Raw genomic sequence first — 243793 nt, forward strand, 5'->3', positions numbered from 1 at the left:
TGGAAATAAAATATTTTGGGATAAAAACAAAGCAGAACTCCGTGGAAGAAACGCTTCAGTTCCTGCCTCAAAAGTTTTAAATGAATTGTGCAGAAAAGCCCATTGTCTAACTAGCCATTGAACTTTATGAACTATACTACTGAAAATAAAGTGGAAAAATCAATCTTTTAACTGGAAGTCAGAGACTGAATCCAGAACTTACTGCTCTACCAATAAGTCACAGCCTGTTCCTGTAATTCTTGGAGCAATATAAATTACTGCTGACATTGAACGGGATAATATTTTTAGTGTTAAAAATGAGTGGAATGGAAGAACAGAGCACACTGACTGACTGTAGGGAACCATGGTACCCCAACACATCCCAATTAAACTGACTCAATTTAGTATTCACTAACAAGTTTTTTTATGCCACTTTGGTTATTCCACATATTCTGCCCTACTAGACCTGGGTTGCCAATAACCACAAGTATTAAGACTAACATTTCCCTTGATTACATGTAGAAATTCCTCTTTGCTCTCTGATCTCTATTATCCCACTTGCCTTTTTTCAAAATATAAGGCCCTTTCCGCACGGGCCAAAAACGGCGGCCTGGGGACGGCAAAAATGCCGCCCCCAGGCCGCCGTTCGCACAGGCGGCGCTGCTGAAACTCAGCAGCACTGACCTGGCTCCCCTTCCCCTCCCTCAGGGCGGCATCAGGCCGTCCTCAAAAACACCCCTTTAAAGGCACCGCCGGGAACACGCTGTTTCCCCCTTCCCTCTCTTACTTGCCTCATCACTTGCCTCCACCCCCTGGAGGTCGGAGGGCAGCGTGGGCGGGGCTTAGGAAGACAGCAGGGCGACGGCGGCGACGAGGCAAGTAAGAGAGGGACAGGGAAGAGGCGGCTCCATGAGGAGCCGCCTCTCCTGCGCCGGCCTCTGCTGGGGCCGCTCGCACGCTTGAGTGCGAACGGCCTCCACCCCCACGCCAGCAGAATTCTTGCCAGCGTGAGGGCGCCCGGAGGCCTGTGCGGAAAGGGCCTAAGCTAAATTCAGTGATGTCCTACCAGTATGAGGATTAATCAATGACTGGCTGATTTATGGGGGATTCTGTCTTTGGGCAGAGCCTTTTGACTTTCTCAGGCCTCTATGATTTTATTTTCTGTCACACTGTATTCTTCACATACCCATTCAAAGACATATCATATCACTCACCTTCATAAAGAGAAACAAATACAAGGCTGGGTTCACCATTTACCTGGTGCACCTGCTTTTCCTCTGAATACTTTCTCTGGAAACAGGAAAATGGGCTGCTTTAGTGCATATGGCATTGGTTTATGTACATACAGTCCAACATGTATGTGTTCAGATCACATGCTGATTTTGTCTGTGAAATCAATCATGCAACCCGGACATATGACCAATTCATGTTAAGATGCAACCCCTTTGGTTTCTCATCAGAACCCTCATCTCAGTATATTCTGTAATAGGTGTGGAAGAAGAAAGGTGTCTCAAAGTTTTCACCAATATTTTTCCCCCTTGTCTCCTGGCCTGTACAGAAATTGTATTAAGATCATCAGTGGTACATAAATATGCAGAGGTGTGGCCTGGGCTGCAGCCAGCAGAGGAAACTGTTTTATTTTTGTCTGTGTGTTTTAAAAGAATACCCATTGGCAAATAGCCTTTTACAGGAAAAAGATATGATTACTATGGAAATCGACTTGGCATTAGTAGGATTGTGCAAATATTTTTTTTTATTCAAACAGCACCAAAAGTATTTCACTAGTAAAAAGATAAACAGTTAAAACAAGATGACCTTGGATTGTTAAAATATCATCAGATTCCATAAAATACAGTCCAAAGCCAAGGGTTTTTTGAAAAATAGAACCTGGCCAATTTTGCTATAAAATTTAAATATTCACTTGTATCAACTGTACTAATTCAAAGTCTTATATCAACTATATTTATTCAAAGTCTTTATGTAAAACTGCATTGCCATTCTTTGTATCCTTGTTAATTTTCAGATGCTAATTAAATGTATATTCATAAAGGTGTCTGTTCAGTATGCATGTCTAAATCATAATCACTCAACATCCATTATCCATTGTACTTTCCAACATGTTTACATATTGCTCTTTTGTTTGTCTTATTTAAATCTCCAAATCACTATTGGAATTCTATCCAATCAGTGTCTATTGCAACACTGCAAAACAGTTGAGCCTCGGGTGAGTTGTCAAGATTGTCTCACCAGCCATCAACCAAATCTGCCCCTCCCCTAACCCCACTTTCCCTACCAAGCCACTAACTACCTTGTTTGTATATGAGGAATAAACAAAATGGCCACCACATGTATACAAACATGGAAGGATCCATATATCTACATGCTGTGGCCATTTTTAATGCTATATGTATACATTCATTTTAGGTAACAGGATATCTAGAACTGTACAAGAACAATCACTTGCAGTATAAAATGCCTTTGGATGATTCCGCAGGGGCCAAAAACAGTGGTGTGAAAATGGTATAAACCCCTTTATACCGTTTTAAACCCTTTTACACCATTTTCACACAGTTTTCACACCGCTGTTTTTGGCCCATGCAGAATGAGCCTTAGAGAGGCCAATTGATTCGGAACTAGGTTTGGTCTTCCTAACAATTAAATTAGCATAGCTCTGTCCAGTCTTTGATACTTGAGTTGTATACTCAGCCTTAGCCTGGAGGCAGGATACAGATTTAAATAAATAATTCTGCAGATGTGTTATTTGCAAATAATAGCACTTCAATATATAGCCACAGAATAAGAACATACTTCCTCTTCCAGCTGTCTGTCAGGTCATGACATCACACTGAGGACCTTCCTATTTCAAGATCTGCCACAGTTTAATAAGGGCAATGCAAAATGTGTCACAACCCTATCTAAATGGTAGTAAGAAAATAAGGGGAAGTGATAGAGTTTTCTCTGGTGGTCTGGAGATCCAGGCTAGATTGTCTTTTTAAAAATATACAGCACTATCAAGAATTAAGTGAAAAAAATCTAATGTACCCATTTCTTCAATTACTGAAGGACCTTTAATGAAATTTCTTCAGTGATTCAGCTGCTGAAATATACTAGCCTGTAAGCAGCAGCTTGTGAAACCAAACCCAGGTTGATTCTCTTCAGGTGAACCATCAAGAATATGCCACAACAGAAGCACAAAAAGAAGAGGTGAAAACAGAGCTTTAAAAACTAACATATTTTCCTCTTAATACACACAGAGAGACAGGCTGGGGTCAATGAAAGTTTTGCCCTTGACTGTAATGAGAACTGTATCAGATCCATCAGTCTGAGGATTGTCTGTTTTATCATAGCTCATGCTCTATCCTGCATTCCCAGGCTGGCATTCTTGGCTCTTTGTCCCTTTATAGTTAGTGAGGTGATATCAATTTAAGCTTTTCTCAGTATGAAAGATTTGTTAGTAAAGAACAGGAAGTTGAAGAGCCAAGAATCCTTTCCTCTTTTTACAAACATCTCATCATTCTTTAACTAGACTGTAGGCTTTTTGGTAATCCTTCTGTATTTCAATATCCATAATCTCCAAACATTTTAAATTTTCTGTAGAAGCCATCATGGGGAGAGTCATTTGACCACAGAGCAAGGACAGCAGTTTAATCCTTTCCCTCAAAAGATACTGTGTTTCCCTCCCAGAGGGCGTGGTGTGGGAGGTTTTTATCTAATGGGACCAGTTACAACTCTGGAGTCCTACTACTTTGGGAGACCCCAGTAGAAATGGTCTTTCTCTCACATACACTCTCACACACAAAGAGAGAGAGAGAGAGGTCCCTCATGCATGGGCTAATAAACACATGTGTAGGATGGCAATAAACCTGCTTTGGGGGGGAACTTCGCAGAGATCCCACCCCTGAAATGAATCTGCCCCATATTATTTTCCCTAAACCGGGGTTTTTTTAGAACTGCGCTATTAGCGACTCTTTTAAAAATCCCCGGGTTGCAGCCATTCACGAGCGAACTGCCGAGCGGGAGGCACTTTATTCACCTCCTTTTCCCTTTTTTATAATTTTGCAGCTTACATCTGCATAGCTATGCATGTGCAGATGGTCATATAGTGAGACATCAGCATGGCTGTGGGGGTTCATTTGTGCATGCCTGTATATCTACGCACTGGTGGGAAGTAAAAAAAAATGCATCTCCTTGCGAAGACAACAGCAACCCGGATTGTTTCCATGCGCTCCAATTGCTGCCTGCATGGATGCATGTGAATGCAAACAGGAAAATGGGCTACTTTATCCCAACTGCAACTCGTTATACATTTGCTGAGCGTGTGTGTGTTTCTTTTAAAAAAGAAAGATGAGGTTACAGATCTCCAGAATCTTACTTAGTTGCACCCTTAATACTGCGGGAGGTGGATGAGAAGGACAGCAGTTATTTCACTTCCAAGAGATTATGGCGATGCTGCCCTAGGAATGAACAACCCAAGCACACTTTTTTTGGCATATTAACAGGTACAAACAGAGTCTGCTGATAACACAGGCTCAGAGTTTAAACTTTAGATTCACAAAAGTTTTATAAGCATCTGTAAAAACTTTGCTACCGTATCCATCATGACAGGATCTTGAACAGTACATATGTGAGGGTGATCTGGCTGTGATGTCTATCACCCTATTGATCACCAGAATTGATTCGGCTGATCTGGCTGGCTAGGCAGGTGTCCCCACATGTCTCACCACTCCATGTGCATCCCTCCTAAAGCAGCATGCTCAGTGGAAGAGGATGGCCATCCCAAACAGCAGCGTGCTGTTCTTCGGTCAAGGGTATACGATACCTATGTCCCCACACCCACCCTCACTAGAACCTCCAAAAAGCTCAAGGTCCATTTGTAGGAGAACATTGGATAGTCAAACTTCCAAGGTGGGAAACCATGTTAGTTAGTTGCAGCACAATAAAACAGAAGTCTAGTGGCACCCTGAAGACTAACAACATTTATTTCAGCATGAGCTTTTGTGAGTCAGAGATCACTTCTTTAAAAGTATGAAGAGTAACTCATTTTGGGAATTCTTAGAGTGCACATTAAACAGGGAGGGGAGAAATCTACTTCAACTTCTCCCTTTCCCCTCTTTTGGAAATTTTCCCTCTTCTGAAGAAGTGAGCTCTGACTCCAGAAATCTCATGCTGAAATAAATGTCTTTAAGGTGTCAATAAGCCTTTTTTCTTTGGATTTGTCTAATTACCTTTTTTAAAACCATCTAAGTTGCTAAGCATCATCATATATCGTGGCTGTGAATTTCATGTGTTAATTCCATAAGATAATGTATCTCTCTTCCCCAAATACCTACTTGGCCTATACCCTTCTTATTCGTTTCTCATTATAATGCTCTACCAGATAAGATGAAGATCCCGGACCTTTGTCAGTTCATAAAAAGTAAACTGCATGTGCACACAGCTGTGATTTGGATAGGCCCAGGTGGGAAGGGGGGAAACGATTTAACCCCTCCAAGCCCATTTGTTTTCACTGATCGAAACTGGGTTGTCATTGGCATATTAAATATGATAAATGCATCCTTTTAAAAATAGGAAACTTGTAAAATGCTAAATAAAATTAGTTCAAGAAACAAAACCAGAAGTTGAAGGGTTAAATCCATCCTCCCCTTCCTGCACAGCCCCAATCCTGACTACTAACTTTGACATCTCCACTAACAACTTGCCTTTCAACCTGTGTTCTTGACCATTTTTTAGGCCTGAGTTTCGTTGACAAAAGGAGGGGGGGAAACCACTACAGCTATCACAAGAGAGAATTAGCCTGCTGGCTAGCTTGCACGCCACAGGATCAATGATTTCCTTTGGCACAGACTCTGCAGTTATGTCTCATTTTCTCTAACACAGACAATCATTATCTGCATGTGGGTACAGAGGAGGACAAGGTGGGTGCTTGGAACTCAAGGTCAGGGAAAAAGAAGAAAAACTAACTAATTTGTCCTGTAGAGCAGTTATTTTATTCTGCAATAAGTTGGGGGTAGCAAATAATGTAATAAAGATTGGCATGCTGCCAGGATAGCTGAATTGATTCGTAGACTGCACAGCACAAATCTCTTGATCTCAACATAAAGAATGGGAAATTATAGCCAGAGAGGATACCTCACAGGAAAAGCAAATAAAAATGAAATGAACATTTCTAGCAGTTTTGACCTTGCTTTGGGGGATGCTGCTTTAAATTTGATTGCCCTGCCCACTTATTATTTCACAGAAGACCCCATCAAATCACAAACCTTTTCTTTTTGTTTCTGTTATCCAAACCAGAAACATTCTGTTCTTCTCTACTTCTCCCTCCTCCCACTTTGTGTGTGAGTGTGTATGTTGTGATACGCAAGAGAGGATCTTATCCAGGCTTTGATTTGATTTTTATGATTTCTGGTGGGAAAATCCCTGCAGCAGATCTGTTTGCTTCCAACGGGGTTGCGGAGCTAGTCGTCTAATTATTTTTGGCATTTTACCCATCAAATTGTGAGTTTCTTCAAAGAAATGAAAGATGGGAGGCCTACTTTCAGGCAATCAATTGTTAGTGTTTGAATTTTGTTGTCTTGGAAACAAGCTAGTTCTTGTCATAGGATATAGTCATAAAAATAACGGCTGGAAAAGAATAATCATGGGTTTACATCTCGTATTTAAAAAATCCCATCCAAGGGTTGCATTAGGAAGTACTGTTAAAGTTTCAGCCCATGCTGAATTCAACTTTGACTTCCCAGTTGACAGTTGGCTGGAATAAAAACACATGAACAGCTGTGGTAGATCAGAACAATGGTCCAGCATTCTGTTTTCCCCAGTGGCCCATCAGATGCTGCCAGAAGGCCTAGAAGCAGGGTTCAAGGCCCACATTCTCTCCTGTTATTGCTCCCCTCAGTAAGTAGACTGGGGCACTGCCTCTGACCATGGAGGTTTTATTTTGACACTATGGATAATAGCCATCAATGAACCTATTCCCCGTGAACTTATTCAGCCCTCCTTCAAAGCCACCCAAGGACCTCTCTATATCCTGCAGCATTAAGTTCTACAAGGAAACTGTGGTATGTGAAGTATTCTTTTGTTTCTTCTGAACTCACTTCTATTCAACTTAACTAACTGCCCCTGGAGGGTGACCAACTTTCACGTGGGGCCTGGAGTTCTCCCAGAACTACAAGCGATCTCCAGATTACAGGTACAAGTTCCCCTGAAGAAAATGGCAACTTTGGAAGGTAGACTCTATGATAAATTAAATCCTATTATGCCTGTATTAAAGGGACAGGATATTTTTCTGCAGGCCTACGGGCAACCTTGTGGTCTCCTACCATGGCCTTAGTTGGGATGAGAGAGAAAATGAGTAAACTTAACCAGGACCCAGAAGTTTGCGAGCCCTGGCTTGGAGTCCAATTCCCTTTATCAAAATACAGTCTATTTATGCAATTTCAGAAGGAAACAAACCAGGGGGCTGCAAAAGAACTACATAGCCAGGAAAGTTACCCCTCTCAATGACACTACAAACTTTCAGTGGCTTGAGGAAACCAGCTTCCTTCGTCTCCTCTTGTTATCTTCCTGGAACTTATGCTAGATTCCCCTCAATGGTCCTGGCTTCCTACAGCATATTCAGGTTTCATAAGTAAGGTTGCTAACTCTGGGCTGGGCATTACTTGGAAATTTGGGGGATGGAGCCTGAGGAGGGTGAGGTTGGGAGGGGGGGGGTTCCATGGGGTACAATGCCACAGAGTCTACCTTCCAAAGCAGTCACCTTGTCCAGGTGAACTGCTCTCTGTCACCTGGAGATCTCCAGCTACCACCTGAGGGTTGGCAACCCTAAGATGGGGAGGGGGGGTTGAAACATTTTTAGCTTTCTTTTTGTGCATACTTAAAAACTAATCTTTTTCAGCATTGCAGGAGAGTCCCCTTCGGTATGATGAAGCCCCATCGTTCTCTGCAAATGGAACCTTTCTACTGCCCTAATCAAGTTCTATCAGGGTTGCCAGCCCACAGAGGGGGAGTCTTGGGAGCGGGGGCTTAGGCAGGTTCTGCACAACAAATGTATAATGTTTGCAATCATGGTAAAGGAACCCGCTTTTCTATTTACCCATTCAAATGTGTCCCGGGCAGAAAGCGATTGAAGCCCCTGGAAACAATCCGGGTTGTTGTAGTGCCTTCACTCGGAGATGCTTCACTTTTTTTAAATTTCCAGCAAAACCTATGAAGCTATGCAGGCATGCAGAGATGAACCCGCACAGCAATGCCGACTGTCCCCCAATATGACTGGCTGCACCTGCATAGCTATGCAGATGCAGGCCGCAAAATTTTAAAAAGAAGGAAAAGGGGGCTCCTGGAATGGCCAGGCAATGGCGGGCGGCTTCTCCCTCACCGCAGAGAGCGTGGTGGAAGGGAAGCAAATGAAGTGCCTCCTGCCTGGCCATTCACTCAGGAGCGATTCTAACTCGGGATTTTTCAAAAGAATCACTAGTTTAGCGATTTTCAAAAAACCCGGGTTGGGGGAAATAAAATGGAGGCGACTCGTTTTAAGGGTAGAAGTCCCCTAAAAAAAAACAAGTTTTATAGCATCCTGACACTCATGTTTGTTGGCCCATGCAGAATGGGCCCTACCTTTCCAGCATCCAGTGGGGAGACCAATCTCCCCATTTCCTTCCACCAACCTAGCAAGCATTGGTGGGGGCATCAGGCTACCATCTGGAGATCTCCCACCAAGAGGGAAGTCTGGTAAGCTTAAGTTCAATGCTAGAGGGAAGAAGCAGAGGGCTTGTGAAGAATTGCATGGAGAGGACATGTTAAACTATTGGGAAATTCATGAAAGCATCATCTTCAGTGCCTGAATACAATAGGATCCTAGGGTTTTCAGCAAGCCTTTGTGCGGGTTCTTCTTTTTCATGTCACTGATATTTTTCCATATAGTCAGTCTCCAAGTATGCAGAAATTGCAGCCTTGTCTGTACATCTTTTATTGCCTTTTTAATAGGTACTTGCTGCAGTGTAGTTACATGAATGAATCTTAGTTTTATCCATCTATGTCTTGCCCTAACATCCTTTAAAATGTCCTGCAGAACTGAAGAAGGAAAGTTGCCTTGTTCCCAGGTTATCAAAAAATGAACAATACCACTGGTTTAGCCCATGTTATGAGTTATTATGAATTTAAGTTACTCTACCCTTGTGTGTGTATGTTTCAGGGAACAGTATTGACTGTTGCAGAGACCACACTTGTATTAAGCCTCTATAACCTTTAATACAGCCCTGACCCAAGTCAGTCAAAGAAGCATGAGGTTTTTCAGAGGAATTATACTGGAAATTAGACATGTGTTAATGATGATATGAGTATTTGGAAGTAAAGTCTAAAAAGCTGGCTACCAGCCTCTTTGTAGCTCTGCCTTGAAGGCATACATTATCACTGCTCTGTTTCTCAACATTCTTGCACCAGATGGCCCTGGATCATCAAAATGGCACCCAGCATGGATAATTCTGTTTGAACTGTGGCCATTAAGAAGAGGGTGTATATTTTAGACTCCACAGATTCTTAGTTGGTGTGAAGGGTCCTTGCCAAAGGGTCTCACCAGTTTCACAGCAGGTATCAAGTTTCTACAAACAGATGGATATTTATTGACAAATGCAAGCCAGAAACTAAGTACAGCATGAAGTATGACTTTCAGGAAAGCTGTTCAAAAGATAATTACTGTATTAACTCTCCATTTGGGCCAGCTTGTTGATCTCTCTATGAAATATGAAGTAGCCCTATACAGTGCCAAATCATTGTCCCACCTTACCCACTACTGTCTACTCTGTTTATTGGCAGTTCTCCGATGTCTCTGCAGGAAATCTTTTCACAAACCTGCTATCCTTTAACTGGAAGTGCTATGAGTTGAACATGGCACCTGCTGCTTTCATAGCACTGATTGTACTCAGGAGCAAGTGGCCTGTTCACATGTACTTTTTTGGATGTATGCTTAAGAAATTCCAATGGACCCCTGAAAATGTAAGATATAAATGAGATAAGGTTGATCCACAAGGCATACCTAGAAATGTGAAGTGTGAATGAGACAAAAACCAGTTCTGAAACACTTACGTTATATACATTCCTTCTTCAGAGATCAAAGATTGGCTGTAAAACCCTCTCAAGCCTATACATGCTTAAAAACCCTCTTTTTTTCTTGTCACGTAATGCGTGAAAAGTCTTCTCAACATGTGTATGACGACACATCAGTTATTCAGGTGCACACGCATATATTGATTGTGGTTCCCTGTTGAAGCTATATTCACAACAAGGAATCGCATTGCATCAACCGCTATTTATAACATACCATGTGCAATAAACAATTGTGACATATAGAAGTGCAAAAATACCATAGTCCTATTATAATACAATTCAAGAACCTTCACAAGTCCTTCTTAAGGTGATAGTATATCTCAGATTGTTCTTACAGAACCAACGTCTTTAGAAGCCTTGTGTTCCAGTTAATAGGATTTCTTGAGAATCATGCAGATCCGTCTGAATAGAATACACGTTATAAGCCATTTTTGAATTCAATCTTCTTCAGGTAAGATTCTCCAATTTATCAATCAGCCATCCCAGGGGCAAAAATTCAAAGTGAGCCTTTCACATCTCTACAGATCCCCATTCAGAAAGTCGTTCAGATGGACCTGCATGATTTTCAAGAAATCCAATTTATATGGGGCTCTGGAGCTTCTAAAGGAGTTAATTCTGTAAGCTAATCTGGGCTCTACTATCACCTTAAGACAGGACTTGTGAAGATTCTTGAATTGTACTATCAGGAGGACTATAATATTTCCCTACACTTCTATGTATCTAGTGTTTATTACACATGGTATGTGCATCTTGATTGATCTAACACTAGTCCTTGTTGTGAATATATGCGGATGTTGCATCGGTTGAAATTCTTGTCCCTGTTGAAACTCCCAGTTGCCTGCCCATGGTGGACAGCCTCCCACCCCAATCCACTCTCCTTTGCTCTCAGGCAATCAAGTGATGGGAGAAAATGGAGAGGGAAGAACAATGCTGCAGATGCAGCAACTTCATTTCTAGTTACTACATCTACAGCACTCTAGGAATTCCCCTGGTCAAGGGAAATTCTTAGTCACTGACAGAGTGATGTCATCACCCAGAAGTGATGCTGCAGTATAACTTATTTTTGCACACCCCACCCACCCCACCCCCCAAAGGCCCCTGGAAGTTGCTGGTATAGGGCTAGCAACTTACTCCTTGTTGGGCAGAGTACTGTTAGTAGAATACCCATGCAACAGACATAATACAAGTTCTGCTTAGCTTTTATAAATTCATAGAGATAATGGATCAAAATGCTGCTGTATTTGTACTGGATCAAAATGTTGCTACTGTTTATGAATGGGCTGAGTTAAGTTTGTCTAAGCACTGCACAGAATTTGATCAGGTCATTTCTACTCCTTGTTTCTTTTCCTCCCTGACTTCTGCCAAAACACACCTGTGGGAAAAGTCGTAAAAAGTCTCTGCGTGCCAACCTTTGTAAGAATCATTTAGCTGAATACAGCAAGCCTGTGGGACATCTGAGGAAATTAAAACCCTAAATTATTACTGCTGGGTCTAGCCATAATAGATCTGCTGTGATATCCTACCAGCAGGATTTAGAGATTTTGTCCTTTGCATACCGTTGCATGATGATACTTGGAAGACCCAAAAGGCCCTTTCATAAACTTACAGGGAGAGTCCCCCTCTGTGAAATTTCACTTTTTATCATGAAGGTTCTGCAAACTGTGAATAATTTCACTGATATAATTTTACTGAGTGCCATTTTGAAGATGACTTGCAATGATACAGCTGAACAAATCAAAGGCTTAACTCTAAAAGAACTGCAGAACTTGGGGAAATAGAGACTGTAGCCATTTATGCAATTTTTGCCTGCCCCACAATAATTCCTTCAGGTCAGATTTTTGGTTGTGCACACGTTTTTCCCCTTCCCGAACTCACTGAACAGGGGTAGGGAACCTTTAACACTCAAAGAGCCATTTGGACCAGTTTTCCACAGGAAAGGAAAACACTTGGAGCCGCAAATAATTTTGGACATTTAAATAAAGATAACATTATATATATTGGGGTTTTTTTTACCTTTTACTCCACTCATTCTGAGAAGCGCATGTATGCGCTCGCCCTGCTGCCTGCAGGGCGGGCAAGGATGAAGCCAGTGGCTTGGCCTCGCCGGCCGCCGGGAAAGCGCCCACCCCGCTCCAACGGGGCAGGCAAGAGGGGAAGCCCACGGCGCAGCCCAGCCGACCACGGGCAGTTGGTGCGCCCGCCTTGCTGCCTGCAGGGCGAGCAAGGATGGGGCCAGTGGCTCGGTTTATGGAGCCGCAGTGCAAGGGCAGAAGAGCCGCATGCGGCTCTCGAGCCGCAGGTTCCCTACCCCTGTCACTGAACCTTAGATCAGATAATCCACGCAGTTTGTAAAAGTGGGCAAAGTGTGACTTTTTCCCTGCCTGCACAGGGCAAGTAAAGCAGACCAGTGTGCATTTTGTTTCCTTCAGGTTTTCCACTCCTCTCCACTTCCCCCACCCATTCAGGAGCAATTCTGTCCTCTCCTTGGCCAGTCTTTCTGGGAGGTCAGTGGGGGTCTTTTTACATTTAATTTTAACACTTTGTGTCTATTTCAGGAGTGATGGATCTTTAAAACACCCCCCCCAAAAAAAAGAAAATCTCCCAACCCAAAAGCAGGGGGCAGGCAAAATGTGGCTAGGCTCGCATGTAAATGCGGCACTTACTCGCATGTAAACGAAGAAATGCAGAGGGACCCCACTGCGGACTAAACAGCCTCAGAATAAGTGCTGCGTGCGTGTGTTTTCAAAAGAGCACTTGGGGAGGGACATGCTATATAATATCGCAAGCTGCTTTGCAAACTATAGGAGCTTGTTGAGCCCCCAGTGCCAGAGGCTACTTCTCCTAGGGTTGCCACCACCGGGATGGGAAATTCTAAGAGATTTGAGAATGGAGCCTGGAGAGAGCAGAACAGGGAAGAGATATCAATGGAGTATAATACCATGAAGTTCATCCTCCAATTCTCCCACTTTCTCCAGGGAAACTGAACGGTATACTCCGGAGATCAGTTGTAATTCTTGCCAATCTCCAGGCCCCACCTGGAGGTTGTCAACCCTATTTAAATTACTGCTAAGGCATTCCAGCCTCTCCAGTAACAGGCAGATGTCAGGGTAGCTAGGGATAGCTTTAGTTTATAGTTCGTAGCATAATTTATACAGTTTATAGCATGAGGTTCTAGTTTATGACATAATTCAATTGCAAGAGCAAAACCCTGGATTCAAATACCAGATGATAGCCTGAAGGTCCATCCATCCATTACCGCCTTTTAACATTCTTTCATCCTACTTCCTGGCCTGGATTCCTTAATAGATGCCTCCAGCCACTGTACCTTTTCTACAGAGTTACACTTTGAGGTTAGTAGACCTGCTGCTTCCCTGGCCAGGCATGGCAACTCATCTAGCTTCTGTCCTTGCTGTAGGAGGTGCCAGTTGCCCTCTTCCAGCATGCTAACTCCTGGCCATGCTCCTCAGCCCACTTTCAATGAAGCAGCAGGGGACAATTCTCGGCACAGCAGTGTGAAAACTCAGTTTTACAGGTGAAAATTCAGAAGTTACAGCACCATGTCAACCAATCTGTAATTACCATAGAGATTGGGAAAATTCCTGGGCCGTATAGCAACCATACCTTGCTAACTAGTGGCCTCTTCTACCTCTGCTCTTGAGGGATGCCAGCCTCCAGGTGGGGCCTAGGGATCTCCTGGAAGTAAGTTGCATCTCCAGACTACAGAGATCAATTATCCTGGAGAAAATGGATGGTTTGGAGGTAGACGATATGGCATCACCATACCCCATTGAGGTTCCTATCTTCCCCCACCTCTACCCTCAAATCTCCATAGGTTTCCCAACCTAAAGCTGGCAATTCCACCCCCTGGTCCCCCACTGGTGGCCAGGGGGAACGGAGCAGCCCTCCTGCTCTCCTCTCCTAGATCTCCTCTGCCTGCTCTGACCTTTTATTCTCCTTTCCTGTGCTATGTCCCCTCCCTGGCACACTTTGCCTATGCTTGAGTTGGCCTTTACTCTTAAGGAGCTCTCTACTCCAGAGACAGCTTTTAGATGCAATCAATGATTGCTTAGGTCTAGAGATCTAGAGATCTCCTGGAATTACAACTACGATCAGTTCCCCTGGAGAAAATGGACTGCCCTCCCCCCAACCCCACCCTCCCCAGGTTCCACTTCCAAAATCTCCAGGGATTTCACAACCTAGAGCTGCCAACCCTACTTAGGGCCCAGCCCTTCCACAGCTAAACAGAGGAACAAACTTGCACATTTTCAGTCCCTAGTGCCTCCAGGTAAAGATCTCATGCAAGGCATTAGTAAAGAACATGTTTTGCCTCAGACACTGAAAACCTGCTGCCAATCAGAGTAGTAATGCTGGTCTAGGCGAACCAATAGGCTGATTCAGTATAAGGGAGATTCATCTATTCTAGTATGTTTAAAGTGGAATCATAGCCCCTATTTTGCCTTTGTTTAAACAGCCAAGTTCCTACCTTGAAGGTTCAGAGGAAAAGCGATCATCATTCGGGGCCTTCCATATTCCTTTCCTCAAGCTGTGCTGAAATTAATGAGATTTATTTATTTGCTTGCTTACATCCTCCCCTTGCTTATATCTTACCCTTCAGATAGGCTCTGGTGGCTAATAATATAATGGTTTTTTAAAAAATGTTCAGTTTAAGATAAAATACCAAGGGCTGAAATTCATTTCATTCCAACACAGATTAAATTTTAGAAAATTAATTAATATCCAAAGTTAGCAGTTTTCTCAACCAACAGGTATAACAAGAAAACTCATTTCAGAGGCCAATAACCATTGACAAGAAGGTCTTGGAACAAACAGGTTTTACATGCTTTTCTGAAGGCCAAAAGAACCAAGATCTGACTTACAACCTCAGGTATCCTGTACAGGTGGAAGGCCACTGAGAAAACTTGATTTCCAGCAGGGGCAGCCTTAGAGATTCTGGGACCATAAGCCAAACTAAAGGTTGGGACCCCAGAATCACTGGAGGGTTGCATATGGCCCTGCTTCCCCAAGGAAGGACAGAGGAAGGGAGAAAGAACCGCTGGCTAAGCACCTACTCCCTGTGGTACACAAACAGATGAGGGCTTAGCCAGCCAGGTGGGTGCCTACTTCCTGCAGTGCATGGAAAGCTGAAGGAAAGTTGGTTGCAAAGCATGGAGCCTCTCCCGGAAGGGGGTCTGGGGCAGCTGCCCCAGATGCCCCATACTGAAGGCTGCCCTGGTTTCTTAACAAAGCCAAACAGATCACCCGTCATCATAAGAAATTGCTCAAGTGATCTAAGCATGTCCATGAGCCTATACCAGAAGTGATCCTTCCAATATGTGGCCCCCAGGTCTCTATAGCAGCACCAATGCTGCACATTTTGATGTGGTTTTGTTTAGTAGACGATCCCAGATACAGCACCCATCAACAGTTTGTTCATTCTGAAGTCAAAATGAAATTATACAGGGGAGGGGAGGCCTCTTTTCCAATCTGTTCTCCATAAGTCAATGATTATGAATCAGATATGTAATGAAGCAGTAATAGGAATAATATCTGACAAAAGTAACGAATAAAGCTGATTTATGCAGAGCTGAGATTTTTAGCACTTTGCATTAAAACAGGTATGATAACTCAGCATAGTGGAGATTATGAGGTTAGCAGTGTACATTTAGAGCTTTCAGAATTTAAAAACATGAAGGAGTTCTGGATTTCTAGATAAAGTGCTTCTTCCTTCAGTAATGATAAACATTAGAGATAAATTAACACATTCCCTGCCTTTGGGGATGTGCTGACAGAAGTGTACTATTTGTGATCCGTCCCAGATAATGTGAATAAGGGAGCAAATCTGGGCCAGCCTGGCTGCTCGCAGCATGCATGGGCCAGCTGGGGGACATGCCAACTTACTAGTGGCCTGGAGCATGTACAGCTGGTGGGTGGTATGCCCAGGGAAGTCCAGCAGCTCACCCAGCCTGGCAGCATAGAGCATACCTGAAGAAGAAGAGTTGGTTTTTATACCCTGCTTTTCTCAACCATTAAGGAATCTCAAAGTGGCTTACAAACTCCTTCCCTTTCCCTCCCCACAACAGACACCTTGTGAAGGAGGTGAGGCTGAGAGAGTTCTGAGAGAACTGTGACTAGAAGATCACCCAGCAGGCTTCATTTGTGGTGGCAAGGAAACAAATCCAGTTCACCAGATAACAGTCCACTGTTCTTAGTCACCACACCAGCAGGGCCGGCTGGTGGAAGACACCCATCTGGCGGGGGCAAGCCTGAGCAACCGGCCAGTGGGGAAGCAGGGGGCTTGATGAGGGTATCAAAACCCCTTGAGCCAGCCAGGCGCATTGTCTTTCCTGGATGCTATCTAGGCAAGCATCTTATTTCACACAGTGAACACAGAACCAAAGTCTCCCTTTGATGTTGTCTGCTAGCACAAGTATTCAGACATTTGCTCTTAACAGGGAGGTCCCTTTTAGACACTATGACTAGCAGCCACTGGTGGACCTATCCTCCACATAAATCTCTCTAACCTTCTTTCAATAAGAACGTAAGCTCCACTGAACTCAGTAGAAGTTAATTCCAAGTAGTAAAGATGCATGTTATTTAGCTGTTTGGTGTATGGATAGTAAACAATAATTGGTAGCCAATTCTGCTTTTCACCAGCATGTTTCCCATTTTAGTAGCTCAGCTGCAATATCATATCACTCAAACTGTTACCCAAATGATTACAAATCACTCTAATGCAATTTGCTCTCTCTCTCTCTCTTTCAGGGATTCAGAAAATTAATAGACACTAACAGGCTTGCCAGAATGTTTGAAAGGAAAGACAAATTAAGGGCCTTGGAGCCAGAACACATGCTACCAAGCTACCAAGCTGATTATGTGCTTCTGAGAAAGGAAATATATAGTGTGATAGATTTATTCACTGTGACCAGCGGGAAGCTCTGCCAGAAGAGTCTTGGGAGTTTGGCTCCTGCTCAAGTATGTCATCATACACAAAATCAAACCAAGCCAGGCACACAGCTCAAGCCAGCTTCGTCCTGTCATTGGCTTGACCACTGTTACAGACAAGGACACTGTTTTGACAAATCATAAATATCAATTAGAGAGAAACCTATGCAGCTAAGATTGCCAGGCAGAGGACTAGGGTGCAGTTAGCACAGTCCTAATTCGACCCCATCATAGCAGTGGAACAAATTTAGCATTCTGCCATACAAGGTAAGTGAAGCCTGGCTCATAGAAATACCTAAGTACAGATTGCTTCCACATGGCAACTGTTTATCAGCCCACCTGTTGTTTCTAAAGCAGTTTGCCACAAGAAATCTGCAAATCATGTGGACTATGAGAAGGGGAAGGCTGGACCCTGGAAAATTCCTGGAGATTTGAGAGTTATGCTTGTGAAGGGGGTTTGTGGAGGGATTTCACTGAGACCATCGAGTCTGCCCTACAAAGCTGCCATTGTAACTAGTGGAATTTATCTCCATAGTCTAGAGATCAGTCGTCATTCTGGAAAATTTTTAGAATCATAAAGTTGGAAGACACCACAACAGCCATCAACTCCAACTCCCTGCCATACAGGAATACACCATTCATTTTACTAGCGTGCTTAGAAGAGTATCATGAGGAACCTTGTCAAAGGCCTTACTGAAATCAAGGGATGCTACATCCACAGCATCCCCTTCATCTACCAAGCTTGAGGCTGGCAAGCAATGGCCTTCTCTTAAATGAAAGGAAAGTGCCCAGATGAGTAGGAGAGGGAATACTCAGCAATCCCTGTCCATTTGCTCTTTGGTACTTTGTAGTGCCTCCTGGCCTTCACACTTAAATAACATCTATTTGTACTATGCAGGTCTGTCTTGGGGTTCAGAAATTCCCGAAAATTTGGAGGCAGTGCCAGGAGAGGGGGGAGTTTGAGGGAGAGAGCTCAGAAGGAATGTGACAGCTCTCTCTAATCTGAAGATCACTTGTAATTCTAGGAGAACTGGGGGTCCACTTTGTTGATTAATCCTAGGTGTAATCATCATGTGTATTTTAGGCCTTAAAGCAAAATTATGTTACATCTTGGCAAATATATGTTTTCAGCCCAGCAAGACCACTGAATTCTAAGAACTAAGTGCTTGTTTGAATAGCCAGGCAACACAGAAGAGCATGGGATACCCTATGCAAAAGAAACATTGGCAGATGGAGGAGAATTAAACCCTGTTTGCCATCCAATGTTTAGCTGAGTCCCGAGATGTATACTTAAAAACATAAGGTGCCATGCGACCCTGAAGTGTCACCTGTTGAGTGCTAGTAGTAATCTATAAAAATAAGAGTGACCAGGTATTGGGAGGATGGAGATTGAAAATGCCTATAGTGGGAGAGGCACATGGGTTGCTAGATGAAGCTTTTTCTGGCTAGGTAGCACCTCTGCCAAAAAGGGAGTCTGCTGTACTGATGATATCCAAAGCTGAGTTCCCAAGAGGGCTGCCTTAAAGTGGTTTAATCTATGTCTATGGTTAAGCAGCCTGCTATTTGGAAGCAACCTATATTTAAAGGAGTAAACACATGCAGATGATCGTCTTTTCACTCACAAGGCCCCCTTGGAGAGTGGCAGCTGCCTAATTAGGAAGTAAATTTAATAAATATCTCACCATCCAGAATGATTTCCCCTTGATTAAGATGTTAGTCAGAAGCAAGAATCATAGCCAGAGGCATTTCCAAAATATTTCTGAATCTAAGCATACAGACATGTTATCACATACCATTTCTCCTAACCCCTCCATCCCTTTCTTGGGTTCCCCCACCCCTCTCTGATTCTGTTTTGGAGCCTCCTCACCATGAAATTGAAAGATTTCTGGTAGTAATGCCTTTGTTGTATTGGGATCCTATTGGAAATATGGATTACAGTATTCTGTGAAAAACATTTATTACTCTGAACTGTGACTCAGACATTGTTGCATTTCTAAGGTTATAGATTTTCTTTCAGCTAAACTAAGGCTGTAAGTCACTGTGACAGCTGTAATGTGTGTAGAAACATAGTACCAGATTCTATTACATACATATTTTTGCTGGAGGTTTATGATGTTAAAAATGTTTCTTCTCTTTCCAATACCTTTCTGTGCCTGTTGTGTAAATATATATAAGCCTACAATGGTGAAGTCAATTTCCAGATGAAATCTTTTCAGGAACACTAGTTTGTCCTTTAAAGAAAGACACACACACACACACAGAGAGAGAGAGAGAGAGAGAGAGAGAGAGAAGCAGAGTGGGGCAAAGGGACCATTGCATACAAACTAATTATATTCACGCACAATATTGAATTGTAATAAAAGATGAATGACAGAAAGTCTGTGTCATTGTGAGGAATGGGGAAGGTTACAGAAAGCTGAGGCTGGGAAAGGATTTATCATGTGCCGTGGCTCCGGGCATTGTGTTGAAAGATCTGCGGGCTTATTTGCAAGAGTGTTTTACGGAAAATAGAGCAGGCTCCACTAGAAAGAATGGTGATAGATTTTTATCCTTTATACATAGCAAAGATAGAAAGATGAAACAGGTTTTCTTTTTCAAAGTAAATCTATGGGAAATTGCAAGGCAGGGGGAGAAGCCTTCCAACTCAGACTAAAACCCCAGCAATTCCCTAAATTCAGGGAACAGACAGTTGCTAAAGTACAACTGATCCATCATTTTTTATCATTGTAAGCATAATGGCGGGAGGGGAGGTTGAAAGAAGGAAATAAAGCTCAACATCTGGGGACTACTAGAAAGATCCTGAGCTTTGCTTGCAATGCTTCTGTGTTGCCTGGCTATACAAACAATCCTTTTAGCTAGTTCTTAGAATTCAGATCTAGTACAGTCATAACACAGATGTGGAAGCCAGAGAAAAATAATGGCTTTCTGAGTGTATTAGAATGCAAAGCAGCATGTCAACAGCCCTACTTTACTTCCAGAATTTTTACAGCCAGCACAGATAGTGTTTCAATCCAGGCAAGCTTTAAGATCTATTAGGTCAAGAGCAGTTGACATGTTTTCTTTTATTGTTGCTCGGCAGGTAGGATGTGGATGGATTTGTGGCTATTTGTCAGCCCACAGGAAGCTTGCTGGGTGACCTTGGGCCACTCACTCTCAGCTCAGTCTACCTTACAGGGTTGTTGTGTGGGATAATCTACTTGTACTCCCCCCTGAGCTCATTATAAGAGAATGTGATACAAATTAGATGATAGATTTTTAAAAAATGTTAAATGCAAACCTGATGTAAACGTGATACAGGTGCTGTCCTGTACAAGTACCTTTGTCTCACTATCTGTGCTCTCTCTGTATATTTTTAAATAATGAAAATAGTACCAAGACACTACAAGACTTCAGCATCCTCTTGTTCCAAAGGGTGCAAAGCTGTCACAATGAGGTGAGCATGTAGTGTCCTATTGCACTTGTATTGCTGATTCCCACACAAGTTTACACATGAATTTGCAGTGGCTCAAAAGGGTATGGAAAGAACGTAGGCTAAAACACAAATGAAAAATAGTTGCCAATATTAAGTATATACATATGCTAAAATTGAAAACAAGTATACAAATGATAACATTTATCTCTATTTTTTCCAGTGCTATTTTATGTAAAGCGGTAACTCTAAAATGAATCCGCTTTTGGGCGGCTTAAGTTGGAGGCCTGCACCATGGGCATTCCTGCCTCATAAGCTCAGAGGAAGCTGACTAAAGTCTGTTCCACTCCTGGGAATGGCCCTAGCTGATCCCCAGCTGCACTGGTGGCCAGCTGTTTAGGTGGCAGGCCTTTCTAGGTTAAGTGCCAGGGAGCTCCATGGCACACACCAGCCTCCCTGTTTGCCCTCTTCACCAGTGTAAGTGCCACTTACACGCTGGCACAGTCCTGTGCCGGTTCCTAAAGCCAGTCCTCCTCATCTGAATTGGGCTCCCGAGTAGCTCATAGCAAAAGGAGGTGTTTGATGTTCCAAATAGTATGGCAGAGTGAGCACAGAACCGTGTATTTTGACAAGCCCAGAAAATTATGGGACTCTGATACTCTTCTTGTCAGTCTCTTGGATAGCTGCCATCTATTCTAGTTTAAATGCTCAGCTATCTCCAAGAAAGCAGACAGCCAAGGTAGAACACTGCAACAAACAGAGGAAAATGCCAGGCAAAGTTACACCATAAGGAGTAAGTTACATGGCAAGCATATAGCAGACATTACACAGACCTAACAAGGAAAAAAGGTAGTAGTGGAGAGCAGGTAATCAGAGACTTGGATTTGATAAACCTACGACAGTCAGGCAGCAATTGGAGTACAGAGATGGAAACTGGGTGTCTGAATCAGGCAGCAAAATACAGAATTTGTTTCTGCAAGATGGAAGTCATAGGGTGTGGATGACAAACCAATTGTTGAAGAGACACAAAGTAATATGTGATTTGTGTGTTGTTCTCATTTCCCACACTATGGAATGGATGTCTGAAAATGGAGGCTCAACCTTTCATCCCTGTGCTTTTACTCCAAAGTGAAACAGTCCAAGAGGAGCTATTTGGCCCATTGCAAAAGACCCCTTGTCATGTCTATTAGGTATGACTCCAGTCACACCTACAAACCCAACGAGGATAACTAAGGATTCTACAGCAAGAGACACTGAATCTAGTTCTTGCCTGGGGGTGGATGAATCTCTATACCTCAGGAACCCCAACATCCTTAGAATGTCTGTACTCTGCTAAAAGTAGCCCAACTCCACTGTTGACAATTACTCCCTTAATACAGATTCATCTTCCTTTTTTGTCAGTACTCAAGCCATACACTCTGCCTGCATTTTACATTTCTAGACAGAAAGTCAGCCAGTAAATGTCAAACCATTTTACTTTTATTAAAACATGTGCTGACCTTAGCCTTGCAAATAACTAAGACTGAGGACATCTCTGATGTTTCAAATAAGCCTCATGCATCCCCTTTGTCACCAGGATCAACGCAGTTAAGTGTGCCTCAAACCAGTCCTCTCAAAATGTAATCTCTACTGTCAAAGATCATAACAATTAAATGGGTAAACCTGGTTCTGAGCAGTTGGCATTCAAAGGGATATTACACATATATAATACAGTAATATTCTAATGGAGCAGGCCAGAACAGAGCTGATGGCCTGTAGGGCCAGTTGACATGGGCCTACGATTTCGAGGGGACTTACTCCGTGAGTGAGGGTGCTGCTTTTCACATCCCCTCCACTCACCTCTCCTTCCAGCGCTGCTCTGGAGGACTGGAGGGATACGCCTATGCTGCCCTTCAACCCCTGGAGGTTGGAGGGGAGCATGGGCGTGTCCCTCCAGAGCAGCTGCCATCCCCCCTCTGCCCCACGGAGCAGGTGGCTGCCTGCTCCGTCAGGCAAAGGTTACCCTGCCCAGCGCTGCTGCCTCCCATAGCGTGAGAGACAGCGGGACCAGGCAGGCCGCAAACGGCATCCCCCCTCTGCCCCATGGATCAGGCGGCTGCCTGCTCTGTCGGGCAGAGGTGATATGAATAAAATGATATTAGTTGTGAGAGGTTCATAAATGATAGAAAAAGGGAGGGGGCTTTATAGAGCAAATAAAGAAATTTGTAATAGCTATGCTGCTTAAAAACAAGTTGTTTATTAGAATGGAAGGAAAGCGCTTAACCGCAGGAAAAGCAGAAGTAACAGGCTTCATGGAAATGAAGGGAGTTTTTACTGTAAGGAAAGTGTACCATAATGTTTGCTGCAATATGTGCTCATATGATTATGATAACCAAAATGCAGAAGCTGTTTCCAGTAAATGACTGCAAAAACGAGCAAGGGAGTTTTCTGGGTGGGTTTAGGACCCATACGTATTATGCATGATGTGCTTGTGACATATGCGTAGGTAGAATGTGAGCCTCTGGGTCAGTCTGGATAACCGTGGGGACTCCTGATTGGACAGAGTGACAGAGAGGATGCCTTAAAAGTGAGCTGAGCTGCGACTCAGACTTTAGAATGACTGCACCCAAGGGTGTGGTTATTCTCCACCTCTATAGAAGTGAATAAAGAAAGCTGTTTTACTGCCAACTGTCTGTTTCGTGAGTATTGATTGGGGATATATTTGAAATTATTTCCATGACAGAGGGGCTTCCCTGCCCGGCACCTCTGCCTTCCAGCGCTGGAAGGAAAGGTGAGTGGAGGGACCGAACTGGAGGCGGCTTTGTGTGAAGCCACCTCTCTGGCTCAATAGATCTTTGGGGCTGTGGAAAACAGGTCCAAATGGTTCTTTGGGTGGTAAAGGTTGCCGACCCCTGGTCTGGACTATTCGCTGCATGGGGTCCCTGCTCTCTTTTAACCCCCACCCCACTCATTAGGCAAATAAGAGCCAGCAATAATGGTTGCTTAAAGCCCTCTTATACCTAAGAACAGGTTAATATTATTAAAATATCCTGTCAGTTTAGGAAATTTGTATTAGTTTGTGAACATGCTGTTCTTTTAGTTATTGTACTATTCGAAGCTCCATTATCATACTTTCCTTCTGACATATTGCTGTGGTGCTGTAAAACAGTGTAGCAAAACTTATGAACATGGCCTCCAGACTCATTATGCATGCAAACTGTGATTGTGATGTAATACCAGTGCTGCTACTAGCAACTAGCTTTCCCCCCATTGTTGTGACATTGCATTTGTTACAACAGTCCGACAGACCATGGCAATGAGCTTGCCACAAACTGTTTGTACCTGTGCAAACTATTAACCATGTGCTTTTGCCAGTGATCTCTTTGTTAAGTAATTTAAGTTTAAGTATATAAAAAGAAAACTTTTTTTTCTAAATAATTGTCCCGAGGTAATGTCTGCACATTAATCTGTGCCTTCTAATAACTAAGACTCATTCCACACATGCAGAATAATGTACTTTCAAACTGCTTTCAGTGCTCTTTGAAGCTGTGCGGAATGGCAAAATCCACTTGCAAACAGTTGTGAAAGTGGTTTGAAAATGCATTATTTTGCGTGTGCGGAAGGGGCCTAAGACTCAAAACCTGAACCAAATAGTAAACTACTGTATGTCCCTTTGGCTTTGGTTTATTTGAATGTTTCAGAACATTTTCATTTATAACTGGAATGCTGTAAAATTATATTAGGAACTAGTTCTCACTATAATTGACTTCTCACATGGTAATCACCACACTATTATGACTGCTGATATTGATGTCTATTTGGCGAATATTTGGAAGTTTCTGCCTTTGATAATATTTATGAATTGCAGTGTTGCACAATCAGAAGGTCCTTACTGTGTAGAGATTCCCACAATATTAAGATGAGTTCAACACTGGTTAATGGCTTGTTGAAATATTTAGTAGGCAGCCCAAGACAACAGTACTCTAATTAACACTAAAAAGGCCTGTGTTTGAGAGCAGATTGTGTATTCACAGACATGGACAATTTGTTTGCTTGTATTATATATTATTTGACTCTTAGCATGTCTAGATGTATTCAAAAGAGGGTGCAGGGGACAGTTAACATGACTTTTACAGTATACACATTGCATTGATACATTAGGAATCGTGTTTCTCACCAAGGGTTAATATTTCTTACAGAGACCCAGCTACATTGACAGTAAATGGTTTACTATATCTCATTGCATTGCCTTGTCCACAAAATTAAGATGTTTTACTTAATATTTTTGTTCAGATTAGTTTTGAAGGACAATGAAAAAAATTGAAAATGGTGCAGCAAAGAGAAAAAGTGCCAAATTGTAGGAAGAAGTTGTCAGAAAGTCCAAATCGATTACTGACTTGCTAGCAAGACATCACCATCAATGTGAATCAGAGAATGACCATGCTGATCTTGATAACAAGACTGTTGGACCAGGACCATCCACAGAAGATAATACTCTCAAAGAAACTGATGATAACCTGCCAACAGAACTGCCAACTGAAGATAATGCTCATAATGACGAAAAAGGGACTGCAGCTGGAAAAAACTCCACATCACAGATCAACAGTTGACTTATTGATAGAAGGAGTAGAACTGACACTGAATTGGCACTGAATCAGACCAACTGATGTACCCGACAATAAGGATAACCATTCATTTCCAACCCACCTTTTTACAGCAATACTGACAAATGGAGAGAAGTATAAATAAGACCTGCTGTGTTGGAGTCAGTTGACTGTTGAAGCAATCATTGTATTGTGTGCCTGGTTTTTTTGTTTACTAAGGGAGATGTCTCTTCTAATGTGGATGTTTTGACCAATCATCCAGGATGGAATACTGAGAAAGGGTGGAGAAAATTAAAGGATTGCATTCCAAGCTGTTCTGTTCCCCAAGCAAAACTGTTTCTGGTGCCCTGTGCCCGGCCAGAACAGAGTGGGAGAGTCACAAGCAAGGTTCAACAGTTCAAACAAAAGGTTTAATATTTAGAAGAATGCAGACCCTAACTCCTCCCAGGGTCTGCCTAAAATAAAGTACTTGCTTGACTGGACAGTAGACGCTGTAGACTTTTGTTCTGTCTTTGACTGCTTCCAGGAAAGTCCACTTCTTTAAGTTCCTTGAGTCTTTATATGGCTACTATTCTTTGTAAACCTCAACTTTGTGATCTTTGTACACCTTTGACGTGACAAAATACCGCTGCCTCCTGACTCCCTAGGCACCTGTACTCAACTGAACTGACTGAACAGGGGAATTACTGGGTAATACAAAAAGACTGCCTCTTGGGAAACTTCTTAAAGGGACAGGAGCTTACTAAAATTCCCTCGCTTTGGAGACGTCTACAGTGGACTAAACCCATGCTATCTATGGGGAAATTATACTTAACATGAAAATAATAAAAGCTTCTGTGGGGGCATGACACAAGCCATAAAAATTCCAACCTCCACAAGGAAAATTATATTGCATGGAAAGAAGCAAGTAAAGCAGCAATGAGAAGTTCTGTGATGGACAATTATGTTGTTCACCAGCTCAAGATTGAAAGTGATAAATGGAAGAGAATTCTTCGTGTTCTAGATATAATCATATTTTTGTCAGAGAGGGGGCTTGCTTTGCATGATTCTTGTGCAAAAATTGGTGATAGTCACAATAGAAACGTTTTGGCTCTTGTTGAGATTCTGAGCAAATATGATTCAGTACTGGCCAATCATGTTGCATGTGTACAAAATGCACAGGAAAACAACACACAGGTCCAAGTACACTATCTTTCTAATACAATACAAAATGAATTCATTGAAATATGTGGATTATTTGTGAAAATAGCATTATAGAATACATAATAGTAATAGAATAGAATAGTAATAGAATAGATCAGGGGTCTTCAAACTATGGCCCTCCAGATGTTCATGGACTACAATTCCCATCAGCCCCTGCCAGCATGGCCAAGTGGTAGGGCTCATGGGAATTGTAGTCTATGAACATCTGGAGGGCCATAGTTTGAAGACCCCTGGAATAGATAAAAGCCACTAAGTATTTTGTGATTGGTGTTGATGGGACGCCTGATCATTCTCATAAAGAACAGTTGACATTTATTATCAGGTATGTGAAGAGAAAAGAAACTAGTTTTGCAACTGGAGAATGCTTTCTTGCGTTCCATGAGTTTTCAAAGAAGACAGGTGAAGAAATTGCCGAGAAAATATTAGGCTCATTCCGCACATGCAGAATAATGCACTTTCAAACTGCTTTCAGTGCTCTTTGAAGCTGTGCGGAATGGCAAAATCCACTTGCAAACAGTTGTGAAAGTGGTTTGAAAATGCATTATTTTGCGTGTGCGGAAGGGGCCTTAGATTTCTTAGGAAATCTCAATCTGAACTTTGAGGACTGTATGGGTCAAGCCTTTGGGACAATGGCTCCAGCATGGCAGGAAAGTACAATGGTGTGCAGGTTATCTTAAAGAAGAAATGTGCGAACTGCTTTTTCTCCAGTTGTGCAAATCATTCTCTGAATCTCATTGATGCGGATTGGGCTGAAGCTTGCAGTGAAGCTGTAACATTCTTTGGAATCATACAGAAAATGTTTGGTATCTTCAGTTCATGTCCTCTGCCGTAGAAGATACTGAAATAATATCTTCCTGTCTCACTCCATAATATGTCAAAGATGCGGTGGGCAGCAAGAATTAACTGTGTTAGGCCAATTGCTCGGCATTTGGATAGTGTTAGAAATGCACTGGCTGAGCTAAGTGAAGTTACTAATTTGACAGCAGAGTGCAAGTCTGATCTTCAGGGTATCAAAAAAAAAATACCTGGATACCTTTGAATGTTCACTGATGTCAGCCATTTGGATTAAAGTTCTCACAATGATCCATGAGTCAACTTAGTAATAGAATCTCATAATGCCACATTAGATATGTAAAAAGATACAACACTGATCAACTACAGGCTGATATCCCAAAACTGAGAGAGCAATGGAAGCACAGCATGTGTCAGTCAAAATTGGTGTACCAGGTAGTTTTGCTACTCACAAGATGCCCAGGAACCCAAGAAACCAAACTCAAAAAGGATGCTGGAAATTATTTCAGGATGAATGTGTTCTACAGCATAATTGACTTTGTTATTGATGGCCTTTCACATCACTTTTCTGCAGTCAGGGATGTTTGTGGACTTTTTGATGTTTTGTGGCACTTTAAGCAGTTGGGTGAGAACCAGTTGTCACAAAAAGCTAGTGATTGCCAGCTGCCAAAGTCACATTTCAAGTGACATTCAGAGTGAAGTACTCCTTCTTAAAGGAATTTTTGATGTGAATTTCAAACCTGATGTTGTGCCACCAAGAAAAAATTATAATCAGATATTGGGGGTGTGCTTTTCCAAATACTGTTATTGCATTGCACATTTTTCTGTCATCACCAGCAACTGTGGCCTCTAATGGAGGATCTTTAGTGTTCTAAAACAAATTAAGTCATATTTTCAATCCACAAGGCTATAAGAACGGTTGAATGGTTTAGCTGTCTTGAACATCAACAGTGACAAGTCAAAGTTGCTTGATTTTTCTGATGTTATTCATGAATTTTCCCAAAGAAAAGCACATGAAGCATTTCTAAATATGGAGTGCCCATTTCTGATCTAAAATTCCCAATAGAGAATGTATTTGGTTCTACTCCTTACAGAACTTTTATGAGTTAATCTTTGTATTTTTGACATTGCCTTTGTATTTGGGTTTTTTGGATCATATAGTTCTAACAATAAATTGTTTGATTCTTGTATGTGGTCGTGATTTTGTACCAAACAAGTGGCTCCATAACCATTACAGTTCTGTTTATTTTACTCTGTTCTATTACTTGTAAGTATATAATACACCACATGTACATGTATTTGCCCATATATAAATCATTTGTACATAGCATCGATTAGAAAAGTACTTGAAAAACTCAGTTTCGGGCCTACATTTCCCATCTGATCTGGGCCTCTATCTAGCTCCACAAGGTCCTTTGGTGGAGCTTTATTTTAAAATTTCTTCTTAGGGGATAAATACTCTACTAGACCATCACATAAGGAATTTCAGCTGAATTTATTCTGCTCTTTTAAAAATCTCCCTAGCAAATGTGGACAATATGGCTATCAAATATGCAGCAAATATTCCTTAAATATTCACTGTGTGCTTGATATTGGTATTTGATATCCAATGACACTTGCCAGCCTTTGGTAGATGACATTCAGTGCCATTTAGGAGTACTGATGGCATCTGATACTTGACATGCCATCATTTAACTCTAGTAATATTTTTCAAGCCTACCCCACCTCGTATGAACATCACCTTTGGATAACCCACTGAATCCCTTTGGAGGAATGACGGGTTACAATGTGATATGCAATATAAACAAACACCAGTTCTCTAAAACATGCATACAAAAGAAGGTATGGTGTTGATATATAAACTAAAGGATGCCACCCAAAAATGATAAAGCAAATCCATTTATAGGTGTTGATTCCAGTGAATTAATTTCCAGAGAATTAAATATCTCATAAACCAGTGGGGAGTGTGCATTTATTTCAGTAGCATGAACTCATCATGATACAACAGCACGTTTCAGATGGAAAGACGTAACTCGTTGAACAGTTTCGTGTTTTTCTAAGGGTAGGACTAGTGATCCTGGACATTTCCTCAGCTCCCACTCTCCACTTGTGGGGACCCTATAAACTTGTTCTTATAGATAAATCCACTAGGGCTGGTTGGATATTCAGGCTCATTTTTAAGTACAGTGGTTGGATTACATAACCTTCAGATGCCTTTGAAACCCAGTGATGCCGTGGAAATGCTTGAAGAAATTCCACAGCGCCAAACAAAAGAATGATTGTTAAGAGACCACAATTTCATGTGGTGTTTGCGATTGCTGGAGCTACTACTGTTCAGTTCCAACTCACTTTCCATGAATAGCGACATTATTGGTTACAGCTTTCAGCAGGGAGTGATCACCAGATACCTTATTACAAACTTCTGTGGAGGAAAAGTCTGTGTTGAAAAGATTTTCCATTTCTACCACTTTCCTGCACCCTTTGTTCTTTACACATTATTTTCTTTTAGCAGAGCGAATCGTTGTACTGAAATTGAAAGGAAACCAGAGATGTGAACAATAACATATCGAGAATTTTTCAGTTTTCAGCTTCCATTTCCTTGATGCTAAAGCAGGAGTGAATAATAAGCTATCATGGGTATTACAATGTAGATCATTAGAAACAGTAGATAAATGCTTCTCCTGCCTCTCCACACACCCCAAAATTCACATAGCTTTAGAAAACAGTGATTCCCTTTTACGTTCTGGGAACAGACAGGTGGCCAAAAGTTGAATAGCATTAATATTTCCCATCATGCATGTTAGGCCTTTGACATTGCAACTGCTTACCAAGGACCTCCTCCAAAACTTTAAGTTACCTCATCGTGGTCAAGGAAGCCACATTATAAATCATGGTTTCCCAATGTCTATTTGTGTTTTATATCTCAAATGCATTCATGGTGCTGCTAATAAAGAGATGTCTTCATTCCTTACATCCTGTCCTTGTCAATTTCCAGGCATTCTGCCCATTGCAAAAAGCCTTAAATCTTACAGGGAGGAACTGGTGGGTACATTTACCCTTCTTAAGGTCATTTCAAATGGTCAGCACATGAGTTAGCAACTACTCCTGCTGAACTGCTGAACTGAATTAGTACCTGTTCAATTATAAGCAAAAATGGGTCTTGCAGCTGGATGGAGATGAAAACTCAAAGCAAATGAGATAATTATATGGATTTCAACATTCAGGTTAGTGAATACACATAATTTACATATCATATGGATGACGTTAGCAAAATAATGTCAGTTTTAAAGGGGAAAGTTAAAACTGCACTGTCTGTAGACATGGGGGAGACCCACACCACAATATATGAAGTTTGGGACTTCCGTTTAATTTTACTGATTTCTTCACTGACTACTAGGCAATATATACCTTTGGCGCAAAGACAAACATATACTAAACCCAGTCAATAATGTAGTATATGCTATAGTTTCTTGTAGAATAATCCAACCACTATTTAAGTCAGGTCAGCTCTGCTGCCATCACACCCATAATTATATCGAGTACATGATATCTCCCCCTGACATGTCAGAATGGAAACTGCTCTAAAGGGCCACTGATTGTTAGAAGCAAGCAGAGTAATGCACCAGCAACTCTTCCAGGGCCTCAGGAGCACTTGGCTCAGATCCTTCATCACCAATGACAGATGATGTCAACTTGACAATTGTCACCTCTCACACTGCTGCCAGTTTCTGGAAGGAAACTGATTGTGAGCTAACTGGCCCTGGCAGCACTGGTTTGTAGTACCACAGGAACAACTTCACTGGCTTCCTCAAGGGTCATTTTCACTTCCCAGTCCACTCCTGCTGACATGCTACATTCGTATTAGTTTCAGGAGGTAGCCATGTTGGTCTGCAGTAGAAGAGCTAGATTTGAGTCCAGTAGCACCTTAGAGACCAACAAAATTTCCAAGTTTTTTGAAAGCCAAAGTTCCCTTTATCAGATACAAATGGGAATGCCATTCCTTATTGTACTTTAAAGTGCTACTGGACTCAAATCTAATTCTATGCTTATTTGTCTGCATGCTCCTTTTGACAAAAATTTGATTTAAACTCTGCTTTGAATGTCTAACATGCAAAAGAGCTGGGTATCACTGAAGGAGGTCTACTTCAACAGCTAGATAAATCTTAATGTAATTTTTAAAATGTCATGCAGAATAGGTACAGTGGGAGGGCAGGGGCTTTGGCTCAGGGGTAGAGTGCACTTGTTGCATGCAAAAGGCCCCAAGTTCAACACCTGGCATCCCAGTTAAAGGACCTCCCCTCTGTACTGTGATCCCCAAAGAGACAAAAGCATAAAAATAGACAATACTGAGTCAAATGGATTAACAGTGCAATTCAATCAAAGTCCACTTTGCACTTTACTCCAATTAGCATTTGATCCTTTGCTTTATTAAACAGATCAGCATTTTCTAATATTTTTGCTTTTATTGCTACAAATAAAGCTGATACTTAGAATTTATGAAGATCATTTCTAGCTCCCAAATATATTACCTTAGAAATCCTCACCACAGGTTGGTAAGGCAGTCATTTAACCTCATATTGAACAGGGAAGCTGGGGGGGAATAGGGATTTGCTAAGCTAGGCCAGTTCATATAATAACAGTAATAGGATTTTTGTAGATGATCTACTAAGTTATTAACAATAGGCAGTGGAGAAGCTTAAAATAGTGAAGGAGTTTTCCCTTCCAACCAAGCACAGGAGCTGATATATGGGTCCTCATTAAAAATGAAATTACATTTCCAAGGCCTAAGCAAACAACTTAGGAGATAAAGATTGACTGCAAAATTTCCCTGGCCAATTCCAATATCAAGAAAATAGTAATGGTCCCATTATTTTCTTTCAAGAGAAGGCTAAATCCCAGATTTTTACCAGTGTGGTACACTGGAGACAACAGAGCTCCCATTAGGAGTACCTATGCAGATCACCTACAGTGCCAGACTGTGCCATAACTGGAGGGTGGCAAGCCAGGATTCTCCAGGGTGACAATAGACTCAGGATCTGTTGTGGCCCACCATAGCAAGAAGTTATTTCAGGTGGACCCACTGCCCAGAAGAGAAAAGAAGGCACCTGGAGGAGGCCACCACCAATGCACTGTGCTGACCTGCCTTTGGCATCCAGTTCAGCACCTGTCTGTGGGTAGGGATGGCAGGCAACAGTGCTGGGCAACACCATGCTAATGCTCCTAGGGAGCAGGCAGGGCCTTTCCCTGTTTGCTTGCTTGCTTGCTTGCTTGCTTGCTTATGCATTTGTACCCACCCTTCCCCTAGGTGCTCACTTTGACTGATTCAGAGCTGGGGGCTGGGCTGCCATGTTAAGCAGCAGCCCTGCCTCCAGTAAACATAGCCTGAGTAGTGGTAGCTTCTCCACAGCATTGCAGCCCCAAAGCCCTTGGGCTTGCTCTGGAAGAAAAGTTGAACATGAGTGTGAGTTAGTCCCACCTGCTGAGCAGTTCAGGTATCATGCATCCAAGTAATAGACAGTTGCATGGAGGGAAGCTCCACATGGCAAGATAGGAAGTCTGCACTGAAGGTGGCAGCCCACTGCAGCATTTAGTGGCATGTTTCCAAGTAAACACACTTACTACAGGACTGCAAATCAGGACATACTCATAGATCATGGTGGTTACAGCCAAGCCATCTTGTGATGTCTAATCAAAGAAATGTATGTTGTAACACAGTCACATTCAGAATCTCTCTGTCTCCTCTCCAATTTATTTGGCTGCTGCTTGCAGGGGATGGAGAAATATCAGCTGTAAGAACCTGTTTCTTTTACTAGATGTTTCCAGGGAGACCGGAGGCTGTTAACAACCACACACACCCCTAACATCTGGATAAGGACTCACTTAACTGTCATATCCAGTGTGGTGGTTGGATTTTTTTTTAGCACAACATCTAATTATGACACAAAAAAAGGACAGTTTCTGATGCTAGAACTCATAGTTTCTGTAAACATGAGATAGAATTTTGGCCTTTAAGAGAGATGGTTGGTTGCAAGAGAACTAAGAAATCAGGTTCCATTGTGTTATACTGCCCTCTAGAGCCCAAAATTGGAACATCCTTTCTTTTTTAAGTAGAAAAGGAGTACCAGAGAGCTGATTCTAATCAAGGTTCAGTATTTGTATACTCCCATAACGACCTGGCCACAGTAGTCCATGCAACAATCACATCTAGGTAGGATTATTGTAACTCGCTCTTTGCTGGCCTTCCTTTATATGTGACCCGGGAATTAAAACACATTTAGCATACAGCAGCCAGGCTCCTTTCTGTAACATGCAGATCGCTGCTGATCGAGTTCCAGATCATATTCAAAGTGTTGGTGTTAACCTTTAAGGCTGTGAGTGGTCTTCGACCGACATACCTGTGGGACCGCCTCTCCCCATATTGCCTCATTAGGCCCCTCTGCTTGTCGGAGGGGAACATACTGGAGATCCCTGGCCCAAAGGAGGTTGGTTCGTCTGGCCTCCACGAGGGCCAGCGCTTTTTCAGCCCGGGCCCCTACCTGGTGGAATAAGCGCCTCAATTAGATCAGGGCCCTGTGGGACCTGAATGAATTTCACAGGGCCTGTAAGACAGAGCTTTTCCACCAGGCATTTCCATCTGGCCAGCCGGCCTGACCTACTATCATGCCTGGCCTCCAGTGGGGACTATGGAGGGAGGTGGGAGGATAAATTCATCATCTGAATTGCTTTTACTGTTTTTTATTGTTATGATGTTATTTTACTGCTATTTTTATGGTGAATTTGTTGTTGTTTCGCTGCCGTGAGCCCTTATGGGGAGGGTGGGGTATAAATTGTCATGGCTGACCTCCTTTCTCCAAGTCCGGGGACTGCAGGTGGCATTGGATGGAAAGAACTCCAGGCGTCATCCCATACTTTGTGGAGTGCCACAGGGGGCAATCCTCTCTCCAATGCTTTTTAACATCTACATGCACCCCCTGGCAGGGCTGGTTTGGAGTTTTGGGCTGTGGTGTCACCAATATGCTGATGACACCCAACTTGTGTTCATGATGGAGGGCTACCCGTCTGCATCCCCTGGAGTTTTCCAGCACTGTTTAGAGGCCATTGCTGGTTGGTTGAGGTGAGTCGGCTGAAGCTGAATCCAGCAAAGACAAAGGTCCTGTGGCTGGACTGGGGGGAGAGGTTGGTGGACTTCTGCCTGCCTTTGCTGGATGGCGATGCCTTATGTCTAGCCTCATCTGACCGTAGTCTGGGAGTGACCCTGGACCCAGCATTATCACTGGAGACCCAAGTCACCCAGGCGGCCCAACTGGCTTTTTATCATCTGCTGCAGGCACAGCAACTTGCTCCATACCTCTCCCGCTCCGATTTGGCCACAGTGATCCGTGCAACCATCACCTCCAAATTGGATTACTGTAACTCACTTTACACTGGCCTGCCTTTGGCTGTGATCCAGAAACTTAAAACTCGTCCAACATGGGGCAGCCAGGCTTCTTACTGGAGCATCCAGCCGAGACTGGATTACACCGGTCCTGTACCAGCTTCACTGACTGCCGATCAAGTTCTGGATCGTGTTCAAAGTTCTGGTTTTTACCTTTAAGGCCGTGAGCAGTCTCAGACCCGCATACTTGAGAGACCACATCTCCCCATGCTGCCCCACTAGGTCCCTCCGCTCGTCGGAGGAGTACCTGTTAGAGGTCCCTAGCCCAAAAAGCATCCGGCTGGCTCTACAAGGGCCAGGGTTTTTATGGCCCTGGCCCCCATTTGGTGGAACAGGCTTCCTAGAGAAATTAGGGCCCTGCAGGACTTGCAGGAATTCCACAGGACCTGTAAAACAACCCTGTTCGCCCAAGCTTTCCCACCTGGCCAGCCGGGGAGACTGTAAATATGCCATCTATTGCCTCGGCCTTCCATGGGTTTAGAGGGGGGTGGGTTTGTTGCCATCTATTTTTATCTGTTTTATCTAGTTATATGGACTATTTTACTGAATTGGTTTATATTGATGTTATATTTTTTGTCCTGTTGTTGTACGCTGCCCTGAGCCCTTCAGGGGAGGGCAGGTTATAAATGCAAATGAATGAATGAATGAATGAATGAATGAATGAATGAATGAATGAATAATATAAGGTAGAATTTGAAATGTGGTGGGAAGTGATGCAATGCAGGGAATTCAATATAAAATTTGAACTTTGGAAGAAGTGACCTCACAGGAAGGGGAGGTGTTGGGAACTCACCTTTGACATGAATTTGATTAATCAGAATGTGACCTCATGGGACTTGATATCATATCTCCACTGAACTTGTTGGCATGCAAGACTATACCAAACAACCAGACCATTTCTAAGGCCCTACCTGTTATTTCTTGGTATTATGGATAGCCCAGATTCATGGAGCACATCAAGGGTAAAATGTACGTCAGTTTTAATTCAAGGGCTTTGATATCAAGAGAGTTTGCCTGACACATGACACCAGTCTTTCCCCACCCCAAAATAAAACAAGTATCCATAGAAGCAGACAGTGCCTTCCCTGAAGGCTCAGCCACTCAAATTTATATAACAACAGCACAGCCTTGAGAAAACACATTTTCTTCTGACCTCACAAAGAACTTGCAAACGTCCACACCCTGATTCCATCAGCAAACCAGCTAAATCAGCCAGCTCCCTTTTCTCCCAAATGTTAATCTTAAATCTCCTGTCCAGCTACTGAGAGCCATCAACCTTCCTGAATTTCTTCATTTTAACATTCCAAGCATATCCAGACTTGGAAAACCCCATGTCGTAATTCAATTGGCACAGCTCACAACTCATAAAGAGTTGAGCACTCCAAGATCTTAATCCAATAAAGCCTTTTTCCATAGTATTGTCCATGCATGAGAATGAAACTTTGTCTTAGAGCAGGGGTAGGGAACCTGCGGCTCTCCAGATGTTCAGGAACTACAATTCCCATCAGCCTCTGTCAGCATGGCCAATTGGCCATGCTGGTAGGGGCTGATGGGAATTGTAGTTCCTGAACATCTGGAGAGCCGCAGGTTCCCTACCCCTGTCTTAGAGGAATGCCTGTTATCATCACCAGAGGGTCCATTTTGTCCATAAATAAACCCCTCCCCCAAAATCCATGGCTCTTTGCACTTGGATGTCCTCCTTGCACCTGTGAGCAGGTGCTGGTCACTGTCTCTCGCTCCCTTGGACCTCTTCACTTCTGGAATGGTTATATGGCACTTCCCTCAATGCTTCTTCTATTCCCCCTATCAATCACCTCTCTATATATCCTCGGCTTCTCAGAACTCTGTGTGAGCGTTTGCAACTTGCAAGTGTAATTTTATTATTATTTAATTATCCATTAACAAAATTATAACCCCTCTCTTTCAATTCTGGCTTTTAAGCAGATTTCTTTGAGCAGAAATCTACCTCTGTGTAGATTTTCTGTTTTAAGCACCTCTCACATAGTAGGTCTGTTCCCAGCTAATTCCCCCAACCAAAATGGACCAGCCAGGCTAACAAGCTCCTTCTCCTTTGCAACACTTCACTCCCCAGCACGTCCCTCAAATATCCTGGAATTTTCCTAACTACAGCTGACAAGGTGCTGCTTGGAAATAGTATCAGAGTACCAGTCTGTATAATGCATCTTAAGAGGAATAGTCCAGAGGGAATCTTTTCCTGGGAGTCTACTGTACCTCTGGCCAGACCTGCTTCACTGTGTAACCCAGCATAATATGATTTGCATACTGCATATGTTCAGGCCACAAAGCTGTCTTTAGGCAAAGAAAAAAATAGCAGTATGCAACTTCAGCCCCTATATAGAATAGAATTGGTATCTGCGACAGAAATGTACTACATGAGCTTTGTCAGAATACAGTCTGAATAAATTTGGTACAACTGTTTTATGAGCAAGCTACAAGGCTTATTATATTCCAAGTACAACGTATCACACTCCTCCCTCCAGCCCAGTTCATAAACTTCACATTATCTCCAGCATTGGGAACCTTGATATTGTTCGTGGAGAGATATTTTGTCTTCAATAGACAGCAGAATTCTTTTAATAACAGTTGGAGTCCTGTAGGAATGGGAAATGCTGCTCCCCGCCCCCTCACCACAACCACCCAGACGGATGACTATATAAATATGAGAAAGTTGCTGAGAGCTATACAGCAGAAGCATCATTCACTGAATATGGAAGGCTTTATCTATGTCCTCAGGGGTTTGGGGTAAGGTTTTTGTTTGTTTTATATCAGCAATATCCTGACATTTGCCCATCGACTAACTTTTTTCCTAAAAGTAAGATCATGCCCTACAGAATACAATGGCTAATGCATTACAAAATAATACCCATACTAGCAAGTTGCTGCCTTGATTTGCATGCCAAAACCACATGTCAAATTTTAAACATTCTTCCTGCCCCGCCCCCATCCCCACATTCCCTTTGCCATGGGGAGGTCACCCTTCTCCCATGATGCCATGCAGGATTTCACTTTAGTTATTGGACGGTTTGCTTTATTTTTAAGGCGGTAGCATGCTGCTTATCATTAACCCTCACCACCTATGGCATCTATCGCTGCGAAGAGTTCATCTTTATTAAAGGGCATTCCCATTGACCATTCGTAGCTCTGCAAGAGAAGCATATTCTTCCCTCAACTCTTATTCAAAATCACCAGCTCACAAGATTTGTATTACAAATCTTAGCAGATGACTTCACTTTTCCTGTAATGGCCATGATCCAAAGTGCCATGCATGAAGGTAATGGGGCATTTTGACCTCCCTTTTTCATAGCAGTTCCTGAGGCCCATCTGATTCTGAAGTTTTGGGAATCCTGTAGACTGGGAGTCAATATGGGACTTCAAGTGGAAAGGGAAACAGGCAGCTCTTTCCCCCTGTGCAGAAGCATATCCCAGTTGCATATGGGGATTTTCCATTATCTTGGCCACTGTTGCCTTGCATTGATGTTAACTAACTCTTCATTTATTTATAGGAATGTCAGTCAATTTTACCAAACAGATTTTTTTAAACTTTGATTTGAGTAGTCTAGACTGGACCCTAGGCAGTCTGAGGTTTGATTCTGCTCTGAAATGGTTATCGGTTCTAGCCCCAATCGCATGCTGTCTATTCACTTTATGTTACTTATCAAAATTTGGGGACAGCTAGAAGGGCTCAGTTTGTTGAGATGACAGTCACAGTCACTGAAATAGAAGGAAAGCATTTAGGTTTCTGAGTTAATTTTTTTATTTCCATTTTACACTACTAGAATGATAAAGGCATATCTGCAGGCAAATGAATAGAACAGAACTACAACTGCATTGAATGGAACAATGACTTTGGGTTGGGGGGAGTGGATCAAGGTGGCAATTTCACTAGATTTATCTTTGCTGCAATCCAAGGTGTTTTGCGTGGAATTTCTCGGTCTCTCGCACTGTGCTATTCCACCATGACTGATGGTTTCAAGTGATTCACTGTTAGAAAAATGATTTCACTTGCAATATCCATATACCCTCTGTAAATCATCTTCTGTCTGCCTACATCTTGGGAACATGTGTACTGCGTAATATTGCACTGAAGATGTGTTCCAGAGGGGTAGCTGTGCTGGCCTATTGTAGCAGAATAAAACAGTGGCACCTTAAAGACCTTTTATTCCAGAATGAGCTTTCGTGAGTCAGACCTCACTTCTTCAGATGCATGTTGGGATACAGATAAGCAAAGCAAATGAAAAAGGATGAGCAACAACAAATCAAGGAAGAGCCCGTCTGAAGCGTAAGGGAATTAACATTAGTAAAAGGTCATGGTGTGATAAAACATTTTAAGTAGAGCCAGTTAAAGTTTCTCAAAAGTAAGACCTATTGAGCTATTAGAAATTATAGCAAGGAAATCAAAGACTATTTAAGGCATCCTGCTATTCAGGCCCTCAGTGCCACAATATATAATTTTTCAATAGGGCTCGTAGTGGTACAGTCAGACTTGATTAATTTGGTATGTATTGAGCCAGGAATTGAGCGAAGAGCTCCATTCAATGGGGCCAAACTATATCACATAAATAATAGGAGGGGGGAGGAATGTCCTATTACATACATAATGCACAGTAAATATACCACAGGAACAAGCTGCTACTGCCACATCACCTCAGCAATACTCTTACAAACCACCTATTCCCCCTGCCCCCCCCCCCCACACACACATACTTTAACTAAAGAGTCATGGAATCACAAGAAATCAGGAAATCCACCCTGCAGACAAAAACTGTGTGCATGGCTGCTTACTCCATGGCTGTTTGCTTCTCAGTGGGGTTTTCACATCATTTTTTGTTTGCACAGATTACTCTGCTGCAAAGTTTCCACAGCCAAGTCAAATCACCTTTTTCCCTCCCGCTGCTTCCTAGGGAGGTACCCTTCTGATTGTCCAGAAATTGTGTCTGGTTAAGCAGGAGGAACTACAACCTGCCTGAGGAGTTTTCTGCAAGCATCCCAGCCTATACCTCAACTCAATTATGTGATGGACTGCACAGAATATATAAGTTTAAACATGCCGGTCTGTCAGAAGTCACTATTGTTTACATTTCAGAATGAAGAAAAAGGTTTAGGAACAGAGAAGCCACCTGATTGTGCAGGCAATCCTGCACTCTGATTGGCCTAACAACTTGATGTCACAGAGGCCGAATTCCCACTGAAAATTTAATCTAGATACAACCAAGTTTCAAAAGAATCGGCACCTTTTCATCCAGGTTCCAACATCCTCACTGCAGCATGTTTCTAGTGAAGACATCTAGGCCTGCCCCTTGGGGGGGTGCCTGCTGTCAGGGGTGCAATTGTTAAAATAGACTAGACTAGATTAGACTAGATTAGATTAGATTAGATTAGATTAGATTAGGAAACTTTATTTACTCATTCCTATTTGTGGAGTTTCTAATAAACAAAAATACAACACAAAGTAACAGCAGAGTACTCTGCACAAGAAACAGCCATTTTCACAACTAGAATAGGCAAACTGCCTTAAACTGAATGAAGGGAACTAGACAGTATATACTCAGTGGCTTCATTGTCCCCTCTAGAATTTAAGTTTCCCTCACTTAAGGATTTTTCAGTTTTAAAAAAATTGGTATTTGAATTTGAGACATGACTGATTCTATTAAAGGAGTTACTTTTTAGAATAGGACACTTTCTGATTTTAAAAAAGAAATAGTGGTGATGCATTGATGATGCTTCAGTCTCCACCCACTTCACTTGCCCAGCTTTGCCCACCAAAGATTCAGACTGGATCAAAGTGAAGTTTTCAAAATCACAATCAACCTTGACAGATTTGAATCATCCTTGAAAAAAAGCCCTTTATCAATTATGATTATTAATGCACAGTGTATTCAAAGGGGTATGGGTAACTGAAGGAGGATGTTCATTATGAGCATGTGAAACATTCTGAAATTAAAAATGACAACTTATGTTTCTGATGTGTGCATCAGAATTTGAGCTCAACAATGGGGCTTCAGAAGGAAGCCACTTAGTCATCAGTCATTTATTTCAACCCCTATAATGAAAAATGGCAGCCCTACATATTGTGAAAATCTGGTTACATTTTAGGGTTAAGGTGAAGCTTCATGCAGCCAGTACCCTATGGCGTTAGACAAGGGACATATAGGTTCAAATCTCTGCTTGACCTTGATTCTCATTGGATAACAATAACCAATTTCCTTCAGCCTACTCTGCCTCATAGGGTTAATTGTGAGGACAAGATAAAGTAGGAGAGAACTGGTATGCTACCCCTAAGCTCCTTGGAGGATGGGCAGAAATGCTTTAGCTCTATTCTATTGCAGGGTAGTGGAATTGCCCTCCAACCCTCAGCTGGGGATAGGGGCTTTGCCATAGTCCTTAGAGGGGCATGCAACTTTGGACCATGCCCAGCACAGCATTCAGTACTGGGTGTACTGGGTGGCTTCCAACAGTATTTAGCCTCTTGAAACACTCTACATATATCTCCTTCTATGTCAGAGGGAGTTTGGTTCAGGACAGTAGATCTGCTCCCCTCTATAAGTGACTGGTTGCTTTTACTTGCATATATGTAAATAAAGCAGCCATTACAAAAATTCCTTAAATCTCAAGTGTTCTCCCATCTAAAGAAAACCAAACCTGCCATCCAAGAACCTTAAACCTCACTGCTCAGGGACATAAGAATGGTATAGAAGTGCATGGAAATACTGAGGGCATTTATGCACGTGTGGTCTACTTTGCATTGAGCATACATTCTCTTCAAGTTCTGCATACATGTCACCCACTTTGGCAGGCACCCTGCCCTCAAATCAGAGAATCCCCACAGATTTTGTAACCTGTTTAAATGCGACTTTTTCTCTCCCTTTGCAGGGAAAGTGAAGGAGATCCATGTGCAACAGGCTTCTTTGGGTTTTCTCACTTCTCCTCACCTTTCCCTGCCCACATCAGAGCTGTTCTTTCCACTCCTCAGGTCATCATTTCAAAATGACTGAAAGAGCTTTTTTGATTATTTTAATACTTATGTGCACTAACCATTTATTTTAATGGGGTCCCAGACACGAGTTTTTCATCAGACAGGAGTTTTTCATCACCTGAACCATGCAATTCAACTGTATCATATTTGATCATGGAAGACTGTAAAATCTTCAACTCATTGAGAAGGGGCTCCATTCTATGGAAATATCCATGTTTAGTTGCAGCTTCCAAGCATCAGCAGAAATACAGTTAATGTCCCATAAACTGCCTTTCCAAGAAACAATAGAACTTCTTCTACCATGTAAGCTCTTACTCTTGAAGAGGAAGAATCCTTTACAAAAGCTTCAGGCATTCTGATGAAAAAGAAATAACCAAATACCTCTGAATATTTAATTATCTATGCTGGAAATGAGAAACAGGTGTAATTAAACTAACACTTTTTAAATTAAGTGACCCCCTCTTGACCAGCCATCTGTGAATAATTCAGATTTTTTTTCTCCCATTATTACTGTAAAATTAAAACTAGGGCATATAAATGGTGAGATCCTCTTTAACTATCCTTAAGCACCGGCAATATATATTTTCCACCAGTTAAAATCCTTAATGATACCAAAAAAATCTGTCAAGCATAACTCCCCCAATTCATTTGCCTGAAACCATCAATATTTTATCATGCACTTGCAGTTGGCTTTAATTTAACAGTCCAGGTTACTAATCAAACAAAACACCCAAGTCATTAAAAGTTAGCGTGCCATTTAGAAAGTGCATTTCACGTTTATTAAAATATCTTTCATGGAGCCATTAGAAGGCTAAAGTTTTAATTACAATCAGATATTTAGTTCTACTTCAGTTATGCTTTTGGCACTCTCTTGCAACTGCCTTGATTAATCTTCCGGACAGAGCTCATCTATTACCTTCTGAAATTATTTTCCTCTTTACTTCTTCATAATTCATCTCTTTCCACACCCCACTCCATCCTACCCTTTTCCAAACATGTAAAATGCATTAAGAAGTTGTGTATCATAACTTCCAGGAAAATATCCTTAGAAAAGATTCCATTTTTATTGCAATTTGTTCTTCAAAGTGCTAAAATAGCTATAATTCAAAGAAAAGTGCAGTGAGTGACACATGGATACAGTTATTTGTTGTAATTTTAATTTTTTGCATTTTTAGACAAGAAAAACTCACTTGTTGCTCCCCCCCCCCCCCCCCCCCCCCCGCCCCACCCGGCATATTAACTTCTTATTATTTTCAGTTGCATTGTTTGCGGAACCTGTCAGAAAATACCTTGAATTCCAATATGCATCTAAGCTGAGCTCTCCTGAAATATAATAATCATTGGCTATATTTTTTCTCTTAAACGAATAACCCATAACATAGCAATTAAAATATGATGCAAAGTAATTTGGATAAACAGCCAGCATATCGTGGAAAATCAGCTTGAAAGTTCAACACAGTCAATCTTAATTTCAAAAGAGGAATTAGTTAAAAATAAGAGGATTAGATAAAAGTAACCTAAAAGGCAATCAAGAGGGTCAAAATCCTTTAAGAGGGTTGCAGGCTATCTAACCCTATTACAATAGAGACCCTAATAAAATGCATACCACAGATTAGAAAAAGCACAAATAAACTTCAAAGTACCCCCACGTGGTTAAATAGCATAGCCAAAGAAGCTGTGAAAAGTTCACTATAAAAGAATGCAAAGTCTGGTACAATAAAGATAAGTGCTTGCTAAGATAAGAAGAAAAAAATGAGGAGCAAATAACCTGTGGGATGGGCGTACAGTTACAGGAACATAACAGGAGCAGCCAGAAAACTAGCCAGTGAACCTATAGGAGCACTGAAGTTAAATAGGCTAATCACTGATATACCTATAAAAGAAGAACTTAAACTTTGTGACAGGCCTTTTCTACAACTTTTTATGATTTGGGCAACCAGGTTTGTTTTAAATGGTAAACATTCCCTCAATTAGAAGTTATTCTTGGAGTGACAATGGGTTTGCTACCATGAGAAAAGTTTTGTGGAGACCAAGTAGAACACAGAGCTACCTGAAGCAAAGTTGTATGTGAACAAGAAATATTTATTTATTTACAGGTTGTTTCTAAAGAACAGATCAGCCATCCACATCTCCAGACCACCAAAGGAGAAACCTGACTGAAGCATGTAAATTTAAGCTAGTTATGGCTTCAGAGTGTGGTTTGAAATGCCTTTAATGTTTTCAGGAACAAGCAGGCTTTCACTAATTAGCTATGAGGCTGGATATTTTCACACGCACAGGATTCCGCCCACACCAGCCTGCCCTTTCCCAAGAGTCACACTAAATGGTACAGAGTCTGCTCATCACCATTTGCTCATCTGTTCTCTCCCAGAGGGAGAATTAAACCGTTCTGCCATGCTACTACTAGACAGAGCTGCCCTTCAAACTGTTGGCTCTTTGGCTGACAGATCCAAAACTATCACTGAACTCGCTATCAGGCATATCTGAACTTACTTCTCATGTGCTTCCCTACGATGCTTATTTATTTTATTTAGATTTCTAACTTGCCCTTTCCTAACCAAGTTGGGCTCAAGATGGTTGACAACATAATTAAAATAACATATTTACAATTAAAACTTCAATTTCACTCAATATTAAAAGTTCTAATGCAGTGGTTCTCAACCTGGGAGTCGGGACCCCTTTGGGGGTCAAACGACCCCTTCACAGGGGTCGCTTAAGACCATAGGAAAACAGTCTTTTTATATTTTATATATACCAATTTTATGGTTGGGGGTCACCACAACATGAGGAACTGTATTAAAGGGTCGCGGCATTAGGAAGGTTGAGAACCACTGCTCTAATGGTTCCTAGCGTATCACCTTGTGGGGAAGATCAGAGAAGGAACAAAGAAAAGCACTGGAATTCAATACAAGGAAGAGAAAATACAGTAAATTCATAATAGTAAGGTAGAAAAGAAGGGGGAGGGGGAGGGGAAGGGAGGGGAGGGGGGAAGAGAGGGGGAGGCCAGTTAGATGAAAACCATCACTGTCCTCAACCATAAGCCTGGTAGAATAACTCAGTCTTACAGGCCCTGCGGAATTGTAACAAACAGATCCCATAGGGCCTGGGTCTCAAGCCGCTTTGAGAAAAGAGAGGAAGGTAGGGTATAAATCCAAACTCTTCTTCAATAGACAGAGCATTGCAAAAGGCTGGGGTCAGAGCCAAAATGTAATTGTCAAACCAGGAGATAAAGATGCCAGCCACAGATGCAAGCGAAACGTCAGGAGAGAATGCTGCTAGAACATGGCCATACAGCCCGGAAACCACACAGCACCCAGGAGATAAAGCTTTGCAGAGAAAACACAGCTACTGCAAAGTGATTGTTGCCTTGCTAATGATTTAATTATATGTTGCACAAGCAATAACTTGGGGGGGGGGGCATCTCATTCCCTCTTCCCCACTATCCCTCTTTCCCTTCCATGAAAGCCCCCATAGCTCCTCTCCTTTTCCTACTTCCTGCTCTCATTCCCACCCAACATCCAGATTTGTTTGTCCCTCTGTCTTCAGCTTTCCATCCTCCCCACCCCCACCCCCCAAACACAAAGCAAACTCTAGGAAAACTATGGTCCAGTTGTGTGGAGCCAGCCACCAGGCCACATTCACTTGCATAGTACAGAACCTGCAAGGATTGGCAGGGGCTACTTCACTTCTCCCTGTATTCCCCACCCTGCACTATTTCCTTTTTCTCTCCTCCTAGAAACCACCACATCCTCTCTCCTTTCCCTGCCTCACTCTCTTTTTAGTCATTCACTAACCTACCTTTTACCTGCCTCCCATCTTCAGCTATATGTATTATTTATTTTATTCATTTATACTGTTCCTTTCTCCACAGTGAGGATCAAAACAGCTTTCATCACTCTCATCTCATCCTTTTTATTTTCACAACAGCCCTATGAATTAGGTTAGGCTGAATGTATGTGACTGCCTCAACATCAACTGGTAGGCCTCCATGGCTGACTTATGAATCTCCCAGACCCTACTGTGAAGCTCTAATGACTACACCACACCACCTTTCATAGGGTAGTTGCTATTGAACAGCAGTAAACAACCAGCCCTAGGGAAGCCATGCTAGTCAGGTGCTAGCAAGTAACTCAGTGGCCATTTATGCATTTGTAGGTTGTATTCACGAGGCAAAATCATACCTGTGTACCACCTTTTTTTAACCTGGGTCTATTTTATCCCGGGGTGTCTGTCTGCATGGCTGCCCATTTTTTGGAGGGATTCAATGAAGACCAGGAGGAAATGCTCCAGTTTTTTCCGCAACAGCCCAGGGCTTCTGTATTTACATTGCAAGCAGATCTGAGCATGCCCAGTGTCCCACATTCTGATTGGCTGTTGTTTTTGAGTGGCAGCTGCAAGCAGATCTGGGTATGCCCAATGTCCCATGTTCTGATTGGTTGTTGTTTTTGAGTGGCAGCTTAAATGAACATCAGGCAGGGAGATCAGGTGGCTGGGCAGGAGAAATAAACTAGGTCTGCTCCCGATTGGTATCCACACTGTAGCAAGCACAAGCAGGGTCACACCAGGATTTTTAAAAAGAACCTCCAAACTGGCAATTTTTGAAAATTCCAGGGTAGGGGAAATATTGCAGGGCAACACTGGGGCAGGCCCACTTTAGCACCAGAAACTGTGTGGAATTCTTGGCTACACAGGAATATTTTTCTAGCTCAACCCAGGATATTTTGACCATGCGGAAATGACCATAGTCACCTTTGGATTGAGTTCATTCCCTTCGGGTTGCATTCTTGGATGTACACATGTTTCCCCCTCTCCTGAACTCTCAGGGAATCTCTGGGGTTTCCGAAACCTGTGAAAGCACAACTTTTCCTCTCTCTTTTCAGGAAGAGTGAAGGGAATCAACATGCGTTTTACTTGCTTCAGGTTTTCTTTCTCCTCCCGGCTTTCTCTGCCCACACAGCAGCAGTTCCTCCCACTCTTCCAGGCACCACTTCAAAAGGACTGAAAGGGTTGTTTTCCCCCCATGCTGAGTGTCTATCTCTGAAGCAATAGACCCTTGAAATTAATATAAAACTTGGTTCCAGTTCCAGTTATTGCTATTGGCAACATCTCTCCCTCCCCCTCTATTTCACCCAAAATGTGATCCTGGGATGAGACCAGGTTTGTAGAAGAGATGAAGCTGGAAGAGGAAGTGCTTTGTTCTGCTAAAATGGTTAGGAGGATGAATGAAGGCACTGGAAGTTTACCAGCAGCCCCGTCTCCTCCCTTCGGAGCCTGCTTCATGTCATCTTGACAGAGGAAGAGGCAGTATCAGCTGTAGAAACCTTGGCAATGGAGTACTACCTGTGAAACATGATGGATAGAAAGAAAAATGAAAGGGTCATTTTGCCATCTACCTTATGTTGCAACTAGCAAGAGCTTTGGACCTGCTGAAAGCTGAGTACTATGTTTTTGTACACTGGTTTAATGAACTGCATCATAGATCATAAGTCGCCATTTTGTTTGAACGGAAAACTATAGTGTAAAACTGAAACACTCTCTTAAAATTGTTTTCCTAAAAGGGATAATGGGAAAATAATTAATATCTAGAAAAGAAACAAATGAGCTATAGCTCATCTTGAAAAAAGAACGTTTATTTTGGTGATGGATTTTTTGGAAGGAGGAAAGGGTTGGAGATTGCAGAGACTGGATTGACTAAAACTGAGTGAATTAAGAAGGCTATTTGGTGAGCCAAGAAGGACATCTAGTGGCAAGAGTGGAGATGGCAGATAAGAACATGGCTGGATCTGATGCTAGTGGATCGGACCCTATGCAAAACATAGAACTGTTGTTAACTTCCATGCAAAATATGTCAGATATGAAGGACATGATGATGGGGGAAATATCAGACATTTTAAAAAAGGACTTACTACTGACTTTTGGGGGCATTTAAGTCACCTGAAACAAAGGTGGATCCAAATCAGAAAGAGGTTGTCAAACGAAGGAATTACCTTGTCTGGATTTAAAGCAAAAGAAATTTGGTCAGAAAATATGCAATGCCAGAAAAGGAGGGAGAAAACCTTAGCAAAGATTGTCTTCCAGAGTTAGCAAAGTTTAAGTGGCTTTCTGTTGCAGAAATAGTTAATGGTGGATAAAACTTATTGTGTTAGATCTTCAGCAGTTAAGAACAAGAATCTTCCGCAGGATTGTGTCATGTATGTGATATGAAGATAATTTAAAGAAGAGATCCTATGTATGAATTACCAGGGAAAAAAAATGCAATTTAAAGGTCACCGCCTTATCATCATGAAAGAACTACCACATGAGATATTGGTGAAACATAAGGAGAATACATTTTTCACAGATTTTTCACAGATTTTTCACATGAGTATACATTTTTCACAGATGCTTTGAAAAAGAAGAAAACCCATTTAGATGGATGTTGATTGAGGTGTTGGGCTTCACCTTCAATGAAGCCTACCAATAAAAACAAAAAAGATCCTCAGAGACCTGAAAGTGCTTTCTGTTACTTTCTCATTCTAATTCTTTTTATAGAGAGAAACACAACATCAAGGGGTTAAATTGAGAATCAGGAGGGATAGAGAGTAAAATAGAAATTATAGATTTAAGATTAGTTTAAACTAAAGGGGTTAGTTATAAATGCTTAAATATTTTGAAAATTGTATATAAGGGGCATGCAACAGGTAGAATGAGGAATGAAATAGACAAAGAAAATTAGTAAAATTGAAATATTTTTGCTGTTTGCTATACATTGGTTATGTACTAATATGATGATATTAGTCAAACTAACTATTTTTAAAAGGTGGGAACAATAATAACAATAAATGGGCTTAGTCAGTTAGCAATATTAAGGCCCTGGGAAACGACTTTATACCACCAGAATTACTGAAAACTAATGTAGAATGGTGGGCCCCAGTTTTGGCTGAGCTTTTTACTCATATCAATAGCACCGCCTGTATTCCATCTGATTGGAGTGTTGCAATTATAGTCCCTATTTTTTAAAAAAGGCTTATCCTCAAATCCAGCTAATTACAGACCAATTAGCTTACTTAGTGTTGCAAGCAAACTATATACTAAATATCTGTGTATAAAGCTACTTGAATGGCTGAATAGAGAAAAACTACTGGAGGATGAACAGGCTGGCTTTCGTAAAGGCCGTTCAACTATGGATCACTGCCTGATATTAAACTACCTGGTAGAGAAATATGTGCAAAGTTGTCAAAAGGATCACTACACACAGCTTTACGTTGATCTGAAGCTGCATTTGACAAAGAAATGTAATCCTTCGTGAAATGCGGCTTTGGTCCAAAGTTAGCAGAAACCCCAATATCGACAGAAGCCTTCTCCACTTAATTGTCAAGTTACTATGAGAAATTCCACGACCACTACAGGTAAGGTTCTCACACAAAGCGTCATCTTAACGGCTTCATCTCTACTCAGAAGGTGTAGGGGCAAGGGTGCCTTCTAAAGCAACTTCCATTTGTTTAACTTTTATGTTAACACATTAATAACAGGGTTTCAAGAAAGATACCTTACGCACCTTATCCTTACTGCTGATAAGAGTATAGCCATTCTCATGTATGCCGATGATGCTGTTGTATTATCATTGACTTGATTTAGAGTGGGGGCTAAAAAGTAGCGCTTGAAGTTATTATTTGCTCAGATATGCGCACACAGAGGAACATTGCTAAGTATCAACTACACAATGTTAACCAAGATAGTGTAGCATTTTAATCCAAATTTAAGAAACTGAAATCGCAATTGGCAGTTGTTAGGTCATCAGATTCGGAAATCAAATAAAGTGTTTCTAAATACTCTAGGTGTGGTTTTCCAGCACAACTGTGGAGAAAACCCTCAGCCCATATACAAACAGCCATACACACAGCACAAAGCAAGAGTCTTCATTATAGGCAATCCAAAGATATTTTCGATCATTACAAGGGGGTGGATTTCATTCCAGCTGACAATTAGATTATTCGAAGCTAAATCCTTGGCACAACTAACTCACCTATGGAGCCCCATTGGCAATAATTTCTTGATTTCACTTCTATTAGAGGAGAGTCCTATCCACATTCCCTTAGAGCTCTTTTTTTAACACTCCTAAATGTACAGCTAATGTAGTTTTGAAGACAAGAAGCTAGGGGTTGGTTAAAGTCGAGATCAACTCCTTTTGGGAGGCTTATTATCAAATACTGGCTTAAAGTCCTCTCCCATCCTCCATGGGCTTATTGCCTTTGCTACTGGCAGCAACATCTTCATATCCAAGCTGGCTAGAAAAAATAACATCTTTGCAACCATTACACAGTGGCTTGGATCCTGCATACAATTATTGGAACTGGATCATTGACAGAGCAACAGCCTTTCGGTCTATCAACGGCCTCAATGATATTGAAATGCAAACAGATTTCTCCTCTTGTTACCGGTGTTATATAAACCATCAAAAATCTTGGACAGGTATCTCGGCTGCCCCCTTACCTGTCCCAATATAACATCTACGAAATGCCACTCTCGGGCCTTTTCAAGGCCCCGCTTTTGACGCTTTTTCCATCAGCCAATCTAATGGGCAGATTTCAAAACTCCCACGCACATAGGAGAGACTCATGTGTTTGTAACTCAGGGAAGCGGACTCTGTATTACATATTTTATTGCATTGTGAACTCCACTTAAAGGGGAAAGGGAGGCTTTAATTCATCCATTGTTTATCCATTACAGAAATTTAACTAGAGTTAATCCCGACTCAGTTCTTGTGAGAATTTTGCTGGAAGACTGAGTTTCTCTTATATCTCAGCAGGTAGCTAAATTTTGTATGCTGGCATATAGTAAGAGAAGAACCATGTTGGGACCAAGAGCCAGACCACATGAGGGTGACCGTAATAATGCTACAAGCTGATGATATTTTTTGTGTGGATTTCTATATTGTGGATTTCTGTACAAATTCGATTTTTCTTTTGTTTATTGTTCCTCCTTTTTCTTGTTCTTCTCTACTCTTTTTTTTGCTGGCCTAATGGCCGTAATAAAACTGACTGAAAACTGACTGATTATGCATAAGGTGAAGGCAGGATGAGTACCAATTAGAATTCTTTTTTCTTTTTATTCTTTTATTCTAATCTTTTCTTTATTAAATGTCACTGCATGGGTTAATGGTTATTTTTCGGGGAATAGAAGCAGGGGTGGGATTCAAATGATTTAACAACCAGTTCCGGTGGTGGGATTCAAATAATTTAGCAACTGGTTGTTTACAAGCACAATTTTAACAACTGGTTCTGCTGAAGTGGTACGAACCTGCTGAACCCCACCACTGGATAGAAGTTGACACTTTGTATTTTGTATATGTTTTCTTTTTCTTTTTTCTCTCTATATAGGATGTTCTATACACCATCTTGTAGTTGATGCAGTATTTAAAAAATTAAACGTATTATTAATATTTTTAAAAGAAATTGATATAAAACTCACATGGTCTAGTGCAGTGGTTCTCAACCTTCCTAATGCCGCGACCCTTTAATACAGTTCCTCATGTTGTGGTGACCCCCAACACTAACATTTATCCATTTTACAGATGGCGAACACTGATGCAGAGAGTCTTAGGCAACCCTTGTGAAAGGGTCGTTCGACCCCCAAAGGGGTCCCGACCCACAGGTTGAGAACCTCTAGCGAATTAACGCTAGACCAAAGATAGATGCTAGACCCCCCTCCCCAGCTGGAGATTGCACTGGTAGAACAAGGAAGTTGGGGTGGACAAAATTGAGGATCAGCTCAGCTGGGGACACTTCACAGCTGGAGAATCCAGTTTACATGAAAAATTATGGGAAAAACCCATTGCAAAGCAGTCACAAACACTGAATGCATAAATGGCCAGTGGTTGCTGCCAGGCTTGGTCATTCTTAGGAGGCCTTTCTTGGAGGCCTTCCCTTCCTTTTACTGACAAGAAATGCCTGCTGTGGTTGCCTAGCAGCAGCTGGGGTGAAGCATCTGTTCTTACAGAGTCTCCTTTTATTGTTTTGGTTTTATTTGTTTTTTTAAAAAAGCAATGTTTTTGTGCATGTGTGTGTTCAGGTTCAGATTTGGATTTTGTATTTAGGTTCAGATTTTTGGATTTTTTTTGCAAACCTAGGGCGTTTTTCAGCTTTGTGGAAAGATCTGTCTTATCCGTTACCAGCTCTGATCACTGGAGTTAAGTATCCTCCGATCTGACCAACTTGGCTATTAGAATATAGAAGTAAGAATCCTCATGGACTTATGGGATACATTTCATTTTCCTATTATGTTCTCTCTCTCTTTCCTGAAAGCCTCCATAGCTTCTCCCCTTCTCCCCTTCTCCCCTTCTCCTGCTTCCTTCATATGCTTCCCCATATCTGCCCCAAAGGCTGTTTCCAGGCCTTGGCTTCCTAGCTTTCAGGTGGGACTTGGAGATCTGCAATTACAACCGAACTCCCGATGACAGAGATCTCTCCTCATGGAGAAAATGGCTACTTTGGAAGGTGGAGTCAATGACATTATATTCAGCTGAGGCCTCTCCTCTCTCCTCCCCAAACTCTCCTCTGACTTCATCATAAAATATCTAGGAATCTCCCAGCCTGGAACTGGCAACCCTAATCAGGCCATGTTCCAATGGATTCTCCTTCAAAGATCAAAATAGGCCTCAAAAGGACCCTCAAAAGGCCTTTTTACTCACAAAACCACAGTCTGCAATTATGTTGTTGCCTAGAAACAGATAAAGGGAATCCATTGGTTAAAGCTATATCAGTTCCTTTTATCATTTGGAGGTTTTTAAACCATCCAATGACTTTATTTTTAAAAAGATTTTATATTTTTCTGAAAACCTGAGGACATTTTCAAGTTTGTGGAACTATCAGTCCTGCCTAATCACAGCTCCAGTTACTGGATTTAAGACTCCCCAGATTTTGCCAACTTTGCTATTAGTATACAGATGATGATGATGATGATGATGATGATGATGATGATGATGATGATGATGATGATGATGATGATGATGATGATGATGATGATGATGATGATGATGATGATGATGATATGAAATGTTTGTATTTGAAAACCCTTTCAAGCTTTCCAGGAAAAGCAGTGTAGAAATATATTAAGTACACAAACAAGCTTCTGTCAAAGGGTAGTGCCACATGAAAAATATAGTGTTATAAGTGAGGAACCTGCAAAGACTTATGAGGGAGAAATTGCCTTTATCACTTTAATTGTATTCTGTTTGAGCTAAAAGTCACACCCCAGCTGAAAGTATTTTCTTCTTATTAGGACTTTAACAACCTTCTTTAAACATTGCACCTGGTGGTAACAATGTTTTTACACTATGCTGTCTTTGCAAATTGGTGTGAGAGTTTGATTGGTTCGTTTATGCTAACTCAGCAATAATCTATATACATAAAAATCTATCAGTGCGTTTTTCTGCTGACAGGTAATCTCCCAAACTACTGGACCGATTGCTTTGAAATTTTCACACAACGTCACATTCGTGTGCGGCCAGGTTTCCATACTGTTTCCATACTGTTTCCATATCTCCTGTTGTGTACATGTCACAACTGTGCCAGTTATTGTGTGTACCTTAGCCACACCTGTGACAGTTGGAACCACAGTTCTGTTCCACAACAGCGCCATCTGCTGGCCGTCAAAGCGACACCCTCTGATACAAGGGAAACAATCTTGCCTTCCTTGAAAACCACTGCCATCTGGAGTGAAAGGGATGGGGCGGGCCATCTGCACATGGCCCACCCACCCTAGCGGAGGAAGGGGAAGGTGAGGGAGGGTCCAGGGGTTTGCTGGACCAAACGCTCTGAAATTTGAACACAACGTAGCTCATGCCTCCCAGCGTGTTTTACGCTAGATAATTCAGCTACAAGGGAAGGGAGTGAAAGGGACAGGATCAGCCACCTGCACATGGCCCACCCACCCTAGCAGAGGAAGGGGAACATTAGGGAGGGACCGGCCGGGTTGCCATGCAAGGGAACGGAAGAGAGGGGGGGGAGTGAGGGGCCCCTTGCCCCTCCCCTCCCTTTCAAGCATTGTGCAATGACACATGTTCGAACTGTTCGCTTCCCCTTTTCTTTCTTTTCCACTTCACCAGACTCAGCCACAGCAACACGTGGCCGGGCCCGCTATTTTTGTATAATTGCTTTCAATGCTCTCACTCTAGATCTACCTTCCTTTTCATTCTGTTTCTATTGCCTGTTACTCTGTATTGCCTGAGCGTATCTTTGTTTTTGTATGTTATCACAGTTGTTTTGAATAACTTAAACTCTGCCCGACCAGCTTGCTTCGTAGTATTTTCTGTTTTGATCTTTGCTTGCAGTTTCATGCCATGCTTCCGTTGTTTTACTGTGTTATTTTAACCTTTGATTATTCCTTCCTATTATTTTGTTTATTGAGAAGTTACCGCTCTCAATAAATCCCAAAAATATTTTATTTAAAATTTCTGCCTCTGAGTTTTTGTTGTGCATTTCGAAATCCTAACCCACGTTTTGAGAAGTGGTATGTCACCTCTTTCTCTACAAGGGATATTTCATTTTCCTCATTCCCTCTATTTCCTTTTTTCTTTCCCTGAAAGTACCACATTCTCTGAAAATCTCTTCCCTTTCCCTACTTCCTTCTCTCCTTCCCACCCACTAGCCAGCCTATCTTTATCTGTGTTTCTATCTTCAGCTTTCCCTCCCCCTGGGAGTCTCCACCCAAAAAAACTATGGCCCAGTGGCATAGTGCTGACTGCAATCTGGGCCCAGTTGTACAGTGCTGGCCACTGAACACAACTGCATGGGTGGGGGGACTTCACTTTCCTGTTTCCTACTCCCCACACTATATTTCCTCTTTCCCCACCCCAGCAACCACTGTATTCTCCTGTTTCTTGCTTCCTTTTGTCCTTCCCACCTACCAATGAATTAAATAAATAATCTGTCTCCCATCTTCAGCTATATTTACTCTTTATTTACTTCAGTTATACTTTGTGTTTCTCCACAATGGGGACTCAAAGTTGCTTACATCCAGAGGCGTATCTGGGCCAAACTGTTCCCCGTGCACAGTCTATATTTTCCACCCCCATAGCCCCCCACAGCGCCCCCCTTCCCACACTTACCTTAGTTCCTTTCCTTTTCCTATAACTTTTTCAGGCTGAAAAAAAGGCCTATTCACAGTTCAGGCTTAAAAACAGCCTGATAGGAACTGTACTTCCCAGGAGACCTTGTGAGCCCCAAGGTCTCCTGGGAACTGTAGTTCCTCAAGTCATTTTTAGTTGGACCTCCCTCCCGCTGAGGAGTGCCATAAAGGCACAGGGGCCAAAGACTGGCATTAAATTAAGGCACTGCTCCCCACAAAATAGTTGCCTCTCAGGGGGTTTGGAGATTCATCTTGTATGGGCAGAAATACTGTTGGTTGCTGAACTTTTCCCCTGGACCTAAGGTATGGCAGGCTGCACAATGGAGCTAGCTAATCCCAATTATGTTACACTATGGTGATTTAATCAGCACTCTGAGTTTATCCTATCAGTCCCCATTCCAGCAATCAATCAGTATTCACTAGAATAATCCAGGTATTCTCTTGTGTTCTGACAATTCAACAAGCCTCTTCTTTTTTTCTTTCTCTTTGTCTCTGGCTTTTCACACACACACACAAACACACACAGAGAGAGAGAGAGAGAGAGAGAGATTGTGTGTTGGATAGTTTCCTTCTTCAGTGTTACTTTCCCTGGACATCCCTTCAAGACTGGCAATTATTACCCATCCCTGAAACCTTGTCCAACTTCCTCCCATTATCTTTAAGTCAGTTCTTGCATGCCTTGTATATATATGTTCATTGTTTCAAAAATGTTTTTATTATTTAATAAAAGCCAATTTTAATTATACAATTGCCTGCTTGCTTTAGAGTTTTCACCAAAGACTATCCTATTACACATAGGTTATAAATCCCTGTAATCCCCTTTCGTGCCTTGCTCCAGATAATTTCCCCCAGCTAAAGTAGAGATTGGCTACTTAGGGCAGCAATACAGGTTATGAAATTCACATTGCTTGGTGCATAATTTTGGGCATCTTAGCACAAACTACCAACAGTCTGGCCACAGAGAACAGAAATGTTCACTCAAGGTAGCAAAGTTGGAATTTTTGATCAGACAATATTAATAGAAAATAACTGGTGTATTGGTTGAATTAAACACTTGAACCTGAGAAATTTGCTCAGGCCCATAAAGTATTTGCAGAAGATTTTCATCAACAGTCTAGCAAAAAAAAACCCAAAACTTTGTTTGTTAGATCTTCACTGCCACTCTTCTATTGTTTTTCCTATGCAAGCAGCTGCTGTGGAAGGATCCGGCTCAGCATCATATTCTTGCCCCAATTCAAGCATCTGCAAACAGCTGGCATATTCACTGCTGTACTCAGAGAATCCCATGCACCCAACCTCCCCTCTCTTGACAATTATCTTCTCAGTAGGGGCACAGAAGGCTAGATGAGTATTCCATTTCTTACTCACCTCTGATCACTGCAAATGCCTTGTTGAATGGCTGCTTGCGATAGAGTTTATAGAGATTCAAAAGGAAAAGATTCCATATAGGTAAAGTTCTGCTGATATTACTGATAACATAGCGCCATCTAGTGGTTAACTGAGTGAACAGCACTTTACATAATAAGCAAGTGTTGTCCTTGCGTTTCATCAAACGATTTTAAAGCTATTCCATCAAGGTGATATGATCCTGTAAGATGTCATTTGATAGCACACATACTCATTCATCCCACCTTCCTGTGGAGTTTCCCTCCTTCTTTCTTTCATGCCCCTCTTTCCTTACCTAACTCCTTGCATTATTCCACCCAAAACTATTCAACCCCAACCCCCTGTTTAGTTACTTACATTAATGTTGTATAAAAAATAATAAACCATAAAAGTAATTGAAAATATTAGGAGAAAATAAACAAACCAGAGTGGATCTACTCCTATTCTACCATTCCACTGAGCAAAGTTTGAAGCCTTCTTCTAGCTCAAGGACTCCTTATGGTGGAGGAAAACTCCATGAAGGATGGTTGGATATCATCCAACCCAGTAACTTTAGCAAGATTTACTCACCAATTAGTATGTATATGGTTGTGGCCATCACGGTATTCATCGTGTCACTTTCTCATGATGTCTGGCCAGAACCAGTTACATGTTTTAATGATTTCTCTCATTGTGTATTAGTTTCTTAATCTCATGGACCCTGTCTGGCTGTTTGAAAGCAGGTTGACAAGATAGCCAGGAGACCCTTTTATCTAATTCACCTATCTTGTTACTTAAGCTCAGCTGACCTGGTGACACTGATCCATGCTTATGTAACTTCAAGATTGGATTACTGCTCTATGTGGGGTTGCGTTTGAAGATAATCTGAAAACTGCAAGTGGTCCAGACTGCGAGAGCCCAATATTGTCAGGAGCTAGCTACTGGGAACATATGTTGGCCACTTTGAAACAGCTACAATGGTTGCCAGCCTGCTTCCAAGTTAAATTCAAGGTGCTGGTTATGACCTTTAAAGACCTTTATAACTTGGGACCCACATATTTGAAGGACCATTTCATCTCATATGTCCCTATCCATCAATTACAGTCACCAGGCAAACATCTGTTGCCTATCTCATCACTTAGGATAACCTAACTAGGATTGACCAGAGCCTGGGCATTTTCCATCGCAGCACCAGTTCTGTGGAATTGGCTTCCTGAGGTAGTGAGGGGGAACCTCCTTGGAGATCTTCAAGAGGCACTGCAAGAACAGCTGTTTGCCAGAGCTTTTGAGGGAATCTGAATTGACAGGCATCTTTTAAGGGAGAGAAGGGGAGAGATTTGGGGTTTGTTATTGTATTTTTGCTTTTAAACTGAAAATGTTCTTAACTGTTAGTATAAGCTACCTTGAGCAACAAAAAAGGCAGAATATAAATGTCTTGATAAATTAATCAATAAATAAAATAAATGTTTCCACTTACTATCAGAAGATGAAAAGGCTGTCTTATAGTGCCTCAACGGACCAAGCTACCAGGAGATAACTACACAGAAACCCACAGAAATGTTTTCACTCTGAATATTTTCCAATTCTGCTTCATTACTTGTAAATTAAGGCTTTGTCAGTGGGAAACAGTACGTGTCCCCTTCTTGAGCATAAAGGAAGGGAGGGTGACAGGCAGTCCACAGCAACAAGAGATAAAATACTTACTGGGGGACTGTGATTGCCAGCAGCTCTGGTAATCTCTGGATGAGCACTGAGTCTCAGCAGAGGGTAACATTTGTTCTTTCAGCATAATCCTATGAAAAGAGGCATAAAGGTGCTCCAAGGTCCACAATACTAATTAAATGAAACTTCAACACATAATATATGGTGTTTCTACTATATTACCAGTTAACATAAAAACTAAAATCAAGATAAGCCTTGTTGTCGGTGCAATTACTGAAAATACCATACCAGTCAATCCAGAACTAATCTAATCTTTGTTAATGTTGCCACTCGCTTCAGCCTAGAAATTGTTTATTTTGCTTGCACTACATAATCTAAATTGTTGACATAAGGAATACCATAGAAGAAATTTCCTGGAAAGAACCTTGCCATACTTGACTGGACTGGGCTCTAGGAAATGCATGGCAAAAACAATTATAGTCACCTGACATGGAAACAAGGAACATTCAAGAACTTGACGAAGAGTTTTCATCCTAACTAAATTTGGATCTAGCAAGAAGAATATGATACGGTTCACACTGAACCATGAGACAGTTAGATGGCAGCAGTACTTCCCAAATTCAAATGACATGTAGATAATAAGTGTTATCAGAAAAATGGGTGACAGGATAAGCAGTTTGAAACACAAGAGCTTTCTGTCACAAGTATCTTTTTGCAAAGGAGTCTTCCAGTGCAATATTAAGAACACTGTCTTGAAAGTAAGCCCCAGTGAACAGGCCTGCATAGGATTCTTAGTAGATTTGCTTCAGATTGCTCCCTTATTGGGGAGGGGGATGTTTAAGCATTAAGGGATTTGCTTGATTAAACTCCAAAAGGGAGTCAAAAATCTTATCAGCATCAGATATGACATCATTTTTAAGGTCAGAAAGATGTTCAAGTTTTTGGAGGGAACTCGAAGTTGGGATGTAGCAGAATAAATATCATTCCTTTCGAGAGGTCAGAAAGCAGGGAGATAGAGACCTGGATGGAAGAAAGAGGTTTGCGATAGAGGAAGTACTGGCTGTCCTGCCCTATTCATACACAGTACCTGCGAAGCACACGGTAGAAAGGATGTTTAACATGCATACAATTTCAATTCATTTTCTAGTATCTGTATCTCCACTTAAAAAGATCTCAGACAGCAAGCCCAGGAAAGCTCTTAAATTGCTGCTGGAAGTCTCAGAGACAATTCTGGGATAGATGAACCAACACAGACAAAATAATCCTTCATGCAAGACAGCTCAACCACTTTGCCTCCATGAATTTTACTATGAAAAGCAGCACTGATGTATGAAAAATGGTCTACCAGATTGTGGTATGTGGTAGGAAAAATGAAAACATTGTCTCCATCTACCATAAATGTCATTTATATCAACATAAGTGTTATTGTTTTCGCTACACCAGAGCAGATTCTAGGCTGGTAGTACCAAGAGTGACTACCGAAAGGGTATACTGGAGCCAGAATAAGAATATCAAATGTGGTCTTGCATGGTTGCCAAGATCCTATGACTTTATTATCCGACCTGTAGCTATGAAATGCTTTCTAAATGACACAACAGAAGTCTTTGGCAAAATAAAAGTCAATGGAGAAGGCCAGCCAGAAAAATCTGTGGGGGGTAGCGATCCCAGTCATTAGATTGTATAAACCTCAATCCAGTTATGAAGAAATCTGACCACATGTTGGAATAAAGTCAGTTAAGAAGTGAGCTATGGAAAGAAAAAGATCCAGGAGGCAAAAATCAGAGCTTGGTTGCTCATTTATTCAGAAAGAAAGTGAAGCAAAACATTTTTGATAATGTTACTGCTGTGCCAGGTACTGGCAGTGGCATAGTGCCCACGGGATGGGGGGGTGCAACACCCCGGGTGGAGCCACAGCAGAGGCATGGCCAGGGCATGGAGGGGGCATTCCGGGGTGGGGTGGGCAGCACTGCAGCAGGGGCGCAGGGTGCATGCATTCCCCGGGCACAGTTTCCCCTCGCTCCGCCTCTGGGTACTGGACTTGGCAATCATTTTTAAAGAAATGCTATGATAAGACATCATTTTCCCAGGGGTCAACTCTGCTGTGTGGCAAAGCAAATTTTAAGCCTCTGAAGCTTTACAAAAATTTATCAAATCTGTTTACTGGGGATGATGGGAAAGGTTGAAAATGCCCACTGAACACACCCATGCCTATATCTGTCTCAAGTCAAAATGCCACAAGGAAACTGCTTATTTTCTTTTGTGCAGAATAGCTGAAGCATGCGAAACATTGCATCACATATCAGCCATTAGTGTATTACCCATGAGGAATTACAGAGTGAGGAATTACAGAGAATTACCCATGAGGAAATACAGAGTGAGGAATTACAGAGAACAGACACTTGACTTATCAAAAGATTAGGCAAGCTCGAGATCTTGGTTGCCTATGGCTTATGGAAGTCAGCTTTTGCAAGAAATTCTGCAGGAGGGCAAATAAAGTTTAACATTTGGGTGCTGTGTGGTTTCCGGGCTGTATGGCCGTGTTCTAGCAGCATTCTCTCCTGACGTTTCGCCTGCATCTGTGGCTGGCATCTTCAGAGGAGTGAAGATGCCAGCCACAGACAGCAGCATCGAGGAAAGAAATGCTACTAGAAGATACATAACCAGCTCCTGGCACCTACTTCCCGGCCGTGAAAGCCTTCGACAATACATTAAAGTTTAACAGTTTAAGTCCGTGGTGGCGAACCTATGGCACTCCAGATGTTCATGGACTACAATTCCCATCAGCCCCTACCAGCATGGCCAATTGGCTAGAGATGGGAACGTTCTCGAGAGCAGGGGTATTGTGTTCACTTAACCCCTTCAGGAAGGTTGTCAGAAAGACATTATGCAAGGCTGATTCGGAGAGGGCAAGTCCAGTATGTTTTTACTCACTGTGTATCCTTGTGGGTACACTGAGCCAATGCAGAGAAGGGGCTCCCCATTTTGGCACTGCACTGCTGGGCACCCCAAGGTTTGGCAGAATGGGTAGAGGTATCACTGTCTTAAGACAGAGCCCTCACCCACCATGGGTCAGTCTGGCAACAAGTGGGATAACTTCAAATGTAAACCTTTACATCACTCTGGGAAACTCTTCTGTTAAACATGTTTCATCCTGTCCTGCCACTCAAGGAAATAACTCTGTCCCTGGCCTTTTCTAAGTTTCTTTGCACAGCTCTCCAAATTTCTTTCCAGCCACTCCCCCACCTCCCACCTAACTACCCCTGCTATTTTTAAGCAGGTCCTGCCAATTTCATGCAACATCCTGCTGTTAATATGACCTTTCAGAGATGCTACAATTGATGTGAATTACAGGATAGTTCATTGGGTTCCAGAGCTCAATGGGAGGAAAGAATAGTTAAGAAGATCATTAGACTTGCAGGAAAAGGCTATTACACATCTGCCTTGTTGGAATCCATTCCTTCATCTTTCTTTAGCCACAGGACCTTGTACCCTCTCATCAACTCTATAAAGGTGTATGCATCAACTTTAAATTAATCGTTAGCAAGCTCTAGATTGCAGTGAACTTCTTTTTTCCATGTGCTTATGATCTAATGCCAAGATCAACTTTATCTGCAACAGTACAGTGGTTACAGTTAGAATGCTTCACAGCAGAGTCCCCATATCTTGTCATGGAAACATATTGTTTTTTGCAAAGTCTGAGATTTTCTGGCCATCACAGATGCCTTAAGGGACAGTTTCAACCGGCTTCTCCCTCCTAGCCCTAACCTGGGAGTGTCCCCCACACTCACATGAGCCTTTTCTTCCATGCGACTACAAAGTACAGACAGAATTGTTACCTGGCTTCCTTTCCACAATTTTTTGTTCCTTAATTTTACCTGGTTTTAGTTATTTAATGTTATGGAGTTTATTTTATATTTGCAATTTCGATTCTGCTCTTCCTGTATGTTGTGTTTTTCTTTTATGTTGTACACCGCCCAGAGCCCTCTGGGGGTGGGCGGTATATAAAACAAACAAACAAACAAACAAACAAACAAACAAACAAACAAACAAACAAGAAGAAGAAGAAGAAGAAGAAGAAGAAGAAGAAGAAGAAGAAGAAGCAGCAGCAGCAGCAGCAGCAGCAGCAGCACCACCACCACCACCACCACCACCACCACCACCACCACCAGCACCACCACCAGCAGCAGCTTCAGTGTCTATGGCACAAACCAGCTGAGGTCGTCCCAGTGGTAATCGGCACACTGGGCGCCATCCCAAAAACACTGGGGCAGCACTTGAAACATCTTCGAATTGACAAAATTAACATCTGTCAAATTCAGAAGGCAGCCCTGCTGGGATCCGCACAAATACTATGCCGATGCGGCTACAACTTCCTAGGCCTTTGGGTGAGCTTTAAAAATACACCCCTTCCAGGCACCCCAATGGGGAATTTCTGAGTGTGTAGGCAGGCTGCACATTTTTGAAGATAGAGGCACCAGACTTTCAGGGTGGCTCCAGGAGGGCCTCCTGCTAATAGCATCCAGGTTTGGAGACCTTTGCTTCTGGGGGTTCAATTTGTATGGGCCCCCAAAAGGCTTGACAGGCATTTCCCCGGCTCCTGCACACTTGAAAGCCTGTGGGCTGCAGGTTCTCTCAAGAACTCTCTCAACTCCCCCCTCCCGCACTCCAGAAGCAAAGCTCACCAAGCTTGGATGCTATTGTCAAAGACCTCTTGGAGCCACCCTTGAGAGTCTGGCGCCTCTATCATCAAAAATGGGCAGCCAGCGCTTACACACACAGACATTCCCCTAAGAATCTGCCAGGCTCTTCAGCAAGTTCTGTGGTGGGAAAAATTACTTTTCCCACCACTTAGACTTCAATGGGAGCTTTTCTGTTATTCCCAGATGGCTCTGAGTGGTAGAGGTTTCAACAGGGAGGCGATTGTGAAATTTGGGGATCTTACTCTGGGTGGGGGCATTTCCTGTATGGCTGCTAGTGTGAGTCTCCTGAAAGGAACCAGCCAAATCTGCTAAAATGTGTGGAAGGGAAAATGCTGTGGGCACTGAGTTTGAAGGTAAACCTGATGCCCACGGCATTCAACCATCACAGGCAAACTTTAGCAAAGTTGGCTGGTTCCCTTTCAAGGGAACTCCACACTAGCTGACCCACTGCAGGGAAATAACGGTGCCCCCACTCAGAGCAGAGACCACTACTACAGTGCCTCCTGTTGAGAACCTCCTGCCACAAACTAGGCATAACAAGAAGCCCCATTGAAGTCTATGGTGGGAAAAAATAATTTTTCCCACCACAGAACTGCTTCACTGGCAGATTCTGGGGAATTTCTGAGTCTGCCTCAGAAATTCCTCATTCGCTACAATGGAGCAAAGTCACTGCAAAACAAAGAATCTTGGGCAAATTTCTTGGGGTGCCTGGAAGGGGTGTATTTTTAAAGCTAGTGACACCAAATTTTCAAGGTATCATCTGTTAACCATTCTTATGATGCCACCCAAGTTTGGTGAAGTTATGTTCAGGGGGACCAAAGTTATGGTCCCTCAAATGGGTAGCCCCCATCTCAGGTTAGCTCCCATTGAAAACAATGGGGATGGGGGCATTCCATTTGGGTGTCCATAACTTTGCTGCCCCTGAACCAAATATCACCAAACTCGGGTGGTATCATCAGGACAGTCTCTGGATGATGCCGCTAGCTTTAAAAATGCGCTCCCTGCAGGCCAAAAAAACCCCAAAAATACCCCCCCCCAAACCCAAATACCTTGCATGCGCACGTTCATATTTGGGCAGGACATAATCGGACAATTTTTGTCCGAATGTGCCCAAAGTTGCCCTGATTCCAGCCGAATCTGCTATTTGTTTCATCTGAATCTCCAACCCTCAAAAGTGATGCTGTTTCAAGGTGGGGGAGAATCCACCCCCAAACAGCATCACTTTCAATTTTGTTTTAACCGGGGACCCTTATGATTCTACCTTTAAGGTAGATTTAAAAGAACAATCTGAGCTCCCTAGTTTAAACACCATTGAAAGTGATGCTGTTTGAGGGTGGATTCCACTGGAGGTGTTTTGTGAGAGATGATGCTGACATTTGTTTGGTAAATGTTTGGCTGGGGGGTGATTTGTGAGAAATGTACATGCTTAATACCCACTTGCACTGGCTTGGAGTTGTTTCTCAGGCTAACAACCTACCTCATAGGGTTGTTGTGATTAGGAAATTAGGAAAAGAGTTGGTAGGGAGAGAGCCATGTATGTTTTGATGGGAGTGGGAGGTGTTTTGTGAGCTGGTACAAAAAATCATTGTTTGGTCATGGTGGGGGAGGGTGGCTGCCCATATGCTGGGCGGCGGGGGGGGCGCCAAACAGGTTTTGTCCCCGGGCGCCAGTTTGCCTAGGTACGCCCCTGCCAGGAGGCGTGACCCTTGGGCTCTACCTGACAATGGAAGCCAAGTGGAGGTAAGAGGGGAACTAAAGTAGCGCGGGGAAAACAGCAGCATCCACCCGGTGCCATTCGCTCGGCACTGGGTGGTCGTCGCTGTTTTTCAAAAGACTCGCTCATTGAGCAAATCAGAAAAACGCCGTTGTAGGGGAGGTGGGTCGTTGTGGCTTCGCTCCATCTATTGCTGCTGTGCAAAGTCCTCCCCCACAATGGCGTTTTTACCCGCCCCATGCCAGTCTTTATGGCTTGTGTGGAACCAGCCATTGAGTAATTATGATATTACATCTAAAGTAGGCACAACTACATATGTGATGGACATGTTGCCTATAGCACAAACCTACTGGTTTTCTATTATAGCTTATCTAAAGGAGATTTTGTGATAGATTTCCCCTTTTTTTGCCAAGGTCATGCCACTAAGCTACACAACCTTTTTCCAAAAGGCAAATGAATTTTACTAAACTAATCAAGAAATGTAAAGAAAGGATATAACGTGTCAGAATTGCAAAGAGTTTGAGAAATATTTCTTGTAAAATATAGTTTCTACATCAATGTATATGCCATTAGCATCCTAATAAACATTTTTTCTGCAAAAAAAATTATGCAGTATGTATAACTGGATTCATTGTTTAAACAACGCATTTACATGCAACCAAAGTGAAAAATGGGATATAGGAATATCTTGATTGAGAAAGAAAAAGATTGCTTATATAGTACCTAATAATTGCATTTTTTTACTTTGTCAGAAAATATTAACTTCAAGATTTGTTTCTGGAACTGAAATATTTAAAAGTCATAATTTAATAAACAACTCTGGACTTCATACCTAAAGCTATTGAAATAGAGGACAGACTTTCCTATTTTTATCATTCAGAAATTATACTATTTCTTCCTGTGGTCAGAAAGGAGATTTGGAAATAATATGTCTGATCGCTCAACTTAATCGAGACAGTTACAACATGACTAGTACCAGCAGGGAGAAGCTGGACTATAAAACCAGTTTTGATTAGGACAGCTAACATTCTTAAAAATCTTTGAAGCTTCATCATATTGGAAATTGTAGATTGTAGAAACTTATAGGACACAGGCTCCTTTGAAGTTATCCTTTGTGTGATACTCTACATTCTCTGCTCGTTGTGCTGAATTACAAGAAAGCATGACAAAGTACAGTGTATATGTAGGACAATTTTCTTCCTTACACTTTTAAAAGTTTCCCTGCATAATCTAGAACTTTTTCCCTCTGATTTTTCTTGAACTTGTTATCTTTTAAGTACAATGCTGAGCAATTTTATTATAGATATACAGCAAAATAATATTTCATTTTATATTGGATACACCAGAACTTTAATATGTGTTTTATATAGCTCCTTTATGCAGACTTTTATGCTGTTTTTAAAATTACTGTATTTTACAATGGTTGTTTTACCTGAATAAGTCATTTTGAATAAGTCATTTTCAGACAGGTGATAGGCAAAGCAAGAAAATAAATAATTTCACTAGCTCACTTTCCCTCTCAAAGGCATCGTAACTATTCAGATATTTGCACAACATGGAAAGAGCACTTTAGAGAGGAAGAGAGGCAGGTAAGAAATGATCACTCACCTGCTTCTTGAATCATACAGACTCCTCCTATACTACTGCAGCTATGAAGGACTGTTAACTGCCAGTAAGAGAGCATGAGGGGAGTGAGGGAGACAAAGACACCATCACAACAATTCAGGGTTGTCTCTTTTGGTTTTCCCCTTCCCTATATTCTGATGAGCCCTGACCTGGATAGCACAGAATAGCCCAATTTCATCAGATCTCAGAAGCAAGAAGCTAAGCAGGGTCAGCTCAGCTCTAGTTAGTGTTTGATGGGAGACCACCAGGGAATACCACAGAGACAATGGAAAACCACCTCTGAACATCTCTTGCCTTGAAAACCCTACAGGGTTGCCATAGTTTGGTTGCAATTTGACAGCAAAAAAAATCTGATGAGTTCAGTCTTCTCCATGAGGAGAATGAGTTTCTGAAGGTGAGCAGCATTTCTTGTTTTTATTTTTAGGTCAGTATTTCAAATTTCTGGTTTTTAGCCGGTTTTCTTCTTCTCCCTTCATGGCCTCCCATCTCTGTCACAATCCTAGATTTGTACAATAAACAAATTAGTACTTTGAAAGTACAATTCTTATTTATTGATTACAAGCATGGAAAAGCTGTTGACTTATTCTTGTCGGAACTGAATACATTAAAGCAGGGAAAGGATTATATCCCCCAGTGTACATAAGAACATAAGAACTAGCCTGCTGGATCAGACCAGAGTTCATCTAGTCCAGCATTCTGCTACTCGCAGTGGCCCACCAGGTGCCTTTGGGAGCTCACATGCAGGATGTGAAAGCAGTGGCCTTCTGCTGCTGCTGCTCCCGAGCACCTGGTCTGCTAAGGCATTTGCAATCTGAGATCAAAAAGGATCAATATTGGTAGCCATAGATCGACTTCTCCATAAATCTGTCCAAGCCCTTTTTAAAGCTATCCAGCTTAGTGGCCATCACCACCTCCTGTGGCAGCATATTCCAAACACCAATCACACGTTGCGTGAAGAAGTGTTTCCTTTTATTAGTCCTAATTCTTCCCCCCAGCATTTTCAATGAATGCCCCCTGGTTCTAGTATTGTGAGAAAGAGAGAAAAATTCTCTCTGTCAACATTTTCTACCCCATGCATAATTTTATAGACTTCAATCATATCCCCGCTCAGACGTCTCCTCTCCAAACTAAAGAGTCCCAAACGCTGCAGCCTCTCCTCATAAGGAAGATGCTCCAGTCCCTCAATCATCCTCATTGCCCTTTTCTGCACTTTTTCCATCTCTTCGATATCCTTTTTGAGATGTGGCGACCAGAACTGAACACAGTACTCCAAGTGCAATCACACCATGGCTTTATATAAGGGCATGACAATCCTTGCAGTTTTATTATCAACTCCTTTCCTAATTGTCCCCAGCATAGAGTTTGCCTTTTTCACAGCTGCCATGCATTGAGTTGACATTCCCATGGAACTATCAACTAAGACGCCCAAATCCCTTTCCTGGTCTGTGACTGATAGCACTGACCCTTGTAGCGTGTATATGAAGTTTGGATTTTTTGCCCCTATGTGCATCACTTTGCATTTTGCTACATTGAACTGCATTTGCCATTTCTTAGCCCACTCACCTAATTTATCAAGGTCCGCTGTGAGCTCTTCGCAATCCTTTGTGGTTCTCACCACCCTCTCATCTGCAACCTTGGCCACCACGCTACCCACCCCTACTTCCAGGTCATTTATGAATAGGTTAAAGAGCACTGGTCCCAAAACAGATCCTTGGGGGACACCACTCCCTACATCTCTCCATTGTGAGAACTTCCCATTTATACCCACCCTTTGTTTCCTGTTCCTCAACCAGTTTTTAATCCATAGGAGGACTTCCCCTCTTATTCCTTCATTGCTGAGTCTCTGGTGAGGAACTTTGTCAAAAGTCTTTTGGAAATCCAAGAAGACAATGTCCACTGGTTCCCCCACTGTAGACACATCATTCCCACATCCCCGCTCCTATTCCATCTTTGGGTGGGAAGGCACACTCACACACATTCCTCAGACAGTGAAAACCTGGGAGAAACCGTCACACAAAACCTTCCCCCAACCCACATACACACTCCCAGCTGCAGGAATTGTTACAAAGTGAGATAACAGACAGTCTGGTACAAGCTGGACTCCATGCAAACAATTCTCGAGGCTTCCCTGTAGGATTGACCCCGAATGAAATATGGCAGGGACCTGGCTAAGATATTGGAGGGCCATGACTGACAATCTCTTCTCATGGATTCCATAATTTTACAATTATAACTTTGAAACTGCAAGGTTTTTTAATGGAATTCTATTATTTTATGAATGCTGTGAACCACTTTAAAATGGGGAATATGGTCTAATAAATAAATAGAATACATTTCAAAAGTTACTAGAAACTACCAGAAAATAAGATATAGCTACTTAGGTAAAATGTTGGTTTAACCTCAAATTTTGGGGTAAAAATATGACTTTGGATAGTAAATGTTCAAAGTTTACATTCTTAAGAAAACCACAATTTCCGGTACACAAAAAGTCACTGGCCAAGTCTTTCTAGCTAGCCTTCAGTCTGCCTGGGTACAGATGATAGATAGCCTTTTGTATGTTAGGAAAGGAACAGCAGCCAACAAACCAAAGCAGGTGCTTCCTGTTGATTCAGCAGTCAATGTCTTGAGGAAGTTAAGCATTATTAGTTACCGAGTAAAATATTAGTGAAAGAGAACCTTGGTAAAGATAATGTGTTAAGAATACTCATAGCTGCATTGCAGCTAGAATACTGAAAAATTATTAGTCACGCTATGGCACTGACTTAAAGAGCCTAAGGGTCCTTTTTCTTCCAAGGCAGTAAGCCCATTCTGTGAAAATTTTGTCTCAAGAGCTAGATTGATTTCAAAACTATTCATCTGTCCCTTTCTCCAGTTCATTCAAGGGACCTGCTCTTGTCATGCTGTTTGCTTTTGCAGAGTTAATTAATTAATTTCAATGCATTAACCCTTTCCCTCCTCTCCTCAAGCAGTCCAATTACTTGACTGATAGTATCCGAAAAGGGTGTGGCATTGCAGCCAGCATACCAGCTACTAACAGCAAGGAGTACCTTTGGGCTGAACTCTACTTCTGGGTAGTATTGCCAACTTTTCTTGGAAATGCTACTATTGAGGCCCATAAATCATGAAGCAAATGTAATTATCCCATTTGGAATAGGAGTGTTTGTTAGTGAATCTAATTCTATTTAACTATGTTGCCAATAATAATTCCAAAGGATTGTATCCATATTTTTTTCTAACTAGAATAAATTGACAAGGTGCAGTAAGAATGAAGACCCTCAAAGTATCACTCAGCCCCCAGCCTCCAAGAGTTTTGAGGTCTGAGTATTTTCAGAAGCAGTTCAAAGGAGGGGGAAAAATGCTAGTGCACGCACAAACCTTTGCACATGCATATCTGGTGCCTGGGAAGTGTTCCCTACAGCTTTACTGTTTCTTGGTAATGAAAGCAGAGCAAAATTACATTGAAAGTGGCTTGCAGCGTGAAAAGCTATCTCACTTCAAAACCCTAGAAAGAATACTGACAGCCCAATCCAGAGCTAAATGGGGGTGGGGATGGCGCCGCTTTGGTGTCGCACCACCCACACTGAAGGCTTTTTGGCATTTACCATAGCAGTACAGTAGATTGGGAAAGCAGCAGAGAAGCAGACCAAAAAAGTGCTGAAATGCTCTTGTAATTCCCTGCATCATTACCAACCAATCTGCTCCTAACCAACAATGATAACCTGATTAATGTGGTGGAAGTGGTAGGATCCTTAGATGGGAGTGACCGTGTTGTCCTGGAGTTCATTATACAATAGAAAGGGGATGCCAAGTCTAGTCAGACACGCATTCTAGACTTTAAGAAAGCTGATTTCAGTAAACTTAAGAAACTATTTGGTGTGGTCCCATGGTTAAGAATACTGAAAGAGAAGGGAATACAAGATGGATGGCAGTTTCTTAAAAATTAGATCTTGAAGGCACAATTTCAAACAGTTCCAGTGAGGAGAAAAAATGGGAGATGTCTGAAGAAACCAGGATGGATGTCTAAAGAACTCTGAAGTGAGCTAAGGTATAAAAGGGACATGTACAAGAAATGGAAAAGGGGGGGGGGATTTCAAACAAATAGCCAAGACATGTAGGGAGCAAGTCAGAAAAGTTAAAGTTAAAGCCCACAATGAGCTCAGACTTGCGAGATATGTTAAAAACAATAAAAAGGGGCTTTTTCGGTTATGTCCAAGGATGTAGGTAAGGGGGGGTTCTCGGGTTCAAACCCCCACATTACATGTCCGAAGCTACGCCCCCCGTTTGTGGTATTCTTGCATTTTTAGTGTTTTTTCAGTTTTTGGCCTACAGGGGGCACAGTTTTTAGGCTAGCACAGGGGTAGGGAACCTGCAGCTCTCCAGATGTTCAGGAACTACAATTCCCATCAGCCTCTGTCAGCATGGCCAATTGCCATGCTGGTAGGGGCTGATGGGAATTGTAGTTCCTGAACATCTGGAGAGCCGCAGGTTCCCTACCCCTGGGCTAGCAGCACCAAAATTTCAGAGTTTTTTTGGAAGACTCTCCTGATGGTACTACCCAGGTTTTGTGAAGTTTGGTCCAGGGGGGTCCAAAGCTATGGACTCCCAAAGGAGGTATTTCCAATGGGAGCTAATAGAAGATGGGGGCTACACTTTTGAGGGTTCATAACTTTGGACACCCTGAACCAAACTTCACCAAACCTGGAAGGTATCATCATTTTGTTAGTTTTGTGTGCCAAAACAGATGTCATAGCCAGAATTCCCATCTGGCTATTAGTTATGTATATTTCAAGACTTACCTGACCACCTTTTGACAACTTCAGTCTTGAGAATTCATTTTGAACTGATTATGCACTTTATAAGACTTACCTGATCAGCGGTTGACTTCTTACTTACAGCAGCACCTTCCTGCCTCCGAGGACTTATTTGCTTTATTCATCTTTCTTGTTGTGTTCCATATGTTGTTTATTATGCACTTAATTAGAACATAAGTGTAGGGATGAGCCGCTGACCCAGCAGAACTGTAGGCAGAGCGCTTGGCATGCCGGCCCAACTACGGCCTTCTGGTCGCACTCGCTCCCCCATCCCCCACCCCCCCGGTGAGTCACAGGTCATGAACTACCTGGCTCACAGCCACCAGGTGTCCCAGACAAAGGGATAATGGGCCCTTGCCCCCAGGCGTGGATTAGGCCCAGACACGGACGCTTCCTCCTGCACATACCAGCCCGATGAGATCATGCATCACCTGACGATCTCCCGCTCTCCCGGCCTCCCGGCCTCCCGCCGATCCACCCCTTCGCCCGCCCCCAGAGAAACCCTAATAAAAGGTGTCAGGAACTAGCACGCGGCAGAGTTGCCAGGATCACGGACCCCCGCGCTCCCGCTGCTGGCTCTCTCCACCAGATGATATCTCCGCGTCTCGTCTCGTTCTTACGGTGACTCCGTGTGCACGACTACAATAAGAACATAAGAAATAGCCTGCTGGATCAGACCGGAGTCCATCTAGTCCAGCATTCTGCTACTCGCAATGGCTCACCAGGTGCCTTTGGGAGCTCACATGCAGGATGTGAAAGCAATGGCCTTCTGCTGCTGCTGCTCCTGAGCACCTGGTCTGTTAAGGCATTTGCAATCTGAGATCAAGGAGGATCAAGATTGGTAGCCATAGATTGACTTCTCCTCCATAAATCTGTCCAAGCCCTTTTTAAAGCTATCCAGGTTAGTGGCCATCACCACCTCCCTTGGGAGCATATTCCAAACACCTTCAATCACACGTTAGCGTGAAGAAGTGTTTCCTTTTATTAGTCCTAATTCTTCCCCCCAGCATTTTCAACAATGAATGCCCCTGGTTCTAGTATTGTGAGAAAGAGAGAAAAATTTCTCTCTGTCAACATTTTCTACCCCATGCATAATTTTGTAGACTTCAATCATATCCCCGCTCAGACGTCTCCTCTCCAAACTAAAGAGTCCCAAACGCTGCAGCCTCTCCTCATAAGGAAGGTGCTCCAATCCTTCAATCATCCTCGTTGCTTGCCCTTCTCTCTGCACTTTTTTCTATCTCGCCGATGTCGCTTTTTTTTTGAGATGTGGCGACCAGAACTGAACACAGTACTCCAAGTCACGGTCACACCACCTGCTTGCCATATAAGGGCATGGACAATCCTTGTAGTTTTATTATCAACTCCTTTCCTAATTATCCCCAGCATAGAGTTTGCCTTTTTTTCACAGCTGCCATGCATTGAGTTGACATTCCCATGGAACTATCAACTAAGACGCCCAAATCCCTTTCCTGGTGTGGGACGGATGGCACGGCCCCTTGTAGCGGGTATGTGAAGTTTGGATTTTTTTGCCCCCACGTGCATCACTCTTTACATTTTTTGCTACGTTGAACTGCATTTTGCCATTTCTTAGCCCTCACTCCACCTAATTTATCAAAGGTCCGCTGTGAGCTCTTACTTGATCCTTTGTGGTTTTCATCACCCTACATAATTTGGTATCATCTGCAAACTTGGCCACCACACTACCTGCACCCACCTACTTCCAGGTCATTTATGTGAATAAAGTTAAAGAGCACTGGTCCCAAACGGATCGCTTGGGGGACAATTCACTCCCCTACATCTCTCCATTGTGAGAACTTCCCATTTATACCCCACCCTTTGTTTCCTGTTGTTCCTCAAATCCAGTTTTAATCCACATAGGAGGACTTCCCCTTTTTCCTCTCATTGCTGAGTTTTTTTCTCAACAGTCTCTGGTGAGGAACTTTGTCAAAAGCCTTTTGGAAATCCAAGTAGACAATGTCCACCGGTTCCCCCCTTATCCACATGTCTGTTTACACCCTCAAAGAACTCTGAAGTAAGTTTGTAAGCACAGGATTTGCCTCTTGCAAAAGCCATGCTGGACTCTTTTCTCAGCAGGTCTTGCTTTTCTACATGTTTTTTAATGTTATCTTTAATGATAGATTCTACTAATTTACCAGGAACAGATATCAAACTGACTGGCCTGTAATTTCCCGGGTCCCCCCCTAGACCCTTTCTTAAAGATTGGTGTGACATTGGCCATCTTCCAGTCTTCAGGGATGGAGGCAGATTTCAGGGATAAGTTGCATATTAAAGTGAGAAGATCAGCAATTTCATGCTTGAGCTCTTTAAGGAAGAACTCCTTGGATGAATGCAATCTGGGCCAGGGGATTTGGTAGCATTTAGTTTATCAATGGCTGCCAGAACTTCTTCCTTGTCTACCACTATCTTTGCTAGTTCCTCGGATTCACCTCCTAAGAAGCTTGGTTCAGGTGCAGGAATTTTCCTCACCTCCTCTTGGGTGAAGACAGATGCAAAGAATTCATTCAGCTTCTCTGCAATCTCCCTGTCATCTTTTAGCACACCTTTTGATTCTAGAGAATATTATGGAATTCACATTAGTATGAAGTACACATATTAAAATTTCACCGTGTATCGGTTGGCTCTAGTCATAACGTTGTGCCAATGTGTAGTAGGTCCCTCTAATGTAATTTGGCAATGAAAATGGATCCTTCAGTGCCTTTACTAAGTCAAAACACTTGAATTACATTATAAAGATAAATGCCCAACTTCTGTAAATCAGTGGATTGAGGACATTACAACTTTATCAGTATGGGAATGCATGACATATAGACAACAACTACACAGAGATTATTTTTATATATTTGTAAACTGTTTAATAGAAACTTATGTGTAGATACGCAACAACTGGTGTTATATTTTATATACATACTCCCATCCTCTTACTTTTTTCTGGGTTTTTTAAATGAAATGTTTAACAAAATGTTTAAAAATCCTGTGAAGCAGAATAAAACCAGAACTGGGGAAAGAATGGGTACCAGTACATACAGCTGGTACTGTGGTCCCTACAGGCGCCACACTTAGGATCCCTGATTATACTGTTTCCCATAATATTCTCTAGAATCAAGTCTCCCTGTGTGTATAGAGACAAAAATCACATAACACTCAGTTATAGTACAAGATGTCAAAGCAGCATAACCCATAAACTGGGAGATTCAAATGAGCATAATAAGGACAAAATCTGGAGATGAATCTTTCTACACTTATGGTATGTTTTCCTTCAATTTTTAAGCCCACCAAAAGTAACCTGTAGGCACAAGCCTCAAGGACAGCAATGAGATTTTAAAACAAAGGATAAGTGGGGGGGGGGGGGGGATTTTCAGCACATTCTCTTCTTGCAAATCTATGCTGCTCTTTAAAGGAGACCCCCCCCATTGGTTTATAGTGGCAGCTGATTGAACGTTAAGTATTGAGAATTCTGAAGTGTTTAAAGCACCTGATTAGGTAAAATAATCTAATGACCACGCAAATGAGCTGGTATTATCCCACTGCTGTAAATCATGGGTAAAGGGGTGCAAATACTCAAATATTGTAGTTTAAAGGAACCTAGTAAGGGCTGAACTATACATGACATCTGTCCCTTGTTCTCCACAGGAAATGGCAGCCATATGCAAGCTGCCAATTGCTGTGGAGAACTCCCTCTAAAAGTGTCACATGATCTTCCAATTCTGTCCATGGTAGTGGCAAGGAGGCCTCCATTCTCCAGACCCAAAATTATTTGCCCTGTCTGCCAGTCCCTGTGAGGAGTAAGTCACATCTAGTTCAATCCTAAACTCTGAGCTAAAGTAACATATGAACCAGACACTTCACATTTTATAATCTGTTCTAAAATTAAAGAGACATCCATGTGTACAATCAACTCTTTCAGCTTTTTATTTGGAAGAAAAAATTACCCCACCTTAAAAACTGCCATCTTACATTTCAGAATACAAATCTGAAAAAGCTATAAAAACTAAGACAAGTCTTCAACCTTGTAGACAACCCGTATTGCTGTAGTTTTAACCCAAGCCCGCTTCAAACTTCGTGTTTTGGTCATTTGATTTTAAGTATTCAAAAGGGTTTGAACACTATTTACACATTAATAATAAATGTTTCATAATGTAAGCGAGATTATACAACAGCAATAGCCATGGTCTTTTCATCTATATTAAATTACATTCCTCCAGAAATAAACATTTACAAGCACAATTCAGTTGAAAACTATAATGGCAGCATTAAAGTGCTGTCACAAAACTCCATGAAAAATTAGATGGCATATGTAAACCAAACTAATCCTTTACGTGCCCAGCAACCTTTACAGCATTGTTCCATACATAATGCTACAAGTGTCCATATGGAAAATAAAATGTTTTCTAGTTACTGTTAAAGTAAAATAGCCTGTTTGAGAGTCTTGATAGCAACTGAAGCACCTGAGTTAAGTCTTTAGAAACATGTTTTTGTAAGAAAGATTCAATGAATATATCCACAACTTTGTATGAATCTAAACACTTTCTTACAAAATGTGTTATTGGAAATATACCCAGATGAACATATAGCAAAAGCCTAACACCCCATTAATGATTTTTGATTAAAAATAGAAGGCAATTAAGTTTTACTCAAAGTTACAATAAGAAAAGCTTTCACAGTATAATACTGAGACTGTCACAAAGTTAAGAAAATACTGATATCAAAGGTACAAACAATCACAATGTTCATAGACAAAAATTACTATACAAGGAAATTTTGTAAAACCAAAAGAAAATGCCATCAACACTCAGGACATATTGCATCCCGTGTATGCGTGTGTGTTCAACTGGTTGTGTCATCTTCAAAGCCACTGATATCCTGTCTTGCTTGTTTTGTCGACTGCAGAAATCCTTAACAGCAGATGTTCAATTCTTCTTGGGTATCTGGTCCGCAGTTTCCAACTGATTCCTGTCTCAGGTCATTCTTTATCACTGCACAATTTCAAAATAGTGCAATATTGCCATAATATGCTGTGGCATAAACACATAGCCAGTGTAAAGTGCCATTCCAAGGATGGACACTAACATGGAATCTGAATTACAGTTAAGGAAAACCATTCTGGAAAGAACAATAAACATGCAACTATTGAGCAAACTACAGTCAACTTGGGAGGGAAGGAAAGTTCACCCTCTCCTCATCTTGTTTCATTCATTTGCATTTTTAGGCAGACAGGAGTTTTTCTTTTGAACATAAAGTGATGTACATAGAAATTAGAGAAATGGCATCAACTAGTTAATATGGTTTATACCTGATCTTTCACAGAGGCTCTGCTATAGTCACCCAACTTTAAAGGAGGACGAAGAAGAAGAAGAGGAAGAAGAGTTGGGTTTATATCCCCCATTTCTCTCTTACAAGGAGACTCAAAGGGGCTTACAATCTACTTCCCCCCCCCCCCAACAAACACCCTGTGAAGTAGGTGGGGCTGAGGGAGCTCCAAAGAACTGTGACTAGCCCAAGGTCACCCAGCTAGCGTGTGTTGGAGTGCACAGGCTAATCTGAATTTCCCAGATAAGCCTCCACAGCTCAAGTGGCAGAGCGGGGAATCAAACTCAATTCTTCCAGATTAGAGTGCACCTGCTCTTAACCACTACGCCACTGCTGCTCTCTAAGGAAGGTAGATGACTACCAGACTACCATGTTATTCTCTACTGGCACAACATGATCTAATAGCAGTGGAAGAAAAATAGGGCTACCCAAGCAACATGCCAGCAAACCAAAGGAGTATAAAAGATGCCAGGTGGCGGTTGACAGCTTTACTGTTTTGTAAAGCCCCTACACGTTTCACTGTACAAGCTCCATCAGGGGGATCAGAGTCCCCATTTGCTAACTCTCTCCACAGCAATCAAGTATACAACTCAATTGCTGTAGTCTCCAATCTCCATGATGAAGCTTGTACAGTGAGACTTGCAGGGGTATTACAAGACAATAAAGCTGTCAACTGTCACCTGGCATCTTTTTTGGTTTGCTATCATCAGAGTGCCATCAAATCCCTAAATGGAGAAACAGTCAAACACACCTGAGTGGAGAGAAGACCCTCTAGTTTTTCTCTTCCCACACAGTCATTTCAGAACAAAGGAAGGAAAAATAAGACTTCTCCTCCCATCCATCCTGTTTTCTGGAACCATGTGTGCGAAAATAAAGGGGGGGGGGAGTTTGGAGTTTGAGACTAGGACAGAGCAAGTATCCTCTGGAATCCAAATTTGTCTGGAAAAACATAGCAGCTGCTGACCACTAACTCCAGAGCGACAATACCACATTAACTAACCTCAGTTATCTAGTTATAAGCAGCAAACCAGCAGCCCCAGAAATATACCACATGGCCATGCAGGTGCATCTGTGACCATCACCCTTTCACATGGCTAAAAGAAATACACAAAGTGTAGTACAGTAAACATGTTGCATCATGATTATTTTTGCAAGTCGATGTCAAGACAACATGGCATGGTGAGTAGGCAGCATTAATAATTATACTAAATTCATCATCATTAATAGGTGATGACATATATGGGCATGCAATGCGGCTGAATAAATAAATGGAAGATAGACACAAGGAAACAAGAAGCTAACAAACAACAACAAGATGATTTAGTATTAACACACCATACTGTGGAACTGGTTCTCCCAGTTTCTTGCTTTCACTTACCAGGGCAAGTGAGTAAAATTTTCACCCCATGAACTCTGCTGCAAAATGGGGTCAATATTATAATTAAGAGTGCAATCTGGACCCCTGTGGCGGACAGAGGCAGTGCCACAAAGGTGGCACCGCGCTGTTCCAATGGGCTTTCCAGAGGCGCAAAGAGGGAGGAAAAAAGCAAAAACCCTCCCTGTCACTGGGCAGCATTCCATGGGGCCAAATGGACTTACACCACACAAAAGGATGGCGAAACTGGCCACAAACTTGGGGTGGAAGCCACCTCCAGGAACACTCTGACCTGCCCCTCCCATGCCAGAATCCATTCTGGATGACAGCACAACCCTATGGCAGCTGGACTTCTGGGTTCACCCACTGTGGAGGTGAGGGGTGGCCAGCCACCAGCACATTTGTTCCCTTGACCTGCAGGAACAGCCCTGGGGCACTCCCTAAGCGCCTTCGGCCTCCCCCCACCCCAGAGCTTTAATAGTCAATCTTGCCATACAAGTAATGATTTTATGTCCTACAAATACAATTCTAGTATATACAATAAGCATATTAATGAGGTTAGACAGGTGGTGACCCAAGAAAGAGTCTTAACTGTCATGGCATCAAACTTTTGAACTCCCTCCAAAGGCAAAGATTGAATCTTCATCTAGCTGCCATGATGGTAGGGCGGGGGGGGGGGTGTTGAAAGAAATTTTTAATAATCTACTTGCTGTGATGGGAGTAAGAGTTACCATAAACCAAGAATTAGATTATGAAATCACTTTACTACAAAACTGCTATAAGCCATGATTCCATATGGACCATTTGAAGAACTTCCAATAAAAAGAACAGATTTTTCTGTGGAGTTTAATAATGATGCCAGAAGCAGAAAAGCAATGTAGCCAAAACAAGGACCATTTCTCAATTCAAATTTGCTGTAACTTTTAGTCTTCCAGTAAGATTTTGATCTCTCCTCCAGCAAGTGGTATGCTAGGGAAACAGCTACATGCAGAGAAGCAAGCGTGAAAGGACTGGCTGAAAAAATATCCTAGGTATTAAGCACAGGACCCGAAATAATCCAAGGGTAATAATTTAAGGAAAGGTGTACACTTAGCAGATCTGATAAAGCATGTAATGTGACTATTGTATCGTAGCAATGAAATGCCCTTTTTGTTTCACAGTGGCCCCCTCTACCACATAGCACAGCGACATTTGCTTCAGATGCTACCGTAATTCTGGAGAACTGCTTATGCCGTTGCAACGGGCCTTCACATATAGACTTCTAGCCCAACTCAACAAGAGGAACCTGTGCTTTCCCATAATGATCAGCTATGCAAGAAGTTGGCCTGAGTGGGAAAGCAAGGCTACATCCAATGTAAGGGTGATGTGTATACCCATAAAGAAGCCTGTATTGTAGGAGCATGGATAAAGCAAATTCAAATTATATATTAAATATTTAAAATCCATAGTTTGGATCCTAAGCAGAGCCCACAGGAGTGATTTTTTTTCAATTTCCCCAATCCTTCTCCTGCAATCTGTCAATCCACTTTTGCTTCCAAGGGTTAATGAGCATGAGAAATAGCATAAGCGCCAGTGTGGGAATCTGTACTGGAATAGAGGGGGAATTGCCAAACCTACCCCCCCCCCGCCCCCATACACACAGAGAAGAAAGTACAAGCAGAAAAGCAGATTAGGGTCTAAACCCATACTTGGAGTAAACAAATAATAAAGGTTACAAAGTAAAGCATAAAGGGAATTCCCAATTCCGACATAAAGTTCTTAAAAGATTAAAGAGATAAGGAATATTTTGTAATGAAAAGCCAGTATGGAGAACTACCAAAACGAGAAAGACTGCTAATGACCTGGAAATAATTTTTACTGAGAAACCTGCACAGACAAGCTGTAGACAGACATAGGCAAAACAAACAAATGAGCTACTACCAAATGAAAAACACCCTTAGGACTAAATGGATGAAGAGTATAAAGCCCTAGGCTGTCCTGTCAAACTGATATTAAATGGAGGACTACATATCTGCATTAGTGACTGGCAGGCACACAGTGCTGTCTTCAAATAGAGGCCTCCTATGCCAGCAAAATCCATGCATCCAAATATCAATTTATTCCTGCAGGCAGGGTGAAAAGGGACTTCAGTGACAGACACTTATTTTTTTCTGGCACATAGTGACAGCCTTTGTGCTTTCGTGGAACAAAAGAAAGCTAAGAGACAGAAATTGGGGATGAGGAGAGAGAAAATGAAAAAAGCCAACTTTTCCCATAGTTCTACTATAAAATAACTTCAAAGGGAGAATCCAGTGATAGTTTCCCCTAGCAGGTTTGAATAAGATCCTTGGTTTCCTTACTCACTACAGATGCAAACTTCTTAACATGACACAGATGCTCAGCTGCACATTTATATTGTCTCTCCTCTGTACTATGGACATGCTTATTGTGGCTCACACAGTACTAAGACTGCCTCTGGGACCTGGGCTAGTAGCCACCACAAACCCAACCATGTCCTGCCTGGATAGTGACAGCATAAAAGTTGCCTAAGAAGAGTACAACCACCACCTAAGCAAGACCATTATCAGTGCAATCCAACGAGTAGTTACTCCGGTCTCAGCCCATTCAAAAGAATGGACTGAGGCTGAAGTAACTCTTTTTAGGATGACGCTGTTAAGCTCAGCAATGACCTTCCCCTTCAGAGACAGACAGGCCTGGTCCACACTGGCCGTCCACCCCAAATTTACGTCCTTCCGAACCTCGGTTCTATACCTGCCGCCCCCACCCCCGACTCATCCTCGAGGAGCCCGGCGGCCGCCTTTTCTAAAAGCTGCCTCACTCCTCCTTCCCGTCCTTTGCCCGGCAGCCCCGCTATTCCTGCTGCGCCCTGAACTCCCTCTTCCTGTTGTGCAAGAACTTTAGCAGCAGCTGCTGCAGCAACCTGCCCTTTCCAGCCCCTCCGTCCAGCCAAAGGATACTGAAGATCGTCCTCTCCCAGGGCTCCAGCATGTAGAGCGCGGTCACCAGCAGATACTGGTAATAAAACCACGACATTCGTTTCCAGGCCGAGCTGAACACCATCGCGACGCCGCTTCCGGATGCAAACCGCGCACCAGCCGGAGAAGCACCTCTAGCAGCCGAGGCCCAGGCAGAAAAGGGCCGGGAAGGAGGCAGGCAAGCGGGAGGGAGCTTTGTCGGCCAGCTGTCTCGCGGATTGGCTGGGCTGTCCCCTGCCTCGCCCGACGGGCGTTTCCACCTGGGGCGGCTGACGCCGGGTTTCTTGGTTGATCTGCTGACGGCGCGTTCCCACGGGTGTTGTCGGTGTCGCCGCGTATTCGGAGAAGCCGACAAAAAAGACCCCCGCGGTGCTTTTAAACTATTATCGCTACTTTTCTATGGCAGGCAGAATTTCGATTCAGCCTTGCGGGGTCTTGAAAATTAAAGAGGAATTTCATATCACCAACAGAGTTTTATTGCAGCTGCTATGCTTGCAGAAAGTTCCTGACTCAACCCCAGGAATTAAAAGTGCAAGACGTGAAAGGCCTCCACCTCAAACCCTGAAGAATGGGTTGTCTGTCAGAGCAGACAATACTGACCTTGTGTTGGGATTTTCCAAGTGTCTGTCACAACTCAGTCATAGAAGGGTTAAAACTGTTTGTATGGGGAAAAAAGTTGCCGAGGTCACTGTTTATGACCTGATCTATTGATTAGCTATTGGTCAGTAAGATAGCCATTGCTTACTTGTTAGTGAGCACATACATCAGAAGTTGTATAGTTAACTTGGTTTCTTTGTTTGAGCAGCCAAGGTAGATGACAGCAAATAGGTAGGAAGATGCAGCAAATGTACAATAATGTAGATGTGTAACAGGAAAGAAAGGATTTCTTATTTTATCTCCATGCAACCCTCCCTTATAGTTAGCAAACTCATATATAAAAAGCAACTGAGAATCTGTCTCTGTTCTACAGTGGGCTGACTCGATGGTTGAGGTGTGGCAAAGCTCCTGCTTGTTTTGCTTATGGGTTAACTTCTAATTATTCAGTAATAAAAGTTTATAGATGTAAGCCTGGTCCCTATTTTAATGAACTGTTCTTGAGAAAGATAGCAGTATCGTTGCTATGGGGTGCTTTCCATTTATTTTCCATCTGAGAATCTCCAATTAGCCACCTCACCACTGCCAACGTAATGGAATCCTCTTTGGAAACTCCCTGGGGAGTTTTAGAAGCAAAGTGTGGTGTGGCTTAGAGATGCATTATGTTTAAAAAAAAGTCGGACAGGTTGGCATAGCCATTTTTAGTGCAAGATACTACATTAAAAGATACGTTTCTGAAGGAAAAATTAATAATTCACTATCTCCCTTTCGTTTGCAAGATACACTCCATACAGACAAAAGGGAAATATTCCTCATATTCAGCTTAATTATGGAATTCAGTATCACAGAAATGTAGCAATTGCCTTTAGTTTACATGATTTGAGAAGAGGTCCTGTTCTGTGCAATGTTCAGGAATCCCAGACGAATGAGGTTAAAACACAGCCGTTTATTCAAGCGTTAGTCCATAACAACTAATACACATAGCCTAATGCACTAATGCCTAATACACATAGCTGCATTCATTAAATACAAAATGCTGGAAATTACAGCATCAACTACAGCACATAGGTCAAATTCACTGTGGGCCTGGAGCCATGGGGGAGGGGCAGTGTCAGACCTAGGGAAGAGCAGTAGGGAAAGGCTGCAGCCAAGGGAGCCTCTTGTACCCACCCAACCCAACAGCAGGAGCCTGAAGCTTGCAGCCTAGAGTGAGGGACGAAAGAGGAGGCAACTGGTAAGCACTAAGCAGGCAGGTCAGGCGTGGGGGGGGGGGGGGAATGGGCAGGCAGGCTTCCCCTCTCCGGGGCTGCTCTGGCTCCATTTTGGGCCAGCTGCCTCTCCCCCGTCTCAGCTGCTGCCCTTTGGGCCTTCTCTGGCAGCAAACCTGCTCTGGGGACTGCAGAGAGAATAACACGGGACACTCAGTGTATTTATTAGAGGAGTTCCTTGGCATTCGAAGAGCAGCTCCAACTGAGCCTCTGGGGCTGCAACTTGAGCATCAGCTGCCTCCAGTTTCCCTTTCATTCTGCAGTTTTTTGTTTTTAACCCTGCATTTGCAAAAGGCCAGCTGACGGAGAGATTCCCTCCCAGGGAACCTTATTTGCATGCAAACTTTGCAATCCTTTGTAAGTAATGCTCATCCCTCCCCAAAGTTGCAGACCCAAAAGGAGAAGGAAAATAATCTCCTCTCCTTGCAAGAGAGCTGACCCATTGCAAACACACGCCTCCCCCACCCCTGTAATCCATGCAAAAAAGGGGGCCATGAGTTACAGAACTCCAAGCCAAAAGAAGGGCAAGCCCTCCTCTTTCACACCACCCAAACTTGCAAACTCCCCGCCTCCAAGTCCCGTGGCATCTCCTTGCGGGCAGAAGTTGGTATGTGTTTTTTTGCCTGGTGCTTTGCAAGAGTTTTTTGCAAGAGCCGCCCCATCTCTGGGTCATGCTTTGGGTAAGGCGGCCAAGTGGAAGGGGCGGATGGGAGGTCCAGATTCAGCTTTGCGCCAAGGGAGTCCTGCTCTGGCTTCTATGCATAAGCTCTCCATAGGGCAGAGGGGGTTTGCATGCCTAGTGCTGCTGGCAGCACCAGTCAGGCTGCTGCTGCCGTCCCCTCTCTGCCCAACGGAGCAGGCTGCTGCCTTCTCTGTGGGACAGAGAGGGTTTGAATGCCCGGTGCAACCAGCTCACGCAGCACAAGAGCCGGCAGCACTGAAGGTTGCCGCCGCCCCCCCCCCCTCTCTGCCCAACGAAGCAAGCAGCTGCCTTCTCCATGGAGAAGAGAGGGTTTGCAAGCCCGGTATTGCAGGCTCATGTGGCGCAAAAGGAGCAGCAGCAGCAGGCAGGCAAGGCCCCTCTCTGCCCAATGGAGCAGGAAGCGGCCTTTTCTGTGGGGCAGAGAGGGTTTGCAAGCATGGTGTCGCCAGCTTGTGTGACGCGAAAGCGGCAGCACCAGGCAGGCCGCCGCCGCCGTCCCCTCTGCTCAACAGAACAGGTGGCTGCCTTCCCCATGTGGCAGAGGGGATTTGCATACCTGGTGCTGCCGTCCCCTCTGCCCAACAGAGCAGGTGGAACAGCTACCCTCTCTGTGGGGCAGAGGGTTTGCATGCCTGGCACCGCCCCCCCCCCCCCCCGCCCAATGGAGCAGGCAGCTGCCTTCTCCGTTGGGCAAAGAAGGCTACGCCAACGCTGGTGTTCCCGGCTTCAGCGCAAGCATCGACAGCAGGCAGGAGCAGTCCCCTCTCTGCCCAATGGAGCAGGAAGCAGCCTTTTCCGTGGGGCAGAGAGGGTTTGCAAGCATGGTGTCACCAGCATTAGCGGCGAAGAGCGACGCGGCACCAGGCAGGCGGCCACCGCGGGCTCCTCTGCCTTCCAGCAGAACGGGTGGCTGCCTTCCCCGCTTAGCGGGCAGAGGGGGTTTGCATACCTGGTGCTGCAGTCCCCTCTGCCCAAAGGAGCAGGTGGACCAGCTGCCCTCTCTGTGGGGCAGAGGGTTTGCATGCCTGGCAATAAATGGTTATCCTGTTCAGCCCCCAACCTAAAGTGTGCTTTGAGTTTTGGCCCCCTCTGCAATTGAATTTGACACCCCTGAACTACGGCAACTGCTTTGGGCCAATACACTACACCCCTTCCCTAACAATCTGGCTGAATTCTCTTCCACTGAGACTGCCTCAATTCCTGCTCTACTTTCTGCTCTTGTACTTCTTCCAAACCCCGCATTGCTATTGGGCTCTGTGATGTCTCATCACTCTGCATCACATCCCGCATTGGTACTCCTACCGGGTCCTCCAGTACTCCGGAACCCTGATTTTCCTCTTGCCCAACAGCTTGGGCCTCATCCCTTGGCTGCCCACTTCCCTGACCCACTGCTATTATTGGGCCTGAGACCCTTTTCCTCACTTCCTCACATGTCTACAGACCACCTTCCCATCTTCCACCCGCCCATCTGATATGACAGTGGTTCTGAAGGTTGCATCGCTACTGCTGTAACCCAATAAGGGCCTCTTCCATAATTCCTAGCATACACAGTGTCATCCCTTTAAAATGTCTGGGGCATCCTCAGCTCTTAATTCTCCTTTTCCGGTCGTCTGTCCACTAGATCAGGATGCATCCGGTCCAACAGCGTAGTCAACCTACAATTCATTAACAGATCTGCCGGGCTTCTTCCAGTAGCTGTACAAGGTGTTGTGTGTTGTGTCAGTAAGACATTTGCCAACCGACAGTGCCAATCCCCCTCCACTATCTGCTTCAAACCATCCTTTGTTGTACGCACCATCCGCTCTGCCTACCCATTTGTAGCTGGATAATACCCTGGTGAATAAGACCATTTGCCAAAAATGCCTGAACACCCCAGACACAAATTATGTTCCATTATCTGATGACAACAGTGTCAGGGAGGCCATGCATTGCAAACAACTTACACAATACGTTATTCACTGTACACAATGTCATTGACATTACTGGCACCTAACCATTTAGAATATGAGTCCACCACAATCAGGAAACGCTGACCCTGAAACGGTCCCGCAAAGTCAATATGTAGCTGTGACCATGGCTTTTTTGTTGATTCCCACTGATGAATGGGAGTCTGTGGTGGTGCCGGCCAAGTAATCTCACACTCCCTGCATCTAATCACCCATTCTTCTACTGCACTATCCATCTTAGGCCGCCATACATAACTACAGGCCAACAACTTCATTTGCACTATCCCAGGGTGCCCCACATGCAGGGCCTCCAACAGTCTGGTCCTCAAGACCAATGGAATCACTACTCTGTTCCCCTACAATAAGCAACCCTTACGTACAGATAATTCATGCTGTTTTGACACAAATGGCCTAAATTGCTCATCCAGCTTTCCCATTGGCCATCCCCTCCATGCCCAGCTCAAAATCTGAGGGATGACAGGGTCCCCCGCAACTTTTCTGCTATTTCTGCCGCTTGCAGTGGAGGTTCAGGCAAAGATTCCAACATTAAGACCTCTAATAATGGGAAGTGATCTTCCTCCTCCCTTTGCACAGGTAAACAACTTAATGCAACTACATGACCAATCCGCTTACCCGGCCAATGTTGCCACTGAAGCATTCTAGGGGAGATTATCTGTGGGATCTGACACTCTGGCAAGAACAATCCAGCAATGGTTTATAATCCTGTAGCCACTACTTTTGCCTTCTTGATGTTCAGCTGTAGTCTGACTTTGGCACGTTCTCTTTTAATTTTCTATGGTAGTCGTTTCAAGTCTTTGCTATTTTCTGCAAATAAGGTGGTATCATCAGCATATCTCAAATTCTGAATGTTCCTCCCCTCAATTTTCACTCCACCTTCATCTAAAGCTAATCCAGTTTTCCTTATGATGTGTTCCACGTACAATGTATTGTCGAAGGCTTTCACAGCCGGATTCAACTGGTTCTGGTGGGTTTTCCGGGCTGTGTGGCTGTGGTCTGGTGGGTTTTGTTCCTAACATTTCGCCTGCATCTGTGGCTGGCATCTTCAGAGGTGTATCACAGAGAAAAGTTTGTTTCACACTGTGTTCCATGTACAGATTGAAGAGACAAGGAAATAGAATACATCTTTGTCTAACATCTTTGCAAATTTAAAACCTTTCTGTTTCTCTATATTCTATGCTAACAGTAGCCTCTTATCTTTAAATTTTCTTTTGATGTATTGGATCTTGTGGAACAGATCTCGTCTTCCTTTTTTGTTGTTCTCGTTTCTTTACATTGGTTATTATAATGGTTCTCTTTGTCTCTGCATGCAAGTCACTAGAAAGCTGCATTTACTTTTGATTCTGTTCTGTCACCTTTTATTTTTGCTTCTTGTCCATTTTTTAGCAATATTAAGAGCTTTCTCAGTCATCAGTTGAGGCTTTTCATTTCTTTTGGCTAAGGAATAATCTGTGCATTCTTTCCTAATATCTCATTTCAACCCCTGGTTCTTCTGGTTTACATTCACTTAGAATGCATTTCTGTAACCAGTTTGTGTAATGGGAGCTATGTAATCTGAGATCAGAGTTGTCCCTTACCCTAATGTTCTCTGAGGTTAGCAGGAAACTACTGATTTTTGTTTGAAGGGCAATACACTCAAAAGAAACAGTCCAGCATGAGTTGGATATCCGAGGGGCTTTGAAGGTCAACATGGACAGAACAGAGGTCTTGTGTCCTTTTGATACATCATTCACCTTGTAGAGGTCCAGTTACATAGGAGGAGGGCCTCATTACCTGTCAGCTGAGCTGAGTTTAATACACATAAGGGGTATGAGATTCAGGGTCTAAAGGTGCCAACTAGCATGACAGGCTACCTTCCTAGAGCTCGAGTAATGTTAGAAGCCATCTCAGCGAGATCTATGGTCAAGGAAATCAACAGAATGGGGATCTGGCCACCCTTCTCTGTGCTTGTGAAGCAGTACAGTCAAGTCCAGTAGTGTGCTGGCTGGGCAGGGCTGGTGTATGGGAGCCAGTGTGGTGTAGTGGTTAAGATGAGGTGGATTCTAATCTGGAGAATCGGGTTTGATTCCCCATTCCTCCACCAGAGTGGCAGAGGCTTATTTGGTGAACCAGATGTGTTTCCGCACTCCTACATTCCTGCTGGGTGACCTTGGGCTAGTCAGTTCTTTGGAATTCTCTCAGCCCCGCCTACCTCACAAGGTGTCTGTTGTGGGGAGAGGAAGGGAAAGGAGATTGTAAACCACCTTGAATCTCCTTACAGGAGAGAATGGTGGGGTATAAGTCCAAACTCTTCTTTTTCTTCAGTACTGAGGCTCAGGGCTGGACTGCTGGCAGTTCAACTACGAATAATCCAAGGTTGCCAAGTCCATGGGAGAGTTCAAAGAGAAGTCAGCCAGGCCAGGAGTCAATTGCCAGGAATACATACAGTAGCCAGGATAATCCAGGAATCAAGGTCAGAAGCCAGTCAGTTGTCAGTCAGGTCTGGAGACAACAGTTGTGTGCAGACAAAGGCAGGTGGAATCCACTTTGCAACCACAACTGCAGTTTCTGTCAAAGGCCTTTTATTCTCCAGAGCTACTTGCCTGGGACTGCTCCTGTAAAAACTCTGGGTAATGCCTAGTCTGCAGTCTTGCTGAGCAGTGCCTTTCCTTTAAGGCCACTCTCAATCTCTGTCTGCAATGCCAGCTTACATCTGGAGACCCAGAGCTGCTAAATCTTCCTTAGCCCTGCTAATTAGCTCTGAGCCAGAAGCCTGTGCTTGTTCAGGCTCTGCTGATTCAGCTAGCACCTCTCTGCGAAGCTCAGTTAACTCATCCTTGGATGAGCTATCAGCTACAGCAGGAGGGGCCTCGACAAGTGGTTATTGTGGAAATCTCTAAGAAAAGAGTAGTCCTGGAGTGCCATCTACTCCTCTCTTTCCTTTTTTCCCCATCCTGAGTTCTAGTTTAGGCATATAACCAGCTTCTTGATTATTGTGCAGTTTCTCCCACTCCTCGAAGGAGAATGGGTATGGCTGGACTTAATGTGAAAATGCCTCTCTCTTGCTAGCTACGAAGTCACCCAGATCCTGCCCAAAGGAGTGCTGGAAGTAGTGAAACGTGAGCTACAGAAAAGTGTAAGAGGTATAGGGCCCTTGGACAACTGGAGAACCTGGCCCCCTAGCGTTAGACTTTCCCTTTGCATCTATTTATGTCAATAACTGGATGTCCTTTCAGCTTTAGTCCGGTCACATCATGGGAATTCTTCTCCCGTACAAAATGTAAAATTCCAGTGCTCTTGGAATCTGGGCTAGGAATTCTTTTCTCCCTAGAAAACAATTCCCCTCTATGACTAGAATATGGTCCTTTCCCCCAGTACTGCCTCCCTGCCAGCACCACAGGTCTATTCACAGATCCTATACACATCTGATCACTCTGGATCTCAGAGTCCAACTCTTTGAATTCCTGTCAGAAGCTCTGTCTGCCTTCCTAATTCCACCCATTCCCAGTATGTCACTCACACACTCAAGCTCTGTGAGGGATTAACACTATAAGCAGAAAATTCAAAGAAACGGTCAAACCTCCACATCTGAACCACTAATGGCAGATGGAACTCTCAAGTATACATCTACATAGCCTAAAAATGTCATCACTCCTTCAGTACTGTCCCAATTCAGCTTCTGATCCTCAAACTGATAGCAGGCAAGAATGTGCAACCACGTAAGAAAGAGATAGAATGTCAACAAAAGGAAATACTTCTTTCAACAAGTGATTAAAATGTGGAATTTACAGCCAGGGGTCACAATCATAGGCATAATCAGATATGATTGTAAAAAGGGGATTAGATAAATGTATGGAGGATAGGTCCATCAGTAGCTACTAGCCACGGAAACTAAAGGGAACCTTCCATATTCAGAGACAGGAAACCACTGAAACACAAAGCTAAAATGCAACAATAGGGCCTTGGCCTCTATGCACTGTTGGTCCTAGATAGTAACTGCTTGCCATCGTCTGAGAGGATGCTGAACTAGACGGACCACTAGCCTGACCCAGTAATGCTATTTTAATGTATTCCATTAGCACATACCAAAATGTTCCCCAGAGATTATCCTTGCCTAAGACGAACTTTATGATTTCCTAAAGAAAAATCACAAGATTCCAACATAGTCAGGGAAGAATTCTTGCTTGCAAAGGAGGCTAAAAATGACCCAAAAAGATATCCTTAAATTTCATTACTAAAAATGGAGCAATATTCAGGGTCACCAAGTCAGTGGCTCCAATCTCAAAATTTAGAAATCATCTTTAAGACAGCTTTCTGCTGGGGAGGAACATATGAGCTAGACATTCCAGGGACAATTTTAAACAAGTACTCTGCGATTTCAAAATACTTGGGATAAGTGAACAGAAAAAAAATCAGATCTGAAAAGCTTTAAACTGAGTTTAATGATGCCAATTTCAAAAAGCAGATACTACTTCTTTCAATGTAGCTGTTTGCCACCACATTTTATTAGTTAAACACTACTGACTGTCCAGGCTGGCCTGATGTTTATATTCTGGTGAACAGAACTGAACAAAAATATACATATACATAAGCAAGTATTCTATTAATTATGTACATAAATTAGATCACTCGTATTATGTCTATGGACAGTGTAACAAAGACATAATTTCCATACTGGATCAAGTGGGAACAAAGGAAAAAATTAAAGCTGTGCTTCTGAAATTTAATACAGTCTTAAGCAACGCGACTTACACACTTTAGCAGTGGCTTGCTAAAATATTGAAAAAGTGGAAAACCTCATCCTTATCCAAGACAGCCACTTCTGTTGAACATTCAGTACACTTTACTGGATGATATATCTCCTCCTCTTCCGGTTTTTCCAGATCAACGACAGATTCATTATTCTGTTTAATTTTCTTGTGCGCTTTCTTTGTCCTCTTGTTCAATGGGCCTTTGTATTTCAAAGTCTCCTCTTTGACAACGGTGCAGTTCATCACAAACATTGCTCTGTACTGAGTTCTGTATGTTTCATGCCTAAAAACAAAGACAAAAATATTTAACTGGTAGAAAACTACACAAACTGTTAATTTCTCAAATCTAGGAGACCTGCAAGGGAAGAAAAAGGGGAAAAAAAACCTTTTCTTCCCATTCCAGAAGGGAAGTCATATGGCACATTAGAAACAGGTTAATTTAAAATGGCCTTTGTAACCCACAGCGTATCTCTAGTGTGGTGCAGTGGTTGCAGCACTGGCCTACACTCTGGGAGTGCTCCATAAGCACTTTACACTCATAGGATCTAGGCCTATCTATTTAGAAAGTTTTAACATCAGGTTTTTAGTTAGTTCAGTGCTGGCAAGAACATTGTATTTACCCGTAACTGTGGTTTATCAGGTGGTATGTGCACGCACGCATGGGTGTGAGCATCAGCAGGCCTGCCACGGTTGAAGATTATCAAGCTTCTTAGAAGGCTCTAGAGCTCTCCCAAATGCTCCCCCTTTTCTCCCCCTGCCTCATCATGTCAGAGAAAGTGAACAAGGAAGTCCAGGGAAGGAGAAAGGGATGTGTGCCTGCACAGAAGACGGCTCGAAGAACAGTTATAGGAAAGTGTAACATTATTCTTCCTCAGTGTGGTCTTCTGTGCAGACCCACATGGGAGACTAGAAAGCTAAAATCCAATGAGGAAATGGGGTGAGACTGCAGAGAAAGTTCTCACCGATAAAGCCAGAAAAAAAAGACTGCAACTATTGTATTTTATTTAAACATGCTTTGCAGCACACCTTTCCCCACAACAAAATCATGTCTGGAATTAATGTCCATAGCGTAATGGTGAACAAATGTTGCAGAGGATGACCATATAACCCTTTAGAGAGGCGTCAGTAAAGATCAGTAAACATCATTTGGGGATTATACCAAATGGAACCCCGTGCACTAGGTTAGGAAGGGATGACCACCAGGACAAAGTGAGAAGCACAGACCTAGAGATAGACAACCTACAGTGTTGGGAGTCATGTATGGAGCAAATACCCAAATAAACCAATTCCGTAAACTCCTAAGGTACAACCTAGCCAGGGGAACAATAGCTGTAGTGGAAGCCATCAACCCTAATAGCTTTTGGATAGCAAGAGCATATTGATATTGGTAATCAAGACCCACAATCATCTGGGCTCTGGAGGCTAGGAGGAAAACTTTCATTGAGTCAAAGAGCACTCCTATAAACTCCACAGTTTGCGTGGGTTGTAAAATAGATTTCTAAAGATTAACGACATGTCCCAGAGAAGCATCGGTGTGCTGAGCCTGGTCCACCAGAACTTGCTTATTAACAAGGGAGGCCCCAATCAACAACAAGTAATCATGGTAGGGGTACACCTGACAACCCAGGGAGGCAAGATGGGCCACCACGACAGACATACAATTAGGAAAAAACCCTGAGGCCTGTGGACAGTCCAAAGGATAAAATGACATAGTCGTAAGAATGCTTTTCCTGGAAGCAGGATGGATGGCTATATGAAAATAAGCATCCTGGAGATCAACCACCAAAAAACAAGGTATTTGGGGCAAGCAGTGGTATGACCTCTTGTAAGAACAGCATCCAAAATTTTTGCACCTTCATGTGCCAATTTGACTGACAAAGATTTAGAATGGGCTGCTTACCCCCAGACTTCCTGGAGTGTGAGGGAGGTAGAGGCCTTGCATGAAGCCCTTCCCCCCCAAATAGAGTAGACAATATGAGTGATTGTCAATTTTTGCCACGTTGGCACCACAAGTGGACACCACCAGATTCCATAGTATAAAAAAAAGAAAAAAATTGACCCCAAAAAAGGGCGAAGTGCAACACATCCTCAATTTGCGACGGCAAAAAGAGAACTGAGGAGGATGCTCACCCATCCACGCTGCACCTCATGACTTCTAGGTAGGAAATCTTCCCTGAGCCGAGGGGAGGAGAAGCATTTGGGAAAGCTCTAGAGCCTTCCAGAAAGCTTGGCAATCTTCAACTGTGGCAGGCCTGTGCATGCACAGACCCATTGCACAGAAGACCACACTGAGGAAGTAATGTCACATATACTTCTAAAAGACAAGTTTCCTCCCCAGGAATATGAAGGATTGTTTCAGCTAACAAAGCAGCAGTTATTGAAAAGCATACTTCTCCTATCAGGTAAGCATAATTAGTGGTATGGTTGCCTTCCTTATTGTGTGAACAATGCTCCAGTCCTTAAAGGACAAGTCCATAAAAAGATAACCAAAGATAGCTGAAATTATAGAATTGTTGGGTTAACAAACTTTTGCTTATTTAATTAACAGAAGCTGAACATATATCACAGGTGGCTTACAGTTCAGTAATTACCTTTGACAGTCAAGGCATAATGTAGTCATGCAGGCAGGACAATTCAAAACAGCATCACTGCTTGGAATCGCTGGAGGTCTGATTTGCTTTCCTTCAGGCTGAGTACTTCTTATGTTATGATACCTACAATAATGAAGTATACAGACTGGTTGGCGTTTTTACTGAAGCATACAAAACCCTGCACCATCAACGAACAGCCATTATGTATGTATGTATTTATTTATTTAATAATCTGCGTTTCTCACCAACATGAATTATTGGATAGACAGCAGTGCAATCAGACAACATAAGACCACGAGCATTTTTGCAAGAAAAATTCAAATCCTGTTGCCACCACAACACAGTTCTGTTATCTCCATTTTAATACTTTATAATTTAAGCTATTTCATACACATGCACAGGCAAGCCGGTTAAGACAATCAGGGCACATTTACTATTTGAGAGTTGCTTTCCCACAGTACGACCTTATGCTGCTCTGGGAGTGTACAGATGCCTCTGTAAGGGCAGTACTCATATAGTCAATAGCTACATGGACAGGACCAACTGCTATGCCCCCTTCCCACTCAAATCTCTCCTGTCTGAGAGGAAGAGAAACATTCAAGTATGGTAAAACTAAGGAGAAGCCGCTTCCAGGCCTTCTGTAGATAAATGTGAATAAATCCTAAAGTTTACCACACAACCTGATTTTTCATAAACCAGCACCCTACCAACCTTGGACTTAGTGGGGTGGCTTTACAGTGGTTTTCCTCCTTTCTTCAGGGTTGGGAACAAAGGATGGTGCTGGGGGGAAGGTATTGCCCAGTTCTCCGGTGCAGTGTGGGGTGCCACAAGATTCAGTCCTCTCCCCGATGTTTTGCAGTGTTTACAGTGGCAAAGTGGTTAAAACTGTGCCAGCTGAAACTTAAATCTATCGAAGACACAGGTCCTATGGCTGAGTCAGACCAGACTAGGATGGAGGCTTTTGTTAGGATGCAACCAGAGACAGCACCATCTGTCAGGAGTCTAAGTGTTGTCCTGGATGTGTCACTGAACACGGAACAACAGGTCTCAATGGTTACCAGGATGGTTTTTTATCATCTTCGCTGTATTTAGCAATTAGCCCCAACCTTTCTTGCTCTGACCTGTCCATAGTGATCCATACAACAGTCACCTCCAGTCTAGATTACTGTAACTTGTTCTAGGTAGGGCTGCCCCTGAGACTACTCCAAAAGCTTCAGTTGGTACAGAATGCAGCTGAGAGGGTCCTATGAAGGATCCCTTGGAGAGTTTCCATTCAACCTATTGTTCACCAGCTGATTGTTTGATGGAATGCTTCTTGATCAGGTTCAAGGTGCTGGTTTTAACTTTTAAAGTCCTTAACAGTCTGAGACCCTCATACTTGTGGGACTGCCTCTCCCACGACATCCCCTCAAGGATGCTTTGCTCTAGTTCCCAAAATCTACTGGAAGTCCCTGGCCCAAAAGCACTCTGATTGTTCTTACCCAGGGCCAGGGCCTTTTTGGCCATGACCACTGCCTGGTTGAACTCTGTCTGAGGTTACCAGGGTTCTGCAGGATCTGGCCCAATTCCACATGGTCTGCAAAATAGAGATGTTCCACCAGAAACATGGTTGAGGACTTGTGGTTGCTCTATTACATCCTCCAGTTACCAGGCAGAGCCCCTCTCTTGTATACGCTCCCTTGGTCCCCCTCCACACTCACTTTGTGGAGGGGTTTGTTATTCTCGAGTCAGCTCTGCTGGGAACTTAGGACGCCATCTTATTATTTGTATTTTATGGAGTTTAATTTATTTTAATGTTTTCTGTTTTAAAATATATTTGATTCATTACCTGCCCCAGGCCCTGCTAAGGTGGGGGAAAAACAGGATATAACTATAAAATATAAATAAAAATAATCTTTTCCTATCACATTCTTCAAGGAATGTTACAATGAACAGCTTTCAGGATTACTCTTTGACTCATTATTAAAAACCCGCACAGTAACTAAGAAATGAATTCTGAAATATACAATAAATTCATTTTTGCAATATGGTGGCAGAATGTGATGATTCCCATTTTTCCTAAAAAATTGGAATGAGACACTCTTAAGAACCATCAGAAGATGGGCAGTACACCCCTACACTCTGCAGGGAACTTGGAGATTTATCGCATGTCTTCATGCCTGCAGCCCAACCCTAGGAAAGATTATTCCCAGGGTCGCAGGACCCACAAGGAGGCAGAGCTGCATAAATTGGGGAAAGTAGAAGGGCAAAAGGATGAAATATCTCTTTCAATAGGTACAGCTTCACAGAATAAAGGAGCTGAGAAAGGACCCTTTGTCCCTCCTTCTACAGCCCATCAAACTACATGACTGCTCCCCCTATGGATCCTGCAAACTCAGGGTTGAATTTTTGGGTGTTAGAAGGAGCTGCAAGAACAGAGAGGAATGTGAGGAAACTTACATGAACTAGGGGTAGGTTCACACCATCTACATTATTAAAACAAAACCCTGTCGCAAAATAAGTCAAATGTAGACATCTATATTATAATTCATTAGTTTGGGTTTGAACTGCATGCAAATTTTATAATTTGCAGGAAGTTGAAACTGCAACCAAATGTTCACAAATAGTGACTTGAAGTGAAGAGTTAGATTCTAGTCCAGTAGTCCCTTAGGCCCATTCTGCACATGAACTTTCAATGCACTTTGCAGCTGGATCTTACTGTGCGAAACAGTAAATCCACTTGCAAACAATTGTGAAAGTGGACTGAAAGTGCATAATTCTGCTTGTGTGGAGGGGGCCTTAGAGACCAACAAGATTTTCAGGATATAAGCTTTTGAGAGTCAAAGCTCACCTATCAGACATCCTTGAAATTTTCTACATGACAAGTATCATCCTGAACTTCAACATGCCACTGAGATAGTCTTTCACTTTCTACCTGCTACTGTCAATTATTGTCATGTTTACCCCTTTCCCGCACACCCCGAAAAATTACTTTTGAAGCCCTCCTGATGGCATCAGTTCTAGTGATTGTCTAAGAGTAAACTAACTTCTGTAGCCCCTTCCTTACCTGAACAGTGCCTACCTTTTCTAAATACCATTTGGCTCCTGTACACACATAGTGCAATCCTATGCATAGTTACTCCAATCTAATCCTATCAAAATGATGGGTTTAGGCTGGAGTAAGTCTGCACAGGGTGACAGTTTCTTAAAGTTTCAGACCAAAAGACATGACAATAAAGTTTAAAACAAATGATCACACTTGTAGCTCTTTTCCAAATAAGGCCTGCAGTTTGGCCTCAAAGTACATTCTCAAAGACTAGGATGAATGTTCTACTTGGCTGTACCTATTTAAGCTTTTTGTTCATTACTACCGTATATACTCGTGTATAAGTCAACCCACATATAAGTCGAGGCACCTAATTTTACCACAAAAAACTGGGAAAACTTATTGACTCGCATATAAGTTGAGGGTGGGAAATGCAGCAGCTACTGGTAAATTTCAAAAATAAAAATAGATACCAATAAAATTACATTAATTGAGGCATCAGTTTTTGAATATTTATTTCAAAGAAAAACAGTAAACTAGCTCTGTAAGTAGAAAAGGGACTCAACAAAAACAATATGGTCTCAACAATAACTTTAAAAGTACAAAAAAATAGTACAAGCTAAAACACAAGAGTTAAAATCCTTCAAAACTGGATTTTTGGTCAGGGGAGGAATGTTTATCTTAGCAGTACCAACATTTCAAAGTATCCTTAGGAGACCCTCCTGATGATACCACCCAGGTTTGGTGAAGTTTGGTTCAGGGGGTCCAAAGTTATGGACCCTCAAAATGTAGCCCATCTACTATTAGCTCCTATTGGAAACAATGGGGGATAGGGCACCCCCTTTGGGGGTCCATAACTTTGGATCCCCTAAACCAAACATCACCAAACCTGGCTGGTATCAGCAACAGGTTATCCTGATGATACCACCCAGGTTTGGTGAAGTTTGGTTCAAGGGATCCAAAGTTATGGACCCTCAAATGTAGCCCCATCTACTATTAACTCCCATTGGAAACAATGGGGGATGGGGCACCCTCTTTGGGGGTCCATAACTTTGGACCCCTTGAATCAAACTTTACCAAACTTGGGTGGTACCATCAGGAGTGTCACCTGATGATATCCTGAAATTTTGGTGCTGCTAGCCTAAAAACTGCGCCCCTGGTGGCCGGCAAAGTAAAAACCCTAAAATATTTTTTAAAATACAGCTGACTTGTGCATAAGTCGAGGGGGGCTTTTTCAGCACAAAAAATGTGCTGAAAAACTCAACTTATACACCGTATATTTATACCCAGGTTAGGGAACATCCACAGTTGTCATTGCAAACATATAATATAAATATATAATATGTACACACTGGAGCCACAACACAAAACTTAAGCAACATTGTATTATGTATGTGAGTGTGCCATCAAGTGGCAGTAAACTTATGACAACCCCTTATGTGATATTCAAGATAAGACACCAACAGAGGTGCTTTGCTTTGGCCTGCCTCTGTACAGCAACCCTGGACTTCCTTCCTGATCTCCTATCCAAATACTAACCAAAGCCAATTCTGCTTAGCTTCTGAAATCAGATAAGATCAGGCTAGCCTGAGCCATCCAGGTCAGGACACTTGGTATGACAAAATACATCAATTTTGAGTATCCCCATGGCTGGAAATAAATACTTCACCTTCTTCTTTGCCTGTCCACCCACTCTTGGTCTCTTTTATCTTCTTCTGGGTCATACAGCAACTCATCATTGGTCGGAATTCGACGCTGTTTATGTTTATGTTTTTTCTTGGCTTCCTGAGAAACTGTCAAGTTTATACACACAGTCAGAAAACAAAGAGCAGGATGACACAGTAGCATTACAGTTCTTCATTACATTTACATTCCTTTCCAACCCTCTGTAAAGCAGCCATACAAAGTTAAAACTAAGCTTCCAATTCTCCTATTTCTCGTTCCTTAGAAGAATTAATGCAGTCCAACATATACAAGGTTCAGCCTCTGTAGTTTTCCCTACAGAATACATCGTTCTCAACAGGTTAGGAAGTCTCGTTTTCATAATGATTCTTTTTATGCAAGAACGGTTGTTATTTGTTGCTATTACTATTAACTGGTATTCAAATAAAAATCTAAATGGAGGGCGGAAAGGAACATTCATTTCTGATTCAAGACGACATTTTCTTATAAACCCCAACAGGATGGAATTAGCTGATAAACATCAGGCAGTCTTCGCTAGGAGGGCAAACAGGTTGGCAGACACATAGCTCTAGTGATAGATGGACCAATAGTAAGGCACAAAGACAGCAATACAAATCACTCAAAATCGCTAAGGTATAAATTCACACGATTTGAGATCCAGGACAACTGCAATAGTACAGAGGAACCATCCCTTCCTGAATTTCAACATATTTTTAAAGCAACTTGAAGCATTCTGCCACTAGCTCACACTCTCCAGTAAGGGAAGTACCCCTTGCTTTCCCACAAAATATAATATTTGTCCCACTTCTCCCCTTTCATTCCCTTTGGCATTACATTCAGAGTCCCAAGGATGCTTTTGTCAGGATAGTCAGGAAAACCAAGGAACTGTACATGAATGATAATTAATTACATTTATATAACATATGAAGGATATTTTTGTTAGATCCCACTCACTTTTATATTACATTTATGTAACTGATTATCAAAGCCCAGTGACTAATGAAAATTAGAGGAGTGGGGGAGAGGACACAACCAATTAGTTGTATAGGTTAACAATGAAATGCAGTCTTAGACACAAGGGAAACTGCTTTCAGCCTAAATAGCATCTATGATGCAAGCAAAACTTTAATTAAATTTAAATTAGCTTAACACAGACAGGAGTTTTCTCTTTTGCGTGAAGAGATCTGAAGGAGCAAGAAACTTCTAAATAAGTGGTATCTCACTTGCCAGCTCATTTGTATTTTATTAGATAGTTAAATAAAAGTTCATGATTCAGCTCAGTCTCTTTTGAGTGCTCAGCCTCTATTAAAACCTTTGCTGATGACAGTAATGTGCCATCATTTCTGTAAATGCAAATGGTTATAGAGGAGAAAATGGATACTATCAGGTTATTGATTACTTACCTACTTTGTCTTCATCCTCTGAATCAGAATCAAAATAAATATCATCGTAGTACTTTGAAGTGGTGACAGTTCCAGCTTGCCCAGCACTAGAAGTTGCATCTAGTCACAAAATTGAACACAAAATATAGTCATCGAAGAATCACTAAAACAGAGCAGACGTCTAAATTCCTTCAGTTTGACATTCCCTGTCTACAAAGTAACTTATATATTTGGACTGAAAGGTGACTACTTAGGCACTTATTTGATATATTCCATACTTGGCGGTGTTGTGTGGTTTCCGGGCTGTGTGGCCGTGTTCTAGTAGCATTTTCTCCTGACGTTTCGTCTGCATCTGTGGCTGGCATCTTCAGATGATCCTCTGAAGATGCTAGCCACAGATGCAGATGAAACATCAGGAGAAACTGCTACTAGAACTCAGCCATACAGCCTGGAAACCACACAACACCCCAGCAATTCCAGCCATGAAAGCCTTCGACAATACATATTCCATACTTTCTCCACATCCATAGCAGCCTCCCAAAAACTCAAAAAAGTTTGCTCAAAGGCAAAGAACAGGGACCTGATCTTCTGACTACACAGGTTAAATAGCTCTGTTCTACAAGCAACATGAGCAAACCCATTTGTTCTGAGCCAAGTGCTACACATTCTACCACATGTTGTTTCTCCATATCAAAACAACATGCTAAACATATTACCACAAATAACTTGGTAAGTGTTAAGTTATGTCCAGAATGTAGACCCATGAAACCTGAAGCATGAGAAGAGTTTTAAAGAAACATCATCACAGACACCACTGACAGTACAAAAGCTGCTGCAATCAAATAAACAATAACTCACAATAAAATCAGATACAACTAAAAAACAGAAAAAATAAAATGTAAAAACAGATTTTATAATCAGATACAAGTACTGTCCAAATTAAATAGGTTCTTGCTTGAATGTTCTTGGCTGCCAGAGCAAAAAGTAAGATTTTACAGGAAACAAAAGATCATTATCAGAAGGAAGAAAAAAGAGTTTCACCAAATCAGTACAAGAATTAATATTTGTTTAAAAAGCAAAAAGAAATTTGGATCTAGGTTCTTCACAGAGAGGACAATATAGCACATAATGAGGCAAGTTGTCAGATTCTGAAACTCCACAAATAGAAAGGCGAGAGGCCTTCAGGATTTGGGTATAGAATCCAGCTAACAAGGCTGTTCTCCTGAAATCCAATTAATGTAAGAGCTATTCTTAGATTATATGAAGTGACGTTAGACAAATATGAGACCCTGACATGATCCTTTTTAAACAACAACTAGGGAGAAAATTTATACTGGGAAATTAGCTGTCTGTCATACACGGCATCACACTTAAACACCTAGTCACGGATCTGGTAAAGGTACCTGCTAGGTATCATTTGAGAGGGAATAATTACTAAGAATGTTGTTATAAAACTACCCTGAGCATTGCCTCACAACTAAATTTACTCAATAAATTAGTGGAATTTTTGGGTTGCCCTCTCCATTACTTTAATACAACGATGTGCACTCAAGCTTGAATTGAGGGTAAACTTAGTTCTGCTTGCATCAGGTTTTACCCCTACGAACTGGGTGAAAGGCTACATATATGTTTTATCAATTTGTAAATGGGTGGGGAGATAAAACAGAAAATACTATATTTACCTGATCGGCTATGTAGGTCAAATCAAAGCTAAAATTCTCATTGATATGTCTTACATGGTGAAAATTATATGCTGTCCCAGAAGAAAGCTCTGTTCCAGAGGGCATTTGGTGGCAGGTAAACCATTTTAGCTGTGACAACTATGTGTACTGGCTTTACTTTGTGTTTTAGTTCTGCATTGGTTCTAACATGTGGGCCACTTGTGATGTCTGCGTCTGGCGACTTTTACTGTTTGCTAGCCACCTGGAGTTTGCAGCAATTAGATGGGGAATAAATATTTAAATAAAAAAATACTGTAAGTACCAGCCCAAAATGGAACTTACAAGTAATGCTGATGATTAGATGGACTCTCCCCCTCAATATTATAAATTAAATTCTGTTGGAATAGATTAATATCACCTCTTAAGAGGCTGGATTGATTTAGTTGAACACTAGAACCAGACCAAACTCAGTATAATCCAATGTAACAGAGACACATAATCATTTCATAATGTTGGTATAATCCAAAATAATAGAGACAACTCATACTTCATAATTTTGTAAAGATATGTACCTGTAAGTTGTGATTTCCATTTGCCTTCTATGTTTTTCATGGTGCAGTCCAGCTCAGCTTCCATTTCTTTCTGGAACTCATCTTCACTAGAGGATTCACTTTCTCCAGTCAAACACTCCCTTATTAATTTGCGCTTCTGCTCAGGGGTGCCATGTAAAAGTACATCCACTTCATCTTCAGAGCTAAAAAAAGATTGAAATATTCAGGACCATTATACCAGAACATGCCAATTCTGTCACTGGCTAAGTAAAAACATTTGAAAGGGTCCAACTTCCCCACTTTGAAACTTAAATTACAAAACAGTACTATTAATCCTGCAAAAGCAACAATGCAGACATCTGCTTTTATACAAAAATTCAAGCACGCAGGAATGAACGCCTTTAGACAAATAATTAAGGAACTAAAGCCAGCTCTACCCAGAGTTGAACGGTTCACCTATGCAACTACTAGGAGACCCAACACACAAACAGATAACCTTGTAACAGTCCCACAGAAAAATGAGGTTAATTTTCTTTACTTCAAGCTCCATGAGATGGTGCCATAATGTGTCTTTTTGAATATAAAGCAATACTACTAAATTAAACAATAGCAGCCACAAATGTACAGCAAAGGCCATATCTGGCTGTTTCATTTGGGAGAAAAACAGAATTTATTATGAATACCCAAGTCATTGGATTCATGCATGAATCGCGTGTGGGAACGGTATAAACACAATTCAGTCTGGAAAAACTCCAGATCTCCATCGTTATGCAAATCGGGGTACAAACAGCTTGGTGCTTTCGGTGTCACTTAAGAGACACGGACAGGGAATGCTGCTTGAAAGTCAAGTTTCTTTCAGCATCTCTTTGTGAATGGCGGCAAATAAATATTTGATGAATGGCGGCAAATAAATATTTGATGATGATAAACAGGGAGAGCTTCGGCAAATCAACTTCCTCCCATGTTAATTTTCACATTTCCAGACGCATTCTTGCCATTATATTATTATTATTTTCATGATCAAATTTATATGCCGCTCTCCCCCATAGGACTCATAGCGGGGACACTAAATCCTCAAAGTGTCCCCTATTTCTCATATCGATCCCACCCATATAGAAGGGACAGCATCGCCTCCCAACCCGACCTGCTCTGCGCCGGCTCCTCGTCGCTGGGTTCTTCGACTACATAAGGATCATCCTCTTCCCGCAGGCGGCTCATGGCGATCTCTTTTTGCTAAACACACCCCTTAGAGCTCGGGCTCATCGGAAGTACTTTCTTCTTCCGGTTCATCCTAGTCTGGAATGTCTGCTTTTCGTTAAATTATCGCGCGTCGCGCGAGGCTGACAAGTCGCTGTTTTATGACGTAGCTGGTGGGCCGGCGTAATTTGTTTTTTGAGCACTCAGAGCAGCAAAAACGCGGGGTTGTTTTTTTTCTGTTTCAAAACAAGTCTCCATGTTAATGGAGCCGAAGTAAGTACCGACTCCTTGTTGGTCTAGCTGCTAAAACTATGACCGGTGCAAATGAGAACCAAGATTCTCCTATGCATTTACTTGGTATGGAAGAGCTTATTTAAGAACGTGCCTGCTGCATCAGACCAGAGTCCATGTAGTCCAGCACTCTGCTACTCGCAGTGGCCCACTAGGTGCCTTTGGGAGCTCACATGAAGGCTGTGAAAGCAATGGCCTTCTGCTGCTGCTCCCGAGCACCTGGTCTGCTGAGGCATTTCCAATCTCAGATCAAGGGGGATCAAGATTGGTAGCCATAGATTGACTTCTCCTCCATAATTCTGTCCAAGCCCTTTTTAAAGCTATCCAGGTTAGTGGCTATCACCACCTCCTGTGGCAGCGTATTCCAAACACCAATCACACGTTGTATGAAAAAAATGCTTCCTTTTACTAGTCCTAATTCTTCCCCCCAGCATTTTCAATGTATGCCCCCCTGGTTCTCTCTGTCAACATTTTCTACCCCATGCATAATTTTATAGATTTCAATCCTATCCCCCCTCAGACGTCTCTCCAAATTAAAAAGAGTCGCAAACGCTGCAGCCTCTCCTCATAAGGAAGGTGCTCCAATCCCTCAATCATCCTCGTTGCCCTTCTCTGCACTTTTTCTATCTCTTTGATATCCTTTTTGAGATGTGGCGACCAGAACTGAACACAGCACTCCAAGTGCGGTCGCACCACTGCTTTATATAAGGGCATGGCAATCTTTGCAGTTTTATTATCAATTTCCCTCTGTTTAGAACTGGGCCAAAATTCATTAGTTTATAGGGCTTGGTTGAGAGCTTTTAAATTTTGGCTTCGCCTGCATTTCTCGCATGATGAGCACTCGCTGATTCACCTACTTTTGTCTGATAATTGTATTAATCCATGGTTCTCTGGATCGAAAAGAAAGATTGAATCACTTGGTATATCTCTCGACTCAGCTTTTCCCGCCATCTAGTTCAGAATCCTACAACTTGTTAAAACAAAAATTGTTGGAAAGTTTAATGGATTAATTTATTTAGGGGCTGCTATGAAAACTTGTTCACCCTTACATCTTTCAATACTCCTATATCAAAACAGGATGGCTCCCTATTTGTATTTTTTGACTAATCCAATGCAGAGAAGAGCCCTCACACTTGTTTCCTGCCAATGTTTTTCCCTCCGCTTTATTAAGTGGTAGATTTAACAACTTGGAAATGAGCGAAAGGGTATGCTCTTGTGGTGAACAACAAATTGAAACATTGGCACATCAACTGCTTTGCTGCCCTAAATCTGCTAATATCAGATCAAAATATTCCAACATTCTTTCTAGGATACCTAGTGAAATGGAAGAATCAAGTAGACTTCCTTTTCTTCTGGACAATTCTGACAATGAAACTTGTGAATTGGTTGCACAATTTTTACTGGAAGTGATGCACAATCAATAATTTATATTTTATCTTAAACCTTTGTATTTGTATACCTTTTATCTTAAACCTTTGTATTTGTATACCTTTTATCTCAGGTTTTTTATTGTGTTATGATTATTGTTATGCCAAATAAAGGCTTATTATTATTATATTATCAATTCCTTTCCTAATGATCCCCAGCATAGAGTTTGCTGGGGATAATTTGAAGATATTTGAAGCCTCTCTCTTCCTTATGTTCTACTGCATTTAAGCATCCAGCCATCAGCTCCCCACTACCACATTAGAAAACATTCAGCATGAACAAATAATGGTTAATATATTGTTTTTATAGTCAGAACTTTCATCCATAAGTTCAACCAGGGAAGGTAGAACAGAAGATAGCATAGGCTGTTACAAGTATGGGATCACAGTAGAAGGATCCCAAGTCCTAAAAACAAATGCAGTAAGGAATAAAGGAACTGGTGGAAAAAAATGCCAAAAATTAGACGTAGATCTGTATCCAAATGGAGAACTTTAGAAAACTGTCACAAAAGTAAATGATTTTGTTTTCATTTCCTCCTGTACATTTATTTTGTTTTCACTGTAGTGCTGCTGCTAGGAACCTTCGGGGACGGGGCGGTATAGAAACCTAAAGTATAAATAAAAAATAAATAAAAAATAAAAACCTGCCCATACCTTGTGCACAGGTGTCTTTAAGCAGAAATAAACCCCTCTTAAGTTCAACAAAGCATACTTCAGAACTATATGAATGGAACCTGTGTGTCTTACTTCTTGACTTGGACTGCTTTCAGTTGCTTCTTTCAGAAAATAAGCAATAAAAATTAGACATCTGTCCCTTCATCTGACTTCTCCCACAGCAGAAAAAAAAACACGAAGGACCTTAAGACACAATTGTGAAATGGTGGCTCTGGCTGTATTTGCTTTTACTATTTCTTAAATAATGTAGATCGCTTAGGACAGAATTCAGCAACTTCAGACCAACATTAAAATGAAGAAAACTGGATTAATCACAGTTCACATTTTCTCAAGTTTGGAATGGAGGTGTTCTGACACAAATGCATTCAGCATATATTACAGGTTTTTATATTTAAATTTGAAGAAAATTAAAGACAGTTCTTGGGATCCTTAGAAGCACAGTTTCTGGTCCAAAACCCATCACAACTACAACTGACAGAATCTGAACACTCTAGCAGCCCCATTCAAACTTGGAGGCACTGGGCTGTGGCGCCAATGCAGTGCTACCCCACCACCTCTAAAACAGGTTTTTTTTGGCAGCCCAGGGAGCAGGAAATGCCCTAAAAACTCCCCACCGTTGAAAAGCCCATAGGGCTGACAGAACATACACCACCAAAAGGCAGGCATAAATCCAAGAGCTGATGTGCCACGCGACCTCAATCCTGGAAGGGAGATGACTAAGGTCAGCTTTCCCCCCGGAAATGCCCCAGCTTGCCCTTCCCACACTTGTCATCTGAGTGGGATGCCAGCACTGCCCCACTGCAGCCAGAGCTTCCGGTTCTGCAATAGCAGAGCTGTGTGATGAGCAGCAACCGGCACGTCTCCCCCTCCGCTGGGGTAAGTGCCCCAGGAAGGGCAAATGCATCGGCACAAGGGCGCACTGGTTCCTCAAGCCCTTTTGCCCCTCCTTGGATGGGGCTCTAGCAGATACAATTTTTGCTAAATAGAAGTACAATGCAGAGAGGAGGGCTCGGTGGAATTTTTGTACCTGTCAATTTACCCAAGAAAAAGGTAGAGTAGCAAGATCTAGACCTGGCATCTGCATCTATAGTTCATTCTGAAACTTTAGTTTCAGTACAAAAAACCACTACGAATATGTCTTTTGTGCTTATTATACATATGGGCTGGCAAAGCTCACAACTGAGCATCATGTATTTGTTTAAAAAATGTGTTTAAAAATCAGCTTCCTTTCTACCTTGCAGCACTCAAGGGGGCTATCAATAGAAATAAAACATTGTTAAAATATATACAAGTTTAAAAAATCTCAGGCTGCCCACAAATAAAAGCTAAATTAGTCAAATGCAGTCCTAAATAAAGCCTTCTTCAGCTGCCTTCTGAAGATCGAAAGTGAAGAGGCTAGACACATCCTCCTGGGGAGGCTGTTCCATAATTGTGGGGCTGCCACCAAAAGGCCCTCTTCATGTGTGCCCACCGGATGAGTTTCTTTGATTGGTCAGGCAGTCAGGAAGACCTCTCCCTGGGATATTAATTCCCAGGCCTCTATATACACAGGATTCTAGATGAGGACATTTTATTAAAAGAATATGCACTGTTAAGTGGGAATTTACTAAACTTGAAAATGATAAACATAATGCAGTGACTGCAGGATTTTAGAAAAAATCACTTTTCACAGTTTATTTTACAATAATTGGGATTAGTCTACAAGTTAAGGCAAACATACTAATGCATTTGCTTTTCTTTTGAAGTTCCCATTATAAAGATTACATAAAGTTTGCTCCAAAATTTCTAGGAAATGTATGTTATTAAAAAAAAGGTTAAGATGCTTGATCACATAATGTGGAATAACCAAGACAATGCCTTTATAACAACAATATTCAAACACCTAGTGGCAATATTTAATTCATTTGGAACAATCTGTTTCAAATTATCAACTTCAGAAGTTACAAAAAGGTAGTAAAATAAGAGTGGCAGCAATATTTACTATTAGCCTTAACAAGAACATAATCATATTGGCTACTTTCACAAAAAAAAGACCAAGAATGTTTGGTTTTCTGAACAATAAGAACATACAGTGGTTAAATTAACATGTGTGAATATGTAGGTATAACAATTTTGCCATTGCTTTATATAGTCTGGAATTACTCAGGTGAGCTTATGCTTTATTCAGAAGAAAAAAAGAGGAGCTTGTTTATGTGTCCTTTGTCAACCGACTTCCTTCAAGTTTTAAATGCCAATTTATAGTCATGAAATTAAACTCCAGCAGAAGGCAGCCCTTTTAATGGGAGGATGAATCCTGGTTTATGTATCTCCATTTAACACTGCCAGACAGCTCTGCAACAGCTGTAAATTACCCTGTAGAAACAAGACAAGTGTTACTGCCTTTATTTAGTCTTGCACAGATGAAAATACAGTCTACTAAATTAAGATGAAAATCACTTACAATGTCTTCTCCTTAGCAACACAAAACATGCAAGTAATGCCATGAACAGCACAGGATTTCTAGAAAATCACACAGTCAGGGTGGACAAACCATTTCTTTTATTGAGTGAAATCCTGGTGGCTGCTACCTTGGAGGGTTACCTGTCCCAGAGGGCTTCACACTGTGCTTTGGTTTGGATGCAGTGCAGCCAGTGAAAAGTAGAGACCTGGCGGTGCCTGGCTTTGCCCTGTGCTGGTCTGGATGTGGTACAGTCAGTGAAGATGAGATTATTTGCCACAGACCTCCTTGCAAGTTGTATTATATGTGATACAGCAAGGTGAAACAACATTACTATTCTTCCTCCCTCCCTAGCTGCGCCACCATGCTCCTTACTGCTGGCCACACAGCACCTGGGCCAACAAGGAAAAGAATGGCAGTGCCAGACTTAGTCTTGTGCCATAGAGATGCCTGCAGGGAGAAGCACAACCATGGCAGCACTCTCCCTGCTCCTCTTTAGCCTTTCATTAAGTGAGGGGTGTGGCAGTAGAGAAGGCAGGATCTTCATCTAGGGATGTTTTGGCTTCTCAGTGTGTTCCTGCACAGAGCACACAAGAGTGCCCATATAAACTGAGTGTAGAAGCAACCAACTCATTTAGGAAATTTTAAAAAATGGATAAATCCTATAGTTTTTGTAAAACAAAAAATTGTGGCTATACTAAAAAAAGCACCTGCTGCTCTTTATGGTACTTTACATGTCTTTTGTTAGTTGAGAGGTAAGAAAAAATTAAATTACATTATAAAGTTGAAAATAAAACACATTTGTAGAATAGTGTTTCTGTTCAGAATCAGTCTCATATAGTCAGAAAAGGGCTAGCAAATATTTGAATCGAAAGTTAAACTTTATAACAGTAAAAACATTGACATTTTCAACAGTGTATTATCATCCCCACATATTACAGCATATTAACTGTAGTTCCACTTAAATATCAAAATATTCAATATGTCTACAGTTAGCACAGAAAATACCTCACACAGGAATCTTCTAATATTTATATTATACATCGAGTGATAAAGCCCGATCTCAAAAAGCATTTTACTAATTTCAAAACAAGTACATACTTCATTGGGCTGGGGGGGAGGGGGGGCATCAATGTTTTTCTTTTGGAAAAGCTGAATAATTTTTTTTGGGGGGGGGTAATTTTGGGCCTTCACATCTCTAAATAAAGTGATGCTACCAAGAGTGAATAGAAAACTGATGTCTCAGTTGCATCTGTGGAAGAGAGTGAAATTCTGCAACAGATGAGTAGACAATCATATCCATAACATATCATGCACAGCACTGTGATACACTAATGTTAATGTGTCAGTTTTCAGTGCAGCTGGAGGTTTTCTTAAATGTAAGGGAACAACATGCTATTTTGTCTTTACATAAATGTTTGCAATTGTTCGGACATAAGCCTATATTTGTTTTTTTTTCTCCTCTGTAATCGATTTTAGTTCAAGTATTTGTTGCTATTAGGAAATAAAGTTAACACAGCTCTCTTTGCATTTTGTGTATTATATACAAACCAAAATGTATATGCTAAGCCACACTATTTAGGGGCTCAGGAAAATTTCCAATTTAATTTTTTACTGAAAACCCATATCACCGGGTAGCGCACACATGAATTGCAGCCCCATCTCAGGGGGTGAGTCCCCCTGTGGAACCAGCACACCCCTGCACCAGCAGAAATGCCCGTTCCACCAGCACAAGAGGCAAATGCACCGGCAGAGGATGTAGTTACTCGAATAGGCCCCACCCAGAAGCAGTGTCTGTCAACCAGGCCTGTGGGTACAAAATGCTGCCAAGAGAGTTCAGGGGCAGGATAGAACAAACCATAGTTGGCCTCCAGACCTCATTCAGACCCCTTGTGCTAGAATAGATGCCAGCTGAGATACACAACAATTTTTGTGGCGTATTCTCTACTTCCCGTTCCATGGGGGATTCGCTCCACCCCCTTTGGATGGGGCTCCCTGTCTGTTTTGGAATTAGTGAAGTGCTGTTATTTATTTAGCTCATTTATAGTTCACTTTTCCAAATATATACAGTAAGTTTTTTTAATGCAAGCAAGCTATAGCATTAGATGATAATTCCTTGTAACCTATTCACATGTGAACAATGGACTACATACTGTAAGCTCACAATATGCTGTATGTTTGATAATGTACTACTGATTAGTTTGTTTTTCAATGTTATATGTTTTACTTAATATCTGATTACTACAAAAGTAGTTTATTTTCAACTTGTACTTTTTCCTATTTCTGGGATTGCAAAAGTTAAGAGATACACTAAGGTAGCATACAATGCATCTGACTGCATATCTCTCTCCTATACTGGGTGCATATGCTGCTTTAGGACCCGGGGGGGGGGGGGGGGAAGGCAGGGTATAAAAGAGGTATTTATACTTCTGAAGTACATAACTAGACCAAATAATACAATTTTATGTGCAAAACGTGTATGTAAAGTTATGGACTTTACACTGTAAGGCAATAAAATACATTTAGGTTTTTAAGTTTTGCATATATTTTAGATTTTCTTCAAAAATAGTGTTATTTCCCCATTTGTCTCAAAATTTCCAGAAATATGTACATCGTAATTTTATCCTCATTTTCAGATAAAAGTGATGAAACTACAAGGAGAATTACAACCTTAGCATGCTTCAGTTCCAATTCTGCCAGTTCAACTAGATTCTTCCGGAATGCAGCAACTCTTCTAGTTTTAAAGTCTATAAGTTCTGCAAGAAAATAAGAAGTTGAGAAGCAGATTCAAAGTTTAAACATCTACCTTTCATGTACAGTTCTATCTCAGGCAAAAAAAGTAAAAGTCAGTAGCATAAACCTACAACCCATGCAGTAGCATAAACCTACAAGTATTTTTGAATTTAAGGATATAATTCAAGCCATCAATATATCTAATTTTCAATTTGGCCAAACATGTGGATACTTATATTCAGGGACTGAAACCACCAGATAGATCTTTTTTACAAACTTGAAAAATGGCCCAGGTTTGCAGAAAAATCTGAAATGTTAAAAAAAAACCCAGAGATTTAAAACTCCCCCAAATAATAAAATCAGTTGGTGCTATCAGATGGGAGAGATGCTGACGCTTCACTTCCTGGCGCCTGCGTCTGTGGCTGGCAGGCGAAACGTCAGGAGAGAATGCTGCTAGAACACGGCCATACAGCCCGGAAACCACACAGCACCTAAGTGATTCCGGCCGTGAAAGCCTTCGACAATACAATAAAATCAGTACCTGTGAATTGAAACTAATGCCCTCTGTGACTATTGTTGGCAACCACAATAGTATAGCCAGCCTTCAAGGCTTAGTCTCTGCAGTAAAAGGTGGGGGTGGGCTTACCAGGGCTATTTTGACTTTGAAGGAGAAGTCATCAGGGCTGGCAGCAGCCTCTGAGCATAATGATACTATGTGACCTGCATGACACACTACTGATCAACAGCAGCCACCTCATGGAAGTCAGTGATGGGCCAGGATGTGTAAGCCCCAGGTACAACTCGCCACTCTGCCATGGAAGCTTACTAAATGATCTAGGGTCAGTTACACATTCTCAGCCTAACCTACTAAACAGGGTTGCTATGAGAATAAAATGGAAGAGAACAGAATGATGTAAAATGAATTGAGCACCAGTTGTGGAGAAGGGCACAGTATAAATATAGTAAATAAATATAGTTGGGGGGGGGGAGTTAAAAGTTAAGCTGGCTGGTGAGCGGGAAGTAGAGTAAGGAAAGGTAAAAATATTGGGGTGCCAGGAGCAGGTAAAGAGGAAATAGTACGGGGAGGAGTATACAGGGGAAAGTGAGGTGCCTCGTACAATTCCCTGAGGGTTCCCTGCCACACAACTGCCCCAGCCTAGCAAGCCTCCCTGTGCAACTGGATCAACCCAGCAGCCAGCACCGCACAACTGGGCCATAGTTTTCCTGGGTGGAGGCTAGTAGGATGAGGAAGAGCTGAAGGTGGAGGGCAGATAAAGTTAGGTTAGCTTATGGGTGAGAAGGGGAAAAAAGGAAACTGGAAAAGGGGAGATGCTAATGGGTTTTCAGGGAAGTTAAAGAGGAAACAATGGTGGAAGAGAAAAGGAGATGCCTTCATGCACATGCACAATGTTTACACAGTTACACATGTGCATTTTAACATAGAAATCAGCTTGAAATGCACTGAAATTTTTAAAATGGTGTGTATGTTTCTTTAAAATGAGAGGTAAGAAGGTGTGAAAGGGAGATGAGACAGCAAGGTGACTGGTTTTCACTGGAGAGTGACTGAAAAGTCTGTGCTGAATTGAGGGAGAGTCAGTCTGTGTTAAACTGAACTGAGAGAATGAGTATATCACTGAGAAGAGAGACAGCTGTCTGTGCTGGCAACCGATGAGGTCAGTCTAAGATAAACTGAATCAGAGTATGTACAGAACTTGAGAGAGAGAAAATATTATGTGCTGAAGAGGGAGAGGGAGACACAGTCTGTGCTGTACTGAGAGAGACTAGAAAAGGAGTCAAATTCTAATATAATCTCATGTATGTAGAGAGAGAATTGATATAAAGTGAGTCACCTCAGCAAAAGCACTTGCCTCAGTTATTTATTGTAAAAAAAAAATCCAAACATTTAAGCCAAAGAACATATATAAATAAATTTTTATTTTGTTAAATGTAACCTGGAATCCCACATTAGTAATTTCCTCAAGACCACGTAACCCTTTGAAACTGCTATACACACTACATCAGGAGAAAGTATAAGGGAGGGTTGGAATTAAATTTCTGGGGGCAGTGAAATATAGAGTGAGAAGGAAAGGAATAAACAAACATTATTTTGCACCTATCATATTTATTTGTAAAGAAATAAGAGTGAGTATTGCATGCACATTGCCTAGTTATTTTTCTGTGGGCTTACGTTTCTTTAAACAAAAATGCATATTAAAATATTTGTCTAAAAGGCAACAATAAGGAAATATGCCAGACTTTAAAGATACACCAAGTTCCCAAATACCTTGTTTTGCTGATTCAGATATTTTTTCAAATTTTTGACAACAAATCTGCTGAGTAGTTTCAGCTTGCAGGACATCTTTGTTTTTTGCTCTAGCTTTGTCCAGTGCCTTGTTAGCATTTTCATAATCTACTAATGACCTAGATCTTCTGTACAGAAGGTCCTGCAAAACATGTACCCCATACAACATCAACAGATATTCTTTATGGAAAATTTATCTTAAGCTAAACAAGTGAAAATTTTAATTTTTACTAAGCCAGACAAGCTTTCAATTGGTAACCTGTTTCCAGGACAAATTCATTTGCTTAGGAGTAACTGAACAGAAAGTTAAAGCATAACCAATCCTATTGTTCTCTTTTTCTAGAGTGATGGCTTGGACCCAGAGCAGCACAGCATTAATTCTTCATGCACAAAGGATTTTTGCCATTTTTTCCAGGCAGCAACCTAGTCACAAATTCCAAAACTTCCCACAGTGGTTCAGGGAGGGAGAATAGTTGTATTTGGAGAAGAAAAATAAGCAATGCAACTCCACCTGTTTGCCAGTGAAGTGAGGAGGGAGTGACAGGATTTAAGCCTTTTTAAAAAAAACCAAGTAGAACACTTTGGTCTTATGAGGAAGTATATTTAATATCATAATTGGTAGAGGCAAAACAATCGTGCATGCTGTTTTCAATTACTGGCTGAAATAATTACATGCAAATCAGGTAGTACACTGAAGATCAACAAAAGTTATTTCAGCATAAATTTGTATGAGTCAGAAGTCATTTCCTCAGATGCATAAAAGTGTACACCAACAGGCTTGGTTAAATACCCAGTGAGCTCTTGGCTCGCAAAAAGTGCATTCTGAAAAAAATTGTTAGTCTAAGTGCTACTCAACTCTTGTGCATTTTGCTTCAAGAGACTAAACAATGCTATCTCTCTGGAATTACCAAGGCTGAAACAGAAGGAATAAACGCCAGTTTTCACTATTTCTCAGAGGATCAAAAGTCATTCATCAATTACTGTAAGTATACTACAATATGGTATCTCCCTGGTGAATTAATAAAACCTTAAGAAGTTGGAATTATGTGTTTAGAAAAGTCACAAGTTACTTTTTCATAAACATAATTCTAAAAATAAATTGTAAATGTTTACCTTTGCAGCTTGAGATTCTCTTAAGTAATATTTTAGAAGATCTGAAAGTTTAAGGTCTTCATCAGCAGACACCCGTGCTTCTATTTTCTAGACCAAAAGAAACTGATTTCAGAAGCAACCAAGTAGTACCAAATTCATAAGAGAACAATCTGAACTATTTCACTAATCCCATATGTATGCATTCTATTTTCAATTAAATTTTAATACACTCGTAGTTCAGATCGATAAAATGCAGAGACATATGCGTTCTCGTGGGAAGTCGAGAATAGAAGACTTCCCAAAAGCTGCTTTTGAAATATAAGCGACCTTGAAGACGCCACTGAACTAAAATAGAGGCTGAAAGGTGAACATACTACATCATTGTGATGCTCTTGCTGTTGCTGTCAGAACTTCAGAGAAATCTACAAGCTTATCTAGATCAAGCAAAGTTTTGACAGTGCTGATGAGCTGGCCCTTAGATCATTCACAAAGCCACCTCTCTGCTTTGTTAGAGTTTTTTAAATGTACACATGCAGATTGAGACTGTGTCCCACAAGCCACAGATCCAACACAGCAGGAAGGAGACATAAATATTAAATCAGGAATGTGTACAAAAGGTGGCAAGTATCTCCCGTGCACTGAATCTTGGGTTCAGATTGTGCAGCTCACCATCACCACACATCCATGACGTCAGTGCCCCATTTGTTTGACTATTAATGAATGAGAATTCAGTGTGGAAAAGAAATGTAGAATATATTGTAGAATAAAATTAATAAAAAACCTGCCCAATGACCTTCTTTTGTTATGAAAATTTAAACCTTTAAACACACATCAGTTTCTGCCTCATACAAGGGCACAGCTGAAGCACTGCTCCAGTCAAGGTGGAAGTATCTCTGGGAGGTTCCACATGCCTGAACCTCTTCCAGTTTGCCTGTCTGGCTGGCTTTGGAACTGTAAAACCCATCAATTTCTGTTTAACAACGTGACAAAAAGGCAGGTTCAAATAAGTGAACATAAAGACTCAAAATGCTGATTTGAGGCTGCTCGTCACAGTTTAAACTGAATCAGAGTCTTATCACTATTCTCTTTGCAACCAAGAGATTCAGAACTGTATATGATCCATATACTTCATGTCTGCAAGTCAGCAGATCATCTGCAGAAGGGCAGCCTTGCAAGAACTCAAAACCAACAAAGCTTCAAGAGGCAACTGGTTGTGGTGGGTTTTCCGGGCTGTGTGGCAGTGGTCTGGTGGATCTTTTCCTCAGACCACAGCCACACAGATCCACCAGACCACGGCCACACAGCCCGGAAAACCCACCACAACTAGATGAATCCAGCCGTGAAAGCCTTCGACAATACATCTTCAAGAGGCAGTTTTTTAGGTTTATGCTGAATGCGAGATTGAGGTTGAACATGGAGACATGCCAGCAAGAATGAACCCAAAAGAGAAAAGGAGGGTTTTAAATTCTTGTTTTCATGCAACTGAAGAAACCGTTTTGTATACACCTATTATTAGAATCTCCAATTAACAATGTCATACTAAAGACACTAAGAGGTTTGCAGCAAAAATGATCATTTGATAACCATCACTGTGCAGATAAGGCATAGATAAGTCTTTCCTAATACGTACCCTTGTTTTGTCAAACAATTCTGACACTTTCAGAAAAAATCTGAAAAGGAAAAAGAGTTTCAGCAAATGGCTTAGTTAACTTCTACGCTAGCAGATTTATTTCTACTTCCAAGCAATCCAATATCAAATGATAATATTGTATACGTTCAGAAATACCCATAAATTTGTGTGTCCAGCAAAAGAAAAGATACTATGATATTTAGAAAGCCTTCTTCTTCAATGCTTCTAATAACTATTTTAATTTCCTTACGTGAGGAAAGCACACAATAAATACCTCGCTACAAATGCCTTCCCTGTCCATATTTACCATACCAAGAGCATACACCATATTTATGTTGCCAGCTCCCGCTTCCAGTGGCACATCTACCTTTCCAGTCTGAAAGCATGCACTGCACATATAACACCATGAACAAGTCCCCTGAGGCCTACGCAGAACATCAGGAGCAACTGCCATGCTTTGTGCCTCAGAGAACCCCACAGAAGTGAACACAGCGGAGGTTCCTGAAACAACGACCACAGAAAATGCTTTTAAGAAGCTTTTTTGGGAGAAATAAGGGAGTGCTGACAGAACAACAGTGATTAAAGACACCAGGCTAAAAGACAAAGATGCCTCTTCCTCTATTTTCTTTGATACGACAGGCAATCACTGACCATTAACGTGATTCAAATGTTAAATGCCATGACAGAGTCTGGGCCCTTCAACTCAAATTTTCCCATTGTCCCCAAAATTCCCATTGAATATATAACTCATCTTCATGTCTCCAGTTTTGTAATTCTGAATTATAATTCAATCAAAAACTTCCCTTCTTGTTGTCTTTCCCTGGAGCCGCTTGGTCAATTCTACAGTTTTCTCCAGATTAGTTGCCCAACTTTCAAGTATTCCTTTATTCTCTTCTGTCATGATCTTTTGTTTCCTGAAAATAACCCATTTTATGCCATGGGCCAAAAACAGTATAACTTCCCTAACTTTAGAACCAGCAATTGGAGTCTAAGCCTGGATACCAACAGAACTGCAACAGAGACTCCCAACGTTCAATGGGTCCCATCTTCTTGCATCTGATTGCTTCATAGAATAGGACAGATAATATTTGCTCTCCCTCTTCATCTATTCCCACTCACCATCACCACTACCCCGATTTTCCAAATCACACCTGCACCCTACAGAAAGGTGGCACTTTGCTTCCACCACCCCCCATCATACCAAACCCTCCTTCCTTTTGAATCAGGGCTTTGTCATCTTTTTCCTACTGAAGACTTGCTACTCACAGTCATGGCTTTAGGTAAAAGGTCCCAGTTTGCTGAAACCTGCACAAACACAGAAGCTCATCTCTCATGTTAATCTGAATAGATGTTCATGTGTTTGGGGGGGGGGGGGGGGGGCGCACATATTTTGCCAAAAAATACATTCCCATTTGAAAGAGGAATCATCAGCAGAGGAATCCACTGATATTGAGATGCAAACATTCATTATCCTGTACCGAATGATATCAGAGTTTTTTCTTTTGGAAGTCTTACTTGCATATATCTGTGGAGTCCTGCGTTCCCAATGTGTATAGTGACGAGCCAATTCTATTGCAGTCATCTGCAACATCTGGAAAATGAAACATGTGTGATTCAGTTTATTTCATTATGCTACAAGATTATTCCAAACAAACCAAAATCAAATAATATAAGAAGGTGCTGTATTCCAGACCACTGCATAGAGGCCACGGAAGTAACTGCAAGCTTGGAGCCCACAAAGAATTATGGAGGGAAAAGTACAACACAGTTTCAAAATTTATCCCATGCTAAACCTCTTTAGGATTCTTTAAATGTTCAGAGGCAGATTTCTTATCCACTCCTTTCCTTCTCCAACTCATGGTCAACTGCTTTTAACATTCCATCCCTTTGTGAATATTCACTTTTTTCTCTTCTAGATTAATTTACCGTCTGACTGTGAGCAGCCTAGTTTTGTCACTCTTGCCACTACAAAGGAGCCAGCCAGTTTACTATCAGATATAATCCCTGTTCAAATGTTAAAGTCAACACATGTGCAATCCATTTACAATGTAAAATGAAAATTCAAGTGTACATGGTTCAGTAATTCTCATGTTAGATCAAAGAATGCACAGCTGAAAAGCCCTAAACTAGACAGCCCAGGCTAGTTCAGCCTCTTCAGATCTCAGACACTAAGCAGACTTGGCCCTGGTTAGTGTTTGAACAGGAGCCCACCAAGGAAGTCCAGAATCACAACGCAGAGGCAGACAATGGAAAACCACCTCTGAACGTCTCTTGCCTTGAAAATCTACAAGGTTGCTGTAAGTCTGTTGCAACTTGAGGCAGCAGCACCACCACCACCACCACCACAGCTGAACATGTCATTTAAATCCCACATCTGTCCAGGCATTAGTCCCTGATTTTATTTGTGAAGTGAACATGCATTGGCTCTTTCTTATGAACAGGTATACACATATACAGGAACATTGTGTGTGTGTTCTCGCTGTAACACGGGGATAGGGCTACGGTACAATGTCATAATAAATTAATGGAATTTAGTTGAAAGCCCACCCCTTCGTTTTCATATAATCAACCCTGCCTTTTTAAAGTTCACATTTCTATCGCTCTCAAGGTTTGAAAAGCAGGACAGCTGGTACCCGCTGAAGGCCAGAATCCAGCCACCCATTCTCTCTCTCTCAGTCAGTCAGTCTCTCTCACACACATACACAGAGAGACAGACACACAGGAGAGGGGGGCAGAGGAAAGAATGGGACCTCTATGGACTTACTGCTTAACCCAGTCTAATGCTTGGATCCATACAGTCAGTGCTTTCATGAATGTGGAATACAACTTTCTCACCTCTACCTTCCTGCAGCAACCCCAAATTGGAAGGGAGGAATTTTGGATTGCATCTGGAAACAGGAGATGAGAAAGCTGTGCTCTTTCTATCATCAAAAACACTCCAGTGGATTAAAGCCAGATTTGTTTACCCCTTCTCAAAGATGGCTTTTTGTTGTCCCACATTGTCCCTAACCTTGGCAAAAAATATTCTAAACTTGCCAAATGTTAGAACAATGTACAAATTAAGCAAATTTATACAAAAAATGCCTGATCAATTTCCACCATTTACATCAAGGACAGAATTTGGGTCTATCTTTTTATATACACACTTTATCTTGTATGCCCACTCAGCCAACTTACTTTTGTGAGATCTTGTCATTTTATCAGATTTGATAGAGGAATCTTTCACACGGTTGTGGTACTCAACAAGGAATGTTCTTTCATGTTCAAAGAAGTCATCTACATCCTATATGACAAAACAGTCTTTTTTCAGGGAGGTAGCTGAGCTGCTAATCCAGCCAAATAACTACTTCCTAAAGTGAACAATTGGAACATGCCCAAGACAGAAAAAGAAACAGTGTGGTCTTACTGCAGCTACGTGTGCTGCTCTCTAAGCCAAAAGTCAAGCAAGGCAACATATTCTACAGTAGACTGGTGAGATTCAAGCCCAGCAGCAATTTAGGGATTAACAAGATTTTTGGGGTATGAACTCTGAATGCCAATGCTCGGAAGCAACATCAGGAGTAGGGCTAGGGCTCGATGGCCTGTCATTGAAGCTCCAGAGGAACTGGTTGGCTACTGTGTCAGAACAGATGCTGGACTAGATAGATCACAGGTCTGATCCAATGAGGTTCTTGTGTTCTTAAAAGTCTAAAGAAAATCTTTTTCAAAACCAGGATCCAAACTGCTTCATAAGTAAGCTTTCGTGAAAGGCTGGACAGGGAAAGGGCAGACAGCAACCCCCGAGTGATATTTTATACATAGCTATTTCGAACCCAGTCAACATGGGTTTTTCAGTACGTAAAGCCTCCAAAATCTGGTTCTAATAAAGAGCATTTGATACTACAGTGATTTTGGATTGGTTTGATTTGTAAGAACATGAAATTTTAGTACCCCATGTAAAGTAAGACTGAACTGAGCCATAAAGCTATAAAATCAGGCTAAGTCTGCATTTTCTCAGGAGAGTTTCAGAAATCCACTATTACCAGAAGGTACAGGTATAGAGTAGTATTCCCCATGCCAATTTATATGTTTGCCTGCTGCAAGCTATATTTTATAGTTCAGCTATGGGTACTATCAAAAACAGATTTCAGCAATACCCAACATGGCACATCTTGCTCCTGGCTACTAATGGCCCTTCAAGGCACTAACCCACTGGAAGCCTTCCTAATAAGTTAAAAGATCAATCTGCCCCAACCATCCTTGCATAGCGTCATTCTTTTAAGGTATTCAAGCTTGGATTTTTACGGCTGTTGTTTAAATATTACAAACTACTGGAGCTGGTTTGTTGGTACATTGCGCTCACATTCATACTTCTGTAGAAAATCACAGACATGATATAACTTCAAGGACAGTACTAGAAACAGCTTAAAAATCACCTTTACTCCTGAAACAATGACACCGTCAGCGGACTTAACCATGTTTTTAAAAAAGTCTTCTAGTTTCTCTTTCTTGTTTTTTCCACGGACACTCAACTGAAATTCAGAAAAGCACTAAATTAGATTTTCTTGATTAGAGTTAGCAATTTTCAAAAAAACCCAGGTTGGGGGAAATAACACAGGGCAGAGTCATTTTGGGGGTGGGATCTGTGCAAAGTTGCCCCCCCAAAACAGGTTTTTAACGTCTTACACCCATGTTTATTGGCCCATGCAGAAGGGGCCTTTAAAGCTCATACCCAAAATGTTATGGTGCTGCAGCGATTCTCGGCACCTACAGCTATTTGCTGAAGGTTTCCCCAGGTCGTATGTTCTGCAGGCTCCAAAAAGTAAATGGTTGTAGTCAGGTCATCCTGCCAATTCCAGCAATATTTGGTTTTGCCTTTTTTGAATTCTCAATGAGCTGTCTTTGAGGACACACAGGCATGATATGAAAATTGGAATGGATTCTGAAATCTTGTCTGCATGTCTTCGAAGACAGGTCATTGGAATTTTTTTTAAAGAAAAACTATATATTGCTGGCATTGGCAGGACAAGCTGAGTACAACCATGTACTTTTCTGCTGAAAAGGCACCCAGCAGAGAAAATGTAGAGAAAATGTCTCAGGGAAGCCTTCAGTAAATAGCTGTAGGCACGAAGAACACCTATAGCACCATAAAATCTCGGGACAAGGGGCAGAGGAAAATGACAGGACAGCTTTAACAGCTGGGTGGGAAAAATAAGACATCTCCTCAGCTCCTGAGCTCTGCACAGCAAGAGGAGACGACCTGCAGATGACTTGGGGGAAAAGGGTTGGTAGTTTTGTGTCCTCAAAATAGGGTGGATCAATCTGAAATAAGCTTGAAACATTTTGGTGAAAAAGCTGTGCTGAGTTTTTTTCCAAGACACCTTTTTTTTCCATTCTCAGGGCACCTTATTTGTGCTGTGCATGATCAGCCATTGATATAATTGTCATAGTAATTTGTGGCTTAAAAATAAAAGTTTTATCTTAGGTCTGCTGCCATAATGAAATTATTCCAATTTTTAAAGAAGTTGCCCACTTCTCTGGAATGCAGGGGTGCCATGGGGAACAGTGCTCAGAACAGCCACATGTGGCTCCTAAGTCACAGAGTATCACTGCTCTAGATACTTCAGATTCTAGGAGCCAAGATGTATTAAAGTCCTGAGGTATCCTTAAAAAACTCTGGATGCTCTGGGCTTGGGAATATCCTGAGCACTGCTCCCCATGGCACCCCTGTATTCCAGAGAAGTGAACATGAATTAAAAGTGAATATGAATCAAAATCAGAAAAGTGCAAATTGCAATTCTGCAGTAGCAGTAAGTCACGATAAGGAATTGTACCCAAGAATATGGAGAATAAAGCAAAATCCATTGATATGTAATACTGTTTTGAAGAGAAGAGCCAATTTATATCCCCACAGAAGGACAAGAATGTTTGTCAAGAATGGATGATCCATTCAATTCAATAACATTTGCATACATTCATCAATAGTATGAATACAGCTCTGGAGGACTGCTTATACACATTTTAGTACTCACATCCTGGTTATATTCCAAGAAAACATGGAAATTTAAGTCCTTTCTCAGAATAGGATGTGCTGCTACACGACACAAGAAAACTTCATGCATGGCTACTGTCTTCTTGAATATTGCCAAATACTCACTATGGAGAAAATAAAAAGCACAGTTATATCAATTGTGCATTTATATTAGAAGAGCAATGCATTTAAATTAGAAACCTGCAAACAAAGGATTGGGGGGTTAGTTAATATCATTACCCAGCCTGAAACCCACTGATGTTTGGCAGAGTCTCCTTAGAGTTGCCAGAATTCTACTTTAACTACAGCATTGTAACCATATGGTCTAGGTTCCAGACCAAGCCATCCTAAGTTCTTGGTCCCCACAATCTCCACTGCTTGCCTGTCAGTATTGTACATCCCTTCAGCCTTTAGGCTCCATGTGTCATTTTTGCCCCAGTTCTACTCTTAACTGTAAATTTATTTATTTTATCCCACATTTCTCCACAAGCAGACTCAAGATAGGCATCCTCTTCATCCTCTTCTCACCTTCCACTGTTTGGTACAAAGTCCCCTACAACTTCTATTTGCATATTCCCCATTTTTGTTATGCCACTTCCTCCCTCCTCAATGCCACCTCTGTCTGAGCCTCTCTCCACACAGTGCTCCACCTCTCCTGATTTTAAGAACTGAGCAAGTCCTTCAGAGCACCCCCCCCCCAAAAAAATCAGACACTTCTTTACCTCACTTGCCTGCCTCCTTTATTCTTGGGAGTCTTATTTGCTACCTACCCTTCTTCCTTCAGGCTTCTCCTTATCCATCACTGATTCTACATCATTCTTTCAGCCTTCTTGCCTTGGTCCTTTAGTTTCTATACCATCCAGGATTTCTTCCCAGGCCTCAACCTATCCCCTTGTGACATTATAATCTCAGCCAATATAACAGCTTTCCTTTCCTTCACTGAACTGTGAGTTTTTTAGTACTCTGGGCAACTGAACATTCCATGCCCTCACACTACTTCATCTGAAGTCAAGATGTTTTACAAGAAGGACAACACACCAACGTTACTGATATTAGTACTACCATCCTTATAAACCACAGCATGTGGAGTGCACATCAGTTTGAGTGAGACCATAGAGGAAGACCATAGAGGAAGCAACCAAAGAGTGATTTATGATCAAATGCTTTCCTCAGGAAAGCAGGTTAAGTATACAGAAGTCAACAGGTTAAGTATACAGAAGTCAACAAGAGAAGGAAGGAACTGAAGTTACCAGTCTCCCACATAAAATTGTCACTGGCACAGCTGATGTGCCTAGGCTTTCTAATCAGACTAGAAAGACAGGAAATCAACCATGAGTTAAGTCAATCCAATAAACTTGATCTAATTTTTTTTTAAATTAATAAATTAATAAGGACATATTTGACAGATAGCACGTGCAGATAGCTCCAGGGGGGCACTGACTAAAAGCTTAATATTTAAATATCTAAACAAATCAGATATGAAGGCAGAAAGCCAGCAGGGGGATGGGGGCTTTCCAGTGTTTTGCACTGAGTGTCACATGTATGACTATCTGCCACTAGGACAGAAGTCGTGGGTGTGCCCTCACTGCAATAAGCTCCTGGCACTCAAGGAACGTGTGCGTTCTCTGGAAGCCAAGGATGGCAGAACCTGGAGGAAGCTGAAAGAGGCAGAGAGAGGTGACAGATAAGGCTTTCAGGGACTCCTAACAGCCCGGGTCCCCACTCCTCAAGGTGGAGCATCTCTTCAGATGCTCATGGAGGAAATGTAGAAGGGGTCTTGGGGACGGAGGGGTGCCAGTTCCCTGAGGCGGGGGAGAGATGCTGCCTCCCTTTAGATGGGATCCCTTCCTCAACTGGTGGATCAGCCATCCCTCCTCGCGACTCGGAGGATACTCTGCAGGAGGTGGGGGGCTCCTGTGAGTGGGTGATTCGATCATTAGAAATGTAGAGAGTTGGGTTTGTGGAGGAGGCGTGATGACCGCAGCATGGTGACTTACTGCCTTGCCTGAGGTGCAGAAGGTTGCGGATGTCACGCTTTGCTCCTAGGATAGGCTTTTAAGTGACAGTGCTGGGAGTGGAGCTCAGCAGTTGCGGTCCCAGCGATTGGGCTTTCCAAGCGATTCATTACTGTTCTAGGAAATGTAGCCGGGAGGAGTCTCTAGGAAAGCTAAATTTAGGCTGCTAGGAAACAGGATTTGAAGTCCAGGGACTCTCCCAAGGTGGCATTTCCTCAGAAATGCTAACCTCGGTTCCACGCCAAGCAGGGCTTTGGAGCTATAGGGCAAAGCTGAGGAGGATACAGGTCGTCTCAATGCGTGGATGAGAAGGTGGTGTAAGGCAAGTGAGGGTTTCAGATTTTGCTCCAGGAACTGGGGAACCTTTTTGGGACAAAGGCAGGTCCTGTACAAACGTGGACGGGCTTCACATCTTAACCAAAGGGGAACCAGGAGGCTGCTGGCGCATCAACATTAAAAAAAGGTGGCAGAACAGCTTTTTAAACTGATCACTGGGGGAAAGCCTGACAGGGAGCTGAGGTGACTCTCAGTTCGGAATACAAGCATTCTATGGGGATGCAGATAGAGAGGGAGGTTTTTCTAAAATCAACCCACATACAAAGCTTTAGGGAACATAGCAATGTGCATGTGACCAAGCTGGATGAGTGTCTGCAAAAGGAACTTGAGGGTAAAGCACATAAAATCCTGGTGGGCTAAGGGATTAAGAGATTAGGGTATACAGGAGTGTCTCTATGCTAATAGTAGAAGCAATCTTCGACCTAAAATGGGGGAGCTTAGAGCACAGAGTTTGAAGCTGGGAGGACTCTTTGATATAGTGGGCAATTACATAGAGACACTGGTGGAAATCGAGGAGGAAAACCAGTGGGATGCTGCTATATACCCAGGCTACAGGCTCCTTATAGGGAAGATGATAGGACATGGGCGATTGGGGAGTGGAGTTGTCCCCCCTTTACATCAAAGAGAGCATAGTATCACATAAAATAGATACAATGCAGGGGGAGCTGGTTCCCCTACAGGAGAATCACTAGTGGATATCAATACCCAGGTGCTTGAAGGGACAGTTTAAGTGTATTAGGAATATATTATACGTCCCCCCTGACCAAAGTGCACAAGAGGATCTCCTGAGGATGGGAAAAAGAAATTAGAGAGGCCAACAAAGAAACACAAAATGTAGGTGGTAATGGGTGATTTTAACTATCCCCATATAAATCTGGAAAGAATGCGTATGTTCAGGTGGTCATAGGCGGAGAGAGCATTCCTGGATATAAGCTAAAATGACTGTGGCTTAGGGAGCAGATGGTTGTGGAAACCAACCAGGGGAGAGCGGTGGATCCTAGTATCCTAATTCTATGTGGGGACCTGCAGGATTCCTGAAAGTGCAGGAAGTCACAGTGCTTGTTGGAGCCGGAGCAGGGAACAGCGAAATTTCACAATGCTGCTGCTCACAGAGCTCAGTATCTCCAGGCATTGCTTTTAACAGAGTGGCAAATCTACTAATGTAAAGTTACAATTACTCGCCTCTCAGAAAGAGGAAATTCTCTCAAGAGATGAGGGGGATAGTGCTTGCAGGAAAGCTGAGAGAAAGGGAGGAGAAAATGCTAAGAGAGTCAAAACTGTCCAGGGATGCTTTGGGAGGTTATTTAAAAACACAGGTAATAAAAGCTCAGCTGGAATGTGGGTTCCACAGGTTAGGAAGAAGGCAAAGTACCCTTGGATCACATATAATAACTTATGCTGTCCTTGCAGAATATATTAAATTATTTAAAAACACAGTTACAAAAGCTCAGCTGGAAATGTGTTCTGCAGGTTAGGAAGGGCAGTTGCCAAAATTTCTTAAAGTCCAAAAAGAAAGGCACCATGGTTAACAAGAGAGGTTGAGGGAAATCTTTATCAGAAAAAAGAAAATGTTCTTTTAGAAATGGAAGTCCAGTTCTGGCCTGATGAAGAAATATGAGAGGGAACCATTAAGAATGGTGGCAAAAGATGAAGCCATAGAGTTAGCTGTAAGGGAGGCAAAAGGATTTCATGAGGGAATGCATGGCTACTGTAACATCAAGACCAGCAACAAACAGTCTCTTCAAGTACAATCAAAAGCAGCAGAGAGCCAAGCAAGGGCAAGCAGTAGACCCAAGTTAGATTGACACAAAAGGAACAAAGGGGTGTGCTAGCAAAGATGGCAGGGAGATTGCAGGAGAGAGCTGAAATGAATTCTTTGTGCATCTCTCTTCGACCCAAGAGGGAGGTGGAGGAAACATTCCTCGCACCTTGAAATCCAAGCTTCTTAGGAGAAGCTAGATCCGAGGGAACTCCAGCGAAGATAGTGGTAGACAAAGGTAAGAAGTTCTGGCAGCCATTACTGATTTCAAATCTAAAATGTTACCAAATCCCCTGGCCCTAGATTGCATTCACCCAAGAGTTCTTAAAAGAGCTCAAGCATGAAATTGGTGATCTTCTCAGTTTAAGATGCAACGTATTCCTGAAATCTGCCTCCATCCCTGTGGACTGGAAGATGTCCAATGTGACCACCAATCTTTAAGAAAGGATCTAGGGGGGACCCGGGAAATTACAGGTCAGTCAGTTTGACATCTGTTCCTGGTAAATTAGTAGAATCTATCATTAAAGATAAAATTATTAAACATGTAGAAAAGCAAGACCTGCTGAGAAAGAGTCAGCATGGCTTTTGCAGAGGCAAATCCTGTCTTACAAACTTACTAGAGTTCTTTGAGGGTGTAAACAGGCATGTGGACAGGGGTGAACCGGTGGACATTGTCTACTTGGATTTCCAAAAGGCTTTTGACAAAGTTTCTCACCAGAGACTGTTGAGAAAACTCAGCAATGAAGGAATAAGAGGGGAAGTGCTCCTATGGATTAAAAACTGGTTGAGAAACAGGAAACAAAGAGTGAGTGTAAATGGGAAGTTCTCACAATGGAGAGATGTAGGGAGTGGTGTCCCCCAAGGATCCGTTTTGGGACCAGTGCTCTTTAACCTATTCATAAATGACCTGGAAGTAGGGGTGGGTAGCGTGGTGGCCAAGTTTGCAGATGATACCAAATTATGTAGGGTGGTGAGAACCACAAAGGATTGCGAAGAGCTGCAAACGGACCTTGATAAATTAGGTGAGTGGGCTCAGAAATGGCAAATGCAGTTCAATGTAGCAAAATGTAAAGTGATGCACATAGGGGCAAAAAATCCAAACTTCACATACATGCTACAGGGGTCAGTGCTATCAGTCACAGACCAGGAAAGGGATTTAGGCGTCTTAGTGGATAGTTCCATGGGAATGTCAACTCAATGCATGGCAGCTGTAAAAAAGGCAAACTCTATGCTGGGGATCATTAGAAAAGGAATTGATAATAAAACTGCAAAGATTGTCATGCCCTTATATAAAGCAGTGGTGCGAGTGCACTTGGAGTACTGTGTCCAGTTCTGGTCGCCGCATCTCAAAAAGAATATTGAGGAGATAGAAAAAGTGCAGAGAAGGGCAACAAGGATGATTGATGGAGCACCTTCCCTATGAGGAGAGGCTGCAGCATTTGGGACTCTTTAGTTTGGAGAGGAGGCAGCTGAGGGGGGATATGATTGAAGTCTACAAAATTATGCATGGGGTAGAAAATGTTGACAGAGAGAAATTTTTCTCTCTTTCTCACAATACTAGAACCAGGGGGCATTCATTGAAAATGCTGGGGGGAAGAATTAGGACTAATAAAAGGAAACACTTCTTCACGCAACGTGTGATTGGTGTTTGGAATATGCTTCCACAGGAGGTGGTGATGGCCACTAACCTGGATAGCTTTAAAAGGGGCTTGGACAGATTTATGGAGGAGAAGTCGATTTATGGCTACCAATCTTGATCCTCCTTAATCTGAGATTGCAAATGCCTTAGCAGACCAGGTGATCGGGAGCAACAGCCGCAGAAGGCCATTGCGTTCACATCTTACATGTGAGCTCCCAAAGGCACCTGGTGGGCCACTGCAAGTAGCAGAGAGCTGGACTAGATGGACTTTGGTCTGATCCAGCTGGCTTGTTCTTATGTTCTTATGTTCTTATGGGACTATTTAGGCTGAGAGGTGGTGATTAATACAAGATTTCCTGAAGTGCTCACTGGATGTCTTTTGGGAATTTAGAGTCTGTCAGTCTAACCTATTTCACATGTTGTTAGAGTAACAAATTGTTTTCTTTTCTAGAGAGGAGTGGAATAAAAACGTAATAGATTCAAAACCCTCCTGCTTCCCCTTCCCACTCACCTAACTTCCTAAACATCAGATAACACTAGTTATACAGTAGTGAATGAATGCTCCAATCTGACATAACAGCAATGTGTGAAACAGATCACGTGGAAAAGCAGAAAGAACACACACAAAAGGAAAGTGTCACATAAAGTATTAAAATATGCACATACGCTTCCAATTCTTGCTTCATCTTAGTGAATTCTTCCTTGGTCATTGATCCTTCTCCTTCACCAAGCTTCTGTAATTTCTCTCTTGAGGCATCAAAATCAGGTCTGGGTGGTGCTGGTGGGATCTGTCAAATGAGTCAATCAAGATGTATTTTGGAATCTTTCCCCTCTTTTAAACAAACTGCATGTGAAGCAAAATAATATTTTGCAAAACAACTCTGCACCCTTACCAATAGGGGAGGAGGGTATTGTCTTGTGAATGATTTAGCTGGGGATTCTCCTCACCTCCTTCACTTTGCAGTTTACTTGCATAATACTTAACATAAGTGTTTCTAATTATAAGGTGTCTAAAGGGTAGTATCCAGAATTAAGTTTATTACTGCCTGCATTCCTATGTCATAAATTATCCCTGCATACTCTCTCCCTTCTCCCATTGAGCATGACTGAAGGCTTCCTGGTGTTGGAAGTATTGACAGTCCAGTTTGCTGTGAGTTCCAATTACAGGTGCCTGAACAAATTACAGTTTATTTCCTCCCCACAATCCAGGATTTATCTGTGGTTCAGATACTCAGTTTATTTATTTTATTTATTTATTTTATTGGACTTCTATACTGCCCATCCCCGAAGGGCTCTGGGCGGTGCACAACATATGAGAATACAATATAAAAGCAAGTAAACAATTAAAAGCAGCGATAAAAATTTACAAAACTGTAATTCTAATTATATAAAAGCTCAGTGGGTTAAAATGGCGTCCAGCATTCCAATAATAAAAATCCCTCCCCCTCAGAAAGGGAGGCATGGTGAGTCTCAGTTGGTAACAGGTGGCCCAGATGTCAAGGGCCTTTATGGTTTGGGAGAACACTCTTGTTTGTCAAGCACCTGTACTCAAACATTACAACTGCTACAGCTAAGAAGCCTTCAATCACATTAAACATGTGAAGGGTAATAAAGCGTGTTAAGAGGCTGTGCTTGCTCATGGATTAAGGTCAGTTGTGACATTTGAATGCAGCTACTGTTCAATGGCTAAGCCTAAAGCATACAATATACTTAGCCTGAACAAACAACAGGTTACATATAAACTGAATGATATTCTTCACTTTAATACTTTTTTTATTCAAGTTTTGTACTCTGCCTGTTGTAAGCATACCATATCTGATTCAGAACTAAGCCACAGTATGCGGATCAACAAATCCGCAAGATTGAGCTAGGGACAAATGGGATTTATCTGCAAACCTGAAGAAATTCCCAAAATTCCAGTAAAATCTAAAATGAAAAAAAAAACATTGGGAATTAAAACTTCCCAAAATAATACAAACTATGCCAGTAGTTCAAGAAAAGAATGCCTACTGAGTTCTCAGTTGCTATTTTCAAGGTTGCTTAACTACTAAAACGGTATCAGAGCATTGTGAAACTTGGGTTTCTATGAAGCAAACTGATGGCAAAACAGCCCTGGATGAAGTCCAATCCACCTCCCCCGCCATGATCCCTGACAGAGGTAACTAGGGGGAAAAGGGCACTGGGGGAGGGTAGGAGCAAAGCTGAAGATATGAGAGCAGACAAAGGTAGCTTGGCTGATGGGCACGAAGGAGAGAAGGATGCAAGAAAATGGTAGAGGCTATGGGGGCTGTCAGGGAAGACAACTGAAATAGTATGGTAACAGATACGAGTTGGGGAGGGGGGGTAGGGAATGAGATGGCTCTCCTACAAGTCCTTGAAGGTTCCCTTTTTGTATTTTCTTATTTGTAGAGAGTTGGAATTTCATTCAGTTTGTAAAAGAAGGTATTTACACATACAGTAAGCACAATATACTCTCAGAACTACCAAGCAGGACTTTCTATACAAGTTATTGTATAGAGTACTTTTTAATGTATAGAGTAATTTTCAACAGTTCTGAATAAGTACATCTAATTATGGGTTTTAGAAAGCTGGAATCAAACAACTTCAGAAAAGTTTCACTAAGTGCACATTACAACCACTTACTCAGAAAGATCAATCTGAAGGCAAGAACTGTTTGCCTGGTTCATGCATCTAACTTAACCTAGCTAAAAATGTGCCCACCGTTTTCCTGCAAAGTCACTTGGGGCGGGGGGATTACTAAATGCTTATTAACCCCACAATAATTATCCCACTGCTCAACTTGTGTTCTGCTACTGCACAGGGTTATCTAACCCAGGTCAGAGAGACAATTCCATCCCTTATATTGGTATTATGGTCCAGCTAGGCTCTTGCACTGGGACAGTAGCCACTAACTGTGCTGCTATATTGATACTCTCAAGAGCAATAACTAGAAGCTCAGGGAAGACAATATTATCAACAATACCTCTTCCAGAAAGATATAAGCATCACCAGAACAATCCTGTTCCCCCAGTAATTGAGTGCTTGAGCAGTTTTAAAGGCAGTCAAGCTACTTTCCTCTCTTGGGAAATGTTGCTGATGAGGCACAAGCATCTCCACCTGAGCCTCAATAGATGCCCAAAACACATTTATAGGCTTTGTTTTGGTTATAGAAAATGCAAATTTGTAACTAAAAAGGAAGGTCAGTTTTCCCATTTTAATTATATTGTCTGTTATTTCCCTATTAGACACCTTTGAAATCTTCTAACGACTCTAAACAATTACTTGCACAAAGTTATATATTGTTCTTTCATATTAGATAGTTTGTTTTTTCCCTACAGGTGCAGTGTTTTATGCCTTCCAAAATGGTGAATAATACTGCCTGTTAAAAAGCAATCCCCAACATGCACATGAATCTGTCTTACAAAACTGCATATAATAAGGGGAGTCTCCCAGTGCCCCTTTTAGAAGCTTGGGCCTATAAATCTACTTAAACACATGTAGCTACTTTATAACATAAAATTAGCCCATTGGTCTACCAAGGTCATTGTGGTCTACTCTGACTGGAAACTCCATAAGGTCTCAGGCTGAGATCTCTCACAGCATTTATGCCAAGGTCCTTTTAATTAGAGACATCAGCTATTGAACCTGAGACCTCCACAAGAACAGACTCCCGGGTGGGTGGGTTGTGGGGGAGGAAGGGAGAGAAGAGAGCGAAAGAAAGAAAGAAAGAAAGAAAGAAAGAAAGAAAGAAAGAAAGAAAGAAAGAAAGAAAGAAAGAAAGAAAGAAAGAAAGAAAGAAAGAAAGAAAGAAAGACACACTTACAATATAGCCTGCATAATCTTCATTCTCAACAAAGGAATCATGAAGCCAGATAAATTCTTCATGTTGTCGGACAACTGAAAATTCATTTTGTTTGAAATTCGGTAAAGAGCTCTGCAAAACATATGGGAAGGAATGCATAAATTAACGTAATGTTTGCCACTAACCTTTGCTACATTTTTTAAAAATACATGAAATACAAATACTTAAAATATCAGTTATTAAGAAAAGCAACTGGGTCTTTCAAATCAATAAAATTATTTTTTTAAAGTTTGATAGTTAGACTTCACAATGTATTAGCATTTTGAATAGAGTTACAGCCAAAGGAGAATTTAATTAAAAAATCAGATTAGCATGGTGTTGAACTAGTTGAAGGGTTACAGAAAAACAAATATGGAATCCCATCATCAAATCTTAACATATGCTTTGCTTACATAAGAATGTAATTGCTTGCCCACCTTGATTTTTTTTACTAATAACTGGAGGACAGACATAGTCACTAAAAATGATTACACATAATTAAGTTTCATGTACTTGGAATTTCCAAGTAGCATGTTTACAATTGCAACTTTGCATGGCAAGCTATAAGACTTCTCTTTAAGCAGCATAAACAAAAAAGTTGACCAGATAATAGATGTAAAAGCTGCATACCAAGGTGGTTTTACCTTTGTATGGACGGTAAATTTAACTTTGTCTCTTTCACTAAGCGCATCTGAAATGTCCACTTGCAAGGCAGAATCTGTTTGCAGATCTACATTGACCTGTCGAAGCTAAACAAATAAAGGATTCAGTTTTAGTAAGGCCTAAAAACAGGAACAAAGCCAGTTTTGCATATATGCTTTACAGCCCCATCCACGAGCTGGGCGCCTGGCTGCAACACCACAGCTGTACCTGACCACCACCCATGAAGGCATGGGGAAACTGGAAAAGTCAAACAGCCTCCCTATCACCGAGGAGCCTCTATGGGCCCCAATGAACCTACACCACAAGTCCAAGCACAGCCCACCAGCATAATGCCATCAATGTCCAGAAGAGAGCTCCTCCCCTTGTCATGCCCCAGCCCAGTCCCACTGCACCAGCAGAAGTAGCAAAGGCCCTGGGAGGCTGGCATAGTGTCCAGTGCTGCGGCCAATGTCAGGGGTGTGGCCACTGCACACTGGCAATATCGCCCTTCCACCAGGGTAAGTGCCTAAGGGAGGACAAGCCGGCAGGGCAGCACACCACTCCCAGAAGTGGATTTGCCCCTCCCCTTCTGGATGAGGCTTTTAGTTTTTAAAACATTGCAGCAATAGGTACCATTATAAGAGATTATACAGCCCAAAAGAAATTATTCTGATAAAACAAATTAAAATTCATTTCCTCTGCAAAGTTAGCATGAAACACAATACAGGTAGCAATATAAAATATGCATAGAGCAGCTTGAATACATAGAAAGTTGAATACAATGGCTCATCTCCAATGAGGTCCACTGATGGACCACTCACCCCTTCCTTGCTGCAATCCACTAAACAACTACCCTTCCCAAGTTTTATTCCTGGGGGATCAACAGGCCCTCAGGAATAGCATAGGGCAGTGATGGTGAACCTTTTCGAGACCGAGTGCCCAAATTGCAACCCAAAACCCACTTATTTATCGCAAAGTGCCAACACGCCAATTTAACCTGAATACTGAGGATTTATCTTAGAAAAAATGGTTGGCTCCGAGGCGTGCGTTACTTGGGAGTAAGCTTGGTGGTAGTTGGTGGCTTTGCTTTGAAGCAACTGTGCAACTCTTCCAACGGGTGAATCATGACCCTAGGAGGGTTTACTCAGAAGCAAGCCCCATTGCCAGCAACTGAGCTTACTCCCTGGTAAAGAATCGCGCTTTAGTTCCTTCGCAAGATTGAAAAAATCCAGTGGGGTTTTAGTTTAGAAGCACTTAACAGGGTTATCTACAATGCTTCCCCAAAACTAGCTCTTAGGTTTAATGCTAATAATTGAGCCCAGGGGTCCAGGCCAGCCTAGATGTGTATGTGGAGGGGTGGGGTTGACTCTGTTTGCACGTGCCCACAGAGAGGGCTCTGAGTGCCACCTCTGGCACCCGTGCCATAGGTTCGCCACCACTGGCATAGGGACAAAGAAAGGGGCTGCAGTGGAAAGAATAAGCAGAAATTGATGTCCCTTCTTCCAAAGATTGAAGTCCCTCTCCATCTTTAGAATACAGTGGCTATATACAAGTTTCCATATCAGGCTTCGTCTTTTGCAACGCTTCAGAAAATTTAGAACACAGGAAGTGACTTTCACTGTATTAATTAAAAGCCATGTTGCTGGGAAAACATTGTTGCTGGACTTCTTGAAGAGTTTTGATTGTCTATTAATCCCTTTCCCCATGCATCCTACAGAACTATGTCTTCCAAACATCACAACCTCCTGTACTTCCATCTGCTCCCTTCCTTTTCCTGAAGCCTTCTGCACCATCTCTCAGTCCTCCCGCCCCACACCCCATCCTCGTTCAGTTTCCATCTCTCTGCTCTAATCCCACTCACTGAACTTCATAGGCAACAGAACATAAGACTTTTATTCTTCCATTAGTTCATACACCCAGAAGAGTCTCTGTTGCAAGGAGCTACATAATATGGAAGGCTGCAACAGGATGAACAAACTGCCCCAACTTCACCTTTGAATCCAGAGAGGAAGAGCAGGAATGCACATGCTGTCATGACAAAAACTCATCCCAAACACAGGCCTACTTCTCATGTGCAGAGTGTGGCAGACCACAGCAGCCACGTTACTTCAATTAAAGCACTAGAAATTCCAACCTGTATGAGAAGAGCCCATGATCTGATTCTTAACCATGTCAGCACTTCCATTCCTCTGCACTGGAGCACCACTAGCATAGTTAGGAAGTGAGTATGACCTTGAAACCTCTCAAGCAACCTCAGCAGAACAGGAGCTCTGCTACAATGAATTCCATATCCCTGCACAAGAAGATAAAATGAAGGGGAAGGAAATTTGATTTTCTCACGAAGAAGGCTATTTTGTTCAGACCTGCTATAGAAATTTATAGGCATTCCCACCTAACATCTTCTCATTGCAGCATCTGTAACAGAAATCCAAAGAATGTGTAAAAGCAACTCCTCATCTATACATTAGTGGCAAACCTCCAGTCTTTGTGTTTACCTGTGCGGAGGATCTATTAATGACAAATGCACAGCAGCCTAATAGCCTATCAAAAGAAAGACAATAAAGGAGGACCAAAGCAAGACAAAAATCAAGAACCATCTTCCTAATATAGTTTCAAAATGCATCTATTACAATTGATAATCCTAGGACTGAAATCATGTACAGAGCCTCTTCATATGTCATGTAAGCATACACCTAAACGAGATAACCAATGCAGACATATTTAGAAACACACATGCAGTATTACACACACACACAGCGCCAAGATTGAAATCACTCAATGTCAAGCATGTATTTAATCACAGTTGATTGCTACATGGGAAGTTCAATGACTGTAGAAGTCAATCTAACCTGGATGTCAGAAAGTGCATTACTAGATTTTTTTTTCAAGAGAACTGATTTTCATAAGGCATTTTTACACAAACTCTGCAAGGCTCTATCCGGGCCAGGGCCCTTACGGCTCTGGCTCCTGCCTGGTGGAACATTCTTCCTCCAGCTGTTCGGGCCCTGCAGGACCTTGGCAAGTTCCGAAGGGCCTGTAAGACTGAGTTGTTCCACCGGGCTTTTGGTGAGGCTGGCCGCGGATTGGCTGCCCCTTCATGAGGCCCCTGCCATATTCTGTCATCTCTGGCTTTCATCTTTGGGCACTGCCAGCCCCTCCCAGCCTTAAGACCGGGTGCCACCAACATGGGTTGTAGACTGCTGTCATGTAAGTTGTTATGCTGCACATTGATTTTACATGTTTCTAGCTGTGTTTTAAGTTATTTATTGGTATTGTGAACCGCCTTGTATTGTGAACCGCCAAGAGCCCTCCGGGGATAAGGTGGTCTATGAAATCCAATACATAAATAAATAAAACAACTAGTTTAAAAAACCACACTTGATCACCAATTTTACCCACCATAGATAAAGTTTTCTTTTGAATTGACTCTGAAAATTGACTTGCTGTATGAATATTGAAAGATATTCCAATTGTTGTTCAGTAAATCTGGTACATACAGCCTACAGTAGAGCTGTAGACAACAGTCTTACTCTTAGCAACCATGAACTGGGCTTTCCCATATTTTAGTTTTCCAGAATATCTTCTCCACTTAGTGACAATGCAGGATATAACTTGCACATGCCTTCACAATTTACAGAGCTGCAGCCTCAACTTCCATTTGAAATAAATGCACTCACATTTACAAGCCAAGGCTAAAGTCATGTTCTACGCTTGCTCTAAAATTTTACTACAAAGCTTTGCAAGAGTATAGAAGACGGCAGCTTTAGTCTAACTCCCTTAAATACCCACAACGGTTTCCAACACAGCTGTCATGCTTAATTTCATGCAAGCCTAACATTTTATAGTGTGTGGGATTCATTTTTGGCCAGAATCAGTTGAAATTCAGTCCTCAGCTTTCCTGGTGCCTTTCCATGAGCTGTCATACCACACAACAGAAAAATTCTTATATAACTTTTTAAAAATTGCTACCTGTATTACTACCTCCGAAGATTGGTATCCTACATTAACTTGGAAGATTAGTATCCTACATTAGCAGTTACATATTATTGTAACTGGTTTCCTAACACAAAAGTTTTCAGAACAGACAGTCTTTTCAAACTGGGGGAAGGGGGTGGGAGAAGGCAAGTTATGATGCAATACTAAAAATACTTACTGATCTACTGAGATCAGCTGGACTTGTGAGTGTTTAGGAACACTCTTATTCGAGTCAGTCATAAAACAAGGTTTCACTTACCTGCAACTGTTGTTCATCAAGGTCTTTTGTGCAGCCACACTGACCCTCCCTCCTGCCCTGCTGCGAGCTCTCCGCTTATTTTTTGATTTTTTCTGACTCAGCTTTTTTTATATTTGTGAAGCTTGTGGCAGCTATCAGGAATAAGGGGTAGAAGGGGGCGCATCCTCCCAGTCACATGATGGTTTGAGCGGGAAGGGGCCGTCACATTGCAATCTGGCGGGGGGGGGGGGGGGCTCCTCTGCTGCTAGGCCTAAGAAAAATCTTCCGAACAGCAGACTTGCACAAGCGCAGTCCCATGTGGGGTTGCACTGAAGACCAAAAATGAATACTCAATGCAACATCACAGTATTGTTTACACTGTGGTATAAGTGCTGTTCAAGATCCAATCACTTCTATACCAATTAATCCATTCTTTTGTCCTGTTTACGAAGACAAATTAAGCTCTATAAACAATAATTCTGAAATAGAGTTGTATAGTATATTGGAAATGCACCTGTACTGAATTCTTTCACCATCTTTTCACTTATGATCTCAAAGAGTTCAGGCTGTGAAGTGAACAAAGAGCTTTGGGGGTTTGCATAACTATGGCTTAGCTATAGTCCCATGCAGAACCTGCATCAGAAGTGCATGGTGTTTTCATAGCAGCGATACTGTGGTAGTATATAGACATGGTTCAGTGATCAAGGTGAACATATAGTGCTCCATTCTCATAGAAGCAACAATGTGCATGAGACTGTCAGGCAATTCAGATGGGGAGGACTGCTGCACCAGCCAGGGACAGCGAAGCGAAGGTAGTGTCATGCGGCCTTCAAAGGGGCTTCGAGTGGCATGAAAAGGAGGGAATTTTTTAAAAAACCCACCTGCCCAAATTGCCCCATAGCCTAAACAGGCTTACACCACACTTTTCAGTGGCGTAAACCTGCAGCCGCAGAAAATAGCTTTCCCAGGTTGCAACGCTGGTGGAACTGCACTAAAGTCGGCTCTACCCCTGGGATCCCCCTGGCCTGCCTCTCACGCTGCATTCAGACGCCAGTATAACTCCCCAGTGGAGCTCATTTCCAGGTTTGGCTGTTGCAGAGCTGTGAGGCACCAATATGCCAGTGTGTTTGCTCTCTGTGCCACCATGGGTGCCCCTTATGTCAGCAGAGGGAGAAACAGCACTGGCGGAGCCCTCCCCTGCTCCCAAATGCCATTTCAGCCCTCCCCACCTGGACAGGGCCATATATCTACACCAGCACTGTTGACTGCATTGCCAAACTTTTTATCACTTGCTATGACATTAACAACTTGTCCTGTGTTAATGTTTATCTCCATACCAGAAAAGCTTCACATGCCAACTGATTTCTTTAGGACAAGCTGTTGCTAAAGGTAAGAAAGAAGGTCAGCTTGTTTCTGGTCTGTTGCAACTGGATAGGGGAGGTCCGCCACCAGCACTCACCATGCACATACTAGTTTAATCACAGAAATAGTTTTTAAAAATGCTAATCCCAAGCACTACCACTGTTTAAAAATACAAAAAGTTTATCAAAGGTTTCATATGGATTAATTAAAATATTTATACTCCCCTTGGCTAAAGTGGCTTAAAAGTAAAACACGGCAAATAAAGACCAAAGAAAGGCCTCGAATACTCCTCCAACCACTAAAGATACTTGCTGTTCATATTCCATCAAAAGCCCTGGCAAACAAATAAGTATTGCAGTACCTCCAGAAGATCTCCAACAAAGACTTATCTCTTCAGGGAACCTGTTCCACGGGGGGGCGGGGGGGGGGCATGGTAGAGAAGGCCAGAGTTCTGGTTGATACCAGGGAGGCCATCCTAAGTAGGGGAACAGCTAGAGGTGGTAGCCTGGAAACTGCAGCTGGCACACAGGATCATGTGAAAGGAGATGGCCCCTCATATACATGGGCCCCCGGCCATGAGGAACTTAAAGGTCATGACCAGCACCTTGAACTGAACTAAAAAACAAACTGGCAGCCAATGTAGCTGTTTCAATAACAGACAACATATGTTCCCATGGTCTAGTCACGAAAATATTCAGGCTGCCGCATTTTAGACCAGCTGCAATTTCCAGGTCATCTCAATGTAGAGCTTGTTACAGTAAACAAACTGTGAGGTTACAAGAGCATGGATCATTATGAACAGGTTGGCTGAGTCGAAGTGAGACAATTGGAGAACCAGATGCAGCTGACAGAAGGCACTCTTGGCCATTTTGCCAACCTGTTTTTCAAACAACAAGGCTAGGTGTATGAGCACCCCCAAGCTCTTCATATGGCTTTTGCAAAGTACATTAAATGCTTTGGTTCAGAAATGCAAGGTAATCTTCAAACAAAGAAAGCTCAATGAGGTGGGATACCCTGATCACATATTAACTATGCTGTCCTTGCAAATATTTAAATTATTTAAAAACACAGTTACAAAAGCTCAGCTGGAATGTGTTCTGCAGGTTAGGAAAGGCAGCGCCCAGTCCAAAAGAAAGGCACCATGGTTAACAAGAGAGGTTGAGGAAATTATTAGGGAAAAAAAAGATGTCTTTTAGAAAATGGAAGTCCAACTTTACTGATAAAAAATACCAGAGAGAACACAAATGGTGGCAAAAGAGAAGCAAGTTAGCTGTAAGGGAGGCAAAAAAGGATTATGAGGAATGCATGGCTGCGAACGTCAAGACCAGCAACAAACAGTTCTTCAAGTACATCAAAAGCAGGAAGCCAGCTAGGGAAGCGGTAGGCCCATTAGATGACGAAGGAACAAAAGGTGTGCTAAAAGATGACAGGGAGTTTGCAGAGAAACTGAATGAATTCTTTACATCTGTCTTCACCCAAGAGGAGGTGAGGAAAATTCCTGCACCTGAACCAAGCTTCTTAGGAGGTAAATCCAAGGAACTAGCGAAGATAGTGGTAGACAAGGAAGAAGTTCTGGCAGCCATTGATAAACTAAATGCTACCAAATCACTTGGCCCAGATTGCATTCACCCAAGAGTTCTTAAAGAGCTCAAGCATGAAATTGCTGATCTTCTCACTTTAATATGCAACTTATCCCTGAAATCTGCCTCCATCCCTGAAGACTGGAAGATGGCCAATGTCACACCAATCTTTAAGAAAGGGTCTAGGGGGGACCCAGGAAATTACAGGTCAGTCAGTTTGACATCTGTTCCTGGTAAATTAGTAGAATCTATCATTAAAGATAAAATTATTAAACATGTAGAAAAGCAAGACCTGCTGAGGAAGAGTCAGCATGGCTTTTGCAGAGGCAAGTCCTGTCTTACAAACTTACTAGAGTTCTTTGAGGGTGTAAACAGGAATGTGGATAAGGGGAAACCAGTGGACATTGTCTACTTGGATTTCCAAAAGGCTTTTGACAAAGTTCCTCACCAGAGACTATTGAGAAAACTCAGCAATCAAGGAATAAGAGGGGAAGTCCTCCTATGGATTAAAAACTGGTTGAGGAACAGGAAACAAAGAGTGAGTGTAAATGGGAAGTTCTCACAATGGAGAGATGTAGGGAGTGGTGTCCCCCAAGGATCTGTTTTGGGACCAGTGCTCTTTAACCTATTCATAAATGACCTGGAAGTAGGGGTGGGTAGCGTGGTGGCCAAGTTTGCAGATGATACCAAATTATGTAGGGTGGTGAAAACCACAAAGGATTGCGAAGAGCTCCAAGCGGACCTTGATAAATTAGGTGAGTGGGCTCAGAAATGGCAAATGCAGTTCAATGTAGCAAAATGCAAAGTGATGCACATAGGGGCAAAAAATCCAAACTTCACATACATGCTACAAGGGTTAGTGCTATCAGTCACAGACCAGGAAAGGGATTTGGGCGTCTTAGTTGATAGTTCCATGGGAATGTCAACTCAATGCATGGCAGCTGTGAAAAAGGCAAACTCTATGTGGGAATAATTAGGAAAGGAGTTGATAATAAAACTGCAAGGATTGTCATGCCCTTATATAAAGCCGTGGTGCGACCGCACTTGGAGTACTGTGTCCAGTTCTGGTCGCCACATCTAAAAAATGATATTGAAGGGATAGAAAAAGTGCAGAAAAGGGCAACAAGGATGATTGAGGGATTGGAGCACCTTCCTTATGAGGAGAGGCTGCAGCGTTTGGGACTCTTTAGTTTGGAGAGGAAACGTCTGAGGGGGGATATGATTGAAGTCTATAAAATTATGCATGGGGTAGAAAATGTTGACAGAGAGAAATTTTTCTCTCTTTCTCACAATACTAGAACCAGGGGGCATTCATTGAAAATGCTGGGGGGGGGGGGGGAGAATTAGGACTAATAAAAGGAAACACTTCTTCATGCTACGTGTGATTAGTGTTTGGAATATGCTGCCACAGGAGGTGGTGATGGCCACTAACCTGGATAGCTTTAAAAAGGGCTTGGGCAGATTTATGGAGGAGAACGGTCCATTGGTTCACTTACCGTGAAGGGCCCTTCTCTTGTAGGCGAAGGGGCATCTTGGTGGGTGATTCTCCACCCCCAATTCAGGGAGGCAGGAAACAGAATTTCGTCACTTCCTGTCCAGGCTTGGCATCCATTTTAGCCAGTATTCGACTGACCGAGCAGTCCAGAAAGGGAAACATGAAGTGAAAAAGGTCCCTCAAAGATAACGTAAACAACAATGAAATAACTCCAGAACAACATTAGTCGTAAGAAGAACATCAACTACAGGGACAAGTGTCCTAGAGAAGGTATTTTAAACACTAACCTTTCATAACTGAATATATATACAGAGACTGAGACTCATGATAAATGCTAACGACTCGCTGGGAGGGCCAAGATGCCCCTTCGCCTACAAGAGAAGGGCCCTTCACGGTAAGTGAACCAATGGACCGTTCTCTTGGAGGCTCGGGGCATCTTGGTGGGGCCTCCCAAAGCAGTGTCCCCAATTAGGTGGGTTGTCGTTAAGCATCTATAATGTGTTCCAGAACCCTACGCCCGAACACTGTGTCAGCTGCACCCCATGAATTAAGCTTGTAATGTCTAACAAAAGTGGAAGGCGTTGACCAAGTGGCTGCCTTGCAGATCTGTTCCACTGAGGCGCTATGTCTGAATGCTGCGTTAGTGGCTGCTGATCTAGTGGAATGCGCTGTGATGCCAGCCGGAACTGAAATGTTCATGGCCTTATGGGCTTCCACGATACAGCTCTTAATGTTAGCACTAATGGAAGCCGCTGACATGGGCATGCCTAGGTTTGGGGCAGCTGTGTTGATGAAGAGAGTCTGAGACTTTCTGATCGATTCGGTGCGTATAATGAAAGCTTTTAGAGACCGTCTGATGTCTAAGTTGTGCCATAAGCGTTCCTTTGGATGGTTTGAAGCGAGGACAAAAAAGATGGCAAAATAATGTCCTGTTGCAAATGGAAGGAAGAGGATGCCTTGGGCTTGAAGGTGGGATCTGTGCGAAGGACCACCTTGTGTCGCCGTGGAAAGGCAGCACAAATTAGGGTTAATGGAAAGGGCCCTTAATTCTGATAATTACCCTTCTGGCCGATGTGATGGCCACTAAGAATAGTGTCTTCATCCTTAGCCAACGTAAGTGAATAGTCTGGATCGGTTCGAAGGGGGACTTTGTTAGAGCTGAAAGGACCGAGTTTAGCTTCCATGATGGGAAGCGATGGCATGTAGGTGGCTGTGACTGTTGAACGCCTTTAAGAAACCTGATGACATCCGGATGTTGTGAGGCTGAAATTCCTTGGAACTTTTGCCATACAGTGGACAAGGCGCTTACTTGTCTTCTCAGGGTGTTGGAACGCAGGACCAGCTTTGGAAGCCGCCTTGTAGGAATTCCAACACCGATACCAGGGAAGGATGTTCAGGATCTATCTGTCTGGTCGAAGACCATTTGACAAAAGCCTTCCAGGTGTAGTTATAGATGCGCACGTTCGCAGGACGCCTTGAGGCTAGAAGGGTGTCTGTTACCGCTGTTGAATAACCTTTGTCTGTCAGGACGCTCGGCTCAAGCCGTTTACCAAGCGGTCAGATGGAACCATCCCGGATCGGAGGTGCAGAAGCCGGACCCTGATGGAGCAGAGTTGAAGCTAGAGACTGGAATGTGGAACGGCCGACATTACGTTGATAGTTCTTGTATTGCGGAGGAACCACGGTCTCCTCGCCAATTGGTGCGTATGAGGATGATCTGGAGCTTTTGTTTTGATGATTTTTTCGAAGTAGTTTGGGTATAAGAGGAATGGGCGGAAAGGCATACAGAAGAACTGGCGGCCATGGACTGGTCAGAGCATCTACCGCAAGAGCTTTGGGATGAAAGTACCTGGACATGAACTGTGGCAACTGTGTGTTTTGTGCCGTTGCGAAGAGGTCGATCGATGGCACCCCGAGGTGTTGTGTGATGGTCCAGAAAATCTTCTTGTTCAGTGCCCATTCTGCCGTCGAGAGATGGATTGCCGGCTCAGCCAGTCGGGCTTGTAGGTTCAGAACTCCTTGAATGTGTTCTGCCTTCAGGCTCTTGATGTTGTGTTCTGCCCAGGTCAGGAATGCTGGACACTTCCTGTGCAACGCGGAGGATCTTGACCCCCCCTTGATTGTTGATATGAGGCCTTTGCCGCTATGCTGTCGGGTGCGGATTAAGACATTACGTTGATTGGAAACCCGAGGTCTGGAATGATTTGAGTGCTAGGAAGATCGCTTTGACCTCCAACACGCTGATGGGCAAACAGGACTCGATTAGCGCGGTCCATTTTCCCTGCATATTTGTTTTGCAGGCTGGCTCCCCAGCCCTCGATAGGCTTGGCGCCTGTGAAGATCTGAATCTGAGACGTGATGGAGAAATTGGTTGTTTGCCTTGAATAAGATTCTTTTGCACATCCACCAGCTGAGCCGGATTTCAGGAGTTGCGAATCAGAATCTTTCTGTCCCTCTTGTGAATTATGTCCTGTTGATAGGGACGGAGAAACTGTTGGAGTGGACATGCGTGGAACCTTTCCCCACTGGGTGAGGTCGATGGTTACAGGAGAGTTCCCAGAATCTTTACTAGGAAAGAGAAGAGATGCAGATTGGGATTGTAGAAGAATTCCTATCATTCTTTGAATGTTGTTTATTTTTTCCTCTCTGGGAGGAAGAGAGCGTTTTTGTTCGTCTATGATGGCTCCTAGATGAGTTAGACGTTGTGTTGGCTTTAAGGAGCTCTTTTGGATGTTGATGATGAAACCGTGTGTCTGTAGGGTTTGTCTGACCAAACTCAGATCTTGGATTGCTTGTTCCCTGGACCGTGAGCGAATTAAAAGGTCGTCCAGATAGGGGTGGATGTGGACCCTTGCTGACGGAGGAGAGTGATGTGGGGTGCTATCAGTATCTTCGAAAACTCGGGCCGAGGGCCAGCCCAAAGGGAAGAGCCCCTGAACTGGTAATGCTTGTTGTTCACCGCGAAACCTGGAGGAACTTCCTGTGAGAAGGTCTTTATGGGTACATGAAGATATGCCTCGAAAGATCCAGAGATGTCATGAAATCCCCGGCTCCTGAGGGCCTCTGAGATGGTTCTGAGGGATTCCATTTTGAATCTAAGTGGGTCTGATGAATTTGTTGATTCTTTGAAGATTCAGGATTGCCCTCCAGTCCCGGATTTTTTGGGGACCCAGAAAGAAATGCGAAAGTAGTGCCCGGAGAACATCTCTGTCTTGGGTACCTCTTCTATGCATGACTATCGTCCAGGAGGTGTATTACGGCTTCCAGAGTTCGCTTGGCTTTGTCCTTCTTGTTGCTTAGAGGAGAAGGGAAGGAAGAAGGTTAAAGGCAGAGAAAGAAATTCTATGGCATATCCTAGGGAGACGGTTTCTTGCAGTCCACGATCGACGGGGTTGCCTTTCCAGCTTTCCTGGAAGAGTAGAAGACGTCCCCGACCTGGGGAGTCAGGACTTGGGTGCTCCGTCTCCTCTGGTATTCTTATAGAATTTTTGACCTAAAGTTTCCTCTTCGACTAAAAGGAACCGGATCCACGTGGATACCATGAGGAATTTCTACCCTCTCTGAGTCCAGGAGTTGTTCTTGCCGCCTCTGGATGCGCGTGGCAACACACTCTCTGAGAACGAAAAGACGCTTTGGGCCAGGGTTGATTTTGTCGCGGAACGAAGGAATTTGGGTAATGTCTTCTTCTTATCCTTGGTTTCCAATGACTATGCGATCCACCGTCATTACGCCAAACAAGGTATTACCCTGAAAGGCATAGCTGGTAATCATGTTCCTAGATTGCATATCTGCCTGCCAGGCTCTAATCCAGGTGCATTACGCCGGGCCACTATGGAAGAGGCCATGGATCGAGCCGATAACACCAGCGCATCGGGCGGAAGCATCTGCAATGAATGCTGCTCTATTCTAATAATTTATCAACCCTTCCCTAGCTGCCGCTAGTTCTAGGGGCAGAATATCAAGGACTCTGTTGCCCTAAATCCAGAAGGGCCCTGGCCACAGTAGATGCTGGGGCAATGGCCTTCATGGAGGTAGCCAGGGATTCGTGAGATCTCCTGAGCATGGTGTCGGTTCTTTTATCAAGGGCATCCTTGATGCTGCCCTCACCTTCTTTTAACTAGAAGTCCCTCCAGATTGGGTGGCAACAACGGGGCATCCACAGGAGGAGTCTTTAGGATGGAATCCACATATTCTGGGACCAAGTATCGTCTTTTGGCCGTTGAAATTGAGTGTTTGTTGGAGGCTGGCGCTTCCCACTCTTTATAATTTTCTTAAGAAAGAATTCAGGGATCGGAAAGACCATTTTGGGAGCTTCCTCCTGTGGGAGGAACTGTTTGCTTCCCTTGGGACAGCCTTTAATCGGGGGAAGTGATGAAGAGGCGCCTGGCAGTTGGGCATCTTCTGTATCTTGCAATTCCAGGGCAGAAATGGTTTTGGTGATTAGGAGAGCTAGCTCTTCATCCTTAAAACACCTGGTAGAGGTCTCTGAAGAACTCACATCTACCTCCTCAGAATCAGAAAAATGCACTGGAGAGTGCTGTCCTTCATCCTCATCACCACTGCCCTCCTCTTCCTGAGGGAATTGCAGGGGATCTTCCATGGGGATTCTAGGGTAACCCCTAGTTAGCCCCTGGGTAAGAACTGGGGGTCTAGGGTAACCCCTAGCGTCTGGTGACAGGGAGAGGGCATAGGTCAGGCCCTGAACTGAAGGCTGCAATTGCCTCCAAAGGGTCCCTGGAGGACGTGCCTGAGCCATCTAATGGGGACCTAGGGTAGCCCCTAGTCTCGCCCATGTAAATAATGTTGGGGCGCTGTCAATGCATCTCAGGTTCCCTGGGGGTCTGAATCCAGCTGTACTGAAGATTTTGCAGCTTGTCCTCGATGGTCTTGTATTTAAGAAGGCTGCAAAATCCATGGGAGTTAATGACTGCCAGTTAAATGGCTGAACAGCCTCCGCCCCTCCCTCCTCCATAGTATGAACTGCTCCTCCTCCCTTCAAGGGCGGGTCTCTTGCCTGCTCGGGTGGAGGTCGCGCCAATGTCTTGCACTCGAGTAAGCATCGTGGGTGCAAGCCGCGTTGCTGCGCTTTGACTCCGGCTGCTATGCGCTGAATGCGGGCGGGGTTCCTCTCTCGCCTGAGCTGGCCGCTGAAGCATCGGCAGAGCGAGAACTCCGGCCGCTGGGGCGTTCGGCAAGAAGCGCCGCGCGGCGCCGACCTGCAGCCGCTTGTCAGGCGGCTGCTGTTCCGGGCGCCTCGAAGGAGAGAGAGCTATGTTTGGGCGGAACTCTGTCTGAGGGGCTCCGCAGAGGATCTGGACGGTTCCAAGGCCCCCTTTTAGAATTTTTGGTAGCCTTACTAGAGGGCTTGAGGGAGGCTCTAGTAGCCTCTATGCAGATCTGTGAAATCCTGCCGGAGGGAGAAAAATCGCCACGGCCATTTTGGTATTCCTTTTTTTTGGCTGAAGAATTCCCTGAGGGAAGGTAATTAACTATCCTTAGCCCTAACCCCCAAACTAGTCACACTAGACAAACGGAGGAGGGAGGTAACAGAAAAGGGATACAACAAGAGTGACAAAACTGGACAGGAGACGAAAAGAAGGAAGAATAGACAGGAATTGGGTACCAGGACCAAGAATTCCGTGCACTCCCTGTCTAGGCAGAAGAAATACTGGCTAAAATGGATGCCAAGCCTGGACAGGAAGTGACGAAATTCTGTTTCCTGCCTCCCTGAATTGGGGGTGGAGAATCACCCACCAAGATGCCCCGAGCCTCCAAGAGAAGCCGATCTATGGCTACCAATCTTGATCCTCCTTGATCTCAGGTTGCAAATCCCTTAGCAGACCAGGTGCTCAGGAGCAGCAGCAGCAGAAGGCCATTGCTTTCACATCCTGCATGTGAGCTCCCAAAGGCACCTGATGGGCCACTGCGAGTAGCAGAGTGCTGGACTAGATGGACTCTGGTCTGATCCAGCAGGCTAGTTCTTATGTTCTTATTTAGAAAAAGTACTGCCTTGTGAAACCTTAAACTAACACTCACCCAGGGTCAGGTATAAGCAGTAGAGCTACAGTCTGGAAGGTCTACCTTTCTAAGACACTTAATGCATTTTGACACATTCTATTCCATGGTTATTTTAAAACTATTAGCAGTCTCCAAGTTAAACACTTCAGAATTATCACAAAAAACCAACTTCAAGTAAAAGAACTCAGCAAGCAATCTCACAGGAAGGGTCCTGAACACCATCTCAAGACCTAAGAAAAAGCATACTTTTATTTTTTTACTATCAAGTCAAAGCTGACTAATGGTGACCCCACAGGATTTCAAGGAAAGGGACAGTATACTAAGGAACCAAAATCACTTTCCGACTCAGCAGATGGCTTCAAAACAGGCATATGGACAAACCAAAGCACGACACATAGATCTGCAGACAAAGGTTACAAAACAAAGTGACATTTTGAAAGAAAACGACACTGAGAAATAAGATGGGGGAAGGGGGAAAAATGCAATCAGGAAAAGCTATCATTAATACTCCTGACATGTTTCAAGAACGACCAAACAATTGTGTGATTTTTGTAGATTCTGTATCACTATATACCAGTGATGGCGAATCTTTTAGAGACCAAGTGCCAGGGGCGGAGCGAGGGGAAACAGCGCCCGGGGCACGCGTGTGCCCTGAACCCTTGCCAAGCCCCCACCCTGCCCTGGAAATGCCCCCTGAATGCCTCGAAACACCCCTGCCATGCCCCTGTTATGCCCTCGCCACACTTTTGCAGGGGCGCATGCCCAGTGCATCACTCACCCCTCGCCTCCTTGGCGCTATGCCACTGCCGAGTGCCCAAACTGGGGCAACAGTGCGTGTGCCCACAAAGAGGGCTCTGAGTGCCACCTCTGGCACATGTGCCATAGGTTCACCACCACTGCTATATACCATTTAAATAGATCGCCAGAAATGACAATTTGTATAATATCAGCTGTCTTCATGAACCCTCTCACTGAATTACTACATATGATGCCAACAAAAGGTTTTTTATTTCATTGGAATTACTATAACAAGTAATAACAAGATAATTGGGAGGGGGGAGTAGGATGAAGTAGCCAAATCAAAAAGATGGCAATCAAAAGATGGCAAGTTTAAAATAAACCACAGTTCTGCTTACATGTAAAGGTCAAGATGGTCTGGTTAGATCGGGGTCCCCAAGTTTTCTGAGCCTGTGGGCACCTTTGGAATTCTAACACAGGGTGATGGGCGCAACCACAAAATGGCTGCTGCAAGAAGAGGAGCTACACACAAAGAGAAAGCCTAAGCACAAGGAAGAAAAGGGTTTTTTTAAAAAAAAATACACTGAAATAGAGGCGTGAAAGAGAATAAAACACACACTGTGGTGGCAGCTGCCACTGAAACAATGTTATTGTAATCTGCCCAGCTAATTGGATCTCCAGTGGCTCATCAGAAGCCCTGCTGGGCGAGAGGCCTACCTGGTTCCATTCATTCTCAAAAAACACTTGGTGGGTACCAGAAAAGGTGTTGGTGGGAACCATGGTGCGCACAGGTACCATGTTGGGAACCCCTGAGTTAGATAAAAAAAAGATTCTGGGTCATTTTGCTTACATGCCAGTTCTCTAGGACACTGTATTGGCTCCAAATGCACTGATTTTTATAACTCATATCCATTTATGGAAGATTTGCATTTGCTACTGTTAGTTATACATACACTGCTATCAAATTTGGGCAAATCGCAACGTTCTTAACTAGTTCTGCAAGTTTGGAGCAAATTCAGAAACTCCAAAGTGTATTTTATCATGCTAATAAAATAATTATGCAGAACAAGAGAGGAAGATAGTAGGTTTCAACCACTCAAAAAAGTTTTTAACAGCTGCATGAAGTTGCTGAGTAGTCAGAGTTTCCCAAAAAGTCCTTAATAGAACAATAAATGAATGATCTAATACTGACCACCAAAGGAAATGCCTAAAACTCTACAGAATTCTCACTTTCAGCCAGTCTACAGGATCAAGAAGATTGATTCACACAAAGGCCGTTTCACATGGACTAGGTTTCAAGCTGCCACAATTATGCCTGCCTTTTCTGAGAGACAATTTCCATGTCCATGAAAAACCAGTTCTGAGGAAATGCATCCTTTGGGAAAAGTTTTTGATGATAGTCTGTACCCTGTAATTGGATGGTGGTTTGGCATTAACAATCTAATTGTTCTTAGTAAATTCAGCAGCAATTCTAAGCAGCCTAAAGAAAAAGTATAGATAGCTGGCATTTAACGGTTTTGATACCTGGGACAAAATAAATTGGATATATTATCCATAACAAATATAGCAGCGCTCACATATTCTTGCATCCTGTATAGGGTGGCCATCCACAGAATGAAATGCAAGTGGAGAAATTACTGCTGGCTTTCTTCCTACAGCGTTTATTAAAAACTTCAGCAAAAAGGGAAGATATGGAAAATTTACAGAATTGGGTGGGAGAGGGAATATATGAACTACTGCAATTGGGCTTGGTAGCAAAGTGGTATATTCTGCTAGTCAACCAAAGTCCAACCCCTCACAATATTAGTTTCAACTATGACATAACGACTCATCAAATTTCACATTAACTGTTCGCCCAGTGATGTCGTTGCCTTGATTGACCCAATTAAAGATTCCATCTTTGAACAAAACAGATTTCAGACTCAGACACTGTGGCTCACTCTCAGAAATTGTAACTTTTGCTGAGACTGCAGTGATACAGCACTGGGTCATTCTATGTGAACATCTAACCACAAATAAACATTTGAAAAGCAGCCCTTAATATTAACTGTAACATTTTGTTTTTAGGGTCAAAAACCTTCCTCCAGATGACACCAACTTGTTTGGCCTACATAACATTCTGGGATGGGGAAAAGAACAAATTGGAACAACCTATAAAATCTATTGAAGGACTCCAAAAACTGATGCATCAACTAGACTAGAGTATGCTGTTTTAACTGTGCCAAGTGAATTAAGACAAGAAACTACTGAGGTACTAAGACAAGTCTGTAGCTCCTTAATGCACCAGAAACTACTGTTTGAGGCAACCAGATTTCATAGGACCAGATCCCATATATAAAAGCCTGCATGCACAATCATGTTTTACATGGGTACCCTTCCTCAGACCCCCAGCCTGAAATCCTCATTTGAAGTCTCCAAAGGCACAGCTGATTGCTGAGAAATGTTGAAGGCATGGCTACCCCTCTGACAAGACCACTCTTATGAACAATAAGAAAAACTCTAACTGGCATACTGTTTGGGGATATTGGAAGACATCAAGGGGAAAAGGCCATTCTATCTCTTGAGTGCCAAAGTAAACAATAAACAAGCATGAAATTATGTGTCCACTCCTCTTTCTGGTGACCACTATGGAAACATTCCTGAACAAGGGAAAGGTATAAAGACCCCAGGAGAGCGCAGACTTTGCCAACTTGGGGTCCACATGCTTTGTGGACTCTGTCCTGTGGTCTCTTGAAGCCTTCAGAAGACTTCCCATACCTTCCAAATTCATCCTTTTATCAAATTGTGCATTTTCCCCTTTTAAGTTCTGGATTTTTCCTTTACATGTGGTCTTTTCATTCCATCCTTGAAGAGTGATTTTATATTAAGAACTCTGAATCTAGAAAGGCCTGGTCTGCAGTCCTGTGTCTTGACTTCTCCTCCTCCTAATTCAGTGATGGCGAACCTAGGCATGGGTGCTAGAGGTGGCACTCAGAGCCCTCTCTGTGGGCACGTGCACACAGAGTTCGTCATGAGGGGCGGGAAATCACCCCACACACATACACACACATCTAGGCTGGCCTGGGCCACTGAACACGACGTGCGCGCACCACAGTGAGCAGGGAGGACTTGGCTAGCGGGCCTGGTGCCTGTGTTCCAGGTGGCTGTTGCCCAGGGGGGGGCGGGCAGAGGAGGCCGAGATGCTAAAGTGGCACAGAACAGTGCGCACGGGACTTGCTGGAGGCTAGAGCAGACTGGCTCCTGCACAAGCAGGTGGGGCGGAGGAAGAGGAAGCCAACTGGTTGGCACTTTGCGATAAATAAGTGGGGTTTGGGTTGCAATTTGAGCACTCAGTCTCAAAAAGGTTTGCCATCACTGTCCTAGTTCTTAGAAGCATGAGAGACCCACAGGCCTAAAAGGGTCCTGTCTCTTCAGCCTTCGTGGACCTCTATAGCTATGAAACTGCATTAGGCTGATTGCTGGGGAACTTAAGCTCTAACTAAAAAAAAACAAGTGGGGAATAGGGAAGCAATTTGTATTTTAATGGCCAAGATGGATCACATGGATTATTAACCTTGCTCTCATGTCTTTTGCTTTCCTTTTTGTTAATAAGTTTTTTATTTTCCCAACGCAAAAAGAAAAAAAGGAAGAAACAAAAATACATATACCACTATACACTCCCACATCCACAGTTCCGTTATTACAAAATAGAAATACAGAATACAAAACCCGCAGAAAAGAATAAGCACAAATTTGACAATATCTAAACAAAACCAATTTAACTAAACAACATATACCCATACAGTGACTTCCAGCTATCTCACTGTTAATTCTAATGCATTCTAGGTTCATGCATATATTGAAAATAAAACAATTTATCAAATACACTCACATTATTACTAATATTCTAATTCATTCTGCTGTTTTCTTTTAGATCTCAAATCCTTCAATTATTTTGCTACTACCATATGTTTTCAATAGATAGTCTGCAAAAGGTTTCTAGTTTCCTATAAACTTCTGTGTTACTGCCTCTTATTTGTCAATTTTGCCATTTCTAAATTATTCTGTGACTTCAATATCCAGTCTTCCTTTATTGGAATTTTATTATCTCTCCATTTCTGTGCATACAATGTCCTTGCTGCAGTAGGCATGAAAACCACTCTGTATTGATTTCTTTTCATGTTTTCAATGCATTTATGATATCTAATGCTTCCTCATCTAGGATACTGGTTTAAAACTGCACTGTAGATTCACACTTCCTATTTCTGTACCCCCTTTTGTATCATCATTCTGGTGTTTCTCTGTTCATGCCTTTTATCATTTATCCGTGTCAAACAAGTTGCTTTCGTAATAGTGCCTTTCAATAAACCATTTAGTTCATTAGATAACCTTAGAGACTGTGACTTCCTAATGACAGCTGTGTATCCACTGATGTGATAGGAGCCTGCAGTAGCAGAGGCCTCCTACTTAAGGGGTCTGAATCAATACTGTGCTACTAGATAAGGAGTATTTCACTAGACTATGACAGCAAATAAAAAAGCCCACATAAAACACAGCCAGCCTGTCCCCCTCCCCATCCAACAGTCTCACTAATAAAGAAAAGCCACACTCAAACTGAGGAAAGCTGAAATAGAATAAAGGGTCTGGGGGTGAGAAAAGTAAATAATTGGTTGAAACGACAACCTTCACACTATTTGGAAGGATGTGGATCCTTCACTATATTCTGATGCGGACAGAATGCTGTGACAGCAACCACATGCCACTGGTGAAGCAACAGAACTAGACTTGGATTCAAATCCCCTCTCAGCTACGTGGGTTTCCAGGTAACCATGAGCTAGCCATACCTCATAGACATGTGAGAATAAGAGCCATGTAATCCACCCTCAACACCACAGGATAAAAATGTGAAATAGATAGATTCAAAGTTTCTTTTAGTAAAATATCTTCCTGTAAATGAGAATAAAAACAAAGAGGACGCTCCCACATGAAAGAGTTAGAAAAGCAAAGCAGCAAGATGGAGGAACAAAGCAAAAAAACAAAAAAGAGAGTCACACATTACTTTCAGAATGGAGGAGATGAAAATAAAGATGCAGATAACGATCCCCCATTGCAATGAACAGCATTTAAGAAAGATGGGAAGATAAAAAAAACAAACCTGAGGGTAGCAAGAGGCAGCAAATGGAAATGAAAAAAGAGAAAAGAATAACCTTCAGAAGCTATTTTCAGACTACAGTGTGGGGAAATAAAACAAAAAAAATGAAAGAAAGAGGCAATTGGGTGGGAGGAAAGAGAAAAGTGAAAATGAGGAAGGAAAGATCTTAAGAAATGACCACCTCTCTTCTATGAAAAGGGGAAGAAAAGTAAGAAATCAAAGATAAATTGAAGCCATCCATATGATTACCTGGAGTGGGAGATTTCTTTTTGCTCTCATATATTCACACCCTCGTTATTTATTTTTTCTTATGTTAATTATAGTCCACCTTTCAATACGATCAATAACATGGGGCATTCAATAAACAATGAAATAGGATACAGACTGCAACATTACAAAACAAGATCCGGCCCACAGCAAACTAAACACAATAGAACGGACCCCTGTCCACAATAATTTACCCAAGTAACATTATGAAGATTTTTGAACAGTGCTACCCTGTAGGCTGCATAGAAAAGCTTTCTTGAATAATTCAGTTTTGAACAGTTTGCAGAAAACCAGCAGAGTGAGACCCTTCCCGACCTCCTCAGGCAGGCCATTCCGCAAGACAAGGGTCACAATGGAGAAGGCATGCATATAGCAGTTGTTAATTTTGACCATCTGTAGATTTGTACCTGCAGAAGCCTCTACTCAGATGAGCAAAACTGTCATAATGGAGAGGGATGTGGGAAATCACAAGCATTTCATAACTTGTGCACGCTCGGATCTGATTATGATGAAGAAGAAGAGTTTAGATTTATATCCCCTCTTTCTCTCCTATGGGAGACTCAAAGGGGCTTACAATCTCCTTGCCCTTCCCCCCTCACAACAAACATCCTGTGATGTGGGTGGGGCTGAGAGAGCTCCGAAAAGCTGTGACTAGCCCAAGGTCACCCAGCTGGCTTCTGTGGGAGTGCACAGGTTAATCTGAATTCCCCAGGTAAGCCTGAACAGCTAAGGGAGCAGAGTGGGGAATCAAACCCGGTTCCTCCAGATCAGAGTGCACCTGCTCTTAGCCATTACGCCATTCAAAAAGAGGTCTTTGATTCTTATACCCTGAAAACTTGTTGCTTTCTAAGGTGCTACTGGACTCAAATCTAACTCCTGCCCACATGTTTTCCTTATTTCCTTCTCATCAATCCCACATGCTCTTACGAAAAATCTTATCTCTATCCCCAGGTACTTTTCCTGCTCCTTCTAACTTTACTCCACCACAAACTGATCAGCATGGCAGTCAGTCTCCTGGTAAACATATAAAGGCAACCAAATAGTAATTGGGCTGTTGCCTTTCCCACCACCCTCAGCTTCTGCAGGATATCCAGGTTTCACCCTGGAGACTTTTCTGTATCAACAGAGGTTGCACACACAAATGCATCACAACAAAGTCACAAGGGTGATAAACATATCACTGGCAAGTTGACAAGCGAATTTGTGAAAAGCTATTTAGGAACAAAAAGTCCATTATGCATAACTCAGTCAACATAAAATTGTACTGTTTGCTGCATCTTTTAAAGTACAAACAGTACATCTCAGTTTCATTCCAACAACAATTACATCCATACAGCTGCACAGTAAGTTATTAGGCTTCTCTTCAGGTATGCCAGCTAAAGATATAGTAATTAAAGTTAGACATCATCAGAAGTATAACAAACAAAAGGAAATCTGATCAGACACTTATCAGACACAGAAAATGATATCCACTCAGTTTAATTCAGAAATAATACAAAATACCTGCTTTCGAGAGGCAGCCAACCATTCAACCAATTTCTTTCCACCTGACTTCAACCAAACCACCTGAGTATGCTCTAGCATTTGCAGACTGACGTGAGTACAATTTTTTTCATTTCCTCATAAAATTTCCATTCATTATCTCATAAAATTAACAGTGAATGGATGACACTGCTAACATATTATCAGACAAGGATGGTCGTTTTCAACCATGTAATAAATTTTTGCCTGCAATTATTTTTAGGAATTGAGTGAGAATATATTATTGTTTCATTGATTTGTAAGTGGGGAAATAAAACCACAGGTACATATAATTATTCAAATTTTAAAAATTGTTATGAATTCACTTGCTATGAAGCAACGACGGCCTTGGTCTCTATACCCTCCAGGGTAACTGTTGAGCTGTTGTGCGAAACAGGTTGCTGGGCTGGATTAGCCACTGGTCTGATCCAGCAAGGTTCTTCTTATATGCTGATCAACTGTGCAAGTCAAATCAAAACCAAAGATAGCATTCTTATTTGTGTGTTTCCCCTCACATCAGTCACCACCCCAGACTTGTCCAATAAATGAACTGGCAGAATTCTTATTTACTGATTACAAGCAGAGAAAAGCTGACGACTTCTTATTGTCAGAATGGAATACAGCAAATCAAGAAAAGCATTACATTCCCCACAGTAGTAAAGTCATTCCCACATACACACCCTTTCTCCACCTTTGGGCGGGAGGGCACACTCACACACATTCCTCGGATATTGAGAAACAGGGAGAAAGAGCCATCCAAAACCTACACCCCCCTCCCAGCTGCAGAAGCTGTCACAAAATGAGATAAGAGACAGCCTGGTACAAGCTGGAATCAGCACAAGCAAGCACTCCAAGACTGACCCCAAACGAAATATGGTAGGGCCCTGGGTAACATATTACAGGGCCATGACAACATCATGGAAGGGATACTATAATCGCCAATCACACACAGCCAAAAGATAAATGTGGTACCCCTAAGAAGATTATTACAGCAGCCTGAAAGTACTATACTCTTTATGATACTTAAATATACTCAGATTTTATACTCAGATTTGAAGGAAAAATAGTTCAGTCCACTTTAGTTGTAGAATGAGTTGGATCCCATAAACAAAGATTCTTTTAGATATGCTAAAAGGGTAAAAACAGAAGTTTCCCAGACATCTGAGAACTTTCTGCTTCAACTTAAACCATTTTGGTTATGAATTCATTCCTAAATTCTTAAATTTCCATGTATGAAATCATGCCACCTGAGACTGTTAACAAACCACCACTCAATGCTAGCTAAGCAACCACCATAGGCCATCACTGTAACAGTTCTCTCTATCAGCAATAATTACTCTGAATATTCTAAAACAAATCTTCAAAATACAGCTTGCAGTATGGCAATCATCTACTTCTATGGGATGTTGTGGTTTCCAGAATGTATGGCCATGTTCTAGTAGCATTTTCTCCTGATGTTTCGCCTGCATCTGGCGAAACATCAGGAGAAAATGCTACTAGAACACGGCCATACAGCCCGGAAACCACACAACACCCCAGTGATTCTGGCCGTGAAAGCCTTTGACAATCTACTTTTATGATCTCTAGGATCATAATGCCAGTCTCTACAGTCTGTAACAGTATATTTTGGATTCCTTGCAAATACAACTGAGTTCATTATTTGTTCTGCCAATTCCAATACAACAATCCCATTAACTCTAGGTACAACAGAAGGACACAATAATTTGTAAGGAACAACTAACTCTCAGGATCTAAGCCACAGCAATTATCATTAGGAAATAATTTACTGAGTATCTGACACCCTCATCCCAAGTACATGTAACTGTGCACAGGATCATCCTGTTCAACTGTCACCAAGAACGCTATTCATAGTTATAGAACACACTGCCTTCTCTTAAGTAGGTGTAAGGATATCCTTCTTTTAATTATACTAATTTTTGTAACAAAAGAGAGGAACAGTGGCGTTTCTGCCTAGGGACAGGGAGTACCCTATGTCCCCGGGCGCCCCGCATTTGGTCACGTGGGGGGGCGCCACTATTTCAGGATCGTTCGTGTGATTTTTAAATTTTTTAGTGTTTTTTACGTTTTGGCCTGCAGGTGGCGCATTTCTAAGGCTAGCAACACCAAATTTTCAGGGTACCATCCAGAGACTGTCCTGATGATACCATCCAAGTTTGGTGATGTTTGGTTCAGGGGAAGCAAAGTTATGGACCCCCAAAGAGGGTGCCCCCATCCCCATTGTTTTCAATGGGAGCTAACAGGAGATTGGGGTTAGCCATTTGAGGGACCATAACTTTGCTCCCGCTGAACCTAACTTCACCAAACTTGGGTGGTATCATAAGAATAGTTACCAGATGATACCCTGCAATTTTGGTGTCACTAGCTTTAAAAATACACCCCTTACAGGCACCCCAAGAAAGTTGCCCAAGATTCTTTGTTTTGCAGTGACTTTGCTCCATTGTAGCCAATGGGGAATTTCTGAGTGTGTAAGCAGGCTGCACATTTTTGAAGATAGAGGCACCAGACTTTCAAGGTGGCTCAGGAGGCCCTCCTGGTAATAGCATCCAGGCATAGAGACCTTTGCTTCTGAGGGTTCAATTTTATGGGCCCCCAAAAGGCTTATTTTGTTTCCATGCTCCAGATGGCTCTGTGGAAGAGGTTTCAATGAGAGGCACTGTGGTAGGGGTCTTGCTCTGGGTGGGGGGCATTTCCTGCAGGGCTGCTGGTGTGAGTCTCCTGAAAGGAACCAACCAAATTTGCTAAAATGCTGTGGGCACCAAGTTGAAGGTGAACCTGATGCCCACAGCATTCGGCCATCCCAGGCAAACTTTAGTGCCCCCACCCAGAGCAAGACCACTACCACATTGCCTTCTGTTGAAACCTCTACCACAGCGCCAGCTGGGCATAACAGAAAGCCCCATTGAAGTCTATGGTGGGAAAAATAATGTTTCCCACCATAGAACTTGCTGAAGAGCCTGGAAGATTCTGGGGAATTTCTGAGTGTGTAAGCACTGACCACACATTTTTTAAGATAGAGGTGCCAGACTTTCAAGGTGGCTCCAAGAGGCCTTGGGTAATAGCATCCAAGCTTGGTGAGCTTTGCTTCTGGAGTGGGGGGTGGGGTGAGTTGAGAGAGTTCTGAGAGAACTCAGCCCGCAGGCTTCATGGGCAGGAGCATGGAAACAAAATAAGCCTTTTGGGGGCCCATAAAATTGAACCCTCAGAAGCAAAGGTCTCTATGCCTGGATGCTTTTACCAGGAGGGCTTCCTGGAGCCACCTTGAAAGTCTGGTGCCTCTATCTTCAGAAATGTGCAGCCTGCCTCAGAAATTCCCCATTGGCTACAATGGAGCAAAGTCACTGCAAAACAAAGAATCTTGGGCAACTTTCTTGGGGTGCCTGTAAGGGGTGTATTTTAAAGCTAGTGACACCAAAATTTCAGGTATCATCTGGTAACTATTCTTATGATGCCACCCAAGTCTGGTGAAGTTAGGTTCAGCGGGAGCAAAGTTATGGTCCCTCAAATGGGTAGCCCCCATCTACTGTTAGCTCCCATTGAAAACAATGGGGATGGGGGCATTCCATTTGAGGGACCATAACTTTGCTCCCCCTGAACCAAACATCACCAAACTTGGGTGGTATCATCAGGGCAGTCTCTGGATGATGCCCTGAAATCATGGTGCTGTTAGCTTTAAAAATGCCCTCCCTGCAGGCCGAAAAAACACCAAAAATACCCCCCCCAAAAGCCCAAATACCTTGCATTCACATTTGTTCATATTTGGGCAGGACATAATTGGACACTTTTTGTCCAAATGTACCCAAATTTGCCCAGATTCTGACTGAATCTGGTATTTGTTTCATCTAAATATCCAACCCTCAAAAGTGATGTTGTTTCAGGGTGGGGGAGAATCCACCCCCAAACAGCATCACTTTCAATTTTGTTTTAACCGGAGACCCCAGATTCTCCCTTTAAGGTGGATTTAAAAGAAGAATCTGAGCTCCCTAGTTTAAGCACCACTGAAAGTGATGCTGTTTGGGGGTGGATTCCCCTAGAGGTGTTTTGTGAGAGATGATGCTGACATTTGTTTGGTAAATGTTTTGCTGGGGGTGGTTTGTGAGAGGTTTACATGCTTAATACCCACTTGCACTGGCTTGGAGTTGTTTCTCAGGCTAACAACCTACCTCATAGGGTTGTTGTGATTAGGAAATTAAGAAAAGAGTTGGTGGGGAGTGAGCCATGTATGTTATGCTGGGAGTGGGAGGTGTTTTGTGAGCTGGTGCAAAAAATCATTGTTTGTTCATGGTGGGGGAGGGTGGCCGCCCATTCGCCAGGGGGGCGGCGGCGGCACCAAACTCAGGTTTTGTCCCCGGGCTCCAGTTTGCCTAGGTTCGCCCCTGGAGAGGAAACATCTATAGATATTTAACTACAAGCATCCTATAGAACTCAAACAATAACACTGATTTGGGATTTCATTTAGCATATACCTAATAAAGTGATAAATTTAAACAGCGATAAAACATTCCAAACGGGAATCAGTCATCTTAAACAAGTCAGTTAATTGCCATGGGGCAGAGCAGTGAATATGGGCTTAACTGGTTAGTGGTCCTGCTATATTCATTACTATACCAGTTCCTGTGGTTACCATAGGCAGATTTATGCCTTCTGTCCCTGGAACAGTTTCTTCTGATCACTTTCTGTTCCTTAGCTTTCTAAAGCATTATATCACTACCAATTATTTATGAAGCTGATCAATGCATAGGAAACATTTTCCTGCTCAAGGAGTACCAAGTATTGCATTTCAAGTTGCATTTCAAGTGCCTCAAAAGATCTGGGACTGGGTAAAAGTTGGATCTAGATGATTTTAAACAGATTCTCATGAATTCATGATTTTTACATTAGAATGAAAAGAAACCACCATGATAGCATAGGACATGTCTGAGTCTATAGGCAGAAACACAAAAATCACACATCTAATGCTTTGTGGTGCTGCAGCGGCACAAAAATGTGGTTGCAAAGCACAGGTCCTTATGATTTTTGGCAACCACATTTCTGCACCACAATCCATTGTATTCATGATTGCTGTGTACAGATCTGTGACTAGGGACACGGCATGTGATCTGATAGTGATTTTGGGGTGACCTACTGCAGTGGTTTCAAACCTTTTTTTCACTCACATACCACTTGGCAACCATTTCCCTAAAATTCCCCATATTAGCAATACCATTATGTAATTTTTGGTGTGCCTCCAAATGTTCTGTCACATGCCCCTGGCAGTACACGTTCTCCAGATTGGGAACCACTGACCTAGTGCAAATTCATGAGGATCTATGCTTTGCAAACACATTTTAGAGCCACTGTAGTGCCATGACACAACAGATGTATGACTGTTGTGTCCAAGTCTGTGGCTAGGGGCATGACATGTGATCTGATGGTGATTTGGGGGTGATCTAGTACACACTCGTGAGGATCCATGCGTTGCAATTACATTTTTGTGCCACTGTGGCGCCACAACACATCGGATCCATGATTGCTATGGTCAGATCTGTGGCTATATGTGATCCGATGGTGACTTAGGGATGGCCAAGTGCAAAAATCATGAGGATCTGTGTTTTGCAACTACGTTTTTGCGCCACTGTGGTGCCACAAAGCACTGGATGCATGATTTTTGTTTTGCCTATAGACATGTCTACAGTATCTTGGTGGTTTTACTTTGTTTCACTGTAAAAATCATATGAATTCATCAGGATCTGTGCCTCAGATCCATGCTGCTGCAGTCCCACAAAGTGTTGGATCCATGTTTTTTATAGTTCAGTCCATAATCCTGACTTCCACATGTGATTTGATACTGGTTTGGGGAGAGAAAATTGAAGGATCTATGTAAATCCGTCTTTTACCTTTTTCCAAAAGATCTCACTTGACTGATGCTCTCTCTAAACAAAAAGGAGCATTGGAAATCATACACATCCCACCAAAATGAAGAGACTTAAACTACCTAATGCACTAAATTGAAATACATCCCACACAGCTTAAACTAAGTCAGCCGTGACTTGACAGCACTTTCCACCACCACACAAAAACATTGCTAAAACCGATACAACCCGACAGGAACTACATAAACGCTGAAGCACCTCTAACCACGCATCCCGTTCCCCTACGAGGGGAATGACAACCTTTTAACTATCCACGCTGGGTTTTGTTAAATACTAGATGTATTTAAAAAAAAAAAAACTGCCCCAGAGGGAAAGAAAACCGAGCAGCCCAGGGCGATCCTGCTGCATCCAAAGCATCCCTGACAACAAGGAGTTTGCAATGAGACAAAACAGCCCAATGTGCAAGGGACATGACCCATTGATGGTCGAGGGAGGGGAAGCCTCGCCATAGGCGCGGTCCTTGCGACCCTTCGGCGGACAAGCGACCCCTCCCCACCTACTGGAGAAAGAGAGAAATGAACCCCTCACATTTGTCCCCCCAGTTACTCGCGCGCACCCACCCAGCCTTGGACGAAGCCCACCTCCCCCTAACAATACAATAAAAACAGCCGCCCTCCTCGGGCAGTGGAGGAAGCGCACTTACTCCTCGGTCCTCCTCGGAAAGGAAATCTGGGCCGTCGTCCGAGCCTTCCTGCTCCGAGAAAGGGCGGAGGCGGGAGAGAAAGAGGCAGACGGAGGACCAGGGGAAGGAGGGGAGAAAGAAAGCACAAAGGTTAATGTCGCCCGCCGACACCGCCGCCGCCCCCTTCCCCTCAGCCGGACCCCTCCCGGCCACAGATCCCCAGGAACCTACCATCATGGCTGCTCCCAGCCCTCACTCCGCTCCCTCAGCAAACACAGGCCCAAGCCCAGCAGAGAGGGGCGGGATGAAGGCGGAGACCGGGGCGGTGGTTGCGAAGGGGGCGGAGGGCGAGCGGCCACGGCTGGTCCAGGGAGGTTGCAGCTGAACTTGCGCTAGTTCATGGCGTCTTCTTTGAGCAAATGCTGGACGGTGGGGCTGCTTTATGCACAATGACAGGCAAGGTATGGGGGTGGGCGCTGCGGCATCAGTGTCGCAGGTTTGGGCATGGAGCGCCTTTCAGGATTCGCAGATCACTGGCAGCCGGCCTCGTGGAGAGTGGAGTAGGTGACATGCGAAGGTGGAAATCCATGCTCCTATGTATACACACACACACACCCGCACTTGGAAAACTATGTTCTCCATATAGTACAGTAGTACAATAATACGCTACGTCATGTACTGTGTAAAGAGGCCAAAGCACAGTCAAGCACCTTACAATAATCAGGAAATTGCTGTGGCAATAATTATGTTTACACATTTGAAAGCAAGTCCCATTGGATCCAGGAGAGTGTGTTTCTGAGTTAACATGGATAGGCTCAAGTTGTGAGAGCCCAAAGATCCATGTGGTCCAAGATCCTTTCCCCCACAGTAGTCAACATTATGGACTCCAGACGGCCTACAACAAGCAGAGAAAAAAGGTCAACATCCCCTGCCACCTAGCAGCTGATGTTCACTACTGCTTCTGAACATGGATGTTCTATTTCACCATTTTCTTTAGGCTTGATGCATATAAGATGTGTTATCTGTACACTTGTAACCCATGCCATTTTAGTATTTGTGTTTTGTTTGGATCAGGGCCTAGGGGATAAGAGCTCAATGAGCATGTGCAGTTGGCAAACTTGCTTAGATATTACCAACTGCAGGAGCCCCACCCTCCTCAGTTGATCTGGCCTGCAATAGGAGAAGGAAGGCCTGCAGCTCAATTGAGGGAATTACTTATTTTTTACAGGTTTGTGTTGGGCCCAATAAGAAAAGTATATTAGAATTTTCCCAATGTAATGGAAGGGTGTTTTAGTTTGTTAATTATGCTCCTCAGTTGATCTGGCCTGCAATAGGAGAAGGAAGGCCCACAGCTCAATTGAGGGATTTGCTTATTTTTTACAGGCCCAAGTTGAAGAAAGACCTGCAGCAGCTACAACCTATGCAGAAGAACAGATGGGATAAAGAAACACTGCATTACTAATTGTTTGGATTTTCTTACTTTTGTTTATTTACTGGGTACTGTTAGTAGTTATAACTGTTTAGAGTTCTTTTCCTAAATGGCACTGAAGATTTTGTATAATTGAGTTGTGCTGTATATACATATATATATATGTTCACTATTATTTATCCCTAAATGTTAGAAAGCTGTTGTGTTTAAATTAAAAGTTTGTTAATTTATTCAAGCAATTTTTATTTGTTTGTCAAGCCACAGGGTGCTGTCATTATATTAACTTTTCCTAAGCCTCCAATGGAGATTGATGTGGCCAAGGATGAGTAGGTTACACACACTGCATGGACTTTTTAAAAGACAGTCATGCTGCTCGTCCTCCTATGCTAACAGTGTACACATTTACAAAAGAAAGCGTTGTCTAAATGGCATCAAACCATACCCCTTTGATTGTGAAGACAAGGAAGGTTACAAGACCTAATATCCTCAAAACAGCATATATAAGAACATGTAGAAAGGAGTGTATGTGTGTGTGTGTCCATACACTCCTTTATATTTGTGCATAGATGTAGGTATAAACACGTACACAGTTGCTGAATGAGAATGTCTGGTTCTACTCTGACCCTGTTCAGTTTGCCATTAAAAATTGTGACTTTTGCTGAGACTGCAACAATACAGGACCTCTTCATAATGAGAGAAAGCTTTCCTTAAAAGGGGGTTGGGGGAAAATTAGACTTCTTTAAAGCCTGACTAAGGCTTTAAAGTCCAAATGGACTTTTGCAGCAGAAGACCCCTCCTGCTAGATAATGCAATGATGTTTGATCCTAACTGATACTATGTAGTAAACAGAAGTATGGATTGCTGGATTTCTTTTTATTCCATTTTGTGGGATTGTTCCAAAAGCTTTGGGGGAATCTGTGGCTTCAGCTCAAGGAGCCCAGAAACTAGTGTGTCAAGTAGAATATTAACTTTGCTGAGTTCAGATAAGCAGTTGCTGAAATGCCAAGGGAATAACATTGCACAGGACTGGATTCCACACATAAGGGACAAAAGACTCCCCCTCCCCCAACAACTGCTGATTGCTGAGAAAGTCACAAGTCCCCAAGACACAGGTGCACACCTGCACATCTGACAAACAAGAACAGTCTTATAACCAACAAGAAGAATTCAGACCAATATATTGTTGTGATATTGGAAAGATGTTATGGATATGGGGTTCTGCAGTCCCCTGGGTGCCAAAATAAACGATGAGGGAAAAATTAAGTAATACTTCTATCTCTACATCTTAGGAGTGACAAGTCTCTGTGGCTCCACCCTGTCTAAGAGAAATGTAGATGAATCCAGGAGGAAGGCAGGTTTGGTAACACTTTCCCTTTCTAAACAGCTTATTTTTTTTAGGCCAGTAGTAGTCTTTTCTGTTTAAGATACTCATGCTTTGAGGTGGCCTTGAGACCTCCAAAGGCCTACCCTTCCCCTGCCTTCCCTTCCTCTCACTTCCAATGAGTTTGGGAGGCTCACAAGCCTATGAGAGTCATTTCTCTACAACCTTCTTGGATAGGTACCGTGTTTCCCCGAATATAAGACAGTGTCTTATATTAAATTTTGCTCCCAAAGATGCGCTATGTCTTATTTTCAGGGGATGTCTTGTTTTTTCTGTGTTCTGTTCGTCGGGCATACTTCCAAACAAAAACTTTGCTATGTCTTACTTTCGGGGGATGCCTTATATTTTGCACTTCACAAAACCTCTACTATGTCTTATTTTTTTGGGATGTCTTATATTCGGGGAAACAGGGTAGCTGTGAAACTGAATCAATTGGCTTACTAGCAAATTGAGCTAAAACTAGAAGGGTGGCATGGGTAGCAATTAATGGTTTAACTTTTGGATAGAATATTAATATCTCCACATATCTCCACAATATGTGTTAATATCTCCACAATTTTGCCTCGATTGTATATTCTGCATGGCAGGGAATTGGACTCGATGGCCCTTGTGGTGTATTTCAACTCTATGATTCTATTAATTTATTGTGTCTTCTACTAGAGACTGGTTTAAAACTATGTTTTAGGTTCATATTTTATCTATTAATGCTTAAGTATTCCCTATTTTTTGCTGTATGTGTTATTTACTCCATGTTTTTTTATATGTATTCCTGCATCATACATCTAATTGAATTTGCAGTGTACAATTTGCTGTTGTAGTGTATTATGTAGTAATGCCTTCCAATAAACTTTTAAATTCATATTAGTAACACTTTGGAGCCTGGGTCTTCTTACTGATAGTCGTGCACCTACATTATGAGAACCCATGAAAGAGAAAGACCGTTTAACGTGATCAAATTAACAACATCCAGCTCAGGATTTCATTATCAAAGTTTTCAGATGTATCTGTTTGGGTTCTGTTTTGAGGTTGTGCTTGGGTAGTTAAAACAGCGCAAGCAACAGAGCAAGTACTTGAATCCCAGTCAGGAAGACTGTAGGTATTGGATCCACCCATCCTAGAAAGCGTGGAGTTGGCTTTTTCAGATCAGGTTAAGAGGGTGTTCCTGGAGCTAGCCTTGCAGTCTGAAAAGCAGGCTGGCACAGTGGTCTAGAGTGCCTTCTACCAGCTGTATCTGGTATGCCAGCTGTCTTAGGTTCAGTCAGTCTGGCCAAGCTGAACCATATTTTCATAACCTGTATTTTTATTTGTTTATTCAATCGGTTTCTAGATTGCTCTTCCCTGTTGCAACAGGCTCAGCAAGGTTCACAGCATTTGTTTCCAATAAAATGCATATACAATAAAATACAATAACACTCAGTAATGGTCCCTTAAGTGACACCCAGCGAAAGGTGGAATAATCAGTTTAACACCTAATACATAATTGTCTTTAAGGTCAACAAAAGGAAAAGGGAATGGAGGGCAGCTAAGATGAATAAACACTGTTGCTATCATCAACCTTAGGCCTCGTGGAGCAACCGTTTTACAGACCTTGCAGAACTGTGATAGATCGCATATCTGTGTTCTGTTCTGGACTCACTCGACAGAACTTTCCACCAGGCTGGTGCCAGAGCCAAAAAGGTGCTGGATCTGGTTGAGGACAGCCAGTCTTCAGGTCATGGACCACCAACAAATTGTTATTTGCTGAGAGAAGTTCTCTTTGCAGGGTGTATTGGGAGAGATACAAAGTGTCTGGATTACTGTAAGATGTTCTACCTTGGGTTTGACCTTTAAGACAACCCAGAAACTGCAGCCTGACTATTGTCAGGAGCTAGCTAACAGGAGCATATATTGCCTCTTTTGAAACAACTACACCAACTACCAGTTTATTTCTGAGTTCAGTTCAAGGTGCTTTTTTTTACATTTAGAGCCCAATCCGGGGGGGGGGGGTCAGCTCTAGAGCTGGTGTAGCCTTGTGCTGGAGCAGGTGCCCACCCTGCCAGGGCAAATGCGCTAGCAGAGAGGTCAGATACTCAGGCTCCTGGAAACCACACAACTCCATTGCACCTGACCCCAGAAGCAGCTGCCATGGCCCAGCCCTGTTGGCACAGGACACTGCACTGGTGTGGCTGGGAGTGTACTGGGGAAGTCCTGGGGGTGGAGCTGACTGCTCTGGCCCTTGGTCCATTGAGCTCAACAGAAGGCATTCCGGCAGGGGGAGGTTGTTTTTCTCTCCCTTCCCACACCACTAGAAAGTCCTCTAGAGGCAGTGGGGTGGCACTGTCCCTGCCCACCGAGACTCTGGACTGGACTGCCCAACAAGTCCTTTATGGCCTTAGCCTACATATTAAAAGGAACATATCCTCCTATATCTGTGGTGGCGAACCTTTGGCACTCCAGATGTTCTGGACTACAATTGCCATCAGCCCCTGCCAGCATGGCCAATTGGCCAAGCTGGCAGGGGCTGATGGGAATTGTAGTCCAGAACATCTGGAGTGCCAAAGGTTCGCCACCACTGTCCTATATGCTCCTGTGTGCTAACGACAGTCTTCAAGTTGCCACCTGCCTGCATCAACCAGAGCTTCGGCCTTTTCCATCATAGTTCTGTGGAATGGGTTCCCTGAAGAGATAAGGGGTGACACTTTGTTGGATATCTTTATGAAGAATTGCAAGGGCTGTTTGCCAAGGTTCCTACTGGACTATGCATATCAGGCATCTTTTGAAGGACGAGGGAGGTATATGGGGGTTATTTTATTTTGCTTTCAACTGGTAAAGTTTTATTACTTTAACCCACCTTGACCCAAGAGGAAAGGCAGGGGTAAGAATATTTTAATTAATAAATCCTATGCAAAATTATACTCTGCTAAGTCCATTGAAGTCAGTGTGCTTCAAAATACCATTAATCTTCAAAACTGATGGGTTATATCCAGTGTTGGGATTCAAATAATTTAACAACCTGTTCCAGTGGTGGGATTCAAATAACTTAACGGTTTGTTTACAAGCACCATTTTAACAACTGGTTCTGCCAAAGTGGTGCGAACCTGCTGAATCCCACCACTGGTTATATCCTACCACTTGGCTCAACTAAGGGTGGCATATTCCATTAATAGGGACAAGATACAACCCGCCATTGAAGGAATCTCTTGCAATGGAAGGATGTGCATTGTGCCAACAGAACACCCTGCCCTTAGCTGATCTGAAAAATAAGATGCAGCAGACATATTCCATGAGAGTTTAAAGCCTATGATTCACTTCCTGTTACCCAGTTTCCCTTTATGCTGAAAATAAGTCATTACTACTTTTGACTGTATCCTCCATGTGTACTGAAGAATTTCCAGTTGCATAAAAGAAGATTTGTGGGAAGTTTGGAGACCTGTTTTGCACAGAATGTGGATTGACAACTGTGTGGAGTAATCCTTGGCATTGGTTGTGTCTGAAAAAAAATGTAGGTCAGATAAACATCAGCTATGCATCACTATCAACACATATCTGATTTATACTATGCCATGGTTCAATTGTATTCCTTGCTTGAGCTCATTTGGCCACAGGAGTGAGGCAGAGTTGTGGATTTAATGAACGATCTCTAGCCTAAATCAGTATGACCCAGAAATGGGAGTGGTTCTAGACTATCAGGTACAAAAACATCTTCTTTTTATTTCCTGTTAGAGATGGAATAGAAGATAGAGAAACACCCTTCTGTGATACATCAGTGTGGCTCTTCTGTTCCAGAACCTTTTACATATTCTCTCCATACAGCCTGGCTGGCTTCCAATTGTCAGTTCTTACAATGGAGGGATGTGAACAGTGGGGTCCCTTGGGGATCTTTATTGAGGCCAGTGCTTTTCAACCTGCTCATCAATGACCTGGATGTGGGGGTGAGCAGCAAGGTGCCCACATTTGCAGATCACATCAAATTATTTATTGTTGTTAAAACAAAAACAGATTGTGAAAAGCTCCAAAAGGATCTATCTCCAAACTGGAGAAATGGGCATTAAAATGACAAATGAGATTCATTGTAAGTATAAAGTGATGCAGATTGGGGCAAAAAATCCCAGCTTCACATATACAGCTGTGCTGGCAAAAACAGACTAAGAAAGAGATATTGGGCTGGTAGTAGGTAGTTTGATGAAAATGTCAACCCAGTGTGCAGCTGCTGTAAAAAAGGCAAATTCTATGCTGGCCATAATTAGACAAGAAATAGTGAATAAAACTGCTGCTATCATTCTGCCCTCATATAAATCTATGCCAAGGCCACACTTGGAATACATTGTACAGTTCTGGTCACCACACCTTAAAAAAAAAGATATTTCAGAGTTTGCTTGAGAAGTTTAAGTAAAAACAACAACCAAAATTATCAGGGGGCTACAGCATCTTTGGAGTGAGAAGCAACAGTATAACATGTGTATTTACTAGTCTATTAATAAAATAATGTCATGACCTCAGAGAATTCTGTGAAGAAGTACTTGAGAGTATGGCTTCAAACTTGATAATTACAAACCTTTTTCATAAAATGAAGATGCAGCTCACTTTTATTTACTTTCCCTAATCTGGGCATCTTGGAACAACCCTGGAGTACAACAACTGAAAGAAAAAGAATGGAATTTGGGTGCTGGGAGGTGAAAAGAGATGGCCCAGCACTAAATCAAATAATCACAATTTGTCTAATGCCACCATTGCTTTTATTTATACAGTAGCAGTAAACCCTGATGTGCAAACCATTACAACAGACTCTAGAAAACTGTTGGGGAAGGTGCTCATGAGCATCTCTTTCCAGCCTGGCTGGGATAGGCCCCTGGCTGGGCAGTGAGAGCTTCACTGCTGGCAGCGTCCTTCCCTCTTTCCCTCGACCTCCGTCCCACCCTGATAGTGGAGAGGCTTAGCCACACACTCCCATTGTTCCTCTTGTTTGCTATAGGCAATGCTCAGCTGTCCTCAGGAAAGTCCAATCCCCTTCCCCATGTGCAGAACCGACTTCACGCTGGGTGGTGGAGGGTGGAGAGGCCTGGCGGATCATGCCACTTCAAACAGACTTTCTTTCAAGCTGTGGGGCACCAGAGCAGTAGTTTTGAATGACTACTGCAATCAGGCCTGACCCCCGCTGAGGAGACTGGCAGAGGGCTTTTGGAAGGGCATGTAAGTGGGGCTGAGGCTTTGCATGCAAGGGAGAGTTGAATTTTTCCAGATGGGGGGAGGGAAGGCGTATCTATGATGACTGTTGTTAAAACAAAGGATTGTGGTGGATGTAGTCCAGTTGGCCCCTCTTTGCTCAGGAAATGTCAACCCCTGGACTACATCTCCCAGAGTCCTTCGCTTTAAGGAGTAAGTCGTTGGAAACACTGCTTGGCTTTTGTATAATAAGGATATTTAGTTACATTTTGACTGCCTTACCAATGTATGTGTTCTGAGCTACAGGCAGAAATTCTTAGCTTTCTTCAGATTAATGGCTCAAGGAATGTAAAATGCCATGAACTAATAAAAATGCAATTAATTTTAGCCAGTCAAAAAACAATAATAAAAAAGACACAGCATCAATTTGGAACTTGGGCTAGGTTTTTCTTTGTTGTCCTTTGGATGCTTAATCAAAATTGTTTAGGCTGTTGTATCATACATTTTAAAGTGTCAAGCTTTTTGGAAAGGGAGGATAAAAATATTAAATTAAAAATTAAATAAATCAAATATCTTCCCATTCCCATGGACAGCCTGACTCAATTACTCAAAGTAAGCCAGACTGGGGAGAAAAAACACCAGAGCACAGTATAGTAAAGTGGAGGAAGGTCAGAATTTAGCTCCCCTCACCTACATATTTTCTTGTCCAGTTTTAAAAAGGAGCCTCCCAACAACAGATACATCACTTTCCATCTGAATAGGCAGATGCAATATGTGCACATCGATGCTCCCAATCGTGTCTAGCTTGGTTCTTATTTAATTAGCCTAAGTGGAATACAATCAGTTACAAAGAAGAACTTGCAAACCTCTTAACTGGCAGTAGATGGTGCTACGAACATACCGGTAGTTTGAATACTGCTAATAAACTGGCTCCCATTTCTTCATATTTTTCAGTTACAAACTGTAACCCTAAAATCTTCCAACAAGCAAACTACTGGAAATCCAAAGGGCCATGTCATTTATTTTGAAGAGATGCACTGCTGATTACAGCCATCTATTTCCTTTTCTTTGGATTAGGTTACATAGTATAGTTCAAAATATAGTCAGTGTATGTGTGTATATTTAGGTGCTAGTTTTCTCTTTCTCTGTAGATAAATAATTTTATGCATAACACAAGAGAAAACTTTATATGTATAAACGTTAAAATATTTAAGCGCAAACATTGTTTCTAACACCTTGTGATACATATGTTATGCTTTTCACCGTCTGATATCTCTCTATATAAAAATCTAACAGTGTGTTTATCCCTGATGGTCCCCCTCAGAAGCTGCTTGACGGATCGCCCCCAAATTTTCACATGGTGTCCCTCCCTGTTGCGGGCAGGTAATCGGACCTTCAAATCGCCAAAAGTCCATACCTGAGCCAGGTAAAACGTCTTTTTCCAGGCGCTACAGGCCATGAAGCTGGCTGTGTTTAACTGTCACCCTTAGAATGTTCGTGCAGCATGTCTGTCTGTGGCCTGAGGGATTGGGATGAGGGGCTTAGAATGTTCGTGCAGATGGGCAGAGATGAGCAGTTAAAACAGTAAATAGGTAATACTGTTAGGTAATACGAGTGGAAGTGAAACACATACAAACTTTGCCATGTGAGACGTCAGGTGGGGTTCCCCCCTAAACACACATGCAGGTAACTTTCACTCTCTATGCCTCACCCACTGCTACAACACAACACACATACTCTCATAAACATCCAGCTCATCCTCACACACCTCACTCTGCCCTCCCTCACATCCAACCACCACTTACCCACTTCCTCACCTATATTCATCACAGCTCTCTTTTACTAAAAGCAAGCTGGAGTTTGCCTTTTTCTTCTAAGAAAATCTGCGGGGTGGGGGCGAACCAACACTACTGGCTCCGCTTCTTTTGCATGTGGCCCTTTAAGAACCCAGGGAGCTGGCCTCGATCTGAGCGCCTCACCACCCTGCCTCTGCTGCCTGACTGGGATAGCCTTCTTGCCCCAGTTCTGCCTTACCCAAGCCAGGACTGTGCGTGTCAACCAGCCTCATGGATAGTGGGATTCGCACTCTGGACAGTTCCGCTGTGGAATGGAAAGGGTTACCTTATACTAAAAAAACAAGACAGCACCATACAACAATGTGCATTGAAAAGGGAAAGAGGGATTCCATTTGACCACCCAAAAAGACTATGCTGGGGATCATTGGACCTGCATGGACATCTGTGTGGGTTGCGGACTGTGATGAGAAGGACAATTGCCACAGCAACGCGTGGCTGGGCCCGCTAGTTTTTGATAATTCTGTAGCATCTTGTACTGTTTTAATTGTATTTATGATGCTATGTTATGGTTACCGGTTTTATTTGTAAGTTTTAACGTATTGTGTACACCACCCAGAGTCCTTCAAGGGTGGGCGGTATAATAAATTTAAATAATAAATAAATAATTGCCAGATGATTTGATGAAAATTCAGTAGTCACAATAAAATGCAAACATTTTATATCTAACTTTTTAACAGTCATATTTATTTATCTGCCTTTATTAATGATATCAAATACTAATCTGAGGTTGCATAGAGACAGCAGCTTCTCAGACAGTTGTCACTGCCTAGAAACTGTTGACCCTGTGTCTTGCGCCTTCCCCCCACCCCGATACATGTTCATGTACACCCACACTGATGGCCAGTGCTGATATAGCACTGTGTTTAGAGACCTGGGGATGCTGGTTAAGTCCATCAAAAGCTCCACTGCAGGGGCTGATGCCAGGGCCAAAGGAGTGGGGCCAATATTAGTCGGCTCCCTAAACCCAGTGGTGGGATTCAGCAGGTTCACACCACTTTGGCAGAACCAGTTGTTAAAATGGTGCTTGTAAACAACCAGTTGTTAAATTATTTGAATCCCATCACTGCCTAAACCCTTTCAGGCCTGGAATGCCCGCCTTGTCTGGCACAAAGTTATGCTGGCAAGAACCATTTGTGCAGCCCACAGGGCTCCATAAAAAGCATTTTCAAATTTCCCACCCTACTCAATCAGTGCAGCCCTGTTCACAAAGTGTTGAAGTATTTAGGATGCCAATTAGCTCCCCAGGCCAATGGAAAGCTCCCTAGTACTGGCCATATCCTCACCTCAGCAACCAAAAGCAAAACCCTCTGCCCTTAAAAAAGAAAAACTCTGCCAGAAGTTGCTAAAACTCATAGGGCTGGCTGCGTGACACAGCATGCTGCCCATCATCTCCCTGTCGTGAGGGTAAAACTCATGGTGACACTTATGGTGGCAGACTGAGCACAGGAGAGCACAGGACTCTCACACTTTGCACAAAAACCAAAGTCCACACACATTGTGACTGAGCTCTCTCACCCAAGCTCCATTCCAGACACAACAGCTGCACAGGGCAGCTCCACCATTTCAGGGCAGCTGGGCAATACATTCCTGAAATCTTCTTCTCACCCATCCAGTCCTTCAATCAGGGTCAGGAGCCCTTGAAAGCTGGGTGGCTCTGGTGCCCAGCAATACCATGTGGTGGCAACAGATGTGAAGCCAATGTGCAGCTGGTACCTCTGTCCCTACCAAGGGGGTATGATCCTATGGAACCTGGGCAGAAGGGGAAGATGAATGTGCAGCCACCTTTCATCCCTTGCAGCAATATGCACTATCCCAGTTCCCCAGCACCGATATATTTTACCCCACAAACAATTCAGCCCCCACCCCCCCACGCACATACCTTGAGAGGATGGCAAGCAGAACCTGTCAGCATTGAAGACAGCACAGGCATGAGTTGGAGGAGTCAACATACCAACAGTGAGGCCCTCAAGGGCACCCACCTGGATCCCCCATGAACCCACCAGTGGCTCCAGGCACCCTGCTGTTGCCATGTTGACAAATGCCCATATTTGGGAAGTGGTTTCCAGTGAGAGACTGCACTGAAATAGTTTTATTTTACAACTAGAATGATATTTGTGTCGAGAACACTCTGTCCTTATGTAAGGGCAAGTTCAATACCTTAACTGCAATGACAACACCATCGGCTATGTAGTTTCATATACTGTTCAGTGGACTTCTCACAGGGATTCATGTTTTTATGGATATACACTGGGGAAGTTACTAGAAAAAATGGTTTAAGGCCAGTTCACACGCTTTTTCCATGCTAGACAATGTGTGCAGATATACAAATGATACTGGCAGCCATCTTCTTAATCAAGACTGAATATTCCTTTATTTCAAATATGTGTACATCCAAATATTGAGATGGATCCAGCAAACAGCAGGCAGAAGGTCCGCAAATCTCTTCTGTGTTCTTCTTCACAAAGAAGTCTTTTCCAACCCCGGAAAGTTTCAGCAGTAATGGGACTCAGATGGACTAACAGCCACACAGGTTAGGAGGATGTACTGAGGGTAAGAAGGTGACAAAGTCACCATGTCCTTGTTTTAGCAGGACATGTCCACTGCCTCGTTCCCCTTCCAACTGTAGCCTTATGACCCGCAGAACTATTGTAGTCCAGATGAGCCCTGTGATCCTGGCAAAAAACTTTCTTTGAGACATGTGGAGAAAGAGAACATAAGCAAGACCCACAACCATCATAGCCTTCTGGGGCTAGATCACTGGATCCACTTGTTTACTACCCGATCCAGAAAATTTTCACCAAATATTTTTGCAAAGCAAACATAAACCATGCTTCATAATGGGTGCCTCAACAGGCATATCTTGCTTTACGCATTTATTTTCAAGCAGTCATTTTCAGGTCCAGGCTATTTATAAAACAGCTATACTGGAAGTGATAGATGGTTGTGATGTTAGCTTTTTATAAAACAAAGTAGCTAAAAATGTTAAAAGTTTCTTACTGTCACATTTGTATACAAAGAAAATATCTGTCTGCCTGTAATTCTAAACACAAGGAGCAGAAATCAGGGCTGTGTAGTCATGCAGCAACCAGCTGCATACTGTATATACTGTCCAGCTACATACTCGTATATACTCGTGTATAAGTCAACCCGCATATAAGTCGAAGCACCTAATTTTACCACAAAAAACTGGGAAAACTTATTGACTCACGTATAAGTCGAGGGTGGGAAATGCAGCAGCTACTGGTAAATTTCAAAAATAAAAATAAGATGCCAATAAAATTACATTAATTGAGGCATTAGTAGGTTAAATGTTTTTGAATATTTATTTCAAAGAAAACCAGTAAACTAGCTCTGTAAGTGGAAAAGAGGGTCAACAAAAACAATATGGTCTCAACAATAACTTTAAAAGTACAAAAACCTTAGCTCAATCAGCAACCAAGCTAAAACACAAGAGTTAAAATCCTTCAAAACTGGATTTTTGGTCAGGGGAGGAATGTTTATGTTAGCAGTACCAACATTTCAGAGTATCTTTAGGAGACCCTCCTGATGATACTACCCAGGTTTGGTGAAGTTTGGTTCAAGGGGTCCAAAGTTATGGACACTCAAAAGGGTAGCCCCATTTACTATTAGCTTCCATTGGAAACAATGGGTGATGGGAGCACCCATTTTGGGGATCCATAACTTTGGACCCCCTAAACCAAACATCAACAAACCTGGCTGGTATCAGCAAGAGATTATCCTAATGACACCAACCAGGTTTGGTGAAGTTTGGTTCAAGGGGTCCAAAGTTATGGACCCTCAAAATGTAGCCCCATCTACTATTAGCTACCATTGGAAACAATGGGGGATGGGGGCACCCCCTTTTGGGGGTTCATAACATTGGACCCCCTGAACCAAACTTTACCAAACTTCGGCGGTATCATCAGGAGAGTCTCTTTAAAAATCCCTGAAATTTTGGTGTCGCTAGCCTAAAAACTACGCCCCCTGGCGGCCAACAAAATAAAAACCCCTAAAATATTTTTTTAAATATACCTCACTTGCATATAAGTCGAGGGGGGCTTTTTCAGCACAAAAAATGTGCTGAAAAATTCGACTTATATGTGAGTATATACAGTATTATTCCAAGGCATCACAATATGTGCAAATACTTTTAACAGTATTTCCTCCTCTGGGACATATTAAAATATCTGCTGTACAATTCTTTCATCTTCAAAAATAGTAAATTAAGTATGTTTTCAGTTGGGGGGAGGGTGCTCCTGACAATAATTCCAGGATGCTTGTCATTCAATAGGAGAAAGGAAAAGGAATTACTGTGGAGCAAGTATTACTTTTATTCTTCTACAGTACTGCTGCCTGGACACCATTTTTCTGGCATTTACTAATAAAAGCATTGTAACAATTCTATTTCTTTTTAAATTCCAGAAAAGATAACAATAGGGAATAGAGCAATTATGGTTGATTCTGCATAGCAAATGTATAACAGGTTGCAGTTGAGACAAAGGAACCCGTTTTCCTGTTCATATGTGTTCCTTGCAGGCAGCAATTGGAATCCATGGAAACAATTTAGGTTGCTTTCCAGCCTTTGCACAGAGACTTCTCTTTTAACAAAACAAAAATTCCTGCAACACATGCATAGCTACACAGTTACTCACAAAAAAATTTTTTTAAGGGGAAGGGGCTTCCCTGTAATGGCCGGGCAATGGCCGGCGGATTCTCCCTGACCGTGGACGGTGCGATGGAAGGAAGGGAAATAAAATGCCTCCTGCCTGGTCATTCCTGCAGGAGTGGTTCCAAACCGGATTTTTGAAAAGGATTGTTAGTTTAGCGATTTTTTTTTAAAAAAAAAACTGGTTTGGGGGCAATAAAATGGGGCAGGCTGATTTTGGGGGTGGGACCTGTGTGAAGTCCCCCCCCCCCAAATACAGGTTAAATGTTGTCCTGCATCCATTCTATTTGCCGTGTGGAATAAGCCCAAACAATAGTAAATTTAACTCAGACTTTTCAATAGGCTCTAACCATTCATGTCAATTCTTCTGTCTACAGTACACAATTGAACTCTTGTCCATTCCTAGTTTCAAATCTCATACCAGTTGTTTTTACTCATGCACACCTATTTATTCCCCTAAATGTATTGCTAAGATTATCTTGAAACAACAAAATCTTTTCTCCTGTGCTGCTTCTTATGCTTGAAATTCCCTTGCAACTACTTCTGTGAATTCCTTTAAAGCCATATTTTTCATGAAGACAAGGACATAATCATAGCCTTCATCTAATAAGAAGCTCAGAGCCTAGTAACTTCACCTGTTCACAAGCATCCCTTGTTATCCTGCGATCTGCCATTCTTGCTCTTCTTGCTTCACTCTTCATTTCCCACTCTATTTTTGACAGTGCTTCTCTATAAGGCACCATTTAGATACAACCAAAGACAAACAGGTAAGTCAACCACCTTTTTTGCTGAAAGTAATGAAACATGTTAGGAGAAAATCCTGTGTATTAAAGGCATTTAGATATCACAATATAAACTTAGGCGCCTTTCAGTAAGCAACTTCAGTTGAAGAAACCTCAGGAAAATTTCAGGGTGGTGGCATTTATCTGAAACTTCGGCTTGTTATTTTATAGTTATAGCACTTTAATTGTAGCTGTCTGGAACAGGACTCCAAGAGGTGGCACAGAACTATTCCAGATAAAATAAAATATCTCTTATTAACATTTGCTGTTTAGCACAAAAGCACTTCAGATTAAATGTATGAACATGTACACTGCACACCACCAGTATCCCACTTCTGAGACACTGAAGCTCAAGGTCACTTTATCAAGATTAGTCAAAAATAATATATTTATTTTCATTTTTTTTAAATGATCATTAGACTACTTATTATTATGGTCAGGGGGTCCGATTATTCTCCAAAGCATGTCCATTTAGAACTTAGGGATGAAATCCATCTGAGGAAAACTCTGATAAAGAGCTTAAATTAAGACCAGAGGCCCCCCCCCCTTTTTTTTCAGATGAACATTCTGCATGAGATGTCTGCTTAGTAGTTCTATTCAAGGTTATCCCAAAAATTGCTCCATGTTCTATACTTATTCAGCCATGTTGTTTTCTGTTTGAATGCAAAGCCTTCATATTTGTAACTGAACAAACTCGCAATTCAAAGAGCAGGAAAGAATTTTAAAATAAAAATTATATATCTGGAAAAATACTCAGTACTGTCATGAACATTTTTATTTCACTTTTATCAGTCAAGTAACTAAAGTCAACACCCAATGTCACATTTACAAAAGAGACAAGATGCTCAGATTGTGAAGCTCTCCTTCAATCTCCAAGTCACAATGAGGCCATCACTTTGCACACTGACAGAAAACAACAGCTGACAGCCCATTTGGAACACATGCCAGCTGTCTCTCATTTGTTTTATTGTCCAAGCAGAAAGAGTTTTGTAATGGCATTTCCAAAAGCAAGCTATAGTTTATTGCACTGGAACTTAATCAGTACATTTTCAGCAATAAACAGGTCTTAAAACTTTTGTACCAAAGCTACCATAATGAGAGATTCAGTACTATCAAAGTAACTTAAATTTTACAAAGTCCATGTGAAGTCTGTCTGAATAAACAAGTAGGCATACTTTTAAAGGAAACCGTCTTCAATATTCAGTTTAAAGCTTCAGACATATGTTCAACACAGTTTGCAAACACCAGTAACATTATTAGCAGAGGATTACATGAACAGAAAAACTACTTTATGTTACAGATAGGCTACAAAGAGCTCTGTATATATTTTTTTCAGGTAAACATACATTCAAAAGTTTTGGGGGTCTCTCTAGTAATGCAGTAGATCACCATTTCATTTTAGAAGGAAAGATGTATAGTCCTTGATTACACAATGACTAAGCAGAAAGTAGATTTTTATAGCAACCAGGCTTTTATGGGAACATATGGCAAAATCTTTGAAAGACATGGGACAATAAGGACATTTCCCAATCATCTCCTATAAAGGATAGGAAAACTTTCTTTTCTGCTACAAAACCAAGACATCTAACAACAGTTTGCATTCCTTAAATTCTGTAATAGAGGTCAGTCAGTATTCTAAAAAGATATACATTTCACTTCTAGTAAGTCAGAGACAGCTGAAAGCTTGAAATAGTGAAAAAGTTCTAGATGGGAACAATCTGAAAATTACATCAATTTATAAATATATTTTACTATTGTCTGTTTTTATCTTTCCCCAGACACAAGTAAAAATATCATCAAACATCTACATAAATTTGCTGTCATCTTCTTTAAGAAATCTTAACCGTTTTCAGGTCCTATTCCTTTTGATGAAAGCATTCCTCCTAGTCGTATGTATACTTCAGCAAGCAATTGGCTGCCTAACAGAGTTCCTTTACACATACCAGTAGAATCATGTCCAGTTTTGCCATTTGTGGAGAACTGATGACAAGATACAAAAGCATGTGTTTGCCATAAATAGCTCTAGCTAACGGAGGACTGCTTGCACAGAGCAGATCAAGTTCTCTATAAGGACAGCAGTATTTGGCTCTGTGCCAAATCATGTCCCTGATGCAAGATTTAGTTGCAAGGACTCTCCCGTCTTATTAGCACAAAAGTTCACTGAAGTTACTCTGTGACTTGACAAAAGAAGGTGGTGTGAAACTAACATGCTTAACTTTTAACAGCATTTCGTAACAGTGCACCATTTCCCTTTCACATTCCCAATGTGAGTTGTAGGCAACAGTCTAATGTCTCTTAACAGTGCATAGCAAGGAGAGTATAGATTTGGGGAAAGGTCCCGTTACCCAAATAATTCAAACAGGATCAGAAATGTATTACTGAAGTTAAGTGACAGTGACCCTGGGGTATTTTATAATAAATACTTAAAAAGCTGTGCAAAATGTTTAACATATTTCAATTTCCAATGAAAACAAGGCAACATTCTGTATTAAGCCACAGGTTTTATTGCAGTGTGGCCAATATATTTGATCTCAAAAACAGCATTCCATTTTAAGGCTCTTTTTTAATGCAGAAATTGCCATTAGGACTGATGTTTTACAAAATATCTTTTAGTGTTGCAAAACCTCCAAGGAAAACCGACAGTTCCTACTCCTGTTCAGTAGTGTACATTCAACACAAAAACAGAAGGCATAATAAAAGCTACTTAATTTATAAAGATATGCATGTAACAGGAATGAAGTTCGAGATACTACAAGAGTTTGATGAAACAATTATAGAAACTTAATTGGCATTGGGGGAGAGAATCAAAAATCACAAAAAAGTGCTTTAAATGCATAGTGTTGTGTGCCGCCATGTCACAAATAAGTCTTGTCAAGGCAGGTGAGGTGTATGAATGCACAAGAGCCTCATGGAATTGCAATCATGTGCAACTGTAAATAATACTGAATAGAGTCTACCATCCGACAATACTTTAAAGGCAATCAATTAGCTTAACCCTTTTATTACTAGGCTAGACTATCCACATCAACTACCACATTCATTCTACACATTTTCAAAGAATACCACATCATAAACTTTCTCTAACAGTATGACGTAGAGGCATTCCTTGGAAGCTACATAAAACTATCAGGTTTAAAAACAGTCTAATGGCAATCATTGGTAGATCACTTAATTTAATGATATCTCCTTCAGAGGTGCAGGGTCCAGGCAGGTGAGGTAAATGGGACTAATGCTATTCCAATTGAATGAGCTGTAGAAATGGAAGCTCCAGATGGCACTTGACTGTCCTTTTATAATGGTTTTCCTTCCAGTGAAACTACCACATTGCCTCCTAGTTTCTCTCCAAGCGTTGAACGATCTTTAATATCATCCAAGCCATTTACTTGCCACTCATGTTTAATACCTGAAAGAGATAAATGAATACAAGGTACTCTTGTTCATACTTTCAGGCCCCAAAAGGAAAGCAGTTATACAGTCACTTTGGAAAGCACCAAACACATATAAGCAACACACCCTGTTCACTACAATAGTGGTTTAAACAGTATTATTCCACTGACCAATTTTCTTAAATAAAATTCAGTCCTTACAGAACATTTTCTGTTCATACCTGTGAATTTCTTTTTAATGGCATCTTTAGAGCTTGCGTAGATCATCTTGCTTTTTAAAGGGGCGCTTTCTGGAGCCCTATAGATGGGGGGAAAAGTTGTTATTCAATCCACTGAGGTTTGGACACTAAATTCTGTTTTAACAATAATCCTTGTTTTACACACCAGAATATAAATACCAGGTCTTCTTTTTTAGACTCCTTTGTTTCATACGTTGCATCATACAAAGCATATCGGCAATCATTCAGAGGCAACAGCTTCACAAAGGATGTGTATGGGTCCTCCACTGTGTCACCAATGTCACCAACTAGTATCTGCTTTGCTTCTTCTACAATTATTTGTCTCTTGTCACCACTTAAACAGAAGAGAACCGCTTTCTTTCTTTTCTTAATCTCTTCTGGCGTTGAAGATTTCCGTACTTTCATGTCATTAAAAACTTTTATAACTTCATCATTCACTGTTACTCCAGAAGCCTAGAAAACAAAGTGAAACAGCATTCACTAGAACAAACTTACTCCATAAGCAAAGGAAAAATAAAACAGGAAAGAATCTAACGCTAGTTATCGAATTTAGAAGTATAGAAATTAGTCCCTAGCAAACCTTCTCTGCCTTCGACAATGCATTCTCTGCCTTCTTACAACATCAAACAGTTAGCATTCCTATTTCACTTGATCAACAATTTTGAGGACAAGCAAGTAATTTAATAAGTTTTCCCATGAAATAATCAATAGAACCAGCAGTAATCCAGATCCAGTCCTGTCATTATCCTAGTTTTGTTCAATGATGTTTTAGGAGCAGGAGAAATGTCTTCTGCATTGTGTCAGGTTTAATGTTATGTATTTTAAATTCCTAGATTTTATTTAATGCTGCCCTATAAATATTCCAGTGCAGTTACTACATCAGGAAGGAATCAAGAACAGAATGTACAATTCCTCCCAATAGCAATGAGCCATACAGAAGCCTAGTCTAAAAGAATATGACTCTCACATCCAGATTGGACAAAGGTTCCCTTTATACTTTACAGGAGTGCAATGGGAGGCGCTTTTCTGTGGGTTCATCTCATGGTGTTACCACTACATTTATACTCATGTAAGCAAGAATGACATTTCGGTAGCAAAGAGCTTCACAATGGTCTTTGCTCACATCATCAAGGATCTTTTACTACTATAGCAACACTTTGAAATGAGCCCACAGAAAATCAGTTTCCATTGTGTTCCAACATGTAAATGGCAACAAAAGGGTTTGAGGGTTCCCCCACCACCAATACTTCAAGACCTCTAACAATTACTTCTTGTAATCTCACTTTCAGTTTAGCTAACATTTTACACAGAACAAAATATTGAAAAGCTACCGTACTTCAGGAGTTTTAAAGAATGAGACCTGCATGCAGTAGAATAAAGAAACAGTAAAAAGCTGAAGCCACTTTTTATCAGTTTCTATTTTTTCTTTAATACGTAGAGTTGCAAGTCTCTCCGCTATTAGAACTTCTCATACAAACTTGCCAATTTATTTGTGTAGATTTTCATCTCAAAACTTAATACGTTTTCTGCTCTACAAACACAAAAAACCAATCACATTGTGCTGGCACGTTTTAAGAAGCTCATTTCTGCAGAATGAAGAGACAATACAGTTCTTTTATCCTTTTTCTTTTCTACCACAAAAAGGAGCCAATCCCTCTTCCCATGTGCAACCTAGTGCTGCCGAGACAGCCATACAGTACTGACTGCCGCCCAAATACAGCCAGGGCATTCCTTTCCCTTTGCTGGGTTTTCAGCAGCATAACAAGACAGTCGACATGCTCATGATGGTCTAACACAGCCAAATGAGCAACTTTCTCTGAAGACACAGGGAAAGTAAAGACGCCCCTTAAATGCACATAATACATTAGATTCCAGCCACAAGTCAGCTACATGTAATGGATGGTAAATGCCACGCAGCTCCACACTTTTCCAAGGAGGGGTGCCCAGCCCTCTCAGGATTAACAAAAGCACTGGAACAAAAGGAAGGAACCATAATCTATTCTGGATGCCTTTCGCTACCTTCCTGATACCAAACATGTAATGAATCAGTCACAGTTGAATGGGCACATACACAAATCTCAATTAAGTGGGAAAAAGGTAACTACTGAATGAGAACATATTTCCCTTTATTCGTCTGGGAGTGGAGGTTCACCCTTTCTTTCCCTCACAAATAGGAAGAGAAGGCAAATACACTCATTGGTTTCCAGACACCAAAAAAGGATCCAAACCTTGCAATATGCAGTTTGGTTTCCCTTCGCGGTAGAGGAAGATAAACGTGCGCTTTCTTTCTTTCTTTCTTTCTTTCTTTCTTTCTTTCTTTCTTTCTTTCTTTCTTTCTTTCTTTCACCCTGGCATCATAACCCGTGTTATAATCCTATTCCGGGTGCGTGCGTGTGTGGAAAAGGACTAACGAATCCTTTCCATACAAAGGAAGAGAAGGAAGTCTTTCTAGGACCCATTCCCTTTCCCCCGCTGCTTTAGCAGGCAGGGCGAGCAGGCGTGCCAGGTTCCGTTATCTGGTCCACGGGCAGGCCAGCCAACCCATACCATCCCCTTCCACACATAGGGCCTGTCCCCCACTCCACAGATAGTCAGAAAAAATCTAGACCCCTCCCACCCACCCCATTTTGGTGCGTGTTTCTCCACGCGGAGCAGAGAGTGGAGACTGCAAAAAAATGCGAAGAAAATAAGAATAAAGGAGAAGCCGGGAGGGGCAGTACCGGCAGCCCTCTGCTTTCACCTACACACGGTTCAGTCTATTCCCTCCCTTCCTGGCTGGTCGGTGCCCCCCCCCCCCCCCCCGCCGGCCTCTCCGTCCCCTCTTCCCGCCATTCGGAGGGGGGCGCTTTTGCCGCCCCCTCCCCCCCAAACAGAAGCTAAAATTAGCCTAAAATGGCTGCCACCGGCCGTGGGGGCCAAGCAGCCCCTCTCACCCCCTGGGGGGCCCTGGCCTCATCGCTCCGACGCGGGAGCCCAGCAGGAGAGGAAGCAAATTAAGCCCAACTAGGCCACCCCGCCTTTACCATGATGCCGGGTCCCTGTCGCTCGCGGCGGTGACGGCGGCACCCGCGATTGCCTGTGCAACGCAAACCCGACTGGCAATCCTCTCCTCTCCGCACCGCGGGCTGAGCGTAAGAGGGGCGTTGGGGAGGCGGCTTGGGAGGAGGAATGGCCGATCACATGGGGGCCCCCTACTCTCCCCACGTGCTGCCAGCCCCGCCCAGCCCTGCGGAGAAAGGAGAAAATGGGGAGGGGGAGAGAGACCGCCCCTTGCCCTAATATTAGTCCCGACTCTCATACACGCCGGCTGTATTTCGCTACGCCTCCAACTGGTGAGGCTTGTGCGGAAGACTAGACCCCCACGCCGCCGCCGCCGCCGCCGCCACGCACAAAAAACCCTCCCTAGTAGGGAACTGTCTTTTCTTTGCATCCGGCCCTTGCTCCCCGAAACTTAATTTGATCAAGGACTGGGTCCCAGCACTGATTTGCTCTTCAGGGCCAGGGCTGGCTTTATTATTGTCTTGCTAGTGAAGGAGATGATGCTTCAGTGCAGCAGCTGGTCACTGCAGCTAAATTATGGAAAAGTGCACTGGGGGAAGCCACCAGCAGCCCCTGGTTGCCAGCCTCCCAGAACCACAACTGCTGACAAACTGCAGAGATCCGCTGAGGCTGTGATGCTGGAATCCACCCCCAAACAGCATCACTTTCAATGGTGTTTAAGCTAGGAAGCCCAGATTCTCTTTTAAATCCACCTCAAAGGGAGAATCTGGGGTCCCTAGTTAAAACAACCTTGACAGTGATGCTTTTGGGGGGTGGATTCTCCCCCACCCTGAAACAGCATCATTTTCACTGTTTAAACTGGGGACCTCAGATTCTCCCTTTAACTCCATGCTGGGAAAACATGTCTTAGTGGCTTCAAGGGGGAGGGGATCCCCCATATGAGTTTTTAAGCTTTGAAATGAAGCTGATGATACCACCCAAGTTAGGTGAGGTTTGGTTCAGGGAGTCCAAAGTTATGGACTCCCAAAAGTGGTGCCCCATCCCCCATTGTTTCCAATGGGAGCTAATAGGAGATGGGGGCTACACCTTTGAGGGTCCATAACATTTCAAAGCTTAAAAACTCATCTGGGGGATCCTCTCCCCCTTGAAGCCACTAAGACATGTTTTCCCCAATCAGTCACATGCTCTGGGGTGGGCTCCCCCTCTCCCTCATTCTGCCCTCCCCCTCTCCCTCATTTCTGCCTAAGACCCAGTAAGCAGGATAATAAAAAGACAAAGAAGGCCAGGTGGGAGGGATTGTGTGTCTTCACAGAAGCCAACTCAATGAACTACAGTTACAAGCAAGTGCAACCTATTTTCATCTTCAATTTTCTATGCAGTGCCACATTGGGATTTTACCAATCTTAAAGGGGTAAAATGAAGTTCTCACCTCTCAGATTACTGAAACAAAGATTAGAGAACTGCTTTGCTTCACAAAGGTATCAACCAAAGATTACGTGGCAGGTCTCTAGAAGCAAAATACCTCTAAGAAGTAGTTGGAACAGCCAGTCCTCTAGTCGAATGACTGAGAATGTAAGGGAGAGAAGGCATATCTGCTTGTTTATAACATAGCTTTATTGCCCTAACAATCCAAAGAGATAAGGGCTGAGACAAAACTGCTTTTCCCTTATTTTGACCTGCATAAGAAATAAAGAGGTTGAATTCTTTTAAATAGAATAACAAGACTTGCTTCACATCCAGAATATGCAAAGCACACTCTACCAATGAAGATGATGCTGGAAAAAATAGAGGCAACATAATTTTGCTTTGGGAGAAATGAAATTTGGACACCATATTAGGCAAAAATCCCAAATTGGATCTAAGAATGACACATTCTGCAAAATACTCAAGGAATGGTGGGTCAATACACAAGACTAAGGTAGTTACCCCACTCACTGTTTGTTGCGCACTATTCTCGATGAGTAACACAGAGTCCAGTGGCACTCCCCACTACAGGGGCAGCAACAACGCAGTCACCCCGACTCTGCCGCTCTCGCGCCCCCTCATTGTGCCGCTCTCGCGCCCCCTCATTTCTGGCGCTGTTCAGAACAGCGCCTTTTGGATGACCCCGTGCGGGGCAGTGGGGAAGCCCGGGTGGTTACCCCGGGTTTCCATTTTCCCGCTGCTTATGACGTGGACCCTCCAGTCCAATCAGGGCATGGCAAGGCATGCGCGATATGCGCACAGCTCGTTTTAAATTTATGTGTCCACAAATAGATGTGGGTTCGTCGGGGCGCGTGGGGGAAGAGAAATTGCAACCCCAGGCAAAGCTTTGTAGAGGAAGTGCTTGGCTTTTTTAAAAAAATCGCCCAACTAGACCGCATGTTTTGGGGAACGGTGGGGAACATGACCCCGCACTAAAAAGGTCCTGGAACAAACAAAACCGGTGAGTATTGACGTTATTTTAAAAGTGTGGAAACAACCATAGTCTCATGACTCCTAATTTAAGAACATTAATATGTAACTTCATATCCCCTGATAACCAGTTTCCCTGTTCGGTTAGACGTTCACAATGCCCACTCCCATCCCATCAAAGAGGCATCAGTGGTAAGGACCATTTTGTGCTATCTACGTTCACAAGCAGTGCCCACAAAGATGCTAGTACCTTCAGACCTCCACCAAAGGGATTTTATAGCATCTGGGTAAAGAAAATTGTTGGGGAGAGTGAACACTAGGTCTGAATTTTGACAAAAAAACATAGCTGTAAGGGCTACATAAAGAGTTCAGCCATGGGTAGAATGGCTATAGTGGAAGTCATTAAGCCCAGCAATCTCTGAACAGAGTGTGGAATGATTATGGAAATGATTATGAAAGAAACAGCGAACTAAGACCTTCAATACTGTGCCTGTTTCTAGGGAGAAAACCTTTTGCAGTCACCCCAATTAATTGTATTGCCTGGGAAGGCTGAAGCTTAGATTTCTGCCACTTAATCATGAAACCAAAATGTTGGCAGGTCCTGGGTGTAAGCAACACTAGGTTTACAAACAGTTCCCAAGAATCTGCTACTTACAATCAATCATCTAGACAGGGAAAGATAGTATACCCTTGGAAATGTATGAAGGCTACGACAGGGGCTATACATTTGGTCGAACACTGTGGGAGCTGTTGGCAAGGCAAAAAGTAACAATGAATATTGACAGACTTTATAGAATAACAACAGAGAATACTTTCGCAAGGAACAATACAAGCAGGGTGTCTTTTCGGCTCCACCCCACCTCTCTTGCTCTGCTTTCACCCTTCTTGATGATTGTAAGGGCTTTTAAAACTTTATTTCAGACAAGACTCTGTTTTAAAGCAAGCCTCTCTCCTCTCCTCTTCTGGCAGCAAGAGAGACAGAGAAAAAGAAACAGAGTGTGTGTGGAGAGGAAGGTAGGGGGAGAGAATATTAGCTCTAGTATTGAGAGTCCCATGTGTGATGAGATCTGTGCCTTTAAGGCCATTGGCGGGCACAGTTAAGAGACCCAAAAGCTTAGCAGAGTTCAGCAGATAAGCTGCGCTGCAGGCTGTGGCTTGCCTCCTCGCATGTGAACAGAGAAATGAGAAGAGACCCCATTACAGACCCACTGCACAGTTAAGAGGCCCAAGGTAAGCGTTCCATGTATAATGGGCCTAAGTGGGATTGAGCTAAGAATCAAAACTCCAACTTGTAACCATGGGCTATAATAAACAAGACCTATGTGTCATTAATTAGTCCTTACCAATACTCAAGAAATGGAAACCATTTATCTCTTAGAATGAGGGTTTAGGCTGGTGGGCCTGAATTTCCTTAACAGAGTACGGTTGCTGTCCAGTTTTATATTTAGAGCCATTTCATCTCTTAGAAAAATAGTGCTGCAAAGAAAAGGGACTTTGTACAGGATATTGCTGCCTAGAGGACGCATATGATCTTTGTTCCCACTGAAAAAAGCACCACTATTGCTTGTATGAGAGGACATTGTCTAAACTGAGAGGGATCCGCAGGGTCATCCTCAGTGATTTCACCCTGTTACTATTTTTCATAATTTGCAAAAAGGCATTGTAGTCCTTCCAGAGAACAGAGTAGCACCCTCAAAAGGCAGGTCTTTTAATCTGTCTAGTTTCTACTGCAAGTGCTATAAATCAGAGCCAATGTGATTGGGTAAAACAATGGTGGGTACATTTGCCCTGGAAGCAAAATCAGCAGTGTGACATGGGGCATTAATGTGTTGTTTTGAAAACTTGACCACCTCCATCTGCAGGATCTTAGCAAAAGATTTCGTGTTCTCTGAAAGGAGCTCTAAATAAGATGTCATTGTCTTCCACAAAAATAACTGATAGGCTGCCATGGTGGCTAGATAATTGGAAATAAGAAAGAATAAGGCAGATGATGAGTAGAACTCATCCAACTTTCTCCCTTTCTTGTCTGTAATGGCAGCATGGAACAAATGTCATCCTCCAAACTGCAGTTCGTCAGATACTGAGAGTGGAGGAAGACGAATCAACAAAAAAGTGATACTTTCTTGCTTGACTTTATAGAAATTCGCAATATACTTGGAGATGACAGAGGTTGAGCCAGGTTTGTTCCATATTTCCTTGAAAATATCCTCAAAGCCACTCCTTTGGTCTGGGAGTCGCTGCCAAGATGAACGATACAGTGACCATCTAGACAAGGAAGTTCATCACCATTAAACTTATTCTGCAAAAACAGGTGGTGATTGATGTCCTTCCTGGAAAAGCCACAGTCCCCAAAACCAAGATCCGAGAGAAATTGACCAAAATATACAAGCAGACCCTTGACATAATTTTTGTCTTTGGCTTCAGCTCGTTTTGGAGGTAGGAAGATAACCAGCTTTGGCATGATCTGTGATCCCCTGGACAATGCCAATAAAAATGAACCAAAGCACCGACTAGTGAGGCATGTCCTGTACAAAAAGAAAAAAGACTTCTAGAAAGCAGTGAAAAGAGTATATGAAGTAAATGTTGGGGCTGGTAAGAAGTGAGCTAGCCAGCAGATTTCACAGAACAGCTGAATTATCCTGGTGGAAAATAGGTGCCAATTTAGCAGCAGGTCTTCAAATAAATTTTATAAAACTGATAACCAAAACAGCCCTAAACTGAGAATACCATTGTCTGGAGAATCTGCATACAAGTGGCTCAGAATCTTATTCTTTGGTCTGGGCTCTGGAGTAGTTATATTGGTCCCCAAGTCCTGTGCCATTTTCACCACCTGTCCTGCATATAAATGCAGATCCTTGTTTGGTGAAATAGATGTAGCTTCTCCAACCATCCAACAGAGGACGGGTCTGATGGCACCCTGGAACTATGCTCAGATTCAGGCAGCATTGCATCTTCTTCCTCCTCAGATTCCAAAGATGATGAATCTTGATGCACTGTAGGTCTGGGGCATGGGTCTGCAACCTGTGGATCTCCAGATGTTCATGGACTACAAATCCCATCAGCCCCTGCCTACAGAATTGTAGTCCATGAACATCTGGAGATCCACAGGTTGCAGACTCCTGTCCTGGGGCATAGCTGCCAAGGGGCAGGGTGGAGCTTTTGCCCCTGGCACACACCGGTGCACGGCAGGGGCATTCCAGGGGCACAGGGCACACATGTGCCCTGGGCACAGTTCACCCTTGCTACACCCCTGCTGTAAGTGGACTCAAGACAGTGGCAGAAGCTGGGATCTGATGAGGAAGTCAGTGTGTCCTTGGACTCTTTTGATGGACAAGTGGGGCACCCTTGTTCCATTCTTGTAGTGACCTGCCATATGGATATAGTTGTCATGGAAACTGAGGAAATGCCTGTGGCCAAGGAAATGGTACACCCAGATCTGAGTGTAAGGGCCTTAGATCCATAGACATCATCAGATCTGACAATTTCACTGTCCAATACCATTGATGCAGGAGAAGCTGAATTAGTTTCCTGGAGTTCAGGAAGTATTCCTCTGATCCAGGCGCCAATTAAAGGGGTGGAATCAAGTGGGCATGATAGACCTGGGAGTCAGGTTTAAACTTGCTTCTGTGCCTCATCATTGATTTTTTTGTTCCCCAAAACCCGAAACTGACCATAGCCGTATTCTCAGACTGTGCCCTAGGTTTCAGGGTTTTACCATGAAACCCTTGCTTGAACCCCAACCCTTTTTATTTAATTTATTCAGTCATAAATTGTTCCCAAAATTGTAACAAAACCCCCAAACCTAAAACTTACGTAACACTAAGGGAAGTCTGAGCCCCTGCCCTTGCCTTAACCCTAACCCTAACTTTTTATTTTTATTTAATTTTTTCAATCATAACTTCTTTCCAACTTCTTTCCTGCCCATCACCTGTTGCCCCCACCCATCCCAGCTGGTGCCTTACGCAGTGCCTTTGCTTTCCTTAACTTCTTCTCCTCAACCCTTTCCCTCTTCCTGTAATGGATGTAATTTTTCCAGTCAACAGTCCTCTACAGGCCCTTACTTCAGCCATCTTGAGCACTCAGGAGAAAATAATATAAATGTGATCAAGAGAAGACAATCATTTGGGTACACTGATAGTCTGTCAAATGATCAAATCGTGTAATTTTTAAGAGATACAAATTACTTTTCTTCTAATTACAAGATTAGCATGGATGTCTCAGGCAACTTTATATACAAGTTCACAAAAAATGATTTATCCAATGCAAGGATCTATCCACTGATGTAAGGTGAAGTAAGGATCTTCCAGCAAAAGAACTGCTTCTCTGTCTGGCATAGACCCATTCCAAACTTAAAGCTAGTTATGTAGTTTTTGATTACTACACAGTCGTATGTTGTTCAGACTATACTGAAGGCACCATAGCAATTTTACTGCTCAATATAAAAATCTGTCCTATCTAGACAAATTTACAAATTCTCCAAGATGTTTAGGCAAAAGCAATTTTATTGAGATTATTAATTATTCAACATTGGGGAATTATGAGAGATTTACAAAACAACATCAAGACATTTCTGAAAAATAGATTTTTAGCTAAATTGACAGTGTTTTAGAAAACATTTTGAAAATAAGGCAGCTGTGGCTCAGACACAGGAACAGCATAGTATGGCAGGCTTTGGGAAAGTCCATGCTAGATGATCAGACAACATAAAAGAAACTGTTTATCATTTAAGATGAGACGCTGACTAAAGGAACATCCTGCCATCCATTCTCAGATTCATCCAAGAATGGGACGCACACTAAAATACAGAGAAACAAGTAGTATTTTGAAAAAACGTTGAACTTTATTTTTACACTCAAAAGTTGTACAACTAAATGTACAAGTTTGAAAGTTTTTTTTTTTTTTGCTGGAAGAACTGCCAGACAGAAGGAAATAACTAATAATTAGAGGCATAACAACCAAAACAAACAGAAAACAAGTAGTTAAGGAATTTTTTTTATCCTCATAGTAAAAATTTTATAAATATAAAACAAATTCACAAATGTGAACACTAAATAAATATCTACTTAATAAAGTCAGACTGAATCTCTCCAACCAGTACTGGCACAGTAATTTAAAGGATATAAAACTGGACTTGTTAATCTGTAGTGTCAAAAATGTGTGCTTAACTAACTCCTAGACATTTTTAGTGGTGAAAATGATTTTTATTCTAGTTGGAGCCATCACAATACAACACTACAGTGTTTACAAAATCTAAAGAATATGACAATATTATCTGGCACTGAAGACAAATATTTCTGGAAGTTATTTGGGACAAAATACAGTCTTTAAAAGTACAAAAACTACTGTAAACCAGTACTGGAATTCAATACACATCTATCAAAGTTTTTCGACACTGAACAAAACTGTAGCAAAGATAATCTTTCCTACATTCTCCTGAGTGCTTAATAAATTGAAGAACATAGTGCAGACCACACTTCTAAGGTGTGGTAGATGTTATTGCTTTCTATAGATATGATGGCTACATGATTTAAACTTTTCATTTCCCATTAAACTATAAAGGTTTCCTCTAATCAAGTCCTTTAGAAGGATGAAGCTAGATTCGAGATTTCTTGGCTGCTGGAGCAGTGTGGGCCATGTTACCAGATGCAAGAGGAAGCCCAAGCTTTTGAGCCTGGATATGAAAAAAAGCCTGAAGTCTTGATCCAGCCTTTGCTTCACTTGTATTGCGTGGGTTGTACTCAAAGCAGTTCGAAAACATCAACTCAATGTCTTCAATGAATTCAGCTAGGAAAAAATATGCAAATAAGTCCTTTAGTAATCAATAGTAGTGCAGTGATTACAGTAGCACAGAATGAGAGGGACCTGGTTTTAAATTCCCATTCATCCATGAAATTCATAGGACTTTGGGCCAACCACGGTCTCTCAAAATAACCTGCCACACAGGGTTGTTGAAGGGAGAAGAACTCTGTACGCCACCCTGTGCTCCTTGGAGAAATGGTGGGACAAGAATGCACTAGATATGTTCTAAAATCTACAGATACAGACGGCAAACAATTCTGGAACGTTTTACTGGAGAAGGCATAGGAGACGTTCTCTCTGATTTGAAACCCAGTTGAGCATTGCATATTTTCATTCATAGGTAAATGTGTTTTTCTGTATCCTGAACGCCTCTACCAGGGATCCAGCCCCAAAACTCTCCTTGTGTACTGGCAGTGTATACTGCACTGACTGAGCATTAAGGTTCACTGCTATAAAGTCCCCCTGAGTTGGATGGCCCAGGCTATCTCCATTTCATCAGAGCTCAGACATGGAGCAGGACTGGCCCAGGTTAGTACTTGGATGGGGAAATCACCAAGGAAGACAGGGTTTGCCACGCAGAGGAAGGCAATGGCAAACCACCTCTGTTAATCTCATGCCTTGGAAGGCTTATGTGGCCACCATAAGTCAGCTGTGACTTGATGACACTTTCCCCACTATCATAAAGCTATCAAGACGTTATGTAAAATTAAACTTTGTTCACAGGAATAAAGAAATCAACTTTACTTACATGATAGTTTGTATTCACATTTGTTCACTTTTTCACGTATTATATTTAACGCAATTGGTTTTTTGATAATATCATAATAATCCGGTACCTGAAAAAGAACACCAAGAATTTATAATTTATCGTTATCCAATATTTTTTTAAAAACCCACCACATTGTATATTATCTAGAGAAATTATATCAATTTCTAGGCTAGTCGATCGCTCAAAACTATTACATCTTTTCTATCAGCCTTTCAAAATATTCCAGAAAACTGTGGCGAACACGACAGTTTGGGAACAATCACATCACCAGTCCCCACCTTGTGAAAGGAATAATTTTCAAATATGAAATAATATGGAATAATATTAGCAGAGTCCATGCACTTTTTATTGTTCTCTCTTGATGTTAAAGGAGAGATTGAATTACAAATTCAACAGAAAATGCTGAAATATTAAACCAAGACCTCTCTTCTCATTGCCAAGAACAGATGGCGAGTTGCTCAATTTCTGGAACCTAATACTGACCTTGCTGCACTTGGCTGACCTCCCGTCTGAACTTCACATTGTACAATTTATTTTAAGCCTTTCCAGAAATCTTTGGTTTTCCCACACTACAAATCTAGATGAATCTGAATACTGATTTTATAATGTAATTACATGATGCTTTTTAATAAGACCCAAACAGTTCATTTAGTGATATTCCTTACATTTATATCTCTGCATAGCAAATCGAAGCAATCAACATTTGCCTTGAGCCACTACTGAAAAAAGACTGTTCCTTTCTTAAAACACTGATTGATTAATGCCTTTATTTAAGTCCTTCCTATACATCATAGATCTTTCCCCTGTTGTAATGAATAAGATTTCATCTGTATGACCATGAAAACGTCACAGTGTGGCAGAGATTAGGCAAGCTAGCAGTGGTACCAATATTCTACATCTGTTTTCTGTTGAGTGACTATATCCTTTCCTAAAATGGAAAACGAAAATTGATATTTTTCACTACAGCACTGCCCTCTACCTATAAGAGGTACCTTAAGTGTTTGATATAACGAAGACTTCGGAATACATGGTAAAGGAATCACAGAAAGTTGCAACAATTGACTCAGTTTAATTCTGAAATGCAATACTTCTAAAACTTTGCAGTATGCTTCCATTATTGTCACTATCAAATGCTAATTTAAAATCCATACAACTGCATTTGCACTTGTGTTAACTCATATTCTGTAAGGTTTCTGCTTTCAGATGTCTCTACAAATAGACACATACAAGATACATAATAATCATTGGAACAGTATTGCAAAACAGCAAACATTTAGTTCCAAATAGGAATCAGATAGAAATCCTGTTACTGTTAGGTGGATCTATAACTGGTTGACAAATAGTGCTCGTTAGTGGTTCCTCAGTCTCTTGGAGAGGAGTGACAAAAGAAATCAGAAACCCACTTTTGATCAGAGCTGCCAGAATCCACTTATCAAAAGCAGGCAGCAGTGGCATAGTGGCTAAGAGCAGGTGCACTCTAATCTGGAGAACTGGGTTTGATTCCCCGCTCTGCCACTTGAGCTGTGGGGGCTTATCTGGGGAACTAGATTGGCCTGTGCACTCCATCACATGCCAGCTGGGTGACCTTGGGCTAGTCACAGCTCTTCGGAGCTCTCTCAGCTCCACCCACCTCACAGGGTGTTTGGGGGGGGGGGGAAGAAGGGAAATGAGATTGTAGGACTCTTTGAATCTCCTTACAGGAGAGAATAGGAAGGGGTACAAATCCAAACTCTTCTTCTCAGGAAGAGGTGAGAGGAAAACATAATTATTCCTTCTCACCAACACTGAAATACTGCATGATAAGATAAAACTGGGAGAACTTCTAAACAACTGCCAATTCAGACTGCCATTATCCCGGAACTGACAGCAATGCTGATTCTGTGTAATTTGGCAGATCATAAGGGGGGGGGGGGGCAGGAAGGATTGTGTCAGTGCTTGACTCTTGTGGACCTTCATTATATGCTCAGTGTAATGATGAACATGTTGGGAACAGGAAGGAATTTCCCTCCAGGGCTAATTTGCTAGGGATCCGGGAGGGTGTGTGTGTGTCTTGATTTTCTTCTAGACATACAGCAGGGGTCGCTGGGGGAGTGGGAAGGTCAAGGGAAGACTATTTTTTACTTCTCTGAACTGAGCCCAGTTACCTGGATTTTGGACACGAGCTTCATGAAAGGCCAGCTGTCATCATGACGCACTAGTTCCACTACAAGCTGCTCAAAAGCTGACAGTTCATGGACTCCACCCTGACGACCTGAACTCCTCCTATTTAATGGTATTTGACAGCACTCTGGAAAAGACAGCATCACAGAACTACATGATAAATATAGAATGCCAATATTAAACAATGGATCATGTCAAAGAAAGCTAATCAAATGAAGCAGTGAAGAAATAATGTAATTGTGTGAGTGATAATGTAACTAGGATTCTGGCAGACCAGGTTCAATCCCCACCCTGCTGGGTAACCTTGCTGGGTAACCTGGAGTCAGTCTGAACACTCTCAGCCCAACCCGCTTCACAGGCCTGTTGTGGGTATAAAAGGGAGGAAGGGAGCTGCGTGGAGTAATGGCAGGATAAAAATGTAAACAATACAAAGGTGTCTTTAACTGAGGGAGGATGGTCGGCAAAAGGAAACAGCGACCTCTGATGAGACTTTCATGCAAACAATTGTTCACAGAACTGGACTCCTGGACTGCGCAAATGCCCATCTCTCTCCACAAGCAAATATATACTTTTCTTCTTATCTTTGCTGTTCTGCTGCTTGGATTTCAACATATATTTTCACTTTCCTCCTCACCAAAGCTGGGGCAGGCTTTTGACTATGTACATCATGATTATTGATTTAACGGTACCCCCCCCCCCTTTTTTTTGAAGTCACTCCACTCTGTCTTGCTTTTTTAACTAAGGAGTAGTGGCTTCGTATTTACCATCTAGCCAATAAGAACAGTCAGATGGAGCAATCTGAAGGTGGGGGGAGATACGATTTTATAATTTCTTATTATCAACAGTCTGCAGATCTGGCATCTCCTGGAAATAGAAAAACCCGTTGTTCCCAAACTTGATTCAGATTTCAAGTTTATATCTTTATACAGAAAGTTCACCACTCAAGGTAGGTATATAACCTCAGAGTAAATGAAATCGGAGAGGCATGGAACTGGTAATTCAGTTCTGCGCCAAGTAGAGAGTAATCTCAAAAATGAACTGACTTTGTTTTCAGGATAAGGAGAAAGTTAACAGTGTAACATAATCTTATGTCTAACAACTGCTATCATTCATCCTACCAAAGCATGTGCAATCACAGTTCAACTGCACTCAAAAGTATAGCAGTTAATTTAGCTATTACAGATGTTTGTGGCTACCAGATCATTTATAGTCCCTAGCTTCCACAGTGATGTCTTTTCAAACAGAAACTTCTATTCTGATTATCCATTAAAGGTAGATAGAGCAGAACAGAAAGAACCACCTCCAGCTAAAAGGACTGCAACTCTCCTCAATCAGACACTTTTACAGCTCATACCCTGGCAAGAAAACTTGCTGGCATGGATCAATCAATACTTTTAATTTTCCATCTGTTTTTCAGCTAGGTAACCTTTCTCCCTTGCCTTTTAGCAACTGGAAAGGGAAGGCAATAGCATAGGGATCACAGAAAAGGTTCTCCTGATTAAGAAAATCTGAACAATGAAGTTACAATTATAGAACACTTGATGGGCCGCTTAGTAGAACTGGGTCCCCAACAGGATGGCACTCACCAAAAACTTTCCTGATGCCCAAAGATTTTTCAAAAGTGGGCAGGGCCTGGTGGGACTTTTGCCCAGCAAAACATCTGATTGGCAGTGCAGATCTTTAAAAACACTGCCTTAGCAGCAGCTGCTGCCACAGTACAAGGATTTTCACTGTGTGAATGAAGGAAAGTCGTGGCAGCCATTTTGTAGCTGGCTCCACCTCCTGTGGCAGCCATTCTGTTGTTGTACCTACCACACTGTGTCAGAATTCTAAAGGTGCCTGCAACCTCAACAACGTTTGGGACCCCTGCAGCAGAACATAACAATTCTTGATTCCATGATTGGGGCTGATTCCATCATTGCAAACACAGGAACAGCTTGAAGTGGAATAAATCCACTCAGCATTTAAAAAAAATGATAACATTTTACTATGTACCCAAGATCTGACATCCTCCAATGAATCTTGGATGGATTTGGCTCAATTGTTATTTTAACAAGAAAAACATACTTACCAGCAGATTGTCGCTTCCTACCCCTCTTCTTAGGCTCGGTATTTTGGGGAGAGCATTTTTCGGTAGAAAATGGAGGATTTTTCAGTTCATTGTTCATAGACGTAACAATTCTAAAGCCAAGAGAACTGGAAGGACTGCCCTCTGGACTATTATCTGTGGTGTTCCTTCCTCTACGTCGTCTTCGAGGACTGGTTAGTTCAATAAAGGCATCTGCTTGCAGCAAACCCCGATTCTGACGAGTAGCACGACTATTAAGTCCTGATGACTTTGTTACTGATGGAGGAGCAGACCTTGTCTTTCGTATACCCTTCCCAGTGGCTTTACACAAAGATCCAGTTAGCTTAGGCGTATTCGGTTGAGTCCGGGAACTGTACCTTCTGGTAACTTGTCGCTGGCTGTGCTGACTCAAATTGGTAGGATTAAGTTTTGCGGATCTTGTTCTTAATGAAAGTTTTACCTGAGGTTTTCCTAATTTGGATAAGCTGTAAGAAGTTACACAAGTGTCAGTTTCTGAGATGTGAGAACTGCATTGGTGACGCTGTCATTTCCTTTAATGGGACGTAAGTTCATCTGTATATTGCACGTATTCATGCATGTTTATTCATTCCTGTTTTACTTTCTTTTTGAAGATATGTACAATTCTTTTTCAAAGGTTTCACCAGCACAAAGACATGGCCTATTTGAAAATGCCAGCATGTCCTTGGAAACTAAGAATTAAAAGCATAGCAACTCTTTCTCCCTCTCTTCATTGCAACCAAGAGAGAGCACTCTATCTAAAAAAAATTATTCTTATAACTCTGTACAAACTTATCTAGTACTAATTCCCATGTAACTAAGTGGAATCTACTTTTGAGCAAATATTCATAGAAAATTTAAGCTGTTCCAGATCATAAATATTTAGCAGTATCATAAACACAAAATACAACAATAGAAAGTTGCATATGATACAGGTTCTGTACTAAAATACATGGAGGTCCTATACAAATAGCAACTTCCACTCATGTGGAGAAGCTTTTTGGTAAGTGAGGTTTTGTGCAGGAATAATTGGTCCTAATACAGAGATTTCCTCACTGGGAGACCCATCACAGAATATGGACACAGCTGACAGTTGCTGATTTACCTTTTTTCATCACCATCTTGAGAATCAGAGTAATCATCTTCATAGTCTTCGTCCTCACTTGGTCCCACTTCCTCATCACTCATTTGATCCTCCTCCTCTTCAATCTGTTCTTCAATCTCTTCATCACTTTCTATAGAAGGTCTCTGTCGAGAAGAGAGACGCCTAGAGCGCTGCTTTGGTCGACATTCTGGACAAAACCAGTCTCCATCAGGAACAGCCTAATAATAGGCAAGAATGTTTTAGTCAGATGCCCTCTTGCTAATCAAGGCTACATTTATAAAAAAAAAATCCAGTTACCTTGAGCTTTGGCCTGATGCAATAGATATGATAGCCCCGATCACAGCTATCACACAACACCATACTCTCTGCATCTCCTTTCTTCCTGCACATTTTGCAGCGAGTGTTTAAGATGGATTTAGACCAGATTACACTTCGTTCCAGTGTTGAGAGGTGAAGGAAGATTTGGGACAGGCTAGCAGAAGTCAGAAGCGATTCTCGCCACCGATCCAAGACTGTTTTATGTGATCGGCTACTATCACAGGTATCTTTTAACAGAAGCAAAGGGGGAAAAGGCAATTATAATACTTTTTTTTGATGGCAGGTCACAGATGACTTATGGCGACCCCTTAGGGTTTTCAAAGTAAGTGACATTCAGAGGTTGTTTGCCATTGCCTGTTTCCATGTAATGACCATAGTAATCCTTGCAGGTCTTCCATCCAAATACTAGCCAGGGTCAGAGCCAACAGTTTGAGACTGGCCTAATGTCACCCAGCAAGCTGCCGTGATGTAACAGAGGGTTTGAGTCTAGGTTCTTAGGTCCTAGTCTTACACCTTAACCACTACAATATGTTGGTTCTCAGTTATAATAGATACCAAAGAGTTATCCAGTTTTTGTTACAATGGGAATCTGTGATCTACCACTATAGACAGAAAAGTTTATTCTCTATAAACTTAAAGAACAAGGCAACTAAGGAAGAATCAATCTGGCTTCTAAAAAGGCAAGGCCTGCTTCACCAACCATTTAAAGTTCATCAAACATGTAGACAGAAGTGAATAGCAGCATCATATACTTGGACTTTGTCAGAAAGTCCCTCATGGAAGGTTCCTCAATAAATTTAGTAGTCCAAGTGATGAGAAGGCAGAAGGCATACCAGATCAGGAAACGGGCAATAGGGACAACAAGGGAAGATAGATGTGGGGCCCCCTCAAAGATGAGTTTTAGGACCAATGCTCCTTAATTTATCTTTGAATGACTTGGAAACAGGTGAACAATGAAGTAACCAAGTTTGGGATGACATTGAGTTATTCTGGATGGTGAAAATCAACACGGTGAGCTTGTAAAGGATCTCCCTGAAAGGAATGGGTGACCAAATGGCAAGTTAAAGTAACGTAAAATGATATATACTGGGACTATAATCCTAACCACATATGAGGAGGATTGTACTGGTAGAATCTTTATTGGACAAGAGATCTTGGGGCGTGGCTTGTAATTCAATGAATCACTCAATACAGTAATGAAAGTTAATTTTCATGCTTGGGATTATTAGGGGAGGGACTACAAATATAACAGCCACTATCATACTGTACTTATTTATATATCTAACTCTAAACTTCATTTATATATCTAACTCTAATGTCGGACGCCAGGAAGTTGTATGTAATGTTGTATTTATTGGGGTTTTAGTGATTTTAGGACTCATGAAGCCTATTATTTATTTATAATTTGATTCTATTTGTGCTGTATTTGTCTGTTTACTTTGTTGTTCACCGCCCAGAGCCCCTTGGGAAAGGGCGGTATATAAATTTAACAATAAGTAAATAAATAAACTCAGCCCCAAAGCAAGGGTCAAAAAATCTGAATGATGGAGCTGACTGCAGAAAGGGGAGATTCTCCATAAATTTAAAAGATGGTGGTTAAAAACCCTGAAACATGAAAGTGAGTCAAGCAACAAATATTGAACAAGATCTTGCAAATGGCTGTTGTGGGTTTTCTGGGATGTGTGGCCACGGTCTGGTAGATCTTGTTGCTAACGTTTTGCCTGCATCTGTGGCTGGCATCTTCAGAGGTATATCACAGAGAGATGTTTCCCGGAAAACCCACAACAGCCAGTTGAATCCGGCTGTGAAAGCCTTTGACAATATAAGATCTTGCAAAATTTAATCCTGTAGAGCAGGGAAACTCCACTGATTTTTACAGATATTTTCATGCATGACTCCTTTAAAAACCGAGGGTATGATTCTGTGATTTCAAAGCTATATTTTCTGCACTGACGATGGGTATTATAAAATGAATATGGTACACAAAACTACAATAAAAAGTAATTTCCAAAGTGTATATATGAAGGAACATTACTAAGTTTACCATCCTTCTGAGTAGACTGATCATCTTCTCGTTTCCTCCTCTTATCCCCTTTTAGGTCTCTCTTATTTCCCTCTGCATCACCTAAGAGCAAACACAGAAAGTTATTTCAGCACTATTTTGATAAACACAGAAACTTCTCACTAACCTAAAACTTAGCTAATTTTGTTGGAAGAGGGAAGCAGCGAAATAATAGCAGTTCTCTCTGTTGACATATAAGCATTTTTCTGTGTTCTCAAGTGGCTTGGCCACTCCACTGAATACTCAAGCAGTCTCTCACAGCATAAATTCCTTGGTATTATCTTTCCCTAACTCTGCTTGGAGTTACAATATGGTGATGGATCATGCCCTCCTGATGGATAAAAAAAGATCAATCAAGTGGCCAAAATTTCATTTTATCATCTTCACCTAGTGTGGAAAACTAATCTCATTTGCACTCAGACAATAAGACTACATTCATCCCTGCTACAGTAATTTCAAGGCTGGATTATAGCAATGTGTTCATGTGGCTGCCCTTGAAGACTATCCAGAGTGGACACTAGCTTTAAGAGTGTTGAAATGGCCCGTTTGTTTCTAGGCTCTATTCAACACATTGGTTATTGCCTATAAAGCCCATCAAGGCGTGGTACCCTCTCAAGCCACAAGATCACCTCTCCTGATATCCTTTGGTACAGCAACTCTGTTCCTCACATGAAAATCTACTTAAGATGCCACCTTGGAGTCTGATTTGGTCATTGTCTGCTCAACCAGAACTTTACTGCAGGGGCTTCTGTAAAAAGGCGAAAGATCTATATGATCTGAACAGAAACCAGAGCATGGTGGCTTCTGTACAATAGAATGACCTTCCTGCATGAATCAAGAATGGCCCCATATTGTGAGCATTCCAGTACCACTGTAAGGTAGGGTTATTGAGAACAGTCTTTCCAAATGCTTGGGTTCGATGGCTAGGAATGGTATATCGTTTTACCTCTAAATGTCTGACATAGCATGACATATTTTCCATTTTAATTGATCTGACATGTATTTTAAACATTATTAACCCACCCTGAGTCTATAGGGATAAAGACCAAGTTAAAAAAATGTTTAAATAAATTGACAAGATGCCATTAATGCCCCACGTTAAGGGTATCTCTAATCAGTGATGTCAGCTCAGTCCAGAAACCACAAAAAAGATACTTGATAGAAGAAATAATTCTTATTATGAGAGAAATTACCTATCTTAGAAATAGGTTCACATACCCCATTTGATTTGTTTAAATATCCTATATTTGGGATTGAATAATACTTTGCCTGCTACGTACTTAACGGAAAGATTTGGACCTTGGGCTTCCATGGCCAACATCCAGACCACTGACCATGACTGTGACCCAGAGAGCTAATCATGGAGTAGCCATTTTAGAGAACAGTCCAAGTAAGTGGCACACTTACTAAACAACAGAACAGTCCAAGTAAGTGGTACACTTACACTTACTTATAACTAAACAATCAGTCCCACATCCTTTTTGTACACGGCCCACTTCTTCCTTCATGCATCAGATTGAGTTGAAAGAGCACCGGTTTTAGAAGTAGGTGCTTACCCAGTGGGGCTTTCAGGAACTTGCGTTCAATGCCTTGCTGTATTTGAAGCAGTGCAGCTGCCAAATAGCGGACTACATTATTCACAGGCTGTGGAGTGCTTGTGTTAGTCGAAGCAGTACTTGGAGGTTCAGATTTGAGTCCAAGCAACCTACAAAGAACAAAAAAATGTTATCACTTTCCTTTCCTGGAATAAGTCACATATACTGTTGACTGTGTTGCTGTTTTTACATACTTGGGAACATGACAAATTCATATATCTGAATGGAGTTGATTAGAGTAACTACAGATGTCAGCTTGCTTCTGTTTGAACATCTTATGTGGGAGGAAGAAATTCTCCTTCACTAACATATGGGATGCTAATTAGGTATTTCTGCTTTCATTATAAGACACAGTTGGCATTAAGTCTAAGCTCCTCCCGGACTCACTCAGATCATGGCCCTGCACCTGAACTGAGTCATTCTGTTAACCGCAAGTTACAGTGTATTTGATAAATAGTACTTCATGAGGAAATAAGCACATCAGACCAATATGCAAGAACATTACTGAACTGTTTCAAGTCCTGTATTGACTATCTGGCACATACAAGTGTCAAAAAGTATAAGTGACTTCTGAATTCTGGTCACACTGTTCCAGTCTAACTAAACAGGCAGAACTGCAACTCACATTCATTTCAAGTGAGGTTTATGTAGTGCCCAGTTAATTGCACCCCAAGAAAAGGTTTGAAAAAGAAACCGGGCTACTTCACACAATATGAATATCTAACATACATATTTCTACACCAGTAACCATATTCTATTGTTTTGATCTTGTGAGCCACCTTGAGCAGATGCCTGGAGAGGCTCATACAGCTTCTAAGTAATCAACGGGATAGAACCAGCATATCTATCTTGGCATGTGTTCTTGCAACAGAAGCCAGCACCCACTAATTGTGGCTTCCAGCCATGCGCATGTGTTGCAAAATATGTGTGCAACTGTTCCACGTGAAGCAATTACAATGTTCTACATCTGTGTGGAAACTCATCCTTTAAAAGAGCCACTAACAGATCAACTAGCTATTTTCATAATGATCACTTTGAAAATAAATTGATTTCAATGTTTTAAGTGCATTTTTTTTCACAGTATGTCAGTAGTAATATATATGATAAAGATTCTCAAATATGTATAATTTAGGGATGTGCCTTTAAAAACTAACTGAATTCCCTCCTATAATATTGCAAGCATAATCCTCCAAAGAAAGAAACAGTAATCTCAATATATTCAGAAATGTTTCTTGTAAATTCTGCTGCCAGTGCTGTTCCACGAAGCGGAAGAGAAGGAGTAGTGATGGGTCAAATTTAGCTGATAATCTAAGTGATGGGGTACACTCCAACCGGAAGAGCTAGCTGACATTCCCATCATGCCAACAGGCATTTCTGTATAGAGCAACTGGACTTTCTACCAATCATTATACTACCTCAGTAACTTTGGAAGGGCTTTCTGGACCTATTTGAGCAGAAATGGATCCTGTTTGCTTGCTGTTCTATTTTCCATTCTAGTGCTACGACCCACTGCTAGCACATGAGCAGGCGTTTTGTTGCCAATTTGGTGTGGGGGCAAGGGGAATAAACTATAATTTGATCTCAACAAACCACACAAAGAAGGGGGGAGAGAAGGAGGTATGCAGGAGCCTGCAAATTAATCAACTTAGCGCCCTTCATGAACTTTGACATCTAAAACTGACTGTAAGCCTTTTAAATTGGTTTGCTTTGTAGAAGATAATACACACCTATTTAAAGATTCATTCTTAGGAATGGTGTGGGGAAAAAACCAAAGCCTAGCATCCTCAATGAGAAAGGATGTAGTGAGTCACTTTGTGGCTGAAATCCACAAACTTAAGCTAAGTACCTAGACATTACAAAAAATATGAAATCAGAGTTTTAGTAGGCTCCACTCTGAATGTAATCTTTTCTTCCAGATTAACTCCAGAACTTGATAAACTGCAGACTAGAAATCCAAAAGAAAATGGTAAGATTCCACTTACTGTTCCATATTTAGCTATTATCTAAATCCGTAATAGGAGCACATATACACACAGACACTCTGCAGTAATGGTGTCATGTGTAAGGCTTTAAAATATACTAAAACTCATCTTCCTTCTTTTCTTTGCATGCAGACCAATTTTAACTTAGCATTTTTATCCTAACCTTCCCTAATAGTGATATTGTGGCCTTAAATGCTTAATATCTATTAGTGTTTAAAGATCAATAACCCTGCCATGGGACTTCAATAAAATGACTCAGAAAGCCTATCATCCAGATGCTGATGCAGTGTTTGAGTACAGCAGATCAAAAGAGCAAATGTTGCACACATTTCGATGCTTTGACGTTGCAGTCGTTATTTTGCAGTCAAACACATCTTTAATATTTTATTGCTCCAAGAAACAAAACCTGAAATGAATAAAGTGCTGTTTTTCAACAGCACAATCTCTTATCATTAACAAGGATGTATTTGCTTAGCGATCTAAATACAGTGCTAACCAAAGAGATAACTACATGACCTTAATGTTACTACTAATGTGGCCTCAAACTCTGAAAGCAAATTTCAAGGGTGAAGAGCGTGAATCTAAAAATGGTTTTAAAGCTGTCCACTACTGTTTTCATCCACTTCCTCTACTACTGCCTTTGACACCTTTCTCCACTCCTTTGATTTATTCCAACTACCAAGGATTATGCAGTTAATGTGATGTCACAGCATCATGCAGCCAATCAGATAAGGATTGTTATCAGTAAGGGTAAATGAAGCCAACTGCTTTGCCCTCACTTTGAATGCAGAGGAATGCAATTTCCCCTTTTGCTGCACTGTATGGTTGTATTGCTGGAATGCAACCCCCCCCCCCTCAAACCCACTATTCCAATTTCCTCAGTAGACTAATACGTTAGCTTCTCCCTGCATGCTTAAAAAAAACAGTAGGTAGGCATCTTTAAGGAGGTATGTTGCTTACTATTTCAGTCTTGTTCCTCATCATTACAATTTGTATTTCAGTAATAAAAATTTGGGATAATTAGAAATTAGAGCTTAATTTTTTAAAAAATCTAATCAGTAGAAAACAACTTTTCCAACAGACTATCATTTTAAACGTTAAATTGTTTTTAATGTACTGACTGTATTTTGAACGCTGTTGTAAGCCCAGCTTTGGCTGGGAATTGGCGGAGTATAAATCTAATAATAAAAAAAATTCAGTAAAGGAGAGTATCCAGATTCCGAGATGCAGGATTCTTCATGTACAGATGATCAGAACTTTTGAAATCAAAAAACATCTTGTATTGGGGGAATTAGAGTCCAAGGATGCACTTCACTGTATACGTTTACAGACCCCAATATTCCTCCTCAAGAAATCAGTATATTACAGATCTCCCCTTTCCCTGTTTTCTTTCCCTGCACATTCTGGGGCTTCTGGAGGAAAATGTCCATACTGTTGCTATCAAGTCACCATTTTGTTGGCTTCTCTTCTGGTGCTGAACCCAACTCTTTCCTACATATAGTATGAGGCTCAGGGGAAAAAAAAAGTCTGGGCTAATCTTCAACAGCCTTTATCTTGCTGAAGAGGCAGAATCAGTAAACTTCCATGTACACTATCAAATTCACTGGAAACAAGACATCTTCTCTCTTTTCCTAGACCGACAGACTATTAATCAGGACCTCAATAAACCATTGTACACATTTGTACAATGTAACATTTATCCAGTGACTTGGATCCTTACCTTTCTTCCCCCACTTCCTGTTGCAACCCCAGTGGCCCTTGAAACACCCCTCATAGAAGATACAAGTGGACACCCAGTATAGCATGAGGGGAAAGTTAAATGTCAGCAGAAGACTGGAAATGAGTGAAAATCATACCACCTTCCATTGGAAGAAATTTTTCCAAGGGATTCAATTTAATCAGTCCTAATACATTAGCATTCCTGCTAACAAAGATGTAGCTCCCATCAGCATTCATAGCTAAAAAGCTCACAATCGTTTCCTTGAAAAACGTGAGGTTGGTGAGAATGACAACTTCCTCCAACATGCCTCCTTTCCACGGTGAGACTTCCTCCTCCTTTCCTTATTTGGAAATGTTCCCAGAACAATTAGGGAGCGTACTTGTGAGCTCACCTGGCTTCCCTTCCTTTTTCCCAGATCTTGGGAAAGGGAATCTTTTTATTCATGCCACAAGTCTGATGACTGAAGCCAGAATCTGTTCCTAAATCACCCTAAATGTGTTCAACTTACTCTATTTTATCTTGCCACAAACCCCAAAAACAGTATTTTGCCAGGCTTGGCTCTGCCTCATGTGGCATGTGTTTTTGTTGGTATCACCCCCAAGGACTTCTACAGGAGTATCTGAAACTAGCACATGTTGTGCACTATCTGCTCCCTGAATTCCTTTTTGGATCACCCTTATGGATTAGTGACTGCTTAGACATAATGAAAACCCTGCATTTGGATCCATATAATTTGCCTGGAAACTTTACAGGCAAGTAGCAATAACCAGTCCTGCCTTCCCCTCTTGTTCAACCTCTTTCCTGCCTTTTAACATGGGCATTCTAATAGAACTGTTACCGTATACCAAATATTATCATGCTTGAAAATGTGCTCTTTAATTTCATCATACTCCAGGTCTCAGCAGCTCTCTGGTTGACCTGCATTTCTGCAGAAATATATTTAATAAAAATCATTAACACAATGTAGAGGAAGTAGTTAAAATATTAGCTGGAAAATAATTTCACTTCAAGCATATATTGTTACCTGTCCTTTACAATAATGTTTGCTGGATTATCAGGTTCCATCTCTTCAGCATCATCAGTAATAATTTTTGTTACACCATTTTCTTTGTTTTCCTCACTCAGCAGCTCATACTGCCTGTTTTCTAAGGCTGCCCTCCAAACTTGCCTGTCTGCTACCTGTAAATATAGAAAACAGGGTTGTACTTACTTGTTCATTGAGTGGTCTTCTCTACAGGCACATACTGGAGTGCACTTGAACAGTCCCATGAGTGACTGCTCAGAAGCCATAAAGACGAACATTTTATTGGACTCTCACACCTAGTACTTTTGAAGAAAATGTTCACCTTGCTATTTCAAGTAAAAAAAAACCCTACATCAGCTTATATCTTACTGTTGCTTTCTGCAGATGGTATGCCTACTACCAATGAAAGAGCAAAGATTCCCACTGCCGCTATGGACTCTGCTCCCAGTCCTGTTCATGAGGGTTCTTTGATCCCAGAGGATTTTTGGGGAGGGGCAGAGAGCAGGGCTCAGTGAACTGTAGAAGGATGGATTGTTCCATATTGCAAGCTGCAGGCCATTCATTTTGTTGAATATTTCAATTTGTTCTACTAAATAAATTAAAAAGTGTTATGAGTACCATTCCTCCATAATATTCAAGTAAAAAGATACCTTAATGGAGCCTAAAGTTCCCTGGTAGATTCTGTCTTCAATGTCCAATAGAAAGTCTCTGAGTCTCAGTTCAAGTTGCTTTTCTGCAGACATGAGAGTTACATCATAGGCATTCTGTGATTTTCCCCGTCCTGATAGCGGCTTGCTTTCATTCTGTGATTTCTCTGTAACAAGAATAGATACCGTAAGAGCATTCATCACAGTTTGACTAAATGCATACCACCTAAATATATTTTCAAACTGCATTCTGATTTCAACATTAACAGTTTATTCACAAACTGAAGTAGTTACCTCAAAAATGCCAATTTCTCTCCCCAAAGAGAAAGAATAACATCAATATCTTCTCAAATAGTAAAAGACAATGGTAAAAATTACAATTGTATCATAGTAGAAAACTCTATACTCAGAAAACACTATACTCAGTTCATACATTTTCTAAAACCATTTTGGCTTCCAATATGAAAACTATATTTAAAAAATTGGTGTTACAGATCAATAGAAGAGCAATAACAAAATATATTACCTAAAATACAAATAGTCTACAATTCATGCATTAGGCTACATGGGGAAAATCCTAACAATAATGAACTGAATAGGGCTACCAAGTCTATTTTGGATAAACCTCACTTTGCAAACTCCTTCACACAATTAAGAGAAGACCTAGCATATCAATAATTTGTTGCGTGTTTATTGGGTCAAAAAAAGGGGGGGGTTCACAAATATTTCTTGGGCCAGGATCCTGCCCACAAATGTTCTTTTACAAAATTCATTTAACCAGTAAATTCAGTTTTCCGCCAGCCTTTGCAAAGATTCAAATGTTCTAAACCCTCACACATTTTTATGTATATATAATATAGTAGCTCAGTGTATTGTCTTACTATTGCCAGGGTACATTTTTACACTGTATCAGGGTGAGAAGAATTCCATTTGAGGCCATACTTTAATCAACATGTCAATGTTAAGGTTGGAGATATATTATTTAATGAATGCAGCAAGCCTTAGTTAGGGACACAATCCATTTAGTGCTCCATGGTAAAGGCACCCAGAACAAATACCACAATCCTACTACTCTACTGCCCCTCCTACATCTCCGGGTGCATAAGCAGGTTTTTTAATGTGTCATTTGGGGGAGTGTGAGGTCTGTGGACATACTTTCCATATCTCCATGCAGCCTCAGTCCTCAGGCAATGGGATTACTGGATGAGGATGCCAGTTGTACAGACAAACCTTCCAGCCTCTCAAATTCTGAATTGCTGCATGTCTGTACAACTGGAGGTGAGGAACTATTATTTTCTGTGAGAGTACTCCATATACAGTTGTTGAGTGAATGTATAATTATTCATTTTTATTTATGTAAGTTTATATACCTTACAGAATCATACTGTAAACTACATGTAGTGTATTGACTGAGCTGGCATATCCTAGTCTGCTTTGGTTACTTTGTGGCAGGAATCAAATAAAACTGACAAGTCTTATTAAAGTGATCTTCAGCCTGTGCATAGTTTTACACATAGGAGACATCTCACTGACATCTTATTTTCTTGTGACAGATTTTGAAAATGTATCAGAAAAAGGACACATGGGAGATGAAGGTGTTTTAATCTTGCAAGGTATCTTCCATTTTTGGTTGCAAGAAATTGCAATTAACTAACAGAAAAGAGCAATCAAACCATATTTCCATATAAAGCAAATGAATTCAAACTGTTAATATAAGGAACATCTCTACAGGAGAGAAACTAATTTGAAGTTTATCTTAAAATTATAGTAAGTGATAGCCATCAATAACTGAAATAAATACCCCCAGAAAAAAACAAGAATATTTACCTGAGAAATGAAATTTTTCCACAGGAAAATTGTTCAGTTGTTCATATATTCTGTTCTTTTCCTGCAAAAGATTTTCCCTTAAGGCACTCTCCCTGTGTCCTCGGGAATTGAGAGCTGCTATAAGTTGGTCCAGTTGTTCCTGAGAATTGTAAAAGCACCACCGGTTTGGTTTATAGATTGGTCTTGATGTCTGTACAGGAGCACCAGCACATGCATCTTGGTGACCGTTGGAGGTAGATTCCATCTTTATAAACTCTCCACTGTTAGTAGCTGCCTGAGATTTGTCTACAATATGACACTGTACATTATTTTGAAAGGAAGATGGCCGAGGCAAGAGCATGTCTTCTGTAAGACCAGAATAGTCTTCCTCCAAAAATAATCCAGGAACAGAGGGGAAAAGCCAGTAGCGTCGATACATGCGATCACGACCCAAAGGAAAGATATTGGTGCAGGCGGTAGCTTTCTGAATCTTTTCTATAAGTTCCCGTTCTTTAGTGTGCTGTTCCTGTTTTAAGGCTTCTTCCTCTTCCAAAGTAAGTGGCTCACACTTTCCAACAGTTGTCTCAACTTGTCTTGCAAGATCTTTAAAGCCATTCTGTCCCCTTCTGCCTACAAAAGACATTTTGAAAAGAAAATTAGACTATACACAGCACCATTCTCTGCAAACAGCTTCAAAATTCATGTCATTTGTCTGAGCGTAGGTAAAAAATCTTCCAATAACATATTTATACTAATACATGCCACTTCTGCATTATAAACCAAGTAGTGCCCTTGGTCATTATTTGTATATGGGTGTTCTTTCTTTGACATCCTTTTGAATTAAAATAGATTTGCTAGCACTCCCATGGGTTTTCATGCCTAAATATTCTGTTTGTAGTCACTGATGACTTAATTAATGCACTGACTGAAAATAATACTGTTACATACTCTCCACTTCTCCAAGTGGTGAGAAGTTCCAGGGTCGGCTCTGGAGTACTCTGGAGACTTACACCTATCGGTAGCAGTTCCTTTATGGGGATCTTTACCATGAAACTAGTGACATGAGAACCATTCCCCAATGTAGCACCCATCCAATGTTCCAGAAAGGAAGGCAATTCTATAACCCAAATGCTAATTTTGATAAGGAAGTAATCAGAATATGTTTCTTGAAATATGAGGAGGACCATAACAAACATTTGCTTTAGATGGCAAGGATCAAGGAGAACACATGATGAATAATAAGTGAACATACTTTAAATTAAAACTTTCTTTCCAATATGAAAAAGAGTAAGCTGTATAGAAGCTTTGGTGATGTTGCTTTCCATTAAAAACGTTAGGAACATAAAAATTTGCACCAGTATGAATCTACCCTTGACCATGAAGATAGATATACACTGATTTACCTCCTTTCCTTTTTTTGTTTGGTCCCATGTCATCTTCATCATCTGATGCAATATCTAGGTCTTGTTCCTTAGTTTCAGCTTCCTTGCTTTCTGTACTTGTATCGAGATCTTCCCGTTCCTCCTCCCTAATAGAATACGCACAACAAAATGTAGAGAATAAGCCTTGCTTAACCAGAGAGTTATACGGGTAAAATCTGCACAGAACACTGTCACTTGCTATAAGGCATGTTATATAAGGCTGTGTTTTGCTCATCTGTGTACCATGGGCAAAGCAGAAGAACTGCTTTTAATTGCTGCCTCACAATTTTAGAAGACCAAGAAAAATTAGTACTATAACAACTGTTTTGTGCATTTTCTAGAAGTGTGGACAGATCCATACTTGAGCTCCCTTTTGGTAATCCAGCTGCAAATGACTCATGCAAGAGTGTATATATGTGCATACCGTATTTAAACATTTTTACATTCCTTCAGATAAAATGGAAGAGAATAGTGTATTTTCATCTTTTGAGCTTATGTTGCCAATCTTACAGGCAGGTTTATCTAGGTAATTTGACAGTGCCCTTGTTTATCAGCAATAAGGTCTGCATACATTTGTTTAATTGACAATAATTGATTACATCTGAGCGCTAGCATAACTACAGATATTAACAGATCATACCCAACAGATACTTCAACTGCAGGATTTTTATGTTCTTCCTTCAGCTTTTCTAGTTTTTCTTTCATCTTTTGTTCCTGCCCTTTTAATTTTTCTTCTTTTCTCCTGCGGATTCTAGAGTTAAACAGTATAGGCCGTCTATTAGTTTCAGCATATGGTATCTTTCAGTTATTTCTTCTAGTCACATTACAATGAAAAGTTTGGCACAGCAACAGACAGAAGACACATGTGAATTAAGCAGAATTTTTTGGATAATACATATGACTTTCTAGAAGCTAAAATTACTAAAATGATCACATTCTGAGAAGACAACAGTCATAGCAAAAGGAAACGTTGAAGGCAGCAGGAAAAAAGGAAGACCCAACATGAGATGGACTGACTCCATCAAGTCCTGAACACGGTTATTAACAATAGGACATTCTGGAGGGCTGCCATAGGTTGGAAGCAACTTGATGGCACTTAACGCAATATTTATAGTCGATTTTTCACGGGCACCTCACTAACTCAAAACTTTCATACTGAAATAATTTTTAAAATTTAATACTTTTTTTTGTTTAAAACAAAATCAGTTGAAAATAGGTTAAGTCAACTATGAAAGAAGGTGCTGCACCAGGTGCTGCATTGGATGCCACCATTTCAATAGTTAGCCAAAAATGAAAGCTAAACAGGAAGACTTGTGATGTCTCCCAGAGGAGTGAAAATTCTACTCCTCCCACTGAATGTTCTCTTCTCTCCACTTCATCTTCCCACCCTTCTCCTGCCTGCTCACTCCCCTCTACTAACATCAGCAAAGTGGCAAGTGAGGGGCGAGAACCATGCTCCAGCTTCCTCTCTTTGCCTATACCAGGGGTAGGGAACCTGCGGCTCTCCAGATGTTCAGGAACTACAATTCCCATCAGCCCCTACCAGCATGGCCAATTGGCCATGCTGGTAGGGGCTGATGGGAATTGTAGTTCCTGAACATCTGGAGAGCCGCAGGTTCCCTACCCCTGGCCTATACCATAACCATAATTTTGCCAAGCATTCTGGATGTCACTAGATATCACATCCACTGCTCTTGAGGCCCTCATATTTGCGGGGATTATTTTTTGTTATTTTTCCACAAATCTGGAGGTTACTTTCTGGGATGGCAGAATCCTAAATTATAGCCATGACTGCCCTCATTAAATATATATTTTCAAATGTGCACAGGGATTAGCCATTGGCTACTAGATATAAGGATGCTTCTGACAAGAGATACAACTTAACTTTATCTTGGTCGTATTTAACCTTCGGTCTTGGGCTTACCTTGCTGCTGCAGCTTCTCTTTCTTTACGGTGCTGTTCTGCTTTTAACTCTCTGAATTCTTGTTTTGCTTGTCGTAACACATCAACAGAATCCTCAATGAAGTCCCGAGTAGAAACCAGAGTCAAGAGTTTCCCACAAAGGGCATGAAGAATCTTCATCTTTTCCCCTAATAAAATCCACAGTAAGGGTAACATTACATCTCTCTTTGCACTTAAAGTTAGGTTCATTACTGAACAATAGGGTGTCTAGTTCAGAAGTGGCATCTTGATCATTAAAGCACACAGCCCACTGACAAAATCAAGGCTTAGAAAGAGGCAGAAACTTTTTTATTAATGGACTGTAATGCCATTGCAGAATGTAGCCATCCCATGTTGCATTTTTCTGTTTGCACAATATCTACCATAACTTCCAATGATCATCTAAACCTCCTGAAAGGTATTTTCCTTTCTACACATAAGCCCAGGATCCAACAAAATGCACAAGTTCCATACCAAGAAGTCTGAACTTGAACTTCTTGAGCAGCAGTACTCCATGCACTACTTTTGAGCTAGAAAGGATTCTTAAAATAATTGGCACCAGGGGATCAGCTGCTCAGATAAGACAGGGTTGCAGTTACCTGTAACTGCTGTTCAAGGTCTTCTGTGCATCCCCACATTGGGCCTGGGCTTGCACAGGCCAGCAATGGACTAGACACGATCTTACCTAGAGTGTGCTTCTGCCATTATTTGAGCTTTGCATGTTCCATCCCTCCAATGGTCACACGCCCAATGGCAGAGTGCCCTCTCCCTCAGTTCAGCCTGAGCTATTGCAAGTCCAACAATGAGAGCTCACAGAGGGGCAGGAGGGAGGGAATGTGTGTCTGTACAGAAGACCTTGAAGAACAGCAGTTACAGGTAACTGCAACCCTGCCTTCCACTTCAGTCTTCTGTGCATCCCCACACTGGGATTCTAGCAAGCTATACACACAAACACCCCTTGGTGATGGGAAGAGTTCTCAACAGCTTTATTTAAACAAAGAATGCAACACAACTTTTCCAACTACTGCCCTTCTTGCTTGCAGATGCAGCAAGTAATGTTTCACAAATGTTTCTACAGATGCCCACGTCACTGCTGTACATACCTCTTGGATCAACACTCCCTGCAAAAATGCTGCAGAAGAGACCTGGGCTAGTTGAATGAGCCCTCACTCCCAATAGGCAACCTCCCCTGCTCTTTTATACCACATCATTATAGTGTTAACAATCCATCATGACAATGTTTGTGTTAATGCTCTCTTCCCTTTATTAGGATTTCCAATTATACGAATAAAATTTTCCTTTCTAGAGTGCACCAACACCTCATGAGAGAAGAGGCCCCAAAGGACCTGTATTCCATGAAGTTAAACCCAGGTGCCCCACTTTCTGATGATCTCCCTGATCCTCCAGAAGACAGCGGGAAGGCTCCTGAAACCACATAAAGTGTCCCCAGGACATTTTCATAACTGCTAGAAACCAAATTTGCTGGGAACAAAATGGTATTATCAATATTAAATCCAACCCATCTCTCATGGCCTTTGCCAACACCTTCCTATTAACAATAGGGGTGGGAGAGCAAAAGAAAGACTCCCTTCCCATTAAACTTGACAAGCATCCCCTACAGACCCTTGTTCCCTACCTGTCAAGAAACAGAAGGTCTCTGCTCTTGCATTGTCCTTTGTAGCAAAAAGACCTTTCTGTGAATAACCCCATTTTTGGAACACAGGTACTAGAAAATGATCCTTGCTCACCCACTGCTAACCCTCAGAGTCACCCTGCTTAATTGATTTGCCTGAATATTGCCCTTCCCTTCTATATGAATGGCCTATAAACAAACCTCATATTTTATGTCCCAATTCTATATTGCTGCCAACTCCAAACAAGATGAAACCCAGTTCCACACAATTTGTTTAAGTGAAACATAGCAGCTGTGTTTTCTGTCTATAACAGAATTGATCTCCCTTTCAGTATATCTGTGAAACAAGTTAGGGCATATTTAATCACGCTAAGTTCAAGAACATTTATATGCATCCTCCAGTCCTCATCAGACAAATTCCCTGGACAGAATGATGTAAACAATGGGTACCCCAACCTAGTAACAAAGCATCGGACATTACCAGTATCTCATGGTACCAGGCCCAAAACCGATCTAACTCCAAATTCAACCCCCATCACAAGGAAGGAATTATCAGATCATTAGGTCTGAACCTTTCCAGAAACCATAACAGTAATGGTCTCATAAGTAGTCTGATTTGGTATTTAACCATGCTGACATCCAGGTTTAATTCATGGAGCTGTATTTGAAGGTGGCTTTGAAGTTTCAGTTGGTATGAAATGAAGCACTGAGATTGCTTGCTGGTGTGAGTTAAGACTCTTATTTTGCCAGTAATGAAGGATCTCCACTGGCTACCAATTGAGAGGACACAATTCCAAATCCTAATTATAACATACAAAGTATTAAATGGCCTGAGAACAGGTTATCTGTGAGTTTGCCCGCCAATAAAAACCAGCGTTGAAGGGCCTATTCTACATGCCCCCCTCTCAAAAGTTAGATGGATGAGCACCAGAGACAAAGTTTTGTTGTTGTAGTGTTCTCTCACACAGAAATTCGTCTGGGACCAAGCTTACTAAGTTTTCTCAGAAAAGATTCCTTTCCTCGCAGGCATTGGTTGGCTCTTTCCCCCAACCCTCTTCCTGGTTCAATTATTTAAACCCCTACTGCCATTCTACCTCTGTTACTGTTGGTAAATTTATTCCTTAGTTGCATCTTTCTATTTTAATATTGTTTGATATTAGAAGCATTTACGGTGTGAGGCAGGGTATAACTATTTTAAATAAAAGTGTGCTGAGTTAATTTGGTGTCATTACCTGCTGATAAGTCATACACTGAGGTACAGGAGAGTTTCTTCAGCAACCCAGGATTGCTCAACCTTAGCTCCATGCAAGCATCATCGGTAGTGTCAAATCCTCCTCGCTTTTGGTAACGATATTTGGCATTGGCTGATGTTACATCTGCGCCAGATGCTAGGATATGGAGTCTGAGAATCTCAGAAAGAGTACAACTATCAAGGTCCAGGTTTTTCAAATTGCAACCTACAGTTAATAATAGATTAAGGCTAGATTATTCAAGCAACTGAAGTATTCAGCAAACAATGTAAAATACACTTTTAATAAAATAGAGCAAAACGTAACAAAAAAGAAAAACCCACACATACCCTGGTGTAACTGGGGCCAAGCAGCTGCCAAAGTTGCAACTGCAGATAGTGCAGATTTTGTGGGGTCTGCATCTTCATCCAAAGCCTCTGTTAAATCTTTAAGGAAATAAAGACTTTATTCTAGTGTACATTAACACTTACATCTGGGAGGTGAAGCAAGCAAACCTTTTTTCAAGCAATGCAGACAATGCAGACAACATATCAAGAATAGTCATGTAAGCTCCATCGCCAAACAGTTAGAAGCATGCTACCCAAGCACCATGGAAAGCATGCAGCAGGCACTAGTAGCTTCTTACACAGCACACAAGTTTTGACTGCACACACACACACATGCAAAAGCTCAATCCAGCAAACGCTTTTGTAGAAGATATTCAGTCAAACCAACAAACTGCACCCGACTGCATTTCTTCTACTAACTGTCATTACTATAATCACACAGTGTGAAACCAACCAAAAATATACACAGATCCCAGCTAACAGTCTGCTGTGATTATTCTAGGTCAGGGGTAGGGAACCTGCGGCTCTCCAGATGTTCAGGAACTACAATTCCCATCAGCCCCTACCAGCATGGCCAATTGGCCATGCTGACAGAGGCTGATGGGAATTGTAGTTCCTGAACATCTGGAGAGCCGCAGGTTCCCTACCCCTGTTCTAGGTAACTGATCAGGAAAAAACACACTAATACAATTTAGAGCAGTTTTAGGTAGGTTAGATGCAGCTACCAATAAGGTCATCCAGAGGAAAAACTCAAAAATTTCCACACACACCTGCAGGGTCAAACATAACTTGGTGCATGTTTTCAAGATAGCATAAATAGTTCCATGTCGTTATGGACAAGAGCAAGCAACCATGACCACTTTCAAATTAACAGGGCCTTAAAGCACTTTCATTCAGGAACAGAAATGAGGAAGTAGTAGAGTAACTTATTCCTTGTTAATTTGAAAAAAAGAGGTATATGCTCATTATTTGTTCATAATGAAGACATAATTCCACACTGATGACATCTTGAACAGGGTTTAGAGTACCCCCTCCGAGTTAACATCTCTAGGAAGCAGAACTTAACATCTGGGCAGGGTGAAACATGTTCAGTGAAATGTGTCAAGAGAATTAATGAACTCTGCTGAATGGTTCCTATGGATGTATCTTAATGCCTTCTGATTTTATTCATGTGAATAAATTAAATCAGCCTAACTAGAATAGACATGTCTATATTGCACTCAAAGATCATTTTACAATGTATTGAAGCTTTTGTGGGCCGCAAGAATCAAAAATTAATGGCAACGTTAAAGAATCAAAATTCATCTGCTCCTCGAAAAAAATAAAGTCCTGCTAAAACACAGAAACGGTCCTCTTTAGTCCTTCATCCTTCTCCTCACAAGGCCAACTAGATGGTCTGAAAAGCCCACAAGCCAGTGAAGAGTGACCATAGTGCTCCCATTGTCTACTGGCAACTATTACTTAGAGATATTACTTCCAAGCTAGACGACTGTAATTCACTCTATGCAGGGCTGCCCTTGAAGCTGCTTGGGAAACTTCAGCTGGTCCAGAATGAACAGCAAGGGTTCTTACAGGGATGCTTTTTAAGGCACATACACAACAAGCTGCACTGGCTCTCAATTGAGCACCAAATCAGATACAAGGTTTTGGTATTATTCTTCAAAGCCCTAAATGGTCCAGAACAGTCATACGTACAGGACCATCTTCCCTCAAGACTGTTATGCTCAACTCGAAATAATCTGCTGGAGGACCCTGGCTCTAAAAGCATCCAGCTGTCCTCAGCCAGAGGTTTTTCAGCTCCGGCCTCGGCCTGGGGGGAACTCTGTTGAGCGAGACCCGGACCCGACAGGACTTGGTTCACTTCCGTAGCGAATGTAAAACCAAGATATTTCACCAGGCCTAAGATTGAGGCAGCAACAGTTTACATCCTAGCTGCTCTCACCACCTTTGTGCATTCGTAGCTTTAGGTAATTTTTAAAATCTTCCTTTCCCTTTCCTCCTTCCCCCATCAGTATACTACTGTTAATAAGGACACTGCTCAGATGTTTAAGTTAAACCTTAAAGTAATAATATTTTAACTATTGAAGAGATTTTAACTTATGTTTAAACTGCAATAGCTGTCCTGAGGGAAAGCATACAAATCCAGTAAACACACAAATAAAACATACTCACTATGAACCACAGAATCTGAGTTTTAGCCATCATGTCTGATAGCTACTGATGGACAAACCATGAAAATACCTAATCCTCTTGAAAGCCATCTAAACTTGTGGTTGTCACTATATCCTTTCGTAGTGAATTCTATATAATTATGCATTGTGAGAAGTACCACCATCCTTGGTACATCCTGAGTGCCACAGAGTGCTAATATTTTGAGGGAGCACGAAAAACTCTTTTTTCTCTATCTCAATTTGTGGGACTGTCTATCAACAAGTATTATGGCACTCTACATTCATAACAGATAATATTTTAGAAACTATTTCAGCAATAAATGCTATCTAGCTGTGAAACAGAAGAAATATAATTTCTTACACTGATTGCCGGCTGAAATATTTTGCTCACATCTGAATTGCTAGCCAAAGGAAAGTAGGTGTCTCAACAACTTATAACTGAATCCTATTAATTGTACAACACAGAAATGTGAGATACTTTTGTTACTAGCCAAGAAACCCTGAAAACTATGGATTAGATTTAATGTACTCCAAGCAAAGCCAACTTCTCCTTTTTACCCCTACTGCACTCAGCTCCATAGAATACTGAGCTGACTGGTAAGAAACCGCAATGGAAGCTACGTAAGGGTCTGCAACAGAAAGAAGTACTAAGCAAAAATGTCCCCCGCGCTCTCTGGCAGATGATTAGCTCTGCAACCAACTCTATATTTCAAAGAAAAATGTAGATCTAAAAAGAATGTTCACCCACAGAAACCTATAAATAATATTCTTTTGTGGCCAATAAGTCTTTGATGAATATCCAGTGCCCACATATTGTTATCATGTTGCTGTCATATTGGTTCCAGAGAAGAAATGCACCTTTCTACTGAGAAATTCCAGAGCAACAGCAGTGAAGTATGTCACAGCTGAATAAAATGTAACTCTATGAAACCATAAGACTAAAATGTGTAAGTTTTAAAATTCTAATGAATTAGGTCAAGGAAAATATACATCAGGTTCTGATAAAAGCAAGCTCTCCCACCACCACACACACGGCTTCATAACTATCATGGTTTCCACAGAAACAGGGGGAAGGCTACAGAAACAAGGCAGTTTTTGAGCTAGTTGCCCCACCTTCAGTACTCTCCCTGAATGGGAGAAACTGCATATGTCTTGTTCTTCCAAGCTGAATAGCTCTTGGAGACAGGCAAAGGAAGAATTTAATTTTTCCTACAATTGTGCTTCTTTCTAGCACAGTGTCAGGTTGAAGGTTTATGTTAGAATTATGTGGTAAGAACAAATAGCAAGTCACTCCCAAATTTTGTTCTATGAACTTTTTCTAGAAATGGACAAGTAAAACACAATAATGTGTGTCATAGTACATTTTGGAAAGAACATCAGAAGTCAGCAACTGCTGTCATCTGCACTATTCCCTAGCACCATTTACTGTTCATCTGTTTTTATTAAGAGTTACATATCTTGGAGCCTGGATGGAATGAATTTCAAAATCACCATTCATGTTATCTCACATGAAAAACAACCATGACATTAACTGCTTCAAAGCAAAAACTATTTACATGATCTTCCAATCCTTAACACTAACCTCAAGAGATCAACATTAAGTATTAATAAAGCTGCTTCCTGATGGTTTGTAACATTTCCACAACCATGTGAGCAACTCTGACCTTAAGAGGCTGTGTGCAGACCACCTTGTTGGACACATTCAAAATAAATGCAGCAAGTCACTGGGTCCAAAGTACAAGAAGCTAGAACTGGGGTTAAGATGAAAATACAGCAGTCATCCTTTTTTACTAGTAAGGTATGTTATGCCCATCATGATGCTAATTTTTTTTTACAAACACAATAGCATTTACACTTCCAATAGTAAAACCAATAAAATGTTCTGTTCAGGTCTAGGGAATGTGCCCTCTGTCATAATTAAACTAGCCTATGCAGTGTGCCGGTAGCATTCAAGGATGGGTCATGGTGTAGGTGTTTGCCACGGAACAGTTAGCAGAATTAAGAGATGTCCTTTGTTTGGTGATGAAGCACATATACCTTTTGGACTCTGTCGCATGGAAATAGCTTTTAAATGAAAACAAAGGAACTTGACACATTCTGAAATCCTTGATGTTTATGTAATAGTGGAACTTTTAAAGAACTCAGGATCACCACTGCAGCTTGCACCTAAAATACACCCTAAACTCAACCTGAGCACACTAAAGCAAAGCAAAGCTAATAGAAGACAGACTGCCATGCAAGCAAGTTAGCATGAAAATTCTTTTTCGGGCAATATCATTGAAATCTGACCTTTGGTCTCAGCATCAGCTATTTGGTCTTTGGCCACTTCTTCTTCTTCTTCAGTCATAGCTTGAAAAATGGCCGTTAGGAAGAAAAACAATAATTCACATAGCGGGCCTTCGCTGTCATTTCCTACAAGAGCTTCCTCTAACACTTCTGTAAAGAACAATAAAGACAAAGCACACTTAGTCAATTTATTCATCATGTTTTTGCATTTGTTTTTGTTTTTATATTTGTAATTAAAACAAGACAGAAAAAAGAAAATTAAAAAAATTACAACTGTATCAGAAATCTTAGAAAAAGAAAAGGAAATTGCATATGATATTACATACCACGAGCTAATAAACAATAAGTGATAACATCTGCTATAAACAATGAAGAAATATAATAACATGGAATGTAATCATCATAACCTAGCAAATTTCTGATAAACCTGATATTAAACAGTAATATAGGATGGATTATAACTAAATAAGATATAGGAAAAAAACAGATAATATTAATTACTATTATAAATCAACCTCTTTTTCAGCTCCCTATTTTTTTAAGTACAGTATAAATACTATGCTTTCCATTTATCTGGGAATTCTTTAATTGGTCTTCTACTCACAAAATTAATTATTTTTGCCATTATTGCATATTCAGCTAGTTTACATTCCCAATCCTCTTGGCATGGACATTCTTCTGATTTCCAATTTGCTGCAAGTATTGGCCGCTGTTATTATACATCGAAACAGTTCTTCTGAAATTCTTGAAATTCTTGGCAAAATGTGTAATAACATACTCTTGGCACTGATAGCAAATTTAATTTTTAAATTTTCTTTCCATTTTTTGGTGGTAAACATACCATCCACATGTGGTAAAAAGGACCATCCACTTCTTCATATTTCCAACCTTTCTTTTGATAATGCTTGTCTACCTTTTCCATATCCTTTGGAGTGGCACACCACCAATTATACACCTTATACCAACTTAATGTTTAGCTGGCTGTGAATTTGATAGCCTTTGTTCATAAGGTTTCCTACTGTTGAAAAGATAATTCTTGCTTAAAAATTTGAATCAATCTAATCATAATTGTTTTAGCTTGATTTGTTTTTGTATCAAATTGAAGTGTTAAGCTATAGATCTGTCCTAATAAATGTTCTTTTTGTTGCATTATCACCTTTCCAAATTTAGTCAACTCCCTCCTTGTGTTCATTCTGTGTGAAAATCTTTTTTAAATCTTGAAACTGAAAATACAATAGCCCAGGAGTAGGGAACCTGCGGCTCTCCAGATGTTCAGGAACTACAATTCCCATCAGCTCCTGTCAGCATGGCCAATTCCAATTGGCCATGCTGGCAGGGGCTGATGGGAATTGTAGTTCCTGAACATCTGGAGAGCCGCAGGTTCCCTACCCCTGCAATAGCCATTGAAAATTTTTGTCTTCGTCCTCCACCTTTTGCCAAGACTTAATTTCTCCTTGAGAGTTTATTATATTATATCTCCATATGTTAAAAAGTCATTGTAAGACGTCCTCCAACAAAATGAATAGAACATCTGAGAACATGAAAACCCTGTGCATGCATCTTGCTACATAGATTTTAAGATCAACATGACTGTAAGTGGCATACTTATATTAAGGAACAAAATTAATTGAATACATTAACATTATACAGCTAAAAGTCCATGAACTAATACATTATACAGCTAAAAGTCCATGAACTAAAGACAAATACAGCTGACTGCCATTATCAATCTGTGCCCTAACAAATAGGAATAAAGAATCCTTTAACACTAGTCAACCCTCTATGAGAAACAGAAATGTGAAAAACATGTGAAAAAATTAAGAAACTTGCCTAAAGTCACTCCATCAGGAAACTCATCTTGAAGATCAAAGAGCTCTCCAAAGGCATGAAGGAATTCCAAGACCATGAGAGCATCTCCGAAAATCTCAGGAGGTAATCTGGTTTTCACAGGGGTTGGAACTGGAAGTTCCTGCAAAGTAAATAAAAAAATGAATATTTATTGCATGTTCCAGCTATAGAACACCCAGCAGTTTGAAATGCAAAAATTTGCATTTTAATGGTTAAGCAACCTGCTCACATTTCTACTTTGCTTGCATTACTGTCAACTATCATTTGTTTTTCCAGTGTCCAAGCTCTGATTTCCTCATCTGCGGGCAAGACCTTCACTTTTTAAACCTTCTTGCGTTTATGACTTCTTGACTTTGACATTCAGGCTTGCTAGTGTCCTCTTAGATTTGATGCTAGCTTCCCTAACGTGAAGTATACACAGTTTCTGATCTTCTATATTTGTAAATTTGAGTAGCTTCCAAGGATTCAGAATCAATTTTGCCATTCTGATGATCTACATTTATGTAGAACCTTCTGAAAGAGAATACATTATAATTGCCCTAAGACAGGAATAAACATAAGCACCATTTCTGTCATCTAGAACTCTCTGTTACCTCAACACAGGCCTGAAGGCGCAGAAGAGGGATGACAGAACCGATGTAGCCCTACACAGATTTCAAAGAGCTAGGACTTATTCCTAAGAATGTAGGACACCTGTATGAGCTCCTACTTTATTTCTCTAACACACTGGATATAAAAAAAGTAATGCGGCAGCAAGTTGAATAATTCAAAGAATACACAGACAAACATCTCTTATGCCAGGGGCTCATACAACCCATACCCTTTCAAAAAGTCAAGGTCACCTTAAGATCATCACATTCCATGTCTTCTCTACGCTTGCTCCACTGTTTTAAATGCTCCAGGTATTTCCTTTTTTCCTCACGTAGTTTCTCTCTTTCCTGTAATTAAATTGAAAACTGATATCAAAGAGATTGCCCTGACCTGGATGGCTCAAGCTAGCCTAATCTCAACATCTCAGAAGTTAAGCAGGGTAGGTCCTGGCTAGTACTTGGATGAGAGATGACCAAGGAACATCATGTTCACCATGTGGAGGAAGGCAATGGAAAACCACCTCTGAATGTCTCTTGCCTTGAAAATTCTACTGGGTTGCCATAAACCAGCTGTGACTTGAGGGCAAAAACATATCAAAGAGATTAAACTGTAGCTTCTCCTTACTGTACCTGAGAAAACTATAAACAGTTAGAAACACTATTCCTAATCAAACTAGTCTCAGATAATTCCTTGCACATAAAGCTAGTATAATAGTTTTAATAGCATCCATCACAGCATCTCTTATGGGGAAAGGAGTCCTGGGTCAGTGATAGAACATCTACTTAGCACAGAGAAGGTCCTTGGTTCAATCTCCAGCACCTGACACTCTAAGTAAACAACACCGACTTTGATGAACCAAGGGTCTGATTCAGTACAGGGCAGTTTCACGTGGGTTCACGCCAAGACATAATTAGAACAAAGTATACATTATGCTACTGTTTGAAAATTTAAACTTTTGGCTTACACTGCATTTTAGAATTTTAATTTGTACTAGCTAGGTGGTTTTGGACAACAATATAATACTTTAAATGTAAGCCACTCATCTGCAAGGTTAACAATGGTCTGAGGCAAACAGCTCAAACAATCTTTAGGAACTTTACAAAAGGGAGCTCCTGACCTTTTCTTTTTCTATTTTTAGTCGCTCTCTCTCTTCTTTCTTCTTCAGCTTTTCTTCTTCCACCATCTTCTTTAATTCTTCCCTTCTTTTTTCCTTATCTTCTCTTTCTCTCTTCTTTGAATCTATTACATTTGCTTTCTCCTTTTTCATTTTTTCTTTTTCAAAAGGTATATAAGAGAAGCAAAGTTATTTTTGTTATGTGCATCTAGATCAAGTTTTCAAATAAAGACGAACAGGTGAACATCAGTCTGATCTATAAAATGCTATACAAATAAAAATAAGCAGGTATATAAAGTTTCAAAAAAGTTTCATCACCAAATCAGGAAAATTATGTTTTACTTCTCATGCACCTGGTTGTTGGGGCAGGGGACAAAACAACAGCACTGCTCTGAACCCTCTGGGGGAGAGCCGTTTATTAAATCGAATATATTAATTATAATGAATTAACTAACCACAGGTCAGTCTCAATGCTCTCTTTTAGAGCTACTGGCCCTTTACATTTAAAAGCAGCTTGGTGTACAATTGTTGCACACTGAGCATTCTGGAGGCTATAGCGTCTTCTGTACTTAATGGAACCTACCACATGCAGAGCTTTCAGAATGCATCCCTGGGTTAAATAAGGTTCTGTTTTTGAAGTTGCAAGACAGAATGGATCCCACTAGGACTATGTTGTAGAAAGGCTATGCTGGCAGGGGCTGATGGGAATTGCAGTCCATGAACATCTGGAGAGCCGCAGGTTGCAGACCCCTGGGCTAGACTATAAAGCTGGAGGAGGGTTAAAACAGCAATTCAGTGGGAGACATCCAGCCTCTGTAACGTAACAACAATCCTTTTGGGGATAGTTTAAGTTACAGGTGCATGCCAACACACACTAGGAACTTGGTTTTCTGGGTGACTTCACTGCTGGAGATAGCTTGAGCTTACCAGGGAAGACACGCAAAGAGCATCTGTACTGGGCTGACTGACTAGTGCAGTGGTATGATTACCCCGATTCATGAGAGAGGCTGTGCCTATCTGCTTTGCTTGCAAAACATTGCAGGTTCAATCCCTGATATCTTCAATTAGAAGGACTGGGCATTTGGTGATGCAAAAGACTGCTACTGGAGAGTTGATGCCATGATGCCAATCACAGTAGACAGTACAGATGCTTAATGGAACAGGAGACTTTATTTCCAGGTAAAAATGGTTAAGACTGGGCCATAACAATTTCCCTATTTGCAAATAGTACACTAAAAGTCTTGTCAGCTGCCTCAGCAGAAATCAATAAAATACATTTTACATGTACAAAAAACTAGTGCCTCACTCCCAATGGACCTTACCCATGATCTTCATTTCTTCTTTTTCTTTTTGGAGTCTTGCTCTCTCTTTTGCTGCACTGCTTGTGTTACTCGGACTAAGTGGTTCATCTACAACTCTGTCCTCCTTGACGGGGAATGGGAATGGGGAGAGGCGCACAAGATTTTAAATGGGCAAATAATTGATAACCCAAATCTTTCAACAACTTTGCAAAATTAAACACATTGAGCGTAGAAGAAGAATCCGTTTTTATACCCCACTTTACTTTTAAGGAGTCTCAAAGCAGCTTATAACCACCTTCCCTTCCTCTCCCCCCAACAACCTCCTTGTGAGGTAGGTGGGGCTGAGAGAGTTCTGAGAGGACTGTGACTAGCCCCAGGTCACCCAAGCAGGGTTCATGCATAGGAGTGCCGAATCAATTAGAGTTCTCCAAATTGGAGTTCACTATACCTAATCATGCCAGTTTAGTTATTAAGATGTTTATAAAAAGTGCCATGCTACATAGGACTTCAATCACTATGTAAGCTAAAAACACTATAATAGACAAGCCTCAAGAGAAGAAAATCTCATAAACCTAGTCATTCAGATAATTCATAAGCACTCCTGAATAGAACAGTTGAACAGCTCCTTGAGAAGACGGACGGTGGGAGGACAACATGACCTCCCAACAGAAACCCACTACATCAAGTTGCAGCAATCTATATAAAAAGCTAACCATCCGTTTGTTGGTGACTCCCTAACGCCAAAATGGCTGGTCGGATCGCCCCCAAATTTTCACATGACGTCCCTTCCTGTTGCGGGCAGGTAATCGGACCTTCAAATCGCCAAAAGTCCATACCTGAGCCAGGTAAAACGTCTTTTTCCTGGCGCACCAGGCCATGAAGCTGCCTCTGTTTAACTGTCACCCTTAGAATGTTTGTGCAGCCTGTCTGTGGCCTGAGGCCTTGGTATGAGGGCTTAGAATGTTCGCGCAGATGGCCAGAGATGAGCAGTGAAAACAGTAAATAGGTAATACTGTTAGGTAATACGAGTGGAAGTGAAACACATACACACTTTGCCGTGTGAGACATCAGGTGGGGTCCCCCACCACACATGCAGGTAATTTTCACTCTCTGTGCCTCACCCACTACTACCACACAACACACATACTCTCATTCACATCCAGCTCATCCTCACACACCTCACTCTGCCCTCCCTCACATCCAACCACCACTTACCCACTTCCTCACCCATATTCGCCACAGCTCTCTTTTACTAAAATCAAGCTGGAGTTTGCCTTTTTCTTCTAAGAAAATCCGCGGGTGGGGGCGAACCAACATTACTGCCTCTGCTTCTTTTGCACATGGCCCTTTAAAAACCCAGGGAGCTGGCCTAGATCTGAGCGCCTCACCATCCTGCCTCTGCTGCCTGACTGGGATAGCCTCCTTGCCCCAGTTCTGCCTTATCCAAGCCAGGACTGTGCATGTCAACCAGCCTCATGGACAGCGAGATTCGAACTCTGGACAGTTCCGTTGTGGAATGGAAAGGGTTACCTTATACTAAAAACCAAGACAGCACCATACAATAATGTGCATTGAAAAGGAAAAGAGGGATTCCATTTGACCACCCCAAAAGAAGAAGAAGAAGAGGAGGAGGAGGAGGAAGAGGAAGAAGAAGAGGAGGAGGAAAAGGAGTAGTAGTAGTTTGGATTTATATCCCCCTTTCTCTCCTGTAGGAGACTCAAAGGGGCTTATAACCTCCAAAGGGGCTTACAACCTCCTTGCCCTCACAATAAACACCCTGTGAGGTGGGTGGGGCTGAGAGAGCTCCGAAAATCTGTGACTATCCCAAGGTCACACAGCTGGTGTGTGTGGGAGTGAACAGGCTAATCTGAATTCCCCAGATAAGCCTCCACAACTCAAGCTGCAGAGCTGGAGATCAAACCCAGTTCCTCCAGATCAGAGTGCACCTGCTCTTAGCCACTATGCCACTGCTGCTCCCAAAAGGTTATGCTGGGGATCATTGGACCTGCATGGACATCTGTGTGGGTTGCGGACTGTGATGAGAAGGACAATTGCCACAGCAACACGTGGCGGGGCCCCACTAGTGACAGATAAATATTTGGAAAGGGCTGTTGCCGAATATACCCTCCATAATTGAGGAGACAGTCAACAAAAGTTGTTGGAAGAAATGTAAAGTGCACACAGATAAATAATAGGAGAGGCCCAGTTTCACATGCATCAGTTCCAGTTTATGAAGAATTTCTAGATCAAAACCAGCATTTTAAATTTAACTCAGGAAGCTAATTCTTTAGAACAGGTGAGGTGTAAGTAAAATATTTACACCAGACAGTAACTTCCTTACACCAGACAGTAACAGTAATGTCCGTGCAAAATGTGGAGCCGTCATTAAGGGATACCCCGCACAGAACACTTTGTTATGTTCATCTGTAATAATACGAATAGATCAAATGAATACAAGAAGGTTCCAGATCCATATCCTAAGTATAGATAACTACAGAACTTTTCGTGACTGCAGTAATCTGCTTTAAAGTTGGCAACCCAACTCCCTCCAGGATATCATTCTTGCCAACCAGAATCATTCTGCCTGTATAAATTCCATTTCTGCTTTCTCCCGCACAGCCACAGCATCAAAGTATGATGGTAAAAGCTGCATCTTTACATCTAATCAGACAAAAATGAATGACACCAACAAAGTGTCACTCCCCAAATGCCCACCTCAAGTAACCATGGTAACAAAACTAAGTGATTCACAGTATCAAAGGACAGCCATATCCAACATCTGAAGACAGAGATTTCCCACTAGAGTTGGATCTATTCCAAATCCAGGCCTAAAATCAATTTGAAATGTATCAAGGGCAGATGTGTCATGCAAAAAATTCCAGTACTGCACAGCAACCATCCATTCAATAGCATTGCTTGGAAATGTCAGAATTGAAACTGGTCTACAATTGGCTGCATCACTCTTTATCAATGATATTTTTCCCTGTAAAGATGTATTTATAGCTTATTTCAGAACGTACCTTCCATTACCCAACATCATACCTTGCCTATCTGGAGGAGCAGAGGGATAAAATTTTATCTGTAAAAAAGCTTGCAAGTGTCTCACAGCCAACGGCTGGGCAGTAAGTTAGCAGCTGTAAGACAAATGGTTGGAAGAGTAATTATATCACTAGAAAATTTACTCTGACCAAGACCTTCAGTGGGGTAGCCAGCTTGGATAATTTTTCTTTGTGATGCCGAACAGGAAGATCACGTTGATCTACACAGCCAACCTGATTTTAGGAGGCATGGTTGCAAGCTCCACTTCTGCCCATGGATCTTGACAAATTACCATCCCTCAGCCTCATACTCCCATTGCAGTGACTTGCTTCCAAGCTGAAGAATACAAATCAAACAATTCAGAAGTAGGAAGAACCACGTTACTTACCTGATCCTCAGTTACCATCTTTGGAGGTCTCCTTCGTCGCCTGCTTGAAGGACTGAAGACAAAAGTGGGTGGATCATCAGGAAAAAAGTAGGAAAAATTTTGTTCCGCGATCTTGTATTTTGCAACAGATCTTGCCTTGGTAGAGAAAGGTGAAAAAATAATTTGTGGTTTACATGTATGCACTAGCTAGTAGTCCAAGGACAAAGAAGCAACTACTTCTATTACCCACCAGGTTTTCTAGTCCATTGCACAGAACCATTCTTGAATAAGAGAGACTGCTCAGGGACTATAATCTTAGGCCCCTTCCGCACATGCAGCACAATGCACTTTCAATCCACTTTCACAATTGTTTGCAAGTGGATTTTTATATTCTGTACAGCTTCAAAATGCATTGAAAGTGCATTATTCTGCATGTGTGGAAGGGGCCTTAGTTTAGCCACAAATGGAATGTTACCAGAGAATAAATTATACCACTAATGAAGCCTCAAATCTAATTTGAAATTATATTAATAGCACTGCAGACATGTTAGAGAACAATCTGGGGCAAACAAATGAAAGCATAACATATAACCTTTAAAAAAATTCCTAACAACCACCAACAGAATGAATGGGCTTCTGTCACATTTTCCTCTGCTTCTGCAATCCCTTCTGGCTGCAGAATGTACATTCTTGGGGCTGTGGGGCCATCATGGCTTAACAGCCAAATGTTGGGAAGAGAGGCCAAAAATTTGCCTATGCTGCCTCTCCTGTCAGCGCCACACAAATTCTGTATGGACAATGGAAAGGGATTTTGAAGTCATAAATCTTGGACAAATTTACAGTCTTAGTTAAATAAACGAAGCCTACAATCCTATGTTCATTTACACGGAAATGGACACTTGTTCAATTCACGAAAGCAAGTACCACTGAACCCAACGGACTTACTTCATGGTAGGTCTGCCAGTTCTGCCAGTTCTATTAGACAAGCAAGCTGCAGATCAAAACATTAAACTGTATACAGCCCATTTCAGATTAAGTAAATATTTTAATTTATCTATTCAAATTTCAGCTTTCTTACTCTCTTTGATTACCTTAATTCTAACAATGCCATCATGAGATTCACAGTGCTGCTTCAAGAAAAGCTTAAGTCTGTCACGAGAAAAGAGATGCTTCCTTCGGCTATGGTACACGCCAAAAAGAAAAGGAATACATTATGAAAGGATATCATTACCAATATTAACACTAAAATATAAAATCGCTGAGTACAGAGTTTTTTTAAAATAAATTTAAATTTAGTAGTAATAGGCAACTCCCAAGCAATTCTAATAAGAAATACAGATATCAAGTGATGCATTCCAAAGCAGGCCCCGTCTATAGCTTTATTGCAAAAGAAAACAAAAGCTATTTATAAGATCTCATGCAGTGAATAAACTGAGCTTTTGCATTATACAGACCAGGGGCAGACAACCCCAAGGACATGTGAATATAAGCTATACAACATACAATTTTGCTTAACACCTAGAGTTCGATCTGTGCCTAAGCATGGGGAACTGGCATCAGAGGAGACGGTAAGAGGTATGGCTTATGCCAGACATCACCCTCCCAGACCAGTCCCGGGAGCAGGGAAAGTTCACAGGAGGCCAGTGGGGCCTCAAACGCCGTTCCCCACCCAGGCTGGACTCCTGGGCCCCTGGTGACACATAGGGAGCCGGGCAGTATGGAGGCTGTAAGTGAGGCTGGGAGGGGGGTATAAGTGGGGCCTGGAAGGGCCGTGGGGGACCATTTTCTGCTGGTATGCCTCTGGAAGAAAGCAGCCCATCTCAAGAATTGTTAATCTCATGTTCAAACAGATACAGATGACTATAACCAGTAATACTCACCAAATCTGAGATGCTTTCACTGTAACATATTCATATAGCTGTTTCTTTAAAGGCTTCACTTTATATTTGAACAAAGATGAGTCAATTATGGCTTTTCCCTTCCTAAAAACAAAAATTACTTCATTGCTCAAAAGAAAATATTCAGCCATTATTTAGTAAAGAAATGAAATGAAATTAAGCTTCAGGATGCTGTCTCGAAAGTACAAAGCACTGTCTCATTGGTTTTAAATTCAAATGGTCTCTGTGAGCACAACTAGAAAGGAGGGGGGAAATTTAACTGTGTATATTTAATGTATTGTCAAAGGCTTTTCACGGCCGGAATCGCTTGGGTGCTGTGTGGTTTCCGGGCTGTATGGATCAGGATCCTCTGAAGATGCCAGCCACAGATGCAGGTGAAACGTCAGGAGAGAATGCTGCTAGAACACGGCCATACAGCCCGGAAACCACACAGAACCCAAATGTGTATATTTACTTTCACACACAGAGCATATCCAGGAATGAATATTAACGAATATTAAGCAAAAATATATGATGTAAGATATTTATAAGATTTGGGAAAGCTGTAGTTCTCTAACTACTTAGAAAAAATGCTTCTACAGGCTTATATGAAGAAATTTTGCACAACGCATTAAATGACTACATTATGTTAAGTCTTTGAAAACTTTAAAACATCTACACTTCAAGTATGAAATCACCCATTTTGTGCAGGACTAGTATCCAAGTCTGAGTCATCACTATCACTAATGATGATAGTGTCTTCATCTCTATTGCTGGCATGGCCATTAGTCATTCCATTGTGATGCAATGGTGCTTTAACTTCCAATATCTTACAATGCAACCTGAAATAAAGCATATTCAGTCAATTAGAATGCAGGCAGATTTAGTTGATGGAATAAGTAACTAACAGCCCAATCCAGAGGTACTGCAAGCCTGCCCCACTGCCTACAGAGGCGGTGTGGGGAGGAGAAAAAACCCTGCCAGAAAGTTCTCCATAGAGCTCAATAGACGTATGCCACCCAAATAGGTGCTGTAAGTTCAAGGGCCGGGGCACTGCACTCCTGGCCCCAAACCCCGGGAGGAAACAGACAACGATCAGGTCCACTCCCATTGCACCAACGGGGCTGGTGATGGCATGCAAACACTGATGCAGTGCTCAGTGCAGTATCTGGGTATTCTGGAGGGGCACTGCAGCCACCCACCACTGTGTTTGCCCCTCTGCCGGGGGCAGTGCCCTGAGGAGGCCATATCCACTGGTGCGAGGACACGCTGCCTATGCAACACAATTCACCCCCTTTCCCCCCACCCCAGATTGGGCTGTTAAACATTTTTCAATCCAGCATTATAACCTAGCAAAAATAAATATGCAGCAGAGTGCTTTGACATCAATTTGCTAATGAGATTTAACAGATTAACCTCTGCAATTTTAACTTCATTATCTATGTTCGTTTCACCTCCACATAATTCTATAATAATCTACTACAGGTTGGATCTAAACAAACATCCACAAGTCACATTTTGCCAAGGCTTCAGAAAGTGCAGGTGGAAGAATTTATGCTATGTTATACCAGTTAAGTCCTCCAACAGTTCTCATGATTTTGCATGCTCTTCTGACAACTGAAAAAACTTGGTTTTAATTTCACTTTTCTTGAACAATGCTCTAGCACAAGGTGTAGAAAAAACTGTCCCATATGGAAGACACCCAGTTCTTTAGATCCAGTATTCTAAATATTTCAAGTGCATACTTTAGTGCACTACCATATTAATACACTGAATAAGCAATGATCTATCATGGCAACCAAGCCATTAAAATAGTCTGTTTATAAACTATTTATTTAGTTATTGGTATTAATCACAATACTTCTTGTTTTATCAGAGTGGTAAGTAAATAGTCTAAATAGAAGGTATTGTTTGTTGCTTAAACAGTTTGCATGAGTTTAACAGAAATTAGGAAAAATTCAAGGGATTTTATGCTACTAACTACCTACACTGGCAATTCATCCTTCTTTAGTATAGTTGATGACCTAAATAAGTAAAGATAATATAACTGTTTATCTAATCTGATCTTGATAATGGTCCTTTCTTCCCAACGCATTTAAGTCTCCATCTGGTATACATGCATATCACTCAAATATGTATACACACCCCAAATAGGTGGCTGAAGACAATCGTATAAGGTCCAGTTCAAGAAATTTCTTATACTGAGAAGCTGCATTTCCAGATCTGCTAATCACAGCTAGAAGTACAGCTTTTTCCAGCTTTATAACAAGACCTGATTCCATGTCAATGCACTGAAATAGATGCATTCCTTCAACAAACTGGGGAAACAGACAACTGGGCCCACAACAGCTTTGCTTATCGCTATCCCCAGCTTCTCCAAGGATATACTTCTAGACCAGTGTTTCCCAACCTTTCTACCTCACTATATTCTAATTATTAAATTCACTGGAGAAAAAAATCTGTTCCACAGTAGATGCACTCACACAAAACACCATGAAACATAAATAAAAATTAATTCAGCCAAGCTGAAATAAATAGGGCAAAACACTTTTTTCAGCTATGATTACAATGTACAGGAACAGGCAGACAAGTGTATTTCAAATTTTAGACTATTTCTTTAATCTAATACATAATTTTATGGGGGGGGGGTAAATTATTAAGAGGCAGGAATTTTAAATGTATTAGAGCAGGGGTGTCCAACTCTGGTGCCCCAGATGTTCATGTACAACAATTCCCATCAGCCCCTGCCAGCATGGCCAATTGTTCTGTATTAAGGTAAACCAGTGATTCTTAACATTTATTCAAGTACAGTTCTCCAAATTCACAACATCATTTATGAAAATATTATAACTTTCCCACTGACTATGGCAGCTCAAAGCATCTTAAAACAAAACAAAACACTGGCCCTCCACAACTAACTTTGGTTTACACTAAATTGGTTTCTGCATTCATGTCTGAAACAAGAATTAAGGTAACACTAGTGCCAAAGGAAACATAATACCAGACAGTGGTTAAAGTTAATATTGGAAAGCAGAGGAAAACATTCTGTCATTTTATATTCTTTTTATATAGATTTATAATCCACCTTTCCTATAAGCTCAGTAGCACAATATGCAGAACTATACTCCATACGCACTAGGATAATGCTGAGTATTAGTCAGTGAATTAGTGAATCTATTGAAGTTGTCTTAAGCCAGGATACAAGGAATTGGATCAACAGCAGCTCAAACCACTCCAAAATAACCCTGTCAAGCACGTCTATTAGGACAAGCGCATATCAAAGAAACCTACCTTTCACCATTATTCCTAAGTATTTCCACAATTTCTCCAACAAAGTAACGGTCTTTGATATAATCAAAGATATCATCACAAACTTCATGAAGTCGTGAGCGACGGGTGAGAGTAACCAAGTACAGAACTGGAATAATAAGAGGCTCTGGAAAGTTCTGAAGGTTTTGTCTGGCTTTCTTTTCCGATTCTAATGCTTCCTGATATGTGAGTCCAGGCTTGCCTGTAACAGCACAACTCCACACAAGGCTGTTACACAGAATGGTTCGTTCAAAAAAGTCACTGAAAAAAATTCAAATACAATACATTAAAAGAAGGAAAATAAGTGAACTCTACCAGTTACTGCTCACACTAGGTGGGAAAGCCTAATATGTATTTTTCTGGTGAATTCAGGACTGAACATTCTCACTCTGGAATCTTTATTGAGGTTTAACAGCCCACAGGCCAAACAACAGAAGAAATGAATAAATAGAAATAGCAAAACTACATACAGCCATGACAATTGTGCAATTTTTGCTGCAGCCACTTAAAATAACCTTAGTTTGTGAACATCTGAGGTAGCTAAGCATTTTAGCAGTCACTTTGCAAGAAATTTCTCCCTGGCTCTGGCATATTTTGGGCAGTAAGACATGCAACAATTAATCAACTAGTAAGGGACAGTCACAAACATGCTGTTCCGGAGCTGCCTTAAAGAAACAAAATGATTTTTCATCTGGGTATTGCAGAATGCTATTGTATACCACTGCCCCAGGGAACCGGTAGCATACAAAAGTAGTGCAGAACTGCAAACTTGCTGGGTATTTGATTCCTTCATAAAAGCGAGGAACACTGCTTTCCAGCATCTTTAAGCAAAAGGTTCTAATTGTATATGAGGTTTTTCGATAATTAGTGATTTTTTCCTTTCTGCTAGGCTTCAAAGGCCTCCATGAGCTAAGCTGAGTAATTATGTAATCCACAGCTCTGTCTCACAAGAACCAATACTTCCCGCAGGCTGCTAATCAAATAAATACTGGAATATACAGAATTTAAGAGAGTCAAAGTAGGGTAGTGGTTAAGATGTTGGACCAGGATCTGGGAAACTCAGGTCTGAACCCCCACTTTGCCATGGAAAGTTGCTGGGCCTGTCATACACTCTCAGCTCTGACCCTGGCGAGTATTTGGATGGAAGACCTCAAAAGAATACCATGGGCATGACATGGAGGTAGGCAATGGCAAACCACCTCTGAATGTCTCTTGACTTGAAATCCATATGGGGTCACCATAAGTCAGCTGTGAGTTAGACGGCAAAAAAGAAATGTTTACCTTTGATAAATTCCAGAAAACTTTATTTTCTGGAATTCTAGAAAACTTTATTTTTAAAGTAGACCAAGAAAATCTCCATTTGGGCACTTACGCCACAGGGGTCACCTATTAGCTTTAACAATGTGTCACAAGCTACATATCCTTTCATAATGATGGGATGTTTAAGCATCAGTAGGCACTGTCTATTTTTCAATGATATTTTGACCACACTTAATCAACAGATAGTAAAAATTTCAACAATACTGATCAGTTCCAAAACAGTTTTAAGTGAATGTATTGTTGAAGGCTTTAAGTGAAGCTTCTGTACCAGTTTGCAAGTAAATACATCATGTCTCTTGAGCCCCATTTTATGAATTGTAGAAAAAAACACATTAAAACCACAAGATGTCAAAATAATTTTTAAAATTTGTTCATTCATGATTTGTTCAGTTCTTATTGAGCAGCAGAATTTTTGGGAATTTTGAAACTACAGAAAAATAAAATCCTTTTTCCCCTGAAAAAGAAGGGCTGTGGGAGGAAAACTGAAATATATGCAATACTTATTTTCCTGTCAAACTTGAAATTTTACTGATTTGTAACTTGCTTAGCATATAAAATGGTAGTATTTCGCACATATATGAAATTTAGGAGTATATCAGATTATCACAATCTGTAGGATTACAGCATGTTTACAATACCAAAAAACTGAATTATTTAATAATTATTTAATAATTATTTAATTATTTAATTTATCATTAAACACATTATACTATATTAATTGTTGACAAAATTATTAACATTTGAACAGTAAACATTCTATAAAATCTTGCATAAGTCCTTAGAAGATATGGGAATTATCATCACCCAATACTGTAGATGAGTTTACACAGGAATTTGCAAAATATACATAAAACCTTTGCTTTAAAAAGATCTTATTCTAAAAGGGGGAAACCAATAGTCCTTCTCACTGTTCCCCAAAACTTCACAGGATCCCCGCCCCCATACGTTTGAAAATATTCCAATTTTCTCTTGAGAAAATTTTTAAAGACCTACAAAAGTGGGGAGAAAACAGTTTCCCTCAACTAATTTTTCCAGACCTTCACAGTAACAAAAAATCATTCTCAATAATCAATGAAAACAGAGAAAAAAGAACTTTTTCCTCTTTTCCCCAGCTTTCAATTTATACAGAAATAACATAAGACCTAGCTGCCTTCTAAAATGCCTATACTTTTTCAGTGAAGGGGGTGTTTTTGAGGATTATATACTACATCCCTAAAGAACGGTCACCATTTAGCTGCAAGCTAATTTTCTGCAGCCAATGCACTTGCTGACCATGGGTCACCCAGCCATGTGAACAGCCTGGGGCTATGGCAGGCTCATTTATCCTACCTGTTTCTGCAGAAAGGACCCACGGCAAGTTAAGTCAGCAGACACCCCCCTAAAGAATAGAATACAAATGTAAAAGCCCAGTAAAAGGTTTCTTCTGTTTCTTTCCATGGATGCTTTTCAATGCTTCCATTAGAAAAAAGTAGAACTTTAGGGTAGCATTACAAAAACATTCCTATGAAACTTCCTCTTTTAGAATGTGATAAATGCTTGTGAAAACAAGATTTGACTTATTCAAAATATAAAGTATGGAGACTTTCTTAATGTAAAACAATCCACAGTATTCTATGACGGATGATGCCTGTGTACACCTTAGGCAAATGGAACATATTATTATGATGTTTGCATAAATATGACTAACTTTATGGCCAGTTTTCTATCATATATGGTATTAGCCTGCTGACAAAGTCATTGTTTAATATTATGAAGTTTAGCTTGATCTATAAATATGCACTAGTCCTATTGTGTTTGTGGGAGATCATTTAATGCTTCCTGTGTCTATTGCAATGTTTGCACCTCTTTTTACTTACCTCTCAAATTGCAAAAACTAAGATACATATGCTAAGGAAGCAAAGTGTGGCAGTTTTTCTATCCATATGAAATATTTAGTATATTCACAATTTTGAAGAAAACTAAAGCATTTATACTTTTGAACTTAGTATTCTAAATAGTACAATTTTATATGCTTGCTAGGTAAATTATGTATGTCATTGTATTGCTGAAGGCTTTCACGGCCGGATTCAACTGGTTCTGGTGGGTTTTCTGGGCTGTGTGGCCGTGGTCTAGTGGATCTTGTTCCTAACGTTTCACCTTTGGCTGGCATCTTCAGATCCACCAGACCACGGCCACACAGCCCAGAAAACCCACCAGAACTATGTATGTCATGTTTTAAAGCAGTAGAATAAGTATTATAGATATTTCAATTTTCCTCAATCTTTCAATTTTTTCCAGAACCTGCTGGAAATTTTACCTATCCACCCTTGAAAAGTATTCAAAAAGTTCAACTGACATAGAATGCTGTAGCCAGGGTGTTCAGTGAAGTGGGCTGTAGGGGTCATTATCACTCCAGTTTTGGCTTACACAACACTGGCTTCCATTTTGTTTCCAGGAACAATTCAGAGAGCTGTTCTTCATCTTCAAAGCCTTATATGGTTTGGGACAAACATACCTGAAAGATGACCTAATCTGTTAAACTTGCCTGACCATTCGGATCATCTTTGGAGGCTCTGCTTTGGATGCTCTCACCTTCTGAGATTAGTAAAAGGTAAAGTTTCCCCTTCAGTCGTATCCAACCCTGAGGTACCACTGCAAGCAGTGATTTTATAGGCAAGCCGTTTTTGTGAGGTAGTTTGCCATTGCTTTCCCTGGCAGGTGGCAACTTGGGAGAGGGACTTCTCAGTCTTGGCACCAAAGCTCTGGAACTCTCTCCACAGGGTGATTTGTCTATCACCTTCTGTGCCATCTTCTGCCAGTGGGTGCAGATTGTTTTGTTTCAACTGGCATTTCCTTCAATAACACCTTCTTCCTAACCAATGTTTTATGTTTTGTATGTGTGTGGGGGGGAGGGGGGATTGGTACTCTTCTTAAGCTGTTTTGATAAAGCATGGTTGGGAGAGTTTTATTTTAATTGTTTTATAATATATTTTCTCATGTATGTTTTAAATTGTTAGCTGCCTTGGGCAGAAAAGTGGGACATAAATTTTAAAATAAGTAAATAGTAAATAATATGTACTGTAAATCACCTGCCATGTTTCCAAAACAAAAATATACTATGTATGGTGATATACTGGAAGAGCCTCATGACTGTTATGCCAGCCATCAAATCTTGAGTTATTCCTGATAAAGGTGATCCTGATACTGACACCAAATAAATCCTGAACATTTTAAACTCCTTTACATCTGCCTTTTCCAATCTCAACCTCCTTCTGATTTCTTCGTTGCAGTCTGCCCTTTGGCTGATGATGGAGCTAAAGAATGGAAAGCCTTGAACAATTCTAATTTCTTCATCATCACCCTTGAAGTTGTGTAATTCAACAGACATCATTACTTTTGACTTCCTGATATTCAGCTATAATCCTGCTTTTGGCTCTTTCTCCTTTAACTTTCAGAAATAATCGTTTCAGCTCTTCACTGTTTTTCCGTCAATAGTATCATCAGCATATCTCAAATTGTTAATGTTCTTTCCACCAATTTTCATTCCCACTTTATAAACCTTATCCAGCTTTCCTTAATGATATGCCCTGCACGTAGACTGAAGAGACAGGAAGATAGAACACATTCTTGTCTGCCATCTTTGCCAACTGGAAACCATTCTGTTCCTCCATTCTGTAGCCTCTTGTCCAGAGTACAGGTTGTGCATCAAAACAACTAGTGGTAATCTCAGAAAATCAGGTTGCTGCTGCTGTTTGCAGTGCTTAGCCCAGTTTTGGCTGGTGCAGCAGCTGTGCCTGAAGAAGCACAGCCAGAGCTTCTAACCACAGTGATTCATGTCTTATTTACATCTAGACTGGATGATTGAAATGTGCTCTTATTTAGGGTTACCCTTGAAGTGTTCTTGGAGGCTGCAGCTGATGCAGAATGCTGCAGCTACATTGATGGTTGGGGCCACTTAGTAGGATGTGACCCCAATCCTACAGCAATTACGCTGGCTTCTGATCCTCTCGTGAACACAATACAATGCGTTGTTTTTGATCTTTAAAGCCCTGTTAGCTTTGTGACTGAAGGAGAATCTTCCTCCATATTTTCCTGCCTGGGAACTAAGATCACAAGGAAGGGGCTTCTTGACTAGCTCGTCAACCAAAGCAGTTTAGCTGCTGGGTACACAGGGCTTTTTCAGTGGCAGTCCCATGGTTATGGAACAACTTTCCTAGAAAGGTGAGCCTGGCCCCTCTTACTCTGTTTTTAGAAGGAAACTGAAAACAGCTTTATTCATGATGGTTTTTGATTACTACTTCTGCATATAGACAGTTTAAAACTATTGACTTTCACTAGTGGTTTTATGCATTTTATTTCTATTGTAAACTGGCTTGAGTTCCTATTTGGTAGCAGGTAGCTAATTAATGTTTTAAATAAGGCATAAACATAGAATCATAGAACTGAAAATGCCCACAGAGGTCAACCAGTTCAACCTCTTCCTCAATGCAGGGATCAGCATGAAGCATCCCTGGCAAGTGTTACTCCAGCCGCTGAATGAACACTTATAATGCCTAATGCACAGAACCCAATGGAAGCAATCTTTTTATTTGCTGTCCTTCTTGCTTTACTGAAACATAACTTTTTGACATAGGTAAATACACTGGATTATAATACATGTACATTAATCCTCCAATAAGTCATGAGACCATGATACAGAAATCCTACCTTCCAGAGTAAGGTATTGCCAAGTGCCAACAGTTTTTGACAAGGAGCTGTGAGTCTTAGTATTGTGGAAGAACATTATTATAGAGATCTATACTCTGAGACATGGCACTCTCTGAGCTTACTGATAAGATTTTTTTGCTTAGATAAGGAGGTTATTATTAGAATAAATAACCTTAAAAAAGCAAAATTCAGTCTCATGAACAGGATGTATGTCCAAACTTTAGAACATGTGTAGTATAGCAGAGAAGATTTGGGATTGGCTCAGGAGATCTGGTCCAGATTTCTACCCAGTCAAATTTATTGGATAACTATAGCCTAGTCATTATCTCTTCACTTTAGACAGTTTTATGAAAATAAAATGAAGCAATAAATATGGTATCATGAACTTTTTGAAAGTGTGAGTACAGAATCATTTATTCTTATTATTTCTTTCAAAAAGCATTGTCTGTTGGAACAGTCAAATATCTACAGCTGAAAACAGAGCTCTACTTATCTTTGCACAATTCTCCTGAAGACTTAAACAAAAAAAATTTCAAGAAGTGGCCATAAGCTTAACTCATCATTTGAACAATATTCAGAATGAATTCATATTTTTGGCACTGAACAATACTTTCAAATCCAAGCTGCAGCATCAAAAAACCCACATAAAGTACACAAATATTCTGTAAAGATACTTGGGAACTCTGAAAAGTTTGTACTTTGTAACTGTGTATTATTTGTGTTTACACCTAGCATATTGTCGAAGGCTTTCACGACTGGATTCAACTGGCTGTTGTGGGTTTTCTGGCTGTGTGGCCATGGTCTGATAGATCTTGTTCCTAACGTTTTGCCTGCATCTGTGGCTGGTGTCTTCAGTGGTGTATCAGAGGGAAGTCTGTTACAGACAGGAACAAGATCTACCAGACCACAGCCACACAACCAGGAAAACCCACAACAACCAGTTTACACCTAGCCTTTAAAAGAATGTATAAGATGTATTATTGAATCATGTCACTTCTAAATAACAAACTGTGTATTGTCGAAGGCTTTCATGGCCGGATTCAATTAGTTGTGGTGGGTTTTCTGGGATGTGTGGTCATGGTCTGGTGGATCTTGTTCCTAACGTTGTGAAACAGACTTTTCTGTGATACACCTCTGAGGATGCCAGCCACAGATGCAGGCGATACGTTAGGAACAAGATCCACCAGACCACAGCCACACAGGCCAGAAAACCCACCACAATCAACAAATTGTGTCTTTTTAGAGCTCAAAACATTTGTCCCAAAGACTTCTTCTACCCCAATAGGAAAATCTAGCAACAGTGTCCCCATGGCAAGGTTAGACTGTGCATGTATCATCTGTCCCTGGGATGACCTCTGACACTGAACAGGTTCTCATTCACTTTAGCCTATTTAAATTGAATCAAAAGATAACCAACTTTTTTTCCCAGATCACTACTTGAGTACCTTGTACAGAGAACAAAGAAAAATAACTCAATATTATTTAATCTCACCCTTATGGTTTTACAAGATGAAGTCTGTTTGAGTTACAGACAAGTCTATACATGAGAACAGCAAGGTGTGCTCTAATTTTATACATTGCAAAAAAGAACAAAAAACTCAGTTAAATCATGAAGGTACACATATATTAAAAATGCAGTATTACAGACCAACCAGTGTCAAGTCCTTCTACAGTCCGTTTATATCAACAAGGATAAGAAGTATACATTTAAATCCTTTCCAGTAAAGGAAATGGGACTTTGAAGTGCTTCCCTGTGACAGGATTGCGCCCCAAGCCTGTGGCGAGCAAAAAGGAGGGAGTGGTGAAAAGGGAATCTCATTTCTTATCTATCACAAAGAGTTCGAGATCAGAATAATTTTGTCCTAAACAGATTCCCTCAAGTAGCTTAATGCATTGTTAGCCAATACCATTACCCCTGTACAAAACATCCTGGAAAATATGTTGTGATTAATGACACTTCACAGAAAATGTAAAATAAATCAACCACACTAAGGAATTTAGTTGAAATTAACTGTTAACTTTGTTTAATATAGCACTGCTAATTTCCAGATGGGGCCAGGATATCTTCTGGCATTACTCTGTTCTCCAAATTCATCAGCTTCTCAGCAGAATATGGCAGCTTTGGAGGGTTCTCTCTATGGCATTACTCTACACTGAGGTGCCTCACTTGCAAAACCCTGCCCTCCCCAAGATCTCCCCCCATCCAAATCTCCAGGGATTTTCCAATCCAGAGCTGATAACCCTAGTTTCACATCAGAAAAACACTGCCTGATCAGCAATACTGGAAATTCGATTGATCAGTCTTCCTTTTAACAGATTAACTAACACAGCTCCACATAAAGAGGCAATACTCTATAAACCAGTTGTTCTACTTTCACTTTAGGTGAGTAGCAGAAACATTTTAAAAGCCAGAAAAATAGTGTTAAACTCAATAACATCTTACTTCTGGAACATGACTGAACAATTCCGACACAAATGGTTATTATTCAGTTATGTAGCTTCTCTCACTCGACAAACCTTATAATTTAACCACAGCACAACTATAGCAAAGCTATCAAGAAATCTCGAGGCGGCGGGGGGATGGGCTATAAACATGCTAAGGATGCATGCCGACAAACAGGTGCAGAACTCTGTCCGAAGGAGCAGAAATAAAGACATTGAACGCTGCTTAAAATCCCGAATGGAGCAAAAGTGAGGAGAGGAAATTCAGCAGCTCGTGAACTGTTAGCTTTGGGGCTTGTTGAGATTTTGAACCTAAACCCCAAACCCGATGAATTAGGCAGCGGGGAGCCGCCGCCGCTAGGGCGGCTAAGAGACGACGCGTTTTGCTCCCCGTCCTTCCAGCTGCCGGGAAAACAATAGCATGAGGCTGCTGACACCCATCAGGCAGGCAGGCAGGCAGCCCCGGCCGCCTCAGCCCGAAGCCTTGGCCTACACAGCCGTTGATTCCGTGACAGTTTCCGCGCCGCGCCTCCAAGGGGGAGGCCTCGAAGGCGCCGGGACTACTACTACTACAACACCGAGACTCGCACTAAGGCCTAGTAATAGTCCCGGCCGACATGAGACGAAGTCTGGGGTCCGTGGCAAGCGCCAGGGTGAAGGCACCAGCCGCCCCAGACAGCCAGTCTCTCTCGCCGGCCCCCAAAAAACTTTCCCTCTCCCCCGTCATGGAGTAGGTAGACCCCCGCTCCTCCTCTCCTCCCGCCCCGAAGAAGGGGTGGGGGACGGTCAGCGGGTTTCCCCGACCCCTCGGAGGGAATTCCCTCCTGCTCCTCCAGTCGCGGCCAGGTGTCAGCCGTTTGCCGCCGCCGCGCTCGCCTTTCAAACTAGCCCGCCAGAGCCCGGGATGGGGGGGGGGGGCGGGGGGGGAGAGAGAGAAAGAAGTCGCAGCGCCTCTTACTCGTAATCCCTGAAGATCTCGTTGGTGACCTTGCAATAGAAGACGTGCTCGTCTGGCCGCAAGTCAGCGGGGGGTTTCTCCCTCACGAAGGGCTTTCGGTGTAGCAGCGGCATAGCCCGGGTCCTAATTGCGTTGGAGAACGGGATGGGCTGGAGGGAGGGAAGGGGGAAGAGAAGAGAACCGATAAGTAAGAATAAAAATGAAGAGTAGTTTCGGTAACAGCCGGCGACTCTCTTTTGTGCGCTCCTGACACGACGCTTCCTCGCCTAGAACTGAACAAGCCCTCGATGCGTGGATCCTTCTCTTTCCTCCTCCTCTCCCCCCCCCCGGCCGCCTCACAATGGGGCCATGACGCCAAGCAGCAGGCGGCGGCGGCGGCCACAACGATCACTTGATCCCTCCCCCCCCCCCCACCACTCACAACGTGGTCCCGGGTGGGAACAGAGGGAGGAATCTCCCCCGAGCACGCGCCGCTGATCCCCCGCTGGCTTCCGACCGGGTTTGGGACGCCTCGTTCCGCACTCTTCGAAACGCCAACCAAACAGGGAGGAAGGGGAAGGGTGGGGGCAGCGCTTTGATCCTTTATCTGCTCTCTCGCCCAGCTTCTGTCAGGATTTACTCCCTCGCCGCTTTCAATCCCGTGTGTCCTCCCACCAGTTTGATATTTAATGAGGTCTTCCCCACCCCCCAGCTGGGACGAGCTTCCTCCTGTCAGGATGTTCAGAGAGTGCCCTTTTCTGTCTTGCCCGACTGGTCTGCGAGGCAGATTTGACCCTCTCCAGGTTGCACATTTCCCCTCCTACCTGATTTGTACCGCGATTGTCCCTTCCACCTGGGTGTCTTCAATAAGGCTTTCCTCTTCTTCTTTCTTTCTCGCCCCTCCCCACCCGTTTTCTTCCCCAGCTCCGTGGAAGTTTTTGATCTACTACTTACAGCTCTCAATGAGGAAGAGCTGTTGGGAGGAGCTTTTTTTTCGACTTCTTTCCCCTACATCTTTATTGGCCGCTCTCCGCCTTTCCAGTTTGTGACACACAGGAAGACAAGAGAGCTACGGTATGAATTAAGGGATGAAACACTCATCCTCCATTTTTGAATTAGTAGCTGAAAAGATGTCTGAAGGGTGTCGAGGCTCTCGGAGGCTTAGCCTGTGCAAGATTCTTCGTCATTAAACATGGTACCTAGGAGGCAGATAAATGTGTGATCGGATGCTAGGAAATATGAAGGGCATGTGTGTGAAAAGAAAATTAAAATAATAAAAGATGTGCATTAAAAATGAAAATCTCTTCCATAACTAACATTAGGGATTTGAATGAAAGGGATAAGAGCTGCAGGAGGGGAACAAGAGAGAGAAACGGTATGTTCAGTAGAGAGCACTTATTTATTAAAACACATCACCATGTGACTATATTCCCAGATGTTCTTGGTGTGCTATGTCACTTCAGAATAAAATACAGATACTGTATCAAAATAATTTTATTGTCCATTCCAGTGTATACTGTGCTGTCAGAAGCCATGTCAACTCCATTTCTCTACAGGAAAGCAACTTTCTAATTGAGAGCAAAGGTAAATTATGAGTGGACCTCAGTCTTTACCTGACAGAAACAGGATTTACTGTTGCATTGCACTGGCACCCAACTTCTTAAAAATGCAATTTTGACTTGGAAAGCAGATATTAGAGTTGTTGCTTGGTGCATATGAATTAGAACTGTGACACTACTTGTGTGTGAGTTTATCTCTTTTTAAAAATAATTATGAGATACACAGGTAAAGTGGGAAGGTAGCACATAGGCCCAGAGGCAGGCACTACTAATCCCATAGCAAAGCCTCATCAATTCTTCCAAGTGGTAGCAATCTATTTGGCATCCCACCTCCTCCCCCTGATTACTTCTTTATTGAGTTGCAACACTTTGAAATGTTTTGTTTTGGGCAGCCAAAATGCAAGGCTGCCCTGAAGTATACCTTTCAGCCTCCTTACAGATGGGTGAGGTTTTAGAAACCTTTTTAGATAAAGACTAATGGGAGTCTCCCTGCATGGCTCAACAAAACAGCACAATCCATTACAAGGGTGTTATCTTAAGCAGTTTACATCCTACTATTTAATTAGTGAACAATGAACTTCTATTGCCGTATATGCATTAAAAAAGCACAGGGGTCTTTGTCCACCCCCTTGAAAGGTGGGATACAAAGTAAATGGGCTCCAGGCTATGGCCCAGCCTTGAGATGTTTATTCACATTAGTCACCATGTTATATCTATTCATCACTAGTCATTCAGCCCACACTGATTGGATTTTGTATTCACTTGTGATCAGCATGACAGTATGGCATCCTCACCAATTCACTTTGCATTACTTAACCTTTTGTCCTCACTGTTTTAAATAAATTATTAAAATGTGTGTTGGAGGGTGTCTTTCTATAATCAGGATATCTATAGACTCATCTGACAAAATGGACTTTAGCTTCATGAAAGCTTCAAAAAGTGTGTTACACTCCAAGGTGCTTTAAGATGATTTATTATTAGTATTAGCTCTTTGGAACCCCTAGTCTTGCAGAGTTCAAATTCTAAAATACTGTTTCTGAAAGTTCTTGCATAGCAATACTTAGGGACAAGCAGTCTAGCAATACTAGCAGTCTAACAATACTTAGAGACAAGCAGTCTAACAGACAAGTTGTCTAGTAGTGCCATTTAACCTTTCTAAGTCTTGACATCAATTAGAACTCTGCTAAGGATGGTACTCAGAGTTATCACTTGCAGCCTGATTTTATTAAAGAAGTGCAGGTAAAGGCTTAGGGGCACACAGGATAGGGCTGTTAACAGTCTACATCCCTTCTCCTATAAAATAGTGAGATGACACAGTACTGTGCAGTCACATGACATCAACAATTGTGGTCTTGAAATTCTAATTGCTTGCAAATGATTTTAGGAGTGTAGTTGCTTTAGCAGTCACCCAAAAATGCTCCAGTAAAACTGTCAGATTAGGATTTGGGAGACTCAGGCCAATCACCCTCCCTCAGCCTTCCCTACATCACAGGTTTCAGACAGCAGCTGTGTTGTCTGTAGTAGAACAGATAGATTCAAGTCCAGTAGTACCTTAGAGATGAAGTAGATTTTCAAGGTGTGAGCTTTGACTCTTGAAAGCTCATACTCCCAAAATATTGGTCTCTAAGGTGCAACAGGGCTTGAATCCAGCTGTTCTATTTCACTGGGTGGTTGTTATGCAAATATGACAGGAATGGAATAGCAACCGAAGCCACTTTGAAGCAGCAAAGTTATAAATAAATAACAGATAGTGTTTGTAGAATTACAGTTTGATGGATCCATTTATTTTATATGATTTCAGAAGCACAAATAGTTACTATGTATTGCCAATGTTTATGAGTTACAGTACCTCCCCCATTCCTGACCTGAAT

The 243793-nt window shown here is 41.9% G+C and overlaps 5 protein-coding genes across 7 annotated transcripts; all 5 read right to left on the reverse strand.

The window, feature by feature from the left end:
- Window positions 1-74330: 74330 nt before the first annotated feature.
- On the reverse strand, window positions 74331-80276 carry SPTSSA (serine palmitoyltransferase small subunit A). Its single transcript, XM_048486713.1, has 2 exons — window positions 80084-80276; window positions 74331-75518 (listed from the first exon to the last, which is right to left on the reverse strand). The coding sequence occupies exons 1-2, from the start codon at window positions 80184-80186 to the stop codon at window positions 75415-75417; spliced, it is 207 nt and encodes a 68-aa protein (XP_048342670.1). The 5' UTR covers window positions 80187-80276; the 3' UTR covers window positions 74331-75414.
- Window positions 80277-89032: 8756 nt separating this feature from the next.
- On the reverse strand, window positions 89033-101534 carry LOC125427403 (E2F associated phosphoprotein). Its single transcript, XM_048486762.1, has 6 exons — window positions 101398-101534; window positions 100275-100456; window positions 98063-98161; window positions 96646-96769; window positions 91952-92074; window positions 89033-89643 (listed from the first exon to the last, which is right to left on the reverse strand). Exons 1-6 carry the CDS (start codon window positions 101469-101471, stop codon window positions 89367-89369), a joined length of 879 nt encoding a protein of 292 aa, XP_048342719.1. The 5' UTR covers window positions 101472-101534; the 3' UTR covers window positions 89033-89366.
- A 3956-nt stretch (window positions 101535-105490) lies between these two features.
- On the reverse strand, window positions 105491-159516 carry SNX6 (sorting nexin 6). 2 transcript variants are annotated; one of them, XM_048484914.1, is made up of 15 exons: window positions 159388-159516; window positions 159178-159225; window positions 158499-158534; window positions 130282-130386; window positions 129620-129730; window positions 126463-126584; window positions 120049-120172; window positions 118453-118548; window positions 117215-117320; window positions 115553-115628; window positions 114038-114077; window positions 112429-112515; window positions 111298-111457; window positions 108951-109036; window positions 105491-106195 (listed from the first exon to the last, which is right to left on the reverse strand). In XM_048484914.1, exons 1-15 carry the CDS (start codon window positions 159391-159393, stop codon window positions 106142-106144), a joined length of 1257 nt encoding a protein of 418 aa, XP_048340871.1. In that variant the 5' UTR covers window positions 159394-159516; the 3' UTR covers window positions 105491-106141. The 2 variants fall into 2 exon arrangements, with proteins under 2 accessions (XP_048340871.1, XP_048340872.1); XM_048484915.1 differs by lacking the exon at window positions 158499-158534.
- Window positions 159517-175405: 15889 nt separating this feature from the next.
- CFL2 (cofilin 2) lies at window positions 175406-181252 on the reverse strand. The gene is made up of 4 exons (XM_048485153.1): window positions 181061-181252; window positions 178183-178490; window positions 178020-178096; window positions 175406-177815 (listed from the first exon to the last, which is right to left on the reverse strand). The coding sequence occupies exons 1-4, from the start codon at window positions 181061-181063 to the stop codon at window positions 177703-177705; spliced, it is 501 nt and encodes a 166-aa protein (XP_048341110.1). The 5' UTR covers window positions 181064-181252; the 3' UTR covers window positions 175406-177702.
- A 6663-nt stretch (window positions 181253-187915) lies between these two features.
- Window positions 187916-241275, reverse strand: BAZ1A (bromodomain adjacent to zinc finger domain 1A). Of its 2 annotated transcripts, XM_048484784.1 has the most exons (28): window positions 241188-241275; window positions 240385-240533; window positions 230961-231239; window positions 228368-228511; window positions 227673-227774; window positions 226884-226971; window positions 225814-225948; window positions 222408-222510; window positions 221089-221243; window positions 220223-220318; window positions 219363-219501; window positions 217536-217682; window positions 213079-213174; window positions 212732-212956; window positions 209850-210015; window positions 208566-208676; window positions 207908-208032; window positions 206526-207134; window positions 204702-204865; window positions 204052-204206; window positions 199287-199435; window positions 197713-197793; window positions 195648-195895; window positions 195351-195568; window positions 194231-194712; window positions 192144-192286; window positions 189979-190066; window positions 187916-189215 (listed from the first exon to the last, which is right to left on the reverse strand). In XM_048484784.1, the coding sequence occupies exons 2-28, from the start codon at window positions 240495-240497 to the stop codon at window positions 189025-189027; spliced, it is 4752 nt and encodes a 1583-aa protein (XP_048340741.1). In that variant the 5' UTR covers window positions 240498-240533; window positions 241188-241275; the 3' UTR covers window positions 187916-189024. The 2 variants fall into 2 exon arrangements, with proteins under 2 accessions (XP_048340741.1, XP_048340742.1); XM_048484785.1 differs by lacking the exons at window positions 213079-213174; window positions 241188-241275 and having other exon boundaries at window positions 240385-240703.
- Window positions 241276-243793: the final 2518 nt, after the last annotated feature.

This window comes from Sphaerodactylus townsendi, linkage group LG02, assembly GCF_021028975.2.
Source record: "Sphaerodactylus townsendi isolate TG3544 linkage group LG02, MPM_Stown_v2.3, whole genome shotgun sequence".
Taxonomy (NCBI): Eukaryota; Metazoa; Chordata; class Lepidosauria; order Squamata; family Sphaerodactylidae; genus Sphaerodactylus; species Sphaerodactylus townsendi.

What these genes read in the sequence shown, in the direction of transcription:
- SPTSSA (XM_048486713.1), bottom strand. Translation starts at nt 80,186, where the DNA reads ATGGTGTTCAGCTCGGCCTGGAAACGAATGTCGTGGTTTTATTACCAG. An exon ending in CTGGGAGAGGACGATCTTCA is followed by an intron (nt 75,519 to 80,083) that starts GTATCCTTTGGC and finishes ACTGTAATTCAG; the next exon opens with ATTCCATGTTAGTGTCCATC.
- LOC125427403 (XM_048486762.1), bottom strand. Translation starts at nt 101,471, where the DNA reads ATGAGCCGCCTGCGGGAAGAGGATGATCCTTATGTAGTCGAAGAACCC. An exon ending in GAGGAGCCGGCGCAGAGCAG is followed by an intron (nt 100,457 to 101,397) that starts GTCGGGTTGGGA and finishes ATCTTTTTTTAG; the next exon opens with CTCTGAAGATGAAGTGGATG. An exon ending in AGAGGATGAAGACAAAGTAG is followed by an intron (nt 96,770 to 98,062) that starts GTAAGTAATCAA and finishes TAAACTTGACAG; the next exon opens with TTTCTCAGGAAGCCAAGAAA.
- SNX6 (XM_048484914.1), bottom strand. An exon ending in GACTCCACAGATATATGCAA is followed by an intron (nt 114,078 to 115,552) that starts GTAAGACTTCCA and finishes TTTCCTTTTCAG; the next exon opens with ATTTTTTCTGAAAGTGTCAG. An exon ending in AATTGTTTGACAAAACAAGG is followed by an intron (nt 112,516 to 114,037) that starts GTACGTATTAGG and finishes CTTTTGGTCTAG; the next exon opens with AAAATAGAAGCACGGGTGTC.
- CFL2 (XM_048485153.1), bottom strand. An exon ending in GACCTGGTATTTATATTCTG is followed by an intron (nt 178,097 to 178,182) that starts GTGTGTAAAACA and finishes CCCCATCTATAG; the next exon opens with GGCTCCAGAAAGCGCCCCTT. An exon ending in CATTAAAAAGAAATTCACAG is followed by an intron (nt 177,816 to 178,019) that starts GTATGAACAGAA and finishes TATCTCTTTCAG; the next exon opens with GTATTAAACATGAGTGGCAA.
- BAZ1A (XM_048484784.1), bottom strand. Translation starts at nt 240,497, where the DNA reads ATGCCGCTGCTACACCGAAAGCCCTTCGTGAGGGAGAAACCCCCCGCT. An exon ending in AACATTATTGTAAAGGACAG is followed by an intron (nt 199,436 to 204,051) that starts GTAACAATATAT and finishes TGTTCTTTGTAG; the next exon opens with GTTGCTTGGACTCAAATCTG. An exon ending in CAAGATGGTGATGAAAAAAG is followed by an intron (nt 194,713 to 195,350) that starts GTAAATCAGCAA and finishes AACTTCTTACAG; the next exon opens with CTTATCCAAATTAGGAAAAC.